The following is a 232720-nucleotide window of genomic DNA, read 5'->3' as shown; positions in this document are numbered from 1 at the left end:
GAGCTACTTAGACATATGACCGATAGCACGTCGTGTAAAATGGCTGTCACGCCTCTGGACGTCAAAGCAGTAAATTCACATCCACACTGAGCTTGGGATGAATGACACCGACGGATCCAAGGTTACTATGGAAACGACCAGGCGTGTAGCTACACGCTATATTGACAAAAACAAGCTAAGTGCGACGCGAATACAAACACACGAGCACGTATATGTGCCCAAACGAAGCCAATATGATACGTGACAACCCGGCCACGTGATGGTGTAGCAAATACACGACAATATTTTTAACCAAGGCCTACACCGGAGGATGACATTTCCTCCACTTCCTGGAGGACCAAACAAGCTAGCGCGGAGCGACGCCGAGCATCAGCCGCAGCCTAAAAGCAAAACAGCTGCACGTCCGGCTACATCCGTCGTAGCGGCACGTTAAGAAAACACGGCGAATCACTTACGAGAGGAGGATTTCCCTTATCTGCCGTGTCTACCCCTGTCCATGACATCAGCTGTTTTCCGGGTGTGCTGGGATCGTGTGGGAGAGTGCGGGAGCGCGCAGGTGGCAATCACATCAACGGCACCGGCGCATGCTGCGGAGGCGCGCAGCCGTCTCCATGGTAACGGTTTAAGCTCCCCTATGTCGCTGCATCACGGCCTCCCAAATATTAATTCTCATTAGGTGAGCTGATCAATCCTGGCAGACTACCACCTCCATTATGACCTACCTGTTTTTGTTTTGTTTAATTACCTGATGAATTCATTTATTAGTTTGACTGAACTATTTATGCACGCCTTATCTGAGCAGTGTGGAGTTCCTTTGAGTTGACAGCTGCAACTTTCATCCATTCATGCATGTGGTGTGTATAGTGGACATAGCTGTGCATTGGCAGAGTGCAAAATGTGCACACAGCTGTTTAAAGATAGGTTGCATCCAAACAATGTGTCCCATACTGTGTGGCCTGCAAACATATGAAATAGATTCTGGTGTGGGTAAGGTTTAAAGATCAATATTGATTGTCACAGGTTTTGATATAGATTTTTTTTTAAATGTGAGCAAGAAAAAAGAAATATCCGATTGTCACGTCGCATTTTATTTGCTCTGGTCAGTATAAATAAACTGGTGCAGTAGAATTATGGCGGCATCGTACAATATTAACATCTTTATACCGGGATAAACCTATGAGCCGATTCGTGCATTAAACAAATAATGTGAAGGTTATTTCACAACACTCTTTTATTACGTTAAGTGATTTGTCAATGTTAATGAATCGCCATATGAGGTAGTGATTCTACCTTGTGAGAAAAATGCTTCATTCCAAGAATTTACATTTAATCTCAATCTATTACAATGCTGACAACACTCCAAACTGATCAGTGATCATTTTCTGTCAATGTTTATGTATTATAATTTGCAGAAATCCCTGTAGTCTTTGGAGTAACACTCAACATTACAGTTTTTCTCAGTTGCTAAAACACAATTTCTGAAACCTTGCTCCATTTTCTCAAAACCTTAAACACAAAACCTCAGCTTCAAGCACGATTTACAAAACCTCTGACTCCTCTTGCAAAATCAAACTTTGGCCTCAAAACAGTTTTACGTGTGCCCAAAATTAAACTTTTGCCTCAAAACAGTTTTACGTGTGCCCAAAATGAAACTTTGGCCTCAAAACAGTTTTACGTGTGCCCAAAATTAAACTTTGGCCTCAAAACAGTTTTACGTGTGCCCAAAATGAAACTCTGGCCTCAAAACAGTTTTACGTGTGCCCAAAATCAAACACTGCTCTCAAATAATAATCAAATTGCTCAAAATTACATACACTATCAAGCAGTCAGTAAACAATACACCAAAAAATAGAAAACACATTGTTCAAAACATATAGTTCTCAGGAAGAAGTACATTTTTAATCTCAAAACAAATTTCATATGTTTCTGTCATTATACAAAAAGCTCAAAATTGATCAGAAATTACTGTTTTGCTCTTTGCATTTTTTTTGTTCTTCCTCCTTCTTGTACCCTTATTTTTACAGTGCTGTACCCTGCATCTCAAAAACTTCATCTCTGTGATACTGTAATTCTTGTTCTTTGATGATATGAACCTGTAACCAGTCGAAATCTATTGAGCAGTCAGTACTGAAAACAAATGGAAAGCACAATGTTCAGGGCCATACAATTTGTTTATTGTACCATATACAGCCAACAACATGGTCTATGATTGTTGCTCGAATTTCATCGGATATTTCCACTCTTTGTCTTCCTCTTCCTCTTCCTCTTCGTCCTCCTCTTTCTCTTTCTTGCCCTCCTCCTCTTTCTCCTCGTCCCCCACCTCGCATACGCACTCGTCCTCGTCCTCTCACATAAATTCTTCTGTCCATTCTCACACTTTCTCATTCCCACTTTCAACAACCTGTTTGCTCTCTGAACTGGCTTATATTGGTTGTCACATCATTTGAAAGAAGTGAAATCAATTTTGACTGATTGTGTTCAATCAATGACATTTCTGCTCTCTTTATATGTAATTGTTGCCACTTGTGTTTACCAGTATGGATGACATGTGCATTAGAGTGCAGAATGTGTTTTAAGAATGAGAATGTGTTTAGAGTTTTGCTAAACCACGTGAAATGGTTTAAGGTATTGACAACAGACTGAACAGTTAGCTTAATGAGTTCAAGCAACTGAGAACTTTCTTCAGCCAATGGATTTTAGTGTTTTAGCAACTGAGAAAAACTGTAAGAGCAGAGACACTGATTTCTCTACAAGACCAAATTAAAAGACATAAATGTGACATTGTAGGCCTATATTAGTAGTATTTCTACTGGTATTCTACTCCGGTAAGAGTCTAAATAAGCAAATATTTGGTATTTTGCCTGAACCCGATCAGTGCTACATCCTTTGTTCATGGGCTTGAAGATACGAAGGTATGGCACATGGGACGCATTCAAAGATGGCTTGGTCCAACCTTTGGTCCATTGCACGGCAAAGGTGTTTGAAGACTAAGAAATCCTTTTTCTACTCTTGTTTTATTATATTTGCATATTCTATATGTTACTATAAAAATCCCCACATTGCATTTAAGTGTCACAGTATGCCATGAAAAGGTGGCAGTGAGCCCAGGACCCTGCACTCCAAGTGTCTAAAAGAGATCCTGTATTAATTGAACATGAATTTTATTATCCCCTCCTGTCCTTTTATTATTGTGATGTCAAAACATTTCAAGACAAAGGGGACAAGGTTTGGTTTGTATCTCATTTATCACTAAGGACATTCGGAGGAAAAGTTAGAACCAAAACAACTGCACCGCTGAGAGATCATCTGGAAAAGGAAGGGGGAAAAAGTGAAACAAAAAAAAAATTAGAAAAACAGTCTGCTTCTAATTACGTCTCAAACTGGTGACTTAACTTTTCATTCTGGCAGGTTCTCCCACTCCAGCTCCTGCCCAGGACTGTGTCTGAGAGTCAGGACTAATCAAAGGCACTTGTATGGAGAGCAGTGTTGTTGGCCTCTGAAGGGACTGAGCCAGTTCGGGGCAGCCTGCTGCTCTTTCTCTGCTTCTCCTTCTCCCCTCTCACTCTCTCTTCCTGTCCTGTCTGTTTAAGGAGAGAAGGATTGGGACATTCCTTCAAGCTACTTTACTTCAGGTTTCTGTGGGATTTAAACATGCACGCTGGCATTTTGATACAGTGCATGTTAGCGCCGTTGTTTCTGATCCTGCTCTCCGCCGTTGAGGACACTTTGTTACAGTCGGTGAGGTGAGTTACCGCAGAGTTTGGCTCTTTCTTCTTTGCTTTAGTGTGGTCTGGAGAGCAAGAAGGAAGAGGGAGGTGCAGAGTTTTGCTGACAAAGACTGCATTTGGAAAGTACACTTTAAGAAAGCCTAAACATATACTTTGCATTGTAGTTTCCTTATTTGTGTTAATTTACAGTGCCATAATGCTGCATGCCAAGTCACAGGCTAAAGTTCGGCTTTCTTTACATTGCATGTAACTTTTTAAAAACTTCTTCTTCTTTTTTTTTTGCACACCTCAGTTGACATATAGCACCATAGCAATATTATGACAGCTGTCAGGGTTATGGATTTGGTACAAAAAGACGTTGGCTTAGGGAGAGGATTATGCATTTCTAAGGTTTTTACTATAGCAATCATTTGTAGATTCAAATAAGAAGTACTATATCATACCAGTTTATGCTGCAAAACCACTGATTTAAAGAAACAAGAAACCTAAAGACCTTAAACATTAAAACTTAAGAATGTGAAAACTAAAAAAAAAAAACACACTAAAATTAAGTCAGTCAGCAGAACTGGCTATAAAATGAGTACGAAGGATTCATATTTCTGTTTACCTTGGCATTCTGCATTGAAGCCCCAGTTTGCAGAGCTGCAAGTATTGCCACAGCCATATGATTTCAACTTAACTCAGCAGCAGTGGGGGTGTTTACTGCGAGCAGGTGCACCATGCCTGTGTGGTGATTATATTGTGCATGTCCTACTGTAGAGTGCGTGTTTACTGAGCAGCAGTGGCAAGCTGACACATGCTTTACAGGAAGCCACAGCTCCTGAAAATCCAGGGCGATTGCCGTGCTTCCGACGCGCGTCCTAATACCTTGGTCGTGTGCCAGTTATGTCATCCTTACGACCTGGCAGCGTTAAAAAACGGTGGGTAACGGAGGTAGGAGTTGTAATCTCGGTGAGAACAGACGAAGGGTGTTAAGAAATATCCATGTCATGCTCAGCTCCGCGTATCAGTATGTAAGCAGCATCTTAGAGCGCTCGGATTAAGCGCTCCACCTGTGTTCATAAAACAAAAAATAATAAAAGCTTACAAAATAATGTAAAATGGTAGCACATCTAAAGCTTCCCAAATCTAGGACAAAATACTTACACCATCACTTGTTTATTTGCATCATAGCTTCATTCTTTTAAACTTGTACCTTTGTCTCTAAGAGGATTTCTATTCTGTGGAAAATGCAACTCAGTAAATGAAGGCTGCAGCTGCAGCAGGCTGAAGGCCCAGATACTCCTTCCCATGCACCGTAATTGTAATTGCAAAAAAGCACTCAATTAAACTTTCTGAAAAGGTTTTTGGAAATGATTTAAACGTTACTAAACAGATCAGCTGTACTAAAAATACTCAGCGGGTTTCATTGTGCATGGTAGCAACAATATGGTCTGGGTCCTTGCTAAACAATGTTTAATCAGGCGCGTTCTCGACTTGCATTTCAAGTATATGGCGGCCATATTCTGTGGCGTTACAATAATTAGTTTCACTTCCCAGAAGTCAAAGTACATGTTAGTGGTAACCTGTTGTCTTGGGTTGGTCATCAGACACCTCCAATTTGATCAGTGCATTCAATTCTGTATTTGAACAGGATTATGTTATTATATAGTTAACAGGTTGTCTCTTTCTCATAGACATATATTACACCGACCTATTTCAGTTTGTTTCTCTTTACAAGTGCAAACTGTTAAACCATTTCACACATTTGAGGAAAGTGATGATTTTCTGTGTCTTCCTTCTACAATCCCTGGTTAATAGGGCACTGATAGTGTTGTTTGGGCTCACTGGAAGGGAATACATTTACGGAGCATTCGTATATTCCACCCCAGTGGTGATAAAGATGATGATGCCTCTCCAAAAGGTAAATAAATACATTGAATGCCTTCAGCTCTAAAAAACAAGTTAGAAAAAAACAATGGCCAAACCATGTATTTCTTCAGCCATTCCCTCAGCACTAGAAGTTAATCAGTGGCAGTTTAAAAAACGGCAATTACAAGTTTTTAACAAGAGGAAAGAGGACTGCCACACTACCTGCATCCAGGCTTGGGCAGAAATTGAAATTATGAACCATCACTGCCTTCAGCCGCGATGCATTACCCATCATGTATCCCAGTCCCATTTCCTTGAGACTGAATCAAAGGTGATAGCCGCGACCAAGCAACCCTGATGAAGTGTCTCAGGCTGAAGCAGGACTGGGTTAAAGACTCTAAGGTCAGGCTTGACCGCAGGAAGTCGTCTGAATGTCATGCCGTCATGTTAAAACACCAGAGCTCACACTAATTATCAGACACTCAAAGTGCAGCGTGCAAACCTAAAAAGGGCCGTTACTGCTTGAAGTCCGTGTGAAGTGGAACTTGGGTAACCTCCTCAACACACCCTCAGCACAAACACATTCCATATTTAACTTTCAAGGGGAGGGAGTGTCAGGAACATTTGAGCTGTTGATTGTTTGAAAAGTGTCTACAGTTCCCAAACCAGACAGCTGGCCGATATCAAGAGAGGGCAGGAGTGGAAAAAAAGAATGTCAGACGGCATCCAAATGAAACAAACCTCGCTGAGAGGGTAAAAATGGAGCAGAGCAACAGCTGCTAGAGCGTGCTAAATGAAAGGTGAATTTGCTTGTGCTTGATTTGATTTCTTGGACTTTGTCGGGCGTTTGTTGCTTCTTGATGAAGACTCAAACAGACCGGCCGCGCAGCCAGAGTTACTATTCTTAACCGCAGACTTTCTTCCCTCCTCGATATTTCAGTGAAGCGGCCTCAAACAAAAGCGAGTAGAAGTTCAATTTTATTTCATCGCCGAATTTCTTTGTGAATTATACGTGACAGGAAAAGAAACAACAAAGTAATGAAACTGGCTTTACCTTTAGGCTGAAAATGAAGCTATGAGTGTTCATAGAGGACAAAGAGAAATGGCTCTGATGTGTTCATTTCTGCTCTAACACCAGACACACACACATACGCTTCTGACAACACACCTGAGTCTTTTTTTTTTTTTGATGTTTTATGGTAGACACTGCTGCCATTACTGAGCAAAAAGTCAAACGAACACAGGTGGCAGCACACTTAACCTTTGACCTCTGGGTTCTCCGAAGCTGCAGAGCAACTGACCTTCTTTCTTTCTTTCTTTCTCTCTTTCTTTCTCCCAGCCAGGTGGGTGGTGTGTGCAGGCTGTCCGCCGAGTCCTCCCAGCGCCGCTGCCGGACGCCCGATGGCAAGATCTGCAGCGGGAAGGGCAAGTGCGACTGCGGCGTCTGCGTCTGCGAGGCCACGGATCCGGGGAAGTTCTACGGTCCGCGCTGCGAGTGCCACGACTGGGTCTGTGCGACGTACAGCGGGAAAATCTGCAACGGTGCGTAAACAGATATTTTCTATTACAATGACTCTGAGGTCTTCCTACTACACGTGGTTCCACACATTTTACTACTTGGCTATGGTCGTTAGTGACGGGTCGGTAAGCGATGCACCAGATCTCTTCACTTTGGGCTTACATCAGAGGAGCCAGACGAATGGACTCTCCAGCTGATCTTCAGCCAGCTGTCGGGAGAATGGAAACTAGGCTATAGATGACACAGCTGAGACACTCGACATTTTTGCGCTCCTAATAATCCGTTCATTCGACGTGATTTCTCACAAAGTAATACATATTTCAGACTTGGAGAGGTTTTATTTTGATTTCACCTGTGGGAGGGGTGCAGCATTGTGTCTTCGAGGGCCCACATTGCCTTGGCAGCACTTCAAAGGGCTTCATTGGTAATAGGCAGCTGGTTGGTTCAGAGACGTTGCCGAGGCATTGGCTTTTGTTGGGAGGCACAGCTTTGAACTCACCCTGTTGCCTGAAATTTACAAGTGCTCAGAAATAAACACTCGAGGGTGCATCCACGCAAGCTGAATCAAGGTTGTTGGGGTTTTTTTTTCAGTAGTTTCGCTTTGCAAAGCTGACATAATTAAACACGACCACATATCGCCGAACAGAAAACTTATATAGCAAAACCTAGCTAAACCTAATCCAGTGTAATACCAGAGCCCTCCAGGAAATCCCATATTTGTGAAGGTAATGTTTAGTTTTTCGCTAATTTAGACTGACTTAACTTCATGATTATATTTATGGTGCTTTTTTTTTGTGAAAGCTGCCACGGTCGATATTAACAACGGATCAGACGGCTATAAGTAACGCTAATGAGCTTTCACCTCATGGTTATGATGATGCTTTATGGTCCATAATGACGCCGTTTGGTTCCATTCTTGCAGTTCACATCTGTGTTGTTTTCATTTGCAAGCAGCTGTCTCTTAACAAAAAAAAATAAAAAAGCTCTAAAAACCTGTTTTTGTGCTGTGCACCAAATGGCACACAGACTTAGCGGAACATTTACAGACAGACATTTCCATCAGGAGGTTGGGGAAAAAAAGAAAACAGCTCAAAAAGAACAATATTGAAAATTCTTGGGTATGGTAACCAGAAACATGAGTCCAAATGGATGCCACATTCGCGCCATGTCTGCTTGAGGTGTAAACGCTTACCATGTTAGCTTTATAGTCCGTTAATGTTGTGTTTACAGCCTGTCCAAAATCTATATCTAATATACAGAGATCTGGTTTAATCCTCACTAAGTGGTGATTTGACTACCACAAAAGCAGGATTTAGCTTTGCACGCTGTTGTAGAGGTTTGCAGGTTTAATCAGATGAGATATCTTGGAAGTAGTGAGAGAGGCTGATCGCCGTACAGTGTGCCGATGTGGAGAGAAATTATTCTTTTTGTTCAGTGTCCTCCATGGCCACCGGGCTACGGGCGTCAAGCTTTAATGGAGATATGTGTACATCTAGAACAGGTTTAATGGAGATATGTGAGCGCGCGTGTGCATGCACATGAGGGGCAGAGTGATTTATTTGGGTAGACAAGTTGGCTGCTGTGAGGAGCTCATTATGGTTCAGCAGTCTGGAGCGAGGCCCTGCCTCAGCCTGATAATGGGGTTTCACTCAGTGGTACACAGGCTGTCAATGGAACCTAGATGCATCAGAGGGGGAATGGGTTTTCACACACACACACAGAATCAGGCTCATTCTCACAGGGTACCGCTCATCCACACATACAAATATGTGCAACCAGTGACGTGCTGACACACAATCACACGCCCATGTGGATACAGGCCCCAGCAATTACATTCAAAGCATATTGAGAAGAGGGCCCTCCGCACCGCCGTCCCCCCCCCCTCACCTCAACGGCCCATGCTGCATGCAGGGTCTGCTGTCTGAGATCGGCAGCCAATTTCTCTCCCCGCAGCTCCCTTATCTCTGCCTCTCACAACTGCCCACTGATAAGATCCAATAGATTTTTCTCCTGAGGGATAAAGAGTGTGTTTTTCTCTTCCAGTAATATTAGCTTTCCTGGCATTGAGATGTTTTTAACCGCGGATCTGATTCAGCACAGGCTAATTCAGTTCCAATCAAAGCAACAAGTCGAGCTGGATGAAAAAGCCGGGAATGTTTTTTTAAAGATTTTAAATTTGGATATGATAGCAGTGTTATTAAATTTACTGTTTAAATACTGGCATGTTGGAAGAAGACCAGGGGATACATACCGATCAACCATAACATTAAAACCACTGACATGAGAAGTAAATAACATTCTTGTGACAATTCAATGTTCTGCTGGGAAACTTTTGGACCTGGTATTCATGTGGATGTTACTTAGACATGTACCACCCACCTAGACCAGACCAGGCACCCCCACCCCATAGCAATGACACTCCTTGATGGCAGCAGCCATCCCCAGCAGGATGCAGAATGACACAGACACACACTCAAAAATGGTTTTGGAACAACTCAAAAAAACATGAAGAACAGCACAAGGTGTTGACCTGGCCTCCAAATTCACTAGATCCCAAACTGATATACCAAGTATCTGTGGGATGATCCACAGAGGTCTGTCCCCTCAGTCCAAAGTAACACTAACAATATTCTGTTGCCAGACACCACAGGACACCCTCAGAAGGCCCATGTCCATTCTCTGATAAGGCACAACTGTTTTGGAGGCACAAGGGAGACCTACACAATATTAGGAAGGTGGTCATAATGTTATGCCTGGTCGGTGTAATTTCAATTTATTTATTTATTTTTTTGTGCATAGTACTACACAGCATGTAGTACTTTAACAGATGTCTGAAATGAGATCCCAATCCTCATGGAGTTTGTTTCCATGGCATTTGTTTCATTAGTTTCCTTTGGATAAAAGACAGGCACATCAGCTGAGCATGAAACATTCACATATTCTGCTACTGTTTGTGTACGTGTATATACTGTAAACTACCAGTAATGCTCTTTCCCATTGCATGCCGGGATGGAGGCATTATAGAAACATATGGGAGTAGTTATTGCACTAAACGGCCCTTGTTCCCTTTCGGCGCGAGCAGAGACAGATGAAGCTTGGTTGTTTTATTGTCAGTAAAAGAGCGTATTATGTTCTAATTGTGAATTATATATTTATCCCCAGTAAAGTAGTCAGAGCCACACTCCTCCTCTGATAAAAAACAATATTTGCTTTTGGGATTATATGCAAGAAAGCTCCCATATAAGGAACTATGAGGATATCAAAGTCTCAAATGGCATTTTCCACTAGTAAATTATCCTTCCACAACCTGCTCCTCCCATGTCAGGATTCCAGTGTATGATGGGTCTGCTAAAAATTAGTGCTTTGACTCAGTTGGTTAGTGCCATTTTTATGACCTATGTAATATAATATATACGCCATATATAATATAACTTGATTTGTTGAAGAAAAAATGACGCCACTTTTGCATAATATCATGCTTCAGTGAAAACACAAAAGGTGTTGCCCACTCTATTAAAATATAGGGGATTTTATTTTTCATATTCCTATAAAAATAAAATTCCTGCCAGTTACATTGGAGCTTTAGTTGAATACGTGTAGAATTCACATGTGTTTTTCCTCCCACCCACATCCAGTCCCATTTTATAGCAGAGCAACAGGACGATGACCTGGACTAACATCTGCTCACCAACTGTGTGAAAACTGTCCTATCATTGCACTCTGCTGTTTTTTATTTTTTTTTGGCTGTGCTGAAATCCTCCTGTGCTGTCCACCCCCCCCCCCCCCCCCCAAAAAAGTGCTACACTGCATGAGAAACATAACCATTGCAGCCAAAGAGTTAACCCTGTTTCTGTTGTTTGAAAGAATATTAAAATCAAGCTTTTGTGTTCTGTGTGGGAGTTTCGGTGGTAACTCTCCTGTTAGCGGCGTCGAAGGTCAACGTGGCAGTTTCCAGTCTATTTTTTCGCATGCTTTTCTATTTTTCCCCTCCATTAATGAGCCATGTGGAACACTTTCTCCTCAGCTTTCTGGCTGTGTTTCTGCCTGCGCTAAAACAAGCTATGTGGTTTTTTTTGTTTGTTTTTTTTGTTGTTGTTGTTTTTCAGATTTATTAGGAACTACTAGACAATTTTGAACAAGTTATTTACCGAAAACCACTGTCATGGAAATTTTAACACAAGTCATCTGGGATATAAAACACTGAGGCATAACATTATGACCACCTTCCCAGTATTGTGTAGGTCTCCCTTGTGACTCCAAATCAGTTGTGACTCATCAGAGAATGGACATGTTCCTTCTGAGGGTGTCCTGTGGTGTCTGGCAACAGAATATTGTTAGTGGGGGCCTTTGGGTCCTATGGGTTGAGGGGAGGAGGGGCCTCTGTGGATCATCCCACAGATACTTGATCAGTTTGGGATCTAGTGAATTTGGAGGCCAGGTCAACACCTTTTGCATATTTTTTTGAGTTGTTCCTGAACCGTTTTTGTGTGTGTGCCTGTGTCAGGCTGCATCATCGTCATTGCTATGGGGTGGGGGTGCCTGGTCTGGTCTAGGTGGGTGCTACCTTTCTAAGTATCATCCACATGAATGAATGCCAGGTCCAAAAGTTTCCCAACAGAACAATGTATTGTCAGAAGATGGTCAGTGTTATTTATGTCTCCCATCAGTGATTTAATGCTGTGGCTGATTGGTGTGTACACCACAACAACTTTCTGGTAGTCTAAACGTGCCAGTCGAAATCTAAATAATATCATGCCACTTTGAGCACATTTGGCATGGCATTTTTTGCTCTTTGTGCCATTTTATGGCGTTAATGTGTTTTTTTAAGTGTTTTTTTTTTTGTTAGGGCAAAGGACAGGAGTATGTGGTGTTTCATCAAGATTATATGCCGTTAAATGACTTGCCGAAACCTCTAGATACAGTATGATAGCATGTGACGTCACTTGGTTTGTTACTATCACCAGGCCGTCGAATTCAATCTTTGTGGCATTACTTGCTAGCCCAACTTCCAAAAGTTAAACAAGTTTAGAAATGCAAAAGATACATATTATATAAATGGTTATTACTTCCTATGGCGTTCATACTGTACAGTCACCAGTTCAGATATTAGTAGGCTAACTTTAGCTTTGTCAGAGCTTATACATGTGTGAAGTGTAATTTGATGGATATGTAATGGATGTTAGCATGTAGCGCAATGTATTTTGACTTTGTGAAGCTCAATTAATAAATTTACCTCACTTGATTATCTTAGAATAGGCAAAGTTTGAACCTAAAGTCTGTGACGCACCACGTTTCTGTGCGTTTCTAACCAGCACCATTGGCACCATTGGGTCCGTTGGCATAGTTGAACTTAATTTGACGTCTGTTTTTCAGCCAGTTCATTATGTTGAATGGGCAGTGGAACAAGTCAGTTTAAAGAGATCTCTCTGATTGGCAGTTCAGCTTAATGATGCAGTCTGTTTCTAATGATGCACAAACAGACCTGGCGGAATTACCAAAATGGCAAAGTTCAAAGGGCACAAGCAGATGTTTCCGCTTGTGTCATCTCATCTGAACTTTCAAGTGCACAAATATTTGGCCGATAAAGTAATTATCTAGAATGAATAAGCTGCAGACAAACCTATCAGCATTATTAAGAAGAGGCCAGCTCTGTACAACAATTTGTAGCTCTTCCTAGCTTCCTACCAGCTGATAATAGCTCTTCTGATTCTACCATTTGAATGATGTACGTGCCAGCTGGCTGTTCGCTATAGTCGTTGCGATGCGTTCATATTCAACTTAATGGTGAAGACTCAGGTGACGGCCTTCGTCGTTCTTTGATGTTGGTTTGGTGTGTCTGTACCTTAAGACCCGGGATCGCTCCTGGGATGTATCCAGAAAAGCTTTTCTGTGATTTATGCTTTTTTTTTTTCTCTTTTTCTCTTTTATCCTCAGAGGCACCCAGGCTCAGACTGGTGCAGGCTACCATTATCCCACAGGGGAGAAACACTGTAAAACAAACTTGTTAATAGTTTTTGTTACAAACTTGAATAGCAAGACTGAACATTTTAGTGTGCAGCGCTCAAGAGGAGAAACAGAAGTGACTAAAAGTAGCTTGTGTCTGGACCACGTGGTCTCTCATTTATTTGGATTTGTCTTAATCTGTATCGAGAACATTTACTGTAAGCAATCTAGAACAATTTGTGACTTTGTGATTGTGGCTGATTATATCATATGCGAGCAAAGGTGGTTTCTGTTTTATTTTCTTTCGCTCTCCCTCACTTTTTCTCTCGGGCTGTGGTCTTTAGGAGCCTCTGTTCTTTCCCCCCAGCTCTGCCTTGAGCCCCTGTGACCCCTGTCAAAGCCGGGGAAGATCCCACCCAAGGGGATTTCATGTCAGCAGCACACATGAAGCACACTGTTTGACCAAAGCTGCTCCAAAACTCCTCCCTCCAGATGCTATTTCCATCTGTATTACATAAGGTTACGATGTCGCTTGCAATACAGATGCATTATAGACATGATATAAACTAATCATGGGAGATTGTTATTGGTAATCCGTCCAAAGTCACTAATAGGTTTAGTACATAATTTTTTGTCAATTTCCCAGAGAGAGAGAGAGAGAGAGAGAAAACACCAAATAGGAAACCAAAGTGGAATGCAGTCCTTGAGCTATTACAGCCCATTAAATCGTTCCTCTCTGTAATTTTTTTTCTAGTATACATTTTGATGTGCTCTCACTTAGATATTCTGAGCTCCGCTGGGCAGTGTGCCTGTGTGGTGAGTCACCTAATGATTCCAGTGCGGGGTGTAAGGAGAAAAAGCCACTCAAGTCTGTCCAAGTCTACTAGAAAAGGGCAGTTTGATTGGGGCCCATTACAGCCCCCCAAGACTTAATGCTGTAGGAACAAGTGATTTTGAATCACTGTGATCCGGCCTACAGTGGGTTTAAAAAAAAAAAATCTTTCAGAGCAATACTAACTAATACTATGGATGCCTACAGTAGGTGGAGTATTGGAAATAAAATAAATAAAAACAAAAGGATGAAAGCTAGAAGCGTTCCTTGTTCTGACGACGGCGCACACAGAGAATGAGTTATTACCTGAGACAGGTGTCTCCTAGATCTTTTCCACGTAACACAAGCTGACGCGCTGTCGTTTCATGCTCCACAAACCACAGGGAGAGGAAAGCAGGGAGGAATAATCGCTCACCGAAAATGAGTATCATGTTACGGAAAAGACAATCCAAACAAAGGAAGAGTGGAAGTGTCATTTGGAGAGGAAACATCAAGCGAGAGTAACAAATGAGCACAGTCATCATCTCTGGGAGTTTTTAGATTTGCAATACGCAATTAATTCACATTTTTAGGTGTAATTGAGACTGCAGGATTGCCTCAAATGCAAGTGTAGAGTCTGAAATATTTTTACATTTAACTCCTAATCAGAATGATTATGGTTTATACTTCATTGTGAAGCATGCACAAGTTAAATTTAAAACCCCCAAATTAGCATGCTGCATGAGTCACCATCCTCTCCTCATCAACGGTTAATCACGGCAGCGCTACATCACCTGTTATTACTGCCACTGATGCTGGCACAGATGCCTCCCTATCTCCCCAATCCCCATTGGATGTATCTGGGCCCCGGTCAGGACGTGATTGGCTGCGCGGGCGCATCTGCCCGCTGGAGCGTAGGCGGGACCGTGACACCCTCACATCACAGAGAATTACTGCTCGGGAAGCACCAGAAAACATAAACTGTCAACAGACAGGCACCTTCCCGCCCACATAAATTTTGGCCAAGCAGACAAAGAGGGCCATTTTACATGTCGGTGTGACTGTTGAGTGCAGATTAATGGGGCTAGTGGGTGGCAGTGACTTTGTAATATTCTGCAGAATTAAGTTGGAGGGTGTTTAATCTAATTCAGCTAGAACTATTATGTCATAATAACCATCTGCAAAAACTTAAGTGATGGATCCAAAAAGGCGCATCCATAATTATAGTCAAATTGTTTGTGCTGAGTGTGACTTAAAGGGGAACTACTTTTTTTTTTACAACCTGAACCTTATTTCTGGCATAAAATACAATCGTTTAATCACCCATAAAACTTAAGTGTTATTTGGAGTCGTTCGTCAGATATTTAGATCTGCGTATATCCATATAGTGGTAGTGAATGGGGCACCGAAACGCAGCCTCTAAATAACGCATTATCTGCCATGAAACTCATTCATTTCACCAATATTTTGTTATGATACGCTAGTGCTATTCCCCGTTGAGTCCGGAGTTACCTGTTGTCTATTCGCAGATGTGCAGCGGTTTGTTGTTCTTCGGCCAGCTTTTCCTCTCTCTGCCTCCGCATCCTCCTTTCAAAAAGCTCCTCACCTGTATACTCTGGCTCAAAACGGTAAGGACGTCCGTCATAACAAAGTCGTTGTCCACAACCTCAGAATCGGAATCAGAATCAGCCATGTTGCAAAAAGCAAGCAGTAGCAAATTACAGGTACCACGCGTGGTGCGCACGGCGCTCAGAGATGATATCATCCAGGTCAGAGGTCTGTAGGTCAATCTACAGACCCTGGATGATGATAACAGGTAACTCCGGACTCAACGGGGAATAGCACTAGCGTATCATAACAAAATATTGGTGAAATGAATGAGTTTAAACGATCGTATTTTATGCCAGAAATAAGGTCCAGGTTGTAAAAAACAGTAGTTCCCCTTTAAAAATAGCCACAAATCAAAGTAACAACAACAAATGTACAATGCTCGGGTTCTACGGTAGATTTTATAATGAACAGTGATTGAAGGATTACTAATTATTGGTCTGTGGGTACTGAGTTTGTCAGTTTCCAGTGAAGTTTGACAGTGAAGTATAAAATAAAGATCACAAAAGAGTTGAGTCTTTCCATAGCTTTACATAATTATTTAAAAAAAAAAACAGAAAAACTGGACATGATGAATTTGTAATAACTTGGCATTTTAAACTTGATTTGTTGATGTCTCATTATACTTGTCCACAGATTTAACATTTATAATGTTAGCTGTATCGTCTAGACAGCCAACAAAACTAAAGTCCTCTCACAGACTTTCCATTTTTATGCATCAATTTGCACCAATTATAGGAAAGTTAAAAGACTGCCCTCGAAATTGGTTTGCACCCGTGGGGCAGCTCCCTTTTTTGAAGCGCCTCTTTCCATATTCTTATTTTCCTTGAACCTGCCACCATCTGTCCCTTGAGACGTATCGATAATGCGCAGAGACAGGGGGAGACTCGCGTGTTGTTAATGACTGATGGATAGCCCTTGAAAAGGACACCGCATTTACATGATGAACGAGTCAGGAGAATGATTGAGCGTGACACGCAAGGCCCCTCGCCGCTAAATGCAACGAGAGCAACATTTATAATAACTTGTCAGTGGCCTGTATTTGCATCATGTGGTTCCTCCTGTTTTTCATATTGCTCACTGTGGCCGTCAGAATGATGAGAAATGGTGACGCCTAACTGCTGGTGTAGGTCCTCTGAAAACTGAACAAGGTAATGTTCCCGCGCAGTGATGGATGTGGGAAGTTTGTAGATATCCTTCTGATATTTTGAAGGAAACATGGTACTGCAGGCATGTATTCTTACTACGCTGTATATACTGTATAAATCTCAAATGAAATGCACGGTATTTCAAATCCAGTCACGTGAGAGTAGAAGGTGTCTATTAAAAGGATTTGGTGCCAAGGAGTGAATGAATTTGTAACCATAATCAATTAATTGAACTGTTATGCGAGTTTAGGATTACTTACACCGATCAGGCATAACATTATGACCACTGACAGGAGAACTAAATACCATTAACCATGTTGTGACAATTCAATGTTCTCCTGGAAACCTTTGGACCTGGCATTCATGTGGATATTACTTAGACATGTACCACCCACCTAGACCAGACCAGGTATCCCGGCCACATAGCAATGACACTCCTTGATGGCAGCAGCCATCCCCAGCAGGATGCAGCCTGACACAGACACACACACAGAAACGCTTTAGGAACAACTAAAGAAAAAACATGAAGAACAGCACAAGGTGTTGACCTGGCCTCCAAATTCACTAGATCCCAAACTGATCAAGTATCCGTGGGATGATCCACAGAGGCCCCTCCCCTCAACCCATAGGACCTAAATCCCCCAACTAACAACATTCTGTTGCCAGACACCTCAAGACACTCTCAGAAGGCCCATGTCCATTCTCTGATGAACTGTTTAGGAGGCACAAATGAGACCTACACAATATTTATGCCTCATTAGTGTATGTGTCTCCTCATTATAAAGTGATGTGAAGGCCTTACAGTGGCTATGATTTTTTAGGCCTGATAAACAGCATGTGGTGCGTTGTGTTTCCCTTCAGACCGAGGCTACTGTGACTGTGGGACGTGTGAGTGTGATGAAGGCTGGTTCGGAGATGCCTGCCAGTTCCAGGAGGATTGCAACCTGTCCAATAAGAAGAGCAAGGCGCTCTGCAAAAACCAACAGGGGGTGGTGTGCTCAAACAGAGGTACTGCAAACTCACGCACGCACAAACACACGCATATGGTGTCAATGAGTCAGTTACACATAGCTTCAACTGTTGGGTCTTACAAATACTTTTAAAGACTGCTAAAGAGCATGGACTGTACATAAAGATGGAGGACCCCTCCGTGACGTCGCCCATAGGATTCCTGAGGGTGTTTTTGGCGCTCAGTGTGGGTGGTTCTGGCGTCGCCATCTTGGCAGTGCCTGACTCCGCCTACCTCCAAGGTAATAGGCGTGTTCGACTTCATGCAGACCTGTGCAGATCTGACTTGACGTGATGCATGCTGGGTTGAACAAGTTCATTTTAACCAATCACATTCGAGGTCTATGAGCACGAACAACCCAGCATGCATCACGTCAAGTCAGATCTGCACAGATCTGCATGAAGTCGAACACGCCTATTAAAAACATGGGAAAATAGGTGGCGCATGGGTAGGGCTAAGGCAGGCAGCTAACAACCAGAGAGGACACCTGCTTGTCAATCAAACACACATTTTTAAGCTTTAGCAGTAGTAAACTGGTAAGTTATATAAAAGTTCACCCACTGCAAAGTTGTCACAAAATTAGCTCTTGAGACTAGGAACCCATTTTTTGTACCAGGCTGCGAACAATCATATAGTTTTTGCTGTAAATAAGTGCATGTTAAGGTGAGAACTTATGGGAGCCAGCCTCAAGTCATTCGGGGTACTTTTTGGCACTTTTGAGTTGGCTTCATTTTCTTTTTATCATCTGAGGTTTCTGCTTGGCAATAAGCCCTTAGTAAATACATGTTCTAGATTCACAGGATGTGAAAATTGTTAATGTCTTACTTATTTTCTAACAAGTAGAGTAAATAGAGTTTGTCCCAGTTTGAAACTTATTATGAAAATATGCTATAAATGCTATTATTTAGAACTTATACAGTCCAGACAGATCCAAAACACATCTATCAATATCTCTTTTGCTAACAATGGCAAATGTACAAATTCATGCTCAAATGAGCATCATTAAAAGACTCACAGGCCACAGTACAGTATATTCGATTCACCCGGTTGTAGTTTGTGTCTTATCTCTCCGAGGACACATGATTAAGCTTTGACAGACTGAAGATGCACACTGTGAGGTGATGTCCAGGCTAATGTTGTTTTCCACACACTGACAGCCCCCTCGCCCACCCGGGGCTTAAGATCACCATTCGTCTGCAGTGCCTCCAGCTAAACGGAGGATTAACATCTCCGTGCGTGTACAGTTGTGATTGTGTGTGTGTTTGTGTGGGAGTGCGTGAAAGCATCTTCTGTACAGTATGTGGCCTGTTTTGAATATGTAGAAATGCTAATTTATTCACAGCATGTGGCTGTCTAGCCTTCTGCTTCTTTAGCACATAATTCAAAAAGCCCCAGCACAACCATGCAAACACACCACCACCAACAACAACATCGTTTAATACTCACCCACCATTCTAGACCTGTTGGCACTCAATGCCCCGACAGGGCTTCTACAGTTGCTTGGCCCGGCAGTGACCTCCATCAAAATATACATTCTCTCAACAGCAACCAACCACTTAAACACCAAGAGACTCAATCTTTTCCATCAGACGGGTTCAAACTGTGTTTAAAGCTGGCGTTTGTCATAGGAACCTGCCACTGCGGGAGCTGCATGTGTGACAATAAGGACGACAGGGGTTTGGTGACGGGGCGTTTCTGTGAGTGTGATGACAGCGAGTGCCTGGATGAGGACACCGGAGAGATTTGTGGAGGTGAGTCCGGCAGCTGCTCGCACATGTCCTCACTCTTGAGCCAAAACGGAACAGCTCCTTGCTTTTTACAGGAAAATCAGCGGGTGCCTTGTCTTATAAAGATTTTTGTGAGATATTTAATAATAGCAACAAATGATATAGAGACTGACCCATACAAATATACACACATCTCCATGTTTTATATGATTTTGGCATTTTCAAGCCAGTTTGTCTGTCATGTTAACAGCAAATGGACGATCATCACCTACCAAACACAACTTCCAGAAATTGCTGATCAGTATAGTCATGTGGTGTCTATTGTATTTACTGTGTATGCTCATTCCTGACTGAATATAGTTGATGGAAACTATTTTTATTTTTGTATGCTTTATCTAGTTTTCTGGTATTTTTTGAACTTTAAACCCAACAATTAAAGGGGAACTACTGTTTTTTTACAACCTGGACCTTATTTCTGGCATAAAATACGATGGTTTACTCACCCATATAACTTTTGTGTAATTTGTATTGGTTAGGGAGATAATTAGATCAGCGTATATACATAGGTAACTCCGGACTCAACGGGGAATAGCACTAGCGTACGATAACAAAATATTGGTGAAATGATCGAGTTTCGCGGCAGATAATGCGTTATTTAGAGGCTGCGTTTCGGTGCCCCAGTCACTTTCACTATATGGATGTACGCAGATCTAATTATCTCCCGAACAACTAAAAGTTACACAGAAGTTATATGGGTGAGTAAACAATCGTATTTTATGCCAGAAATAAGGTCCAGTTTGTAAAAAACAGTAGTTCCCCTTTAACCAAGCATAGTTTAGCAACTGTAACTATGTAAAGCATGCTGGCTCAAGTTTTTGACTTGTCTTCTTGAACATTGCCTCTTCAGCATTTGATTGTGATCTCATCATTGTTCCTATCATATATTTTTTTCTTTCACATACACTTACATCGTCAAAGTAATGAACATTAATTTATTTTGAAAAATTTAATAAAAAAAAATCTCAAAAATAAAATCTCAACACCTGGACATTAAAATGAGGAAGAATTGGTGAAATCTAACCGACTGTTCAATCTGTCACACATCCAACACAACGGAACTCATCAGCTGTTGCACATTACGCATTCTGATCTGCTTCCAGGCCACGGCCAGTGTTACTGTGGAAACTGTTACTGTGCTGCCGGTTGGCATGGAGACAAATGCGAGTTCCAGTGTGACATCAGCCCATGGGAAAGCAAGCGGAGATGCACATCTCCAGATGGCAAGATCTGCAGCAACAGAGGTCTGTTTGCCCGTTTCAAAGTCAGCATGCAGAGCCTTGGAGCGTCATATTGAAATGGTTTAAAAATTGTTATTTTTGTTTAATTTCTACAGCAGTTACACACCAATTAAGTACATCAGCCATTATGTAACAGCCATTACATGGATATTGATTACTTGTTGTTTACAAAGCCCTAAAATTCAGGAATGATTAAAAAAAAAGGCCAGGAATTATTATTTTTTTATGGTTGTTACCACAGATTAAATCCACAGCATTATAATAACAATATCAGTAGAATTACGTTGCCAGGCAACAGGAAGCAAACATTATACCAGGGTCAAATTCATTTCCTGTCTGTTTACTAGGGTTGTAAAGAGGAGGAATAAATCAAGTCATGGAAGTAGAGAAACAGTATTTTTTTTTTTTTTAATGTGTCTTTGTTTTGGTTGCTCCTCTTGAGGATACACGCTGACCTTGTTCCTGTTGCCTTTAACCACTGATATTGAAATGCTTGCACTTAAATATATAAATGTGTAAGCAATTACATTAACAGCAAACAGCAATTTAATCGTTTAGAATATTGGTCTGGTCAGAGTTTAACAGTGAAGACATTCAAAAAAGAAAGATTTCACCTTGTTAGCACTGGGCGTCGAAGGGGTCGGACAAATTATACATTCATTTTAATGTAAAGTCAGTGGGTGTGAAATACTATTTTGAATGTGGAACAGAATAATTGAGGCCATGTATGACAAGAAAACCTCTGGTCGCTGTGTCTTCTCTGAGTTTACTATCATAGATGAAAAACCCTCAACACTGAGAATGAAAGACGACATGGTGCCGAATGAAAACCGATACTGAGAACACAGAAAATAGACGAAAAAAAAAAAATCATGTAAACTCTACTGGAAGTCATCAGAGCTTGGCGGACAGGCAGTTAGAGAAATGGCTTCACTAAGCTAGCTCAAGTGATCCCGTGGGCTTTCAATGAATCTCTCTAAAATTAATTACAGCGGACTGGCTGAGGGTTGGCTAAGCTGTAGGGTGAAATGGTAGGCTGCATGGACAGCGGACCCATAGCAGAGCTGTGATTTATGGTTAAGTGCACGACTGACACAGCAATGCTCAGGGTGAAGTAGCCCAACAGAAAGAAAATGTAGCTACATCATTACATCATTTTTGAATTGATTCTGTACGGCAAACTGGTCAAAAACAGCGCTGCACTGCAAAAAAATGTTCAAGAACATTGTCACCATTGTGCAATCTGAATTAAATATAACAGTGGTAAACACAGTGAAGCATCTTTTAAGTCTGCTCCATATATTTGCTAACCAGTTCTCAGAAGTCAGACCATTCTGTGCTGATTATAATAAGAACAATCCTCATCTTCTACCCTGATGTGACATGCAACCATTTTGCTCTAGATTAATCCTACTTCACTGTGAAGGTAATTCCTGGTGATTATAGGCAATGGATGAAGGAAGATGATTGCATAATAGAGGGCTGATTTGATTTCAGAGAGGTGCATGAGACCATAACATCTCCGTCTTCCCTCATCTTGCTCAACAGTGACATCCATCTCCTGCTCACGCTCTGAAATGAATGAGTGAAGGATTTAGGCCTCCTCCTCAGACGATGATGCACTAACTGCCGTGCTCTGAAAATTATATCCGCCTCAAGCTAAATGCACACTTCTACGTTTGATTTCTCAATAAAAAACGACTGCATGATGCTTATTGCGTGAAGACGGTGGTTGTTTAATGCATTTACTAATGCCGCCTGAGTGTTTATAGAACATTTATGATCAGTAACGAGCACCGGTGTGGTTATCTGCACTGGTGAAGCTCAGCTGTGACATTTGTGGCAGACATAAAAGTGCACGGGTCTATTAATCCGGGACTCCGCAGTTATGAGGTGGTGAGGGAGAGCGGACCGAGGTCCAGGGGCCAGGCATGCGCCAGTCACAGCCCACAGGCTTGCCAGCTGGACTGGCTCCCCCGGGGTTCCCCGTGCTCTGTCACTGCTGATAAGAGAAAATGAAATTTCCACTGGCTGCTGTTTCAGCCGATGCCCTGGCCGAGATGTAAAGCAAATGAGAAACTGCGAGACAGACACAGATACAAAGATAAGATAGAAGAAGGGAGACAATTTACCCTTGTGGCTGCAGCCTTTGCACAAGTAGAGAAATATCTCCTCCTACAACTGCCCACATCTGCGCAAGCAAAAGTTTTTTTCCAGTTAAATTCATATTGTGGGCTCATTTGGAGTGCCCTGCAGAATATAAAACTTTGTGGATTTACAGCGCATGCATTTGTGTGGCGGTATTTGCGGTGGCTCTTAGGGACCTGTGTTTGTGGGGAGTGCAGCTGCTATGATGTAGATCCGTCCGGCGACTGGGGAGACATTCACGGAGACACGTGCGAGTGTGATGAGAGGAACTGTCACGCGACATACGACCGATACACGGACGACTTCTGCTCAGGTAAGCGAGCTCTTTTTGGATTAAAAAAAAAAAATGTTGACATACCTGCTATGCAACAGAGACGCAGAGATTCCCCCCATCACCTCTTCATAAAGATGGACACTCAATGGCTTCACCTGTACGACTCCTGGAGGGGAAGGTGACAGCTCACCTGGATCTAAGTTATGCATAATTGACAGCCTTGCAGATTTGAGGGACAGGTCGACTGCCTAGGAGTGGCCAGCCCACCTCAGCTCCACTCACGCTCTTGACCATTTATTGCATTAGCCACGAGCTGAGCAAAGTCAGGCCACAGCAATCCAACAAAACCAGTCTTCAGGAATCCTGGGGGTGAAGTCACAGAGGTTTAGTCCAACGTCTGACTCACTTTTGGGCCCTACCTCAATAGGAACTGTGGTTTTTGGCAATTACATGCTTCATGATTCACCCTCAGGGGGTCATTGCTTGGTTTCCCGACGGTCCTCATCTTTAAACGTACCTAAGCTAACTAGCTGCTTGCTCCAGCTACATATTTAAGCACAGAGGTAATTTTAATTTTCTCATCAAACTCTTGGGGGGTCCAAAATGTTGAACTATTTCTTTAAAAGAGAAGTGGCCAAATCATTGGTTCACAATGTGCAGCTACTGGTGCTACAAGGACCAGTTACCTTGGAGTAACTGCTGTTCCCTTCACGTTGCAGCAGCACAGCAACAGGCTGCTAATACTTTGGTGCAGCTTCACGGCCATAAAAGTGAACTTTCTGCAATAAACTGGGGAATGGGGAAAATGACCTTTCCACTGTTTCTCCAGGGAATTAATTAATAGGCGCTACCATGGTGCCTACTATTCATTAAACTAATCATTTCAGTCCCAGAAAGAATTTTACCTCCCTCTCTCCCCCTCTCCTCTTTTCACACCAGTCCCTTTGGCTCCATAACCTCTCCCACCAGCTCGGTGTGCTTACTTCACTTAATGCAGCCTCTTCCCCCCCTGTGAGCACTGTTATTTAAATCGTGCCTTGTACAAACCCACCACTTCCTTTCACTCCTCTGCTCTCCCGCAACCTCTTCTTCCGTCCTCTCGGCAGGTCACGGCCAGTGTAACTGCGGCAGGTGTGACTGCAAGGATGGATGGGCGGGGAAGAAGTGCGAGCACCCTCTGTCCTGCTCCCTGTCGCTGGAAAGCAGCCTGAAGAAGTGCAGAGGAACGTCCAGTCTGCCCTGCTTCGGACGAGGTACCTGATCCCCCAGTTGCCATGGTTACCGCAGCAGACCTGTGCTCGGCTCCCACCTCTTGGTGTAAAATAGGCCACTTCCAGTGTTGCACATCTTTTCACCCGACCTTAAGAGGGATTTAATGACACGAGCGTGCCCGGCTATCAAATGTTATTACGCCTTTGACCTTGATCTCACCTGCTCGTCTGTTGTGTCACACGTATCATCATTAGGCGTCATTATGTGCGTGCATGTTTGTGCTGCGCTTACTTGCATTCATCTCCTGTCTGGTTTGTCTACTGTGATGTGCTCATGCACATGTATACATGCGCATGTTTGCTGTGTGAGAGACAGATTAAGGGGCACTTTTAGCCGGCAACAATGTAATCCACGTCTGGAACAGCTCTCTCTCTCTCTCTCTGTCGAACGGGCTGTGGGTCGATGTGTCTAGATTTATTACAGCGCACTCTACGCTTCATTAGTGGCCCTTCTGCACAGAGGAAGCTTGTTTTCTTGGAGCATCCAAATGTTAGGCTTGATACTAATATTACATTCAGATACTGAGCCAACACTCGCGCTAACAAAACAAAGGTGCAGGTTGCGCTCGTCCCAGCATTGCACCCATGAGCCGGTTGATGGATGAAAGTAAGGCAAAAGTAGGGCGATACTGTACATATTAGGTTGTGGAAGCTACAACATTGTTTTTTTTTACCCTGTGTGTGGGTGGGATTTGAATGACATACGTACACCGATCAGCCACAACATTAAAACCACTGACAGGAGAAGTAAATAACATTGACAATCTTGTGACAATTCAATGTTCTGCTGGGAAACCTTTAGACATGGCATTCATTCTTGTGGATAGTACTTAAACTTGTAGCACCCACCTAGACCAGACCAGGCACCCCCACCATAGCAATGACACTCCTTGATGGCAGCAGCCATCCCCAGCAGGATGCAGCCTGACACAGACATACACACACAAAAACGCTTTAGGAACAGCACAAGGTGTTGACCTGGCCTCCATAATTCACTAGATCCCAAACTGATCAAGTATCTGTGGGATAATCCACAGATGCCCCTCCCCTCAATCCATAGGACCCAAAGCCCCCCCCCCCCCCACTAACAGCATCCTGTTGCCAGACACCACAGGACACCCTCAGAAGGCCCATGTCCATTCTCTGACGAATCACAACTGTTTTGGAGGCACAAGGGAGACCCACACAATATTAGGAAGGTGGTCATAATGTTATGCCTGATCAGTGTATATTCAGATATGGCTGAATTTTGATTGGTGCGTAGACATTTCAAACCAGTGAGCAGAGCTTAACCAAAACAAAGCAGACAGAAATATTTAAATTTAATTGAACGTCATTTTGTCTTTGAGTGTCCATAAATGACTTTATTGTTCATAGTATGTATACAAAAATAAATTCTATATGAATTTTCTTTATGGTAGATCAAAACAAAAGACGAATAAAAGACACTGAAGGACTGTGCAGAGGTAAAACATGCAATGAGACCATTAGCCGCTACTCTTATATAAGATTACACCGAATTACAAATGCACATAGCCAAAAGCTTCTCAGTCAACAAAGAGAGGCGTAAATTACTCAGCGTTTGCAAATTTAATATTTTAAGGCAGTGGGCTTAGGCACCCCTGGCCACATCTTCTATTAAACTGAAACAACATGAAACTAATACATAAGGCAAAAATCTCATTCTGAGTCGAGTAATCAAAAAAGTATTGGGTTTATAGTCATGCTTCAGTAGAGTCAGAAGCCTGAAAAAAAAGCAGATTCGTCAACATTGTAGTCTCTGGAGGACAAAAGACAGATCCAAAAACATAACACGGCTCCACGGAGTTATTGCAACAAAACAGGTAAACCTTTGCAAATCTCTTTATCCGCTGCCGAAATCGACCAACTTTAAACTTTTCATAAGCTCTGTCACTTCAACTCAAGCTGCACAAAACTAATGGTTAAGTAATGAATGAAGTGCTGCTGATCCACGGATGGGTCAGAGTTAATCAAGAACTGCTCGTGGAGAACGACGATTCATCAATATAGCATCTCCACGTCTGGTCTTTCGTAACTAATTGCTTTGTTTAGTCTTTGATCGGAGTTACTCAGGAGCCACTTATTTATTAATTATCACATCATTCCTGATTCGCTCCCCAGTAACTGCTCGCACCGGCCTGTGTGGATAGAATATAAATTCAATTCAATTCAATTCAATTCAATTTTATTTATATAGCGTCAATAACAATACAAATCGTCTCAAGACGCTTTACAAAAACCCGGCCTGAAACCCCCAGAGCAAGCCTGAAGGCAACGGTGGCAAGGAAAAACTCCCTTTTAACAGGAAGAAACCTCAAGCAGAACCCAGCTCATATGGAGGGACCCATCTGCCTAAGGCCAGCCGGGTACAGACAGAAGAAAGAGAGAAGAGAACAGCAAAGAGAGAAGAGAAGAGAACAGCAAGATAAACATACATCTGTCATAGATACACATATCTGACTAAAGTGTACATGTGGAATCTTATGATACAAACTGATGATGTTACATGACAGTTTGAAAATGTAAGAGGAATCATAGGCAGGTTGGAGAATTGTTCATTCAGGTAGGAGTGGATAACTTCAGGATTCCATGAAGACTAGGCAGGCTGATGAGACCACGACAACAGATGTAGTATAGAGCTCCACAGGAAACACACCACTCCAGGCCAGAGATACTCACAAGAAGAGGGGGGAAGGGGGGGAAGAGGGGGGAAGGGGGGGAAGGGGGGGAAGGGGGGGGAAGGGGGGTGGGACACACACAGCAGTAAACATTCTACATAGTAATAGCACAGAATTGTATGACTAGTAGTATATAGGAAATTAGAGGGCAAGAGCTCTGTGCCAGAGAAAAGAAAGTGGAGGATGCGAGAGAGGAGAGAGAAGAAAGAAGGAGGACATGTGTTTGGTGCATCGTCCCCCAGCAGCCTAGACCTATAGCAGCATAACTAAGGGATGGTTTAGTCCAGCCCTAACTATAAGCCTGATCAAAAAGGAAAGTCTTAAGCCTGACCTTAAAAATAGAGAGAGTGTCTGCCTCCCGAACCCAAACTGGGAGCTGGTTCCATAGGAGAGGAGCCTGATAGCTGAAAGCTCTACCACCCATTCTACTTTTTGAAATTCTAGGAACCACAAGTAGGCCTGCACTTTCAGACCGAAGTGATCTGCTGGGATGATATGGTACAATAAGGTCTTTAAGATACGATGGAGCTAGGCCTTTAAGGGCCTTGTATGTAAGGAGGAGGATTTTAAATTCTATTCTAGACTTTAAAGGGAGCCAGTGAAGAGAAGCTAAAACTGGAGTAATATGATCTCTCTTGCTAATTCCTGTCAATGCTCTTGCTGCGGCATTTTGAATCAACTGGAGGCTTTTTAAAGAGCTATTTGTGGCTCAGGAAAAAAGAAGCTTAGTTGTTGTGTGCTTATATTTCTCCTTGGGTTTATGTAAAACCTGATTTTTGTTGATCGTTTAGGAGGAATTTAATGTTTTGAGAAACCAGAAGTGAAGACAAATTATGGCATAGCAAGTGTGTTCATCCACTCAAGTGGAGGAGGGATTCATGGTCTTTAAAGCTAAATTAAAAAATCAGGCATAACATTATGACCTAATATTCTCAGAAGGCCCATGTCCATTCTCTGATGAACGCCTTCTGACGGTGTCCTGTGGTGTCTGGCAACAGAATGTTGTTAGTGGGGGCCTTTGGATCCAATGGGTTGAGAGGAGGGGCCTCTGTGGATCACCCTACAGATACTTGATCAGTTTGGGATCTAGTCAATTTAGAGGCCAGGTCAACACCTTGTGCTGTTCTTCATGTTTTTGTTGAGTTGTTCCTAAACCGTTTTTGTGTATGTGCCTGCATCCTGCTGGGGATGACTGCTGCCATCAAGGAGTGTCATTGCTTTGGGACAGGGGCGCCTGGTCTGGTCTAGGTGGGTAACAGAATGAATGAATGTCAGGTCCAAAAGTTTCCCAGCAGAACACTGAGCTGTCACAAGATGGTCAATGTTATTCACTTCCCCTGTCAGTGGTTTTAATGTTGTGGCTGATTGGTCTAACCTGCACCTTTATCCAGAGTTTACAATGCACAATAAGCACATCAATGTTGTACTTACTGACTGACATATTGCATTGTTCCAGAGTATGCTACGGCCATTAGTTAATAAGAAAAATTGCCTAGTGGCTCTGCAGCACACACTTAGGTGTCTCTTGTATCTGTATTTTACACTGATGCAGCCTTAATCAATCAACTTTACTCTGCTGTATGAGCCATTGTTCAGTGCACCTCTACCTCTACTCTATTCATTTTGTCCTAAACATTGTTGTCTCTGTAAAGGTACAGTAAAGCCAGCTGTATTATGTTGCTCTCATAGTGATTCAGCCTATTAATGTAGTTGGCGAGTGGGCAGTACCACGAGGACAAAACCTGCTTGGTCTCAGGGCTCCGTGGCTTTGTCAGGGTTTAATGTGAAGCATTGATTTCATGTTTCATTTGACTGTGGGAGAGACCAGCAGGGAATCCGTAGCTTCTCGACTGCTACTGTTTTCCAAATGGAAACAGGGAAAATGTGCGCCGCCGTCTACTGTGTGCTATTACCGCGGCCGCGGACATCCCTCACAACCACGGTCGAGAAAGCAGCTGATTAGATCAAGCACATGAAACCACATACGGCTGCCATGGAGATAACTGCATTAAAAAGTAAACATCCCCACAGGCTGACATTGGAGCAGTGACGGCGAGCGCACACTCAAAATAGAACCAATTTGGTTCCCTTTTAATATTATGACTCTTCATTACGCGTTGCATTTGGACGGACTTTGACTGTGGCAGCCTCAACCGATGCCACAACAACAGGGTCGAGGACACGTCGCTCGCCCTCACATAATGAAACAGCAAAGATTTGTGTGGGGAGAGTTAATTAGCTTTAATTCCTCCAGCAGCACCTTTAAATTATCTCCAAATGCTGCAACAAAATGGAACTTTAAATTAGCGGCAGAGCAATTATTGGATTCATGAATGCGTCCTTTTCAAGCTTGTATTTTTTTTTCTCCCCCCGCTCCATTCAGTTAACAGCTGATGATGCACATTTCCATCAACTAGCAGATTGTTGAATTACATTTTTTATTTTTTATTTTTTTCTATGAACCAGTTCTGATCAGGAATAGGAATAAAACTGGAAGATACTACTCCACAGAACAAGAATTTCTGCAAAAGCCAACAGTTTATATTCCCAGCATGCTGAAAGCATTCTGTGCATGCCATAAATTCACAATGTCTGCCCCTCCTCTGTTACTAGTCATAAATGTTTGAACGCACTATTCACTGCCCCTCTTCAAACAGAGCAAGGTGGGAAACTGTCGGGCTATAAGGGCATGCATATTGGAGCGTTTAGGGCGGAAAATGTGTGCATGCGTGCCGTTCTTTACTTTCTTTCGCAGGGAATGCCTGTATCAGTTCATTGCATGGGATATTCGATGGGAAATGTGTGAGCCGAAAAGAAGAGGGAGAAAGAGAGGAAGAGAGAAAGACAGGGTGCAGGGCGAGAGAGTAAGAGACTGAGAGAGAGAAACCAAAGGAGACAGACGTAGAAAATCACTTAGGCATGGATGAATGCGGCTGGTGCAGATGGCAGCTTGAGCGGAAAAGCCTTGAAATTTGAAACAGCAGCTTCAGAGCCCTTCTTCCTGAGAGATGGAGACAAGGCGCTGGTGGATAGCACATTCTTTATGCCGTGGTATTTCCTCAAGGAAACACCTGCTTTCAACATCTTTCTGCTGATTCTCGGGATTCCTTTCTCTGCTCTCTTCAGAGTGGCCTCTAGTAGACATTAACTGTTTGTCTCGTTGTTAATGTTTGATGGCACATACCTTTTGCAGCACGATTCTCCGCCATCTAACCACAGAGAATCTCTCATTGCATTGGTCTTAACCAGATATTCATACAGTCTGTGTATTAAAGGCAGCATTTACCTTTCTAATGAAATCCTCTGTCTCTATAGCAAAATGGATTGATTACCTATCCCCACTAATAATATTCACTTTTCTGCATTTGTTTTAGACAATCTATCAAACACATTTGATGGTAACTAAGTGCATTTACTCAGCTACTTATAGTACTCTATTGTATGCTAATTTATACTTCTGTTCTACTACATGTCAGGGGGAAACAATGTACTTTGTACTCCAATACATGCATTTCACCACCATAGTTGCTAGTTACCTTTAAAGGGGAACTACTGTTTTTTACAACCTGGACCTTATTTCTGGCATAAAATACAATCGTTTACTCACCCACATAACTTTGGTGTTATTTGGAGTCGTTAGGGAGATATTTAGATCTGCGTATATCCATATAGTGGGAGTGAATGGGGCACCGAAATGCAGCCTCTAAATAACGCATTATCTGCCATGAAACTCGTTAATTTCAACAATATTTTGTTATTATACGCTAGTGCTGTTCCCCGTTGAGTCCGGAGTTACCTGTTATCATCATCTGGAGTCTGTAGATTGACCTACATGTCATTGAATGATGTCTTCTGACCTGGATGATGTCATCTCTGAACGCCGCGCGCACCCGCGACGGTCGGCTTGTTTACCTGTAATTTGCCACTGCTATGGTTCGTCCACAACCTCAGAATCTGAAAAATATTCAGCCATGTTGCAAAAAAAACTAGCAGTAGCAAATTACAGGTAAACAAACCGACCGTCGCGGGTGTGCGCAGCGCTCAGAGATGACATCATCCGGGGGCTGTAGATTGACCTACAGACCCCGGATGATGATAACAGGTAACTCCAGACTCAACGGGGAATAGCACTAGCGTATCATAACAAAATATTAGTAAAATTAACGAGTTTCGCGGCAGATAACGCGTTATTTAGAGGCTGCGTTTCGGTGCCCCAGTCACTCCCACTATATGGATATACGCAAATCTAAATATCGTCCGAACGACTCCAAATGACACAAAAGTTATATGGGTGAGTAAATGATCGGATTTTTTTGCCACAAATAAGTTCCAGGTTGTAAAAAACAGTAGTTCCCCTTTAAGATTAAGATTATACAATGAATAATATAGCAAGCTTTTGAAATACAACCCAGACACAACTATAAAACCAGTGATTTTTCAGTCCTTTTTGACTATCACATTTCAGTGTAATACACCAAAATAGTCAGTGTTTTCCTTCATTTTTCCTCTCATTTCAAAAAATGTCCCAATATATCACCAAAATTTGGAGGAAAACTCCGGCAAAAGAAAACATCAGAACTTGTGCATCGGAACTTTTCTTATTTCCTCTCCCGTTAATCATCTCACGATCCCGTCACGTTTTTTCGGTGTGTCTGTACATTAAACTCTATATAAAGTAACCTACGTAGCTCCACATGCTGCTTGCACACCGATGATTCAGTATTAATCATCTAATGACGCCACATGTAATAATATATCACAGGGAGCAAATCGGCATTTTTTATTTTAACACTGTGACTACACTTCATTGCTCAGGCTTACACACTTTTATTTAGGTAGGATTTTTCATGTGGGACTTGTAATAGTGTATTTATTTATTTATTTTTACCCAGTATTGGTGCTCAAGTACCACTGCTGATCAGTCAGTGCTTCCAAGTCGATCGGTGCTGCAGTCGCTTTTACTCACGAGATGAGACACACGGGCACAGCATAAGCACAGAAGGGGCCATCATTAGACTAAATTTATTCTATTTGGTGTGATGCAGGACTCACTGCAGCTGTCACAGAATTAAGTCAAAAGAGAAGAAATAGTCTAGTTATTTCCAATATCCAGGTTTAATTGTGGTCTGTTTTTTCTGTTTTATACAGTGCAGTGGATATCCGTGAGTACATATAAATTTGACCCTTGCAGCTAGAAGGTTTTTCGTTGAGTTTTAGGTGGTAAGGCGGTAGAAACGCAAATGTATGTGCCTGTGTGTCAGTTTCACAGCTCTGCGCTGACAGGGCTGTCACAGCTGTGGTTTTTGTTTATGCAGATCAGGCACTGCTGCGCAATTGGACATGCATTTCCCACTGGGTTCAGACCACTTCTCTGAAAATGTGACACAGTCTGGATGGAAAAGTTGCACACACACTGACAACTTCAAAAAAGAAAAAAAAAATAGCATAAACCTTTTTCTCCTCTGTGACAAGTCCCAGTTACAGCTGATCTACTACTACTACTTCTACTACTACTACTACTACTACTGCACAATGTATGAGGCTTCTGCTTTAAGTTGATATCCCTGTGGCCATCTGAAGTCTTTAATTTGAATTTGAGGTCCAGTGAAATTGTGCATAATTTATAGAGGGTGACTATTTGAATTAAAATATATCTCTGGTATAGCGACTGACCGTACAATATGAAGTATAATATTAAGTTATATTGACTAAGAAAAGACTCCGGACTATTCTACAGAGACTTCTGGATTTAAAACACCATTCACTGTTCACAAAAAGAATTTTGTGCATATCATTACACAATGGGAAAATGCCGTTTGAAGAATTTACCATTCTTTTTTTCCCCATAAATTATCTATTCATGTTGGAGGATTTTGCATTAGGATAAAGATCAGTTTTCCCTTAGGGGAAGCCGGCTTGGACTCTCATCCCAGCCCCTGCTGCATGGGCGACCATTTTTTAAACATACCACCTACTGAGGAAGCATCCATCCAATCAATGCCTTTAATGCAGAGCGCCTTAACAGCTTTCTGCACACTAAATAATAATAAAAAAACAATTTGCAATGCGTTTGTGAAATTGATAAAAACAAAAAAATAACATTTAAAGGTGTGTCTGCAGATGTGACACACTCATTGAGGCGTTGTTCTGTTTAGGCAGGATGACAAATTCAACACACATCGACACACACGTACGCAGGCGTAGACGGGGTTTGACGAACGCAGAGATAATCAATAAGGCAGGGGTGTTATGACATCACCGGTTGCTAGGGTAACCGAGTCCCCAGAGCAGATGGTGGTATGTTTGTATGTGAAACAGGAAGAGGGCTTGCTGTAGTTGTGTGTGTGTGTGTGTGCGCGTGGTCCTAAGGAAGTGACAGTGATGTGACATGGACAACACATTTGATAAGGCTGTCAGTCGAGTGGCCGTCTTGTAAATTCATGTTCTGCTCTAAATATATTTCCACTAATTCCACTCAGTGATTCATCATAGGATGTAAAGCCAGGCACATATAGATATGTTTCTAGGTGTTACTTAGTGCCATTAAACACCCTGTGAATGTACCCTGCAGGGATACAAACAGGGGAAATACTCAGAGTGAATAATGACTGTGCAAAAAGGACATACCCAGCTCAATAAAAAAGAGGGTGAAAGAGAAAGAGGGGCACTCAGTGTGCTGTGTTTCACCCATCTGTCTTCCCTGAGCTGGGAAATTCTCTTCGTGCAATTATCTTTCTTGGAGGGCAGGTTACCTATTTGTAGCCCTTCTGGGTGTCTTTTGTCTGCAGCATCAGTAAATAGGAACATTTTAAAGGTGACCAACTGTGTCTTTCTCCTTTGTTGGACAAGCACAGAGTAGAAAAGTATTTAAAAATGCATTCTGCATTCTTAGGCACCTGCAAATTACATTGATGCAAATGCATTATGAGTTATATTATTAAAGAGAAAAACACAACACGATTTTATCTTTAAGAACAATTAACAGAAGACATATCAGCAACATCAGTTAGTTTGTATGCAAAACAATGTCCAAGGCCTGAGGTCAACGTGAGTAGCTGATATAGTTGTTTATTGATGCATTTGTTAGGAACGGGGCTTCTCTTACAGTATGTTCTCAAAGAAGTGGAGGCAAACAGGTAAATGCACGACAGTATGGTTATAAGTACAGTGGCAGAGTGAGCTCAACACAATGCAAACTGGAGAAAACACGTGCAAGTAGACAAAACATGGGCAAATTGAGAAAACGTGCACTGCAAATATTCACAACACAACCGAAAACAAAAACGCGCTGCATAAACTCACTAACGCAAAAAAGCCCTGCAAAAACTCGCAACACCTGCAAACGCAAACACGCACTGCCAAAACTCACAAACGCAAAAAGACACTGCAAAAACTTACAACACATGCAAATTAAAAAGCGCACTGTGAAAACTCACGACACCCGCAAACGCAAAAACTCACAAATGCAAAAAAACACTGCAAAAACTCACAACTCCAGCAAATAAAAAAAACGCACTGTAAAAACTCACAACAGCTGCAAACACAAAAAAACACTGCAAGAACTTACACCTGCAAACGCAAAAACTCACAACACCTGCAAATAAACAAAAACGCACTGCAAAAACTCACAATTCCAGCAAATAAGAACACACACTGTAAAAACTAACAACAGCTGCAAACACAAAAAAAACACTGCAAAAACTTACACCAGAAAACACAAAAACTCAAAAAATAGCCCAATCAGAACAACAAAGCATCAGATAGCTACTCAGTTGGAACAGAACGGTCTGAACGGATTGAGGGGGAGGGATAGACCTCTCACGATCCATGAAGCAGTAAAATAGTAGCGCCTTAAAACCATGTAAACGCTTGATCCATGGTTTCTGTCACGGCGGAATAAATGCATTCTTGGCTCATGTGATGTAAACATTGTGCGAGGTTAGACACAGAAACATGGCGGTAGCAAAACAGCAAACTGTTTAAGTGTGAAACTATGTAAAACATTGGTCTGTTCATTGAATTCCGTCTTGTCAAGTCTCCTGTCTTATTTCCTTCTCGCATGTGAAAAAAAGTTATATTCTGACAGATGTTTTGGGGCATGTGAACACATAGATCTTATCGGGTCATTTTATGTAGCACCCATGTGAACAGCTAAGCTGGAATCTCCGACCAGAATTATTTCAAAATTGGTTCTTAGTGTAGACACGGTTGTTAGAATACAAAATTATAATCACTGACAATTACTCTACATCGATAAGTACTTATAGCACCAGATGACTTGGTTATATTGTGTTTAAAACCATTAATAACATGCTAATATATTGATTGTAGCTTCAAAATAAAGTAAATATATGCGTGAGGCCTACACTGAGCTTTTAATTAAAATAACTCTGAGCAGTCTGGTGAAATGATCAATGAGCAGGTATGCTGCACACCTCCAATGATACTTCAGACTAGATGATGTTTTTCTAATGAGCTTCACCATTAGACAGCACGCTCACTCAGTAACCTCCCCTGTGGCCTTCTTCACCGGCAGCTCGCTGATTGAAGTGGGATAGCAGCATCTTGACGCGTGCGTAGACGCGCAGTCCATGTGGGTGTTTGTTGGAGGGAGCGATTTACATGCAGAAATGTCGAGGCTAGAAGGAATGTCGTCAGGCAGATTAGGTTTTTAAAATCATCCATTGCATACGTCTGCAGTGAGCACGCGGGTCATGCGGGTCCTGACCTGCAGGTGGAACAGAAAATGTAGAAACGGTGCGAGACACTGTCGGATAAGCAAGATTATTCGGCTGAAACAACCATTAAAAACACAAGTCTGCTGTGAAACACGACTCAGATGTGAGAAAACGTCTCTGTGTTTTTTTTTCTAGGTCAGTGCCAGTGTGGACAGTGTACTTGCCACCCACCTGGGGACAGTCGTGTTCATGGCAAAAACTGTGAGTGCGACGACCGTCAGTGTGAAGACATCAGTGGAGAGGTCTGTGGAGGTGAGATCACACACACTCACTCACAAAAATATATTTGTGTCCATTCAGGGCTCTGTGAGTTGGGTCGGTACATGGAGAATTTTTATATTAATGCTCAAGCTGTCGAGATGGAGATGTTACTGTTTTTGTGCAGGAAGCTGTTGATTGCAGTTCTGTTGATTAGTGTGCATGTAATCTATGTAAATATATGGCAATGTACTGTGAGTACAAGAAAACTGGTGCAAATTAAATGTCTGGGACAGACAGCATATGGAAAAAGAAAACAGCTCTGTCCTTTCTGTGCAAAGACCCTCCCACCCAAAAAACCACTGGCATATGTTTCAAACACTTTCATCCCATTGGTATGAGAATTATTGTTCTGTTTTCACTGCAAACTTGGGTACGGTGGCCCTGAAGGTCAAAATACAACGACATTTCATATTACGGAAAGGGCAGGGACAACACTTCTTGTTTCTGATTGGACAGAACCTGACAGTGTAACGTCATTGCTGTTTCTACTCCACTGTGTCCATGCACGAGTTTTAAACCACTTTGTAAAGAATGCAGCACTAGATGGCATTAATAGAGGAATAGTTTGAAAGATCACATACACGTAATGTCATTCTTGATATGCTTTCAACCCATCATGAGATTAACACGTCCCTCGGAACTCTGAAAGCATGGCTGAAGGAGTTAGGACTGAGGAGACAGGGCCACTATGTCCTCATTGTGCGTCCCCTCGGCCTCTTTCAATAATGCCAATGTCTTTCCGCAAGACAAGCAGAAATTTGGCAATAACTCCTACTTATTTCCACAATGTGGACACTACATGTTGTCTGCTTTCAAAGCACATCACAGTGTCTACATTTCCGCATAGCTGACCATTCACAAAGCGTCATTTCTTGACTGGCAGCGAAACAACCAATCACATCAGCTTACATTTTAGCACGGGTTCTGTCCAAGCAGAAACAAGAAGTGTTGTCCCTACCCTTTCCGTAATCTGAAATGTAATTCTGAAATGTTGTTGTGTTCTGACCTTCAGGGCCACCGTACTTGGGGGCTCTAAATATGTAAACATCCAAGTAGCAGAAACTGAATCTCCTAACCTCAACCCCATTTGAATAATAGTACAGCTTATAGATTATCTGCACAGAGACACACCAAAAAATAAGAATAACTCAGCTCATTTCCGGCAGAGTAACAGCAGCTCTGCAATTTTAAATTCTTGCTGGGTCATATTTGTTGAATGAAACCGGTCAACAGAAGAACAGGAAGCCTTAAACAACAATTTTAGGAGACAAACTGTCAAATAAGCTAATGCAACTAAGAGAGTTTGTTGAATCTGACCTGAAATACTTATCCAGGAAGCCTCCATAAAACCAAGACTAAACAAAGAACAGAACTATGATTCTTCTAAAAACATTTCAGTTGCCAACACCAAATAACGTGAAATCTTGGCGCCTGCTGTGCCTCTTGTCTTCCACAGTTAAATACGAGGCCTCGCAGAAACACACACACACTCGCCCGCTTTGAAACTGTGCCAACGGCATGTGTGCGGATTTGAAGATCAATACGGCGTGCGCCTATCTGCTCTCATTGATATCCACAGGCACAACCCTCAAAAACCCCTCGAGCTTAATTTGTGAGAAATTTGTTGTAATCCCTTCAACGCTTCTGTTTGAGGTCTGGGGAAGTTTGCGCGCTAAATCTGAGCCGTTTTGGGCGTAGCCACTGTAATGGGTAGATCTTACTAGAACTTTAGAGGCTCTATTGAAACGGATGTTTCCACTGAAGACGCTGCAGCTGCCAGGAAGATATAGAGAACAGAGGAAAGCAACGCACAAAAGGACTGTAGCGCGAATAAATGATAACTGTTTCAAATGTTTAACAGCATGCACAGTGTTTTTGAGAAATAATTTGCGTTCTTAAAGCGTCAATCTTTCAGGATTTCAGTCCTGGTTGATTTGGAGACAGCTGTAGCAAATGCAGTTCAGTACAACAGATAATAAAGGTAAATCTGAGGGCAGCAAAACTAAAGCAAACTATTGTTGTTTTAATAAAAAACCTCGCTGAGAAGTCAGAGGTGTGCCGCCTGTCCTGTGCAGCTCTTCATCTAACAGCGCACTGTGGTTGCCCCTTCTTGTTCCCGCCACATTCTGCAATATTCAAGCTGCTCCAGAAAAACAAAACAAAAAAAAGGTTTGTGTTTGATGCATTTTGTGAAAACAACAGCCAAAGTGTGCAGAGCGCTTTGCATTTCCAGCCACTACAGTAGAAAAGGGCCACCGTCATTCTGCATTCACATCCAGATGTCTGTCTTCGGAGATTACATTAGCAGTAATTTAATTCTGCATTTTCAGTGGGCACTCATCAGTGGGCGACGAGCTCTCCATTGTGTTACCTCATTTGGCAAACATTTATTTAAATAAAAATGCAATCTGTTTATCTGCTATTATACGGGTACGCGCGTGTATTCCCCCTCTTTTATAATGTATTAGCGGGCTGTGCTGTTTTGTATCAGTGGTGCATTGCAGCATCAGAGTTTTTATGTTAAAGCTGGATGCAGTATTCATGTGATTGGTTTACTGGCACTCGTCGTGTGCCGGGCTGTGTGGTGGAGACAGTCCTTCACGAGACTACTGGGGAGAGCCTGTCTGTGCTGCAAAAAACACCAACGCAGTCACACAAACAAACACGACGTATACCCCTACACATGCTGTGAGGCAAATGACAATTAAGCCTGTGTACTCGCAGGTCTTGTTTTCAGAAGCTGAGAGTCACACTAAACAGGGTACCCAGACTGACAAGCGGGGATCAAACAGAACGGAGCTCTACAGTGAGAGGGTTGTAGGAAACCTCCCAAACCATGGCGCGGTGCTGTCAGCGCCCCTGGACGTTTGGGATTCACTGCAGACAACAGGGAAGAGACAAGTGCGTATAATTCAGTCCTTCAGTGTTAACAAGCTTGTCAGCCAGCTCAGTCCACACTTGGCTCTCAGGGGCTTTCTCCAAATACAAAGGAGAAGCGGAGAGAGCAGCCAAAATATCGGCTTTACGCTCCGCAATTAAGGCCTAAGTGCTCTTTCTTTTATGCCTCTAGGGGCGTCTTTTGTACGCCGAAGCCGCATTTAGCGCGTTATATGGATTAGACGGAAAGAGGCGGCTCCCCGTGTTGATAGAATGTCACTTTTGTGTATGGTTTTAGATGGTTGCATCGGTGCATACATGGTTATATGATTAAGAATACGGTGGATTAACAATATGGTGCTGTAGTCATTAAATCGGGGTTAAATTATAGATTTTAGCTCACCCATGAGTTCAGTATGTGTAGAATCTTTCAGGCACATGCCGGGTCTGATATAAAATACAAGACCTTTTAAAATATCCAAATTTCGCAGACTGATAATTATGACTTGGACGTTGACATGAACAGTGTTTAAAAGTCTGAAACCAGTCATTATGTTAACCCCCACAGGACATGAGCATGACATTAGTGTTCAGCCAGATTGCAGGCTGCGGCTCTCACTGCTCCGTTCTGCCTTCTCTGAAACCCATATGTACACCCCACTTAATACTTGTGCTCCTGCTAACATTAATGATGGCTGTTCTGCTACGTGCGTACGCCACTAAGACATGTACATCATGCTGGGACCAGGGAACCTACATTTAATAAAGATCTGTTTTAATCTTGTTAATTTTTATTATTTTTTTCTGTTGTGAGTTTCTTCAGAGCAGTTGTACACAGACCCTAACGCCGTAGCCTGACGTGCACATCCCCAGAAATGGAACTAAGCATCGCGGCGACGCAGACCGCAAGAGCTGTGATTGGTCCACTTGGTAGTAGCATATTTCTGCTTTAGCATTTTCGGCTGCTTCTCCATCTCTGCAATGTTCGAATTGGTTGTTTTGGATCAGGACGGCACAGTGGTGTGGTGGTTAGCATCGATGCCTCACAGCAAGGAGGTTCTGAGTTTGAAGCCACCGGCCGACTAGTGCCTTCCTGTGTGGAGTTTGCGTGTTCACCCTGTGCCTGGGTACTCTCCGGGGACTTGCTGGTTAATTGGTGATTCAAAATTGGTCTAGCTTTGAGTGTGGTTGTCTGACTGGCGACCTGTCCAGGGTGTTGGGATAGGCTTCAGAGGACAAGTGGTTACAGACAATGAATGAATGTTTTGGATCAATAAAGATGGACCACATCAAGGAAAGGTTAACTGAGGAGGTTCAGAGATGCAAACATTTGTACGACTTTTCTTCGGCAAAATTTCGGCGAAAGTTTCAGTCGCCACTGTTGAAAGTGAAGCAGGAAGTAGAAACAAAAATGAATCCATCTGGCAAAAAAGACACAGCCCCGACCAGTGTTTGGATGGTGTTTTTACAGAGAGAGCCAGACTGATGAGCGCACAAGTATGGTGTAGGCTATGTGCGTAGGTTACGCGGTCTACGTCCTAAGGCGAAGTTCTTCTCCCTAGCGACACATTCCAGTTCCTGAGGGATCCCTCTGCATTGCCAGGCCATTTGGGATGTGAAATATCTCCAGTAAATTCTGGTTCTACCCCAGTGTCTTCTCCCTGCTGGGCTTGACCGGTAAAACCTCTAAGGGGAGGCGCCCAAAAGACATTCCCGTCAGACGATTCCCTGCCACCTCAACTAGCCCCTTTTCAACACAAAAAAAGGCTGTGGCTGTTCACTGATCTAGTTCAAGTGAAATATTTACCAGTGATCAATGCCAAGATAAGAGAAAATGCTTGGCATATACAATATAGTCATATCTTAAACTGTAAATTTAACTGCACTGCATGGTGTGACGCTGAGGGCAAGAGACTACATTTTAGCTGAGGAGAAAATGCATCATTTAAAACTGGAGATGTCTTGTTAGCCTGTAATGACATATTCCATCTAGAAGCACACAAATGCAAAGAATAAAAACCTCAAACTAGGAGATTAATTCCAGAACAGCTCTCGGCCTTGTTGTTTCTAAGTATTCTCTCCTCTTCCTCACATCACTCACACAGCTTCATTGTTTCTCTGAACTCTTAACCCTCCCTGACAGACTCTCTCTGAATATAGTACAAACCTTTACTGGGTTAGTTTCACAATCAACCTCCTCTCCACAGTCCATCTCTAAATGCTAAATGCATGCTCTGTGAAAGGCAGGTGCAGTCAGACTAATTGAATGAGGGCCAGGTTGCCGTTTCTCCAAAGCAATTAACCGCTCTCCCAGGCTGGCTGATTGAGGCAGCCATGCATGGCCCGCCGTGGCTGCCACTCCACTCTATCCGAGACAGAAACTAGCTTACTTTCATTTATAACCTCTCGCCAACACGACCACCACACACACGCGGGCATTCTCGATACACCGTCCGCCGCCTCTACGCCTCTGATTGATTAAAAACTCCCACGGCGCCAGAAAGTGGGGTGAAGCAGAGATCAGGAGATAGTGAGGAGGGACGGACAATGTGGAATGATCCATTGCTTCAAGTTTATATAGCTGGCGTTTAGCTATACTCTGTTTGAGGTGAACCCCTAAAGATAGTGAAGATTTGATTTTTTCTTTCTCACAGGTTTTCTCATAGAAACTTCAGCATCAAACTCCAAGAGTCCAAAAGAAATAAGTTTCACCCCTGAGCAAAAATGACAGATTTCACTTCTCTGTATAGCTCTTGTATTATTTTTTTTGGCTATATCTCTGCATTAACCCTTTATAGGGCACTCATTGAAATACTTGGAAATTCAATCCTATCATTACAAACGTAAGTGCTGATTCAGGCACGTGTCAATATACAGGTTATCACATTAGACAACATTAGGACACTTCTTCGTGGTACCTAATAAAGCGGTTGCACTCATGCAGAGGTGTGTGGAAGTTACTTAATATGGTCCCTTGTCCCATAAAGGGTTAACTAGTAAGCGTTTAGATGTATAAGTAAAACCAAGCAACATGGTGGCTGACTGTAACTTTAAAACGGACAGATGTGAGAGTGCTAACTCTCGGGCAAGAATACGACGAGGCGTGTTTTCAAAAGTGCCAAAACTCTTCTTAAAAAGCTTTCAAATGTCTGGTGCGTCGCAAAAAGAGAGAACTATGTGGGACGATGTTGCTATGACGACAAAGGTGACATATTCAATGGGTAAACTACAGCAAGCAAAACTGGACATTCAACAACTGTTGTTTTGCTCTTTAACTCGGGTTGCAATACCACCGGTAACCACTAGATGGCCGCCAGTGTTCGGATTTAAAGGCAACTACATTAGTGACTCCTCCCAGTCACCTGATGCAGTGCATTTTAGTTTGGGTGCAGCAAATGAACAATAAAGAGTAGCGGCACTGAGGTTAATAATATGCAATGAAGTGAAACGTTACAAATTTAACCTTTGCACTAACAATAAGTGTCATCACATAACTCACTATTTGAATTACATTACACACTAATGTTTGATCACTCCTTCAAAGCAATACCAAAAGAAAAGTCACTGCAAGAATGCCATGATTGCTAGCTAACCGGCTTCGGTCAGAAAAACAGAGCAATCAAATAAAAAAGTGTTGAGATGTTGCATGACGAAACATGTTTGTGCAAGTCCTCTGAGAATTGATTCAGTCCGTGAGAGCAATCTGGGAGATTTGCAGCTATGTTGAAATCGCTCCTAAGGGGTTGGGCCAGCAGTGCGAGCAGTATTAAACATGATGCTGATTGGAGTAAATTCAGAAGCACGCCAACAGTGAGAGCCAGTGACAGCTAGCCAAACACTGTGGTTGAATATAATGGAAGAAAATCCCTTTGATAATTGCTTTAGTGGGACATTCGTCCAAGGAAGAAACCACCCATGCTTGTTCTTTCCTTTTATAATAAAGCTGCAAGAAACTGCGAGAATCTTTGTAAGAAGAAAGTTGGGCTGAACCGAGGTTGAGTAAGGTTTGCAAATTCTGTGCCAAATTCTGGTCTCGACTGTGTGACTTTAAGAGACGTCGAGTCTGTGGCTGAGAAGAGCACAACCGAACTGAACAGCTGTTTGATTGGATCAATACACCTCCACATCAAACTATTTCCAGCGGCTCGGTATGGATTTACAATGACGAAAATGATGGATAAATGCTCAGCTCATTACCACCTCTTCAACCTGGGGTCTGTTACCAGATGTGAACATAAAGGAATCAATCAATGACGCGACCGCCTCTACGTGATGCGATTTATATTGACGTAAGCACGCAGAGTGATCCGAGGGTCTTGTTGGAGATGAAGGAGGGCCTAATTGTTATAGCGCTTGTCAAAACCACGCCGATGCTGACGGCTATTAAGGCATCCCAGCACTCGACCGCCTTTTTCCAACCAATTAAACTGTGCTTTCTTGTGTGTTTGTGTGTTTTTTTTCCCACCATTGCCATTCTTTTTTGTTTTTTTTTTCATCTTTCTCTGAAGCACTGGAGATTTATTAAGGACGGGACAAGACCAGTGATGACAGTTCCTTTCATGTCCCCCGGGGAAATACAATAAGCTTGCTGCGTCTCTCTCATCTTCCTGCGGCTCTGCCTTCTTGTACAGCCTATTAGTGTCAAGGTTCGCTGTCTGCACTGTCAACTTTCTGTATTTATGTGATTTACTGGTATCTTTTTTTCCTCCACTGGCATTTCTCTTGACTTTTGCTATGCTTTACTTTTTTTTTTTTTTTTTTTTTTTTTTTTATGTGTTTAGGGTATTTTCTCATGGCCGCGCTCCATATTCTGTCTCCTTTAAATGAAGGCCCTTCTGCCCTCCACCGCCAGGTCACGGTTACTGTTCATGTGGACGGTGCATCTGTGAGGAGGGCTGGTTCGGGAAGCTGTGCCAGTTCCCCAGGTCTTGTGACATGAGCGACGCCCAGAGCAAGGAGCTTTGTGAGTCCTCCGATGGAATCATGTGCAGTGGGAAAGGTGAACAATACGTTAATTTATGTTTTTTTACTCAATGCTGCATTGGGAAATGTTTTGTAAAAGTTGGTATTTTGGTAAGATTTTAGGCAGGTTATTATTTCATGTTTTAGCAAAAGGTTTAGCGATCCCACACATACAAGTAGTACACTGTAAATACACTGATCAGCCACAATATTAAGACCACTGACAGGAGAAGTAAATAACATTGACCATCTTTTCACAATTCAATGTTCTGCTGGAACACTTTTGGACCTGGCATTCATTCGTATGGATGTTACTTAGACATGTACCACCCACTTAGACCAGACCAGGCACCCCCACCCCATAGCAATGACACTCCTTGATGGCAGCAGCCATCCCCAGCAGGATGCAGCCTGACACAAAACATGAAAAACAGCACAAGGTGTTGACCTGGCCTCCACATTCACTAGATCCCAAACTGATCAAGTGTCTTTGGGATGATCCACAGAGCCCCCTCCCCTCAAAGGCCCCCCACTAACAACATCCTGTTGCCAGACACCACAGGACACCCTCAGAAGGCCCATGTCCATTCTCTGATGAGTCACAACTGTTTTGGAGGCACAAGGGAGACCTACACAATATTTGGAAGGTGGTCATAATGTTATGCCTGATTAGTGTGTGTGCAAACACACCAGCTCTTGCTAACGTATGTAAAAAATAACACACAGTCCAAACATCTTGGGTTAATTATGAAACTACTTCAAAAAGCAGAAACTTCTCTTTCGAAAGGTTGATATTAAACATCAGTTGAGAGCTAACCATCTGCTCTCCCTGAAACTGGAGCTTCGGTGCAGCCTTCGAGGCTGAAGAAATCTCCAGAATCAAGTATGCGATTGTTGCAGGGAACTAGAAGAATGGCAAGAAGCAGTACTGAGATCACTTAAGATTTAAAACCTCTTGTGTTTTTAGGTTTTCCGTGTCCCCCAGGATGATAACACCCTTTATCCGTAGCAGGACAGAAATTGATCAATTAAGTTTCTGCATTTTGCATTATAGTACATCCAACCATCTCCTTGTCAAGCCCTTGACAAATGCACTCTAATGCCAATAAACTAATCAGGGCCAGATAAATCTCTATATATTTTGAAGTAACATTTGTGTGTTGAATCTCTGGTAGCAACCAACAATGTTACAAAAAACTTTGATGCTTCAGAAAGAAACTAGCCCCAGTTCCGTTCAGTGTCAATCATACATCTAAAGGTCAGAAACAATGAAGTCTAGGAAGTGTCTAAAAAAAGTGTCTCACGCCAGCATTTAGAGGAACAATTATTATCCCAAATGAAAACCTTGCTAATGAGAACAAACACAGACTGACAATAAGGCAGAATTCAAGCTTTTAAAGCCTTTATTTGCCTTTTACTCAGGTGCTCATCTACTTCATGGAGATTGCTCCGTACTTGTCAAACAGGCCTCAGGAGTCAGGCTATTATTGTTGGATATTACCCGGCTCGATATATTGATTTTTTTCTTAGTGGTTTCCTTTCTGTACTAGACACTCCATTCGTTCTCTCCGGGATAATGACAAGATAGCTTCCAGTGGTGAACAGAATGCAGATTGTTTCACAAAATAGAATTATAGCTTGAATACATTTGCAGAAATTACAAAGCGGCCTGATCAAAATGGCTTACAGTGTCTGATGTGTTCATATTTTATAAAATGCGCCACTGTCTCTCAGTTTCTACCAGCTAATTACACTGATAGCAATGCTTTACAATGGATTTTAGTATTAAAGTCACGTTTCCACTCATGTGAACCCATGTGTAAAATTATATAATCTGGATTATATTCCCTTTTAGTGTCCTTTATGTGGTAATATATACCATATAATAACTAGGCATGGATGTGTTACAAACAAACTAACCTAATTCAACACGTTAAATGATTTATAGGGAATTTTAAGTGCAAATATTAATCTTTTCCCACTTCTCAAATGATGATTTTGTGCATGTAATTGTCATTTGACTGTTTATTGCATTGATGATGATGATCTAACAACCCACGTCACTATTTTCCCGGCTTCTTCGATTCGTGGAAACTTTAAATTGACAGTAAAAAGTAAAAAAAAAAGCTGTTAATTGCAGAAGGGAGCTGCTGTCAGCTGTGTCCTGTACGTTTCTAATGAAGCACTGTACGTCGTCCCCGCACTGTATGTATCATTTGGCGGCTAATGACACCGCACAACAGGATCCCTTCCTCTGCTGTGCGGCGGCGGCGATTCCACAAAAATAGACCAGCTGCAGTGAGTCCAGCCTTGCAGAGCCGAGCCGGGTGCGAAAATGAAGATGAGCGTGTTCATTCTCCGTGCTCCACCACGCTCAAGACACCGCAGCTGTATTCCCCTCATCCCTTCCCGCCTTGTCTCACCTCTCTCTTATCTGTTTCACCCTCCCTCCTTCTCCTCACTTCACCTGCCGACACTTCGCACAGTTGGTTCCTGTAAGCCGGCGTCATGTGGATGGAAATTGGGGAGATTGGAAACATAGTTGCCAGACCTGTGAGTTTTAGGGGGAAAAAAATGAAGCAGACGGCGGTAGATTTGTTTTTCTCCACCAGTCCTTAATACCTTATTATCCTGCTACTGCCCTCAAGAGCGAGAGAAATAGACTCTGATGGGAAAGAGAGGAGGTTTGAAGTGTGGGTGGATTGGTATCCTGGTGGTAAAACTATATTAGAAGCTGTTTCCTAAGGGAACGTCTCATATCCTCTCTGCCCAACACTATTAATCTTATGTGTAAAATAAAGAATTTACAGGAAATAATACAAACAAAAGGGTGATATTAAAGAGAAATTAAAACATAATTGCACAAAAAGTGTTGTTACTTAAAAAAAAATATTTGTTTATTGCAGGTTCCTGTCACTGCGGCCAGTGTATCTGCTCCCCCCAAGATTGGTGGCTGTCTGGAGATCACTGCGAGTGTGACGACCGAGAGTGTGATAAACACGACGGCCTCATCTGCACAGGTAATGAAACGCGGAGACGTTTCGGGAAGCGAGGGACCTTATGCGAAGTGACACAAATGATAATTGGACCTGATCCAGAATGTAGCTGACCTGAAAGAGACCTCAGTACCTCAGCAGTGTAATGCTCTGTGATTTATTAGGCAGTCAGGAAATAAAAGAGCACCGGTATCATAACACTGCCCTGAGTGCAGCCGTGCTTAATTTATATTAAACAAATTTGAATAAAACATTGCCATGGATAAAAGATTGTGATTTTCTAACTAGTCGAATAGAATTTCAGATTCCTAAAACTAAAATCTGTACATTTATTCAACAATATTTCAATTATTTAAGCTAACATATTCCTATTTTACAGTTAAAATGTCCATCCATCATCATCTATAAACGCTTATACTACAGAATACTGAATACTAAATACTACAGAGGGTCACATGGGGGCTGGAGGTTTTCCCAGCTGGAATTGGGCAATGTGGACAGACCACCAGTCCATGACCATGACCAGTCACACTAACACGTACACCTACATTAGAATCACTAACTAAACTAACATGTACACTTCTTTGAACTGGGTTGGGAAGCAGACGGAGCATGCAGATATGACCCACCAGGCAAAGGAAGAAACATGCAAACTCTACACCGATCAAGCATATCATTATGACAGGTGAAGTAAAAAAACATTGACCATATATGTAAACTGGGCGCACTTATTGGTTGTGAATGTGGTCACCAATAAGAATCCTGTTTACAAATGAACATACATTACTATGATTATCCTGTCGAGTTCAGCCTCTAAGGACCAAACCAGTAGATTTGTACAGTTTTGCTTCTCAATCGCACATTGTTTAGAGTTCATATTTCTTATAAGCAATTTTAGATGCATACTATACACCAATCAGGCATAACATTATGACCACTGACAGGAGAAGTGAATAACATTGACCATCTTGTGACAATTCAGTGTTCTGCGAGGAAACTTTTGGATCTAGCATTCATGTGGATATTTCTTAGACATGTAGCCCCCACCTAGACCAGACCAGACACCCCCACCCCATAGCAATGACACTCCTTGATGGCAGCAGCCATCCCCAGCAGGATGCAGCCTGACACACGAACACAACTCAAAAAACATGAAGAACAGCACAAGGTGTTGACCTGGCCTTTAAATTCACTAGATTCCAAACTGATCATGTGTCAGTGGACAGTGTTGCCAGATCTTGCGAGACAAATAAGCAACCAGGCCTGTGAAAACAAGAACAAGAAAAATTAATAAACTGTGTGCACAGTTTTAGAATCCGTGGGGACGGACACCTTGAAAACTCTCCTAACGTCCACCATCATTCGCGCGTATTTTCAATTAAACGTTACTCACTGACATTTTCCTATCGGGGGGGGGGGGGGGGGGGGGGGGGGATTGCCCTGCTCTGCCTCTGATTGGCTAGTACTCATTGCCATCTGGGTCAGAGCCAATTAGAAGTAGGGTGCGGGTGGGGGAAAACTCTGCTTCAGGCAAGACAAACCCCTACGTTTGAATAACATATAGAAAATATCTGCTTGACATCGTATCATGGAGCTGGGAACAACTCCAAATAAGCAATTACACTTTAGAAACAAGCCCAAAAAAAAACGCGACCCGCGACTACCAATATTTGTAACCGACTCTACAGAAAAACAAGCCCAAAGTCGCTTCTAATAAGCGGACTTGGCAACACTGTCTGTGGGATGATCCACAGAGGATCCTCCCCCTCAACCCATAGCACCCAAAGGTCCCTACTAACAACATCCTGTTGCCAGACACCACAGGACACCCTGAGAAGGCCTATGTCCATTCTCTGATGATTCACAACTGTTTTGGAGGCGCAAGGGAGACCTACACAATATTAGGAAGGTGGTCATAATGTTATGCCTGATCGGTGTATATAAGGCATATAAAACATGGATAGAAGCATCTGATGAAGCAGCTATAAAATAGCTACACATCAACCTGCCACATGGGCCATTAAGCCCAATAAGTACTTTTACTTCTGAGACTTTAAATGCATTTTATACACAGTATGTTATTTTTTTGTTATTAGAAAAGTCCCACTAACAAGAACAGCAATGGCTGAGAGTCACAAAACAGTAAAAAAATTAATTGAGATGAGACATACCTCTATTGCATGCGGCCATTTATCCACAGGAGCTATATTCTCCCCACTGATAATGGAAGAGCTCATAATTGTTTTCGCCCGGGGCCTGTCAAAATCTGGATGGCTGCAAAGGAGAGTTTCCCGTCAGGACTTTGTGACTCCAAATGTCAACCTTAATGCAGACCAATGTTCATTAAAAAAAATAAAATAAAATCTTTGAAGACAGGAAGCAAACAAAGAAAACGTACTGCAACATGTTTTAATGTGTTAAATGTCCCAGATCAAGATAAACATCACTGCTGCTTGATAGCAATAATTGAGTCATTTTTTCCCCCCACATGGAAATTATATAAAAAAAAATATATAAATTTGTTTTACAAGTTTGCCAAGAAATTACTATGTATGCAGAGATTTCATGGACCCCTTCAAAGCTGTAGATTCTCATTACGCATACAACCCATGAGTGATGTGGAAAATTTAGCATATTAGGAATGCTCGCTGGTTAATTTCATGCACCGAATGTGATCATTTCATGTCAAGAAAGAGACACAAAAAAACAAAAAAGAGAGAGAGGTCTGTTCAGCTGTCTGCAGAAACAAATGGATGTCAACACTGCTCCGTGTTTTATCGTTGGCAGGTTTCGTTAATTAGCAGAAATCACTCGAGGTTTCAGTTTTCCTGTATGCACCAGATTCACAACATTAATTTGAATAAGTTCCTAATGAAACAGAGGAGCTGATCTAAATGCTGAAAAACAAGAAAGCAAAACATCAGCAAAACATTGAGATGATCATATTCTTAAAGGGGACCTACTGTTTTTTTACAACCTGGACCTTATTTCTGGCATAAAATATGATCATTTACTCACCCATATAATTTTCGTGTCATTTGTAGTCAATAGGGAGATATTTAGATCTGCGTATATCCATATAGTGAGAGTGAATGGGGCACCGAAACGCAGCTTCTAAATATCTGCCACGAAACTCATTCATTTCATCAATATTTTGTTATCGTACGCTAGTTCTATTCCCTGTTGAGTCCAGAGTTACCTGTTGTTATCATTTGGGGTCTGTTGATTGACCTGCAGACCCCGGATGATGTCTTCTGACCTGGATGATGTCATCACTGTGCGCTGCGCATACCTGCAACGGTCGGCTTGTTTACCTGTAATTTGCTACTGCTAGTTTTTTGCAACAAGGCTGAATATTTTTCCAATTCTGAGGTTGTGGACGAGCCACAGCAGTAGCAAATTACAGGTAAACAAGCCGACCATTGCGGGTCCGCGCGGCGATCAGAGATGACGTCATCCAGGTCAGAGGTTAGTAGGTTAATCTAAAGACCCCGGATGATGATAACAGGTAACTCCGGACTCAACGGGGAATAGCACTAGCATACGATAACAAAATATTGGTGAAATGAACCAGTTTCGTGGCAGCTAATGCGTTATTTAGAGGCTGCGTTTCGGTGCCCCATTCACTCCCACTATATGGATATACGCATCTATATAACTCCCGGTTGACTACAAATTACACAAAAGTTATATGGGTGAGTAAACGATCGTATTTTATGCCAGAAATAAGGTCCAGGTTGTGAAAAAACAGTAGTTACCCTTTAATTTTCCCTTTAATAAGGAGAGTAGAATCGACTTTATTTATAATCATGAGAATGAGTCTGAAACCCATGAAACATGAGAGAAGTCCATCCCTTGTTTCTTTCCCGTCTCAGTGATTCAGACAGAATGAGTCAGGTTTGCAGCCTTTTACAGTCTCATAAGGAGACAGCTCCGTCCCTGGTTGACCTCCAATGTTTTCCTTGCAGCCATATTGGTTCTCCTGCTTTGTTTCTGCTAGGGTATTCAGCAGAAAATAGACAGCCTTCCTATAGACAAGGCCAGCTTTATTCTGCTGCTCTCTTCTCACTATCTCCCTCTTTATTCTGTCTCTCTACAAGGCCTTAAACCACCACATGATCTAAGTCCTGCTCAAGGTTTCTTCCTGTTAAAGGGGAGTGCTTGCAGGCTCCTGGTTATGTATGTGTTGTTACTGATGCAGCATAGATAAAATTGAATTTAAAAAAAAAAAGAGCAGCTAATTTGCATTTAAAGCTACAGACACGTAGACAGCCCATTTGGCTCAGCAATATCTGACGTATACTGTCTTCTGGATAGAACAAAATATCTGTGCTGAATTTTGAGTTGAAACTTTAAAAGACACCGCTCAAAGGGAGTATAATGTGGGACCTTTAATGTCAAGAAAGTCTTAAGATAATCGCCGGCACCGAATGTCTTGTCCAAACCTGATATAGGATATTCCTCTGATATTAAATTATTGTCAAAAACCTAACTCATAACTGAGCTATATGTCCATGTTCATGCGTTCCTATGACTATGAACATGCGCACTATAGTTTATACACTCCATACTGTACCTACAAATGTGCACTAATCTGCAGTCCTCCCACAAATGCTTGGTTTTTAAGATTTACTTCTTCAGCGGGGTACAAACTGACTCAAGAAAGGATGCAGGATTAAAATACTGAGACAAAGCATTGGATGATTTAGAGTTTACTGACAATGAGAGGAGAATAATAAATCCACCAACCTTATATTTCACTGAGTGGAAGTGTCCACACTAAGCAGATCAACCAGCCGCCCAGCTATTTCTAAGATAAACCACGTGCTCAGTCCCACTCTATGGCATCTCCATCTTCCTGTTTCACTTACCCCGCTCTGTTTCTACTTGTTCATCTCAATAACCTCCATTAGCTCTCTCCACGGACTCCTCCTGCTTCACCCCCCACAGAGATACTTTGCAACAGATATGCCTTTTCAACTGTGTGACAAGAGGCCAGCAGGAGTCCTCTTTTCTAACCCGAGCATCTCCGTCCAACAGATTAGTGAGTTTGTGGAGAGGGGTCTTGGATTATAACAGGGTGTCTTTATAAAAGAAATATGTCAATCACAAATCAACCAATATGAGTTAGTGTTGGTTATCTGATTCCCCTACTGGTTGAAGGAGATGTAACTCCAATCTATTATATTGAAATCCAATGTATCACACTCCTCCACCCTTACTTCCTACCTGAGACTTTTAACGTCAATATTTTCTACTGAGCATACATACTGTCAATAAAAGTGGTTATAAACCAGTTTACAGTTTCACTTTGTCGTATTACAATCACAGATTGGAGGAAATGCTGATTTGGGGGTGAATTTAGATGAATATCTGAGTAGTATAAAGAGTTTTCTCTAGTACCGTAGTTAAACCTCCTCTGCTGTCTGGCCAAAAGTAATGGAAAACCACCAGAGAGCTGCACCCGGGGAGGCAGGGTGTGAAAAGAGGAACCTTGTTAAAGGTCAGGCATGATGGCACAGCTCTTTTAATTCACAGCTTTTCTTCTCACATCTCCTCACAGGGAATGGGCTGTGCAATTGTGGCAACTGTGAGTGCTGGGACGGCTGGACAGGGAACGCTTGTGAAATCTGGGTGGGAGAGGAGTACTGAGGAGGACGGGACAATGAGGTTAGAGACTAGAGGCCTGCGAGCCCGGAGGGATCAGGAGCCGGCCAGTCCCGACCAAGCTGGTTAAACACCCCAGCCCGGAAACCACGGGGGGAGGAAGAAGAGTGAACATGGACAAGATTCTGCGTATAATTAACAGCATTCGTTTTGTATTTTTTTGTTTTTTATTGTGCTGGCTACAAATAATCATTATTGAAACTGGGTTCTGTAGCGGGGAAAAGAAACAACCATACCCTTTTCTGTTTAAAATGTATTATATGTAAACATTTATGTTTTAAAAACAGCTTTATGTATGATTTTGTTTTAATATATATATATACATATATATATAGTGTAGGAATGCTCATATATTTCAGGTGGCTACATGTAATAGGATGCAGGTACATGACAAATGCTGAAAAAAAGGAAAACTTGATAAATTAGTGCAACACAGTCCCACAGCAGTCTGTGAAATAGTCTCAAAATTTCATCAGTTGACTGTGGTTGTAGTGGTAAAGCGGCATTTTTTTATTTTTATTTTTATCTGTGACACAGAGCACAACTTTATTTTAGTTGAATTTATCTTTAATCTTTTAAAAGCAGCCCCGTCTCAGTCCAGTTTATGAAATAGTGGCTGTTTTGTCGTCAATTGCTTTGTGGACGCCGTAAAACAGGGGTCAGGGGCGTCAAACACATTTTAGTTCGGGGCCACATAAAGCCCAAGTTGATCTTAAAGAGGGATTACCGTTTTTTTACAACCTGGACCTTATTTCTGGCCTGAAATATGATCGTTTACTCACCCATATAACTTTGGTGTCATTTGGAGTTGATCGGAGGATATTTAGAGCGCAGCGCATATATACCGGACTCAATGGGGAATAGCACTAGCGTATCTTTACAAAATATTGGTGAAATGAACAAGTTTTGCAGCAGATAATGCGTTATTTAGAGGCTGCGTTTCGGTGCCCCAGTCACTCCCACTATATGGATATATGCGACTCCAAATGACACCAAAGTTATATGGGTGGCTACTCTTACTAAAACAGTGTGAGAATAGACGCCATATAGAAAACTTTGCACTTAATGTTTTCTATATCGTTTTCTACATCACGGGCCAAATTGGAGCCTGTGGTGGGTCAGTTTTGGGCCCCAGGCCTTATGTTTGACACCCCTATTTTTAAATGTCTTCCCTGTCTTATTAAAAAAAAAGGTATATTCACGTCCAGGGATGCAAATTCCTTCAACCAATTTTCGTGACTATTTCACAAACTTCCACGAGCTTGAACACTGAGGTGAAGTTTCTGGAACACTGTGGAAGATGACACAAGCGTTGTGTCGGTCCCAGGCCGGCCTGAAAAGTCAACTCGAAAATCTCCAGGCAAAGGTTTCTCTTTGAGGTTTTTATTTCTTTTTAATAATAAAACATTAAATGTGCCGCATGACAACATTTTGCATGGAAAACAATGCGAAGACCTTAATCATACATGGTTACAAATCTGTTATAACATGACATAACTCCAATGGGCATACTTGCAATGGTATATATATTTATATATATTTTGAAAATAAATCATTTTAATAGTGCCTATTCTTCTTCTCCACCGGGAAATCAAACCAAACAATCCGCCACGTAATAATCTAAACTGTCCTAGCAGTGATATAGTTCTAAGTGAAAAAAAACCCAAATAAATAAAACTAAGAGAAGGGCATAAATAGTTCAGTTGTGGCATGCTGGATGTCCATGTCACTTCAAAAGGTGGTATCAGGGGATGAGAGCTGCATTGACACAAGAGCTCAGTCACCACTTGAAAAGAGGACCGATAAGAAGTCACAAAGAAAATTTAATGTAAATTCTGCTTTGGCCTTTTTCATGCTTAAACTAGCCAAACCCCCTCCGTACGTTTTCTTTGTCCCATCAGAAATGACAGGTGCAATAATATACTGCACACTATATTGCATTAAGTATGTTACTGACGTTACAGTACACCTTTATATAAATATTTTTTCTTCTTTTTTTTTTTGAATTCAACGTGTTGTATATGTGTTATACAACAAACACAAACTTTATAGTGTAGACAAACTCGTTGCATATATGTAAAATTAGCGGTACATACCAACAGTTCTTGATAGACATAGCCTACTACATGCAGTTCATCGATGCCATCCTCTCCCCATGCAACAGATGGGACAACGTACAAAACAAGAAAAAAAAACGGAAGCGACGGAGAAACAAAGGCGCCGGAATATTCTTGTGGAGGGGTCGGGGGAGGGAACAAAGCAAGTGATCGGGATATGGAGACGACATCACGCACGACCCGAGAGAAATGGGGACAACAACAACAAAATAAAAAAATTTAAAAAATGGTGGCTACAGAGACCCAAACATAAGTGTACATTTACACACTGGTCATTTACAAAAATAAAGTTAGCCTCGGAGGAGCCAGTTAAACCCGGACTGCAGTAACCAGCCCAGCATGTAGAGTTTGAGGGAGTAGTGGACGATGACTGGCTGTAACGAGGGTAGAAAATCAGCCCCATATACAACTACAGTGGTTTCCAGCTCCTGTGTGTGTGTGTGTGTGTCTATAGTACGCCATTTTTGTTACAGCATTAACAGCTTTGTACAGACAAAATATCGATGTCTAACTAATGTGCTTCGACGCGCTGTGATAAGAAAAAATGGTAATAACCCCAATAAACTCAGAAACTTATATTAAAACCAAACCGATTTCTTAACATAGTTGCACTTTTAGCAGCAGCGTACAGCAGCAACAATCTACGTAATATTCTACATCTTACCTAACATAAACTATATCAGGAAAAAAGAATTCATTAAAGCAAGACAAACGTTCATAAGTGTACTGATCAGATAGGGCTTCGATAAACCGCTAACAGTCGTGATGAGGATGCAAAACAAAGTGCGGCGAGTTACCTTCGGGGGGATAGCCGTGAGTTGTGCCGTAGCCTATAACCTATAACATGCCCATTCAACTCCCACACTGAACTTCAGTGCTCTTCGGTTTACACAGGGTGAAGAACAATGCCCAATGCCTCGGTCCTTATAAAAAATACATGCATGTGATTATTTCAAGGTATACGTACTTCTCCAAAATGACATCAGTCGAGACCTTTTTATAGGGTCTGAGCGGAGTTGATTCCTTCGGACAGGACAAATGCTATCACAGTGAAAGCTTCAATGACTTGAATCGGAGGAGAGAGAATCAGATTTGTTTTCTTCTTCTTCTTTTTTTTTTTTTTTTTAAAGAATCAGTTCTTGGGATGAAAAAAAAGACTTTGGTCATTTCAGAATGAATACATCTGAGTGTGGTTTTTCAGTGAGTAATGCTACGTGTCCTCTACATGGATGTATCGGGTGGGGTGAGGCACCTTTGGCCCAGTGGGGACTGGGAACCTGTTTTTGCATGCCGGGAATCAAGGTCCAAACAGGCACGTGATAGGCCAAGATGATCAGTACTGGACTCTGCATGCTGAGCTAGAAGACAAATCCTCTCATAATAATAATAATATTAATAATAATAATAATAATAATAATATCTAGTCATTTAAAAAGTTCAGATTTTTAATAGCCATTTTCCCTAAGTTTTATACAGTGAAAATGTTACAATATAAGCCGTCTCTTGTATAACTGCTGCAAGAAGAGAGAACACAATATTGTCCATGCTTTAGTTTGCTGAACCGAATAGGGATGCAGCCAGTATAAATGTCACCTACTGGTTTTCATCCATGTTGTTTTCTGGCTTTAAGTAGACACTGCCGTGAGATGGCTGCCAGTGCTGCAGTTATAAGACCATCTGGGTCAAAGCCACAAGCCTTGCCTCGTAGTCCAAAGAAGTCGGTGAGTGAGGGACAGAGGCCTACAAGGCCTAGAAATATTCCTAGAGCCCACGCTCTGAAATAAGATTAAAGAAAAATAGACTTCAGGTTTTCTATTTACCAGAGAAGGCGGACTGAACCGCTGGTGGGACTTAGATAGTGATATGTATACACCATTCCTTACAGCGCTCTCCCACCCACACGCACATCTGCTTAGAGATGTGTGTGTGTGTTCGTGTGTGTGTGTGTAGGGAGCTTCTCTTCTCACATTGATTGCAGTGGTGGTAATTAGCACTTCATCAGCTATGATTGCAGGAGCTATCCGCCAGCCTCCAGTGTGTTTTTATCGGCTGTAAAAAAAGAAAAAAGAAAAAAAAAAAGCTACGTCTCTGATTTTTTTCCGCCACACAAACTCTGTGTGTCTGTCTACAAGTGTGTGTGCATGTTGTAGGCAATAAGAGAATTTGGACCTTTTCATCTCCGTGTATGCCTTTTGCTTTTGACGCCACGTCTGTCTCGATGTGTTTCTTAGAAAATCACACAACCCCCTTGCAAAATGTTTGTATCTTTTCTAGGTTACTTGACAAAGAGAAAAGTGTGTGACTAGAGATAGAAAGAGAGGGAGAGGGGGATCATACTCGTAAAAAATAGAGGACAACAGTCCAAATATTTACTCTAGCTATACAGTCTCTATCCCAGAACATAGCTGGTGAACTGTGGTATAGAAAATAGATCTGAAGGTACACAGACTCTGCTGTAACAGGGCATTATAGAGAGGGAGAGGGTGTTTTTTTTTTTTTTTTTGGGAGCGGGGGAGCTGGGGCGAACCTTCATCAAGCAAAGTACCACAAGCGTCATTGTGAAACACGTGCTATTCACACGGATTCTCACAGTTTCAAAGGAATATAAAGGCATTCCATGATCAGAGGTCCTCTTCCTTCCTGTGCCGGACAAAGTCGGCCGCCTCGGGATCCATCCGCCCGTGAGACAGCTGGAGGAAGGGAGTAACAAGGCGGAGAATGAGGAGGAGGAGGAGGAGGAGGAGGAGGAGCAAGAGAAGAGAGAGGACGGGAGGTTCGCCTGGATCTGATCCACAGAATAAAGAAGGTCTGGAGTCTTAGTTGGAAAAAAAGCCCTGCCTCCGTAACATTCCTCCCCTGCACGCACATATACACACACACGCACGCACACCGGACGCCGGTCAAGTGTGGCTATGTGGCGGGTTTGTCCGGCTTGCTGACAGGTTTACCTCCGTTCATCACCGCTGGCTCACTTGTGCTTTTACTGGGAGGTACCGCTGCCTTGGGCACTGTCTCTCCAACATCATGCAACGATGGCTCTCTGTACATGGCGACTGCAGGAGCAAAGAAGGAAAGAAAGAAAGAAAGAAAGAGGACAAAGGACAAGCTGTTAGAATGAACTCGTCCCCTGCACTATCCCCTAACAACGCTTGTTCTTGCTGAATTTTTTAAAAGCAGAAACCGTCTTTAAAACATACACTGGTGCAATTTACAGACTGATAAAGCCGATTCATTTTTCTGATTAACCGGGCTTCGTGCTCCTACCCCGACTCACTTCCCTCTCCATCAGGGCTGATTTTGAACCTAAGCACGGCCTTTTTGGCAAAACAGCGGAAAACCGTCTCATTATCCGCCACTTACAGCCCCTACACTACAGCTGTATTACTGTCTTGACAGGGCACTTCAGCTTGATTCCACACTTAAACGATGGGAAGCAATCAGGCTGGTGGCTGACGAGAGGGATGATGGCATCTGCTGGACGATCAACATTTCATGCTACACTTAACGGAGGAGATGCCCTGCCTCCTATACGGCGCCAAAACAGTGAGCCGGCACGGAAATACAAAAGAAATCTGTCAAATACAGACATTTCACATAGCTGCACCATGGCAGCTGTCTTGTAATATAAAATGGCGAGGGTAGTCATGCTCGTTATATTCTTTTTCTTTTTTTTTTAGAGTTTTTAGCAAGGTACAACTAAGCATTGTTATGTTTCCTGCTGCTGCTGCTGCTGCAAAAAAAAAAAAAAAAATCAGTTTACAGTAATAAGCTCTCATGTAGTGTTTTTTCAAAAAACTAAAACAGTGAATGGGGATGATGAAGTGTTAATTATGGTCCTTGTGTGCTTTGAATTAAGTAGAAACACGCAAAACTAAATACGCAGACCTTGTAATATTTCATGTTTATTCATCTGAAAACCAAAAAAAAAAAAAAAAGGAGCTCCAAGGATTTGATAAGTAAAACCTGAGTGCAATTTCATTGGGGACCAATCATGATAATTTCTATTTCTTTTTGTGTGTGTGTATAGTGCAACCCAGTGTGTCAGTGCAGAGTGTCTTGTTTTTCCCTTCCTTACAGAGGACCTATTATACTCCTTTCTAAATGGATATTTTTATTCTGGGCATCCACTAGAGTAGCTCTGCACAATTCACTACAAAAAAAAATAAGTTTTTCTCTTCTACCGGCTATTTTCTCACCCTTTCAGTCCACCTTATTTCTGAAGCTAACTATTCTAGCTCCTGTCTCTTTCAGTTCCCTCTACCTAAAAGACCACTTTCTTCAGATAGGCCGAATTTGGAAGACGTCGAGTACAGCACCCAGAGTGAGTTGTACCGCTTTTTGTTGGTGCGCTGTTTCTGGAGCAGAAAAAATAAATCTGTGACAAGCTGAACTCAGTTGGTATGAAAGTACACGGATCAGGCATAACATTAAAACCACCTTCCTAATATTGAATAGGTCTCCCTTGTGCCTCCAAAACAGTTGTGACTCATCAGAGAATGGACATGGGCCTTCTGAGGGTGTCCTGTGGTATCTGGCAACAGAATTTTGTTAATGGGAGGCCTTTGGATCCTATGGGTTGAAGGGAGGGGTCTCCATGGATCATCCCAGAGATACTTGATCAGTTTGGGATCTAGTGAATTTGGAGGCCAGGTCATGTTTTTTGAGTTGTGTGCCTGTGTCAGGCTGCATCCTGCTGGGGATGGCTGCTGCCATCAAGGAGTGTCATTGCTATGGGGTGGGGGTGTCTGGTCTGGTCTAGGTGGGTGACACATGTCTAAGTAACATCCACACAAATACCATTTCCCAGCAGAACATTGAATTGTCACAAGATGGTCAATGTTATTATACTTCTCCTGTCAGTGGTCATAATGTTATGCTTGATTGGTGCAGAATCAACAATGTAGGTATGTAAGGAGTGCAAGTGTTCAGGGCAGTCTTAGCTTTTGTCTCACATGTTTACATTCACATTCATTTATCTCACTATTTGAGACTCGTATTAAATCTCACTCCCTGTTATTACGTACCTTCTAATGGCTTGGGCAGGAAGTGAGCAGCTGGTTTTGTTTTTTTCACTCGGTTCCCCTTCATGGCTTGGCCCTCTTTATTGAGCCCTAGGAACCAAGCTCTCCCCGACTCCTGTTGTCTGTACAACATGGACGAGTAGATCACATAGTAGTTCTCGAACACCGACTCTTTGAACTTGCATTCCGCTGTAAAGAGTTCCTGCGGACACAGACACAGCACCAGACAGGTTGTGAAAATATCTTTTTATTCCTTATAAACAATGCATATGAGATCTCTTTGACTATAATGTATGTGGGAGACATCCAAGCAATCAATGATTCATATTTCACATTGTGGGAGGATGAAGCAGAGGTCAGATTCATAATTTATATTTAAAGCCGTACAGAGGTCACCAGGACAAATGTCACCTTTATTTCCTTCTTGCAGTGTGCAGGAAAAAAAAAACAAAAAACGTTACGGTCGGCACAGAAACTGCCTCGGCAGGTAAAATGAACTCCGTGCTTCCACCTGTCTTGAAAGGGATGAGCACTGCAGAGCTCGTCCCGCTGTAATCATGTCTGATCCGAGCCAAACCTAATGACCTGCTCTGGTGAAATGCAACTCTCATTCTCTCCTTGGCCTTAACCTTGACAATAGATGTAGGAGCACTCGTTTAGTCAATTAGCTCGTGTTCCTGGCAGAAAGTATATATGGTTAGGCTCTGACCCCTGGACCTCAGCACTCCCTCCCATTCGTCGAGCCAGACTCTCTTTGCTGGGTCCTATTTTCTTCATCATTGGTAAAATCCAAAGGGGATCGTCCTTCCTAAATAACACGTCCGCTTTTGCCAATTTATCCACGACTGCGCCCTGAACGTCGGTGGAATAATGACAAAACTAATCAGGTGATTCTTCCATCCCTTACACCTCAATCTAGCAATGACAAATGAACACCGAGGCGCCGCATCTCTCTCTGCTGTTAGCCATTCATCTCCAACCAGAAGGGTATTAAAAAGCATTTCCACACTGTCCGCCCTGGCAGGCTAAAAATAAAGCCATTCAAAGGGGTGTATTAATCAAAGCGCACTCATCACAAAGGGAGAGTTTCACCACATCTGTTGTGGGCAGTTCACACTGAGCTGGTTCACATCACCACAGACGCTGTACGTTCTCTCAGTCATCTGTTCTGCGGTGGTTTTCAATGTCAAAGTCTCTGAGAACGTTACATGAGGATACAGTATTAGCAAAAACTAGCAAACTGTTGTATAGTTACAATGGTTGTGTTGCATGTAATACCACCACTTTACCACAGGGAACTAATTTTTATATCACAGTCTTAGTTTGTAGCCTGTCAGGATGCTAATACACGAATCATTCATGAGATTATGACCAACTTCCTATTATTGTGTAGGTCTCCCTTGTGCCTCCAAAACAGTTGTGACTCATCAGAGAATGGACATGGGCCTTCTGAGGGTGTCCTGTGGTGTCTGGCAACAGGATGTGGTTAGTGGGGGTCCTTTTGGTCCTGTGGATTGAGGGTATTGGCCTCCATGGATCATCCCACAGATACTTGATCAGTTTGGGATCTAGGGAACTTGGAGGCCAGGTCAACACCTTTTTTGAGTTGTTCCTAAACTGCTTTTGTGTGTCTGCATCCTGCTGGGGATGGCTGCTGCCATCAAGGAGTGTCATTGCTACGGGGTGGGGGTGCCTGGTCCGGTCTAGGTGGATGCTACATGTCTACATCCACATGAATGAATGCCAGGTCCAAAAGTTTCCCAGCAGAACACTGAGTTGTCAGGCTGACTTGACTGTTCTTAGCTCTGTATGTGTTTGGTGAAACCAAACACTGTTTTGAACGTGACAATGCTGCTGATGATCTTTCTGATTGTAACATTTCACTCCAGCCACAAAGGTCAACCTCCTGGGGGCGGCAGATTAAAAGCCAATGCATCTCTAGGAACCATGAATATTGAGTAGATGTTGAGATATTTTACTGGATTAATGCTAAATGAAAAGTGGATGGAACCTAAGTCAAGTGGATTCATCCTCTGGGCATCATGATAATCGGTTTTAGAGTTCAAGGGAATCTAAAGATACTAAAACTCAAGTATGACAACATCAGCTATGGATCCACCAACTGTTAGTTGAGATATTTCAACCTGGAATAAATTGGGAGACAAACTAATCCAGCGTTACCATTCCTAAAACAAAAATATGGAACCCTCTCTTTACGAAGCTCCGGTAGCAGAACAGGGAATTATTTATGGGCTCCGTTTCCGTTTTGAGCACAGGACACACGATGCCATGATTATCTTGTAATTAGCCCTTTGCCGAGTAGCTCCTGTCAGAGCTTGTCGTCCAGACGCTATTCATCTGAAATCAGAGCTGAGCGGGGAAGGAGCAGAGAGAGAGACACTTGGGTTCACAGTAATGATCCCGAGAATAAGCACCCGGCTGTATTTTGAGTCTACCCTAGATACTTGCTGAGGCATCTCTGTGTTGGAAGGCACAAAAAAGAAAAAGGCACGATTCATAACAACATCGTCAGCTGACATGTCAAAAAAAAATAAAAAATGTGGAAGAGGCTCTGTGATTCTGCAGATTCAGTTACAGCAAGAAAGGGTCAAAACTGTCAGTGCAGGAAGACAAAGAGAAGCCGGAGTGGTGATTTGCTAGGTGAGATACGTGTTGGGGAAATTCAACATTCACTTTCTTCTATCTCTTCTGTGATTACAACCGGCAAGAGAGTTAACTTTGCGCTATTTTATTATTCCGTTGGAGTAGTAAATGTAGGGATTAGGATCAGAACTATTTATGCATGCTGCTTCCTTCTGTGGCACGCCGCAGACGCCGAGCAGAGAAATCCAGTGATAGGCAGACAAGCAACATAAATTTAACCTTACATGATAAAGCCCTGAGCGCGAGGACGTCTAGCGTGTATTATATTATACAAACAAACATTCCCTTGGGACGACGCGCAAGCTCAACCCTGTTGTCATTTACGTGTATCAGCAGCAAGCGGTAGTTTATCAAATGGCTGCTTATTATGTCCAAGTTGTCAAGAGGGGCCGGGGTATGTCCTCCCTGGCAGACTCTACATAACAGGGGAAGTCTTATCTCAAGCGAAGGATGTTATTTACATATAAAACACTATCCTCCCTCTGCTGATCTTTAGCCAGCGACACAGAACAAAGGTTTATTTGTTAAACCCAATGCGCCGAAAGATGTGTTAAACATGCTCCTTTCGTGCTAAAGCAAACTCTGTTCCTGAGCCGATTAGAAGGCAAAACTGTTTTACCTTCATGGTTCCTTGAGTTGTTTAGTTAGGTAATTAATTCCAGCTTTTTATTTTTTCCCCCCGTCAGGTGAGCAGCACCCCAGGTTGGTTGACTGCTGTAATTAGAGACTTCATTTTGATGCCGGTCCAGGTTTAGCCCAGCGCTGATTACTTATACAACATCCACAAAACAGCCTTGAGTCGACGCAATCACACCCAAGCTGGCACCGGGGCCATAATTGTAGATAATCAAATGCCTTCACACAGACGCAGGTCTTTGTTTACGGAGGCTGAGCGAGTGGAGGTGGTTTGTTTGTGGAGTGACACGACCAGTCACCGTAATCAGCTGGGTTTTTAGTTCGGAGCAGTGAAGGCAGCAGACAGGCTCATTGTTTGACGATTGCATTTCAAGCGTGACAAATGTCAATACCATGTCCTTTATCATGATCTTTGTCTCTGGGCCTTTTACTTTGGACAGTTCTTCTCATTTTATCAAAGTTTGTAGACACCCAAGTCATGTGTAACATTTTCATGTTCTAGTAGGGAAGGACCTTCCCCAAATTGTTGCCACAAAGGTAAAAACACTTTTGTTTAAGGTAGTCATTTGCCTCATCGATGTGACAATCAACAAATATGATAACAAGGTCAAACGAATATATGTAAAATGAAAAGAAAATTTGGCATTTTAATCACCCAGTTCGGCCGTTCCCGTCTTTTAGCCTCTTTCAGCTTGTTGTTTTGGTTCGTACAGTCTCCAACTTCACTGTTTTGTTTCAGTCTGATCCACAGACTGTATAAAGTCTGAGGAACAGCTCCTCAAAAGTGAAGCCAAAGCAAGTAGAGCTCCCCCTGGTGGCCAGCTGCAGTATAGGTCATAAGCTCCACCCCCTCCATGTTAGTGGATGGAACCAAATTAAAACACCAAAGTACATATCAATTTTTATTTTTTTTTTTTCAAGGATGGTTTCTGTCATTTTAGGTAGTTAATGTAATGTTGATGCATATTCAAGTGTCAATTATTCTGAGAAGTCTCATTTTAGTTAGTTATTTGACGCAGGATGTGACATTGCTCTTTGAAGTCTCCCGTAGGATCGTGAGAGTTAAAAAAATAATTACGTAAATAAGTGCAGTCAGTGGCAAGTAACTAGATGGCACCGCCCGTATCCCTGGGAAAACACAGTCGGTTTGGCCAGTAAGAGGAAGTGCATATTTATATACAGTCTATGGTCTGACCTCACCGCAAATTACCGTCTTTATTAAGAACCACTTAATAAATCAGGTTCTGTCACTGTCTGCTTCGTAGAGCTTGTTTTGAGGCTTTAATTTGAAGAAAACAACAACATCCCACTGGAGTTTTGTTAAATGGGCTCCTGCAAAACCTTCTACGAACTTTCTTTTCGTTAGGCAATAGTCGACAAATTATCTGAACACCTTGACGGCGCCTCAGCTAAGCCCAATCTCCACTGGGACTTTATTAAGCTGAAGCAAACACTGTTCTTTAACTTAACAACCAGTGGTGCTTACCTTGAAAAAAAAACATTTTCATGTGACTGTCAACACTATCAATGGGAAGCAATTAAATTCTGATATAATTCATGACAGCACCGTAAAAAAACGAAATCTTTAATCTTTAATGTCCTTTTGCTTTAATTATCCTTTCAAGCAAACTGAGCTGAGTCAGAACTTCAGTGAAGGAACCTTTACATTTAGAGCCGTCTGCTGTATAATTCTGCCCTACATCAAACCCATATATGGGTGACATTGAAGGAGAACAAGGAGAAGGAGACTCAGACGCTGCACACACTTTCACACCAGCGGAAAATCGAATCATTTTTGAGGCACCAAACGGTTGATTTTCTTCCCGCTCGATCTCCCCTGCCTGGCGCTCCACATCAGTGGCTCCCTGGCTCGTGATTGGCCATGCTCCGACTGGGTAGGCCATAATTGACCTTGGCCACAGACAGCGTGAGGGCCAAAACTGCTCAGCCCTACATAATCAGCCCCAGTCACCAAAGAAAGGAAGAAAAAAAAAAACCACAGGGACGGAAATAAAGAAGATTCGCAGCAAAACAGAAAATATAAAAACACAGTTGGGTTGATTCAGACAGGGAGAAAGGTGTGGGGCTGGAAGGAAAGGGTGGATCCGGAGAGGAATAGTCTACCATTGAAAAAAATAACGGATAAAAAACAGACAGATGGAGAGAGTGGGAGTTTAAAGTAAAAAGCCTTGAAAGGGAGTGAATAGGCATTAAAAACCAGAGTGAAGAGAGTCACTCTAAAACAAAGATCCTCAGGGGGGGAAAAAAAAAAACACAAAACAGGTCGTGATTGCAGAGCACAACCACCTAAAAGTAGGTGAGAGGAGGCTCATATGGGGAGTGGTGGCGGTGGATGGTGGTGGGTGGGGGTTTACATTAATATGCAGAGTGACTGCTCACAACCTCACTGTGGAAACCAAGAAATTGTTTATTAATGCTGCCAGCATAAAACCTATTAATCCATGGAAAAAGGTCAACCTCCAGAAAGCTGAGCCGCATTCACAATGCTAAGCTGCTCTCATATGTATAAGAGTCACGTCGAGAGTGTGTGTGCAGACAGTGGGGGCTTTCGCCCAGACCTGTCTGATTATCCAACCGAGAGGAGGAAAAGGAGACACTGAGCAAATGAGGAGAGTCGCCGGCGAACAGCTGGATGAACAGTGCACACACACACACACATTGTACAGTTTCTTCTTTTTTTTTTGCCTGGCATGATCTGAAGTCACATGACTCAATAAAAGCCCACTGTATGCGCTGATTATATCTTTAAAAAATACTTTCCGGTACATAATTCAAAAGATTACTTAAACCACAGACAGAGTGGAGTGTGGCATCAGAAGGTGAAAGTTTATTTTATATATATGAAAAGCCTTTGAGAAGTTGCACACAGAAAACCAGGACTGAAGTCAAAGTAAGTCTCAGAAATATCTCTTTACTTTGTTCTTTTTTCATCACAGACGTTTGGATCTTGCAGATAACAAAAGTGTGCGTTGTCATGCTCTCCCTAACTGACTCCAGTGTGTAAATCATATCGTGTTTTATGAGCGACTTTGGCTCCGGGGGGCTAATAAAAAAAAAAGAAGCCAACGCCAAAGTGCAGTTCCTCAAGTGGCCCCTTAAGGCTGGCACCCCAAGAGAGTCCTGTTAAAATGCTCCACTTTACAACAAAATGTTTACAGCTTGCTCCGAAAAGGTTTTGGTCTCCACAGGCGTCGACCGCTCCGCCTCGTCTCCGCTCACGCGCCACCTCGCTGCCCATTTTCGTATTAGCGGTATTAGGTGCTCTCAGGCGCTGCCAAGACAGCGGTGGCCGCAGCCAACGCGCTGAGCTTCAAAACCACTTTAAATGATCCTTTATGTTTGAAGTTTTAAAATCTAAGTGTTTAAATGGATACAAATGGTGAATATTAACCACCTTCTGCACTCCATACACATAGATGGTGTCATTTTATTTTCTTATTTACTGAAGTAGACCGAAATCTGCAGCCATAAAACAACCCGGTGAAGTAGAGCTATTTTTGTTTAACAGCCATTCATTTCCAATCATTTACGGACACTAGCTTTAACATGCTGTTTCAATACATCCTATTTGGCCCGAGTCACAGCACGATTTATTCTTTTTTTTTTACCGGAAGGATGTCAACAAAAAAAACAAAAAACTGTGACACCTTTAAAGTGCTTGGCCACCAGAAGCACTTAAGCTTTCAATAAAGTCTCCCTGAAGGCAGAGGCCCTTTAACACTGAACCGGTGCAGCTCCCCCGGCTCATTACAAACCCACCCACACAGACACAGAAATGTTGTACTGAAGTGTTGCTGTTCTCTGCGGGATATGAACCCGCGGCATGCGATGTCCGATAAAGATTTATGATCCGGGTTTAGAAATGTGCCGGGTGTGAAGCACTCTACTGGTTGAACAAGACGAACTAAGAGAATTTGATAAAATGTAAAAGATATTCCCTGATGCTTGCACAGAATCTTATTTAAAATGCACGCGGACACGACTGGATCGCTGGCTAAGAGGTAAGAAAGACCAGATAAAGGAATATGGCTAAAGATTTATGTCAGTTTTGTCTGACTAAACCAAATTCTCCAGTCAGCTATCTTCCCAGTGTGAAATTATTACTTCTATTTGCCGCAGAAATCTTGATTTTTGTTATTTCTTTATTACGTCTTGGTTTGATGATTCAGTTAAAGTCATGTCTGGAATGTGGCAAACATTATAAGACCTTGGTATAAATCACTGCAGGAGACAGTAAGGTCTGCAGGAGAGAAAAACGTTTGGCTCACACTAAATTAAAAAAAAAATAAAAAAGACATTGCAGAAGAGTCTGCTGGTGAGCAAACACACAAAGTGCAGCCACCCACGCAGGGATCGGGGCGGTTTCAAATGTGTGTGTGTGTGTGTGTGTTTGTCCACTCTGCCGCTGTTGATCCGTAAATTGGTGCCAGATTGGTGTCAAGGCGGCCACATTGTTGCTAGATTGGCTAGTCGTCTCTTGTCAGGCGAGCCAGCAGTCATCCCTGAGCAACAAGCTGACGAGCATATCTCAGACATGTTGCAAACGCAGAGTTACACTGTGCATACAGAATAAAAAAAAGAGAGAGAGAGAGAGAGAGGAGGTGTGTCTGCAGGTAAAATGCTGTTTCTCCTCTCTCTGCTCTGTTTGAGTTGTTTACACCCTCAGGAACACTGTCCCAGCTTTTCTTCCTTTTTTTAAAGAGGAAGTGCATGTCCTCCCCTTGTAGATTCACTTGTCCCAGACTCTCCTTAGCTGTTCTGCACTGAAACATCTCCCTAAATTCAGCTCTCACATCTAGTGAGCATATATTTATGTGCCGCATGTGGGGAGAGAGCAACTCATCCTTTTTTTGGGGCATCTCATGCTATTATTAAACTGTGTATGAACATATATCTGCTTATGAATGTGCAGAATCTGATAGGACAAGAGTTTGGTAGTCCGAGCAGCCAATCACGTTTGAGCGCGTTGCTTGCATGCAGGTAAAACAGGAAACTTAACATTTTGCAGTTGTTATGCAAATGCATCGAACAAAGCAAATGTAGTGATTTTAAACTGAGTGTAACGTGTTCAACTCTGCATTCTTGCATGTGAAGTTAACAATGACTGCAGCAAGAAACCAGACTTTTGGGACCGGATTTCCGTCATCTGTGATCCAAATATCCATTCATTCATTCATTCGTCTTATGTAGCTGCTTGTTCCTGTGAAGGGTCGCCAGTCTATCACAGGGTTAACACAGAGACACTCACACCTACGGCCAATTTAGAATCACCAATGAACCTAAAAAGCATGTCTCTGGACGGTGGGAGGAAGCTGGAGTACCCGGAGAGAACCCACACAGACACAGGGAGAACATGCAGAAAGGCCCAGTGGGCCCGTGGATTCGAACCCAGAACCTTCTTGCTGTGAAGCATCAGCGCTAACCACCACTTCACTGTGCCGCCCCCAAAAGTTGACTAACACTGTAGCTATGTTAAATTCTCTATTTTTTTCATGAGCACTGTAATTTAGTTTGAGTCAATCCTGCTAACAAACAGATACCATACATCTACCTAACTATCTTCAAGGGTAGAATAATAGGAGTAGTATAATGTGACGTACTGTATGTCAGTGGGTTAAAATATAATATATATGTATATATTTCATAGCTGTCTTCTTTGTTTTAGCATACCTTAGCTATGGGGCTTTCAAATGCTCAAGAGCCAAACTGTACCTTCAGCAGCAATTTTGCCATTATACCTACAAATATCCTTCATTTGGCTAAAGCATAAACGCTTCTATTTTCATAAAAGCAGATACAGATAATGCGATGCCAATTCCGTCAAGTACACCTGTCCTTCCGTCTTTTGTAACACCTTACAGGGAGTGGGTGGATAGGCACAGCGGAGGTTGTGTTTATGTAGATAAAACGCACTGCAGTGCAATTTCGGTACCAGGTTTGGCATGAAATTGTGCCAGAGCTCTTCTACCTCTTATGACAAATGGGCGCACGCTGAAATTTCCATGGTTTCATTGATGTCAGGAACGGAACCTGGATGATTTAGGGGGTTAAAAGCTCGACAAGGGTCCTGGAACAGGGCAGGGTTTTAATGAGTTGTTGCCAAAATGTTCAGAGTAGCTTCGCTTGTTGCACACATCCTTTTTCCGTGAGCTGCATGTTAATCGCTGCCTCTTTTAAAGAATAGATTCATTTGAATACAGTATTTTTTTTTTTACAGTTTTTCCATCTTTCTGTGGGAAAAAACCTGATCTGATTTTAGCTGCACAGGACATAAGGCTGTGAAAAGCAGGGCACAGTCAAATGAGCTGGTTACCTGACTGAGAAGTTGGAGGCCTGCAGCAGTTTTCCTGCAGCTCTTCACTAACTCAACTGCTCCTACTTCTTCCATTACTATACACTGCAGTAGCATAATATACTGCTGTCAAATGAACGTCAAAATGACTGTAGTCTCGTTTTGAAAAGGCATTTCTCTTGACTAAGTGGCGAGCATAAATCTTATTGACAAAATGGATTGCATTTTCTGTGGCTACTTCATAATAAATACTCTGCATATCCAGATACTTTACCTTGGAATTGATATATTTTTAAAAAGAACATGTATTTGAATGACATTTTTTCCACACTGACTGTAACTTGGATAAATCCTAACTTCCACTTTCCTATTGTGGTCCACGGTCAATAACATGTAACCCTTATCTGCCATGGTGTCATGGTGGTCTACAGATCAGAACACGTTTCAGGCACTTACTACTGATATTCATGTAAATGAATGGAAACCAATGGTTTGGAATCATCACATGGACACCTATCAGGCATAACAATATGACCACCTTCCTCTCCCTGGTTCCTCCAAGACAGTTGTGACCCATCAGAGAATGGGCATGGGCCTTCTGAGGGTGTCTTGTGGTGTCTGGCAACAGGATGTTGTTAGTGGGGGCCTTTCGGTCCTATGGGTTGAGGGGAGGGGCCTCTGTGGATCATCCCACAGATACTTGATCAGTTTAGGATCTAGTTAATTTGGAGGCCAGGTCAGTTCCTCATGTTTTTTGAGCTGTTCCTAAGGTTGATTTTGTGTGTGTGTGCATCCTGCTGGGGATGGCTCCTGCCATCAAGGAGTGTCATTGCTATGGGGTGGGGGTGTCTGGTCTGGTCTAGGTGGGTGCTACATGTCTAAGTAACATCCACATGAATGCCAGGTTCAAAAGTTTCCCAGCAGAACATTGTATTGTCACAAGACGGTCAATGTTATTCACTTCTCCTGTCCGTGGTCATAATGTTATGCCTGATCGGTGTATAGTACGCATCTGAAATTGCTTATAAGAAAATTGAACTCTAAACAATGTGCGACTGAGAAGCAAAACTGTACAAATCTACTGGTTTGGTCCTTAGAGGCTGAACTCGACAGGATAATCACAGTAATACATGTTCATTTGTAAACAGGATTCTTATTGGTGACCACATTCACCAATAAGTGCGCCGAGTTTACATATAAATCGAGCCAAAGACATTAGAGCTGTCTGTGTTTCTGAGAGGCATCTCAGAGGTTGTCATGGATGGTAACATTATGAAGGAGGGGAAATTAGGTTATCGTGCATTGGCAGGGGTTCTGGTGCAGCGCGTACTCTGGATGCTGGAGCATTACATAAGCAGACATAACTACAAGTTTTGGTATTATGAACAGTTTTAACTAGGTTATATTGCACAGTTTCTACCGTAAGAGCGTGATGAATGATGAGCATGAAGCCAGATGTCGGAAGCGTACTGTTAACGCAGAACAGTTTACTCTGAAAAGTTAGAAACAAAGCATCCCGTTGGAATTTGTGAATCTGACTGGACCATTTTGCTTCGTCCATCTCTCCTGGAAGCTTGCTGACAAGCAGCCAGAGCACTCAGCCTGAGCGTCTGTGCATGAGGGGGAAAGACAGCAGAGGATTCCCCAACAGTCTGTGTCTCTCTCAGGATAAAATGTGGCATGGTTACAGCTGGAAGGCTAAGTGAGTCAATCACTCAGCCGGAAAGGAACCATGAAACCAACTGGCCTACCAATCAGCTATTCAACCATAAGCCAAATCCCGTCAGTCAGGCATCACAGAGTTTGTGTTTTTTTTAAGAAAACTCACTCACTGAATTCAAATCAGTTGGAATGCAAAGAAGCAGAGACTCTCTCTATAGCTGCTGACGCCAAATTGTCAACGGGGGACATTGGCATTGGGGGTTGGCGCAAGCAAGATTCTGATACATGCTAATCTGTTTCAATATCAAAATGACCAGACACAGTGTAGGAGGAGGAGCACCGGCATGGCGATACCTCTTTACGCTTAAATATTCCCTCTATTACCTTTGACTCAGACCTATCACTCAGCATATCAGTAACATAACCAGGCTGGCCTTCTTCCATTACTTAATGTTGGCAAGATCGCAAAGCACAGTTTACTGTGAGATCTTTATGACACCCAGACTAATCCACTGTAACATTTTTTATCAGCGGTCTTAAAGACTAGCCAAAAGCACTGTGGCACAAGTTTCAACACAGCCTTTGCCACAGTCCTGTAGATTTAGAGCTGATGTTAAAATACCATTCATGACATGTGGTTTTTCTTTGCACAATCTGAGATATGAACAAGCGCTCGTCCTCCTCCTAAACCACCAATTTTCCTTAAAACAGGCTGTCATTATGGAAGCTGGCTCTCTTGCACGATGTTGGATTGTCACCATTCTAGACACTGATGATCTATGAGGCGACAACAAGCAGTAGCCAGAAGGACTTGATGATGGCCCGGTTGGACTACCCTCAGATTGGTTTTGGAGATCCTACTGTCAGCGATGAGAGCATGTCTGAGAATCCCTGCCTTCAGCGCTGAACACGTAAAGCTGTAGATCTGTTGAAGGTACAACTAAGGCGCTCTGTTACAAACCAGACTGAATAATCTTGTGTTTTCTATTGTGCTTCTATTATCTTTTCATTTCCATTAAAACCGACTTCTCTTTGGTACATGGGGATAAACACCACCGTGCACTAGATATAAATCATCTCGTTTCCCTGGGGAAAACTCGTCCACAGGGACGTTCATCGGTCCAATCCAAGAGCTCGGAGCTGCATTCCACTTAATTGCCTATACAGTTTTCTCTGGGAGAATGTTTTCATCCCACATGGATGGGGCCAAAGGTGTACACTGACTTATGGTAAACATACTGTGTTTTACTCAAGAGGAAAATATGTGCAGAAATTCAACTTTGGCTCGTGTTTTCATCCAAAAGCCACGCAAGTGTAACTGCTATCCCTGTGAACGTTGTTTCCTAGTGTGAATAGCTTTTTAATGGAATAGTACGCGTGGGCGTATCACACAATAACTTCTTCTGACCCGCTGTCCTCCGCAGAGAAGCTGTGGTGGAAGTATCGTAACCACAAGATGGTGCAGTGCAAACATTTGCATGTAACAGGTCAGAGCAATTCCTACTGCAACTAGGCAAAGATAAGAATATAGAGCTCTCTCACACTAAGATGTTTGATTAAGTACGGAATAAAATCAGTTTTGCACAAGGAACAGTATAACTCATGTGCACACAAACACACTTGTCCCTGTAATTGCACTTTATAATCCTCCAGCAGTACCTTCACAGCTACATACACAGTGGAGACGGGCTTAGCTCTGATTTAAGAGAATGAATTTTCATGATTTACAGCCTTTCTGTAAGAGCTCCCACTGTATTGATTTTTACAACTGCAGGCCTGAAGCTTGATAAAATGTTACTTTCATTTCATGGGTGGAAACAAAAAAAGGAAGGAGGATTCTTATGGGAGGCGGGAAAAAAAAAAAGGGGGGGGGGACCAAGGCTATTACACCTGCAGGCGAGCTGAACGCTGGGCTTTTCTGTCACTGCAAAATAAGCTCCATCCTTCACACATGCACAGCCGCACTTTGATTCAACTTCAGAGAACAGCTTGAGCAAGACTTGAACCTGCAAACCTGTGGACACGACACACAGAAGTGCTTCTGAAACAGCTGTAACCTTCAAGAAAGTCTCTTTATGAGTCATTCCCTGATGCAAAACAGCACGAAGGATTAAAAATAAGTGGATAACCGTATTCGCGGTGACTTTCCTGAGCAAAACAAGACAAAATATGTTTCATTTAAAAATATCTTTCTTTGTATTGAAAGTGCATTCCCACCCACGTGTCAAACATTGAGAGTAATTGTTGTGCACCTGTTGCAAAGACGGTTCAGCTGCAGAAAGTGATGCACAGGATGGCCTCCCCATCATCTGGTGTTTTAAACCAAACATCTCAAAATATAAGAATTTTATTGAAAAAAATAAAGTTTAAAGTCTGAAAGGTGACAATGACAGTGTGGTTCCTTTGCCCTTGCCGCCTCCTACAGGGTTGGTGTCACGTATCTGGTGAGGTAGGACCCAAAAGCAGGAATCCAGGGAACAAAAGGAGCTGCAAGAATGGCAGGGAATCAAAAAAAACAAAAACAACTACACAAACAGAAGAGAAGTAGGGAACATGAGAAACATGAAGAAATGCACGGTAGGACAAACAGGGTTAACATCGCAGACGACTTGACGGAAAACAAAAGGAAATGCATGGCTATATATATAGGGGGTTAATGAGACACGGGTGAAACTAATGAGGGCGGAGCACACAAGGAGAAACCAATCCAACAATCAAACAAGACAAGAACCACCAAGGAAGAACTTTCCAAAATACAATCAGGAAACATAGGGTCACAGAAAAGTACAGTTACAAAACAACTAGCCAAAAGCACTGCTGAGTGCATGATCTGTGTTGAGTTTGCAAATGACGCGCATCACGTTACTGTTTGGTTACTGAGCTCCTGAGTACTACTTGTTGCTTTACGAGCCCTCATCCCTCCGCTGCTCATTTGCACATAACGCCGCTCTTGAGGCAACGAGCACAAGTGTGCCATTTGTATTTGCACGGTGCTTGACATTTACACACTGGGAAAGCAATTAGGCTAGAACTAGGGTCATTAATACAGTGAACAGGCTAGACGTGTTTGCTCTGATAGCGACTGCAATATGCAATTCGCGGAGAAGCGACGGCGATGCCATCTGCATTTCCACGTATCCTCCGCGGGTCTCACGGAGGAACAAAGATGAAAAGTATGAATTCCCAGTTCCTCGCGCCTACTCGTCTTCTGTTTCTCTTTTCATTCTGCTGCTTAGTGGAGTGCAAACACACTCACACACAAACACACCCATGCATGCTAAAGCTGTGTCTTTGTTTATGCGTAGCAGCGTGAATCTAAGCTTTATAAAAATCCCACACTTTGATCATGCATTTTAAAGCTGAATCAAAGGAATAAAAAAATAAATAATAAGTTGATAATACAGTTAACAGCACTGGAAACAGCATATTAACAGAGGGTTGTGGTGCGTGGTTTGCATTAATGTTAGTTGCTAATGTCAATCTAAAAAGCCTTAAGACAAATGCAGCAGTATCGTCACTTAGGACAGACACACCACAGCCAAAACATCTCCAACGCTCCAGTGCAACTAAAAGTAAGAAATGCGCAGCAAATGGTGAGCATCAAGCTAATCAGCGAGCTGTCTCAGGTACTTCAGAAGGTGATTCGGTGTGCGACATAGGCAGTAGAGAGGAGCAGGAAGGAAATTGTGCACCGAAGCTGGTGAAGTAAATTACACTAGGTCAAGTTTTATCACTGCACATAATGAAAACAGTCAATTTGGAAGAGGGAGAGGGGAGACCATGGGCGATTTGGCATTGTGAAGCGCACAGCAGTCATTTGCTCACGGATATTGCTTTTGTACGGTGGAAGGTGTGTACTGTAAAGTTTCTTTGGAAAAAATGCAATTGTATAAATCAACTTCTTAAAGGTGAATTACCGTTTTTTACAACTTGGACCTTATTTCTGGCATAAAATAAGATCGTTTACTCACCAATATAACTTTGGAGTCGTTAGGACGATATTTAGATCTGCGTATATCCATATAGTGGGAGTGAATGGGGCACCGAAACACAGCCTCTAAATAACGCATTATCTGCCACGAAACTCGTTCACTTTACCAATATTTTGTTACGATACGCTAGTGCTATTCCCCGTTGAGTCCGGAGTTACGTATTTGTTTCGTTTACCGGTTTATTGTTCTTTGGCCAGCTGTTCCTCTCTCAGCCTCCGCACCCTCCTTTAAACAACCTCCTCGTCCATATACATTACAGCTTTTTGAATATTTTAAACAATAATTGTAATAATTATTTAAATAAACAGGTCTTGTTCCTTTTTTATGGTTTGGAATGTATTAACTCAAAACTGAAGGCACTTTGGTGCACTAGTGTAGTAATATTAACAGGAAGTCAATAGGTAGGGACCCACAGAAGAGTCTATATGTATAGATTAGCACTCTCTAATGGAAATGACCTAAAGATTGCATCTTAAAGGTTATCATAGGGAGGAGATGGGATCAATAACATGTCCAGTGTCATTCAGCAGATGCAGGGAACACAAATAATTGCACTCTGCATCTGACAGAAGGCTTGTATTGCACGCCACGTTAACAAAATTAATTGACGGTCGTAGTGTTGCTCATAATGGCGGATGCTTTTAGCAGAAGGAGCAACAGACAAATGTGGGCAACAAGCAGAGGTTGTCTGCACGCTACAGCTGATTGACCACAGCGGGGCTTTCCTTGCCGAGCACACCTTGGAGTTCCCTCTCCCCTTTTGCCTCCCAACCCCTCCCGACCAGTCGATTTTGTCTCCTGCTTTCTCATTATTTGACAGCCGCCGCACACACTTCAGAGCTTTTTTCCCTGCAGCATCCGTACCGTTGTTTGTGTGTTGTTGTTTTTTTTGTCCGCTGTATATTAACGGAGATGTAAGGATTATCCCAGATGGATAAGGGAGATTCTGGTTAAGCTCCATCTGACAGATCGATAGTTGGCTAATGGCCATCGTGGTTGGAAGTCAGCCTGCCGTGGGAGGAGAAATACAGCGGGAACATGCTTCTATTAGGAAGCAGATAAAAATTTGGGCATGCAGAACAAGGGAACGTCTGGGGAGCTCAGGCTTGCAAAGAGCAGTCAGTGTATTATGCAAAACTGGTTAGTAGAGGAAGCAACTCAAACTCAAAGCACAAGACAAAAAAAAAACATAAAAGAGGAAGAAAATTGATTTGCAGATGAGTCAGTGATGAGTTAGCAACAACAGCTCTTAATAACTATACAAGAAATCAGCTGTGAGCAGGTTTCTTTTGAGCACCAAGTTCTTCACGGTACACAGTTTATGCAAAACTCTCCCACAGTACACATGGAAGAAAAGTTGTGCGGAAGTTAGACACCCACAGTATGTATCAGGAAAAAATAACAAGCTGAACGAGTTGTTAAAACAAGTCTTTGAATCGATGTGAGCGGCGCCATTGGGAATTTTTCTTCTTTTCAAGCGATGCTCCACAGCGTGGCATAACCACTTTGCACATGTCAAAAATATATCCAGCTCGACTGGATAATTTGATTTAGCAGCCATGTAAACAGTTCAATTGGACTCTCGAATAAGAGAATGATTTCAATCAGGTTAAAGAGCTATTGTCCATGTTAATCTAGCCGCTAATACGTAAGGAATGAGCCATTTAGATTTGAAAGAGGAGGCTCTGCCGTTCGAGCGACCGCTTTAAGAATAGGAAGAGCAAGAAAGGTTCTTCTGTCAGAATCAATCTCAGTTAACTCACACAGCAACACATAGAGATGAGGGTGGGATGACGGGAGGAAGTGCATTAGCGAATGTCCTGGCGTGAGATAATCAGCAACGTAATTATGAAAAGAGTTAGGTCATAAAGTATGATTGAGTGTTATTGTAACTAGCTCGTAGCCAAGAAGCTAATGAAAGAGCCAATGATAGTAATGCGGTAAACGCAAGCACGACTTCTAGCTCTTTGCTCCGAACAGTGCACGGTACAAAGCAGGGATCTCACGAGTTCATAAATACATGTCATGTAAACCAGTGATTCAGAAAACAGCTGCACTTGTTCGCTCTTAATTGCTTTAAATAAACAGGGGAGCGACAGAGTGGTAGAGGGGGAGATGGGACATTAATAGACCATAAGCTGTTGACCTGGAAAGAGATGAAGGACAAATCGGCTGCGTTGTGTATTTATGATTTATTTTCCGGAGAGGAATTAGCCCCACAGGTGAAGGAAAAACACACCGTGAGGTTTTTTCCTGCAATGGGAAACCACTGCTGCGATGCAAGTTACGGCTCCACCGAGCACTCTGAACGGACGTGATTCTGCAAAGAAAGAAGATATTCTGTACAATCTTCTAACAAGCCCGAGAGCACAGAGTCATTAATAACAACAGTGATATTAAATGGCTGAAGGACCGGTTGCTCTATTCTTATCTCGCCTTGGCCCCGGCCAGCAGTTCACCGGTTCAGCTTTGACGCCTACCTCCAACCTTGTTGTTCATTAATGCATGAAGCTGCTCTCCCTCCAGCACCTTATGACTGCTTCCCTTCCTGACACTGACACTGCATTAAAGGTGGGAGAGTGCAACACTTTGGAAATAATGAGGCTACCCCAACCTCGGCTCTGAGCTTGACACTCCTCCAGAGGCAAAATCATCTGAGTTATTACTATAGGTACCAGAGATCTGTGGGAATATGAAAATATTACGGTCAGCACCCTTATTATAGTCTTCGCTGTAAGACTGCGGTGGCTTTAAGTTTGTCCAAAAGACACTACAGGAACTTTTATGACAATAATGATGTTTAAAGGTAAATGATATTGGCAGAATTTCCACTACTTGTTATAAGATAACATGTGTCAGACGCCTTCAAACTAGATCCCATTGTGTCACTATTCATGGCAGCATAGTGTAATAGCAGATTTCATTAATGAAATAGCTGTAGTTTAATTAATTGCATATATTTTGAGGTATTTTTCAAAAATGAGAATATTATTTGCAATAGAACAACCTGGGATCCCACTAACCTGCCACCTTCATTGTTTAGCTAGTGGTAAAACCTCAATAGAACTGTGACAGAGGTCATTCTCCTTCATGGCACCTCCAGTAAAAACGTTCACACTAAGCCATCTGTTGACTGATGATGAAGTACGTAACCTAAATACTCACAAACTCCTACATAGACATGCTGGTAAATACGTAGCTTCAGTTGTGCCACATTCATTTTTTCTGCTGATTTTTTCCGAACCATTTTTTACAACCTGGACCTTATTTCTGGCATAAAATACGATCAGTTACTCACCCATATAACTTTGGTGTCATTTGGAGACGATATTTAGATCCAGTGGAGTGCTGCGTATATCCATATAGTGGGAGTGACTGGGGCACCGAAACACAGCCTCTGAATAACGCATTATCTGCCGCGAAACTCGTTCATTTCACCAATATTTTGTTATGATACGCTAGTGCTAATCCCCGTTGAGTCCGGAGTTACCTGTTATCTATTTGTGGATGTGCAGCGGTTTGTTGTTCTTTAGCCTGCTATTCATTTCTCTGCCTCCGCATCCTCCTTTCAACGAGCAATCTACAGGTCAATCTATAGACCCCGATGATGATAACAGCTAACTCATACGCATACGCGGCGCTCCACTGGATCTAAATATCGTCTGAATGACTCCAAATGACACTAGAGTTATACGGGTGAGTGAACGATCGTATTTTATGCCAGAAATAAGGTCCAGCTTGTAAAAAAAAACCTTAAACCTTAAAACATTTGTCGTAGCATCTTGCTATAGCTAGCAAATCGAGACACAAATTTGACATAGTTTAATTGTGTTTCTTTCGCTAATTGTTTGCAGGTGATTATTATTATTTTTTATCTCTCTTGGGATTTTACCTGCTTAAATAAGGGTCATATAAAATAAATAATCCTAATCTTTTGTGATCTCACACTGAAATGTTTTAATGTGAAGAAAATCCTGTGAAATGTCATGTCATTGCAAGACACCAGAAGAAGGGAGGCCTTAATACTGTATGTAAAAATGTTTGAGAGAAGCATTTTTAAAAATGGCCTCGGAGGCTGGAATATGAATAAGAATGTTGGTAAGAAAATATCAAATACCCGAACCCGGGGGACTCCTGGCTTGATCGTTCTCGAAAGACTCACTTGGTTTCACACCGCTGACTCCTGAGCAAGCCGGGCCTCTGTATTTTTCCCCACACACAACTGCCATGCACTTCCATTTTCATATTGATGCAAAGTGAAGGAGCCCTCACGTCGAGCTCCTTGGAGCTTTCATGCACTCTGAAATGGGCACTACGGGGGAAACAGATGCCCCCGGTCTTCTCTGTTCACGTAGCTGATGATGCAGCCTTTAACAAGTGAAGCTAAAGCCACTGCACTGCAGTGCACCGCTACAGATTGGTCTTCTCAAGGATTCCATTTCTAAAAGGACCACTCAAGTGATGTGGCAAGTCAATTTGACAATCATGAAAGGTAGCAACTAACAAGTGCAGGCTCCTGATAAAGAAAGCCTGCAGTGAGAGACTCCAGTGAAGTGAGGGAATGGGGAACTGGTTCTAAAGAAAATCAGCCAAGCATGAAATGCCGAACCTTTACACTTGAGAGATGGTAAGAGACTGTATTAGCAGCACAGAAAAACGACAACAAAACCAGCACTGGGGAGTTGCATTCTCTCATAGCACAATTTCATCATGTGTAACAAAACTACACTTCCTTATTTGCTTTAAGGGGATTAATATTGTAGTCCCTGCAGAATAATTAAGGTTTTTATGCTTTATCTAATTTGAATTTGTCAATTTTTGCTTTAAGAGTTCTATAACAGTTATCTGGAGACATTTTTCACGAGTCATGTTTCTGCTCCAACACGCTGGGAGAAGTGTTCGCCTCTTATTAGATTTCAGAAGAAACGCCCGATCCGAGGAGCAGTCTGGAAGAGAAATTAGCCACGAGTTTATTGGCTCGGATACAAAAGGAGCAGATTGAAAAGGGGTGAGATGATTGAACTCTCCTTTATTCCGCGGTGTGTCCTTTGTGCCGAGCCGCACAGTCACTTTGATGCTATCTCTGTCATTTGAGCTGCACACTGCGCCTTGGGTGCCTCGCACAAAAGAATATGATGCACCACCAGAGGCCTTGAATGGGCTTTCCATCTATTTTCTGAAAGAAGTGGAAGTCTCCTTTTGATTTACCTCGAGTGTCACTCATTATCAAAGAACATCATGATAGTAAAAAGCCCCGGTAATGTATTTTATATTGAGAAAGAATGCTACTGACCAAGCGAATTCTGATTTATGAACCGACATAGCTTTAGGGAAACTAGGCTAGAGGGATAGAGGATACTTTTTCCCGATAAAAACAACATGTTTTTATTTGATTTTCCTTCTTTGCTGTGCAGATCACAAATCAGCATGTGTTTATCCATTAATATAACCTTCAAAGTAGTTTCTGAAAATGCGAGTGCACTAAAATCAAACACCTCTAATAGGCAGAAAAGGTCAACTGTCAGATTGTCGCTTGAGAGGGAACCGAGCGATAATGGGAGCAATGGTTGTACTTTGCTTACAGAGGAGAATAGAGGAGGAGGAGGAGGAAATACGGGGGTGGTGGAGAATGGAGGAGGACGAAGAACATCTCGCAGGGCTGCCATTACCGGAGCAAATCGCACACTAAGGAGCAAAAAGAGACCTTTTGAGTGGGCGGTTGGATAGTTGAGGTCTGATCAGAACCTCCATTATCACAGAAATAAGCTGCAAATGGAGCTCGGGAGGCTGTGTGAAGAGAGTCTGCTGAAGGAAGGAACACAGTGATCCGACCGGGCAGACCCACTTCACAGCACTTCTGCCTGGACTGAACATGTCAAGAGGCTAGTGGACAAAATAACAAGAAACACTTGATGATCAAAACCTCTGATGTAACGTAATCACAGCCTGCAGAAGGGGTGGGGAGGGGGTGGCGGTTGAGGGGAGGGGAGATGGGGGGTGGCTTGAATGCCAATTAGCAGCATTTATCAACTATTACGCAGGTCTGGCCGTCAACGCTGTGGCAACAATTTTCAATTGCCTCGAGACGCCGAGCCAACAGCGATCAAAAACATTTCATGAATTATTCAATATGACAAGTGGCATAGCATAGAAAATCACAAGACCATATGTCAAACACAGACGAGGCTCGTCCTACTAACAGTATGGATGACAGAGGGGGCGACAGCATGCACTGGGATGAACACACAATGTTCCCTAGCTCTATGCTAGTTTTTTTGAAAATCAGTTACTAATTGTGAAGTGGATATGCTATTTTTTTTTATTGTGCAAACAGTGAAGTGTAAAATTATTTGAGATGTCAGTAGAGCGATTTCTAGAACTGGGACTATTAATGCACAGTGTAAAATGTTTAATAATTATGTAAGGAAAGAAATGAAGCACACAAAAAGATTTCCTATATTGTATATATGCATATATAAATAATATCTTGGGCTCACAATGTTACTGAAGCCTGTCCAAACATTAGCGTGTCTTTTAATACCCTGTTTTCACAAGGAACCCATTTAAAAGTAAGAAATAAAGGTCGAATAAACATGATTGCATTCAAAAAATTACATCTACATCCCGATTTGGGCGTAACATTTAACATATTTTGAAGTGGGAACATTTCTGCAATCAAACGTGTCTGTGTGTGGAGTGGTTGCCTTCAACCTGCCTTGTCCAACGAATTGCACAATTATTTCTTCGTGTGCATTTTGCAGTACGGTGCCCCCATAGTTACTATACATTAATTCATAATCCCCACTGTGCAATTCCACAACAAAATCCACAGGATTCTAGGTCAATTCCCTTCAAATGAATTTCATTTCCTGGCTTAAGTCGAGCAGTGATTAAGCATTAGAGAATGCCATAGGAATACTAGCGTGTGGTACAGTACGAGAAGCATCTCCTCTAAGGTAATGAAAGAGGAATGAGATGTCAATTCCTTGTGTGTGCTCTGAGGATTAGGGACATGACGACAGCAGAGGGAAGAATGGGCAGCGGCTCTGATGGATACTCCTGTCTGGGAGAGGGGCACTACTCCCAATGTTCTTCCAGCTGATTGATTTGAATGAGTGGGAGAGGACAGAGTGGGGGAGTCAGACCAGAAGCGCTAGCTGTGCTGGGTGAGGTCTTATCGCTCCCTCGGCTGTCTGGCCTGCCGAAGGCTAGTTTATTTTGAAAAGAGGTGGTCAATAACGGTGGAAGGGACCGTAGTGAAAAAGAATGGCCTCTCCTCGGATGTCCAAAGTCGGGTCAAAAGTACTGTAGCGGTGGCTTGCATTGTGCTAAAGATAATGTACATAAGAGCATTCACTATGAATGCATGCATATAATTCAGCTTTTCAACATACTTTGCAATAGAGAATAATGAAGGCAGATCCAATGTGAGAGAGCAAATTATCTGCCCTCCCTGAATAAATTCATCTAATGTAAATTTGTTGTCGCATGATGAAAAGAAATCCCTGCTTGATGGGATCTCTAACCTCCGCTGAAATGCAATTATCCTGTTGGGAATGTGGTAAATATTTGTCAGAGCCAGGTATTGGAAATGGAGAGTCTCGCTTGACATGAAAATGGATGATTCCATACGTGTCTAGATCCACATCTTTGTAAAATTAAAATTCACTCATGTAGCATGAATATAAAGACATTGGCTTAATGCTTTGTTATCTTTTTGGTGAACTATACTCTTATTTTAAGCGCGATAGAATAACAGATAGTAGAAGTGAATAGCCCGCTTACCGAGGTGTACAGATGGCCCTCTCCGTTCATGGCGATGTATAACCCTGTCTTCACGGACTGAATGGCGACAACTCTGAGGCCAACAGGAATAAGGTTGAACAAAGCTGGAAAATGCACAAACAGAAATCAGAAATATCACCAAAAAATTCAAGCAGCTGATCGTTAATGATTCACTAAGTATGTAAAATAATAAAACAGATAGATGCTTTTATGTAATCTCTGAAGATGGATCACTGCGCGGCAGGCGGACGTGACTAGCCTAGCATAGCCTTGGCCGCCCAGCAGCACCTGAGAAGCGGCTGTAATTGGGGCCAGTGCTGGTGAGTGGCAGATTAAGTAGCACCTTTGTTGTGGCAGACTCCTTTGGCTCGGCAGTTAATGGCTATTGTTTGTACTGGTGAGAAACAACAGGACTGAAGTGGCTGTGACATTAAGCCTGTGTTTATGGGAGACTCAAATGCACATGATGACCTTTGTCGACTCTGGAAGTGATTGTTATTAGCACGTTTGGAGAAAGTCTGAGAGAGAGCTAAAGGTGGGAACATTTGCTTTTGGTGGCTTGATTTTGGAGGTGTATTGACATGCTACATGCTATCTGTTATACTTTCTCTTTCAGTAAGTCCCTTCAGCCAATCAGACTTGACATGTGCCACATCCCCTCATGCTGACAGGAGCAAGAGACACAATGTGAAGTGTCAGGCTAGCGTTAGCACCAAGCACTGGAATCAAATTAACCACCTAGCCCGGAGCGCTGGAGGAGCCGTGCCAGAACAAGCTAATAATACCTTTTTCTCCCTGTTAAGCCTACTGTTTCCTGATCCACTTTCCCCCTTCTCGGAGAAGATGACAAATCTGCGCGATCCCCCCCGAACAATCTGCATTGTTAGAAGACTTTTTTCTTTTTTTCCTCCAGGGGCTAAAAAGAATGAGAGGATGCTTTGGCCTGAGGGTTAGAGGAAGATGTCTGGAGGGTTCGTGCTTGGATAGAAGCGGAAAGAAGCGCAGCACAAAACCTCTCCAACTGTTGTAACCATTGAAGGTATATAAAGATGGATGGAGCTTCCACGACATCACTTATAGGATCCCTGGTCATCGCCATCTAAACCACGCATAACTTTAAGCTCTGATGTAATTTAAACGTGCAAGTAATATAAAACTTTACCATGAATGGCGAAATTAGCAATAGTGACCAAATCTGATTTTTGTTCCAGGCTGTAAATATATTTATTTCAGCTGTCAATTTGAAAACTGAGTTCACCCGGAGCTCCGTTTGCAGTTCTTCAAATTTGTCAAGGCACCTATTAACTGTCTCATCTCAAATGCCGCCAATGTACTCACAGGAATTACTGCTGTCATCCTTGGTCCCATCAAGAGAGCCATCGGGGTTCATCTGCAAGTAGTATCCCTGCCTGCAATATAACCTGGTCACTATACCCTTGAGCTGGGGATCTGCAGGAGAGAAAAAAACAAAACAGGAAGAATAATTAGGATTTATACAGCAGACGAAAAAATAAACTTCAACAAACAGCTATTTGCTTAAGTATAACGCAGGGCACCGTGCAGTAATTTGCTTCCCGAGCGTCTTAACTGCAAAACATCATGAAACACAGTGTAGAACTTTTGTGACTCCTGTGTGTGTTTTTTTTTTTGTTTTTTTTTTTCACAAGCAAATCCCAGAGCCAACTTTCCGGGCACATAAGCCCCATCCTGCTGAGAGATAGGCCATCCAATTATAGGCAGCAGAATTAATCTGTGGTTGCCTGACTCCCATAATGAACCCAACAGCACCCTCTCTGGGTCCTCTGTGTGCAGGATGTGAGAGTGTCTGTGCCGCTCCGTCCCGTCTAGCTGACCCAACAGGGGGGAATTAGCCGCATATCTACTGTAAATAAATCACCGCTTCGGTTAAATTGCCCAGAGCCACTGCAGCTCAGCGGATCGTGCTGTAATATAGTTGGCATTTTGTGGGGTTTTTGTAATAACATGAAGAAAAGCGAAAAGGTAAAGCAGAATGAAAGTGAAAAGGACACATTTTAATAAAACTTGGTGTGGGTGCGCGTTGGGATGTCTCCGGAAAAGTATTGCTTGCATTCAAGCTGTGCGATGGTATTTCTTTATCTGTGTGTGTGTCTGTGGGTCATATACTATCAGCGTTAGACTTATCGTACAGACAGCCATTGCAGTAGATTTCATTCTAAGAAAGCCCCGGGGAGGTGAACGATCGACTTCACCTGAGCCTAAACCATTCTCCTTGCGAGCTACTGCGTATTTGTGTGTGTGGGGGAGGAGAGAGCGTGGCCACAGAGGACAACTCAAGAGGTCTTGCTGAGGGCAGTCAGGCTTTTTTTTTTTTCCTTATTGGTGTGCAGCTCAGGGCACTCTCTTCTGAAATGGTTCTGTCGGGTGATGGCATTAGGCAGCTCTGAGACCTTTCTCTGCCGCCTGGAAGGAGGAGAAAATGCCTCTCTGCTGGAGTATGCCGCTACGCCATTCAACTGTGCTGCTTTGTTGCTTCACCAGAACAATGAAAAGGTGGCTAAAGCAGAATGTGACTGTCAAGAGCGGCTCCGCTGTGTATGATGCAGGCTGACAGGGCTGTGACAGTACTCCTCTGGTTTACAAGAACACAAAGCGCAGACAGAATTCAGTGGCAGCGATTCAAGCAGAGGCAGATGTCTCTGTTTTCTGTTTAATGTTCACCGGGATCCTTTTATGACTCTTTTAATATTCCCATCTCTGTTAACCTTTAGTGTGGCAACCTGTTTCTGCCGGTGAAATAAAACACAAATGTGATCTCATGATCAGTCAGGCTTCTGGGTAGAAAATGTGAAAAGTTTGACGCAGAACAACACAAATTCAAATGAATATCTCATTAACCATCTCATTATTTGATTTGTTAGCAGATTATTTTTTTATTCTAATTAATCTTTTTTGTGCTCCTCTGAGCTCAAGATGTCTGAAAATGTAAATAAAAGAAGAAGAAAAGGCCGAACATACAAATATTTGATTTGAACGATTAGAAATGAGCCAGTTTATGTGGTGGTTCAATCTGTGGCTTTACATCAATAAGACAAAAAAATAAAGTCACATGTAGAAGCTGTAAAGCTGGTTACATACTCCACAAGAAGTGAGGAATCTGTTCTTGCTCATAGGGCTGCAGAACCAGAAAAAAGTTCGTTTTGGCCAAGTAATTTATACTTCAAGCTAGAAACTCAGGCGGGGAAGTCCTCATAGGCCCCTCCCACCGCGGCGCACGTCACACGCCCTAAGCATTGTGGGAGAGGCGGGAGACGGCGGCACTTTTCTTATTATTTTTGGATGTCCAGTTGTTTTGATGACTGTTTCCGTCGGATCACGCTGTTAATCCAACATGCACCCACACACAGTATGCTGATCTCTACCCAGGAGAGATTAGCGGTCCCAGCGAATATTAGCATCTGGGAGCTCACAGAGCGGCCGCTAGCATTTCCGCATTAACCACGCCCACTTCCAATTTATAACCAATCACAGAATAGTAACCGGACACCACACGAGAAAAAAAGTTCAGCCCGGTTGGTGTGTCGAGAACAAGAAGCGACAACTCCTGAACAGGGCTGCGAGAACAAAATTACGTCAATTTGTTCTCGAAGCCCTAGGAACGAGAATAAACTTCTAGTATGTAACAGCCAAAGGAAAGACAAACTGAAATAATACATTTTAATAAGCTAGCAGTGCATGTCAACTGTATTTCTCTCTGGAGAATTAGCAGTCACACAGCGAATATTAGCATCTGGGAGCTCACAGAGCGGCTGCTAGCATTTCTGCTTTTCCGCATTAACCGCACCCACTTCCAATTTCTGACCAATCACAGAATAGTAACCGGACACCACCTGAGAAAAAAGTTCTGCCCAGCTGACAACTCCCAAACTAGAACAAAATGACTTCAATTTGTTCTCGCAGCCCTAGGAAGGAGAACAAACTTCTCGCTTCTTGCGGAGTATGTAACAGCCAAAAGAAAGGCAAACTGAAATAATCCAATTTAATAAGCCGGCAGTGCATGTGAACTGTATTTCTCTCTGGAGAAACACTGTTTCTGCTCTAAATCGTCAATCTACTAAATGTTCCCTCGCCTCTTTACTTCATATGTCAGACAGTTTATCTGTGTTCCATCAAAGACAAGCATCTCAGGCCATTGTGAAGCCATCACAGCAGGAAAAACAAAAAATGCAAATGCGCTGTTGTCTTTGTATGTATCCCTCTCGACAGATCTCTTTTCATTATGTTCGTCAGTGCCACTGCAAAGGGCATTGCTGTGGTTTGAAACACATGAGTACTCAGCAATCGGAAAATAAGACCACACCACACCAACATGCCCTATAATCTAGTAACTATGGGAATAGCTGGGTCTCTCGTACATTGAGAACAAGCACGTGTTTCAGCACTTCATACATCCAGACAAGTTAACTTTATTGGGTTCACCACACTAATACTGGGCTCCATTTGCTCTCAAAACAGCTTCAGTTCTTCACTGCACACGCAGTTTTAATGAGTGCGCGATTCCCCTGAGCGAATACTTTCGTTGCAGATGCACATAGTTGGCAAACCTGTGATCGATTAATGACTTTGACCAGCATTTAAACATTGCGGGTGAATGAGGATTGATTCCGAGGACAGATCAGCGGGGAGCAATCTGTAATAATTAAAACCGTGTAGCTGGTGGCCGGTGAACGCTTTCTTGTGTGTGCGCGGCGAACTTGGCTCCTCCATCATGCCATAAATCAAGCGACGCAGGCCGCGTTCTCTGGGGGAGAGCATGCCGGTGTATCTCACACACAGATTTCCCCTCCAGCTTCGATCGTCGGGCGCTTCCGAGCGGCGGCCAGAGCGAGCCGAAAAAATCTGCAGAATTTGAGCTAATTTGTCAAAATTGAACGAGACCGATAAGGGAAACGACAAAAGCTGAGGAAAATGTGTGAAATGTGCCTCAATAATATATGACAGTCGACGTCTAATGCTTTTCCCGAGGTGTCTGGGTGAATATGAGTTGGATTCAATCAAGTCTTCAAACACCTAGTGCATTATTTATGACTGACGGTTTAACATCAGACATTCACGCATGCTGGCGCATGCATTAGAGTGACATAATGGGTTTCGTAATTGTGGCAAGGCATTGATGCGACGCAGGTTGAAGGTCAAACTTACTCGTGGTCAATAGATGGATTTATGGTAATTTATTCTCCCACGGACCAAAAATCATTTATTATCTGTAAATTTTCACACCACTGAGACTCTTGCCGATTTTGAGCATATTTATGAAGTACTTGGTAGGGAAGCGGAGCAGGTTAAAAATCATAAGTAGTGGAGGAATATTTGAATTGAAGGAAATATAAAGGGACGGTTCAGCGCGTTTAGAATGACACAGTGTTTTCAGTTCTGTCAGAGAAGCTTGATATGGTCCATAAAACCCAGAGCTGCTTTGAAAATGTCTCTGCGGCGTTCCCTAAGTCAAGAAGGTCTTTGACTTCTCGTCTGTTTTCCTCTCTGAACACTCTCCTCAAACGGTGAAACAACGCTGCCTATCACAGACGGAGTGGCCAGCCTCTGCTCTGCTTGGACTTCCCCCGGTCGCGCTACTCGTGGCTTTTACAACAGAAACGCTGCATGTTTCTACATGCCACTTCTTTGTTTCTAGGGAAACGGAGTGGTGGTTTGGCAGCAGCAGGGGGTTTCCTTGGAAAATAACAAGCATCAGAACCATAAGATCTCAAATCGAGTTGTTCTGCAGCAGGAGTCCTCTCCACACTGAACAACTGAACACTCACAGAAAGGCTGTGGTTCTTTTCTCTCTTATTTTCTGTTGTGTCATCCCTCTGTGTGTGTGTGTGTGTGTGCAGCAGAGACGCATGTTTAGCACAGTGCAGAGCATGGACTATAAGGACACACACACACAGGCACAGGCACAGCTGCAGCAGCACTTGTAGACTGCTGTCAGCCCTGCCCTGCCTGACCCACTTTGGATGATTCTGGAAGAGGAGAAGGGCTTTTCCAGCCCGAGAAGGAAACACCCGCTCTATGCTGCTTCTACCATGTCACATAAAAGCAGACCAAGCGAGAGGAAGGCCACAACACCGACGCCCCTTTCACATTTCTCTTACATCGACAACGCATCCGACGTCTCACCGATAACTCGTCTGAGACAGACGGCTCTGAACGCCGGCTGATGATGCACAGCTTGTCGCCTGTCTCGGATGGGATTCTAGATCATGTCAACTAATCTAACGGTCTCATCTATGTAACAGGATCTAATGGTATATGGATCTAATCTACTGAGATAATTAGAGCCGGAGCGGTGAGATTATGGGCCAGCCCAAGCTGGATGCGCCCCCAGCTCACTTACTGGGTTTGAGTGTAATAGGATTTGCAACTCACATCTAATCCCTTAAAAATCTGGGTGATCACTGTGCTCTGCATCTGCTATCAAAAAAAAAATAAAAATGCATGGATGATTTGAAGTTAAAGAGGAGGTGAAGGAGAATAGAGGCGCACTCCTTGAAGGTGGTGAAGGAGATGCATACCATGACAACGGGTTTTTGGATAACTGGTCTTAAAAATAAAGTGGCATGATAGTGATATTGGTTGTCGATGGCTGAATTTGACCAAAACGCCCTGGCTCACAAACACAATCAGTGGCGATCAATGCAGCCCATAAGAATGGATAATCTAGTGTCTCACTCACTAGATCAATACCCAAAGCCGAAGGGAGCACCGGGACTTTAAGACAGCCCCACTCTCTGAGCCTGACACATCTCCGTGGGAATCTGAATGCGTCTCCGATATATAACCACAGTCTGCTTGACGATCAGAGGAGAAGCTCCTCCATCCTCTGCAGGCTCAGCTGTCACAGCGAAGCCCGGTGTTTGTTTTTTTTTTTGTTTTTCTCACCTGGGAAATGGAGGCGGTCGCGCAAATCTGCCTCACAACACACGTGATCGCCGGTGCATTCGGCTTTATTCGCCCCCACCCCGTCTCCCCCCCCAAAAAACAAAGTCCTTTAAGCGTCTAATATTAAATTAAGCACACCAAACAAGTCATTAGTCTTCCTAAGCTGTGTGCTCTTGTGATAATGCAGCGAATAAGAGGGAAGGAGGAGAGAGAGGAGGAGAGAGAGATGTGCAGGAAAGAAACAGTGCAGGATTTTTTCTAAGGCAGCACCCCCCCCCCAACCCTGACAGAAAAGTCTGATATCACTCGGTAAAGATTTATCTAATTCTCATGTGAGGATGGGTTTAATGAAGCATATTCCCATCGGGCCTTTAATCACAAATAGTAGAAAATTAAAGCAACAGAAAGCAGAGTGTTTGCTCTGATTAGAGCCTCCAAAATGAGGACAAAAATTTTAAACCCCTACATTTTATCTTCTTTTGAGTGCTCATCTTCCAGGCAGCGGGATCCCGCTTTTTTTTTTTGACAGTTCACCAACAGTTGTGCTGGCACAGTTCTTGGGGATTATCATCACTGGTCCGAGACTCGCTTTAGAAAATGGCTGTAACAGGTGAGATGTCGTCAAGTCACTGCCAGGGGTTGCCAGGGCAGGCTGACTTTGCATCCACACATAGTTACTGAAATACACACCACACTAAGGGGGTTTAAAAAAGAAAAAAAAGGCTTACAGTGCCTTGTGTGTGTTTTTTTTTTTCTCTCTCTTGGTGTGGCTAGATATTAATTCCCCCACCAAACGACAACATCATCTGTCCACATCAACATCGTCTGCGGGGGCCTCTGAACGCTACCGACTATTGCCAGTGAAAAGATAGATATGCCACAAGCCAATTTAGAGGTGACAGAGGAGGACAGGCAATTAAACACACAAATATTGGGACAGCCGCGCACACACACACACACACACACACACACAGACAGACAGATCCTAACACATTCACACAGCGCAGCGGGCAGAAGCAGAAACAGCAGCCTGGAGGATAGCCGATTATAACCTTCCATTCTGATGCACCCTGACCCGTGTCCAGATGTGTTCTCCACAGCCTATTATATACATCCTGTTTTGTCAAAGCCAATTTTTTAATCCATGTAATCACTGAGGGCTAGTGAAGGAGACATTTCGTGGCGTTGCTCAATTGCAACGTGAAAGAAGGCAGGATGAGAGAGACTCAGGAATCAAAATGGCTCTCTTTGTGGACAAGATGAAAGACTAAATACTGTTCCTGTGTGTGTGTGTGTGTGTGTGTGTGTGTGTGTGTGTTTGAAAAGGAAACACAGTTTAATGTGAGTTCTTTTTAATAAAATTATACACTCCGAAGAGCGTTTGATCAGTTGAAGTGAGAGAGTATGTCTGGTGCAACAGGTCTGATACCTGATGATTCAGAGAAGAACAGAAAAATGCACCTTCCTTCTTTCATTCTCTAACAAGAGGAAATAATTGTCATAATTTATCTCTTAATTATCCTAATTCCTTATTTATTTATTTATTTATTTATTTTGCAAGAAAAATCACCCTCAGCTTTGGCTTTGATTCCAGCAGTGGTCTGACTGTTGGCAGTGCTCTTTAACCATCCCAGGTTGCCACATTACCGCAGAAATGTTCATGACATATTAATAGTTGGAGCGAGTATCAGCGGGAGCATTAAGAGGCCACTGGCCCCCGGAACTCGCAAAGAATTATGCGGGAAAAGATTGTGTTTGAAAGGCGTAACCTCCTTGACCTTTCCACTCGCATAGAAATGAGTTTTCATCGCCGGCTCTTGTGATGTGCTTATGCGCTGAGGACTTCCTGACGATCAGGCCCCCTTTTCTGAATCACCGAGGTGACAGCCAGGTAAACCTGTCGAAAGCATTTGTTGAAACTCGTCAGGAGCCTGTCAGCCGCCTGGCATTGCATATAAATCGGAGGCGGGTTTGTTATTTTCTACCAACACACAAAAACAGAACGCTTCCCTTGGCTCGTTTTTAACTTTTTACGCACAAAGGTGGCACCTGCGTAATAAATTCACATCATTTGCACGTGGTTTCACTGCACATGCCTCAACGTATGCGTGATGGTTATAGCCTAATTAATCTATCAGAAGGTGGTTAGATGTATGCACATGTTCACACCGAATGCAAAACGTTCTTATGCCGACAAAGCAGGCATTTGGCACACTGAAGTTCCCAGACCTTGTCTCCGTAGTCTCCGCTTCCTGAGGCCGAAGATGCGCACTTTAGAGAAGATGTCGACCAGGTTCCCATTGCAGAGCCCCTTGTTCTTGTTGGGGCTCTTCCTCCGCCGGTTGGTCGAGGGTCGGTCCAAATGCTGCTCCCGTGCCTGCCTCTTCTGCCTGATCAGCCCACTCGCGATAGCAGCAGCCATGGCTCAAAATGTCACAACTGCTCAGGTCCAGTCTGCACACGGAGCACAGACTACACAAACAGCCGCCTCTCGGAGCTCGCAGCCCGGGTCACAGTCCCATGGTGGCGGCTGAGGGGTCCGTTCCGCGGTGTCAAATGTCAAATAAATGTTTTTTTTTCTTTTTCAGTGGCTGGCTTGCTCTTTTGTCCAAACACTACATTATAACTGCGGTATCAACCCAGCTTTCATTATCACGCGAAGAATTCTTGAACATGGTGGGGAAATGAGATCAGTTCATGCGTAATTCCATACATCAGTGAGCATATAGTCTTGACGAGGAGCTATGCCAAACTCACGCAGACGGACAATTCAGAGGATTGTTCATACCTGCACACTGATGTGTTTGCTCTTTGTCTGTGAAATTCCCTGTACCATCGCCTCCTTAAATGTCCGGCTGCAGCGTCCTCGCCTGCAAATTCACCCACTCTTTCCTCCTTTTCGCCCTCCGTTTTCCCCCCTCCTTCTGCCAGACGAGGTTGCTCTATTAGAAGTCGCTGTTTGGGCTGCGGTGGTGGGGACGCCTGTGCATGTGCGCCGCCAGCAATTAAACAAACACAGGCGCCTCCAGCGAAGACCTCAACCCCGGCTGGAGGCGCAGGAGCCCGGGCGAGACGAACTCCAAGTTTGCAAGAATCGACGACGGGGACCCCGCGATGACTGATCAGGAGCCACACGTATGGAGGTGAAAAGAAATACGCAATGGAACTGTAGTTGTTATTTGATCAAAATGAAGTTAGAGGCTCGTTCCAAGCAGCAGCAGCAGCAGTCGATCTATCGGATAATGCTCTCAAAACATATATTCTTCCCTGTAGTCCACATCACAGAATACGCGGTTGGGCGCGATAGGAGCCAGGGAGAGAGAGAAAAAAAGATATAGAACCAAAGCTGATCTGAGTCCTGTGGAGATGACGTCTGCATTGTGTGACAAGCTGCATACAAATACAGAAAGTTGAACCCCCCCGGCGATCTGCACACAATTCCACCGAGTGCATGAAGCCTCCTGCGAAGGGAGATGCGTGTGTGGCGATCGGTGCGTAATGGCAATAAGGAAGGGAAGCGGCGACACTGACAAAACACCGCAATTTATTTCCCCGTGCTCCAAGAAGAGAGAGAAGAAAAGAAAAAAAAAGGGTCGAATGGGAAGCGGTGGTCTCTGGTTTCAGTCTGTATGTCCAAGATCAACAAATCTTCCCCATCAACAAGTCCTAAGCACTCGTTAGTACACGCCTAAGTGAAGAGGGTGCCCTCCCTCCCTCCCTCCCTCCCCCCCGACGCCCTCCCTCTCGACCACCGAGCCCCCGCTTGAAGGAGAGTGAGCAGCCGGTCTGCATGCTGGCGTTGTGCACTGTGAGATGTTAAATGTTGAAGTTGGGGCTTTGCAGGAGGCTGCATTTACTCCAAAACTGAAATCGCAGGAATGCTAAAACATGAGCTGACACAGTGGCCATTGTTTAACTGCTGTCCCCTCTCTGTTATAGCCAGAGATAAATGGATTGCTGCAACTTTTTTTTTTTTGCACCGTCTCATAAAAAAAAAATGTCACTTGTTCCAGATGCTGTGCGGCAAAGAAGCACATTCGTATCGTTTTAACTGGGAGCGATTCAGGCTCCGCTTTCAGCACCACGGACAGCGCCTCGGATTTCAGCACCGCGCAATCACGGAGAGAAAGGTTTTCTTCTTCAGCCGAGCATCATAAACCTTTTACCTGAACGTCCCCCCCTGCTTGACGGTGGGACGTCTCAGGCTAAACCGCGAGCAGCTGAAATACGGTCCACCTCACCCACCACCACCACCACCACCAAATGAACCGCCTGGACCTCGGCTTAGGTGCCGAATTGTCAATAAAAGCCGGGAATATGTGATCATTGCCTTGATATTTTTTTTTTTTTTTTTTGTGGGGTGGGGGGACGAATTTCACCCGAGTCTCAATCACAGGCACAGGAATTAAAACTCAAGAGAGCCATCTGCTGTTTGTGGCTGTAATTAAACATTCGGGCTCACGGGGGAACTGGAGCGTTGCATCGCCGTCCTCTGGTGTGCGTTCACTCCTGCGCACGGCCACGCACACTTGTTGATATGGAGCGTGTACGTTTATGAGACGGATTGCACTGGCAAATGAATGAATAAAGAGTTTTCAGGGAGAGGTGTTATTTACAAAAGCTTTAAAGTGAATGTGGTTGAGGACATGCATGTTTCGTTTCTTATAGATAGATATCTCTATTTAGACTATTTGGGATCATCCTTTAAGCTGAGGTATACACGCAGCAAAGTTTACCCCCTCACCCCCACCCCCACCGACTCCAGCACAGGCTGCCTCCTGCTCAGCAGTGCTATAGGAGGCATGCAGTTAACGCTTCAACCAGCAGCCGACACTGTCAGCTCAACAATTGTCCCAGAACGACATGCATGAGCGGCGCCGTCACGGTTCTGAATCAGAAAGGGTGCACGGATAATGGTTTCTCTCAGTCTTTCTGGGGGACGCTTGTACCGTATCAGCAGCTCAGTGGAAAACAAAGCAGCAAAATTATGAAGTATCATCCCGCAGATTCATTAAAAGCAGCATCCAGAATAGTTTGCTGAATAACAAGTTGTGAAACCATGTGTTAGACACTGAATCTGTTTGGCATACATCTCCTTATCTCATATTCTTTCATTGCAACAGAGGCATACACAGATTCTTCAGATCTGATAGCAGCAAATATGCCTCCAAATGAGAGGCCTTTCATTTTTTTTTTTAAAGCCACCCAGCATGATCAGTTTTCTTCTCACAGCGCAGACACACATGCAAAAGCCTTCCCACAGGATGCACTGCAGGATGAATGCACCCCTATCACCCTCAGCCCAGCACAGTGTGTTCAATCAAAAATCACCCCGTTCAGTATCATGAAGCAAAACAACGGGCGCACATACCTACATTTTTTTTCCTCCTGTATGTGAATGTATGAGAGTCCATGGCAGTCCCATTCCAAAGCCCTCTAAGCCAAGAACTTTCCCTGTGACTCCTATTGCCCCATTTATACTGCCCCTCTTCCAGGATCTAACAGGGTTACGGTGCACTGACAGCCTTCCCCCGAGCTGTTCACTTTAATTTGTTCACGATCGCCTTAAACACTTCATTTGTTCTTTGAGTTAGGAGAAAGCCGGTTAGATTAACGCGTTTGGACACTTCGTCGGAGGCTAGGCGCAAATGCATTAGGACTAAATGTTGCCTTAGGATGGAATTTGCAAGAAATTAGCCAGTTGCTAAGAGGACGCAGAGGAAATGAGAGGAAGGCAGTTTCTTGTTTCTCGGTACACACATCAGCCAGAACTACACCGTGCACGACTGACCTCTGTGGAAAACATAGCCACCCGAATGCACCGGTATTCAGAAAAGCCACAGTCCCGTCAGGTCAGAACATTTAAATCCAATCTCCTCAGAGGAAATTAAATTATCTTAGTTAGATGTCCCGCCGCCGAGGCAAAGCAAATGTCACCCAGCAAATCTGGGGTAAACAACCCATTTGATTATTGCTATTACTTTGCTCCGGGCCTGTGTTCTTTTATCACCCATCCTGATAGGGGAAAACAGGATCAGCACTTCTCAGGCACGGCGAAATTAAAGAAGCTTAACTCGCTGGAATCAAATTACATTGCATTATCAAAGAGAGGGAGCTAATTTAATTTGAAATGAGTAATGATTTCGCTTAGCCAGGATTTAGCCATGTCATTTTCTTCTCTACCCTCGCCCCTCGCTCGCTCCCCGTCGCTTCGGCTGTTTAATCATTGAACATCACGAGTCCATCTACTGAGGCAATAAAAAAGCTCGGAGAACCTCGCTTATGGACTCGGAGCATCCTACAGTGCTCGCGTACGTGTCTCATTTGTTCTGATGAGTCTAATAGTGCAAGCTAAACGGACGGACCGAGACAGACGAGCACACATCAAGAGCTCGTAAAAGCGGGATGAATAGAGAGCTTGTGTTAAGTGCTCATGAATTAAGAGTTCACAGCCTGGCCCTGGAGATGAGAAGGCCAGAAAATACAGAGGGTCATTATCTGAGGATCATCAATATCAGAAGTAGTTTTGTATTTGGAAAATATGGAAACAGTATATTTATTGATAGAGCACATGCTGTCAGAAATGTGTTATAAACACATAGAGGGAGATAAAACTTCTTCTTACAAGTGTCTTATCTGTGGCCCCTTGATTGTGATCTTTGCTGATTATTGCTATGAAGTTCATGTAAGGGTAGAAGTATGTAGATTTCGCACTTTGCAAACTCATCCCACGGGCCAGACTGGACCCTCAGGTAGGCCGGTTTTGGCCCCCGGGCTGCATGTTTGACACCCCTGCAATAAAGAGATGTATCACCTGTGTGTGTATCCCCTACAATAGATCGTGGCCGGCATGCTCCCAGCTTCAAGAAGCAGGACAAAGGACCGGCACAAAAAGGCAGGTAATGGACCGTTGTACGCTCTTTTTAGAAGAATTTCACGACTTTACCTTCACCCTGAAACCATCTCTTCTGACGGGGGATTGAGCCCGTTCCAATCCACCAGACTCCATGGGCAAAAATATGTGTTGAGTCATAGTGTGACTAGTTGGCATCCTAGCAACTTCTATTCTCTGCGAGGTCAAATGACTGTTTTCATCAATGGAGTCTGGCGGCTTCGAACAAAGCAACACAACCAGTTCAGTTTCCCTGTGGGTAAATGTTTTCTGAGAGAAAGGTAAAGCAGTGATTATATTCTAATTATTAGAATATTATTAGAGGCAACGGAGGTATAAAAGCATTAACCTAGTAGATACCAAACAAGAAACATCACTTTGGGCTGGATTCAGGTCCGAACGAGAGGCCTTTCATTTAGTTTTTAAGTTATGAGGTCAAATGCATGATCATCTTCATTCATTCATTCATTCATTCACCTTCTGTAACCGCTTGTCCTGTGAAGGGTCGCAGGGGGGCTGGAGCCTATCCCAGCTGTCATCGGGTGAGAGGCGGGGTACACCCTGGACAGGTCTCCAGTCTATCGCAGGGCAAGGTGACCATCTCTCTAGTATTATCAGTAAAGGTTAATTTGCTCATATGCACGTAGCCTACGCTGGTGCGAGCCAATTATACTTGTACGTTCGTCAGTCTGGCTCACTCTGTAACAACGCCACCCAAACACTAGTCTACGCTGTGTCTTTTTTGCCAGTCGGGTTGATTTCTGTTTCTACTTCCTGCTTCACTTTCAGCAATGGCAACTGAAACTTAAGACATACATAAGAGTCATACAAATTTTTGTATCTCCGAACCTCCTCAGTTAACCTTTCCTCGATGTGTTCCATCTTTATTGATCCAAAGCAATCAATTCGAAAATTGCGGGGATGGAGAAGCAGCCGGAAATACTAAAGCAGAAACACGCTACTACCAAGTGGACCAATCACAGCTCTTGTGGTCTGCGTTGCATAGTTACATTTCTGGGGAGGTGCACGTCCAGCTACGGTGTTAGGGTCTGCACTGTCGCCGTAGCTACATCACTGAATTGACCCAGAAGTCAAAACCGCCTCTAACTTACAGAATAGTTGCTGGACACCCCACAAGAAAAAAGTGATGTGTCAAGAGCAAGCTGCGAGAACAAAATTACATAATTTTGTTCTCGCAGCCCAAGGTGCAAGAACAAATTTCTTGCTTGCTGCGGAGCATGTAACAGCCTTAACTTAATGTTTGAGGGTTTATGGGTTAGTCAGGTAACACCCTGACTAAGCTCATACAGCACCATTTAAAAGAAACCAAACTATCCCTTTAAACTTATCTTGGAACCCCCCGACTAGAAAACTACTTTTGTCATAAAAAATGTAAGTATTTCCTTGATAAATCTGATCAAACAAAAAAAAAAGGTGATAATCATGTCATAAAATGCACACACCACAAAATATATGATTGCCAAATGAGGCAAATGTCCAAGAATATTATTTCTGTACTTTGCAGAAGCATTTAAATCCAGGATGGGAGACTTTTCTCATGATAAATGCCGCTCATTTGTGACTTTCTCCTCTGGCTCTCTCCTGCAGCCGCCTGATAACACGCTGACGAATGAATGAATGAACAAATGAATGAATGAGCAATCTTTCTGGATTTGAACAATCGAGAAAGCTCTGAAGTGATGCTTCATTGCCGCCGAGTTCACCAATGCTCCGCCGCGGATGAATATTTAAAAAGGTGCGACCTTAAAGGGATTTCGTTCCAAAGAGCGGAGCAGCTTGCACATTAAGTCTCCGCATGCCCACGGACCTTTAAATAGATACTTCATCATCTCATGCGGAGTGTCACAAAATAATTTGAATTTACATCGCATAATCGCTGCAAGGTATACTAAATATGCCACCGTGGAATATGTATGGCCACTTTACAATATGTCTGTCTGCTGTGAGCGTGATGGAGTGGTGCCCTTCCCTCGGGGAGCAAGCGGGCCTGAGGTGTGGAGCCCTCCGACAGAGACATTAATGAAACGCGGTGGCTTCAAACTGTTAGCTCCACTTACCGACAGCAACATTGCGCGATTTCTTGTTGAACTAAACACAACGTAAAGCTCAAAAGCTACGATAATAAAAAGGAGAGAGGAAGCTGGAGGATGGGCTTGTGGGGGAGGCATTATTGGCCTTCATGTGAAGTTGGGGGTCCATTATAATTAAATTCTGATTGAATCGCAACGATGCGGCTTGGAGGGATGTCAGGTCTTGACGGCTGCATGTCTGGAATGAAAGGTCGCTCTGCAGAAAACAGATGTATGTGGCTGAAGGGGGTTTGCCACCGTGCACTTTTGCACATTTAAAGAAAACCTGATTACAGCAAGCGGAGGGGGAAACAATTGGGCATGAGTGGCAGTGATTAAACAAACCCCCGTGGCCTCGTTGCTGGCAATGATTACTAAATAATAGCCCAAATTAAAAGCAAAAAAACAAAAAAAAAAACATTTATGTGGTGCATAATTCGGGATGACGTTAACGAGGGTACTTAAGGACTCTAATGTGAGCGAGGAGACAAATATAAAGATATAAAGAGAGAGACAATTTAAAGCAAGGGATCAAAAGAGGCGAAACACTGTCACAACCCACTGGGGAGTAAACCTAGTGGTCGCACACATCCTGTCTGTCTCCTGCTTTCTAAGTCACACACACACACACACACACACTGCTCCATTCTTTGATCCTATTTTAAGTCTGCAGCAGTGATGGAATGTGCCTTGTCAGCAGCACTGCAGAGTGAGGTTCCTTGGAGAAGCCCTGGGCAGTGTGGGAGAATATCAATTAGCCCGAGCCCCCTCTGGCGAGGTCTGCTCCCGGAGCTGAAGGCTGACAATGAGCGCGCGTGTGTGTGTGTGTGTATGCTTGATAGTTTGCCTCAGCGTGTAGGTAAGCAAACGCCTAGGTGTGCAGATTAATATGAATAATTTTCCAATGCAGGTGAACGGCCCGGGTGTATTTCAGCGGCGCGAGGCTTCATAAAATGGTAATGAGGGCGGCGTCAGGTCAGGTCGAGCTCCGTTTGCGAATGCAGAGATGAGATACGGAGGCAATCAGGTCGGCAGTTGCTGCCGTGGACGCAAAAGGGTATCGGTTTTGTTGCGCCTGCACAAGATGCAAACACGCCGCCGGGCACGCACAGAGAAAGGATGACAAGATTATTATTCTTTTTTTTTTTTTCTTCAGCGTTTCTTCTCTCTTTAAAGGACCTTAACTGAGCCACTGACCTTCAGGCGTGGTCATTTTCTTTTCTTTTTTTTCTTAAACTGGCTTCCTGTCAAGCTGCAGATGAGGCCTGAAGGGAATGCTGTTGTAAGGAGGCTACCTTCGAAAGCATTACTGCTTCTGACAGCTCTTAGACACTACTGTCAAATTACTACACACACACACACACTACACAAACACAGAGTGGGTCTTCTTTGAAGAATATGCCTGCATCGCGTGTATGAAAGTAAAAGCAGGCCTAAAAATGACAGTAAAAGTGCAGGAAATGTAATCTTGCGTTCAAAAGTACACATAGTGTGTAGTTTTCTTTACCCCTATTTTGCAGAATTTAACTTATACCCACAAACTCCAGTATACTCCAGTTCACTTACTTGATGAGCGTCTAAAGATTTATTATGCATGTAAAATAAATACTTGACTATCATTTGTCTTGCCTGGACTTTCTGCTTGTTGTCCAGCAACTAGTTTCCAGCCAGAAATTGTCTGGGACAAACAAACAACCCCAGTGCAGTGACAAATTGTTGCTTTCACGCTTTTGTCTTTATATGGGTTAAACCAATTAGACATACCATAATAATTACTGAGCTTTAGAGGTGCTGTCAGTGCTTAAGGTTGTGTTGCGTTGCCATGCAGAAATAAGAGCATCAATTAGTCTAAGTGGTGCACCGAAGAACAGTCGGCCTGCAGAGTCTGCGTGGATGGGCGTACGCATGATTCTTGTGCCTGTTTCTCGCTGGCACGCGAACGTGAAAGCAAACTGAATGAGGCAACGTGCATTTAAATGCAACTAGTAAATAGTTGTGCGCATCACTGGTGCAGATCTTTGAAATGAAAGAAAGGGAATTATCAAACTCAGCGTGTTGCAGTTTCACGTTTATGAACCACTCCACTGCAAAAATGCAAAAAAAATTGTTGTATGTGAATAAAACTTAATTTATGACCTTTTCCTCTTGTTAATGACACAATCATGATCGTTAAACTTACACCACTGTGAAATATACTGTCTGATAGATGTGTTCATAGAGTATTCTTGTTCTTGTTTTAATGTTTCCCTCCCAGCGGTCTATTAAGGTATGCTCGTATGATATGCTCCATAGACCTCCAATGAGATAGAATCTGAATGGGACTTCAGTCACTCCTGATTGAGAACACCAATAAAGTTTTCCCCAGGAGACAATGAAAGACTAATGATGTCTGTAATGACCAAAATGATAGGGCTAGTTGTCATTAGTCAGGGCTGCACTTTGGCTGCTGTGACCTTAGAATAAAGTAAGAAAGAAAAAAAAAACAGATGATACAGTGCCACTAGAGAAGATCCGGGCCACGAGAGTTTGACACGGAGCTAATGGAAGTGACGAGGAGTGCAGTGATTAGTCTGAAGTGACGGGGTTAATGCTCTCGTGCGACAGCGGTTATTAACCAGCAGACGTTACGCCGCCGCTCAGGCGCCCATTACCGCCGTCGCAGATCAAACGCTGCCACAGCTTTGAATTCATCAAAGACGGCACCTATGCCGAGATGAGGCGACTCTTATCGGAGAGGTGTGCCGCGGCGGCTTGAAAAATGAAAAAATGGCACACGAGAGTAGGTTTAACTTCATCAAAATGACACACGGTGAGGTTTTTAAGTCCCCGTGTTGCAGCCTGGCAGCATGTCCTCTTGGCCCTGTAATCCTGGATAGATGGACAATGTCCCCCCCAATAATAAAACATAATAAAACAAGACAGCTGATGCTACTGTAGTCACAACTAATAGAGCTGTTATGATGTAGAAAAACTCAAATTTAGACAATTAAAGTGAAGTATGTGGCCAAAGTCCTGAATAAAATCCATGTTGAGTATCTTGAAGAACTTACCACACTTACGTAAGATAACTTTTGTGCTGTAGAATCAAAATCAGGAAGTATTAACAGTATAAAAGATATAAAAGAGCACAGCAACCAGGAAGTAAGTGTATTAAGAATATTGTGGACTAGGTTTAGTAAGTGTGTCTCTTATCTCTTCGTGCCATCCCAGACTGACTCAGTGATGTTGAGATCACAGCTCTGTGTGAGCCGCGCCATCTGTTGCACGACTCCTTGCGTTCCTTACTGAAGTAGAAGTAGTTTTTTTTCTTACAAGTTTGGCCGTGTGAAGTTCTCCACGCAGCAGAATGAATCCGGGAGGCGAGTGGAAAACTACCTGACGGTTGGTTACGGTTCTAATGATAAGACAAAGTGTATAAAACTGCGGATCGATGACTTGTATTTTAAAAAACCATAAGAACCCGTTGACTTGCAGACAAAAAGAGTAAAATGTGTAATTTTCAGTTCATGCATCAGCAAATTTGCACGTGACACCCTGACCTATAACCTCACAGGAATTTGTGTGGCATCATGATACACTTTGTGCATCAACTCTAAAAGGAAATAGCAGCTTAGAGTATGAATTATCATGTTGCTCTTACCAGTGGGCTCGATTATTAACTTAAAAAATATTTGCTGTATAGTTTGATCGAGAAGAAAGACGAATGCTTACATCAGGTCCCTTCAAACCGACAAAGATAAGAAGGGGGATTAGGTTTACAGTTACCCAGTTCATTTATCATGTGGTTTAGTGATCTGCCACAGGCTCGTAAATACATTTTACTGCATGATTTTTAACATGATGCTGTAAATGCAGGAGCAGATCTTGATTTTTACTGCTTTACTTTAATCTGCTTTACCACCGTTTGGCCACTAGAGGGCAGTGCAGAGCTCAGTTGGGCACTGCTGCAGGACTACAGTGTTGATCAAGGAAGACAAAATGCTGTGCACAAAGAATAAGAAGCTCTTATCTAAAAGTGTTTTCTTTAAATAAATGGTTCCAAAATCTTAGTTGGGTTCAAGCTATGGCTTCTACCCACAAACATGCACAAAAAGTCCTCAATAAAAAGGAGGAACTCAAACCCAAGTTTAATTTCAAATGCAGCATCACTTAGTGTGAAAAGATTCCTTGAATCCTTTAAGGCCCGGGCTTCCAGGAAACACAGAAACACCCCGTCGAGTCAGTGCCGTTCTCCTGAATGCCACCAGCATATTTAAATTTTAAATGCCGCACTGCATTTGGACAATCCTCTGTCACGGCGTTGGACTGAGCCGAAACTGAAGCTGTTTACAAAAAGAAAAAGAAAAAGACACTATTTTCTTTAAGACGACCAAGATGCCCTCAAGTGGCCAAAACTGGCTACTTCATAAATGCTCATGCTTGGCCCCATGTGTCGGATCATTTACTCAAATTCAAATTTTGGTCAATCAATGCCCATAAAGCACCTGACATCGCGACGAGAACCGCTGTGAAATTAGAGTGGAGTCAACTAGAGGAAGTGATGTTGTGCTGCGAACTAATATTAGAGTCAGCAGTGATAAGCCATAATCTGATTGTGGGTTTCTGGGTCCTGTGAAGCACTCATTGATCCACTGCTGCCAGCTGGTACTTGCTACATGCATATGCATTCATAACGCACATAAATTTGCACGTGTGTACGAGAGCACGGAAGTGAAAGGCAGGAGGTGAGTGGGGGCAGAAAAGGGACCAAAAATAGAAGAAAAACTAAAGAGGGCTTTTGTTTTTGTTTCTGCAAGTTATGCAATGGAGGCACAGAGGTCTCAGTGATATATAGATCAGAGCCTTAGGACACACACTTTCCGATAGCAGTCAGTGGTGCAGTGCTGTAGGTTCACACTACACACACACACACACACACACACACGGTAACTGGTGTGAACAGGAGATGACCACTGCTGGCGTTGTGTTTATGTGCTCCTCATTTAATGCAGAAATAGACATTAGCCTTCACCGATCAATCACTTCCTATCTAACTACGCTGTGTCAAAACAGATCGGCGATTATTAATGGCAGAGAAAAGAATAAACATGAATGCAGGTCATTCCTTCATAATGATTTAGATGTAACAAATTAGGTAGAACTAAAAAAAACAAAACAAAGCGAGCGTTGCAGGAGACCATATAGACTGAGGACAATAGACAGAATAATAAAATCAAACCCTACACATGCCCAAAGGGTCCAATTAACATATATGCAAATCGAGATAATGAAATAATAATGACAGAGATGTGGGCTTTATTAAAACGAACGTAGGCATGATTACCTTTAAGCTGTTTTTTATTTTTTATTTCCCACTCCGTGTCAAACTGAGTGATATAAAAGAGTGGAGGAAAAGATAAAACAGCCCTCTCAAACACAGAGTGTTTCATTTGCATGTCTGCTGTTGGGGCCTAATGAGAAATGACACATTTGTAATTACAGTGGACTATAATTAGCTGGTGTGTAAGTGAGATGCCAGAACCCAGGCTTTAATGACTATAGGCCACAAATGGAGAAGCGCTATATATGTATTTTTTTATTTGCAATATTGCAATTTGTAAAAAGTTAATGCAAATTTTATTTACATGTTAAAACAGAGATGGGACTTGATAATTTAGCAAGACAAAAGCTGCTATGTGGACGTTAACGTTGGCCTTCACCGTGCCGCTGAAGCTCGCTCACCTCCTCCTTCACGCCTACTTACGGAGGAGGTGGAGGAGGACGAGGACGAAGAGGAGGGACGCGTTTCTATCCCGGGCCTCGGGACGTTTAAGGTTTTGGCAGAAGACGATGAGCAGCAGCAGCAGATGATCATGTTCGCTGCAGACTGACACACCTCTGACCTCAGCGAGCATCAGACGTCATCACGCAGCAATGCACGCTCGAGAGTAGTTTACTTCTTTTTGAGGAAACCGGCCTCAGATTCATCCTGCAGCATTGGGGAGGGGGAAGCTGCTGAGTAAGCTGCTGTATTGTGTCAGTGACTGCTTACAAGTAAATGCATCATTAATCCAATACCACAAGAAGTATTGTGGTATTGCTAGCTTTACTTTTGGTGCAAAAACACAAAGTCTCTGTTGAAATTTCTACAATAATGCAACAAGTGAGAACCCCAGTTATATTCTGATAGAATATCAGTGGATGGAACATAGAAGAATCAACAACTTTCATGAATAAAAATGTCTTTTAAGTCATTGCCTGTGACCAGATGAGCCAACATTCATTTATCCTCCATTCATTATCTGAATTAATGCAATATTTGTCTATGGGCATCTGTGGCAACATTCATGGGGGGGAAAAAAAGGCTGCATATATGGCTATGAGCGCAGAATGCAGGAAGCTGTGACAGTAAGCTTTGCACATATGGTCCATCAGAAATGTATCTACGTAACAAGACAATGAACTTTGTTGTGATTTTTTTTTTTTCTTGCAGAGTGATAGAGAAAAGAAGGAGTAGCCACAGTGAGCTGTTAGATGAAGAGCTGCACTTGACGGACAACTCAGCAAGATAACCGACTCCTTTCGCTGTACTTCTCATTCTGTATGATGGCAAAAAAATCCCTTCATTACCTGACTTGTTTATTAAACAGTTTGTTTTCCTGCCCCCAGTATTCCACTATGTGTAGTATTAAAGCATATACGCTACAGGTGTCTGCAAATCTGACAAGGGGTGCTTGAGACTTCCACTTTAACCTTTTATATCCCGCTACAAGTGATGACTATTTGACAGTTAAAATGTGTTTTCTTTTATTTATCAGTTCAAAAATCCGTTTTCTATAAAGATCATCTAAATATATCTTCTTTTTTTATTCCCCATAATACAAGACAGGCAGATTCAAAGGAAGAAAAATGGGTCTTTGGGGGCACAGTAAACCTTTTGTTGACATTCATACACATTCATCACATTCAGGAGTATATACACCGATCAGGCATAACGTTATGACCACCTTCCTAATATTGTGTAGGTCTCCCTTGTGCCAGAGAATGGACAAGGGTCTTCTTAGGGTGTCCTGTGGTGGGTCCTACGGGTTGAGGGGAGGGTCCTCTGTGGATCATCCCACAGATACTTGATCAGTTTGGGATCTAGTGAATTTGGAGGCCAGGTCAACACCTTGTGCTGTTTTTCATGTTTTTTTGAGTTGTTTCTAAACCTAAATTTTTTTGTGTGTGTGTCTGTGTCAGGCTGCATCCTGCTGGGGATGGCTGCTGCCATCAAGGAGTGTCATGGCTATGGGGTGAGGGCGCCTGGTCTGGTCTAGGTGGGTGCTACATGTCTAAGTAACATCCACATGAATGAATGCCAGGTCTAAACGTTGCCCAGCAGAACATTGTATTGTCACAAGATGGTCAAAGTTATTCACGTCACCTGTCGGTGGTTTTAATGTTATGGCTGATCGGTGTATGTCTCTATGTAATATAGCGTTGTGAGGCATAATGATGACGGCAGAAAATTAAATTTGATCAGTGTGATTCTGTCAAGGTTAAAGCGCTGTTCTGTATCAAATCATTATGTATATAAGGCAACCTGCTGCATAAACCATGTGTCAGAACAACATCACACAATGTCATCACAGCAATGAGTCATTTAGGTTGATGTATAGTCAGCAGCAGGTGACTCTGGCAAGGCGGCGCCTATTTCCCAGGGGATGCATGTTTTCTGTTAAAACCTCGCTTCAGTGTTTTTCCAGCCGATAGAGGAGCTGACCTTTCGACACGGCTCTAAAAATAGCAACACTCTGAAATAAAGGGGAGCTCCTGGGATAAGTAAGATGCTTGTGAAGAACAGACGCACACGGATGTCTGCTCACACGAAAGGACCCAACACACATATGCAGGCGCATTAGCACACGCACACACACACCGCACTGCCCTCTCCATCAGCCCCCCCCCCCGACACCTGGTCAATTTCTGCTCAGGGAAATGCGCTCATTTCCCTTCGACAAGCTCAAATTAGATTGGTTTAACTCATCTGTTTTATGGACTGGTCTTGCATTTCTGCTGGCTAACAGAAAACGTGTTGCTACTTTTAGCATGTGCACAAACTGTTGCCTCTTGTGTTTTTGCTTTTTAAAAATCAAGAATGCCTGCAATGAAAGGAGTGGTTTGTCCTGACGGGTCAACAGCGTGTCAGACCGGGGCAAGAACTCCAGGCGAACCTTTTCTCCCGAGTGAAGCAAGCATCCGTTTCCCCCGAACACATCTGTTGAATCACCCGCACAGAGGAGTGAGTCCTGCCACCTTGTCTCTTGTTTGCACACACACACGCTCGGAGATACGTTTGCCGAGGGACGCGGGGAAAGATGGTGCTGCTGGAGAAAACTAAAACAGAGTCTGCTGTGCAATCACACCGTTGCTAAGTAACACACAAGAAGCTCCCCGAAGTGCACTCCGGCAAGTTCAGTGGCTTGTCACAAGCCTACACACGGTGCACAGGTAAACACACTGAGTCAAGTTTGCACGTCAACGCCCGCCACGGTGTACTTCATGCCCGCACAAGTAGGCTGATCTGTAGACGTCCTGAGGCGCTTTCTGCTGAGGGTGAATTTACACAAGTGTGTAAGGCCTCTTTAAAATATATTGACAAAAAGAAAAAGCGTTGATGACATTTAGTTGTCAAAAGCGAAGGTAGAAAATGTGAAAGGGGGGGGTTGAAGTGAAGAGTGAGAGAGAGAGAGAGAGCTGCGCCGTGCTGCAGCAGCAGAAAAAGCCGGGCCATGTAATTTATGGGTGCCTATACTCATAAAACATGAATCTTGTCCATGAAGTGCTGAATCATTTGGTGCGCCGCGCGCCCACTGGTCCGCCTCCCTCTCCCACGTATATGCATGTGTACACAAGCAAATAAGCACAGTAGCAGGGACGCACACATTCACACACACACTCACACACACACACACGTGGAGTCCACCCACACCGAGTCCATCTCTCATTCACACACTCCAGCGCGAGCCTGCTGCAAGCCTTCGCCTTCAATCTAAACCGGGCCGAAACGTGATTTATCGGCAAGTTTTACATTTTAAAACCACAATAAATGTACGCGCACACACACACACACACACGCTGAAAACACAAACAAGTTCTGGCTGTCCGATTCCCTCCACTACCCCCCATCCCCGCAGCACCCGGCCCACCCAACTTCTCCTTCCTCTCGCGGCGCTTGATGTGCTAGCTTGAGCATTCCCAATAAAACAATTTTATTATAAGCCCTCTCCCTTTGGATCCGGTAAGTGGCTGAGTTCAGCTGTTCGGGACTCAATACGACCGTTAGCATGACTTCATTAGGATAAGTCCGGTGCAGCATTAGCTGATTAAACACAATGCCGCCTCACCCATGTTCAACGGCTCAGAAAACAATGTGCATCTGCTGCCACGGCCGCGCATTCCCAAGTTAGGGAGACGGTAAAGCATCGACTTTTAATCACTCATTACTGCACATGATACTTTCCAGTAATTACAGCGGCTAAACAATATATAGGGCCTATTATGCTCTATTATTTTTGCACAGATGAAAGTAAGCGATTGGAGAGACACCAAATCGGAATTAAATTATTTGCTCGACAGTGTCACAGTCAAAGTCTGCTGCCAATTAGAGAATGAGTACAAACTCATAAACTCAATATTTATTTGGCATGCTGCAGAGGAGGGAGTTGTTTCACTCCGGAGCTGTCCAAATGTTTAATTTTCCGCTTATTCATGGTGAGCATTTAAACACAGGCATCGCGTTCACGGGGCAGGATGCGGAGGGGCAGAGCCAAGCCGAGAGTGCAAGAGGAGAGCCAGAGACGAAATCCCCTCTCTGAGACGCCTCTGTGCTCCCTTAACTTCACTCCGAAGGCCTCTATGCTCGACTTTATTGGAGCGAAGCGTCCAGATGCAACACTCACGGTGGCCCTGCGCTCCAGCCTTTACTGTCCGGTGCACCGGCGGGTACAGTAGCAAAGAGATTAGAGTGTGTTCACATGCAGAGGGCACACATTGATCTTTGCTGCATAGCAATAAACAGTGGACACTTTGTTGAATATTCATGACCCTCTGTGCTCCAAGGTGATGCGTCTGGGGTGGACAAGGGAAAAACCTGTCAGTGGCAGCGGACTAGGACATCGTGGAGGACTGTGAATCCTGTGGCTGGCTCCCTCTGCTCGCTCCCTCCACCCTCCCTTTTTCAATTTAAAAGCACTGCATGGCAAACAGGCACCGTCCCAATATGTTTATTCAAGTGAGGTCACTAACATACAATGCGGAAAAATACACATTTATGAGCTAAAGATGATAATGTTTTATATACGAGGGCTGCTCAAATGGAGTAGATGATATAAAAGAGGAAGAAAACAGGGATCAGCTGAGGGCAAAGCACTTCAAACACATCTCAACACAGTGGGCCTGTTTTAATGCGTTAATGGGCCCAGTTCAAATAGAGACAAGCTGCCCACGATAATTAGCGGATCTCTTCTGACTCGCATATTTTATATAAACACCTCTGATTGCTTTAATTCAACAAGGTGCTGTAATATTACCATCCCACCCTGTCATCGCGCAGTCTCTGCTTAGTGTAAGAAAAACACAGGCCATTGTTTCCTGTGTGTGACCGCTTTGCAGGCATTGTAAGAGCGTGACAACGGCGCTTTGACGCGCGTTATCTCATAACCACCAGGTGATTCATCATGTATACAGCCCCAATAGATGCCCAGTCCTTTGTGTTAAAAGCCTCTAGAAGGCCTACTCTACACAGTGGTGTAAATCACCGAGACAGAATCAGGGCTGTTACAGCTAGCCTTGGCTTTCACAACACTCCTATCCGTTTTAAAATATCCTCTGCCCTTCTTTAATAACCCCCCCCCCCCCACACTCCCCCCCCAACTCAATTACGAACAGCCTACTTTGAGAGGCACCCAGCTAAACGGTCCGGCATAGTTCATAGTGAACTCCAGTCAGTAGGGAAGAGTACATTAAAAAGGACCGCTCGCATCCTTGAGTTCGCTTAAAAGTTTCAGAAGTAGAACGAGTACAGATGCTTTCTTCCATATCTGTGTATATCTGGAATTTCCCCTGGGGTGGCACCGAGCAGAAACGTCAGGGGCTGAAAAATTAATGCGACGGAAATGCCAAAAAAGCTGCAGTTCCCCAAAATGGCCACTTAAAGCTGGTTCCGAAAGTGGGTTAATTTGCATAGACCTTCGTGTTAAAATGGACAACTTTAACATGCTACCGGCCTGGTACAAATATATACAAAATAAAGGTTTTGTACCAGGAACTCACTGGATGTAAAGTTAAAGGGGAATTACCGTTTTTTACAACCTGGACCTTATTTCTGGCATAAAATAGGATCGTTTACTCACCCATAAAACTTTGGTGTCAGTTGGATTCGTTCAGACGATATTTAGATCCGCGTATATCCATATAGTGGGAGTGACTGGGGCACCGAAAGTCCAGAGTTACTGTTATCTATTCGTGGACGTGCAGTGGTTTGTTGTTCTTTGGCCAGCTGTTCCTCTCTCAGCCTCAACATCCTTCTTTCAACGAGTTCCTCATCCGTATACTCTGGCTCAAAACTGTATAAATAAAGTCGTCATCCACAACCTCAGAATCGGAAAAATATTCAGCCATGTTGCAATAAACTAGCAGTAGCAAATTACAGGTAAACAAGCCAAGCAGGGTGCCCGCGCCGCTCAGAGATGACATCATCCAGGTCAGAGGTTAGTAGGTCAATCTACAGACTCAACGGGGAATAGTACTAGCGTATCATAACAAAATATTGGTGAAATGAACGAGTTTCGAGGCATTTAATGCGTTATTTAGAGGCTGCGTTTCGGTGCCCCAGTCACTCCCACTATATGGATATACACACATCTAAATATCGTGTAAACGATCGTATTTTATGCCAGAAATAAGGTCCAGGTTGTAAAAAATGGTAATTCCCCTTTAAGCGTAATTAAGAACATGGTCATTTTTAGTGACAGTGGGTGCTATCACTGATCACTAGCTACCTGCCTAGGCTCTGCCTCAGCTTCACTCAGACTCGCCAAAATTTTAGCCCATATTTGAATTAGTATGAGTCTTCCAAGATGGCGTCGGACAGAGCCACCACACCAAGCTGGAAACCTGTGACCATCACAGAAGCTTCATTCTTAATTATAGAAAAGTCCACGGCTGGCGTAGACCATGGTGCGTGTACCCGTGTAACAATCTGTACCTTTCTTCGAAATCAATACCTGCAGAAACATTTCTTTTTCCCTGATGGACCACTGGAGCATGTCTATGATTAAGACGAGGACAGCCACTCTTACACAAAAACACACATGGGTAGAAGATTAAATCAATATCAAGATAGACATCCTTAATACTGCTTTGCAAAACATTGTACACTCCGTTTGTGAAGCTGCAACATGATGACCTCGGCATTACTAAACCATAGACTTATTTAAATGTAGACTTTCCCCTGATATGTAAAACCATAGAAGAGCAAAGGGAGTCTGGTCGGAGGAAATTATGATCTGCGATCTGCTGCATGTATAGCACTGTACGGCCTCCACATGACAACAGGTTTACTGTTGGGTCTTTGACAAAGAACCGGAACTTTCTAAAAAGAACATATCAGGGCACCTTGAAATTCTCATTTTGTCCCATATAAATAAATTAAGCACTCAGAAAAATGGAAGAAATCAATGGGGCAATTCATAAGAGACCTTTTTGCGTGTCGGTGGCATGTCGTGTTCGCTGTAAGGGCTCGTGTGTTAATTTGACACGTGACGCGCCGCGCTATAGTCGTAGATGCAGGAGTTGTTAAAGCCGCATTGGATTCAATAAGAAAGTCTTCAATCAAAGACTTTGTGCCAGCCTGTAATTAAATGAATAAAGAGGCTCTCCAGCTTCTCCAAAAGCCTCACTTAACCTGCAGGCAAGCTCCCAAGAGAATCGCATACCTCCTACTCATGAGCTCCTCTCCCAGGGTACTCGCTGTTTCTACGCCTTTATCAGCATCTCGCTTTTAAATCAGTATCTATTCATCTATCTACAGTATCTATCTATCTGAATTACATACATAGTTACAATGCACTGAATATGTGCATGATTATAGTGTGCAGTGTGTACACATTGCTACTGCAGTGTCCCTTATATGACTCCGTATAATCTAGGTCTCGGGATATCTCATTGTTAACCAGAGCTGCCTTGCTGTGCAGTCTGTGCATTCGGTAGAGCTGATGGAAGAGATTTCTTCACGCGTTTTCACACTTGCAATATTGTTATTTACACGCAAAGTTTTTTCTTGCCGCTCCACCTTCTTACAAACAGAACAAACACAGTATGGCACATGGAAGCGACGGCGACAATAGCCGGCCATCTAACCGTCTCGTCAAATGAGCACAGAGGTGTGTAACGAAGCATGGAGCTGCTGATTTCAAGCGGTAATTAAGAGAGGCTTGACAAATGACAACTATCCGTCCGGTTTTTCTCCCTCTCTCCGTCCCTTGAAAATTGGAATTACTTCATTGGCACGACCATATTCAGAACATTGTTACAGGAAAGTGAGGAAAGTGAATTAAAAATCGTGCTTTTATGTACAGTATGTGAAAGAGAAAGACAAACTGGTTACTGAACTTTCAGAAGAGCTTGTCCTGGAAAGATTTCAATTTGTTTTGCACTGTTTGCACTGCCCTTGCTTCGAGGATTCACTGAGATCCTGTTCAAACTGAGAAGGTGGTCATATGTGGCCTCGACCACCTACTCGGTTTGAAGCGTTAACGTAAATGTGTCCTAGTCTATATTAAATGATCGCCAAAGCAACTGACATCTTCTACAAAAGCAAAGCTTTGCATCATGCAACACACTTCGCACTACATTTGTGCCTCTCCTTGAGCACCCAAAGAGAAAACGCATACTGTATAGGCACTCTTCTGGATGATGGACCGCCAGAAAAGGATGGAGAGCTTTTTAATGTCTTGTCCTTGCAACCATCAACTAACTCAGCCAATAAAGTGATCGAAATGAGAATAAATGCAAGTCTTAATGAAATTAGTGTGCCATTAAGTCATGCAAACTCTATTTGTGTGCCAATTAGCCATGTGCTCGTGGTCACTCAAGATGCATGTGGAGATGCGTTGAAGTTCCAGGTGTGAACGGACGTATTTACAGTTTGTGCTCAATCACCCAAGATTCATGTTAAATGCCAGTTTATAACAAACCCTTTGTGATACCTCTGTGTTAATAATTTTGAGTTAAAACTGGTACTAGGTTGTTATTTTTCAGACAGATCCTGAGGCAGAACACCGTTGGTTTGTGCATCCAGATCAGCTTTCATTAGAGGGCTTTGTAGTTGGTAGAGCAGACGTTGGGGGTGTCTTTGTTAGACATGAAGAATTGATTATATTTTGATTAATAATGAGATTTGTCTTAAATCGTCTCTGCAGGCACACTTAGTTGTTGTGAGTGTACCTGCGGGATTCTTTTAGACATTCATTGTCGCTTTTCAGTCCGATGCTTTTTCATTGATCAAAATTTAGATTTGCTCCTGGGCCCCACACTTCACTTCCACAGAACTGTTTCCAAAATGGGCTGGAGTAACTTGAGGCAAATGAGAACTGTAATCTGTGAATTTGTCTTTTATTGCAGAAAATGCCCTGCATGCTTTCCCTCGGTTCACTGACCGCCGAATCGAAGCTCTTCGGTTTCTATTCTGTAACATATAAAATGTTCTTCTCATAAAATCTGAATCTTTTTTTCATCGTTTCATTTCATCGCTGTTTTGGGTCCGACATTCAAGTGTATTTAAACTCCGCTCGTCCCTCGCTCTTTGACTGTCGGCTAATAGAATTAGAAAAAATAAAATAAAAGGAGAATACATCTGTAAAACGAATCAACTCAGACAGGATTGGCTTTGATGGAAATATAACATGACAAAGCCACAGACCCAAACTCTCAAACTAAAAAAAAAAAGATTAATAATTCACCAGTAGACATTTTGAGCCACTCTTGACATTCGTCACACATGGCATGAATAACAAAGTCTACGACAGGAGCCAGAAACATGAGATGTGAACTCAAACACATCAATACTGAAAAACCGAAGACCTGATAGACTTTAAAGCGCGAAGTTCAGCACATTCATTCACAGCTCTGTACGGTGCACTGTAGCAGATGTGCACAAGAACACTATTTGAAATTGAGGCAATCGTACTAACTATTAAAAACTCATGAGCTTAACCGAGGCGTGAATGAGTGTGAACGGTCAGGTGAGAAATCTTAAGACTGGATTTTTGTGTGCTCACAGAGTAGCTGGTGTCTGAGGCCTCGTTTTCTGCTTAGTGGTGGTTGTTCGAGTATGACGAGGACGGCTTCTCTCAACCACGTTGTGAACCTTCAGTCTTCTCTGGCCAAAGAGCATACACCGTTGTCCTCAGAAATGTCCCTTCTCCGCCAGATAGGTGGACTGCTAAGTTCGGACCTGATGGGTTGGCTTTCGTTTCGTTGCGCCAAGAGGTCTGTGCATCCCTCTAAACCTTGAACTGTGTACACCTGTGTTATACCCTAGGATGGACCTGCTTCTTAAAGTGCACAAGTATGCAGTGTGTCTTTAAGGTTTACTTATAGATAAAGAATAACAAAGATGGTTCACCGATTCTTTTATTCCTCTGTTTCTGTTTCCGCTTTTGACAAAAGACCAGTGGACGAGAGGTGTAACGTCTTCAAGAAACTCAAACACGACCAGGTACTTTGTTTTAAACTCCTGACATACACCATGACCTGGATGGCTGCGAAACTTAGACACAAAGTTAACGTTACAAAAACCTCCTTAAATATGCGTGATGTGAATGAGATGAGTCTTTAGTTGTACTTGGAGAAGTATCTTACTCATCCAGACTCTGACCTGCAGTTCAGTTACAGTACAGTGCAGAGTCAATGCAGGAAGCAATCTTTACAAAGAACAGAGGAAACGTGTTCACATTAAAGCCAGGGAACATTAGATAGTTACAGGTGTTCCTGTTCTGGAGTGATCTTTCCACTCTCTGCGCTCCAAATAAACCGTGACACAGCTCTTTTACTGAGGCGCCTGAGGGAGGGAAAAAAAAAAAAGCTAGAAAAATAAAATGTTCACACATCACCAAGTCCTCACTTTAAATGTATGCATTAACTACATAAACACACCAAGACGTGTATGCAAACTTGTACCGGGGCGAACCTGATTGAGCAGAGCGACTTTGGTGCCGACCGATAGTTTCAGAAAATCAGTCGGCCGTGGCAGCAGTGCCCTTCATCAGTCACTCTGACTACACACCGGCCACAGGGACTGATTAAGCTGTGACACCCATAGAGCTCAGAATTCACCACGGGGGATGAAGGGGGTGAGGGGACAAAAATAGCTGTGACATCTGTGATACAGGTACGGAACAGATGGAAACTGTGACAACTACAGACCCTACAGGAAGTGACTGTTAACAGCTGTGGCATTCTTCAAATCACACCGCAATCAAAAAGCATTCGCTCAAGCCACTGAGAAGGATAAACACACGAGTATGTGGAGCACAATGTAGGCAAACCGTAAACCAAAAACAAATATCTGCGAGGAATCTACCTGCAGAACAGAAATACCATTTAGATTTCACGCTTGGACGCACATACCTACATGCAGGGGCATGCACACACTCGAATAACAAGCAAAGTACATTAGCCAGAAGGGTTAAACTGAAGCAGCGTGCTGTAAAGGATCCAGTCCTGACCCATATTTTGACCATACTATCCAGGACAACCTGCTTTGCTTCATCCAACAGTTCTCCTATTATAGTGTAAGTGGGTCTTGTCATTGTGCACACGAATGCCACTCAACACTTCTCAACATCCGCAGATACTCAACTCTAATAGGCACAGTCCTCGTCTCTCGCTCTCCCACTCCAAATTCACACAGCTATCATTCATACCTAATCACATTATCCTGAGTCAAATGTGTGTTAAGCACGAGCACGGAGGAAGGAGGGAAATGAAATTGGCGAATGCTGCGCGAGCTGAGGAGTTTGGTTTATCAAGACAAATGGTGAATTTTGATGTAAATGCAGAAGAGGAAGGTGCGACAAGACGACGGAACGGAAAGCGCATCAGCCGAACTTCAGAGTTTGACATTTTGCTCCCATTTTGGATGTTTTCGTCTACCGCTATTTTTATCTCTTCAATGAAGCCTTTAGTAAATCACATTAGTTTTTAATTGCCATATTTTGGTCACAAACCAACAATTTCCATTAACCAGCCAAGCATAGAAACACTATTTGCAATATTAAGAGATATTTTGGTTGTCTGTCTCTCTGTGTTAGCCCTGAGATAGACCCGTCCAGGGTATACCCCGCCTCTCACCCGATGACAGCTCCAGCCCCACCGTGACATTTCACAAGGGATGCGACAAGGGGTACAAAAGATGAATGAATGAATGAATGAGAACTGGGACATGGATGCACCTAAACATAGGTAACTGTGCATTTTAAAGTTTTTTTAAAAAGATGTCAACATTCATTGTCATCTAAAACAACATATTAGACTCCCTGAATGTCGAGTCCACAACATGCGACACACCGAGGGCTTGGTGGTGCGGTTCTTGTAGTTCTTTTGTAGCTGCGCATCAAGGTTTGGGACCTGCATTAGCATTTAAACATTTTCATTCAATACATCTCCTCGAGAAACTATCAACTACTTTCAGTTTGCTCGCCAACAACAACATGCAAATAAGAAATATGATGACAGGTCTAAAACCCCCAAACAAACAGTAACGACTTTGTCTGGACCTTCTGTGCGATACAAATCCGACGTGGTCTGACACCTCCTCCTGTCTCTCTGGAGCACCGCCTTGTGTTGACTCTAAACAACAGATGGGGATGAATATGTCAAGTGGTTCTTAAACGCCCAACAATGTGCTACTGCACCACCCCATGTGTGAGTGTATATTTGGTCACACACACGGACACACACACACACTGGCACACCTACGTAAGGAGTCGCAGGTCAAAAACCTCAGGATTCTTTCCTCCCGTGACACTGCAATATTTGCAGAAATATTTGCACAAAATACGTGTTTCTGTGGGTAAAGTCCAACAAAAATAATGTTAGAGTTAATAGAGTTCTAAAGTTTGACCTGGTTTGGGTCAACAGATTTGAATGTGAAGCTGAAGGTCACTCGACTTGAAGAAAACTATGGTGTAGCAATTATAAAAAAAACAAAATACACTGATCAGCCATAAAATTAAAAACCACTGACAGGAGAAGTAAATAACATTGACCATCTTGTGACAATACAATGTTCTGCTGGGAAACTGTTGGACCTGGCATTCATGTGGATGTTACTTAGACATGTAGAACCCACCTAGACCAGACCAGGCACCCCCACCCCATAGCAATGACACTCCTTGATGGCAGCAGCAGGATGCAGCCTGACACAGGCACACAACTCAAAAAACATGAAGAACAGCACAAGGTGTTGACCTGGCCTCCAAATTCACTAGATCCCAAACTGATCAAGTATCTGTGGGATGATCCACATAGGCCCCTCCCCTCAACCCATAGGACCCAAAGGCCCCCACCACAGGCCAGACACCACAGGACACCCTCAGAAGGCCCATGTCCATTCTCTGATGAGTCACAACTGTTTTGGAGGCACAAGGGAGACCTACACAATATTAGGAAGGCGGTCATAATGTTATGCCTGATCGGTGCCATCAGACCGACAGTTAAAGGTTCCACACACACACAAAAATGGTTTCAACCATTTTATGCCAATTTCCTTCCTCTATGCACCTTGGAAGAAGGTTAGGCCATACCAGAAACTGAGACTCCTTAATCCGTAATATACGGCGTCTATAAAATTATCTAAGCAATTACACTCGTGAGCATTTCCACATGCCTTGAATCACATTACAGCGGTTCAGTAATAGCAGTTAGCAACCCACTGCTCACCTACACAAGTAAGTCCTGTTGTGACACTGCCGCTAATTAATGTGTCAGGTCACCTTAATGTCAAGGAAAGACTTGCTAAATACCTCACCTATCACAGATTACTGTGAATTCATGCAGTTAAAAAAAAAAAAAAAAAAAAAAGGTGTGAAGGATGGGATCCTTCTTAACCTGCACACTAAAGGAAATAAAGGCCAATGCAAAAGATCCCAGTGCTCATTAAATGGTCTGTTCAATATTTAAAAAATATATGTATATAAATACAACAACTTACGATGGAAGAACAAAAGAAATGTGTTCAAGTGAATGTATAGAAAGAGTTTTACACATTAAATCCTCTGTACCCGAAGAAAAGGAAGTTTGGGCTAAAACACTGAATTCTTTAAAAAGACAAATATATTTAAAAAACTACAATTTCGTAAGTGCTTTTATTTATTTTATTATTTATTTAGCCAGTGCAGTATATGTAAAGTAAAAGCAGGAAAAACTAATCAGTATACATTTAAACATGCATGCAATGATGTTTTGCATCTCTGACCAGACCTTAAAGGGGAGTTACCGTTTTTTTTTTTAACAACCTGGACCTTATTTCTGGCATAAAATACGATCGTTTACTCACCCATATAACTTTGGCGTCATTTGGAGTCGTTCGGACGATATTTAGATCTGCCTATAGTGGGAGTGATTGGGGCACCGAAACGCAGCCTCTAAATAACACATTATCTGCCGGGAAACTCGTTTATTTCACCAATATTTCGTTATGATACGCTAGTACTATATGGGTGAGTAAACGATTGTATTTTATGCCAGAAATAAGGTCCAGATTGTAAAAAACGGTAATTCCCCTTTAACTGTTTTAAGATCCCAAATTTGATTTATATTACAAAGTATACCGAGTGCCAGGAAGCTGGTACTTTAATTGAACATTTTTGAAAGTTTTATGCTAAGGAAACAGTTTGTGTTAATGGCAGCATATTAAAGGGTGGAGCTAGGTGGTGGCTAGTAAATTAAAGTGTGTGGTTGGAGTATTTGATAAAGTTGTCAGTGCTGAGTAGTGTTGCACTCTGGTATGTATGATTTCTTGTATAAATATTCATGACTAATTTAAAGATGTGTAAAATATACACTTTACATAGAAAAATCTAACTATATTACCACATAAAAAACAACATATACAGTAAGATTCAGAGTCACTTATTAATATAATTCATTATTCCATTGAACCTGCATTTGAAAGTGTGTAAAGGGACCCTGAGTCATGAGCAAAACATTAATTGATGAAGATGTGGTTGAGCCCTGGAAGATGCTAGTAACCCAGGACCTTGAGTTCAGATTAAAATTAAAGGTTTCTCTAACATTAGCGGACGACGTAGACCAAAAACTAACAAGTGGCAGCCCCAGCGCTTTACTTCCCCTCATCCTCAGCACTTACATTGCATTAAAAATATATCACCGCTACAAGATCTCCTGACAACACCATCTGTTCTCCGCTGGCCATGATGACGGCAAAACAGGTTAATGGTTAATTTACTGCCTTTGCATGACAGACGCAGACCCTTCCTGAACACACAGCGAACCTGGCCAGCGGTGATGCAGCGCCGGTGAATCATCCGCTGTGGAGCCGCGGTCTGTCGGAGACATCCAGGGGCGCCACTTTCTGTCACTGAATGAGGTATTTAGAGGAGGTGATTGCGACGGTTGTGTCTGTAACCCTGGGAAGGCTTCTCACCCCCAGGAACATGATGAGAGCTGACTCACAGTGTGGGAAAAACGGCACCTGATAGTCATCTGTGAATTTATCACTTACCAACACGGCAATGTGGGATGTGAAGTTGGTAGAACTAAATAGAACAGAGAGGCGTACTTTGGGGCAAATTTAAGCGAATTTCCATGTTTAAAGACGGAACTTGGGTTGGTCTTACTGTACAGCAACGTGAAGAACATAAAGATATCTCATATATCAGTATAAATCTATCACACTTGCCACAGTCTATCTATTAAATTCACCGTGGCTGATACATTATGTGTAATAAACCGTTCGTATGCATGTATGCTGGGCTGCATTTTCTTGTGTGTGTGTACATAATCTAACTTTCCCATAAGCAAACAGAAGGAATTTCCATCCATTTACATCAAAGATGCGCATTCACAAATAGAGTGTGCGCAAAGTTAGCAGCCATCAAGCAAAACTGACCTTTATCAGCTCAAAGGTGTTGAGACTAGGGGTTGTACCGACCAGTTGATCTGTCAACTTTACTGCCGCGCCATGACGCTTTTATCAGGAAGTCCACTAGTTGGCAGATCATGTGACAATAACAACACGGACGCCTCCGAGATGACAGGAGAGCAGCCCAGTGGGTCATCGGTTCATCGAGTGTGTGGAAATACTTCACTTAAGATGAAGCCCATTCTACCATTACATGCAGAATATGTACATCAGTCCTGAAATACAACAAAAGTACAACTGCAATTTACGCTCATCTGAAAAGGCTTCCGCTAACACTAGCAGAGGAACGATTCAAATCATCTCAGCAGCAGTCGGTTAACAACTTCACCTGCGATAATGGAGAGAAGGAGGCTGCAAATCAACAATTTGTTGGTCAATTTCATTGTCTGAAGTTATTAGACCTTCAGCTGCTATACACGGAAAATGTGATTTAACAACCCGCTGTGAAGGACTATTAAATGCTACTGACGGTGCCAATGTCTATGAGCTCTACGTATCTGCAACGCACAGTGTTAATAAGCTCATGTTGTTCTAATATTTGACATTGTTGCTGTGGTTGTAGGGCGTGTTTTTGTCCTTGATGTCAGTTTATGCACCACGTGAGAGATGGGGCTTATGGTAGAGTTGAGAGTTTCTCGAGCGAGAGCCGCTTATTATTAGTGTCAGACTGACGGTGTTTGTGGTGTGGACGTGGGCTACGGCGGACGGTAGTGTGTGTTCAAGCTTCAGTTACCTTGCAGAAAAGCCTCCGTAGCTTCCTCTGTGTGAGACGCTACAATATGAATTCAGGCCAAGAACGTAGATTTCATTGTTGAAAAGCATTACTTTCGACTAATCGACTTGACTTTCACCAAATATTAGTCGACTTTAAAAAATCTGAAGTTGTTCAACCCCTAGTTGAAGCAATAACACATCTGATACTGATACTAAAAAGAGGTCAGAGAGGAGTAAAAAAAAGGAGGGAGGTTTCAAAGGCTTTAATAAATTGTCATTAGAAAGAACTGTAAACTACTGCAAATTGCAGCAGCACGTCCAGAAACGAGTGTGTCGGCAAAGCAAAGAGAGAGAGAGAAAGAGATGTCCTGAAGTAAACAGAAGACAAAGAGGGTTCATGGAAGAGACAGCAGTGGTCTGTGGGGAGACTTCTGACAGTAGAAAGGATTACCGTTCCCTGTTGCTACCATTACCTGCCATCTAACGACGGCCCGCTGTGGGTTAGATCAGTTGCCTTCTCAAACACAGGAAGAAGCTCCCAAAAAAAAATGTGTCAAATATAAAAACGCCTGACACTTCGAGTGTCAACCATCAAGCAGGGAAAATAAGTCAAATGTTGCTCAACATGATTGTTCTAACAAGTGAAGACAGAAGAATGAGGGATATCCATAATAGACTGTACATTGTGGTCCTGGACATCGCCATCTTGGCAGTGCCTGACTCAACCTGACTCCTAGCTAATTCAAAAGCAAGCAACCTGCCACTTAAAGAGGCCACGCCCCCTTAATGATTCACAACTTTAAAGGGGAACAACCTGGACCTTATTACTGGCATAAAGTATGATTGTCTGTGAAGGTTCTCAGTCATCCAGGTCATGGTATATCCAACAAAGGTTCAAAAAAGGCAACTGGACTTGTAGAGTTTTTTTGAGAAGACGTTTCACCACTCATCCGAGTAGAACTGAAGAAGCTACTCGGATGAGTGGCGAAACGTCTTCTCAAAAAAACTCTACAAGTCCAGTTGCCTTTTTTGAACCTTTGTTGGATATAAAGTATGATTGTTTACTCACCCATATAACTTTGGTGTCATTTGGAGTCGTTCAGAAGATATTTAGATCTGCGTATATCCATATAGTGGGAGTGACTGGGGCACCGAAACGCAGCCTCTAAATAACGCATTATCTGCCGCAAAACTCATTCATTTCACCAATATTTTGTTATGATACTTAGACTTAGACTTAGATAAACTTTATTCATCCACAAGGGAAATTGCTTAGTCACAGTAGCAGTAATACTCTTAAGAATTAAATAAGATAAAATAAAATAAAATAGTGCTATTCCCCGTTGAGTCCGAGAAATAAAGTCCAGGTTGTAAAAACTGGCAGTTCCCCTTTAAGGCTCGAAATAACTTTGTAAAAACTCTCCCTCTTGAGGTCTGTGGGGATTGACTCACTTTTGGAGGCGTCCTCAAGCGGCCATTTGGGGAACTGCTGATTTTGGCTCTTCCGAGTTGGCTTAGTTTTTCAGCGTCCAAGGTCACCACTTGATACCAGCACAGTCTTTAAAAAGAGTTCTGATCGGGTATGGTGCATATAAACCCCAGTTTAGATAGATTACATGGCCAAAGAAGCAATAGCTAGGGTGTAGTACTGCCCAAAGTGTAAGGGCGTGTCTAATGCTCACTAGTGCATTATGGGTTTGAAAAACTAAACTGAACACACTCTTATGGTTTCTCTGACATACAGTAATTCCCCCAGAGAGCAATATAAACGGCTCTACAGTATACAGTGTACTGCAGGTCTGCAAACATTTGTATCTGCCGAATTTACTTGGTTAAATTATGTAAGCAAAACAACAAACGCGTGTGAAATATTGCCCATTTAATTTTAAATTTAAAACAACAACGTATGCTGCATTATTAAAGGTTGAGGCAAACCGGATGACTCCTCTTCCGCTCTTCCCCCAAAACTGAAGCTTCTCTCCTCAGACCAGGCCGGAACCGTGCTCGTCCGCCCCAATGCAGTTTCCTTGTAGGGTCGACATGAATAAAGCATGCGGGGTGTACGACAAGGCCTATCTTCTGTGTCCAGTCACTTATCATTAGGGAGAGTGACACACACTAACTGCACTATGTCATAATTAGACAACACTCGCTTCACTTGGAATCTGGAGGACTAACACACGCGACACGTTTTCTACCGCGGGCCAAAACACAAGCGACGGCTGCCGCGCTGCTCTCCGCGAGACTAAGAGGAGTTTTAACTACAATGGTGTTTTCTAAAAACAGAAACGCTTGTGTCTTGGACTTACTTCCAGTCCTGTGTGGTTTTTAGATTGTGCTAAGATGCTTAGAAACTGTTTCCACGGAGTTGGCTCGGCACTGGAGGGCAGAGTGAGAAAACAAGCCGTCCCATAGATGTTGTATGACTTTATCATTATCCTGTTAATTGTATTTACTGTGTAGCACGCAGTTTAATGTCAAAAATAGTTGCCATAATAGCCATAATGACTTCTTGTTTTTCCTACAAACTGGTTAAATGGATATTTCCTAATTTATCAAATTCCAGAAGCTCGATCGAGTCATCGTTCCAGTACGTCAGTCAAGCCTTTTTCCTGCATTATTAGGCGCCACATTCACACCATGCATGCATGACACAGGTGCTGTAGCCCATACTAGACATACAGCAGGCTTACTCTGGCTCTGGCTGACACGTTTCCTCAATCCCCAGCTGCGGAAGAGACTTTCTGCGGAGACGGGATGTGGCTGTTGACCCCCGATAATGACCCCTCTAGCTAGATTTAGCAGGGCAACAAAAGCAACAGGAGCCTATCCAGAAAATGCCGCTGTGATACGTGCTGTGCGTCGTACGACTAGTGGGGTAAAGGTTAACTTGGCCGTTTACCTTTCGTGCAGCTTTTATAGAAACTGAAAAGCACAAACATTTTCCAAAATCACATTTTAGTCTTAGTCACTGCCGCAGTAATATTATAAAATCACATTAACAGGATGATTCGTATTCTTTTTCTTTTTTATTTTAACATAATTTACCTCGAAAATTGAGTGAACAGAGATAAATAGATTATATGCAGCAAGAGTCACCAGCCAGACTTCAGCCAGACTAAACTATGAGTTTTTTTCTTTGCCATCACGTTCGTCACCATCGGCGGTGGACGCCTTACATTGCGGCGTAACTCCACTTCCACTGTAAATGGCACACTAAAATGAGATCACGTCTCTCCTTGTGAGAGCGAGCAGGCACGGGAATTATTATATTAGCGCAGGTCTGAGTCTCTGGCTTCCAGGAAAGCTTCAGATTAACTATGACTCAAATACGGTCTTTGAAAATTTTGGGCTGGATTATGAGCACAAAGAACGAGTGCTGTCTCTTTCTCCCCCGGCTTCCCCCTCTCTCCGACAGAATGGCACGCAGGCAGAGTACACTGCTTCTTCTTTCTTTTTTTCCCTCCACTGAATAAACCACATGTCATCACAGAAGATCCAGCGTGCGTTCAGCGGAGGGAGGCGAGAGGCACAGGAAAAAAACGTGGAAAGGTTAAGTGTACACAAAGATATTGACGAGTGACTCAGGCAGAAGAAAGAGGAGCGGAACGCCGTCGGACAGTGAAGTATGACTAAACCGAAACAAGGAGCGGCAAGTATGGACAGTAGGATGGAGGACGAGATGGAAGGGGGGTAAAGTGAGAGGCAGTAATAGTCGTGTGTCGTCTGTCCCCCCTTGTGTTTAGCTACACTAATCAGCAACACACTGTCCCCCCTGGGTGACATAAGCTCCTGCAGAACAGGGCCGTGGATGTCAACAACCCACTGATCCCCCGCTTCCTGGTGGGAAACATATACACACACACACACAGATGCACAGGCACTTGAGCAGTCACTCACTCGCTCATTTTGCAGCACACACGCTCACACGGGGCAGAGCAGGACTGGCATCAATACAGTGTTATCGGGCCCATCAGGTGACACAGCTATTCTTAGAGTTTCCATGTGCACAAAAGAGAGGGGAGATAGTGAGTAGCGCGAGAGGGGGGAATGGAGCTGGGTTGAGTGTATACAGTGTAATTGGAAAGTGGACTGGAATGTGCTGCATTTGCTGGTATCTCCTTTGTTTAAGCGCTGGATTGAAGATGAGGGTCAGGATCTTTTACGTTAATCTAGTACTTTAATGTTTGTTTGTAGCTCAACTACCCTTAGCCGAAACTAGAATGAACCAACAGCCATCTGATCCAGGTGCCGAGACAAGGAGTGATTACAACGATCAAGACCTCAGATATGCACCGATAAGCCACAACATTAAAACCCCTGACAGGTGAAGTGAATAACATTGGCCATCTTGTCGCAATACGACGTTCTGATGGGAAACTTTTTGAACCTGGCATTCGTGTGGATGTTACTTAGACATGTAGCACCCACCTAGACCAGACCAGGCACCCCCACCCCATAGCAATGACACTCCTTGATGGCAGCAGCCATCCCCAGCAGGATGCAGACACACAAAAACGGTGTAGGAACAACTAAAAACCTGTTGACCTGGCCTCCAAATTTGCTAGATCCCAAACTGATCAAGTAGCTATCTGTGGGATGATCCACAGTGGCCCCTACCCTCAACCCATATCACCCAAAGACCCACACAGGACAACCCCAGAAGGCCCATGTCCATTCTCTGATGAGTCACAACTGTTTTGGAGGCACAAGGGAGATCTACACAATATTAGGAAGGTGGTCATAAAGTTATGCCTGATTGGTGTATCTATTCATCTGTATACAGTGACTATGATAAGAAAATAATCTAAAAATCTGTCACCAAAGTCTCCCATGGTCCCATGAGTATGCAACTAATCTTAGCAGATGGTAAAATTCTATAATTAGCCACTTGTGGTTGTGCGCTTTTACCGACTAATGAAGTTGCGGTTTACATCCATGTCCGCCCACATCCATGTAATATACGTGTATAAATAATACACGTGGTTTTCATAGAACGTTATGGATGGTGTCACAGCGAAGACGGTCTTTTCTACGTCTGGATATAATACAGTCGTCACGTTTTCATTCTAACCTATTAGACCTTTTTGTGGATTAATCATCAACTTGTGGCCAAAAACACGTTTTGTTAATTCACAGCGACTTTGACGACCAAATTTTAATCACTTCCTCCTTGAGCCCAAGTGTATGATCGTGCCAAATTTGATGAAATTCCATCAGAGTTCCAGAAATATCACGCTCATAAGGACGGGAAGCAGGATTATCCCTGCATACGGTAAGTGCGGACGGACATCCCGAAAACATAATGCCTCCGGATGCCCACGCATACTGAAAAATGCACACGCGCAGAAAGAGGAAGGGAGAGGAGGGGGACTAATGCAATATGGTTCAGTAGACAGTGGGATGTAGTGGCTTTGCTGTGGGGGGAATCTGCACTGAAACAGATTCATCAGAGCTACAGTGCTCTAGTCTGGATGGATGCCATTTGTATCCCCCCCCCTCCATCGCTATAACTCACGAACCGCGCACTCACATAAATACTGAAATGAAACGTGCTCCCTCAGACAAACTGCATGGCTACTACACTCCGATGTGGGACACCAGCGAACAGGCGCACACACACACGCGCTCTTGTTGCATTAAGTATGTACACGTGCATGTACGAACACCGAGCACAACGCACACAGGATATGAAGAACTTTAAAGGAAAAATACTTTCCCTTTTTATTTGTCTGCTCTATCTCTCGGTCTCAGAGACACGCACATAGAGGAGGGGCTCAAACAAACACCCCATCCCGCTGTGAGAGTGCTCCACCTTTGCTCAGGCTTGCTGTATTTCAACTGCCCCCTGTAAAGTTGTGATATCAGATCATTGTAGCATTCAAACCTTAGTACTCTGCAATGTGTGCAGGACTTTTTCTTTTTTTAACAACATATATTTAACAAAAGAGCAATCAGTCAATTTTAGTGTCAACTTTTGTGTTATGAGGAATTAAAGGAGTCAGTTGTTAGGAATGTTTAAATACCTTCTCTTATAACATGCAGTACAAGAGAAGGAGGAGAAGGGCCTTCACTTCTGCAATAACAATAAGTCTGTGTTGTGAAGTAATAAAGCATGCATTTAAATCAATAGTGCAGGACTTTTACATCTAAATGAACATTCATTACATTCAAGCCCTTGCCAAGTGAGTGCATACAATGCTGATAAAGTAAATCTCTCTGTATTTCGCAGTTCACTTTAGGGAATTTTACATGTGCCGTCTGAAGCCACATACCCTCGCTTGGATTTTACATCAACAGGCAACGACTGCTGGCCAGTGCTAAAGAGAGATACAACAGTGAAAGCATATAATATTAGTGATGCATCAAAATGAACATTCTTGGCCAAAAGCGAAAACTGAAAATGAGATCAACGTATTGGGCACCCCTGCCTTGGCACAATCACCGGTAAACTTCCCTGCTTGGATGTTTGGATTTCAGGTGATAAATTAAACCAGACGTGGAGAAATTCTTTGCAGATGCACTCCTCTTGAAATTTCAGTATAACACATATCTCTATCAGTTGGTCTTTGTATAATATTTATTTAATACTTTATATATTGAAATACCGCAGATGTGTTGGCCATTCCAGACAAGCCCGTGCTGGGTGCGGGTTGTTGCTTGCGTCATCACAACATCCTGTTTCGGCCGTGTTGTTTCGGTGATAAAAGTATTTCGGCAGAACACCGAAAATTTGGGCCACTTTCTGGCCATTTTCAGCCAAAATTTTTCGGTGGCCGAATATTCGGTGCATCCCTATATAATATCTTGGGGTATTGCAAAAGCCATGGCAGAAAACACAAAGTTATGGATGTAGCTGAGGTTCTATGAATGCATCATCTCTGGCAGATCACCACTGGTGCAACTTTCCTTCGTTGGAGAGCACTGAAAGAAGAGAAGGGTATGAGGCACTGTAGACGGTGGGCAAAAATGTCGCACTGCAAAAAAAGTGTTGATTTTTTTTCTGACAACCTGTGGCAATCATTGTGTACATCACTGTATCTTAGTTGGGAGTGGTTGTATATCAGCCCAGATTGTAACCGCCTGGGTTATTGCATGCTCCAGGAACAAATTAACCCCTTCATGCCTAGTGTCGCGAATTCGCGACGCACTGTTTCCGCTCAGGCTGCAGCCGAAATAACGCATGTAATACTCCAATGTCGGTTTGTGCACATTCAAAAAATTCCTAGGAACCTTTTGCAAGCACTAGTTTCTTGTAGGACCGGTCGGAGTGGTAAGCAAAATTACAATTAATTTCTTTATATAATTGAAAAATCAATTCAGGCGTTAAGGGGTTAAAAATGTTTGAGGATTTTTTTTTTTTTTTTTATGTTTCATGCAATTTTCACTAATAATTCCTCACCACATTTATGTTAAGATAATTATGTGGTTTGTAGCTTTCGCCAGGGATATCTACTCGGACTAAGAGGAACCTCAGTACATTTTGCAGGTTGCCAACGGCCACTGGTGATGAATCAGATGCCTGAGCCAACCGCCCCCTTTCTTTTGCTGTGATGGATGGCAGGGAGACGAAGCCGATTCGCGTTCAAGACAAACGAGCCATAAAAAAAAATAAATAAATAAATAAAAATAAATAAATAAACAATTAGCTTTAATTAATGCAGCACTTTTTCTCTCAAAGTATTAACATAATACGACACAATAAATAGGTTGCGAGTGCCATAAAGTGTCCTGACAAATTTGGTACGCTACTGAACAAGCATGCCAGGGAATAAAATTGATGTTTGTATAATTTCATAATAATTCCAGTACGCTCAAAAGCCAAAAAGTTCAACTGCATGAGTCCCACGCAACATTTCTCACTGCACATTCAAGTGCTGCTCACAGACTCATTCTTCAGTTTGTTGTTAACATATACCTGCAACATATGACGTTCTGTCACTACTATCTTTCTCTACTGATTGCATTCTGCAAAAAAAATAAAAAGTCATGCAAGCGCTTCTCTACGTGTGAACAGGTCCGTGTGCATTGACCAAAAGTAGCTTGTGCTGTGTTTGAGGACTCTTGCTGCCTCGTGTTGTGCAGCTACCATCAGCAAGACTACGAATGTGAAAGTGTTTCACACAGACAAATTTCAACAAACACGAAGAATAATCACTTCTTTGCTAGCCGCTGTTCTGCAAAGCCATCATGCTGAATAATGGTCCGGCTGGAACGCCGCAAAACACACCGTGCGCATCTAGTTTAAGGGACGGCCAATACTTACAGACTGTTACTTAAGAGCCAGCTCTATCATGCGTCCATACCCACAGCAAGCGGCAAAAGTGCTTCCTGCTCCATGTTCTGAAGCGGGAGGGGGGCTACAACCATTATAAATTCAAAAGGACAGAGTGCAAGCAACAGCTGCTGTAGTGTATGCAACCGTACCAGGCGAGCACGGCACAGCACGTCACACACACACTTATTACCTCTTTTACAAACCTGCGCTGAAACGTGCCTTATATTCGACGTGTATTTTGAAACTGATTGAGTTAAAGTGCTTGCCGTGGACAGCTGTTCCTTGCGGAATAGTAAAGCATTGAGAAAAAACTTCACAGAGTCTCATTCAGACTCACAGGCGATAAATGTGGGAAGTGAGGGCAAGAAATACTTACATAAAACTACAATAATAAAAGTACGTTTCATCTGTGAGTCATGCTAAGATAGAAACACAAATATACTGTTCACACACACACAAATATTGACCAAGATTAAGTTACACCTTCTATTTTTTTTCCCTCTCCAAGTACTAACAAGTCTAGACTTGACTCCAGGTGGGAAACGACAGCTCTCCAATTAGAAGTGAGAAGCGAAGCGGTGAGTTTGTGTTTGTGCGCGCACAACAACTTGTGAGAATCTGTGAGTAATGTGACCCTGGCTGAGGCTGGACTCGACGAAAGCGTCCGGGTGTTGAGTGAATCCCAGGTGAGCACGGGACGTTTACAGGAAGAACACACAGGTGGAATGAAAAGAGACTCCTCTGACACAGGATCACACACACTTACACACACACACAAACGTGCACGAGCCGCCACCGCGCTCTAAGCGCATCAATTTCTGTGCGCATAACACCCTCAACGGTCCGATTTTCTGCTCGTCAGCATTTCTTCTGCACTCTAGTGACACACATGTGCACGGACGCAACACCTGCTGCAGCAAGCAGTTTACTATGATATTCATTCATTTGGGTAACAGCGCAGGGAGTTGACTCAGCTGACGGCAAACAGGCAAACAAAAGTGACGAAAGTCTGAGGGAGTTTCAAAAAAACAATCATCAAATACATATCATCAAAAGCACAAGTTCACTGTCTGCGTGTGACAGCAGACGGGAACTCGGAGTCTGGGCGTGCGGTTCAGTTATCGACTGCAAAGGTCACGTCTCCCCAGGCTCACTACAAACAAACAGCCTTTAACAACTGCAACATCACTGATAGCAGAACCCAAGCCACCACTGGCTTTTCAGCAGAAGCTGTGTCGCCGGCTGCTGTAAGGAGAATGTGGGACGGACGGAGCTGTGAGAAACAAGGCCAGGGGAGCTAAAACCCTCCGTAGCAGGACGTAGGACGAGCAGCAGCCTTCCTGCAAAAGCCAAAATCTTCATCGCATGCACTGCATCAATAAGTAACACTTTTCTGAGCCATGACAATTCCATTATGAATATTTCACTGCTTTGTTTTTTTTGTTAAACCATTACACACTGCTGAATAGTTAATGCTTTTTCCCCAGCCTTAACTAAGGCCTCCTCGCAAAGAGCCATTTAACTCCGAACAACACCGAGAGCAGAGATTGAAGTGACAAGTCATCACTTTGCCGTCAACACGAGTTCAGACGGCGTACATAGTGTTGGTTTTATAATCCGTATACGAACCAGTGTGCCTCTTTCGCTCTTGAGGTCTGTGATCATGTTTTATAAAAGGGCTGGAAAAAAAAATAAAACGTGCAACTATGAGACCGGAAATTTTATGTCCCTGTCAGCACAGCGTGGAAATAACTGAAGCATCAGAGTAATTTCTATAAAAACGTCTTTGTGTGTGTGAGTGTGCAAGTGTGTGTAGTTCCTTTCTTTCTGTTTTTAGAAGGCAGCACTTGGTTGGTGGTTAGGAAGCGCAGCAAGGATTTGCCTTGCAGGGTTGCCACTGTTAAGTTTTTACTGCATTATGAGGGATCATGGTTATGTTTTAGTTAATTTTATTAATTTTATGCACATTTATTTTCCACCGTAGTCCCCTTCTCCTTCAGTTCCCTTCTTAGAAGTCAGTGTTTTGTCAGTGGTCTTCTGTTGAGTGGCCTTACAGGATCCTCTTCCAGGCTCCTCTTTAAGACTCTTTCCCACAACTGAATTCAGCAACCCATTTCTTAGCGATGCTGTAAAGGGCGTCCTACCCTATTTGTGCCATCATGTCCTCGTGGACCTCCTTAGGTTATAAACGTTTAAGACCGAGTTAGCGGATGATTGCACAAAGGCCGACATCGTCCATTCTCTGGACGACAGTGCTGGCCTATAATTTCCAATTCGCCCATGAAAAACTACAAGTTTATTAAATTCCATCCGACCGACCTTCTTCTACTTTAGGCCTCAAACTGTTTGAACTTGGCTCTAAATGTATAATATTTGTGGTGAAGTCAAACCCAATCCTTAGAAGGAGTAGGAAGACTCTTTGTTGTGATTTAAAAGCATGCTAGAGGAGTGGCTCCAGTGATTTTGCTCCAACCAGAAATGTCTCAATTACTAAATTTATTGTGGATATTACGTACAGAGTTGAAGTAAGGAATAACCCTGATTCATTGGTTGTTTTTTAGAGGTTAGTCTTATTTTAAATTATAGTAAATCACAAATGGTTTGGACTTGGCCAAGGAGATAAAAAGAAAAACTGCAACCATAAGATCTTTCTTTCGTGTCCTCGCTTCAGAGAATCCTGTGCGATTTTTTTATGAGTGAAGCTCAGAGCCGTATGCCTGTACAGTATGTCACAGCTCCTACGCTACGGTGTCTCCACTATACGGCACATTACATCACAAAGCTATAAGAAAGGGCCGAGACATGCAGCATGGCCATCTATCTTCTCTGTGATATACTAAACTACTAAAGCGTCATGATCCTTCTCTTATGGTGACGTTGCGTAGATACACGGAGCAGCCCGAGACTTCAGGCCATTCACGCAACATATATCTGTCATGTTCATATTTACAGGGTCAAGGATGCATCGCGTTGTGTCATGTACAGGAGTAACGGGACAGCTTGAGCTTGTCATCTCGCTTAATACTCTGTCAGCAGTTGACATATTTATGACAGAGTAGTGCCACAATAGACCTGTGAAATCACTGATGGGGCGATAAAAACTTGCCTGACCATCCACCATATACACCAATGAGGCATAACATTATGACCACCTTCCTAATATTGTGTAGGTCTCCCTTGTGCCTGCTAAACAGTTGTGACTCATCAGAGAATGGACATGGGCCTTCTGAGGGTGTCCTGTGGTGTCTGGCAACAGGATGTTGTTAGTGGGGGCCGTTGGGTCCTATGGGTTGAGGTGAGGGGCCTCTGTGGATCATCCCACAGATACTTGATCAGTTTGGGATCTAGTGAATTTGGAGGCCAGGTCAACACCTTGTGCTGTTTTTAATGTTTTTTTGAGTTGTTCTTAAACTGTTTTTATGTATGTGCCTGTGTCAGGCTGCATCCTGCTGGGGATGGCTGCTGCCATCAAGGAGTGTCATTGGTATGGGGTGGGGGTGCCTGGTCTGGTCTAGGTGGGTGCTACATGTCTAAGTAACATCCACATGAATGAATGCCAGGTCCAAAAGTTTCCCAACAGAACACTGAATTGTCACAAGATGGTCAATGATATTTACTTCTCCTGTTGGAGGTCATAATGTTGTGGTAGATCGGTGTATGTTTTCTATTTTGTCTGGCATCTCACCACACTATTTTCTTATGTTGTAGTTCTGCAGCAATACAATTAACCCTCAGGTGTCCCATCACCCACTCCTTTATTAATATACACTACACTATATATATATATATGTATATATATATACAGTGTTCAGTGGACTATTCTACAACCTATTTTTATCCAAGCAGCTCTAATAAGATTAGCTCAAAACACACATTAATACTGAGAGTCTGAGGAGGCAGTTTTCTGAAGAGCTCAGCAGCAAGCAGTGGCACGGTGCAGGGTGTATGTGACACAAGGACCTTGGTGCGTCGCCGAGTGTCCTTGTCAGTTACTCTTACCTTCCCTCACCATCAACGTCGCTGCCAACACCTCGCATCAATGAAGTAATCAAATAAGAACTGGTGCGAATCAGTAAACCTGACAACTGGATTTAAGAGCCACGTGCTGGAGTGTGAACTGAGATTCCTTTTGGGTGACGAGCATCCTGAACATTGTAAAGCTTTCAAAAATTGCAATGGAGGTTTGCACCATCGCAATTGGTCTACGCCATTGTTGTAAGCGTTTAGGCTGGTGTAAGGGCATCATTCTGTAATTATGCTGCTAAAACGCTGGTCAGCAGCTAGTGTTGAGTTTCCCTGTGTACTTCAAACAGTTCAAACAAATTGGCTCATCTTGGAGTTGGAGCTAATAAATGTTAAACAACAGTTACGTTAATTGAAATCACAGCGACCCACAAAGGATCCCGTATCTGACCACTGAGAGACATGGACGAGGAAATGCATTTGGACCAATCGAAGAGCAGCTAAGTAGCTAAGGCTAAGGCATTGGGTACAGACCTATGGCGTTGCTCCAATGCAGAAGCATCTACCTAGCTTAAGATTCACAACTGCTCCACTGCATGACTGGCCAGTTGTCTGGAGGTGCCATAGGAGCCCAGAGGCACTTTTCATGTCTACAACTCAAAGGAACATTATAGATGTCTCCTAAAGAGATGTGCACCACTATCCCTGTTTTTAAAAAATGTCCCCAGAAATTCTCCCCTTTGGTTCCTCCTCGCTATAAAAGCCAGCTCTTTACTCCACCTTCCACTATGAACACTGGTGTGGCTGAACAACAAGATTTGAAAAATAGTTCAGAGAGACAATAGCATCCATCCAGTAACGTTTACTTAACAAAATAACATTTAATTGGATTAATAGCGCCGGAGCAGTTTGTTGTCTCAGCAGGCACACAGTGTGTGTGACAACCTTGATTAACCTGTGCGCTCCTTATTATCATACATCACTTAAGCTGCTTGAAATTCAAATTTTATAAACTGTGAATCGCTGTGAAACAATTCTGTTATGATCTGCTGAAAAAGGGTAGAAAAATAAAACTGATTATTTGTCTTTAAAGGAACTTTTCTCCTTCTTCAACAGCCTGTCTGGGACAAAACATGATGACTTTCCATTTTTTTTTTCCTCCCCTCATCGAAAAAGTGCAGCAGTGGCTGAGACTCAGCTTCGCTGTCAATGCTCATTCTATTATGAAGTCTCAAATTTGACATATTTTGCTCTAGCTCGCATTGATCCATGATTGCTGCACATCCTTATTCCCGCTCCATTCTCGACTGCTCAAAAAGACTGCTGATTTGGTTAGAGAGAAACGTATGCACATCTCTGCCGTTGCAACCTTCTTTGTCCGTGTCAACAGAATCTAGAGTTACTGAGGAGATATTAGGAGACCTTTTCTTGCTGCCGTCGGTGAGTTGGAGGGCAGGGGGAGGACGTTTGGCCCCCATCAACAAGACTTTGGCATGCAAAAGACCAGTCCTGCTCAGTCTAAAAGGATCAGATTTTACTGACAGGTCATTTTGGAGCAGGTCTAGGGGAGCCAGTGTTGCCCTTGCAGAGAAAAGTGATACAGCAGAGGACAAAGAAAAAGAAACAAAGTGCACCACAGACAGATAAGAGAGAGATAAGGAGCCCACCACGGAGGCTGCGGATTAGACAGTGGCTTAAAAAGGGCAAGGAAACATCTCAAAGCAGCCAATCAAGTACCCAATGCAAATGCATACCATGTAGGAGCTTGGGCAGAGAGTAAGCTAGTGTACTGGTCGACATCCTCTACAGAGCGTCTGTCTGTTGACACTTGGCCTTGTAAAAACACATATTGCATGGAATAAACCAACAACCGTGCTTGAACATTTTAGAGCAGCAAACATACAGGTGAACGTGTTAAAGCCCTGAAGAGACAGATGCCGCAGTCGGATCAATCACTCAAGAGTCGGTTAGAGAAAACAATATGTCAAAAAAATGTGGCTGTATTCTTTGGATTCAGTTTGCTTTGTGTTCATGTACACTCAGAAATCTGGATCTCAACCGAACACTGACATTTGGCCCATTCGTGTGGATGTTACTTAGACATGTACCACCCACCGAGGCCAGACCAGGCACCCCCACCCCATAGCAATGACACTCCTTGATGGCAGCAGCCATCCCCAACAGGATGCAGCCTGACACAGGCACACACACACAAAAACGCTTTAGGAACAACTCAAAAAACATGAAGAACAGCAAAATTTGTTGACCTGGCCTCCAAATTCACTAGATCCTAAACTGATCAAGTATCTGTGGGATGATCCACAGAGGCCCCTCCCTTCAACCCATAGGACCCAAAGGCCCCCACTAACAAAATCCTGTCGGTCAGGGATAAGCAAGGTGCCGGACCTCGTATTGATTACATGCAAGCTCTTAGCATGTCACTGTAAACACTTGCTTCCGACCAACATGACACAAAATGTCGCCTTGCAAAAACATGGACTTAACACACGTCTGAGCATCAACATGAAAGGAATGACACACGAACCGCGACGTGTCACGCGATGCAAAGCGCAGCGCTGTCAAGCTGCGAGTATTTGTCAGCGCCGGGAACTTCAAGAAACCATCCGGTGACAACTTTAATTTACCTGCGGAGCAGTTCATATATCATGACATTTCACAAATGACTGCTCTCCTCCACAGTGTATCCATCACTGCTTTACGCCAATGATTAAAGTTGACTCTACACTTTATTACAGGGAGGGGGTTCTGAGCAGCACGCAGGTGAAAGCGGCTTTTGCCCCACGACGGTAGCACAGCCGACTCTCGCTTTCCACCACCACCACCAGGGCAGCGATCACTGTTAGATGGAAAGATGCTGAGCAGAATGTGATTCTCTGCTTCATTTCTCATTAACAACTCCTCATTCTGTCAGTTTGTTATACTTTTCTCACAAGCTGCAGTCACTCTCTCTCATTTTTCTTGTATCATTTGCATGGGGGATGAAAAAAATTCAACCTCCTCTACCCGTCTTGGGAAAACTTATATCTCTCACCCGCCATCCCTCTCTCCGTTTTAAAATTTAACACTCTTAATATGCACACTGAGGATAATGTTCTCACTTATATTTCATCCTTACGCAACGCTTTAGTTACATCAGATGTCATTATACTTTAGTCTCAATTTACTGTTAGTGGATCACACATTAGTCCATGAATGAAACATTCAATAGGAGATAACTTTATCTTCCAGATCGGCATATCGGTTGTATAACATTATACTACTGCTCATTGTGAGCGCTTGAACGGCTGCTGCTCTATTGATCCCTCGAAAACAGTCAGGTTACATCACAGAAATGAATGGCAAGTATAGCCGTGATGGTACAGTATATCCCATGTTTCTTAGTAATAAGAATATTCTGAAACAGACCAGAAAGTATTAAATTATAGTGAGTACACGGAGAAATACAAATACTGTGCCTGTACGGGTTTCCTCTAGGTCCTCATGCGTCTTCCCACATTAGAAAAACATATTAAGTGAACTGCTGAATCCATATTTGTGGATGTGAGTGTGAACGTTTGTTTGCCTCCTCTAGCCCTGCGATAGACAGGCCAAAGGTACACAAGGTCCACCCTCTCGTCCAATTCTAGCTGGGATAGGCTCCAGGTCCCCCGTGGCCCTCTAGAGGATGACGGCGAAAGATAATGCATGGATGAAAATGGATGGAACGGTCCATTGGTCATTGGTAAATACATTAATTATCACCAGCGATAAAGGCAGCATATGGGAATAGTTTCTTATCTCGAGATTCTCGGGCCACACGCTTCTTCCAGCTGCCTCCCTGCCAACACCAGCGAGTGACAGACACATTTGTGTGAGTATTTAACTGAACGGTTCGCTGCTGCGGCAGCTTCATCCTTGATAACAGATTTATTGAGTCTGTGGGAGTCTCAATCTAATCACTTCATTTTCTGCCTCCGTCCAAAACCCGCACCGATAATCAGATAACCGAAGCAGAACTTAGATGCAAATAGCACACGCGCCGTACGACATCCACATATAACTACTGTAAATGTTTTCTGTCTGAATTCCACATCACTTTGTCGTCCATTAACGTCAACAAGTCGCATTTTCTGCAGCACAGAAAATCTTTAGAGTGGTTTAGACTAAATGTAAATGAACGGTCGACTAAATGGTTCTCGTATCAGAACTTGAAGATACAACTGAGCTCAGCTGAGCTATTAAACATGGATGGATGCTGAATTTGCCCACAAAGGGCCTGTAAGTAATGCTGGAATCACCACACGCTCCCCTCTATTCATGCTTCTGCCAAAGCATAAGCATCTCCAAGCAAAGGCAGTGGTACTTCAGGCTGCTTCATTCCCCCAAGAATCAATACAGCAGTCCCAGACTGATCACGCAGGTCATGAATCATAAATTTATCTTGTAACACAAATAAAACAATACCGGGTTAATCAGACCCTTTGATGAAGCCAGAGGGCTGGAAGGAACGAAGAAGAGAATGAGCAACATGTTTTGGTAAGCTGAGGTCTGACCGTTTCTCCGAGAGCATAATTACTCAGCAAATAGGATTTTCACTTTTGCTTTGCCCGTGTTATTGTGAAACACCTCGGTCAGACCTCTCTTTTTTACACTGTCACCGTGGAAAACCGTCCTCACATTGGGACCATGGACAACCATTAAAACGCCACATAAAAACACTATGTAAAACCTCTTTCCTGACGACAGCAGGACGTTTATGAATACCTACAACAGTCTCTGCTGTTTGATTACCGTAAAATCAGCTTGCACACGCAATTATCAAGCGAAATGGACATATCTGCATTTCTCTCCGACAAAGAACAGCTTATTTCTCCCCCGCCGTCCTTTGAGGCATGTGCAAATCCAATCTGAAGCCGATCTTGAGATGCAAGAAAATTTCCATGCAAAACTGACCACCGCCACAAATGGCATGACCCTAGCGGATCCAGCGGAATACACAATCAGCCTCTATTAGCATATCTCCACATCATTAGTTTGACAGTCCTCTCTCCGAGACGCATATACAATAAGGCACGACACAAACAGACAAACAGGGATTCTACAGTATTTTCTACAGCGGACAAACCTACAGCTGCTAAACGATCTCCGCCATCTGTTTGATTTCTTTACTTCTTTTAGCCTTGTTAACACTTGCTTGCGCACGACGGGGAGAGCAGCCACGTTCTTGCTGCCCTAACTTGAGACTATAATAGGATGATATTGTAGCATTTATCGCACCTTTTTAAAAGCCTAAATATTGTAGTTTTTGAGGAAGGCGAGGGTTCAGATGAGGAGTAACGATGCGACCGCGTGCCAATGGAAAACGTTGGCCAATTTTAACGACAAGCGTCCCATTTCAGCAGAAGCCTTCGTTTATCTTCACACCACATCAGGGGATTTTATGCCTCTCTTTTAAATAATATTTTTTTTCGTTGTTCAGACAATGGTGGACGCATCTCGACATTTGTCTCGATCCATTACACGACTCTTCTGAAAAGTAAACACAAAGGGACGTCTGCAAAGAGATGAGTCTATTGAGAGCATCACAATAGACAGCCAGGGTGTTTGGCCTTGGAGCTCGTGGATCGTGACTCTGTTTCTATGAAGGCAGGTCCGTCAAAGTCACGGCTTTATTAAGAGCAGCACGCTGGTAACATGTTAGGTAAGGCGCTGCAGCACCGCCGGGAAGTTTTCAGTTAGCTGTGCTTCTCGTGCATATTTTTAACGCGTGAGAGAAGAGAAGAGAAGAGAAGAGAAGAGAAGAGATTTGTGCCACCGTGGATCCACAGCCATGCATCAATCTACTTGGCTTCCTTTCTCTTGGCCCCGAAGACGGTTCATATTTTATGCAGGACAAATAATACGAAATAATCTTCAGAAGCAGTGCATACATAATGGCATTACCTCCTCCTCTTTGGCATACCGCTGCATAAAAAAAAATAATTGGGAGAGTCAATTACACACACACACACACACACACACAAATATATAGACATGCAAACGTACTCTCGTGCACACACAGTCTGTGACCTTCAGGTTTGATCATCTGCAATGCAGTGATTAGTTTTTATTGGTGTGGAAGGAGAATGCATTGACAAGACTTGCTCTCCTGCTCGTGTGGAGTTCATATATGTGCTTATTTTATATGTTCTGCTCTGTGATTCAAAGCATTGATTTGATATTTCCAAAAAGAAAAGATACCTGTCTGCTCTCATGACATCCATGCAGATCAACAGGTGTAATAGGTATACTAGATTTTATTCTACTTATTTTTTATTTCTATTTTATTTTATTTAATCTTTTCTTTTTATCTGAGGTTCTTAAGAGTGTGTTTTTTATGTACAACTAAGCTACTGTACCAAGCTACCAAGCAATTTCCCTTGTGGATCAATAAAGTTTATCTAAGTCTAAGTCTAATATTTGACACACCATGTGAGTTAACCAGTATTTCACCACTCCCTGCTGGGACTCACCACGCTCTTCTTCAGCGTTAAGCGCCTTGCGTACATGCCGCTCCACAATCTTGGCGAAAGACATTGCCTCCATGGCTGCAAACCCCCGACTATCTTAACTTTTCTCCTTTTAGCAACTTCAGTCAACGAATATCTTTTAAATCGCTGCTCCGGTTTTCACACTGCTCCCGGTGTCCCGCGTAGCTTGACACAACCTTTTAACCCAATCACACAGGCACGTCCGCCTTCTCACACTTATACGCGCGCACATACACACGCATGCATACCTCGCCTGTCACCCACTTGTGAAGACCCTGCCAACATCTTCCCACCAGAACCTTCCAACACGCAGATAACCGTATCCCACAGATAGCGCTGACACTTTCTCAGCTGGCTGGTGGTAGGCAACCAGAAATGTCAAGAGCAGTCACGTCATGGCTAAACGGCGTCGGTGACACGGAAGCTTATGAAGGGCTCGTGTGGCATGCGACGGCAAGCGAGACCTCGCTTTGAGTCACCAAGAAAGCCCAAAAAATATTGCCTGGTTGGTCAATTTGTGGCCTTTTTTTTTATACACAAGTGTTTCTGCTTCCATTATGTCCCCTGGTGCTGTATCTGTCTCGTATCTGACATGTTGTACCTGAGTGCTCGGCCATCTCCTGCCTAGTGTGTAAAACTGAAAACAACTGGCCTTTCTGTGCAAAGAGCCGAGCACTCACCACCACAAACAGGTTACTTAGTCACTGCCATCCTCTCTCTCTCTCTCTCTCTCGCTGTCTGAATAAAGGACAACAACTTCAAGATGGGGATGGAGAGAGAGGGAGGTGAAAATGAGACAGAAAATAAGAACTTCCAAAAGGTCACCGTAAAATATGTTGACAAAGCTGCGTAAGTACTCAGGAAAAACAAGTGTGTTCCATTGCTCCCAAACAATGTACACAAAAATGAATGCATACACAGAGAGAGAGAGAGAGAGAGAGAGAGGGAGAGAGGGGGAGAGAGACAGCGAGAGAGAGCAGGGGAAAGACAGAGGCAGCAGCAGCACAATACTGCCTGCTGCACTGCAGCAAAAATCTACACAGCATACCATAGCCACCACACAACCACCAGCACTGCACAGAACAGACCCCCGTACAGAGGGAGAGGCGTGATAGACAGATGGGGGTAGACAATGTCTCTGTGTGTGTGTGTGGTTGTGTGTGCAAAAACCGAAACACAAGCAGATTAAATGATAGAAGAGGAAGCAAAATGGTGTCTTTCTTATGAGCGTTTTCAAAGGGATTCAACAAATAACATGACTCAATCACATCACTCAAAGCCCAAGAGGACTTTCATACGCATGAAACCCGGCTGAACGCCACGGCCGTCTCGCTCGCTGCAATCTGCGAGACGTCATCCGAGTACAAAGAAACAAAACAAACAACGGATGATGCGCCGAATTAGGCCAATTTCCACTTTTAATCAGGCGGTAATCAAATCTCACAAACGCCGTAAAGGCAATGAGCCCCGAACCCCCGCTGTTAAAAAGATTTTTGTTAACAAGAAGATGGAGAAAAGTCCCCTCAGCCAGTCACGAGGCTCGGATGCTTCAAAGGGGCACACATAGGAGGGCTTGTTGATTCAGTTCCCTGTTGGTCAAAGGTTGTGGTTATTTTGACCACGAATAGGTTTAAGTATTGTTTCACATTAAGAGCCAGACGCCAGACAGGAGTGATGATAACACTGGCGTCAGGAGGGTGCACGTGCTAAACAGACCCATGAAAACTAACGGGTTATAAATTCTAAATGAGTTCTGTTTAAATTACAGTATCTGCTCTGCTCAGATAAGCAAACTGTATGCAGAATTTGTTTGTGGGCAATAGTCGAGGCAGGACTCTATTCAAGTGACTGTTGTGCTTCCTGAACAGAACTGGCATGAGAACAAGATCCAAACCAGTTCTCTGTTGGTCAAAAAGCCCCACGAGACAGAAAGCACTGCCACTCATCAGATGCCAAAACAACAAACTGTAAGGTAGAATTTTTTGCTCCTTTCCTCTGACAAGGACAATAAAAATAGTCCTGGTAGGTTATAGTAAAGTAACCTAGGACTGTGAGCTTGCATTTATTTTGGCCGGCCATCACAGTGCTCTGTCAGATGACCCTGCATTGCGGGCTGGTAAAAGTTGAGCCAAGTTCGGCTGATTTTTTTTGGAACACCTGCAACCTTCTGCACCCCTGTTGCGTCAAAAGACTGGTCCCGTTCGAGTAAACGAGAGCGCATTGGTTGTTGTTTGCACAGGGCTTCAGTCAAACTGCACCACTGCACACAAAGACCATCCTTTTCAGGCGTTTCACTGCTCATCCAAGTGGGTTCTTTTTTTTTGTCTTCAGCACTTTGTTAAAGCTTTATTTAGTTAGATAAGTAAACTATTGAATACCAATCGAAAAACTCTTCTGCACAGTTCAGCACTGAGCACATAATGCAGAGCATCACGTTATCTGGGCTTCATGAGCAGCTAGAAATGGAGCAGCTGAAAGACTGAGTGACCACAACCAGCTGGCCGTTGAGACAAACCTGGCAGACACATAATAAATTGGAAAGCAGAGTCAGTCCTGCCAAAAGAGGTAGAGACACAGCAACGCTGCAAAGAAGCAGCAACCAATTTGTCCACCAAAATATAATGTAAATATTAAGAACCCTGCGCACTCGAAAATTCAATATTTACTCGGGGAAAGAAAATTGACATACGGGGTAAAACAGGACGGTGAAAGCCAGTGGAACAAAACTACGTTGAGCTCCTTCAAAGGCTGCCTTCTTTTACATCTCACCATTTACATCCAGTTGTTAAAGAGATCACTCGCTTGCCAAAACATTAGGTACTGTAGTGGAAACGATATAACAGTCCTGTACCAAATCTCTCTTTGTTGGCTGTTATTATGTTCACATTATGTTGTAACCATAGACTGTATATAAATATGGACAACACATCCCCACTTCCTTGCATTGGCCATACTGATGCGATTTTTTCTGGGATATAGGTGGCGCCGTCTTGCAAGTTTGTAGCCAGAGTCTGCGCAATACGGTCCGAGAGTTGCGCCACGCGGAGCGGCGTCACATTAACCCGCCCACGCTTCCTCCAGACTCACGCACGTTTTCGTTTAATTAATACTGTGCTCTACTCCACCTCCTCCAGTTACAAATATATGTTGGATTATACACTGTACTTATCTATTCATTTTGTCCTATGGGACCGCTTTACGGAGCGGTTGGCATGGCAACTGGTTGTCATCATAATGTCACATCCTGTTTGTACAGCGTCAAATAACTGAACTAAAACGAGACTTATATGAAAAATTGACACGTGAACGTGTATCAGCATTATGTTATCTACATAAAATGAGAGAAACTATCTTTAAAAAAAAAATTATTTGACTTGTATTTTAGTGTTTCAGTTTCCACTAACATGGAGGAGGCGGAGCTTATGACCTATACTGCAGCCAGCCACCAGGGGGAGCTCTACTTGCTTTGGCTTCACTATTGAGGAGCAGTTCCGTAGTCCATCTTTATTTACAGTCTATTGTTGTAACAGCATAAAAAGGTGGTAATTCAACTGTATGATTTGATTTTGGAGGATGTAGTTTGTGATGCTTTAGTTCAGGACTGTTATAATGCATTTTTTTTCAATAGCATGAACTCAGTGTCTGTGTTCATTCTTATTTTGACTTTAATCACAGCATGTTTTTTCCGTTTCTTTACGATTCATTATGCAATAACACAAACCATCTGTTGTCTTTTTTTTTTTATAACATGATGAATTACATTTTGATTGTAAATCTCGTACACGCAAGACACCTTGGCAACGCGATCTCATAAGGCTGTTGTTGTTACGGTCGAGCCAATAAAAGAGAAAGAGACACCGCATCCTGCTCGTCTTATTGCTTCGGCAGGGAGCACAGTCAGATGATGGACAACAATATTAAATGAGCTACAGGCCAGCAGCCAGTCATGAAATCACATCAGCAATAAATCTTAATCAAATCATTAAAATGTACTTTCAGCACCGGGAAGGAGAAGAAGAAGAAGAAGGAGAAGAAGAAAACCCAGGTCTGTGTTTCCCACCAACGGTCCTTATTATTGTAGAACAGTAGAACGGTGGAACATCGAGCCATCACTTTAGCCCTGCGCCTCTGGCGCTATGATTTGTTGTAACACATACTGCGATACAATAACACAAACACTCACACAGCCCAGTGTGTTCAGTCTGGCGTGTTTGATAAAGGCTACAGATGCTACATTCCTGTCATCAGAGCCACAGGGAGCATGACCCGAACCTTCTCGTCGTACAGCATCAGCAACATGCTAATGGGATTGTATCATTTCCTGCTCACAGATAATGGCCTGGAAACAACATTACTAATTATATATGGACAGCACAGTCATTTAACCCTTCAGATGCTGGGTCTCGGGAGAAAGGTTTAGCTCCAGTTATATCATCATATTATTCTTTATTCTACACTCTGTACCAGTATCTATGTCTGCGTCTACTTCTTCTACTTCTTTTATTTCGTATTTCAATCAAGTCTAGTTCTTTTGATTTGCATTTTAGTCTAATCAAGCGTGAAATAATGCTTAATGCTTGAATTATTCTAACATCAGTATTCTTGTAACATCAGTATGAGGGCTTTTGTTGACCACTTAGGAGAAAGGTGAACCTTTCTGGCCCATCGCACAGAGGAAAATTAAAAGTCATACAAACTCTGGGATGCCTGTTTTGCATTTCTGAAAATTAAAACTAGCTAGAAAATCTTGAAAATTAAAGAAATACTCTTAAAAGGGAACTACTGTTTTTTACAACCTGGACCTTATTTCTGGCATAAAATACGATAGTTTACTCACCCATATAACTTTTATGTAATTTTTAGTCGTTTGGGGGATATTTAGATCTGGGTATATCCATATAGTGGGAGTGAATGGGGCACCGAAACGCAGCCTCTAAATAACGCATTATCTGCCACAAAACTCGTTCATTTCGCCAATATTTTGTTATGATATGCTAGTGCTATTCCCCGTTGAGTCCGGAGTTACCTGTTATCATCATCCGAGGTCTGTAGGTCAATCTACAGACCCCGGCTGATGTCTTCTGACCTGGATGATGTCATCTCTGAGCGCCACGCACACCCGCGACGGTCGGTTTGTTTACCTGTAATTTGCTACTGCAAGTTTTTAGCAACATGGCTGAATATTTTACGGATTCTGAGGTTGTGGACGAACCATAGCAGCAGCAAATAAATAAATAAGAAAATTTTATTCAGGCAAGTAAAATATGATGTCCCTCAACTTGTTTTTAAATTCTTAAACAAATTTATGACCAACCTACAAGACAAAATATTGCGTACTTTTCCATAATTTTCCTATTACATCTGTGTCACGATTACTGTTCACATTACTAAGACCAGCAAGCACAAAAAAAAATAAAAAAATTGTCAGTTAAATGAAATGACTTATTAGGAAAATACAAAATGTCAGACTTTATGGACTTTATAGAAAATATGAGTATTTTTAATCAATTGGCCTTGTCAATATAGCGCAGCGCTTTGCTTCTGGTTACCACTGAGGGCCTCTCATTTAGTCAATCATACCTTTGTAGCTCCTCGGAACGTGTTGTGTCGAGTTATACGGCGGAAATTACAGCTCTCTGGGGTTTCTTTGAGGGAGAGCTAAATGCTCCATTTAAAAACATCTCCACTATAATCACACCAGCTACTTTTCAATCCAAAGAGCAAATGTCACTGGCTGAGAGGACTATTTAAGAGTTAAGTTGTTACCACAGGGTGAACAGTGGTGCCGCTGAATAAACAGCAAGGTCAAAAAAAAAAAAAAGAAAAGAAAAATGCTATGGTACTAGCAATACTGTAGAATAGTACAAAAATGTCAACGCATATTGTGTTACGCTTTTAATATATTTCAATGAACATGACTGTGAAGGAACTACACCGATCACCCACAACATTAAAACCACCGACAGAAGAAGTAAATAACAATTGGCCATCTTGTGACAATGCAATGCATTCATGTGGATGTTACTTAGACATGTAGCACCCACCTAGACCAGAACATGCACCCCCCACCCTATAGCAATGACACTCCTTGATGGCAGTAACCATCCCCAAGCAGGATGCAGCCTGACACAGACACACAAAAATGTTTTAGGAACAACTAAAAAAAACATGAAGAACAAGACAAGGTGTTGACCTGGCCTCCAAATTCACTAGATCCCAAAATGATCAAGTATCTGTGGGATGATCCACAGAGGCCCCTCCCCTCAACCCATAGGACCCAAAGGCCCTCCACTAACAACACCTGTTGCCAGACACCACAGTCACAACTGTTTTGGAGGCACAAGGGAGACCTACGCAATATTAGAAAGGCAGTCATAATGTTATGCCTGATCAGTGTATGTCGTTCAATATCTCATCTCTGGAACTAACAAAAATATCTATGATGTTCAAACACTAAGAGCAGCAAGAGCTGTGTGGGAGTCAGGAACGGATATCAATTTAAGACCCGCTCACACGAGAATTGCTATGGATGTTTAAACCACAATGATCTACAGCTCAGGTTAAAACACTGAAATACTAAATCTTGATTGCTTTTTTTTAATATAATACCATCCTTATAACCATATTTGGAGTGAACCACATAATATATTGATGAGGTGATGCTACGTGGATTCTTGGTATTCTCTATGAATCGACATTCAACAATGATACATCCAGAATGCATGCAGTAAAGCAATATTTCTTCAACCCAGTCGACTGAGGATTAATGAGGCTTTAGTGGTAAACGGCAGAGGAGAAACGTATGTCACGGGCAATGTCATGTTACAGATGCAGATATTTCGTTGGTACTCGCTGGCACATCTCTGGGTTAAATGCAGTAGATCTAGAAATAGCCAAGTTGCTGAAGGAGCAGAATTGCGGCGGATGTGTGAAGAGAAGAGAGAGAAGAGATGACCAGCAAAGACGCAGATGTAGTGTCGTTTTCAACAGTTGCTGGAACAGCTTGTAGTTTTGGTACCATCAAGTTTATGTCGTGATATTTACCCCACGTGGAGCAAACATGCACGGAGAGAATATGTTTATTCCAGTTGAAGAGGAGCCACTGGATCAAGCGTTTACATGTTTTTGCCTTTTTTTTCACACCACCCCTCAATCAGATTCCTCTGATCAGGCCAGTTTGCTCTGATTGAGGTGGTCACATGAGTTATTTTCATTCTGATTGGACTATCATAGCGATGTCCATGTAAAATATAACCACTGTTGACTTTCACATAATTTCAAACCCTGAACTCGGAGACCAAATCGCTTTCTAGAGAAAAAAAAAAAGCCCTTCACACACCCACTAAGCCGGTTCTCATCCACTTTCATAGCGTTAATATCAACTGCACACAGAGCGTTCATGATACTTTACCATGAATTTGTTTTTGGTAATGATGATGAACTTCAAAAGGCTCATGATTCCGTGTCAGCTCCGCGGTACGACTGTTCAAACTTCTGGTCTCATAAATCAATAATCTCATCATCTAACTGCATTATTCTCCCTTGCTCTTCATCTCTCTCTCTCTCTCTCCCTCTCTCTCTCATCACTTTGTCATTTAATTGTGAATCAGAGTGCAGCGCAACAGCCCAGCAGAGACGCTCAGCAGCCCCAAGAAAGTCACAGCTATCACATGTCCGGTCCCTCTGGGATCCTGGAAGCCGAGAGTGTTAGGATGTGTCATACGTTAGAGAGAAACTCTGAGTAGTTTATTTATTTATTTTTTTGAAGGGGGTTCCAATACTATCTGACACGCATTTTGGACAGACCATAAATCCAGCTTTACACCCCTGCACTCGCAGAAATGTGGGATACGTCGCAGGGCTCCTACTATTAAGGGCAGAGGATGAGCCAAATTACAAGATGATTTATGGAGCCTCCATAAGAGGGCAGAAAACCAAATGGGGCTTTACTATCCCACTATTGTGACTCTTTGGAGATGTACTCCAACTTCCCAGTGTTTCTGCAAATTTTCAGAACTGAGCACTACTTCTGCAACACCAGATGAGATCCGCGATAATGTCCTGGAAATGTATGTCTTGCATAAGAAGAACCGTTTTAACATTGAGCGCACCGTTCACTAAACCCTCACCAAGCAGCAATTTAACAATGAGTGCTGCGTATATTAGGAATGGCATGCAGCAATTTGGACACTGTTTCTTTAAGAGTGCCAAAACAATAAACTCATAAGTAACTAGTGGATTAAGCTACTTGCATTCGTACCTGAGCATTACCTCCAAAGCCACAGACACATTATTGATTGGGTAGATTAGTTTGTTACAAGCCATGTTGCAGAAAGTGGGGAAAAAAAAAAAATCATTGTACAACTACATTGCATTTGTCCTAGTATCCCCCTTCCCACTGGGGGAATGCTGAAACTAAATAGAGTTATGCTGCAGTACCAGAAAATGCTATTTCTTTCTATGCATGTCTTCCGCTGAACATGAATCATTAAATGCGGATGTTTTCGGCTTTTTACTTGGGGCGCGCAGCTTTATCCCGAGTCGTACACAGTTTTATTGTGTATGCAGCCATCAAGCGCTCTTTCAGAATCCTTTTACAATGACCGAAGTTGTAACCAATCGAGTCGTGCATGCATTGAAAAGTCAGCAGGAGGACGCATTCACAACCGACGAGTCATTGAGTTTACGTCGGCTTAATTTAGCAACCCGCTAACACCATCAGGCAAAACAATGGAGGCCAATCAAATATGTCCACGCATATGATACAGGTAGCTTGAGTTGGTAACATGAATGCAGGATATAAAAAAGATAAAATAATTTCTGTTATGATAAGTTCCCAGTGTTGCAAAGAACTGAGATACTCAGACCTGCTACTCAAACTCATCTTGAGATTAATTAATCAGTTTGTCTTAGGGTTTGAACGCTATGCGCCAGAAATTTCACTGACCTTAAACGACTCAAAATGATTGAAGACAAGGAAGATCATAAAACTGACAACTGAGAAAGAATCTATTACACTCTCAGAAGTTATCACTTCAGATCTGACAAGATCATGTCAGTGCCCATCCAGAAATGGCCAATTTCACCACTCTGTGTCAAACATAACTCAAAACGGTCACAAAAAAAAGAAGAAAAAAAAAACGCAGCCGCCGTCAGAAACTGAGAAAAATCAAGTGTGAAATTGTTTTGAACATTTGTTGTCAGAGGTTTCTCTTGCGGTGACTGTTTTGATTACACTTTGTATATTTCATGTAGACGGCCTAATAAGGAATTAAATATACAACACAGCGTCCTCACAAAGCTGTCTAATTTTGTTAAATAAGCATCGTTTGCAGCAATCACACTGTAATTCTCATCCCTGTTCCTCACAGCGACCTTTGGCGCCACAGGTAGCAAACTGTATCTATGACTCAGATCACAAAGCAATCAACTCGTCGTCACTCACTTTCTACCTGCAGCTCATTCTGAGGATATTTGTTTGGCCTTTAAGAAATCAATGTGCTTTCTAACACCTACTTACATACAGTTGATGTTGTGTTGTACACTTTGAACAAAACCGAAATGTCATCTTGAGATGTTTATTGGGAAATGAAAGGTGCATTAGACAGTCTGCCACAGACAGATATAACCTCTTAAAGCAGATAGGAGGGCTAAAACGTTTTATTCAAAAGGACAAAATTATCTCCAGTGCCTTCAATAAGTGCAAGTTACAAAAAATAGCTTTGCACCATTAAAGGGTAATTACCCTTTTTTTTTTTTTTTACAACCTGAACCTTATTTCTGGCATAAAATATGATCGTTTACTCACCCATATAACTTTGGTGTCATTTGGAGTCGCTCGGAAGATATTTAGATCCAGCGGAGCGCCGTGTATATCCATATAGTGGGAGTGACTGGGGCACCGAAACGCAGCCTCTAAATAACACATTATCTGTCGCGGAACTCATTTCACCAATATTTTGTTATGATACGCTAGTGCTATTCCCCATTAAGTCCGGAGTTACCTGTTATCATCATCATCTGGGGTCTGTAGATTGACCTACTAACTTCTGACCTGGATGATGTCATCACTGAGCGTCGCGTACACCCGCGACGGTCGGCTTGTTTACCTGTAATTTAGTACTGCTAGTTTTTTGCAACATGGCTGAATATTTTTCCGATTCTGAGGTTGTGGACAACGACTTTGTTTATGATGGACGTCCTTACCGCTTTGAACCAGAGTATATGGAAAAGGAGCTTGTTGAAAGGAGGATGCGGAGGCAGAGAGAGGAACAGCTGGCCAAAGAACAACAATAGATAACAGGTAACTCAACGGAGAATATCACTAGTGTACCATAACAAAATATTGGCGAAATGAACAAGTTTATTTCGGCAGATAATGCGTTATTTAGAGGCTGCGTTTCGGTGCCCCAGTCACTCCCACTATATGGATATAGGCGGCGCTCTGCTGGATCTAAATATCTTCCGAACAACTCCAAATGACACCAAAGTTATATGAGTGAGTAAAAGATCGTATTTTATGCCAGAAATAAGGTCCAGGTTGTAAAATACTGTAATTCCCCTTTAACTAGAAAGAACACTTTACCTACATTTAAAAAGACTGATACGTTTAATACGTAGTTACCTAATCTGGAGGCAAATATAGATCCATCAGCTGACAAGAAATTGATCAGTCAAGCTGGCTTTCAAGACCAGCAACGTTCCAAATGATGTTCAGTCTTTATGCCATGTTATGTCTTTAAAATGGACTCCTACCCATTAGCTTGCATGTACTGTTTTATATACTGAATTTTTAAAGCTGTGTCCTGCGGATACACTAAGATATTGCCTTGGCAAATGGCCTTGTATTCATGCAGCGCTTTTATACCTATTGGTACTCACAATGTCCCATTTACACACACATTCACATATCAAAGCCTGGGAGCAATTCAGGGTTAAGTGTCTTGCTTGTCTTCTTGATCGTCTGCCGATCCACTAAACCGCTCCACCGACTGAGCCACAGTCGCCGCTGACACTTGAGTTGATTTGACAAACTTGTTAGCAAATAGCGGATCATTTGTACGTCCAGCCCATAAGGAGCAACATAAGCACTCATTTGGAGTCATGGCAACTTGGAAAATGTAGGTACAAAACACTACTCTCCCCTTTGGTCTCCGCTTATTCTTAAAGTAAATCTCTCTCCTTCACTGCTGAAGGCTTAATAATAAGTTCACCAGCTATTCACTTATTGGCATATACTTTTGTGCTTTTTCACTAAAAACTGCTGCATTATGCAACTGGAAATGGCTCTGACGAGAGCAGTTAGTCTGAATGAATCAAAATTGCAAAGCTGTGGGTCATAAAACCAATATAAAGAGTCAAAACAAGCAGAAACACAGAACTGTTAAACTCTTAAATGAGTTAATTTGTGTTTGGGTTTGTCACGACAAGTGAAGGCCATTACCGGGCCAGGTTTTTGCAGTGTGCCCTACACAGTTGGCACTATTCAGACCACTGTCGTCGGAGTCTTTAATTCGTAGTGGAACACGTTGAGTTTGGCGAGCCAGTGCACAAGAAGAGAATCAGAAATGATGAACAGAAGCAAATGACGAAGAAGTCAAGATGGAACACACAGAACGCTCTTCTCATTTTTCCATCTTCACCGACTGATCGGCGGGATTCAGGAGAGGCCGACTTTGTACAAAAGGTTTGAATATCAGTAGTCCTAGCTCTTGTGGTTTCTCTTTTTAGCTGACAAGTGCAGACTCTTGTCAACTGCTCGCACTTAGAGTCATTTCCTTTTATCCAGGTGCAGACTGTAGGCGCTAGTTGGTAGTTAACTGCAGTTTTTGAGGTGCACTCAAGTCCACCTTTTTGGCTCGGACATGGGCTACACGAGGAATGAATTCGGCTTTTGTTGCCACTACTTCTTTGATTTGGTGTGTCTTGGCCTTTACATGCATGATGCGAGACATTTAGATTTCCGCATGAAAACCAACACTAATAAATCTCTAACTAATTATAAATGTTGCAGATCACATTAAGATATTATCCATATTTGAACGAGAACGGATTCATTTCATGGCGTCTACTGGAGCTGAACGGAGAGTAGGTCTGTGCATGCCCGGTGAAGTCATCAGCCAGACCGCATCTCCGGTCATTTAGACGTAGTTCATGAATCCTCTTTAAGCAGCACACTTTTCTACCTCTCTCCCTCTGTATATATAGAAATATATAAATTCACAGACTGTATATAAGTTTACCCTCCCATCTGATTTGTATGTAAACTTGATTGCCTCACGGAGGGAGGTAGAATGTCAGGCAGGAATTCGAGCCTTATCGCCGCAGCTCATATTTTTCATGTGCAGGACAGACGCATCCCAAATTCACTACGGAAACTGATCTTGCGCTTATCTCGCCCCAAAAAGATGAGTGAAGCAGGTTTTCTTATTTTCTTGTTGACCGCTGCAGCAACACCCAACTTTCAGAGTTGGTAATAATAATTTTGCTTAATATTAAAAACACACGTGCTCTTTTTCAAGGTTTATCAATGGTGACACAAAGGTGTACAGTGGCAATAATGAGAGCATTTGCTAACCCTTTTTTTTGTATTTGCTGTGACATGCCTGTGAGTACAAAAGGTACGTGCATGTGAAGCTGCTGCAATTTAGCCTTTTACAAACTTAACTGCAATGTTTCTGTATGAAACCTAGCAACATGCAACGGTAGTCGGAGGGGGGATATTTTTAGCCAACCCTGCTGTTATTCTAATTGTAGGAGTTCTTGTTTGAATCTTACCCGTCCCCTTTAATTACACTGCCGCTTCTTTGTTACCGCGAATTAAACCGACGTGAGCCTCTTAGACAAATGAATCAAGTATCTCTTAACAGTGCTTCCCTTTTAAAATTCTCAAACAGCAATGATTTGGGGGGTAAAAAAAAAAAAGAAAAGCAGAATGTGAGATATATTGCTCTGAGATGAGAGCTGCATGAAGAGAAAAGGCCAGATGCGCGCGTAATTTCAGCACAGAACCGCGCGCGGTAAAATGATTATTACTTTTCACTGATAGATTCGTAAACCCGACACGACAGCCAAGCTGCACAGGCACGTGCAAAGGCAGGTCTTGTTCTTTAAAACCTGTTAACAGTCTAGTCATGAAAGTGTCAGCTACAATTTGTGACTGTAAACGGTGTAAACACATGTCTTTGCATCATCCAATTTCAGATAATGTTAAACACAAAATAAAATATATATATATCACAGCACTCAGTTCTAAACACCAGAACAAGGTCTCCAAACAATCAGAATGGTTAGTCATGCCAGAAACTCAAATAAATGATCTTGGGTCACAGCGAAATAGAGCAATAGCATTTCAGTGCTGAAGTTTTATTTGTACCTCTCAGCTCGGTTGGGATTGAGTTTCACTTGCTATGTTATGAAACATTATCACATGGATGCCTGAGGGTTCTCTGACCTGTAATGTCACCGTGATGTCAATGGGTATATTCTCGCGGACGCTAGCATAGTACTCCACTGACAGCCAGAATAATAACTCAATCAGGACAAACACGTAAACGGACGCAACCAATAGGAAAATATTAGCGCCTAATAACCACGCGAACGCTTGATCCGATCGGTTCACTCTGGGTGCAATGAATATGTTTTATCGGTGGATGTTTATTTGTGCATGACTGACAAAGGGAGTAAACATCAGGGGATGTGACGAGCTTCCCGGGGGAACAGAAACATGGAGGTAGCAACACAACCGAGTTGTTCAAACAAGATTAACAAAACAGGAATCATGTCAGTAGCAATGTGGTCATCTTCTTCTGTTGCATGAATTCGGTGTTGCTAATAATGTTGGGGCAATAAAAATCTTCTTCAAGCAGATCTGACAGCGGCCAGATCAACGTGGCACATGGCAAAAAAAGTTCTATTGTGACTGAGGCTTTGGGACACATAGAGAATTATGTCTTATCAGCTGATTTTAATTAGTGTCCAAGTAAAAGAAGCAACATTGTCCACACAAACGCAGCCAGTGAGCCACAGCTCTGTAACTCTAAGGAAGCCACCCACTGCTCTTCACACATCCACTGCAATTCTGCTCTTTCAGCAACTTGGCTATTTCTAGATCTGCAGCATTCAACCTAAAGGATATATCAGCGAGTACCAATCAAATATCCGCCTCTATAACATGTGGCAGTCTGTGACGTAACCTTCTCCTCTGCCGTTTACCACTAAAGCCCTAATTAAACCGCTGTCATTCACCGTGGCGGCGTGCACCCTTCAGTGACATTCTCAAAGTTTTACAATGACATCTACGCGGGCATCGTCCCTGCTACACGAGCTGCAGGGTGAAACTTACTGCATCTCCATCCCTACCACTCAGCTGCTTCATTACTTAATTGACTTAATGAAGGAGATTTACTCAAAGACATGTACCCATGCCCGTTACACAAGAGGGAACATTAAGGGTAGGTCAGCCGCTGGACCGACCCTTAGGACGAAGCCACTGCACATGAAGAAACAATCTTGCTGGAAAACAGTGACACAGCTGGAAGAATATTAACAGGTCAGTGAGTATAGAGGCTTAGTGACTTTATCTGAGGGCAATTTTGCAAAAGGGGCTAAAAGTGGACACATAGTCTTTACATGATGGCAAACTGCCACATCCACCAAGAAAGTGAGTCATTCTGTTGTGTGCTCGAGCTTTGACCCGGCATTTCACTTGCATCAGATTGCAGCATCTCTCTGTGGTTTATCTCAACCTCGTCCTCATCCTCATGAAGTCACGGCCGCTTTTGTGGGCGACTCCTAAGAGGGGAGATGCTTTAAACCATGCAATGTCAATGCCATGCGCTACCCATTAAGCTACACGAGCACCGCATTCACGTCGCCCCGCTCCAGCGCGAGACCGAGTGGTCTACTTGGAGAACTACTCCATACATATCCACCGTAAATGCACATCAAAACAGCTGAGACTAATGCATTAACTCTTAGTCTGAAAAGAGGGAATATTTAACCTTTTCTGTAGGTTGAAAGCGAAATTGATTTCACCATGGGAGGGCAATTCAAAGGCATGCAAACAGACCTTATATATAATAATAATAAAGGAGAGAAATGGGCTAACAAAGCAGAAAATATTATATACACAGATGCCATACTGAATCTGGAGATTGGAGGCTCACGAACCTAGAGGTTAATCACAGAGACACTGATAAAAAATACCAAAAGCTCTAGTAGTTAGCTATGGCTTAAATATTAACCCATGCTAGGATCAAATCAAGTGCCATCTGCTGGAGTAGAGGTGCTTGAAGACTCGCTTTTCACCACTTCAGACAAACTGTTGATGTGCACTATGCAAGCCTTTGTGTGTAGAAAGACGTTCAGATAACAGTTTTCGGATACGTCGACAAACACATCTTATTGATACGGTCAGGTTAGCTCGTTCATTCTGTGTTCTCTCAGCTATGTTGTGTTGCTAAAAATACAGCCAAGGAGCTGGAGCACTATATCTAGGCCTTTGCAGCTCAGGCCCTGGCGAGCAGCGTATTGGAAACACTTGCCTCTGCTGACAAAGGGCCACACAGAGGATTCACCGTTCTGTTTTATGACACCAAAAAAAAAAAAAAAAGCACCTCCGCAGCTGAAAACAAATCGGTTGTGTGATTTTTCAGACAGTGTAGATTCAATGAGTTAGCAGCTTTTGTAGTAGTAGGAAACAAGACTGCACCCCACTGACACAGTCTGCATTCTGGCCTACTTCATTTCTCTGTAAGCTCTATCTGCTGCTTCAGCACAAAATAAACAAATAGTGTGCACATCTTTAGTTTATGTTTCAATAATAATTCTCAAGGTAAATATGGGCTCACTTTGAAACGGCTTCACCTTTCAGACAACTGACAGTTGAGTCTCGGCTTTGATTGATTGTCTGCATTGGGTTGAGCACAAGTTAGGGAAGCAGTGTCTTACTGCAGCTTTTCCACTGAGCGGCAATCAGTCAGTTATCACCCCAGTGCTTACAGATGTCATGCAATTAACATTTTTACAGTTTGTCTTTTTCAAAGGTAAACACAAAAAAAAAAAAAATGCGAAAGAGGTTAAGTGACAACACTTACCCCTGTTTTAGAGCTCGTCAAACATCTGGAACAAAACATACTCCACTTGTTACCCAGAAAGGAAGAAAAAGGCAATTTTTAAATAATTTTCCAACAGGTTGCGACCACTCACTTCCTCATCAAGCTCGGACGAAAACGGAAGTGACGCAATCACGCAAAAAATAAATAAATAATTTAAAAAATGCAATCATAAAGAATTATAAAATAACATAAGTGCATATATGACTCAACATAAACGTATAAACTGTAATTATATAATAATAAATAAAAATGAACATTATTCGTACAAAGGTCAGGGTGAAGATATGCCACTTCCTGTTTAGATGTTTCTAGCTAGCTACCGGTTGAACTTGCAAGTTGAGAAACGAGTTTAAAACCTCATATTTAATGAGCAGCCCTTGTGTTGTTCCCTCTAATGTTTGTACAAGTCCAAAAGTAAAAATGTTTTAAACGACCTGTAGGGTTTTTGTAAAGTTAGCTTTGATAGCTACGCTAATTAATAGATGAAAAGAACAAACCGGGGCTAACTATAGCTTGATGCTAATGGTAACTATGACAACGACAAAAACCTGCGTAAGATAGGATAAGATGAGATTTAATTTATCCCACAGTGGGGAAATTTGCAGTATTACAGCAACGTATAGTTTAAGGGCAGTGAAGAATTATTATTACATTATAATGTAATGTATTTTTAAATGGCGTGTTTTTTTGTTTTCTCTCGTAGTCTCTTCAACGCATGATAGTCCCGCTACAGTGTGGTGATGATCTACTATACCGCAGCTGCAGTGAACTGTAGTACTGCTGCTGCTGCTGCTGCTGCTCAGCTCATCATCTTCCTTCCAACCAAGCTACATGAGGTAACAAGTAGCCCGCACTACATGCCGTCTACCTGAGGCTTTACAACAGCCTGTTGAAATAAACAACTCCTTCCTCACCGAGCCCCTGCAGTGTTGCATTTAATCAACTGCACTATTGTAACTAATGTAACTGCTGGTGTGATGCTGAAAAAAAAAGAAAAAGTCCGGCATCTGAATCGAAACGATGCCGACTGCCCAAGTGCAGGGTTTTTGCATTAGTGCAGTGGAGCCCAGTTCCCTGTTTGTTTGCACCTCGGCCGCTTCTTCAACGCGGAATCAACTTGTATGAAATCGCGTTTCCCCCAAAGGCCCCCGCATGAAGAACACCTGGCCTGCAACAAGGCAGAGGGACAGACATGAAAGACTGCTCTGTCTCCTCCGACTGGTTTGCTGAAAACGCTCGTTTAATAGAGAAGTGGTGATGCAGAGAGGGGGGAAATGCTGCTGCAGTAGTCTACCCGGGGATGGAATAATCTGGTTAGGGGGAATCACAGAAAGACAAAAAAAAAAAAAAACAGTGCGTGGATTTTATCCACTGAAATAACATCTTGCCCCTATGTGTGTGTGTGAGAGAGAGGGAGAGACAGAGAGAGAGGGAGAGAGCGAGCGTTATTTAAAAAGTTAGGAGATCATGGTGCCGTGGTGATGCAGGGGGGGCTTTGTGTGTGTGTGTGTGTGTGTGTGTGTGTCTGCGCGCTGCGTCCCCAAACCTGTGCTCGCCGATGTAGTAGCTGCACAGAATAAGTTGTTCCCCCCTCCCAGCGCCTCTGCACGATCCACTCGCTGCATAAATATGATTGCAGATCTATCACCATTACAACAAACAAAAGCGAATAACGCAGATACTCTCTCTCGCACACACGCGCACACACGCACGCATAACGCCGGTTCACAAGAGAAACGGAGGAGTAGGCATAACGGTGATGAGCTTACCACTTGGATTCTTGTTTTTCTTAAGACTCTTGCCACAAAGACACTGCAGCATATGCGTTCCTTTGCTGAAAATGTTCCAAAGAAACCACATTGATTTGGGCGAAGAGCAATCCAGTGGCTTAAACACCCAGATATAGATGAGATCCTTGCGGTTGCATAATAACACAATTGGATCAGTTCTCCCGAACAAGGCTACCAATTGTATCATAGAAAAATAGGTATATCCAAGTCCTATGCGCTTTCATTCACGTGACAAAATATTCAGTGTCTGTCAGACTTCGTAATAACGGTGTGTTTTCTTCTCCTGGCGTACAAAGAATGCCTCCTCAACTAGTCGATAATAGAAAATATACTCTGTAAATTGCATGTGTCGCACCTGGAGGAGACGGGTCGCCAGTAAACAAACACAACTAACGTGAAAACAGTGAACCACGGTGGATTTCCGAGGAGAAAATCATTGCCTATTAGTTCATCACTCTGAGGAGAGGAGGGTGGATCTGCACAGCATCAAAAGCCAAGGGAGGATGCATCCTATGCACAGACTGCTGCAATGATAGCCCCAACAAAACACCACATTGCCGGATCAAGTCCAATTCGCTTCTCCTTTATGCCAGCTTGTTTGGTGAGGTCAGATAACACCAACCCCAGCTTTCATGTCTTGTAGTCCCACGCTGCAACGTTCCTCTTAAAGCCAGGTTCTTGGTGTGTGTGTGTGTGTGTGTGTGTGTGTGTGTGTGTCCGTGATTCCTGGAGTGTGCGTTTGCTCCCTTTCGTGGGGGTATTTTCCTCAAGCCTTTTTCAGCAGCACCACGCTACTGGCATCTCCAAAAAAAGTACGGTGCGCCCGTATAAAAAAAACATTTGCGTGAATTTCCTTTCGCGTCGGACCTCTGTTAGAAATAGACGGGGAGGAGGGGTTAAATTGAAAGATTGGCTTTCCATTACGTAAAACACGTGGTTTCTGCGCCGTCATATCAGTGATGCTCGGATTTTTTATTTTTTTTATGGTACGGACCCGTTGTCCCGAGCTGTTTTGCCTTTAATTCTCGAAAATGACAGCGTCTGTGGGGTATACTACGGTGATGTGTGTGTGTGTGCACCGCATGTCAAAGAGTCTACACTTACAACCGCAATCTGGGTGTCATTTCTTCTTGACGTGTCGTTTCTTTGCTCCTCAAGTTGTTGCAGCTTTTGTGCAGCCAGACAGATGTTAATGGTTAAAAGATTTAAAGTAACAGATGCCAAGAGTCACCTGTACGTGCAGGTTGGAGGGGATGCTTGTGTGTCTGTGTCATCTCATCTAAGCAACAGATCGCTATTACTTCTCAAGCTGAATTAACTGAATCCCACTGTTATAAAAGAAGTTAAGATGAGTGCAATGCAAAAAAATCTCATGAAAACAAATTGGTCCTCTGTTAGACATTATAATGAAATGAAAAGAAATCTCAAAGCAAAAGTATTTATCTTTGTTTGAGGGGGGGGAAAGCTCATTCACATTTACTAACTGTGTTTTTCTTGCCACATCCCTGAGGACAGGGTACCTGTTAGTGTTGCCCTTAGCGACTGTTTCCACTGTATGATTACTTTTCTCTAAGGATTTAAAGATTTTCCATCACAGACGAAAGGAGAAGGTATTGTTTTCCCCCTGATCATGCCTGCCCTCGCCAAGCAGGGATTTCAGTTAGAGAAACAGTGTGTGTGTGCGTGCAGAATTTGAGTCTTTATTTTGAATTTGATTTGGAGCCATCGTTAGACGTTTCTTGGTTGTATGTGTTTTCCATCCTTCAGATGTGGGGTTTAATCGCTCTCAGATCTGCCAGCGTGACTCCCCGTCAGCACAAATGTCAGAAGTCAGCGTGTCTGCCAGTGTTTGGGAGAGGACTCATTAGTTGCTCAGTATAGAGTTGACTCCGCTCACAGGTGTTAGAGAGAGTTTGGCAGTAGGCCATCATAGTTATGGTGCAACACAAAGAAAAACAAATGACTGGCATTATGGCCCAAGCAAGGATAAATCATCCATTTACTGTTGTAGATTTTCTTCTTTGGAGTATTTTTTAAGTCATAAGCACTGACTTCTTATGTGACAATGTACTATAGCTTAATGGATACGGTTTATCTGTGATAAAAAGTTAATAGTGTTGCATTAGATTGCTTTATTGAGCCTGCCATTTTACAAATGACATGTGACATGTATCGCCATGGCATCAAATTATTTAAAATTTTAGATCACCCAGCCTATTGACAGATAATACACACTCACTTGCCAGTTCATTAGGTACGCTAGTGAAAACAAATCCATTGTAAAATAAACATCCTAAATATCCTAACATAACCAGGAGAGCAGTTTATTCAACTGAAGCAGTGGCTTGTAGTGCTATTAAATTATATTGTAATGTACGCACACAAGCTTCTATTATTTTGCGTTGCATTTGTTTTCACAAGTGTACCTAATGTTTTGGCAAGCGAGTGTATATTTCATGATTATGTCCACTCATAATCACATATTTAATTCTTAACTGAAGAGGCATTTTCAATGGCTGTTTTTTTTTTTTTTATTATTCAGCGCAACTCCGAGTGAGCCAAACGGGGGGAAAAGCTGAGGTTTGTGTAAACAGTATTAGCCACAGCGCAGGAAGCTTGATGAGAGACTAGAGGAGTTCATTAGTGGGGTTGTGTTGTGTGTGTTCATCTGCGAATTACCGCATTAATCCACTTTAATGACCTAGTTTTGTGGCGCCCAGGTCTTGTCAGTTGTCTGTGATAACTGGTTCCTCGGGGATGTGGGCCACTTTGAAACAAAATGTTTCCTGATTGACTTTCTTTACACAGCATTATTTGCCATGTCACCGTTTAAAGCGAAACTATAATTATTTCTTACTGATTTTTAGAGATGGCAGTCAGTTTTTAATTATTTTTAGTGTGTTCACACATTGTGTACCTGTTAATGCATTACTGGCGAGCACACACAACGCCAGATTACTTCCACACACACATATAGATTAAGTTTACCACCTTAGAAAATGAGTGTATTCGGTAATTCAAGCAATTTACATGTTCACACAGTGGACCTCATGTGTTCTGTGAGGTCAAGTGGACTCACTGTAGAATCAGCACAAGTCAGAGGCAGTTCACTGCGGGCTCTCTAGCTCTCTCCCTCTGCAGAGGCCTCTCGTGTCATCTTTGCTATCGATCCGTCTACTGTAATGTAAAGTATCATCGCACCCTGGAGGATATCGTCTGACAATTTTGTCAGGGATCATTAGAATACTTCTTTTTGATTGCCCAGGCTGCGGCCGGCAGGAAGTGGCTCCCTTGTGAGTTTTTAACAGCCCGTTTTATCCTGATGGGGGGAAGAAAAAAAAAAAAACTTGATTTAAGATGCATAGAGACAAATGGAGTGGGTCCAGTTTTACTCATGGTGTCTGCATTTTTAATGTATTTGAAAGGCTCACACATGGGGGAGTGTGAAGGCTGCATGGAGATCAGTGTTGATGGAAGTGCATCATATTACCTAATGCGAAAAAAATTAAAATAGGAAAGCGGTATTGCATATCACACAATCTGCACCCATATATATTTTATTTTTGTAATTTGGATGAACTGACTGAATGTAGTGAGTGTACTAGTGAGTTACAAATGTGTAAATTGGAAGGTGGCTGTAAGAGATAATTTGAGTATGTTATCATTAATACTTGCTAAAATTATAAGATAAACATCTACACATATTAATTGCCAATCAAGCAGCCACCTCCATGGCTAAAAAAATTAAATTAATACTGGTGTGTCAAGAGTGCAGTTCCCCAAATGGCCACTTGAGACTGGGGTTTTTGGGGTTGAGTTAATCTGGGTACACTGGGTGAAAGTTTCTTTCAGTGCATGTTAGTCTCAGGACTCATGTATGTCCATGTACAGTATTTGTGTTAAAACTAACCACTCTACCCAGCATGCCGACAGTAGGGCTTTGACTTTTGCCCAAAAATCATATTCGAAGTTCGTTTGTTTATTAATATTAAAATTCGAATATATTCGAATATTTATTAATTATATTTTGACCATTAAATGTCTTCAGTAAGACTGATATTGGTATCAAACTTAAGTTCTATATGTTCTGTACACCAGAGGGCAGTGTATCAGTCAATGTTAATATTTAGTATTTATGCGTGTTAAAATTTTTATTATTAAGCAAACAAGATATGCAGTGTTGGAATGAAGATGTAACGAGCAGAATATAACAGAAGATGCTGTTACGACACAGTTAACGTTCCATCGGAAATACACAAGCTTACAGGAACCTAGCATGCTAACGTTACCTACAGGAGCCCAGATGACCAACAATAGCCTTGCTAATGAGCTCGCGATTTTACTTCACCAGGCGTGAAAAAAAAAAAATCGGAATCTGAATTGAAAACAACGTTTACAAGCAAACACATTTACAAAAAATAATTCCCATACAGGTTCGAATATTAAGAGATCTCGTAAAATTCGTTCGAATAGCTTCAATTTTTAAAATAATCGAATTATATTCGAATAACGAAGTTCGGAGTCAAAGCCCTAGCCGACAGCCAAGATGTCTACATCTAAATATATACATAAACACAAACAGGCTTCCGTTCATTCGTACTTGTCTATTTGTGAATGCACAGTAACAAGTTGTGCACAGCATACTGTAGCTCTTAACATCCAGCAATAGAGCCTAAGGGACCAGAACTATTCTCTGTGCTCCATTGGGTTCAAACTGAACTTTATTAGGCCACTTGCTGGGAAGCACTACACACACACCAGTTTGTTTGAATGAGCACTTTATATGCGTACACATATATTAGCACCCATATTTGATACTGTCAGTTCCTACTCACAGACACTTATCAAAAATGCAACACCATATGTGATGTTTAGACATTGACTTAGAAACCCCTCCATTGCTCCCACGTTGTGACTAACAGGGCAAAAGACCAATAGAATAAATTGAGGAATCCCACACACATAATAACCAACTCCTCTTTAAAATCCATTGTGACGAGCAGTGTTCATTATTGCGGAATGATAAGGGCAATGACACTGACCCAGTGCAGATTCAGGCGCCCTCCACTGTATAGGCAAGTCAGCCCACGTTCAGTGAGTACAAAGCACTAATTATATAGTCTAATTCTGTCCACTAGGATATACAATATTATGGCTGTATAATGGTGATCCGACCTCTAGGGTTTTTTAAATATTATAATTTCCCCTTCATCCATTTACAGTGTCAGTCTCGTGGTATACAGTTTAACAAAGTAGGACAAAAGAATTTCTCTGTTTTACACAGATTTAAATGGGTCATCAATCGTGGCATTTCCGCACTGGTGCGCCGACTTTCTGGTGCTCCAGATTAAAAGAAACCCAATGTCCAGCCCTTACATTGGCAAAGGCTATGTTACGACCCAGCTCTGCTTGGAAAGAGAATCTTTGAGAACTGTAGACTTACTTTTGACTACCCCAACTCCCTTTGGCTGCCGGTGAGCTGAAGACTATTCTTTTCAAACTCAAACAATTGGCAATGACTTGACCAGTTTTGTGACAATAAAGCATATCTTTCCGTTCTTTACTGGAACAGCTTTGTCAGCGTCTTTGACTACATTGTTAACATTAGGTTTACTCTTACCAATAGAAAAAGTAGACTTATGCACAAGCATGTACTCATCAGCAAGCACTGCAGCTCTAGCTAAAATGTTCACTGTCTGTTTTTTAAAATACACCACTAAGCAAGGAACTAAATGTGATTGCTTTGCAGGAAGCACACCATCTATGAAACAGGCTTCCCCTTTCTCTAGCGAACTCGACATATGTCTGAATGGGACTCTTAATTTTTGTCGGTACGCCTGAGGAACAAGCTCTCGAGATCTTACAATTGAATAGAATAATCCAAACTATCTTCTAAAGAAAGTGTAGCAACAACCTCTTTTGCTTTACCACTGATTTTACTTTGCAGCAAGGCCCACCAGAACTCAGACAGCCACTGCAAAAATAACGGAATCTGCTTGAAAGCTGCAAAGCAAGAGTCTCTCAGCCTCTTGACAATTTTGTGCCAGGGAAATGTATTTGGTAACATCAAATGAATAAGAAGGTAAAGAGGTAGAGGAAGACGTATCTGTAGCCTCTGCTGAAGTAACAGACACTTGGGCACTAGCCTGAGCCTCAAGCTTCAACTTGCGCAGTCGCACAACTTCATCTGCCTCTTCGTCCAAATTTCTCACCTCTAGTGGGAACTGTTTGTGCTGCACTCTGTCTCTTGAGCCTCCAGCCACAGCCAGGTATGGTGCATCTTGAGTTGAGCCTTGAGTCTTAGTCCCACCACCAACCTCGTCGTCCTCCTTAAACTCCATCAGTATTAGAGGGCTCCATCAACTCGGACTGCAACAGCCACACAGTTAGCTTCAACTCCACCAACGTACCTAGAACTAAGGACTTGAGCTTCTTTTTTTCCCCACTGCTATTTGCATCAACTCATCTTTGAGACACTGATCCAGTTGATCAAGAGAGGGATTACCAAAAACTGCTCAAGATCAAACTGTGCCATGTTAGATAACAAGAGCAATTAGTTGCAGCTGCACGCCCTAATTACACACTCAACTCAGTTGCTAATCACTAAAAAACCTACCTCAACTTTCAAATTTGCCGGTAAAATATCTTGGACCTGGGTGAAATTACCCCAGTCTTATCCTGGAGATCCTGCACGAGTCTCCATTAATGTTATGTCCTAGCTCTGCTCGAAGAAACGGAAGGAACATTAACCCAGATGTTAATGGTTTTATTGTTTTTAGTGACCAAGGGGAATAAACTTAAAACGCAGCACTAAGGCTGAGCAAGAGGGTGTTGATACAGCAAAGAAATTAATAAAACAAAGTGTTACTAAACATAGACATCTGAATAAATAGTACATCTGTCTCAAAACATGAAAATGGTTGCAAAGGCAGGGCCGGTAACGGACTAAAAGAAGAGAAGGTGCTGACGAACTGTAGGCACATATCCTATGCATGTGTTGACAGTGTGTCAATATTTTTGTTATTACTCTTATCACCGGAAGGAGGAGACAAAAGTTATTCTCTGTAGCTTTAACCTTTTACTGTCCCAAGAGTAATTAATTAACCATGTAGATGGTTTCATTACCATTAAGAGGCCGCTCTTTGCTCCTTGAATGTTCTATGCTGAACTAATTTTAGAGTTAGATATCTCCTCAGTCCCCGTTTCAGGGCTAGAAATAGTGGAACATTTTGGATATTTAATCAACTTTCAAGTTTTTATTTAATCTGCTGGAGTTCCTCTTAACTTTGTCCTGTAGTTGTTTGTTTCTTCAGCCATCTATCTTTCCCAGTGTTAAAAACCCACAAAGCAGGAGATCGTCCGTGCTTTCAGTCTAGTCGTGCACTATTGTCTATATTTGGAGACATGTGTTTCAAAGGCGTGTGGCTGAAATATAGATGAAGATGGATGTTCTCAGTTTTGCTTTTGGGGCAAAGCAAGAAGTGCCTTCACTAAGTGGTCACCCAAAACACGAGGAAGAGTCAAATGAAGCAGTGAATAAGTAAGCGGGTATTAGTAAAAAATACCACAGTGGTCACTCTCATGCACCCTGGCACTCTCCTTCCTCTGGCCTTTCCCCCCCTCGCCAATCTAAACTTAATCCAGAAGTGGTACATACACCCACTCCTGTCTTAATGATGCACATGGCCTAAAATAAATAAATTTCACGCCTCTATATGGGTGTAACAATGCAGTTCCATAGTCATGCTAATGAAGCCAGAGTTTACCCGAATATACAGTCATGTGCGGCCATGCGATTGATCGGTTCCCGCAGCGCCAACAAGATAATCAATATTTCAGCTATTTCACCCCCTCTTTAGTCACTGATCTACCATGTAGTGAGCCATTCTGTTCAGCTCTATTCTCCTCCAGAACACGTTTTAGAAGTCACTGAAGCTGCAAGGATAAAAGATTATCTTGTACTACTTGTACCAAATTAAATACAACAAGTAGGTGGACAACAAATGTGATACCATCAGGTTATTTTGAGTGCCAGGCGCGAGGTGGATGCTGGTTCCTTGTGAACTACTTCACTACACTCTGGAGGGTGCAGTTTTTGGAACACTTCACCTGACACATTCAGTGACTATGGAAACAATCAAAATGGTTCAGACATTATTTATATGCACTGCACATATAAATAAACATGCATTTAACACATTGTTATGTAGTAGAATAAATAATTGTGTGCCCTTATTATACATAGATGGACAACGGGAGGAGATCATTACATGAAAAAAACATCCAAATGAGGCAATGGAGCACAAAATACGGGCACCATCTGTCAAATACATTTCTTAAGGAAAAAATATATGGTGGACCTGTTGGCAATAGACTTTTTGGTTCAGTTCATCATGAGTGTATCAACACACAACAATAAGTTAAGGTATGTAGCAAGGTATGTCAAGGTAATAGCAAGTTTTATTAAATTTACGGTACATGTTTTGTCTTTCTTTTGTGGAGCACTTGTCTGGTCTGGAAAGGTTCTACATAGATCGATCAGGCATAACATTATACTACTGTTGTGTCGGTGTCCAAAATAGTTGTGAGTCATCAGAGAATGGACATGGTCCTTCTGAAGGTGTCCTATGGTGTCTGGGAACAGAATGTTGTTAGTGGGGGCCTTTGGGTCCTTTGGGTTGAGGGGTAGGGGCCTCTGTGGATCATCCCACAGATACTTGATCAGTTTGAGATTTAGTGAATTTGGAGGCCAGGTCAACACCTTGTGCTGTTTTTCATGTTTTTTTTAGTTGTGTGTGCCTGTGTCAGGCTGCATCCTGCTGGGGATGGCTGCTGCCATCAAGGAGTGTCATTGCTATGGGGTGGGGGTGTCTGGTCTGGTCTAGGTGGGCGATACATGACTAAGTAACATCCACATGAATGCCAGGTCCAAAAGTTTCCCAGCAGAACATTTAATTCTCCTGTCGTGGTTTTTTAATGTTTTTAATGGCTGATTAGTGTAAATACACAACATTACACAATTAATGTGCTAAAGTCATTAGACTTAAATCAGGCTGTTGATAATTCACACATACAGAATGATTAGCTCAAAATACCACCTTATATTTCTCACTCTTGACATCGAGAATATATGACATGCTGTAGTTAAATAAATCCCCCCACCCCACACACACATATTTCATGTAATTTGGAGTAGACAAGATAAATAACCTGAAGCTTCGTTAGAAAAAAAGGAAAATGTTACCATCAGATTGCGCAACTTTTTATTTATTTAGAAACTTTTGCAAAAAAAAGTCAGACAGGGACCACACATGTCAAAAAATAAGGATTATCCTGTCAGATACTTAATTATTGAAAGGACATTTTTGCAGCTTTTAAACTGAGATACAAGGAAGAGGGACCTTGCCAGTAACCAAGAAGCTGAGATGTTCACAAGAGGTGAAGTTGCCAAGGGAAACGGGAGAACATTTATAGTTGTGAAAAAAAAGCTGAGGTTACATTTAGAGGACAAATCTGAGCATAAACCTGCGTTTGTGTTAGCGTACTGCTGTCTATTAGCCCGGCATGTTACTGTACTCAACCTTACTCCGGCTAATTTGTCATCCTCATAACTCATTCCACTGTTACGTAACAGTGCTGTGGGTCTTTTTTAACTTGTAAAGACTGCAGCTTTCATTATTTATACCCTTTCATAGCGCAGATCTATCTGGGATATATGCCTGTATGGGTTTGTGGATTAAAATGGGGGCAAACTTCCTGCATTTAGAAGGAAGTGCAGCATGTATGCACCAAACTGTCATCAAAAGAGCCACTTTTAGAGGGATAAAGCCTATTTCCGAGTCAAAGCATCCAGTCCTATGTAGCTCAGCAGCATTAATGGAGCAGCAGGGCTGAGAGTACAGTGCCTTAGAGTCGTTACCTATTCTGCCTTCCATCAGCTGAAAGTTGTGTTGAGTTTAAAACAACTATCTATTTAAAGTAAGATGGTTAGTTGAGTTTTAACCAACGAAACTGTGTTGGAGAGGTTTTTTTTTTTCCTCAAAGAAGTGTAGCTCAACACTGACTTATAACAGTGCTGCAAAATACTCAAACATGTTTGTTGACAGTGGTTTTCTCTTTTTTTGTGTGTGTGTTTTCTAATGTGATTAAAAATAATCTACTTGCCTATTCGGTCACATTACATGGAGGACGAACAAGGACAGCTCCAAAAGAAATCCATAGTGTGCCCAGAGATGTCTGTAAAGTCTCTTTCTATTTTTAAAAAGGTCAAGATGGTTTGTTTGCAATGGCTGTCTAACACCAATCTGATAGATGATCGCCGAGTGTCGAGAAGAGAGCTCTTAAAGGTGGAGGAAACACTTTCGGTTTCCTGGTCAGATTACTTTTGAAGCCGGCTGGTTTGAAAGATGTGAGCAGTGTTTTAGCCATAGATATATATAGAAAACTGAGCTTCATTAGCAATTGACGTCAGAATTTGTTTAGCTAGACGAAACTAGGGGGAAAAAAAGGTGTTAATTTTTCATTGTGATAACATAACTCCTTCATTGCAAGTGTTCAGTGATCCTGCCAGGCGGACTGGGAGTGCCAGTGTGATGCATCCACCTCTAAACAGGATCTTCTCATGGGACCTGTTACCATAGCCACTTTCATCTTGCCGGTTTAAAAAAAAACTTGATCCTGACCTTGGGGAAATGCACAGACTCCTCCTGCGGATCTCACTATGGCTCTTTCCAAAGGCATAGATAAGATAATTATGAAAAATATAAGCTATAGGAGCCCCAATCAGCAGAGACAGGGTGACCAACAGGGGCTTTCTGTTCAGTAGCCACAGAGGGATAAACAGAGCGACAAATGCAGAAAACCAACTTGCTTTTTCCTTAAATTATTTGTAACTAAAGCATTAAAGTATTTTCTTGTACTTACAGGCTGCTACATCTATATTACATGCACAATATAACAAACAGGAATGGTAATTCGGGAGTGTGATGTAATTAGGTTAAATTAAGTCTCACAGATGAGACCTGATGATGGCAGAAATGTTTTCAATCCTGAAATTGAAATTAGTTTTTAGTTCTCTGTTATACAGTAGATACATTACATGCCGTACGTATCTCGAAGAATATCTGTGATGTTTACAGTGTAAGACTATTAGCTCTTACTGTACTTCCCGTGGCCCAAAGAGACCATGCCTCTTTGGCCCAACTCCCAGAGCAGTGCAATGGAAGATCCACCTCTGAGACTTCCTGGAATTGGTAGCATCCCCTGCCATTCTGAACGGGACATAAAAACAAGCTTCAAGCTTAATTAATGACGGGGATTACGCAGTCTACGAAAAGCACTGCACTCTTCCATAAAAGGCAAAGTCTAAATTTATTACAAACGTTTATTCTTTTTATAATAGCAGATAATCATCCTCAGAACCAGTTTAACATTGCAACTGACAATACGAGTTGAATTGGTTAAATTATGGACCTAATAATAATAAGACCTCTTTTATATACAGTCTATGCGAAAGGCACAGTGAGTCAATTTCCTTGGCAAAAATGACTCTACTACTGACAATGAACAAGTGGGAACGGATTCTAAGGCAGTGAATGCATCACATGGTCAAGTAAGGTCAGATATTAAAATTTTAAAAAAAATGCTATAAATCTGCCCATTACAGGCCGTTCTCAAAATCTGAGAATTATTCCTGAGTATTTCCACAAGAATGCACTCAAAACAACGCTCTTTACATCTTGGAGAATCTAGATTTCAATCCTTTTCAGAACACTGAGAAAGAAAATTACTTTTCACCCAAAGTCTAACCATGCAACTTCTCTGTTTCAGGTGATTTTGTGGAATCTGCAGTGTTCAGATGTGCTAAACGGAGGCAGACCTATCCACATAAAGTTGAGGCTGTAACTGTTGCCAAAGCCGCTTCTACTTAATCTTGACTTGAAAGAGGTTGGCGACATGTGCAGTCAATTATTTTTTGTTACATTCATAATTAATACAGGTCAGCCAACGGAGATTCATATTCTCGTTAATTCATTTCAAACAAATCATGATTACGGCGCATTAGGTGTGGGAAAAGCAAACATTAAAAGTCAAAAGTAGATATATGCACGGAATTTGCGTAACGGTCTTGTGATTCAGATTCACTGCATTTGCAAGCACAGTGAATATGATTTTTTAACTATATTCCATTTAACTTTTGTTGAAAAAATGGTCAAAATAAACCTAAAAAGTAGAAATCGAGTAATTATGCAACACTGCATTTTGTCATCCTGGCATTTTCCATCTATGCCATTATAGGTACAGTACCACAGTACCACGGTAAAAAAGTTGATCTGCACAAGAACTGTTTATCCATTTATTTGACACATGGTACACACATTTTGTGTTTTTCTTGACATAAAGCAATTTCATCAACCACCTGACAAAAAATCGGTGCTAAAAATGTTCCCATGAAACCTAGGCTACACCCTTTTTAAAGACTTAGACAAGGGCATTATAGTGCCGTACACTCTTGTGGGCGCATCTGCTCATATGTGTGAAAGTTAATGTTAAGTGAAGGTTAATGATGTGGTTATTTTTAAATGGCTGCACTTTATAACTGTTGCGGTAAACACCAAAATGAAAAACAGCTCATCGTGGTGCACAAATGAGGCTAATCATCTATTCTACTTTGATCTATTATGGTTGCAAGCGTGCTTTATAATAACTCTAGCTGTCCGTTCTGCCGTGGGATTTGAATTATTAACAGCGGCGGTCTCCGTTGCACCAAAAATCGTCATGGCCAGATCCAATCAGTAGGGGGGAGTGTTGTGATATAGATGTTCATTCATGAAGTCAATGGGATTCATTCAACAAATCTTTGATAATATACTCCTTTGTTGTTGTTTTTTTATTATTATTATTATTCAAAAGCTATAGATGTCATTGTACATACTTACCCTAATATAATTTAATATGATACATCAGCATATGTGGTTTGTTTTCATATTCTGGACCAAGACTTTGCACCATGTCTGTTAGTTCAGGTTGCTCTGATGTATTTTTCCAAGTAACTGTTACCAAGGCAGTTAATGCCTGCACACAGAAAGGAAACTTTAGTAGCACACTTGCCCCTGACCTCATTGTTCCCTCCTGTAATTTTCTTTCTATTAAATATGTGAATTTGCATTTGATTACATCATGTCCCCTGTCACTCTGTCTAAGAGATCCGGTAAACTTGAACAGAAAGTCTGGTTAGAGTTTAAATAAGTGTCACGAACACATTTAGAAAACTCAGTTCGGTTCATTTTTAGCTTTGAACTGCGTGAAACGGCGCCTTCGCAGAGCGGCTCGTTTTACAGTGACTCGCTCCACAGTCTCCTCACTAATTAGCCTATCTCTGTGCCTGTATGTGTTCCTCTGTGTGGAACTTGCTAAACAAGCACATCGTTTGAAACCATTCATTCATCTCCGCTCTCTCTCTCAAGCCGCTGCCATGGCAACCGTGTATGACTGGCAGAAAACAGACCGCAGTCTCTTAGCTCTGTAGTCAACCAGGGTGGTTGAATGCACTCAAAGCATGAACGCACACTTGGGCAGATGAAGAGTTGTGAAACTGAGACACCGGGGCGGCCACAGACGGTGAGGTGAGTCAGAGAGGCCTGCAGCATTGAGTTGTCAACCATATATGCTTGCTCTCGTGTGATTAGTTCTCAATACTTGTGCAAAATAAAACTTAATCACATATGTGTGCTTCTTTTTTCAGATTCAGGGTGGTGAATCTGGTTTACCAACCCCTGTTTCCCATCGGGAACAAACACCTGCAGCCGAAATGGGACAAGGCTTCATATGATTTACACAGAAGAAAGGTTAGGAGAAACGGGCTTTGTCAACTTTATTTCTCCCTTATTATCCCAGATTCTTAAAGTCTTGACCTCAGGCTTTTATTCTAGTCACAAATAAATCATCACTTTTTTTTTTATCCATCCCAGTCTGTACAAATATGTATTATCACATTCACCGCCTTAGACAAAGCTCTGTGTTTTGTTTTTTTCCCAAGGTGAAGTCAGCGAAAGCAACAATAAACTTGACTCCACCGAAGACATATAGTCACCTGGCTGTTAATGTGAAGAAACACAAGGTTGTTCTTTGAATGAAAAAAACAAAACAACAAGAAGTCAGAAATTAATAATAATACAATAATTATTATACTTTCTTTTCACTTCCATTATTGTTAAGCCTGATGTCATGAACTGCTTACAAAACTTTGGAAAATTAATAATCATACATTTTTGTCACTAAGTTTGAAGAGGACTGGAAAATGAAGATTCAGAGGGAAAACAATATGCTAAACGAGAAGATATCTCACATTATGAGGACAACTGGAGGAGTTGAAAACAGGAATTACTATGACAGAAAAAGGTCAGTTAAACTTTGTAATACCATAAGCAAGAACGCGTTTAAAGTTTAACATTCACATCACTAAGAAATAAGCTACCCTTTGAAACTAAAGACCCAGCCTTTGCTTCTCTTCAATGTAGCCTTGGCAATGAGAAGCGACAGTCGGAGTTGCTCCGTATCACCAAGGAAAATCAACTGATCTTGTTTCGTCTGAGCCAGTGCAGGCCACATTACAATGCGAGGGCCTGGCATGACGACTGGCTCAAAACTCTCAAGGTGATGGACAGCATTGCACGTGTCCCACGAAGAAGAGCGAATCAGCAGAAGGTTATTGTTTGCTTGTTTAAAGATAATATTGCAGCGCACAAGTTATACGCTCTAGACACCTTCATGAATCATTATGATACAGATTATATAACAATGTAAATGCTTAATGTGTTGATACCAGGAACAAGAAACCCTCTGCAAGAAAAGCAGTGACTGTAATAAAGAAAAAAAGATAGGCACTGATGCAACCACACACACCCCTGCAAGCAACAAGACAAATGGTAAAGGAGATTCTGAAGAAAAGACTACAGAAAGCAGCAAGAATGAGGATACAGGAACGGAGAAAGCTACAAAACTTGACCCTAAACCAAATGTGCCTGAGAAATCCACCGAACCAGATACAGATGAGAATCCTGATCCTCCTGCTGAAAAGTCCCCTGCTCCTGATGTGTCCGAAAGGCCCAGCACTACAACACACGAACAGGAAACAACAAGCACAGAAGAAGGATAAATTGTCCTGTGTTTTTTTTTTATTATTGCAAGTCTAATGCATCATAAGAGTCTCAACCAGAAATAGATCTGGATCTGGATGTTATATGAAAGCTATGTTTTGTATTGGTTTAATATAGACAAGCAGTGGTACTTACATGTACCAAGATAGTTTTACAAACACTACGGTTTGTGTAAAATTCAATAAAGAATGTGTGGTAACTTTTACAGTGACCGTCTTTTGATAAGAATATGTTAAAAAATAAATGCATTTAATGAATAAATTGTTCAAATAAATTTGTGTTTTTTATATATGTATTATTTGAATGTTTCTAAAATATATTTTTATTAGTATTTATTTTTTCAGCTAGACATAATATGCGAATAGCTAAAACGGCCAAGATTATTGCGGAACCTTCGATCCTGGTCTTGTTGTTTTACGGCGCTATTTAGCGGAACACCCGTTGCAGAAAGAAGCCGCGGATTTGATTTTACGCTGCTATCAAGCTAGCAACTACTGTTTAGTGTACAGCTTTTTCTGTCCCTAAGAATGACACACTTCTGAAAGTTAGAAGCGGAACTTTTTTTTAAAAAATAAAAATGAATCTTGACCGTCTTAGAAAGCGGGTGCGGCAGTACATAGACCAGGTAAGATCAGTGGTTTCTTTTTGAGTTTCTGTGTTGCTAGCTAATGCTAGCTTGCCACTACATCTAGCGTCAACGGTAACAGACCTTCCTAGTTTGCCTGCATAGCTAACTAACGGCCCGTCGCAATAGAAATGCATGCATTTCAGTGACATTTGTTTTGCGTTTGTGTGTTTGTTTACAGCAACAGTATCAAAGTGCTCTGTTTTGGGCCGACAAGATAGCTTCGCTCTCTCATGGTGAGTAACTGACGATTGTGCCGTTTTAGACGAGCAGTTATAACAGCGTGACATTACTGAAGTTGTGTCCGTTTGTGTGTTTGAGTTTCGTTTCTGTTGTGTCTTTTTTTTATGGACTATTACAACCATAAATAAACTCTAAGTCATGACGGTAGCTTCAGAACTGCAGTAATACTGAGAGAAACCTGTCGATGCGATTACTTCCTAACGTCTGAAATTGACGAGCCTGTGTCTTTGTTTTGACACACAGAGGACCCCCAGGACATCTACTGGCTAGCTCAGTGCCTTTACCTCACCTCACAGTACCACAGAGCCTCCCATGCCCTCCGTTCACGAAAACTTGACAAGGTAAGTCGTGTGGCAGTGGTCCAGACCAGCAAGGCATTATACTGGGTAGTGAGGGATAACATTTGAGCTGGTGATGCTAATCTGCATTTGAAAGATTTGTGTGTACAGTTATTTGTTAAATTAAGCCACTTTTCTTTTCTCTCACACAGTTGTACGGAGCTTGTCAGTATCTTGCTGCTAGGTGCCATGTAAGTAAATGGAAAATACATAAAGCATCAGTTCTGGAGTCTCTTCTACGCGTTTCTGATTACAGATTAAAAACCATTTGTTTGTCTTTTCTCTAGTATGCTGCCAAAGAGTTCCAACAGGCCTTGGATATCCTGGATGCAGAGGAGCCAGCCACGAAGAAGCTGCTGGACAGCACTGGGAAGGAGGACGGCGGGACACCAGAGTCGGCCAAGGATTGGGATATGTCCCCAGCCTCAGTAAGTCTGGACGAGCTTTGTAATATGTAGATATTGTTAGGGTTGAGTGAACTCATTTTCGAATGCAGCATAGTTCTGTGATGTTGCTTTAGGAGTAACATGGTCTTAACGATATCATATCAACTTTGAGATTTCAAAGTCCTCATGTGTAGTCCTTATAAGTCTCATCAGCAATGTTCATTTGCTTTGATTAAATTCTCATAACCTCTTATATCAGTGTTGATTGGCGTAGAATATTTAAGCACTGCTACATAAAGATAATTGCTAACTAGAAATCCCGTTAAAAACTTTCCATAGTTACGGTTATACAGTTATTTTTATACCTGTATCCTATGAACTAGATTTTACCCACAGCAGGCACTGTTAAAAGACTTGTTTTTTCTTTCTTCCACTTTATCCTCCCCTTGTCCTAACATAGATGCAGATATGAAGTAAAACATAATAATAACAGGATGCAGGCGAAATAGTGTTGGCAGCCCAGTCTGGTTATTAGATGGCGTATTAACACTATCTAAACCTTTACTTTTCTTTTTGTCAATTCTCTCTGAAATATTTCAGATCAACAGCTCCATCTGCCTCCTGCGGGGTAAAATCTATGATGCCATGGACAACAGACCACTCGCCACCTCCAGCTACAAAGAGGCCTTGAAACTGGATGTGTACTGCTTTGAAGCCTTTGACCTTTTAACGTCCCACCACATGTTGACTGCGCAGGAAGGTGAGGTCGATCTTTTTTCATTTTCTACACATATGTGCCATTTATTATCATTTTTTCGCAATGTGTGCAGTACGGCGTCTGGTAGGTTTGTATAAAATATGTTATCCATCCTTCAATAGAGAAAGACTTCCTGGACTCGCTTCCTCTGAGTCAACAGTGCACTGAGGAAGAGGAGGAGCTGTTACACTTCCTTTTTGAGAATAAATTGAAGAAGGTAGGGGCAACATTTTTTCTCCTCATTGTTAACAAATCCCACAAAAGGCGCCAAAAGAATAATGAACTGATGTTTATGTAGTAGTGTCTCATCCTCTGATTTTTTTCCCCTAAGTTATCTGTTTTCCAGTCTGCTCACATTTGAACTTCGTTGCCACACACTTTATTTCTCCTTCCCTCTGCAGTATAACAAGCCCAGTGATTTGGTGGTGCCAGAGATGGTGAATGGTCTTCAAGACAACTTGGATGTAGTGGTGTCTCTTGCTGAGAGACATTATTATAACTGTGATTTCAAGATGTGCTACAAACTCACATCAATGTAAGTGTCCACAGGTTTCATCTTAGTTCGTCTTGGTGTTTTTTTCAGTTGATGGCCGAGGTTTTCCTACTAATACATATTAATATTATATTATAAAATGATGAATGATAGTGCATACTGTCTATTTTTATATTAACTTTCATTGTTTTCCTACTGGAAATTAACAAACACTACTTCCCCTTATTGTCCCAAGTGTATTTTAGGTTTAAAAAGTTGTTGTTTGTATTTCAGGGTGATGGTGAAAGACCCTTTCCATGCCAACTGTTTACCAGTCCACATAGGAACGTTGGTGGAGCTTGGAAAAGCAAATGGTAAAATATATCTACGTACCTCTTAATTCAGTCAGACCAAATATTTAGTTTAATTGCGTTCCCTTGCCAATCAGTTTAAAGTTAATTATTTTCCTTCCCCTTGCAGAGTTGTTTTACCTCTCACACAAACTTGTAGACTTGTATCCCAACAACCCAGTAAGTATTATATATTTTTATTACATAACATTACCCTTTAAATCATTTTTGATAACCAAATGAACACTTTTTCCAGGTGTCCTGGTTTGCTGTTGGGTGCTACTATCTCATGGTTGGCCATAAAAACGAACATGCTCGGCGGTACCTTAGGTACGTGACAAGTACATTCTGTCTGATTCTATGTTATTGGCAGGTTGTATTTAGATCCCGAACACATATTGATTTTTTTATATCTACTCTAGCAAAGCCACCACCCTGGAGAGGACTTATGGTCCCGCATGGATTGCCTATGGTCATTCATTTGCGGTGGAAAGCGAGCATGACCAAGCCATGGCTGCCTACTTCACTGCTGCCCAGCTGATGAAAGGGTATGTCAATAACAGGTGTATCCAGGAAGTCCATTGGCAAATAAACGTCTCTTTTTAGAGCTGCACTAAGTAAAGGATTAAGCCTTCGTCTAAATTACAGTAACAAATACGCTCTTAACAGTTACAGTTAAGAGCTGCAGCAGAGAGAGAGCAGCATTCAGTAAAGAGACTGTGCAGGCAGTAAATTTGTAAATAAAATCTCCATATTGACCCAATAATAGCACACCAGTTGTGGCATTATATTAACACTTTTGCTGTATGTTTGATGTATTGGATACAGATATGCAGAAGTGTAAATGCATTTCCTTCTTAGGATTAGAAGCAGCAGCCAAACAAATCAACTCATCTGCTGTTAGCCTACGACTAAAAGATATTGCCAATTCTGTGAATGTTTTTTAGTTATATTTGTTGGATTTTTGTATTTTTGTTTTATTTAGATGTTGCTAATTCTGTCAACAGTATAACAGTATAAAAACTGGCAAAGAAAAGTAGGTCTAAAATACTTTTAAGTCTTAACTTGATCTAGTAGGTTTTAGTTATTAATGGCCAGTGAAGATAAGAAACAGCTTTTAAACATAAAATCAGTTTCTTAGGTTCAACATGAAAAGTTCTACCCTCATTTTTCTCAAGTAGTAGTATAAAAAGAGGTGTAGCTTTGGTCTTGATGTCTCCTGCACTCTTTCCTTTAGCTGTCACTTACCCATGCTCTACATCGGGCTGGAGTATGGTCTGACCAACAACTCCAAGTTGGCAGAACGTTTCTTCAGCCAAGCCCTCAGCATCGCTCCGGAGGACCCGTTTGTCATCCATGAGGTGGCAGTGGTTGCTTTTCAAAATGGAGAGTGAGTATCTACCCACATCCCGTCGATAGTAATTACTCCTCAGATAAAGGTGCGTAAATGTTATCGGCAACTGATGTCTGATCACTGAATGACTACAGTGAGGGGCAGCTAATTTCTTTAGATTTCCATATGAATATTTTGAGATATGTGAGTAATAACAGTATTTGTCTACGTGTTGCTGAATCAAATCAAAACTGTCTGCAAAATGTGTTTTCATGATCTGGGCACTGATTGAGATAAGATACAGGAAGCCACCAAAATATGTACATATGCAAATAGGTGCAATGCAGACATGACCTGGAATAGTTGTCACACGATGTACGTGGAATACACACTGTTACATTTGATTAATCACAGGGTTCTTATTATAAAAAAATATATATATTTTTCTTGTCTGCTGTTTTAGCTGGAAGACAGCAGAAAGGCTGTTTCTTGATGCGATGGAGAAGATCAAAGCCATAGGGAATGAGGTAACAGCTATCAAGTTATTAAGTTGTTAGGTGTTATTGTGATGCATTTACTCTGTAAGATTTACTTATTGTTTTTTATCTTTAAATTCAAGGTTACTGTGGACAAGTGGGAGCCTCTGTTAAACAACTTAGGCCACGTGTGTCGGAAACTGAAGTAAGTGTAAAGACATAGTGCCCTCTCCATTATCACACACCGTTTTGCAGGACATAACTGTATGTCCTCATGTGCTACAGATTCATTGTTGTGACATCTTTAATTTGGGAACAGCAGTACATGCCTCGTATTTCTAAATAACTTTATGGATTTTTATGGACTTTGAGCACACGTAGAACTAATAAAACCTGGAAGCCAATTTACTCCTGGGTGGATCATTAAAGAGAGTGGCCTCTAATTTATTCAAACCTTTCTTTAACCTGCCTGCTACAAACTATTTTTGGAAGTGTGCTTGCTTGTTCTCGTTTTGCGTAGGTACGTCCCTTATTTTGCCATTTACGTAATAAATTTTGTAAAGCCGCCACTGAATACTTAATATAAAGTGTTGGAAAATGTGTGCCATATGAGGAGGTTGTTTTGAAATGTTTGGATAATTTATGTGTAGAAGGAGGATTTCATCGCTCCCTCAGTAACGATAGGAATGAAAACTTTTTAATGGACAAGTATTTGTTTTTTTCCAAGCATCTGCTAATAAAATTTTATTTAATTCATGTATAATGTTTTGATTAAAATTTTGTTTCTATAGAAAGTACGACCAGGCTCTGGAGTACCACCGACAAGCTCTGGTCTTGATCCCTCAGCATGCCTCCACCTATTCTGCAATAGGATACGTGCACAGCCTCATGGGTGACTTTGAAAGTGCTATTGACTACTTTCATACGGTAAGTTTTAATGGGTTGCACTGATTTCACTGATTCTTTCGTCTTTATGGGTTTTGTTCACTGTTTGACAATATTTGGGTAAGACCATTCAGAGAGTTGATGGCATCTTTTGAGAGCGCAAGCAGGAATAGGAATAACCAAGAAAATCACAGCATTTTATTGTAAGGCCTCTCCAAAGGTCAGCTTGTTGTCCAGTCAGTTGCCACTGAAACAAAAGAAAACACATATAATAAAACCAGAGGAAGGATAGAAAGATGTTTTGCATAATAAAATACTTGTGATATCAGTCTGAATATAGTATGATGACATTAAACCTTGATGTTTTTAGTTTCCTTTTGTTCTTGCGTCAGATTTTTTTAATTCATTTTTTTCTGTGACAGGCACTTGGACTGAAAAGGGACGACACTTTCTCCGTGACGATGCTTGGCCACTGTATTGAGATGTATATTGGTGACACAGATGCCTATATAGGTTGGTTTCATCAAATAAAGTTTAACATTTCAACATTTTTGACCAGAGAGCAAGTTAAAAAGTAATAATATTGTTATTAAAACTCTCCCCAAGAATGTATTACAACCAAAACTTGTACTTTCTGCAGGTTCAGGAACTTTTGGCGTGGGGCTTGCTCACTGTTCAAATATGCCATTGTCTCCTGCAGCATTTGTAAAATCCTGCAAATACAAACACATTTTCCTTGTAGGTTGTCACTGACAATAATCAGGGTAGAACCAACCAATTAAATGTTTAGTTAGTTATCGTTTTGACATGTCAGCATACAAATGTGCTTAATTATCCCAGAGCGATGGCCCTGCTTAGGAAGCTCATTACATGTGTGCTAGGGGATCTTGTACCCATGGGGAAGTTACTGAATAGTAGTTCTTGGTAGATTTAATGACCTGGGACTCTTTTTTGGAAAAGCGTGTTCTGCCTTGACTTACCGTTGTGTGTGTGTGTGATATATATATATTTTTAAACCTGTAAAATTGCAATCGCAGGAGCTGTGTGTTTTTCCTCACTGAATAATGTGTTGTCATTTGTTTCCACTAAGGCACAGACATCAATGACAAGGTGCGAGGCGGCTTGAACACTCCGGCGCTGATGAAGGTGCTGAACACATCAGAGCCTGCTGACCTTCCTGCCACGCCGAGACCGGAGGGCACCAGCGTCACATCCTTGGAAACGCCGCTGTCAAATCAGGACAAGATGATGCTGGAGGCGCCGCTCCGACTGTCGTTAACCCTGGAGTGCGATATGTACGAGAGCGACATGATGTTAGACACCTTGTCAGACACCAGCACGTGATCTCATCCTGTCAGGAGGTGGAACTGTCTTAGCAACATGTTGTCATAGGTGCACATATCCAAGCCCAAGGACAACATTCAACCCAAAACTTTAGCAGCTGTCCTCCACCAAAGGTTTCCTGTGGATTCCCCCTCTTGTGCATTGTATGGTTGTTTCTGTAAGTGACAAAACATCGCGGATGCAGTTGTGAACATTATGAGCCCGAGTAAGTGTGGATGACTCGTATACAGCACCTGCTGTATAGCATATTAATTTTACAAGAATGCACTTTAAAAGGGGAATTAACATGTGCCTTGGTTACGGGGTTGAGTACTTGGCTTAGCATTGGCTAAGCATCGGACCTTGGGTTAAGACGCTGGGAACATGTGACCCTCTGACACCTGATTGAACAGAGCAAACACAGCCGCACACCTCACACCATCACAAAGACTACAGTACAGTCACTTCTTGCTGCCCGTGGCAGGACCATCCATTTTGCTTAACCTGTGGATTTTCACTTTGAATAAAGAGCCAGCTAAACACAAACAGGCCTGGTGGAAAAACATTTTGGTTATTCCTACAATAAACTATTCAGTCGTCTTAAAAAATAATAATGTTTTGTGTATAACAGAATAACTTGATTGATTTGCAAAATCCACAGAACCACATTTTGTTTTGGAAATTAAAACTTAACTTCTTTTTTTTTTTTTTCACCTAACTACCTGTTGATAAAGTTGTTCATACATCTAAGTTGCTTTTAACTTAAAAACAGGTCTTATTGTGAAGTAGTATTTACTCACAAACACGTGTTCTAGTAAACCACAGAAACAGGAAGTTGTTCTGACACATGGTTTCTGATACTTGAGTAAATGTCATGCTGCTTGCACATAATCACTGGCGTAGGTGCAACATCAAACCAGACAATACTTAAACCAGTTTGAATGAATGAATGAATGTGTTTTTTTGTTCCATGGATTTCTTACTATTAAAAGCAACAATTAGATGGCATACCAAAAAAAATAAAAAAACAACATCCCATGACTACATCCCCTTCTCTGGGCATCCTCTCAGATGTCATATTCCGGTTTATGGGAGGAGTGAGGTCCCTGAGCCTTAAATGAAAACACGCACCTTCTCTCCACCGACCCGCAGCCAGCTACCGCCGCCTCCTGCGCCCAATGGAGAGCGGCTGTAGTGAACTCATTAGAGATGGGCTGCACTCCGTCTAAGTCGGCTGGCGTGTACACGGACGACAGAGTCTGCCGGGACCTGGACACCAGCTCCACGTTTGTCCCCAGCCTGAAGAGCTCGGTGTCGACACCAGAGAGACCTCGGCGGTGTGTGGAAACCAGCGGCGGCAAGCAGGGGTTTCTCAGTGGTGAGTCTGTGGTCGGTTCATAACACGTGAGGAAGCTTTCTTCTGAGCCTTGTTTTTAAAAAGGAAGTGTGCATTTTTTTTTTTCTGTGCTGAAGCTCACATCCAGTGTTTTATTTTATGAACCCTTTCCCCCCTCAGTTCCAAGCTGGGATGTCCACGGGTCTGCTTGCCATGAACCCTGGAGCTCGTCCTCCACGTCTCAGTGCAGCATGAAGCCCCGCAGCCCGACCCGGGACCTGCCCAGTGACACCGAGGAAACCTCCTAACTGGCTCCAAGCTGCTGTTGCACAGAGACACCGGGAAAATAGACAATGGCTCAACAAGTGGAAGCCGGTTTATTCCCACATGTAGTTGTTTGATACAAAAACATTAAATACATAATTCTTTTATGGGCTGGTGCAGCGAATGGCATTTCTTCTTCTATTGTATTATTATACTTCTATTGGTGAGGATTATAACAACGACATAAATGCATCTGCACTAATTTATTATCTTAAAGTTTATTGTTTCCCCCTAATATTTATTACAAAGTCAGATTTTAATAGATATAGAGACAAAAACTGACAAAATATGTCCTAAAATCAGATTTAAATGATTTTGGCACATTTATAAAATCGTGTATAACATTTCGGAAAATATAAACAAGTATTTTAAAAACAACCAGGTATCTGTGTTAAAAGTTTAAACCAGGACTAATTTAAAAATATATATATGTAATTTCTCTTTGTTAATATATCAAAGTCGTCTTTTTAATTGTCTCTAAACTCGCGATATTACCGTACTCTCGCGAGCGCACGGCGGCTTAACGCGGACGAGGAGAGGGAGATGGAGAGAAATGAGGTCTGAAAAGGACCAGATGACCGTGGGCAAGGAGAAAAGCGTCGTCGAGATACAGTTCAGGAACCTGCCCAGAGACCAGGAGAACACCCCCGGAGGAAACGCCAAGCAGAAAGAGGAGAAGAAGGAGGTTTTCTCAAAGGTAAGGCAGCCCGAGCGCCTTTTTTTTTTTTTTTTTTTTTGGCGATGCGTCGCACTGTTTACGCTTCGCGGATAAAACAGACATGGAGGAGGAGGAGGAGAAGAGGAGGAGGAGGAGGAGGAGGCACGGAGGGAGGTGAGATGGTTTCAGCACCGCGGACAGCGACGGGAGCGGGAAGAGCTGACAGGTTTCACCTCCTCTCAGCTTCTCTCCTGACCGCTTTTCATTTAAAGGTGGAGCTGACATGGCAGGTGATGTTGGAGGGAATACAAGAAACACCGACTTGCAGGAGATGCGCATGTCCAGTCCAGTCAATGTGTTGCATCGTCTTTGGTTTAAAGTGCACAAATCCTCATTTCCACAGCAAGTGTCATGCGAATCCGAGCAATCCCGCAGCTAGCAGCCCTTTCCAGCATCCTATTTATGCACTTATACACTGAACTGGTTCTTTAATGGGGATAATATCTCAAAATATTGACCATGTACAGGCCCTATAGTCCAAGGCTTATTTACATTTTAATTTCCATTCAATTTAAATCCTTATTTTCCCGCAACACGTGTTTAAGGGTAAAAATAATCATCTTAAGCTATACTGGGAATCATATATTCACAACCAAGACTCCATGTTTTCATGTGCTTCACACATGCACCCCAACATATTTGGTATATTATGCTGAATTCAGAGAGTTCATTGATTTGTTTGCCTGCACAACATAAGATTTGCCTTTGGATTAAAGTTGGCACCGTATCACTGCGCATCTACACAGCTGAGGGAGGTTGAACCAAATAAGATCATTGGTATATGCACAGCAGATTATTTTCTCCACAAAATCTAACAAAATGACTAAATATTTGTTCCCTTTATCCGTTTGATCTCAGCCAAACGGACGACACCACTGCTGGGGTTCATCAAAAATAAGAAGCTAAAAGTTAAAAGGCTTCTTTGCATTTTTATTCCATTTAAATGCTTATCTCCCCGTTATATATTTCATATAACACATGTTTAAGATTAAAAAATAATCATCTTAAACCATACAGAGGATCATGTCCTGTATATATATATATGCAGTTTCAGCTTCATGAGTGGAATATACACAACCCAGACTCTGTGTTATTATGTGTTTCATACATGCACCCTAACATATTTGGTATATTATGTTAAATTCAGAGAGTTAGTTGATTTGAACAGTGTTTGCCGGTATAACATTAGTTTGCACTATGGGCTTAAAGTTAGAGCCATGAGGTCACACTATCCTGAGTAAGTGTCATATTCCAAAAAATACTGGCTCCTATATTCTTCGTATTACAGCCTAATAGTGTAATTTGACCCATTTTCTCCACCACTGCCAAACTGCAGTGTTGAATCAATGATAACTTTGTAAGGTTCTGTTAAGATCCACAGAGATACCTGCGTAATTGCCTTTGCTTCTTGCTGAACAGGAAAATAATAATAATACATGTTTACAGGTGGTGATTCGAAGGCTGCCACCTAACCTGTCAAAGGACCAGCTAGAAGAACAGCTGAGTCCCCTTCCATCCTTCGACTATTTTGAGTTCTTCCCAGCAGATCAAAGGTATCGTAGCTAAATTTAACTTTATGATGGAAATCCCAGATTCAATAAATGTTTATGACTCTTCCTTGTTTTTATTTATTCTTTTTTTATCTCTCCACAGTCTCTATCCCCACCTGTTCTCCAGGGCGTATATCAACTTCAAAAACCCAGAGGACATCCTGTTGTTCAGAGACCGATTTGATGGCTATGTCTTCATTGACAACAAAGGTATTTCTAATTTTCTGCACAAAGTCGTTCTGATTTCGCAGCGGCGACTGTTGACACACACGCACCGCGCAGACCATTCAGCCATATTAAATGCAAACAAGAGCATGTTGGTTTTACAGTGACATTTAGAGTTTTATGGACAAACAGGTGGCTTTGGAGCGTTTGTTGCTAGTGTTACCATGCGATCGCTACTGAGTTACCTGCTGTTTCAATATTTGCACAGGCCAGGAGTATCCCGCGGTGGTAGAGTTTGCCCCCTTCCAGAAGATTTCCAAGAAGAAGCTGAAAAAGAAAGATGCGAAAGCTGGAAGCATCGAAGAAGGTACTGAAATCATAAGAGTAGTCATAATATATTGTTCCTGCGTGTGTTTTAAATGCACAAAGAGTCTGTAATTGATTTAATTTATATCTTCTCTGGATGTGAAACTCTCTCAGACCCAGAATATAAGCGGTTCTTGGAGAATTACTCCTGTGATGAGGAGAAGTCTATGGCCAACCCAGAGACTCTACTGGGGGAAATAGAGGCCAAGACCAGAGAGCTCATAGGTACACGCACTGCGGATTGTTTTCTTCACACTTACTACATTATATGACTCAAAAATGAGTCGCACTTTTACGCAATTTTTGTTCCCTTTTTTCCGTTTTTTCTCAGCCAAACGAACGACGCCGCTGCTGGAGTACATAAAAAATAAGAAAATTGAGAAACAGGTAAGAAATAAAATAAAAAAACAGCAACCTTAAGTGGAAGAAAATGAACAAATGTTTTTTTTTCATTGTGTTGCGTCTTTCTTAACAGAGAATACGAGAGGAGAAGAGAGAGGAGAGGAGAAGAAGGGAGCTTGAAAAGAAACGACAAAGGGAGGAGGAGAAGAGGAAGCGGCGGGAGGAGGAGAGGCGCAAGCGGAAAGAGGCCGAGAAGCAGAAGAAACTGTCTGATAAAGATATAAAAATTAAGGTAAAACAAGAGTAAAACATCTGTTTTAGATTAAGCTTTCATGCTGGTTGTTCTCTCCTGGTACTCCAGCTTCCTCCCACCGTCCAAAGACATGCTCGTTAGGTTACTTGGTGATTCTAAATTGGCCGTAGGTGTGAGTGTGAATGGTTGTCTGTCTCTCTGTGTTAGCCCTGTGTTAGACTGACGACCTGTCCAGGGTGTACCCCGCCTCTCGCCCGATGACAGCTGGGATAGGCTCCAGCAGACCCTGCAACCCTTAACAGGACAAGTGGTTACAGAAGATGAATGAATGAATGAATGAATGCTTCTTGTTGTTTACTGATGCCGCAGAACGTACCGTAAATATGGTGTTTTCCCGTGTTTTCCGGATATCCAGCTCCTGAAGAAGAGCGACCGAGACGATGACGTGGATTCGGACCGAATGAAGGATAAAAGTGACACCGGGGAGGCGGACAGAGGGAAATGGGAGAAAGCCGGAGGACAAATGAAGTCAAAGGAACCCAAGGAAAAGTAAGGAATGCACTGATTAACTGGGGCTGGGCATGTAGGTGCTGTCACTCTCTGTTCAGGCATATTTAATGTGTGTCAGCGAGCCACAATTATTAACTGCAGTTGTTGTGTGTTTATGAACCTTCCATTTAATATGGAACTCCTGTCAATAGGAGGCTACAGATACCAGCTAAAAGGGATCCATAATGTGAGCTCACAGACCACTGATTCCAATTTTTTGCCTATGAAGTTGGAATCATTTTGTTTTTAGACACGTTCCTTTTTTTTATTCCTATTTATTCCTATCATTTTTAAGTTTGGAAGAGATTGATCCATAAACTTTTCCTTGATCCAAATCAGGATATTTTTATTTTATTTTGGGAAACATGCATATAATGAATTGTCTATAGATGAAATAGTTTTTAAAAAATACATCTTTCTGTACAAAAACATCCCGAGAAGTCTCATGAATTACAATCTGGTGCCTCTGCAATCTATCCTCTGACCACTAGAGGTCAGCCTGAGAGCGACAAGGAGCAGCGGGAGCAGCACGGCCGCAGACAGAGGGACAAGGATCACCGCGGGAAGGATGAAGAGAGGAAACGGCAGCGGCACCACTACGAGTTTGACAAGTTCATGCGCCGCAAGGACGAGACCAAGTGGGGGAAGGGCTACTGCCAGGACCGGGCCAAGAAAGAGGGCCACCACCATAGCTACTCTTACTGCCCCGACAGTGGAGACAAAATGGGAAAGGAGGACAGGGAGGACCTGGGTAGTAGGAAGGAGCGCCTCCGAAACAAGGTGAGCGAGAAGGTGAGCATGAGATTTGGGGGGAAGGTTTTTTTTGTGTTATCTCTTATGATGACGCCTTGAAACTGTGTTTGAGATGTTGACTCATACGTGTGGTTCATTCATTCAGCTGTCATCAGGTGAGAGGTGGGGTACACACCCTGGACAGGTCTCCAGTCTATCGCAGGGCTAACACAGAGAGACAGACAACCATTCACACTCACACCTACGCCCAATTTAGAATTACTACTTAACTTAAGAGCATGTCTTTGGACGGTGGGAGGAAGCTGGAGAGAACCCACGCAGCCACATTGAGAACGTGCAAACTCCGCACGGAGCTGTCATCCATGAACTGAAAATCTTAAAGCCAAAAAGTCACAAACATAGCGCTCCTACATCTATCTAATAATGCAAGGAGCGTCTGTCTGTGTGTCACTCTGTTTGTCTGTTCCACGCATAACTCTCGAACCACTTATCCGATCCACCTCAAATTTGCTATGTATCTTCCCAATGGTTCGCGGGAGTGCAGTGCAAAGTTTCGTGGTTTTTGGACCATAAACACTAAAGATATCGTTAAAACAAGCATTTACTCATTTACCGTTCTTCTGCTCCGTCTGACTGTAGCCACTCCCCCTGTCACTGTTGCCTAGAGACAGACACCACACACAGCGCTGCTCACATAACCCGCGCCTTTTAAAAATGTCCTCTACATCCCGATACTCCTCAAAAAACGTTCTTCATCCCCAATCATCTTCTGAGACTGATACGGTATGGGACATTATGTTATGATTGATTTCCTATCGGGTTGTGCTTTTACCAGAAGATGTCAGTTCATGGGCATAGCCTATTTTATTAGACTATTGTGGTTTGATTGGTTGTTTAGGACAGTGGTGTCAAACTCAATCAGCTACATCTTATACGCTGTACCAGTAAACATATTTTAGTATTTAGTGCTCTAATGGTTGTGTCTTGAGCTTTTATTGGTCACCCGTATGAATGTCAGAGCGCCGCGGTGCCGTACCGATACGCTGAGCGGTTGCCAAGGCAACCATGAGACTCGGACGAGTTTGTCAGTAAAGTTGGGAGGAGGAGCTAATTGACGTACCTGTCTGATGCACGTAAAATACCTGCGGACCTGTTCTGATACATATAAAATATTATATTGCCTGTATGCCTGTATGCCTGTTGTTCTAATAAAAGTCATAACAGTACTTATTGTTATTTCCTGCTCCTTTCACCAGATAAGCTATTAGACTCTTAAACAATACGAAAAACACAATACTCTGGCACATCTACTACGGGCTCTGCACTAGTATAATTAAAAGCGCTTCAGTAATTTTCCTGCTCTGCGTTCTCAGACGCTTGCAGACTTGTAGGACGGGCAGATAAGATGAAGCATCTCGAGTTTCCGGTGCCCACGATGTATTGTGGTCGCCGACGGGGAATTCCATAAATCACTTCATCTGATAGCTGTAGCTTAATTCTCCTGGCATCAAACATGACCGTGATCACTACCTGGCTACAGATGACTGTAATCTCACTTCTTATTCAATTCCACTGATATTTCAACCTTTTGTATTCCAACTTTAGCTCGGGCCCGTCCCACGGTGACTCAAGTGAAGTCATTTGCGATAATTTGTCAGATTTTCCCTGGAGCCCTTCCATGGGCAGCCCTTCCTCCTTATGCAGTATTATTGTATGTGAGACCCGTAAACACACGTTAATGGGTGGAATCGGTTCCCCTTTTAGAGTCTGCCTGCGTTCTAGCCATGTGGGTTATACTTCCTCTGCTATATTTTTTTATCATCTATCGCTTAGAAGTCTGCAGCTGCTCTCCAACACCTGACTGCACAATCCGGATCACACACTGCGAATAAATAGGAAGTTGTTCATTGTGTAACAGGTCCCTTTAGTCAGATAAAGGGATTTTTCTCTTTTTGTAATTCCTAAGCATACATCTAGACATGCTGTCCCAGTGCATGCTGGGTAACACTTCCATCCCGCGTAAAAGAATTCCCAGTCAAAGCCAATGACTGGATTTTATTTATTTTTTATTTTATTTAGTTGGCGTGTTCAGACTGCGTGCTGCTTGTCTCTCCCATGTCCCTGCTCTCTTGTCTCCCCACGCAGGACCGTCCGGCCATGCAGCTCTATCAGCCCGGCGCGCGCAACAGGAAGCGCGTGAGCTCATCAGCGGCCAAGGGCTACGACTGCATCCCCGTGGGCCACTCGCCCGAGCCCAGGGCGGAGCACTGTTACGAGGTGGTCGCCGTGGCAACGGGGCTGGAGAAGGGGTTTGAGAAAAGCAAAGACGAGCAGTGAGTAGTGTCTTCGCGGCAGTGCAGATAAAATAACGAGCTTTTCGGCCGGAGGCGATGGCGACACGCTCGACTGGTCGTCACTGAGCTTTCAATATTCAGATTTACCACACTGAGGACAAAAGGCACTTCAAAAGCAACCAGCGTTGTAGTTATTTTTAACAGTAATGAGTGTACTAAAGCTCAGACCGTTGAATGTCGTTCAAGGTTTTCGTTTTGAATCGGTGGAAACAATATGAATTACCCGAATAGCACAACAATGAACTCAGTTTGTCCCATTTTTCTTTTTTTTTTTTTGTTTAGTTCTGATTCACAGATTGGCGCTTACACGTTAATTAAATGAAACGAACACTTACACTCATTCCTTCTGGTCGTGTTTTTTGAAGTGTGCGCCTGTAGGAGGCAGCTCGGCGGCACCATCCATCAACAGTTTGCTGGTTAAACCTTGACCTCATCCTCTGGACGAGATCCTCTTTCTGAGCCTTTATAGAGCCCGCTGAACTTTCGAGATTTTATTCAAAATCAAATTACGGATTAAGTGGAACTGACAGACGCGTCCGTCGTGTGTTGTTGTGCGTAAAGACGAGCAAAGGAGAGTCATTAATGAGCGTCCAGTTCCATTTGGCTCGTCTTATTCTGAGATGAGAGGCGTTTTTGTGAGCTGAGATTTTTGTGGTCACCTCCTGAGCCAGGAAGAACACGTTCTCTACGTTTCTACGCATCCTTTCCTAGAAAAGAAAATGATAAAACAGTCCGACACCGAGAAAATGAGTCGATTTTCTATGCTGTTTAAGTGGTTTTCTGTTCACGCTAAAAAAAGAAAAAAAAAACTAACAATCAAAAAGTAATGTGGTCGGTTTGATGAGCCTTATTTCATGTTTGCACGTACCCAACGTTTTTCCGTTCTCAATTTGTGTCTCGTTTTCCTCTCATGGTGAGAAAATAAAAAACTCTTCTTCTGTTAGAGTGTGTTTCGGTTATTGAGGTAGCTGACAAGCTGTTTGGGTGAGGCAGCATTGCTCATAACGCACATTGAGAAATGGCTGGTATGAGTCAAACACTGTTAACACTGTATAACATACGACAGTATGTTAGAGGGTGTGGACTACAGAAAGGGTCATTATCGAAAGGCTACAAAAAAGGGTTTTTCCCTTGTAAATGTTAGCTGGGACGTCACTGACTGGTGAGCTTGTAAGTTCGTGTTGGGTTTTTTTTTTAAATTTTATTGTTATGAATGATGCATAATATTTACTGCAATCTCTCTGATTCATTAATCAGAATAACCTCAGACGGAGGTGTCATACTCTCACAAGATAAAGCAGAACTACCATAATCAACAGGAAGCCAGCAACTCAAGAGCACACGCGTGCTCACACATCCCTTAAATTCTTCGAACAAGTTGAAATCTTGCGATCTCACTTCACAATATATCACTTTCACAAAGCACGTGTGTACATTTTTGATTGTGTGCAGTAGGAAATAACGGATACTGATAAATAACATCATGTTTTGTTTTTGGGTTTTTTTTTAAAAAAAAAGGATCGCCTCTTCTCTTTACATTCACAAATATGAGTTTGTTGTGACACCTTTCTTATGGTGTCTTTTCATTTGAATCACAGCAACAATGTGAGTAACAGTGAAAGCAACAGTGTGTGACACTGCTGGGAACTCCCGAGTCTTTCAGAGGTGCTGATTTCCTTTTTATATATCCATTCTGGTTTCCTGTAAGTACTCTCTAGTGCTCAGTACATTTCGGTGTAGAGTCGTGGCAGTCGCAAAGAGATTCTTATCCCTGACACAGCTGAAGACCTGCGAGAAGACAACCGCTCAGTTCATGGTCGTGATGCTGTGATCACACGGGGAGTCTACGTGACGACTGCCTCTTCACAGTCATTGCCAAGACTGTATCTGACGGGTGGCCGTTACAGCAGTTGGTAGGATGGAGAACGTCACATGATCCATTTCCTCTCTCACTGTGGCACAGGTTCAAACCACATTTCCTCGGCCACAATATCTGTGCCTCTATCTGCAATTGACACTCACATGCCTACCTGCCTCCAGCCTCATCGGATGCCGTGTTCACAGAGGTGAGTTGTCAAACCTTGATGATAAATGCTCTGTCTTTTCAGCGTTAATACTTCTTTGTAAGGGGTCTAAGCTGTGCCACGCTTCTGTTGCTCAATACCTCACTTTTTAATTATTAACTATTACTTGGATTTATGTGTACTTTAGCTAGTCTTATCAGTAAAAGAAACGTGTTTAATTGTGGTAATTATATCCCAAAACAGAAAGGAGAAGCTACCGTGATTTGTCCTTTTTTTGATGATTGTTGTTGCTTTTCACAATTAAAAACAAACAAAAAAAAAAAGACACAAGAAGTTAACATTTATCTTAAATCCAAGGGAGTGTATCCAAAAAATCAAAACGTACTGTATAATTAAATGTGCTTTAGAAATGATCTGGTAATAATCATGAGGGGGATTGAAGTGAGAAAAAAAAAAAAAAACCTTTTCGTGGGAATAGAACAATTTCGATAACAAAATGGCGTTGCCGTGATTTGACAGGCGAGGTCGAAATTGATGAAGTAATACTGTACTTTCCCTTGCTTAAAATGAATACTTCCAATGGCGCATGGATACATGCGTGCAGACTTTACCTCTGAATGGTTTGTGGTAACCCCTCCGCTCACCACGTGTGAGTGAAAGTGTTTGTATTGCTTGCAAGTGTTTATAACCTTGTGTCACTAAAAAGAAAAGCAAGAAACAGAACAGTGTCTCAAAAAAAAAGCAAGAAACAGAACAGTCTCACAAAAAAAAACAAGAAACAGAACAGTCTCACAAAAAAAAACAAGAAACAGAACAGTGTCACCAAAAAAAAAGCGAGACACAGAACAGTGTCACAAAAAGAGAGACAGAACAGCGTTCCTCCTCCGGCTTTAAGGTTGATTAGTGAGAGTAATGGGTTGTCTCCCACGCTTCGAAACTGCATACCCCCGATTGGCAGTTGGCGATGCTTACCACAAATCAAGCATGTCCTTTTCCTGTGTGAAAACTCCACCCAGAACATGTGCTCTACTCGTACGCAAACAACAACACAGTTCTAGTCTGAATGCAGCAGTATCCGTTTCACACCTTGAGATCAGTCACCTTTTGCAAGATAGCATGCATCACTTAAGGCGAGATCTCATGTTATCTTATTAGATGTTTTGCTTGTGGCTTAATTGATTTTTCTAATCTGCTGTTTCTATGCAGATATTACAAATTCAGATTTATTCGCATCAGCGTTTATTGCAAACATCTTCCATAATCTTCGCAAACTTTTGTGGTTAATCGTTGGCACGCAGGTGGCAAGACGCCTTTCCCATCCAATCATGACGGAGAATCAGAGCATCGGCAAGCTAGACAACGCCACGCTGACCATGTTCCAGAACGGAAACGCCAGCATTGTCATCTCGGTCATCTACATGTTCGTCACCGCCATCAACCTGACCGGAAATGGTCTGTCCCTGTGGCTGCTCCTCTTTCGTACCTCTCCCAAAACCCCCTCCATCATCTTCATGATTAACCTCACCCTCACCGACATGGCCCTCGGCACCGCCCTGCCGTTTCAGATCAACTACCAGCTCCACGGGTATAATTGGAATCTGGGGCCGAGTATGTGCAGGTATTCCTTTTTGATTGTGGATTGAACTATGTACACGAGAGAGATAGAGCAGTCTTGTCTTGAATAAGCTAACTGGCAGATATCTTTCACATATTGTCTATCACTGTACTGATTATTTTGCATTAAATAAGACAATCTTCTTCTTTACAGTTTCCTGACCCTCGTTTTCTTCACCAATATGTACTGTTCTGTTCTGACAATGATGGCCATCAGTATTGACCGCTACCTGGGCATCGTCAGGCCCATGCTGTTCAGAGAGACCAGGGGGAGGAAGTCCATCGCCGTCATCAGCTGCCTCCTGATGTGGGGCTTGGTCCTGAGCGTTCTGACCCCGCTCATGACCACAGACCTGACCTTTGACATTCCTGAACTTGGGATTACCACGTGCTTCGACGTGCTAAAGAAAGACATGCTGCCCAGCTTGACAGCCTGGGCGACCTTCCTCTTCAGCATGGTGTTTGTCCTCTTCCTCTTCCCCTTCTGTGTCACAACGTTCTGCTATGTCAGTGTCATACGCAAGCTGGCCAGAGATTCCAAGACGGCCCAGAAAAGGAGGGCGATAAATCTGGCCGTCATCGTTCTTCTGGTCTTTACGCTCTGCTTCGCTCCCAACAACATCCTCCTGTTGACTCACACCGTGTTCAGACTCTTCTATAACAAGTCTCTCTACCTGGCCTACAAACTGTCTCTCTGTTTTAGCTGCGTGAATAGCTGCCTTGATCCTTTCATTTACTACTTTGCCTCTAAGGATTTCAGACAAAAGCTGAGAGAGATGATGAATATGCACAGCCTGAGTAGTGCGGACTCAATTAGGATGGACCACAAAGAAACTTTGTTCTCAGCAAATGAAACTGACAGATGATAGAGGTAGATGATACCGCAGCCTCCACAACATGGTGAACAAATGGGTGAAATGGCTTGAGAAAGGAAGTGTGTTAAGGGTTTTACTGCAAGTGTCAAGCTCTCACAAGATCTTTTGTGGGTGAAAGTTCAAAATCAGTCAGCGTCTGTTTGTTTTTTTCATGTGACCCTCAGAGCAGCTTGGTCTCTTTATGCTTACAAAAGAGAACTCATTTATTGCCTCCCTGCTGTAATAAGCCTCATAACAGGGAATATGTAGCATGAACAAATGTGAATGAACTGTGAATTAAATGTTCGCATTATTTTAGTCTTACCTCCTTAAACATAATCTATTCTTGCGCCTCTGTAATGTGATTATCTATGAATGTCTTGCTGTACTTTTACTATACTTTTCCATTATAAAAATAAACCATTAGTAGCAATAATTGCAATTGTAGTAGTAGTTGCATTATTACTGTAGCAGGCAAGTAGCTGCACCATGGTTGCACCAGAGAGTGCGTCCAATGGTTCCGCCTATTTCCGGGCACGTCATCACGCATTCGCCGTCACGTCCGTCACGTCCGTCGTCCTAGCAGCAAGCAGCTAACGGCTAGCGCTCCAGTTTCCTGAGTTGTGCAGGTAAGAGCTCCAGCTACCGACTATTAGCTACTGTAATACAACGCTTAAACCGAGAAACATAGTCTAAACTGACATTACATTATGTTATTTTTTCGGTGTGAAACTCGCTAACCAAATGTTGCAGTAACGTTTCGTTGCCTCGCAGTGCTAGGAGCTATTAATTCTCACTTTACAACTTTAAAGCCACAACAGTACAAGTTTGCTGATATAAACTGGTTTTGCTAGCATCAAGTTTGTGACCTCTGAACTTTTACTTTATTTTATATCAGTATATTTAATGCTTTAATATATATGTGTGTCGTATATCGTTATATAATAAGCGTTTGCTACTTTCAGGGGTGCCAAATGTCAAGTTATATTAAAATTTACTTAACTTGTTCCTTGTCCATGAACGCATCATTATGTGTGCATTCAGAAAAAGAAATACTAAAGGCTGCAACTAATCATTATTGTGGTACAGATACAAATATTTGTTTTCCCTAAAACTCAAAGATATTTAGTAATATTTAATCCTACTATTAGAGAAGCTTGAGCCAAGAAAGGCTTGTAGTTTACTTGTAGATAAATTAACTGATAAAGTGGTTATCGGTTTTAAATAATCAAAATATTCAAATATAATTCAGATAATCACTGTTAGTACTCCGTGAACAGCTGCAGCCACCTAATTCCCCCCTTTTTTTCCTGACATAATCGAGGCAACATCTGTAATGTTTAACTGACTGACTGTTCACCTAAAGGGCAGCTGGATGAGAAGGCCACCATGGTGCTGAACCCAGTCATTTCCAAGCTCGCCGGTAAACTGGTTGTGCTGGCCAGTGCTTCCCCGAGAAGACTGGAGATCCTCCGCAATGCAGTACGTGTTTTTTTCAAAGATATGTTGGTACAATGCAGGCGCACATTTAGTTGGAATTAAAACAGATACAGTAAACTCTAGATTAATAAACTATAGAAGGATTAGTGGCGCAAAATACCTGCATACAGTTGCATGAAAGCGTATTTGTGTAATTATATCCTTAGTTATGCACACTCACACAGTTTTGGTTGAATGCATAGGGATGTATATACAATAGTACAGCTCACATGTTTTCTTCATGCATAAATGCACTGTGTACGCCTGCTCGGCTGCATTGCATGAATATCACTTTCATTCATGTACTCGTTTTAGGAAGTAATTCCTTATTGTGGCTTGTCTTATCTACTATAAGAAAGCAGATTTACATAGAAGAAACTATGTAAAATTCAAACAGAAGCATTAACCCTAAATAGAATACCTCAAATTCCTACTTTAAATGATTATTGACGGTGCTAGGACTAAATTTAAGAAACCCTGAGATGATAGAATGACTTTAGTGTTTTTCGTAAATCTCATAACAGTAATCACAGTCTTCATTTTGACCTTCCACATGTCAGGGTTTGCGTTTTGAAGTCGTGCCGTCCTGGTTTAAAGAAACCCTCGATAAGGGACTTTTCAAAGCACCCCATGACTACGCTGTTGAGACGGCCAAGCAGAAGGCCCTCGAGGTGGCCAGGAGGATGCCATTTGTGAGTTAACCATCTTTCTGTTTTCTGTATAAAACATTGTGAATTATCAAGCAGTAGAAAGATGTCAATGAACAGATTGTGTCTTCATTCGCTTCAGAACCACCTGAAGACTCCAGACATTGTGATCGGAGCAGACACAATTGTGGTAAGATAAAGAAAGCGTACAGGATCTGCCGATAAATGATTTAAATATAGGTTTTTTTTTTTTTTTCATCGCTGAGGCTGTTGTTTGTCTTTCTCCACAGACTGTAGATGGCATGATTCTGGAAAAGCCAGTGGATAAACACGATGCCTACAGGATGCTGTCAAGGTCAGTGCCATTCACATGGTTTCAGAATTAATACTCCAAACCAAAAAAAGTAAAAGTAAAACAGCTGTTTTTTTAATTTTATCTTTCAGCCTGAGTGGAAAAGAGCACAGTGTCTACACCGGTGTAGCTATCGTCCTCTGCCACGAGAAGGAAAGTAAGTCAGATTATATAAAAATCTTATGTAACTTTTTTAAAATATTATATAAAGGATATATTAATTTGTTTTCTGGATATTTATGGTAAGGTTTCATTGGCCAAGATCTAATCTGTTAACCGAAAGAAAAACAAACATGTTATTTCTGAACTTCCCTTCCCTTCAGATGAGGAAGTGGATTACCAGCTGATAGACTTCTACGAAGAAACAAAAGTGAAGTTTGCTGATCTCTCTGAAGATATGCTGTGGGAGTACATCAATAGTGGTGAACCCATGTGAGTTTGAACATTTGAACTTTCATACGTGTAATAGGCTATTGATTAATCTTGGTGTAATGACCCTGCATTGGATCAGTAACCGGCTGTGAACTTCATGAACCTCTTTCTTTATGCACTTTGGATGCCTGAGTTTTATTCCAGCTGTGTTTGCAGTGTCTGAATTTACCTGTCAGCACAAAATAAAAAAAAAAAAATTCAACCGGGGTCGAGAAGCATGTAGCTGTAGTGTAGAGTGTATCTGAACAATGCACCAGTACAACCCTTTGTGTGTGTTTATGTATAATTTGATTCCACGTTTTGTTGTATGACTGAAATCTTTCTGTTTGTGTGTGTGTGTGTGTCAGGGACAAGGCTGGCGGCTACGGTATTCAGGCTCTGGGTGGCATGCTGGTGGAGTCCGTTCACGGAGACTTTCTTAATGTTGTCGGTTTCCCCCTTAACCACTTCTGCAAGCAGCTGGACATCATTTACCGCCACTGTACCTCTACCCCGGGCCAGGAAGGTGACTCCGTCCACAGCGGCAGTCGTGTCACCTGTATACCCACTCAGCCCCATTCCGGCCACGGCTCTTCAGCCAAACAGAACTCCTCAACCATACCCAGCGGCCCATGTGCCGGTCAAACAGACCACACGCAGAACAGCCCTTCAGCCAGTCCCATCCATAAGGTTAGTTTTTCCTCACCGCACGAGAAAATTTCATTTCCTTTATGTCATTTTTTATTTTTTTAAATACAAAATAATCTCCTCTCATAGATGAAAAAGAAAGGCAGTGAAAGTGAAGCCAGTCAAAGTTCCCGGACGCTGATCAACAGCTTGTCCAAACACACGGATGAGAGAGAGGTCAAGCTCCACGGCACTGATAATCGAACATTAACCTCGATATCAAGCAGAGGGCAGGCGATTGAGCTCAGTGAGGACAGCGGACCCAAAAAAGAAGACTTGAAGCGAATCGGTGAACTCATTGATGGATTCAAAGCCTCAAAGGTAACTGATGGTCGTCGTGTTTTACAGGATGCCATGTAATGAACCGTGTTAATCAGCAGGATTAATCCCATTGTCATATGTGTTAGCCTAGCTTACTGTGAAGACTCGTTGTACAGAGCAATAAACCACATCTACTTGTGACTCATTCAGTTCACTAATTAACACCTGTATGTAATCAGTTGTAACATCACAGATTAAAAACAGACGGCTCTCATTTTACACCTGCATCCTACATTGTACAGCGGAAGTGACTTCCTGTTGTCTCTGCTGGTTTCTCTGTGAGATATCTGGTTGTGTGCCAAAGGTTGTGTGTTTTTGTCGAATTTCAGAGTGAAAGGATGCAAATGCAACCTTTCGGAGAACAGCCTTTTAAAATACAAATATACGTTTACGTTTCGTCTGGTATTTGGGGGCTTTCGTCCATTGTTTCTTCTTCTGTGTTATTGTCCCAGCTACTCCCACACGACACTAAGGCAAATCATAATATTTCCACCCCCAGACTCTACGGTGGCGAGTTGATCTTTTCATCAAAGGCGGCCTCATTTTTTTCTAAACACAACATTGCTCTGGTTTATCCAGATGGTGTTTTCCGTGCTTGGGACACTGGCTTTTCTGATAAAGTCCTACGTTTTCTCATGATGACTTTTCCGTCTGTGCTCTATTGGTGCAGCCGGCACTACAGAACAGAGTGGTGTCAGTTAGACTTTGTTGCTTCTAGAAAGTCATATTGATAAAGTTTTCTAGATCTAGGTCTTGACTTCCACATTTTAGTGCCAGTTAACGGTACTCGATTTGAATCAGCTAAACCCTAATTGGGAGTTCACAACAAGGAAGGAGTTGTCTTCTGCAGGGGTTCGTATTAAGGTGCACTTCAAACGTCCACTTCTAACATTATTAATATTATTACAATATTAATGTGTTCGTGGGCTGTGTTAGAGGTAAAAATCCATCAGCTTTATCTAATTATCCTTTGACGGTTGGCAGGGGAGCCTTTCCCATATGACTAGGCGAGAGGCAACAACCCCCCCTGGCCAGAGCCGTCACACAGCTGAGACACGGAGACGGGCAACCATTCATTCTCACATCTATTTTCAGTTTAGATTCAGCCCTCATCGTAGATGTTTTTAAACTGTGGAAGGAAACCTACACGAACCCTTTTTTGTACTTGGGCACCGAAAGGGAATACTTCCTTTTTTCCAAAAATTGAACTATTCTCTGAAGAAGCATTAGAATGAAATTGTGTGGGTTTTTGTTGGTATCATTACATCACATTCTCATGAATAAAATCTGCTTCTCCAAAAATGTCCTAGGCCCTTTTTACAGCAACCAAGCTGCGTGTGTTCGACCTCCTACACAGCAGGCCTGGGCTGGATGCAACTCAGGTGGCCCAGGAGATCAGGGCTTCTGTGAAAGGGATCGAATGCCTGTTGGAAGCCTGTGAGTCTCTGGGACTGGTAAAGAGCAAAGACAGAAGTAAGTTAGTCCTCAGCTCTACTAATAAATATATATCTTCATCCCTTCAATAGCAAGTGTTTTATAATTAACCTGAAACTATCGGGCCATTATAGAATAGAATGTCTTTATTTGTCATTGTGGTACAACGAAATTAAGGCGGCCAGAGGTCCCCTTTTAGGTGCAGTAAAAAATAAAATAAAAATATAAATAAGGTAAGGAATGAAAAAGAATACGTACAAAACTGGCATGACATAACAACTGTTATTACAACACGAAGTTATTGCACTTGTTGATATAACTTATTGCACATTACACATATGAAGTTACTATCAGTTGCACATATAAGGTTATTGCACACATGTATTGCACATTATTATGTGAATTTTTCACTTTATTTCTTTATTGTTTGAGTTGTTCAGTGCAATTATGGCTCTCGCATAGAAGCCGTTCCTCAGTCTATTAGTACTGGCCTTCAGAGTTCTGTGCCATCTACCAGATGGTAGTAGTTCAAAGACTGAGGGTCCAGGGTGCGTTGCATCCTTTATTATCGCCTGGGCCTTCCTCAAGCAGCGGGAGTGTTATAGATCCTGTAGAGAGGGCATTGTAGCAAAACTATCTGCAAATGTGTATTTCAATCCGTGTGTGTGTAACTAGATTTGCAAATGTGTAAAAAAAAAAAAATCCGCAAATGCGTACATTGATCTGTATGCGTAGCCCTGTTATGTAGTTACAGCACGCCATCCAGCCAATTTGCAAATCCACTTACACACACACAGATTTTTTTTACACATTTGGAAATCTAGTTACACACACACGGATTTTTTTTTACACATTTGCAAATCTAGTTACACAGATTTTTTTTTACACATTTGCAAATCCAGTTACACACACACGGATGTTTTTTACACATTTGCAAATCGAGTTACACACAGATTTATTTTTTTACACATTTGCAAATCCAGTTACACACACACAGATTTTTTTTACACATTTGCAAATCCAGTTACACACACACGGATGTTTTTTACACATTTGCAAATCGAGTTACACACAGATTTATTTTTTTACACATTTGCAAATCCAGTTACACACACACAGATTTTTTTTACACATTTGCAAATCTAGTTACACGCACACGGATTTTTTTTACACATTTGCAAATCTAGTTACACACGGATTTTTTTTTACACATTTGCAAATCCAGTTACACACACACGGATTTCTTTTACACATTTGCAAATCCAGTTACACACACACGGATTTTTTTTACACATTTGCAAATCTAGTTACACACACACACACACACGGATTGAAATACACATTTGCAGATAGTTTTGCTACAATAATGGCCCCATGTGAAACAAGCCTCTAATGTGTTGTTGTATCTCTGCGACCAGCATGTCAAAAGCCAGTGTATGAGAACACAGATCTGGCAACACGTTCTTTGAGGTCAGATGCAGCTTTTTCACTGCACGCATACATCCAGCACTGCAACCACATGCTGTGGCCCCTTTTCTCACACCTCGAGAGTGCTGTGCAGGAGGGAAGCAACCAGCGTGAGAAGGCCTTCGGCAAGAAATCTGAAGATATGTTTCAGGTGATTATAATTAGATATCGGTTTTACATTTATACATCAGAGTATGCAATCATATTGCCCTATTTTAAACTCTTTGTTTGTATTTAAAGGACACTTATTATGACAGTCAAGAGGTCAAACTGAGATTCATGAAGGCCATGCACAGCGTTGCTAAGGTTACAGGAACAACAGTAGCAACAGCGTTCGACCTTTCCGGTTATAAAACAGCCTGTGATCTTGGAGGTAAAAAAACAAAAAAAGGAAAAGATTGTATTGTGTCATTAAATTAAAAACCATTCCTCTACATCACATCTGTTTGTTTTTATAGGATGCACTGGTGCCATGGCCTATGAGCTTACTAAAGCCCACCCTGCACTGTCTGTGGTTGTGTTCGACTTGCCTGCTGTTGTTGACATGAGTGAACATTTCCATCTGCTGCACACAGAAAACAGGGTATCGTTTGTTGCAGGTCAGTCGTCAGTGTGCATCTAAACTAAAACTACAGATAATTAATGCTTTTAGCTCTGTGCCTAAAATGTGTGCCTTTTCACTTTCCTTATGAACAGGAGACTTCTTTAAAGATGAATTGCCCAAAGCAGACTTGTACATCCTGGCGAGAATTCTTCATGACTTGCCTGATGAGAAAGTACATGTTCTGCTGAGTAAAATTGCAGATGCGTGCACACCAGGTAAAATCAAATTTAAAATCAAGTTCAAAGTGAAATGACTCCTGCAATTCAGTGAGCAGACAAGATCCCACGTTACTCTAAAGTTGTATGTCAACATTTGCCTTCCGCTGCCAGGCTGTGGACTCCTGCTAAGTGAGATCTTCCTGGATGAGGACAGAAGGGGCCCGAGTCGTGGGCTCCTACAGGCCCTCAGCATGAGCGAGGGGAAACAGAGGAGCGCCACCGAATACAGTCAGCTTCTGAAGAGCCACGGTTTCATCACAGCACACATCAGACACACAGACAATCTCCTGGACGCCATGCTCTGCATCAAAGCGTGACTGAGGACACGCCCTAACAACTACATAGAATAGAAACATGTTTCTAGGTAACCATGGCCAAAAATCCAGGACTAAAGTCAGAAATGTTTTCATGTGTGACTGTGAAATCAGGCAACCTTGAAGAAATAAAAGAAGACTTTATTTTAGCATTTACCTTTGTGGGGGATGGTGTTAAGACCTGTTAAATTAAAAAGGTATATTATCTTGAGCAGTCTTGTGTTTTCAATGTTGGTATACACCAATCAGCCACAACATTAAAACCACTGACAGGAGAAGTAGATAACATTGACCATCTCGTGAAAATTCAGTGTTCTGCTGGGAAACTTTTAGACCTGGCATTCATTCATGTGGAAGTGACTTAGACATGTAGCACCCACCTAGACCAGACCGGGCACCCCCACCCCATAGCAATGACACTATTTGATGTCAGCAGCCATCCCCAGCAGGATGCACCCTGACACACGAAGACGATTTAGTAACAGCTCAAAATAAACATGTAGAACAGCACAAGGTGTTGACCTTTTCCTCCAACTTCACTAGATCCCAGACTGATCAAGTATCTGTGGGATGGCCCCACCCCTCAACCCATAGGACCCAAAGGCCCCCCACTAACAACATCTTGTTACCAGACATCACAGGACACCCTCAGAAGGCCCATGTCCATTCTCTGATGAGTCACAACTGTTTTCGATGCACAAGGGAGACCTACACAATATTAGGAAGGTGGTCATAATGTTATGCCTGATCGGTGTGTATGCAGTGTGCTTTCATGTTCATTAAAATGCAGCATCACATTCATACACATAAATCCTCTTGGGTTTCATTCATTTTATCGTAACCTGCGTTCAGTTTCATATGTTTGACCGGTGGTAGAAGTAATATTTACATCTATTGCATAGGTGTCACACAAAAAAGTCTTGACTTCAACATTTCACTTAAAAGTACTAAAGTATTATGAAATGATGCATTTGTTAAATGTAGACAGATTTCAATTTAATGCAATTTGATGTTGTAGGTAACAGTTGAAAATGACAAACCGTGCATATACAGTTGTCCATCTGCTAGAATAACTATATCATGTTTTATGCCATTTAAAGAGAAATAGTGACACAATCTCAAAACATTTCGCATTCTAGTTCGAGCCTGGCACTGCAATGATAAACATGGCGATATCCTGTTTGTCGTGCAGCTACTGACTCTGCACCCAGTACCTACAGATAACCGTGGCTTATGTGGTTTCCTTCTGTTGGTATTTGTTATCTGAAATGCGCCACACCCTGATCACCATGGGGCCTTGCGTGCCAGCAAAGAGATCTAATAAGTTGTGCAAGGACACCCTAAAAACAACAAGCCTGCCGAGTCAATTTTTAGTGTCGAAGCTTTTCTTGTAACTCACCCTCCTCCGCTGGTTCACTCGCTGGGTTTTAGTGGTAAACCAATTCGGGTCAGGTGTCATGAGAAGCATGACACTATCCGGTGCGTGGCTTCGTCGTCCCCGAAAGCTGGTCTGCAGCTGGAGTGTGTGCATCTGCCCTGTAAACCGTCACGATGATGCAGTCTGGATGTAATGGGGGGGCGGGGATGATTAAAGGAGAAATAACAACGGCTAAGTGGTGTTATCATCTAAGTGGGATGTAATTTTTGTGCAGTGATTTTTTGAACATGACTTCATATTTACTCTTGACTCTTGTGAGAGGCTGGAGGAAGACTGCCAGAGATGAGGGAGGCAGAGACGTCTTCGAGTCTCTGGGATATTATTTCTCTCTCTCTCTCTTGTGTGATTTATACTCCACATTATTCCATGATGACCTTCATGTTCACCACTCAGCAAACCGGAGCGACGCTTGACACGGACAAGGCATCAAAGCATTTAAACACACAGCATGTGTTTGGTATGTTTGACTATAAGTGAGATGATCTCTTTACTTTTTTTCTTCTGACATTAATCTCTCTTGAGACATTTGATATGCTGGAACCCAAATATTTATTTAGCAGTTAATAGAAGCGTCTTGCTATGTAAGGAGATCTCCTCAAGGTGGCGTCAAAAACCTGCAAACGCGGTGCAAACCCTCATGAGTCCCCTGTTTTTAGTCAGCAGTTTGATTGCTCTTCAGCGTGCAGCTTGATTTTATTTTTTTTAATACACAGATTGATTATATTACAGAATTAAAGTTGCATTTACAAGCATGTGTGTGTTACCGTGTGCTTCAAGCGTTTTGGTTGTGCAGCCTAGTCTGTTAACGCTTAGAAGCCCTTAATTCCTTGCAGATACATCGCTTTCAGTTTTGAGGCGGCGGTTTGAAGCAGCCAAACAACTGAGGGGAATGTGGGAACACATATCTACGGGCCACGAGGCGCAGCTCTTATTCCTTGTGACACAGAAAGTGTATCCGGATTACTCTTCATTTTTGGATCCCTCTCTTTAAGTATTTTCCTGGGAGGGTAATGAGGGTGGTCATGTTATTCGTGGCTATTTTCCTGTCAGCCTCGGCTCAGGCTCTTTGTGACATCTAACTGATTTCCATTAATCAGATTTTGCTCTCTGGATGGGAAGAGACAGAGGGAGGGGTGGACCGAAAGTTCAGATATGTCACAAGAGTGTAAATCGCACGAGGGTCGTTTCAACATGAAATGCCCACCCAGTGCATCAAAAAGGCACATAGTTGCCATAGTTTCCCATCACATTATGATTGATGTAATCAATTTAGAGCTCGTATTGCTTGATGAAATCTCCATAAAGTGGCACCAAATGGTAGCGCGGGGGGGAGGGAGAATTCCGGGGCCTTGTGAAATACAGATGAGCACCAGGAGTCAAAGAGCAAAGTCTGCGCCCCCTCAAAACATGGCGAAGCATTTCCACGAAAGGATTTGCATATCCGTCCACTTTCCGAGTCCCAGCTGCACCCGCTCACCCCCTCAAAAAAAAAACGTCCCCGTCTTGTGTACCGGCGTCAACAAGCAAAAGACCTTTCTGCCGGGGCCTTCTAATGAAAACCATTCAAGTCAATCAAGTTTACCATGAGACCAAAGGCCAGTGTAATTTGGGAAAATTGCTGAAACTCCAAAGTAATCTTCTGTAATGTGATCTTGCCTATTGAACACTGGCTGTACTGTACGTGTCGGATAAGAGCTCAGTCATTTTCTTCAAATGCAGTCTTGACAAGCAGCATGGATTCCCCACCTGCAAGTAATCATCATTCTAGTGTTAAGTGCTTTGATATTAAAATGACTGATTTAAGACCATTTGCTGCTAGTAGATAGCGATTCTGAAAACACTTCCATATGCTGATAGTGGGGATAAGCTGAGTTTGTGAACCGGGGGTGTAGTACTGTGTGTGCCGCTGTAGAAGAGCCAGCGAAAACACTCCACGGCTAAGACATGACTTCACTTCTCCTGCATCTGAGTTGAGAAAGTAGACTTTAACATTTAACGTGAATGATGTAATCAAAGCCTGTTAAATAATAGCAAGGGCAAAGTTTCATAAGATGTGTGTTTAGTGGACGTCCTTGCAACTCCCAAAGCGGCCACTTGGGGGCAACGTTGGCTAAAGAAAACCTGCACACACAGGCTTATTTTATCAAGTTGGATTGTTTGTTGACACTTGTGTGAGAGTGACAGGGGATGACAGACAATTTGGATGTTTGAAAATGTGCAAATATCCCTGTCAAACTTTAAAAAAACAAACAGTGTTATTGTTTATACCGACAGAGCCTCTCTGTGACTTTGCGAAGGATACGCCGAATCCGAGCGGTTGCACGCAGAATAACAAACATCCTCTAATCAGCCCGCTTTTCTGAATTGCCTCTCAAAACTGAACTCGTGCTCGGGCACCTGTTTCAAAGAGCGGGGCTTGTTTATCAAAGTCCTCCTCTGTCAACAAACAGAATAAGAGCGATGATGACTGGCTCCTCAGCCCACATCTGATTTCGGCAAATGTGCAATTGTTCAAAGTGAGTTGTGCTTCATTGATTTGTTTCAAGGCAGAGGGAAAAAAATAACCTCGGGGCTTCTACCAGTTAGAAATAACAATGGAGTCCTTCTCTGCTGTTTGTAGTTGTGCTGGCCTCACATCAGTAGCTGAACATGGAGGGAGTTTTCACTGTGAATATTAACCGCCGGTGGTGACTGTGGAGAAGACTTCTTTTTCATTGGAGAGGTGGATTTTGTTTTGCTGCGACAGACCACTACATTTCAGCGTAGCTGTCGTTTAACGTTGCAGTGATTCTGCAGGATTTGTGGCTACTTTCCCCTCTGGTGCCTCATTTGAAACTTTTCCTCGTTTCTTAACTTTGTAATAGTTCAACACGCTGATAGATTTGCTTGCTGGCTTGAAAGCCACAAAGGCAAACTGATAATTCTCTCATGTCCGTGCATGAAGGGGCGATTGGTTTAGCTTGGATTAGCTTGGCTTAGCTTAGCATAAAGCCTTATGCTTTGGGGGCAGCCGTGGCCTACTGGTTAGCGCTTTGGGCTTGTGACCGGAGGGTTGCCGGTTCGAATCCCCGACCGGTAGAAAGCGGCTGAAGTGCCCTTGAGCAAGGCACCTAACCCCTCACTGCTCCCCGAGCGCCGCTGTAGCATGGTAGCTCACTGCTCCGGGTTAGTGTGTGCTTCACCTCACAGTGTGCTTTGTGTGTTCACTAATTGGGACGGATGGGATAAATGCAGAGACCAAATTCCTTGTATACACAAGTATACTTGGCCGAGAGACACTTAATCTTAATCTTAAAGCATACGTGTCAAACATAGGGCCCGGGGGCCAAAACTGGCCTGCCAGAGGGTCTAATCTGGGCCACTGACTGCAATTTTTCCAATAAAAGTAATTGTTCTTCCAAGGGTTCACACAGATTTAGTAAGAGTTGTGGACATAACAACTGAGCCCTAGAACTAAACAGAAATTGCACTTCTTTTTCTTAAGAAATGTCCAGTTGTTGATTAAATGTAAACATTTTCATAATCTTCTTTGCGCTAAAACAAAGGGAAACATTTGGAGTTGTCGTTATTTATGGGTAAATACGCCATCGTGTTATTGGTCCGGCCCCCTTGACATCAAACCGGGCTGCATGTGGCCCCTGAACTAAAATGAGTTTGACACCCCTGCCTTAAAGCAAGAGGAAACAAATAAGCTCGTGTGTGTGTGTATCTGTGTGTCCAAGCTAAAAAAAAAAAAAGTACACCTAATATTTCTTAAGATTACAAATGATTACATTAATTTCGCTTTGTTTAATCGATTCACAAACAACTACAATAAATAAATGACAGCATTTTGGAAGCATTTGCTTGTGAATAACACTCGGAGACGTGACTCGCTGAAGCATCTGCCGGTTGCCTGGCAACCTCGCAACTATGTCAAGAGTTGCAGCACCGTGCAGCTCTGCAGAAACACAACTTGTCATGTTTTTTAAACAGGATGCAAGGAGCTAATTCATCCACCTTCAGGTTGTTTTTATTATTATTATTATTATTATTTTCCAGCATGATTGAATTTTGGAGCGAGCCAAACTGACTGTTCCACTTGTTTCCAGACTTCATGCTAAGCTAAGCTAATAGGTTGTGGCTTTGGCGGCAAACTTGACAGCAGTATCCATCTGCTCATGTATTTTTTTATTTTTCTGCAAGAAAGAAAATTGAATTATTCTTCAAAGCCAACTTTTGCTGTTACCACACAGCATATATATGTCAACATTACAGCAAACACGCCACAGTTCATCTCACCACCTATATGGCCCCACCTAAAAAAAAAAAAAAACCCAACAACAATCATATCAACATATGGAAATATTTGTTGCGGTCAAATAACAGAGCCTGTTTCCCCTTCCCGTCTCCATGTGAGGGGTGAGGTGTCACTCAGTGGTACAGTATGGGAGGAGTCTCTCCCTCTCTGTGCCGAAATGGTTGGTGGCGGAGCTTTCATCCAACCCACCGAGGGGCCCTTTGTTGTTATTTTGGGATCTCTCAGGGGTGCAATCTGAGAGTGCACACGACAGACTGGGTCTCATCTTTGCACGGGCACACGCAAGTGTAGAAAAAGCATGTGCACACTAATAGGCGCCTGCATTATACAAATAAATAAATAAATAAATAAAAATTAACGACATGCTTGCTGTCATGTCAGTCATATATTGGCTGATTTTCTGGAGATGCATGTGCAATTGGGAAAACCATTAAATGGGACCCGGAACTAAGACATGAGCAGAATATTTCAGTGCAGAAGATTTACTTGTTCATTTTCTCAAAAAAAAAAAAGTAAATAAATAAATAAAAATTATAATATGACCTGTGTTGAAGCCCCTTTCTACTAGGGAAAGAAAAAAGACATGATAAAAATAAAAACTAGACTACCCTCGGTAAGTCAAATTATTAATGAGAATAATAATAATTTAGACTTTATTTTCCTCTGGTAAGACTTTTAATCTGTTTTTCCCACTGTTATTTATTTATTTATATCCTTTTTGCATAAGTGAAACTCTGATTTAAAGTCTGAGGCATTGTAGTCAACTTAATAACTAGAGGATGCTTCCACCTACTATTATTTCTGAGATGCAACATTTACAATCAACAAAATTCGCCATATATAGCTTTAAATCAGTAAAATTCACATTATCCAAAGAAAAAAATGCTTGAATTAGTATTTTAAGTTGCTCTTCTGGCGTTTCTAGGCCCTTATTACTGAGAGGTGGGAGGTCAAGAGGTGAAAGGAAAGCATGGAGAAGCTCATGTCATGTATGATTCATTTTAGCACAAATATCAAAATGCCTTTAGTCTCCTGTGCGTTAAGGTGGAGACAAAATTATTTACACGGCTCAGCTAAAAACCTCTGCTCCTCGTAATTAAGATTTTTTTTTTTGTTATTATTTAAATTATCGTTATTGTTTTAAATAAATAAATCTTTCCAGACTCGCTCCGTTTGAAACGATGCCTCATGAAAGCGAATGAAAGTCTCCGGTTAACAGCTTAAGTCTGTTTGATTCCCCATTCAAGCGGTGACAACGATCGCAACCTCTGACAGCGTGAGACGCAAAACAAATGTTTAGCCCATCAATGGCGCGTGGCGGTGAGATATTTATGGGGTTGACGAAGTTGTCTTTGTGTCTGTCTGCCTGTCTGCTATCACAGGCTGAGGGTGCGTCTGCGGTGGCCTCCGACACCGATCACAGGCGGCTGCCGCTTAAAACAAGCGAGAAGATATATTCCTCTCGCCGTGTGATGATGACCCTTGCTCTTAACCCCCTCCAGCAGCAGTTCATCCTCCAAACAATAACAATCAATTCCCTCCACATCTGACAGAGGCGAAGAACAACTTATAAATGATATGCATCTCCTGCTGGTCCCATGGCAACCGCCTTGACTTTATTGTTGCGCTTCTTTGATCCCGCCAAGCTTTGATTCATTTCTCTTTCACCCTTTTAGCTAAACATATCATGTGAATTTGGAGCTTTGTTCCTGACAGGCCCCGTCTTACCTCGCTCTCTCCACAGGCTCCTGACGCCTCCCAGAGGAGCCGCGGAGGAGGAGAGGAATTCCACTGGATTCAAAGACTGCGCCGGGTTTCTTTTGACTCTTCCGTCTGCCTTGGCTTGCCTCGCCTTCCCTCCGCTCTTCATGTTGACCTGTTCCTCGTGATCCCCTGCCAAACCATCTTCCTGTTCCCTGAGGGACTGTGGCCGTATGTGCACGGGCATATACGTTACACCGGTGCGCAAGGGTTTCGGGCTTTAATTCAAAACATTGTCCAGATCTTTGATTCAGAAAAAGAGGAGAACACTTAGGCCTAACTCATATATGTTTGCTGACATACATACGTCGTCAGACTTCTCACAAACTTCCATCCTGGATGTATAGTTTTCTTTAAGAAGTTCGGTTCCAAGACCCGTCTCTGAAAGAGAGGGACGCTATGTCTTGGGGACTTTCTCCGAGTGAGTGTGTAATGAAAAATGAAAAGTGTATGTTTTCTCAGTACCATCTGGTTTCAATCACGGCAATATCCTAAACATGACCAGTTTCTTAAATCGGCTACCCTCACCCTGCCTTCCAGACGTTAGCCGCTCATTATTCTAGTCAGGCCTCTCTGACAGCTACACAAAGTCAAACCTTTCCACCAGTAGAAGCCAGCTATTTTCTCATCCACTTCATAATCACTTCACAGCAATGTAGTTCATAACAATCCCATGTTATTCATGCATATATATATATATATATATATATATATATATATATATATATATATATATATATAGGCTACAGTACATGAATATGTTGGAACAGTCACTATGGCCTGCATACAGCATATTTCAGAGCTACACCGATCCGCCACAACATTAAAACCACTGACAGGAGAAGTAAATAACATTGACCATCTTGTGACAATTCAATCTTCTGCTGGGAAACTTTTGGACCTGGCATTCATTCATGTGGATGTTACTTGGACATGTAACACCCACCTAGATCAGACCAGGCACCCCCACCCCATAGCAATGACACTCCTTGATGGCAGCAGCCATCCCCAGCAGGATGCAGCCTGACACAGACACGCACACAAAAACGATTTAGTAACAGCTCAAAAAAAACTGAAAAACAGCACAAGGTGTTGACCTGGCCTCCAAATTCACTACATCCCAAACTGATCAAGTATCTGTGGGATGATGCACACAGGCCCCTCCCCTCAACCCATAGGACCCCAACATCCTGTTGCCAGACACCACAGGACACCCTCAGAAGGCCCATGTCCATTCTCTGATGAGTCACAACTGTTTTGAAGGCATGAGGAAGACCTACACACTATTAGGAAGCTGGTCATAATGTAATGCCTGATCGGTGTATGTTATCGCACCTCAAAATCTCCCTGCCACACATGAAGGAAAAGTTTGGCACTGGTCGTGTCTGTCGGTCTATAAAAATGAAAAAGGTAACGTAGCGTATCAGTCCATCAGAGTTCATTAATCTTTCATCTTTGTGTCTGAGCTCGAGTTGGGAGAAGTTGCAGTGCACGTAGCACACTGAGAAGAAGGCGCTTGCATGTTCACATCCCAGTCAAAGGGGAGGAGACGTGTCTGTTAAAGGCATTAACACAAACACAAACACATTTATTAATGCGAGGTTATCGTTTTCACATTAAAGTGTTTGTCGTAATAACCATTAACAAATTAATCTACAGTGTACGGCCTGCACTGCCGCCTTCTCCAGTCTCGTGCCAGATGTGCTATTAAATCAGCACCACATTTCCTATAAAATTCGGCACTAACTGCAGCGAAGAGGCCGCTGTTCTAAGCTCCGAGGAACATGGCTAACGTGTCGACCGTTCACCCGCTATCTTGAACGTGGCTTCCAAAAACTTCCTCCGTGCACATTGTCTTTCCTTTCTGTGTGAATTAGACCTGTGCTGAGGCTGAAGGTGGGAGGAGCGGTGCAGGGGGGGGGGGGGGGGGGGTGTTGTCATCGCCAATGAGAATAGTAAAGGTGTGAGATGTCCCACCCAAACAGGTGCAACAAAGCACACAAAGCAAATGTAGCATGGGCGTGCAGGGCCCCTGAGAGGCAGAGCTTTCCGTGCTGAAGTGCCTCCAGTCCGCTGAAACCGCTCGGGCGTATCTTCAAACCACTTTACTGAAACTAAATACCGTGGCCATAAAAGCCAGAATCATCCATTCAGAAGAATCACTGAATCACTTTGTGAATGCACTGATCTGATTGTGCATTGTTACGGGACGCACTCGCATGACGCAAGTCTAAACAGACGCAGATGAGGGCAAATTTGGGAAAATACTAGAATTTAGATGAAACAGATGAAATTTCCATTGACCGTTTACCATTTGCACTAAATTGCTTGTACAAATAAAATTCACGAAACTGATTTTTATGAATACACCGCTAAAAGAACCACAATTCTTTCTTAAGTCGCCCTTCGTAGACGTCAAACAACCGAGGCAGACTGTTAAAAGGCCACAGCCGCTGACGACGACACGGCGACAACCGTGTGTTTAATGCAACAATACTGTAATGAATTCACACATTTTCCAAGGCACTGTGAGACAGAAGGGAACAGCAACAGAGCAGCGATGAGCGCGTTCAGCAATCTGTAATTTAAACGGGTTGCACAAAACTGGCAGACGTGTTGTTTTATGGAAAAGATTTCAGAGATAGTTTGTCTAATGTTGACTTATTTACACTGAGCTTTCATTACCGGACCGCTGTGAGGCTGCTGGGAGAGGAAAAATAAAATAGAACAGAATAGATGAGAGGAAGAGAAGAGCACAGACGTTTAGTTTTTTTGTTTTTTTCATCAGATTTAAGGTGTTGCACTTCATTCACGGCGGTCGTTATTCATAAACTCCACGATAATAATAAGAGGCCTGAGCTGCTAGTGGATCAAATTTAATTCTAACTCCTGACTTTTCCCCCTCTCTCTCTGCACAGTTGTTGTAATATGAGATTCAGCCAATGGAGGGCAGTATGACTATGACGACGAGCATCACCACAAAGGCAGACCGGGTTCAAGCTCAACACCCTGAGATCCATGCTGTGGGTGTGGGGCTGTAGTGCGTGATATATAAACCGCATGGTGAAAAATGTGTGTCTGCTGCCACTCAAACGTGACACGTTAGGAAGTTTAAATCCCTGTGATTATTGCAGGTCAATAAAGAAAAAACTGAAAATGTCAGGTTGTTGAAAACGGCAAACATTTTACCATTGAGGTTTTGTGATAAACATGCATTTTTTAAAATTATAATCAGCCAATATTAATCCATTATAATCAACGCTATCTAACGTCATAATTTTACTAATCTCATGCTAATTTTCTATTATGCATCAATCATTTGCCAGCACAATTTTTTACAGGATGAAACTCCACTAACATGTCTGCTATTAAAATTAAAAGCAGTTCATTTACCCCTGTTTTCTTTCACTTTTCACACATGATCCACCTCTGTAACAATCCACCGTGAACGCTTTCCCGCTAATCAATGTTTAATCTCTCTGAAACATATTTTTTGTTTCAAGCTGCGTCCGTTTGAAGAGCGCAGAGGAGCCCGGAGGACGTCCGGGGGGCGCGAGGGGGGTTGAGTCGAGCCCGGACGGCAAGACGGGCGAGACCTGCGAGCAAACCTCAAACCTGAGGGTGAGACCCAGGAGGTGACCTCTACAGTCGGAGCAACGGCAACACAAAGAAACAAAGGCGAAAACTTGGAGGGGCCTTTGGTGTGTGCGCCATTGTGTTGGAGTTGTTTAAAACGAGTCTTGATCGCGTTCATTCTCATCGTTTGCTCTGTTCCTTCTTTGCAAAGCGACTTTTACATCCTCGTAATCGTTCATATTTCACTTCTGATGAGTTTCTTTTTGATTTAGTGTAAAATAAGAATACATTTCCTCTTCTCTTGGAGCCACACTCTCGCGCTGAGTTATTACTGTACCTCTTCTTCTGTATTCCTCTGAAGAGCTACAGCAAACAGCTGCCTGATTAATAAGTTAGGTCCTCTAAATATGGCTCAGAGTCATGTATCTTTAAAAACTACTTAATAATGGTAATCAAGATTATCAACAACGCACCAATTACATCTTTACACTTTCCTCTCTTAATTATGTATAGTTCTCCTTCACTGTGGATAAAAGGGCTGCTTTCTTAGTCTCAGGTGGATTGTTCATCTTAAGTGTTTATGATGGTGTATTTGTATCGCGGCTAAGCTACGCTCCCTTAAAGTGGCAGAGAGCTAAAAGGAGGCCCGCGCCACAACCACAATGGAGGAGTTCCTATGTTTTATTTATTGATATGTTTTAGTGGGGGAAGACCTAACATTCATTATCATAAAGGCCTCTAGACATCAAGTCACACACAAAAGACCCAGCCATCTCGCACACACACGCAAACGAGACGAGCAGGCCGCTTTGCTGTGGCGTCTTCTCGCCAGCAACCATCGGTAGCTTGGGTGACAGAAGCTGACAATGTCAAAGTATCTCTGTCTCTTGCACATAAACTGTCCCCGAAGCAGTCGCTGCTGTGAGAGAGATGTAAAACACAAGCTTTTTTTTCCCCCTTCTTCTTCTTCATGGGGGGAAGTTGTTTTCATTCCCTTCTTCTAGTTTTTTTTTTTTTTTTTTTTTAAATATGTCATATCTTTTCCGTCAGGGCCCCGGGGCGCCTGGTGGTGCTCGTGCTACGGGAGGAGGAGCTTGAGCGTCTCTGCAAACCCCGCGGAGTCTGACCATATTGTACCTGCGCTCGTCTTCATCTCGCTTATTTTGTCAAAAGCTCAAAGGCGCGGGTTTCAGACAACCGTGTAGTCATCTGATCTGTGTGTGTGTGTGCGCATGAGTAAAGGAAAAGACAGCTAGCAGGAACAGATGTGGGGAAAGTCGGTAAAAAAAAAAAACTCAATATGAACCCTGCAGAGGCCTTCCCTTCTCTCTGTTCAATTATTTAGAGTCAAAGAAAAGAGGCAAGAGTAACATATTTCCTCAGAAGCCACTATGTTCGGCAGGAATGAATAACATATTTATCTAGTCTCATCTTTGCCAAATAGCCGGAAATGGAAACAAATACCTTCAATTGGGTTCTTGGGCTCTGGTGTTTTCCTTGAGCTGCCGCTATGTGTACTCATGCAGTCATATTGAAAAATTCCTCAGGACCCGGAAAATTACGGAAGCGCTGACAAGCCGAATTTTTCATGGTATCTAGATGTACACTTGGCAGTTTGAGGCAAAGCTTATCTGCTCCCCTCTCATATGATGGGAGGGAGAGAAAAGGAGAGAGAGAGACGGAGGGAGAGGGAGAGGGAGAGCAGGAAAAAGTGCTCACCTATTTAATTTGATTAGAGATTAGAAGAGGAAAAGAGTCACGTTTCCTCCTTGGCACGTCTCCGCTTGGCGCACTCTGACACCTGATTTTATAAAGAGATGTCACAGCCAAGCGCCGCGGTAATGCCAGTAATTACTCTGAACTCAAATAAATAAATAAATTTGCTTTTCTTTGTGAGAGTCTGACAGGTATTCCAACATCCTTGACTGGAGAAATTGCAGCTACTCTGTGTGGTGTGTGTGTGTGTGGGCGTGTACTTTCATTGTGGCTGTGTATTTGGATGTGTGTCTTTATATGTGGGTGTGCGTTTGTGTTTACATATAGTGAGGCACTTGTAAAGGAGAGATTCAGACAGGATGAAATTTTGACAGCTACAGTATAGCTTGTTTTCCCCTTCTCTTCTTTTTTTTTTTTTTTTGACTGTGATAATCTGAGCCGCGCGCGCTGAAGGCAAACCTCCGTTTGAGACTGATAAGGTACGAGATACAGCTTTGTAAATAATAAGGTTAGAGTTTCTACACAGTTGCTAGTGCCGCGCCTGATCTCGCTCCTATTAGTGACAATTGGCTGTGACCTCACCTGCTCACCCATGCTGTCATCACTGAGGGTGTATCTACAGCAGCAGCAGTAGCAGCAGCAGCAGCAGGCTATTAGATCATCCACTCTGGTCATGGAAGGAGACATCCAGACAAACGCTGCTCTGCTGAACCAAAGGAAGCCTGATGCATGTTGTCATGAAGGCTGGCTCCTTGACTTCTGATATTGTTCCTCTGCTCATATTTTATCTTTTAGGAGGAAAAAAATAATAATAATAATACTAAAAAAAAAAAAAAAAAACCTTCCTCTCAGAAGCTCACAAAGCTACCCGCCTGTTGGCACAAACAGGTGGTGGGTATAGTCATACCACCCACAATGTATTAGCAGTCACAAGCAGTTCTCACACAGTTGACAGGTGTAATAATATCTATTTGCAATTTTCATATATGACAGTAAAACCTCTGACATTATATGATTAAATACACCATTGTCACAAACTATGGCCTCAGAAAAGGATTAAATTCAACCCCTATGAGTCGCTATCAAGTATATTATTATTACTGGATGTTATTTAACACTATTAACTATCTATTCTTATTCTTATTCTTATTCTTATTCTCACTCTTACTCTTATTCTTATTCTTATTCTTATTCTTATTCTTACTCTCACCTTATTCTTATTCTTACCTTATTCCTATTTTTACTTTTACTCTTATTCTTACTCTCACCTTATTCTTACTCTTACCTTATTTATATTCTTACTTTTACTTTTACTCTTACTCCTACTCCTACTCTTATTCTTACCTTATTCTTAATCTTATTCTCACCTTATTCTTATTCTTATCTTATTCCTATTCTTACTCTTATTCTTATTCTTACTCTTATTCTTACTCTCACCTTAGTCTTACTCTTACCTTATTCTTATTCTTACTTTTACTCTTATTCTTACTCTCACCTTATTCTTACTCTCACCTTATTCTTACTCTCACCTTATTCTTACTCTTACTCTTACTCTTATTCTTATTCTCCCCTTATTCTTACTCTTACCTTATTCCTAAATTACATTTACTCTAACTCTTACCTTATTCTTATTCTTACGCCTACTCTTACTCTTATTCTTACCTTATTCTTACTCTTACCTTATTCTTATTCTTACTTTTACTCTTATTCTTATTCTTACTCTTACTCTTACTCTTATTCTTATTCTTACTCTTATTCTTACTTTTACTCATGCTCTTACTCTTACTCTTACTCTCATTCTTACCTTATTCTTATTCTTATTCTTACTTATCATCGGGCATCAAAGTTTGGGTGGGTATACTACTACCACCTTTCATCAGTTTAAACAGTACTTTTACAATCAGCCATTTATTAATTAGTTAGCCGACTGTTTACTTATGTTTAGAACAACAAGTTAGTCCATCTACTAATTTATCTATTGATTTTTTAGCTTTTTATCAATTAATCCATTACGTTTGGCAGCAACAGCTACTTTCACTGCTTGTCCATTACATTTAGCTCTTCTAGACGTTTATACATTGCTCTCAGCAAACTCTTTAGTTGATTATTCACTATTATTCATTATTTTTCTGTAACGGTCTCAATCACGTGCATATGTGGATGTATAACGATTTTAAATGACTTGGAGGCATGCAAGTCTGGCTCTAAATGTTATCTTAATGAGTGATTCATATTGCCCTGGTTTGATCCCTGGTATTGACGACTTGTGGCGAATATTGAATGAATAACATTATTCCCATGCAAATTGTGATACAAACTGTGTTCCAGTAATCTTGTAGGAGATTTAATTTAATTGTAATTTCCTTCTTTTGCTCAGATCAGTCGAGCCTTTCCGCAATCTTTCCATCTACCCCCTGGAAACGGCAGTTGTACCCCCTGTGGTGCAAGTAGAGAAGGCCCCTGGTTGGGACGTGAGTTCGCCTGGACCTCGAGTTGTACATTTTTTCCAGGAAATGTCTGAAAAGATAAATCATCAGAAAGAGTAGTCCCTTAAAGTGACTTTAGCAAACCACAATTGTCCTAATATCACTATATGTGAAATCTCTACTCTCATAAGCAAACATGGTATTTTTTAAGTTCTGTATTTATTTGCAAACCAATCGCTCTCCCGCAGCTTAAAGTAGATAAAAATACATTTGGCTGAAAAAAATACTTGGCTTCCCCACTACGCCTCATTTTAGTGTTGCTGCTTTGTTGTTGGGATTACTCACTGGAAAAAGAAGTTGGATTTAGAAAAGATCAGCTCAATAACAACAGTAAGGCTCTAAACCGAATCACAGCCCTTCCTTCCCTCCTTCCTTCCTTCCTTCCTTCCTTTCTTCCTTCCTCACCTTCACATCTCTGCTTTCTCCTCTCTGAGTGACAGTCTTGCTGATATTCAAGGCCTTCCAAACCCTCTCTCCCTCCATCGCCTGTTTTCTCTGTCCGGCGAGTGTCAATCAGCGAATTTTCCTCCCACAATTTACCAACAAATATCCTCGTGTTCACCAACGCCTCTGCACCCCAGGAGCGCCTCTGCACAACCGCAGCGGTGTCAAGCAGTCGTACCTCGCCAGCGAAGCAGATGTTCAGGATGCACTTTACCGCTGCGACCGGGGGGATTCACGTGCACAAACTGAGACTAGCCCTTTTTCCTTGACAAAGCCCTACCATATAAATTATAGATGGCGAAACAAGCTTTAAACATGTTCATTAAAGACAACACTTTCTATTGGAAAAAAAATAAAAAATCAGCTCATAAATATTTCTTTCAAGCAAATCTCAACACATCTCCCGCGCCCCTCCCCTCGCCGCTCAAACGGGGGCATTCTCTTTTCCCAGTCAAGTGGTATGTGTGAGGGCAAAGAGGAAGACAGTGCCTCAGCAACCTTGACTGGAGACAAGCAGGAGACACATGCGCGTCTGGGTCGACTTCGCCTGTGATGGCTGTTAGCTAGCTTTTCCTCCAAGAAGCAGAGCTGCCTGCCTGCCTGCCTGCCTGCCTGGCTGCTGATGTGCTATTACTCGCTCTGGAAGAGTTGCTTGTGTGGAGGATGACACATTATTATCCTTTAATCTCAGTCTCAGCTTGTTGAGCATCAAATTGAAATATCCTGAACAGATGTAAAAACACATGTGAGCCTAGGCGCGCAAGCTGTGCTGCGCTTTGTTTCATCTATCCGTGATGTGAGCCTTAAGGAGAAGCTTTTTAAAATTTCATCACTATTCAAAAGGATAATTAATACGTACCCCCAGGCTTTGATTATGCGATACCCAGTGTGTAGCGCTGGTGTTGCCATAATGAGCCACTCATCAGTACTCTGCCTGTGCCTCCCCAACAAACATACAGTTTGCATAAGGTACTTAAGATTCTGTTAAGGTACCCTCGCGCCTGTGTGTGAGTGTGTGTGTGTGTGTGTGTGTGCTTGTATACGTGTAAGCACCTGCCTGTATTTATATGTAGGTGCTTGTATGTGTGCGTGAGTCCCCTTTCTAATTTGCAGCACAATGCTATAGGTTAGATCGCACTGCTTGTTGCAGTTTGTTTACAAGAGGACCCCTGTCAGATTGTCAGCAGATAGCTCGGCCCTTTCTATAAAGCCTGCCACTGCCTACACCCACACTCACCTCCTCCACACACGCATGCACACACACACACACACACACTCTCCAGCTCGTTCCCAGCCTAAAAGCAGGTGAGGAGATGGTGGTTGTCAGTGAGTGGGTGCTGAGGTGATGCAGCAGCAAGATGGACAGGCAGGTGGAGACTGACAGGCCGTGGAATACGAAGGGGAATATTGGGAGTTCACACATAATGAGACCTGTCAATTTGAATGCCTCAAGGCTAAGAAGTGAGCGGGCTATGGCTGACGACTGAGGCAGCCATTTCTTCTTCTTCTTCTTCTTCTCGGGAAGAATATTCCTTGGCAATCTCTCACCCTTGACCCTGGCCGGTCTCTAAACAACACAGTTACCGCGGCAATTATTGTGTATGGACGTAGCCGCTGCTTTCTGAATGGTAAAACGCAGCAAACAGAGGCTGCTAATGAGTGTGACCTGTTTATTTGAAGCATCAAAAATCTGTTAATGTCAGCTAAATGTCGCAGTTTATCACTGAGGGCGTGCATGTCCCCGGTCCGATCCTACACCGAGCGCACTCATCTTTGCATCTGCCTGGCAGGTAATAGGACGTCACTGTCACGGGGTCAGGATCTCCACAGCCTTCCTATTCCCCATACAATCTTCTGCTTATAGATACTCAGGGCTCCTGGTCCAAAGTAGCGGGGTATATGGGGAATAGAAAGTGTCATCGGAGATTTGCCCAGGGCCACGGGAAGCCTGTGATGGTGCTTTACCCGGTTAGGAGTTCAGCATGTTCACCCAGCACCGAAGTGACACACGAGAGGGGCACTGGGACCCGCTGACAGAAGACGGACCCCCGTAACTTCCCTGTCCTTAAATCCAATTCTGTGCTTGACACCGGGCGGAATTAGCTTTGGACAGGTGAGTGATAAGTCTCTGGGTGCATTCGCTGAACACATCTGAGCCACCTTACACAGCGCTGGAGCCGGGGCTTTTTCCGCATCAAGTTGCGCAAGAGCAAATTGAGCTATAGAAGATATGGTAATCACAATCAGTGTTAAGGATCTCTTTGATAAGCTAGACAGACGGGCATCTGTGTCTATTTAAAGAGACGATCTTATCAATTACTAATCAATAGTTCTCCTGCAGCTTAAAGCAGATAAAATATACATTGCCCCCTGTAGGATTCGGAGCTGAGGAAATCATTACGTTTGGCCATGCCGCTTGTTTTCAGGGTTACTGCTTTATTGACTTGTGTAAATGATCATTCGCCAGGGAGAAGGTTGGGATTTGAATGGATAAATAATGAAAGAGGAAACGATCAGAAAAAGAATCGAGGTGTTTAAACGAACACATCGAAATCACGATAATCAACGTCTTTTTTTTTTTTTACCCCTTTTTCCCTCCTCCTTCCCTCCCTCCTCCCCGTCGCTCCCATCTCCTCTTCTCATCTTTGAGTGACAATCGTGGTGATACTCAAGGCCTTCCAAACCCCTCTCTCTTCCCTCCATCCATCCCCTGGTCTCTCTGGTCAATGGGTGTCAATCAGAGCTTGGCCCTCACGTAGATTGGCAACAAGTATCCTCGTGCTCGCGAAACAATTATGACCAGGGCTGCAGCGAAAATGGATTCCCGCGTCGACTCTCCACACTGTGCTCCCCTTCTCCCGGCCGACGGGGTCCTGCCATGGGAAGCAATTATCGCTAGATGCCAGCTGACAGCCCGATTCTATTGCCAACGCGCTCAGCCCTCGTCCTCGGGCTTTCTCTAGGCAAATAGCATCCTCAACGCTCGAATCAAACCTCTTACCAACCACTGGCTTCTATCAGAGAAATAGACGGTTCCCTTTGTTCCTCTGGACAATGCACTGGGAATAAAGTGGATACGGAGGCAGAGAATAAAGAGGTGTTCTGATTTTGCAACTCAAACTGAACCGCGTCCCCCGTGTCCGACCAACCAAAGGAGGGGCCTTCTGGAGGGTGGAGAAGAGTAGGTGGATGATGTATAGTAGCGCTGCCTTGTGTCCCCTAGACTTAGGAAAAAAGAAGAGAAATGAGAAGACAAATGAAACCAAGACGGAGTTTAATGAGTGCCAATAAACGTGACAGGCACATGGAGTTATAACTTATGTAAAGGCTCCCTCTGCTCCTATAATATGGATGTGCTGTTGCATTTATTTTTTATCTTGCATTCTGAGATATGTTGTGTGGCTTACCAAAATGTGTTGGGCATTAGTTGTTGTTTTTTGGTGGATCTGTTGTAAGGGCACTTGTTAAGAAATTACAAATGCATATCGCAAATTTAAAGACAAAGGTTTGCGGTACCTCAATAACAGTCTAACTGCCGTACAAGAAATCTGAAAGGCCTGGGATGAAGACAAAAACTAAGTGGTATAACAATATTAGAAGTTACCTTGCAGAGATTTTATCATGGAAGCGAAGACAGAAGATCTTCTTTTGGGAAAAGGGTTAAGACTGATCCGTGACGGCTTATGAGGACGAGTGTAAGATGAATGAGCCTAAACGAACACAAACGGCACCATTAATTGTTATAAAAGTCAAACAGTCATCTGCCACTTTGCTTATTAATTGAATAAACACATCAAGGCAAAGTTCAGTCGATCCTTTAATCGCTTTAATTAATGCACATTGTTCCATTTTCCTCTCTCTCTCTCTCTCTCTCTCTCTATCTCTCTCTTCCTCTAGCTCGCTCTCGCCGTCTCCCCGTGTACCTATATTTGTGAAATAATAAATAAATTAGAATACACACTGCCACCAACTAATTATCATGCAAATAAAGCGGCAACAAAGCATAGCGGGACTGTTAATCTGTGCCAGATCGTGCTTGAAATTCCCCTATGTGCTCAGACATGTCCACTGTGCAATTAGAGAGAAGAGTGGCTCGGGATGCTGTAGGAGAGACGAGAAGAAAGTGCAACGCTAGAGGACGGGGATGACTGTCACTTATTCACTGTCAAATTAATTCTGTCTTCTCTCTGTTGTCTGTGGCAAAGTGACTGCATGGTATTTTGTCTTTGTATTTCTCTGGGCCTCCTTCCAGTGTCTGCAAATGTAGTGCAAACGCTAAAGACCAGCACTAGCGCCCCATAAAGGGAAATAAGTAGTGAGTAAATCAAAGGATTAGAATAAAAATCCACCTAAAGTTTACACTACAATAAAGACCAAAGGGTCATAACAGCAGATGTGTTAATCTTCATGCGGCGTGAATGAGCTCAGAAAATCTAGAGAAGTCCCCTGGGAGTTAATAGTAACGAAATTTAATTAAAATTTAATTAAAGGGGTTTCTGTCCTCGGCTCTTTATGTGCAGTCTATGGTCGGTGGGCAAAGATTTTCCTTTATTTTACGTTGTTTAAGTGGCAGTGTTTTTCTTTTCCTGCACCACATATTGTAAAAGCTTTTCCTAAATCTAATATAAGTGGTTTAATTAAAACAAGTGTTTGTGTAGCCTAAGTCTAACGAAGCAGAAGAGAGCAGCTCCGGAGGAAAGGAATCTGAAGTGGAAATTAAACAGAAAAAAGTGTAAAAATAAAACAAAAAAAGCGATACACATATGGTACTGGGACTCTAGTGCCCTGAGTCAAAGTCTGTATGTGCCTGCGTGACAATCGCTTCCAACCTCCAACTTTCATTTGGTAGCCTTCTGCATCTTCATGTGTCACAGAAAATGGGAAAATTGTGTGCATGTACATCATAGGTGGACAGAACTGCTCTGAAGCCAAAGCAAGTAGAGCTCCCCCTAGTGACTGGCTGCAGTATAGGTCATAAGCTCCACCCCCTCCATGTTAGTGGAAACTAAAACACTAAAATACTCAACAAATTATTATTATTAATGTTATTTTTTAACTGTGGCAGTTTTGTAGGTAGTTTTTAGGCAGCTAATATAATGTTGATGCATGTTCAAGTGTCAATTGTTTGGATAAGTTTCGTTTTAGTTTAGTTATTTGACGCTACAGAAACAGGATGTGACATAAGACTGCAGTTGCCATGCCAACCGCTCTGTGAAGCGGTGCCTGGGACCGTTAGAGTAGTAAAGAAAATAATAATAATAATAATAATAATAATAATAATAATAATAATAATAATAATAATAATAATAAATAAGTAATCCAAATTTTCCTTGTAACTAGTGGAGGTAGAGAAGAGCGTAGTATTAATTAAAGGAATACAGAGTGAGTAGAGGAAGTGTGGTCGGGTCATCGATATCGCGGCTCCGCAAGGCTCCACTCTCGGACCGTACTGCGCAGACTCCGAAGTGGCAAGATGGCGCCGACTGTATTCCCGGGAAAATAGCGTCAGTTTGGACAATGCGAGGAAGTGGTGAGACGTTGTCCATATTTATATACAGTCTGTGATGTACACAAATGGATTGATGAAACTTTTGGGACTGCCTTAACACTAGGCTGAATCTAAAAGATGTGGTCTAGGCACAAATGTTACTGTGACTTAAATTACATGATTTCCAAAGATGGAAAAGTGTCATGATAGTTATATATTAGCCTATGGGACATAATCAGTGGCTTCCAGGCCCGGGAGGAGATTCAAAATGTGTAGCTGTTAATCTGAATTTACTTCCTTGCAAATGGGACCATCCAGTAAGTGATGAAGAAACAGAGAGTATTAGGATTAGATTGAAGGTAAGCATAAATATTTCAAAACTCTAGGCCTACATACAACTATTTAAAAGTAGTGGCTGACTACTCGACCAGTCAGAACCCTTCAGCGCCACAAGCCCCGCCCACAAAGGGCCTGTGCTTTTGAAACTACCCCATGAGGGACTTTTTGGGGGTAAAATATTTCCCCGGAAATTAATTTCATCCCTGCAGTGGAAACGCATCGAGTAACTCCAAAGATTCCCGGTCTCTGGGGGAAGATGTTCCGGCAGTCGGTTTTACTGCCCACCCTTCATCTCTACTGAGCTTCTGTTTTAAAGCTCATTTGCAAACTCTGCTGCAAACACTTTCTGTGTCTGACGCTTTTGCTGATGTTGTTATTCACGTAGCTTTCAATAAGCCCCAACGCTACCCCAGCATCCACTGGAAGGCTTTCCAAGAGTCTTGCTGTGCTGAGCTTGGTGTATACTTGCCAGGAGTGACAAGGTCGTGACCTAGACGGCACATACGGTATTAACTGTATAATTGCATAACAAATCCGTTGCACATGAGTCAACTGACTGAACTTATGCTTAAAAGCATCCGCCGTAATCCCATTACCAAACATTTTAAACTGGACAAAGAGGCCCAAAGAAGGATTTGTAGTCGATAGATTATATAGAACAAGCACTGCAGCGCCACGCTCTCTGTTGCCTTCACAGAATAAGCTCACAGGCCCTCACGACAAATGCATCACCTGCTGTGTCAAAACAGTTGCGCTTCAGGAGAGCGGTTTCAACTTTCAGGCATTAACCTAGTTTAGAAAAACTTAAATTCTCACAGGTTATTACTTCCGTGGACTACTCCTACACAAAGACAGCGATAATCCTATAAAATGAGCTGCAGAAGAAAAAAAAAAGGACCTTGTTTAAAAATTCAGACCCGGTCTTGATTTATCCCCGGGGAATTGAAAGCACACATCAAGGGTGTGCAGCTCGGAGAATTAAAATCAAAGAAAAGAACCAATCGAATGCGCTCTTGTTTCCTCAGTGGCGATGTAGGGTAAATATGCCACAAAATAAGGAGACAAACAAGAGCAAAACTGCCTTATTATCAGCAGCCCCATTATCATAACGACCTGATTTGCCTAAATCATGTCCTTATTAGGCCCAAAAGTCTCTCTGTCCCTTGTGGGTAATGAGAGGCCAGGCTGGGACTCCTCTCGCAGCTCTGACATGTCTTTTATTACCCTTACACTAAATGGAGGCAATGATGAACATTTCGTCGTCTGATTACTCGCTGTGTACCCTTGATGTCAGAGGGGAATAGTGGTGTGCCCTCTTTTAATATTTGATTGTTTTTTTTTTCTTTTTTCTGTGTAATTTGGTCCAATTCATCATTTGAGCCTTTTCATTTGCTCGCTCTGTGACATTTGTCTAATCTGGATGTCCTGATTACTGGACCACTTTGATGTCCAATTTCTTCTTCTTCTTGTCCCAATTTTGGCCACGGCGAGCGCGGAAAACTTTTCCCCCCCTCGCCCCATTCCAACTTTTGCAAATTTTTTTCACAGAGCATATTTTCCGTGCCCTGTAAACGACACAGCTAAATTATTCACCAGTCATTTAGAAAATTATGATAAGGGCATAGCTAGATAATCAAAATATTTGTTTTTATCGTGGTCTGATTAGCGCGTGTTTTGGGAACAGCTACGCTTAAAAAACACGTGAGCTATGCAATCTTGGCTGGACAGGAGAAGCTGTAAGCTCGGCCCAGGCTCTCAAATTGCAGCATTTCCCAAAAACATATAGTATATCACAACAATTAGTGTCTTTTGGAGGACTGAGCATGGGACGCGAACTGTCCAGGAAATAATAAGCTGCTTTTCAAGCACCCAGTGTTTGACGTATCAGCAGCTATTTTGAAGAGCAAAAACATCAGCCTTGTTATAAATGCCGAAAACGGAACAAATTGGTATGTAAACAGCTACAAAATGCCAAGGAAATATTTTTTTCCGCATTGAACAGGAAGAGGGATCAAAATCTTTAAAAAGTGATTCACCCTCTGTGTCGGTCTCAATCTGTTTTATTATTTCTCCCCCAAAAAACATCAATTATAAGTAAAAAAAAAAAAAAAAAAAGTGAGGGAATCACATTCATTATTTTCATTACATGCACCCGGCAAATTGCATCAAGCTTATGAAATATTTCTTCCTCCTGTTCAAAGGCTTGTTAGAGCTTGTATTCAATTACAGCCGTGGCTGTAACATGCTGTCAGGTCTCTTTAGCCAATCATTAGTCAGGGACTATTCCTCGCTGCACAGGCGGCAAGGAGTCAAGCCAGTGAGCGAACGACAGGCCTAATTGTTGTTCGGTGGCTAAAGGTCGGCTAATGAACCGGGGGGGCTGTTGGAGGCTTTTGGTGCGAGGGTGGCAGGGTGGGTGGGGTGGGGTTCAGTGGGGGCTGCTCTCCACACACAGAATTTGCAAAACTTTCCCCAGATCAAAGTGGGAGAAGTCGAAGAAACGGGACATTTTAAGAATTTTTCTGCTCTGCATTGGGTCTGTCTGAGACTTTGAGCTTTAAAAAAAAGAAAAGAAAAGAAAAGAAAAGAAGGAAACAGAGGAAAAGAGTTAAAACCATTAGTCTGATTAACACCAATCAGATGAACACAACCTCCAGCTAAGCTCGGCATAGGGATGGTTAACATTCACTCCCCGAATCCCCAAAACAAAACAGTAATTATTTCCTCCTTTACGTTTCTGGTGCAAATGACTGTATGACTTTAAATAGCCTGCGCAGGTAAGTTCTCTCTGTCGCCTCTCTTACTTTCTCATAACTTTCTACACCACAGCAGAACTTTATACTGTGCGACAGGGCAATGATGTGAGAATGGGCTTGAGTATCATGCAACTAACTCTATGAGCCCTACTTTGGCAAGGAAACAAAGGGAGGCTTAGGTTCGCCGAGACAGCCTCGATGCTGCTGATTCCCTTCAGGCTTGAAAGGACGGGTAGCGTGTTGTGAGAACCTGCCACAGCTTTTTAGAACTGACTGGGCAAGAACTGCTGTACAGTACCTTACACCGTCAACGTTGGTCCTGCGGCAGCTGTATGGAACGTGTAGTACTGGGTCTTTGCAAAAGAACAAAAACAAAAAAGGTTGATTCAAATTTAAAAGTCGCAGATAAAAACTCACTTTTACTACTGTTTTTTTAACGCCTTGACTCTGGCCTTTGTTTTTTTCTTTTTAGCCAGAAGTGACCACATCTGGACAAGACGAGACGGAGGGGGCTGTGAAGAAACGAGGGGTGGATGCGACACAGAATCCGAGGATGGCTTGTCAATCACGACAGAACAGACAGTAAGTCATACCGAGCACATACGCTCTGACATCATGTCTTTATATTCGTTTCAAAAAGGACCACCAGCTTAGTGTGACTTGTGCAAAAAAATGCATCGACTTATTATTTCATGAGGGGTTTTGACAGTTTTTGAATGGCAGGTATTTGGCGCCAGCGTTGGCACAAGCTCACTGCACCTTCCTGAAACATATGATTTCTACATTAATTATTGTACACCATTGTTTTTGAGCGCGACCCTGAAACAAAATTAGCAGCAAAAGAACGTCCATCAGAGACTATGCCTTTCCAGGATTACAGTGTTTATCAGATTTACACAGCAGGGGTTACTCTCATTGTGAGACATGCAATCTCTGCAGTGGAGGAGGAAGAGAGGGTAAAACTAGAAAGAAAGCTTGACCAAAAGCTCCACAATGACCACATTAGTAGGAAATAGACAGGTTGAAATCTTCCTTCGAAAGCTCTTAGCAACTGCTAGCTTCTCCGCCGTTAGAGTAGAAACATGATGCATCGCTGTCTGAAGCTAAACCAAATTTCCCTACTCATGAAACATGAACAGAATATCACGTTGAATTGGTTGAGCAAAAAAAAGCATTCAATCTGATTGCGAGTAAAAATGCAGTGTTATGGTTTTTAGTGCGTTTCCTGGGTTACCACCGGGCAGAGAACTGCAGATCTGTTAACATGCGACGTCAACATTTGAGTATGTTCAAAGTAATGGATGTTTTTTTTATATGTTTTTTTAAGTCATTCATGTTAAAACTGTCTTAAAAAGTCAGACGGTGCGCGCCAACTGTGCAAAACAAATACGTATCGCAGTGTGTGTCTTTCTGAGGTGTATGTTTTTCCCTCCCTTTACCAAGAGAGCAGCCGAGCGGCGGGGCTCCTAGTGAGTTTGACTATGTCACTGCATTTCATCAGAATACCCCAGACTCACCATCAGTCTGAACCAGTTCAAATAGCTAAACTCAATCTCTCAGCAGCCGGCGCAGAGGCACGAGGCCTAATAAGCGCATGCTAAATGTGATAAGCTGCTTTGTAGCTGTATTTTGCCCGTTGTTTTTTTTTTTTTTTCCCAACCATTCTTTTCTTCCACCCTGGTGATTTACTCACTCCAGGCGATGTGTGCTTTTCGTTCATCATAGACTTGTGCACACCACCGCGCGGTGCGAATAGATTTCTGTCTCAATTGGTCCCTCGGTGTCACAGTGGAAAGATACTTGGACAAAAGACGGGGTGAAAAGGGATTTTTTTTTATGTTGCAAATATTCAAGCGCTAAATCACAGCGTGCACTCTGAGGAGGCTGAGTTTAGTGTTTTTAAGAGGCCCCTGTTGGAAACTGTGACTGCAGGCTGAATCCAAAGCACAGCGCTGCTCGGCACCACTCATGAAAATTCATCCACAAGTACCTGCACAGAGGTCAAACCAAAGTTTGGGGAATGTTGCCAAAGCATCTCCCACACATGAAAGCCATTTTTGTCATGGGTGAGAGAGATAGGTGCCATTTGGTTTCAGTTACAAGAGCAGGCATAAACTTTTTTTTTTTTTTTTTTTTGCTTAAAGTGTTCTTAGTATATGTCTTTGTGTGCATGTCTTTTTTCATGCGTCCAACTTCTCACATCCCACTTGTGCACGTCTTAGCATATAAAGACAATGAGCTGCTTATGAGTATAGCACTCTGGCGTCTCTGTCCCTCTTACCAAGGGGCACTCTGGCCAGCTGGTGGATTGCAGAGCCTAAGAGATGAAAAGCAACTCTCTGCAACTCACTAGAGTGGTACTGATGGAACCTTTTAAGAGCAGAATTGCTCCAGTGAGTGAAAACATGGCCAACACTCTGGCTGATGTCATATCCCAGCTGTTAGCTCAATCAGAACAGGTCCCACCACGACTAAGTGAGTCTCAGCGCGACGCATTCCACGTAACACGCGGTTGCTCGATAAAGCACGGGAGGCCTTTTGAAGCGCCGTGTCTCCGCTGGTACTCCTGTGACCCCGCTGCCAACTACCATGTCTCCAAAGGGCTGCTGGTTAAAAAGAGCCAGCCTCAATCAGCACATGCTTAGACTGGTGATGACTCGCCTCCCCTTGTTGCCGTTAGTCTATCAGTGTTCCCTTGTATTGCCCTCCATTTTCCGTCCTCCACAACAGACGGCACTCCCATGCAGCTGTTGAGAGGTTGTCCCTGATGTCATCTTAACAGGGCTCTGCCCCCTCTGTTTAGCATCCATCTTTCAGCGTGTGTACCTAAGCATTTTTGTTTGATGACATCTTCTTTGTGGTTTTCACAGTTCAGGCCGCTGATTGACCCCCCCTCCTTTCTACCAGCACTTCTATGTGGAATGTTGATTGTGCAGTGCATTGTGTTATAATGGCATGAGGGACTGAGGGCCCACATCGGAGCGGTGACTCTGCTGTCTCCTTGTGTCAGCAGCCATTTTAGCCTTCTCCTCACCGGGAAGGCCACCACATGGGCACTGCGCACGTGGAAAGGACAAGCAGTTATTTGGTTTTGACATCGAGACTTCAGCCTGACTGTCAGTGTGTGCGCTCGTGCCGGTGTTCGTGCGAGTCTGTGAATGTTATTGTGTGAGTTTTCCAGAGCGACTACCAGGGCAGAATGGCCAAACACCAGGTACACTACCTTTTTCTTTCTCGCCCAGGGCAAGGTAAGACATGTTAGCATTCATAGACTCAAAGCACTAGAGGCCAACTAGCTGAAAACCGGAAGGAGAAGTCGACAAATGACATGCACAGCACAGCGAACCTCATTCAGGGTCAGGACAAATGGACAAAGAGTTGGAAGACTGGGACTGTGGATGAGTAAAGCAGGGTAACATTTGTTTGCGGATGTGTGTTTCACCGTGAAATAAGCGGCATTGTTTTTCTGTGTCATCAAGTATTCAGCACTCGATGGAGTGTCATGTCAGAGATGCAGGTAAAAAAAAAAGAAAAAAAGAGAGAACTCCTGTCAGCGCAGACTTTATTAGGCATCGCAATCTAACAAAGCAGAGTTTACTTATTTACACTAACACTCCTCGACAGTTCCAGCAAATTCCTCCAACATTGCCAAATGCATCTGTGAAAAAACACCTGAGTCCCCAAACAAGACGAGACTCTATTATTATTTTAATTATGCTCTTTTTGTGTCATTTCCCCCTGCTGAAAGTCAGTGGAGGAGCATGTGAGCGAGAGAACAAGCGTGCACGTCTAGTGTTAGGAAGCACCCTGGTGGTTCTTCAGCAGGTACAAAAGCTGGTGTGTAGGAAATAGCTCTTATTAAAGTCAATACATATACATATTCCTGATGCATAATTTATGGCTACTTCTGTAGCATTAGAGGAAGCACTGGAGAATTACTTCACACACCACCACAGTTTGGGATTTTTTCAAAGCGTTTACAAAAGGTGCACACAATATGCCAAAATCAGGGCAAGAATAAAAAAAACCTTGTGTGTGTTTAGGAAAAAGCCTCAATGCTCCACTGTTCAGGATATTGGAACTCAATTTAAGTCTTTGTTTGCACATAAATTATTTTGTGATAAGGTTTTCTTCTTGCAGAACATTTTAAGTGTAACTAACTCGCCCTTTGACTCGACTGCAAATACGGGAAAAAACACACAAAAACCCCGCGGAGGAAAAACACAAAAACAGTTTTCATTTTGGTAAAAACATTCTCATTCCCTACTCACGCGTCCGCCGTGTCAGACAACAGGTTAATGGGGCAAAACAACTCAATTAAATAAGTCAACAGTTTGTGGTTCCCATCATTAGCGGCGCAGCTAAGCAAGCCAGAATATTGCACATTCCAGACTAAAGCAGGCCATCTGGTCCCCCAGTGCACAAAACATCTCTTTCATATTAAGTGTTTATTGTTTTGTTAGATTGATGCCGTTAATATCAGCCTTTCAGAATGACAGATTAGCATCACCTCCTAATCAGCGCTATTAGGAGATAAATATCAGTAATTTAATCACTGCAGCAATTTCTTTTACAATAATAAGATTTACAAATGTAAGCGATTAAGTAATTAGCTCACATCTCTGAAGATTACAGTCCTCTGGACTTTGGTGTGTCTGGTTTTCTGAAGATTACACAGTTTCACTTCAGTCGGCTGCCTTTATTTTTGTGAATGAGATTTATGCTTGACCAAAGCATAAAGCAGTTTGCAAATGATCCCCAAATCCTTTCAAGTGATTTTTTTTTTTTCCTCTTTCTTTAAGTGCGCCATTTTCTGAGTGGACGTGAAGCGCAAATACTGCACACAAGGGAGACGAATGCCTTGCATTTATTTCAATTGAAAAATTAGGCGCACTTGATAAAATAAAGCCACGCTGTGGGGTGATGTATCTATACAGTTATCAAGGATTTCTTTGTTTCTGGAAGAACACTGGCCCTTGGGCTACTCCTGGTCTCAACATTCTTTAAGCTCTACCTTTTTTTATTTACAAAGTAATTTGTCGGTTAGTGTTAATTTCCTAAATGCAACATAAAAGGAGCTCGGTGCGGTGAGAGCAAAAAAAAAAAAAAAAAAAAAAAATTAAAGGGGAAAATCATAAAAACAGCAGAGAATCAGGCAAATTGCTTCCATGTGTCGGTGGCTGCCAGAGTTAAAGGAAGCGGAGCACTGCCTAAATGCCCCTGACCCGCCGAGACTGGGCCAATTCAGTTTGAAAGGCCCAGCTCTCTAATGAAGGCCTAATTTTTATTGCCACTCCATTGACTTCAAAGCAGTTCGGGTTGCCAAACATAATTTTACTGGAGGTATTTTCAGGTGCACTGCAAATAGTTCATAAATAATTTCCCCATTAGTCCAGGCGATGCACTTTTTGGGTGAATGTCTCGTCTGTTAGGTCCCTACCACACCACTCCTCCCTCCTTGTGGCCTCCGCACCACCACTACCAGCAGAACACCAAGCAACTGCCCTGCATCCTGCCTCGATCCCTTCTCCCCCGTCAGCCTCTAACCTTAGTCCTCTAGGAGCTTAAGGAGTCAAATACCGCTTAGTGGCTCTGTGAGTTCTCAGCCGAGGCGATGAGAAAGGCTGGCCATGGCTGGGCGCTGTCAATCCGTTGGTAAGGAGCCCCACAGCCAGGGGTACACGGCTCCACCATTACAGGATTAGTGAATTAAAATAAATCCAACCTGAAGAGGCCCAATCACTGTCCACTTATTGCTTGTGACCATGCTGCCACTTTAAATGGCTACCTGCTACGGAGCAGACGCAACATTGCCAAAATTTGACTGGCTGACCCGAGGCTGCATGTCCAACACCGGAGGCCTGATTTTCATAAATTCCATCTGAAGGCGCTCCAGCCATCTGAGTCACGGAAGAAAATATCTGTGTCAGGTTTTAATGAATTACAGGATTTAGTTATTCTGCCAGGCAGAAATGAACACGAAACATGGTTTTACCACTAAACTAAAATCCTATAAAGAGTGTTTAAGAAATGGCTGTGTCACAGTAAACGCTTAACAGTTTGACGTGATAAAAGATTTTTTTTTTTATTTAATTTTTTTTTTTTTCACAAACCCTTCTTAATGTTGCCCCACTGTGCAGCTTCCAGTTACATGTGTGATGAATTAATGCTGCGCTGGGCACAGCATGATGTGTGTGACAGATTGCAAACTGTGACCTCGAGGCCCGACGGCAAAATGCAATAATTGTGCACGAAATGCGGAAAATTTTAAGACAGTGTTTCCAGCTTGCAGTGGACAGCGGACACACAAAAAACACACTGATAAAAGTGTGTGTGTTACTTCTTTTGCTGCTCTGCCGTCAAACGTGTTGACTGAAGTCATTAAATTAAGATCTCGATGGCAAGATTAAATTAACAGTAAGCTTTTATAGTATTTCAGTAGTTTTCACTATTGCACATTGAAGATTTCTGGTTTTGTTTTATGGTCGTTTTCACTAGTTCTCAGTATTCCAGGCTCAAGTGGAAAAAAAAATGTGATATCATGCATTTATTTGCATGCTATACCAACATTTTTATCAGAATCTGATGAATTGTTTGGTCACTATTTATTAAATCTGATCAGGCCATACCCACAAAATTCAATAAAACTGAGTTTTAAACTCCATATCTTAATTTTAAACATCTTTTATCACTTATTTAATCTTTGTTATGTAACACTAAGTTTTCAGTGTTTTCAGGGGTTTAAACTGTGAGACCAACTCATTTCATTTGTCCCTTTCCCTTCTACTGCGACCTGTCACGCAGCCGATTGACCCTTGATCTGTCTGTGAAACTTATGTGGAAAAAAAAAGAGCAAGTATAACGATCAAAATAGTTTCACATTACTTCAGCATGATCATTAACAATCCTAGCCTTTTAAAGTATGCAAAGGCAGCACTCCAAAATGTGGTGTACTCTGTCAAATCAACATTTTAATGGATAGTGAAAGCCTCCCAGGATCCTGCAATCACAAGACTAATTCAAAACAAACTAATAATAAAAAGAATCGATGCCATCAAAGCACACATGTTTCCCATTTGCATTCTCGGAGAAGTAGTGCAATCTTGTGGGGCTGTGCCTCGACTTAGCAAGCAGTTAAACCACTTTTTCTCTTTGTCCAGTGCTCTGTAAAGAACTTCATAAAAAACTATGAACCTTTTGATAGGTAATAACACACAGGGAGCTCCGAGATGAGCTGGACAGCTCTGGAATTCGCCAGGCACCACATCTCCCAGACAGAAATACCAAGCCGAGCACCCATTAACTCCCCCCTTCCCCCCACAACAACTCACATTTGTCCTCCTTTTTTACATTTAGATGTTATTATTGTTCCATAATTGCATTTCCTTCCCTGCAGCAGACCGGCTTGTTTGAAGGGGGAAAAATGGAACACTTCTTTATTGTGAGCAGGCAGGTATTTTGCAATAAACTGGGGTGTTGTCATTGTACACATAACATGTTTAACGTGAAAACAGGGCATAAATCACAGCCGTGATAACTGATTACTCTCAGCTCTTTCCCTCCATATCCCGCCCTCACATTTGCTCTGCGTTGCTCAATTTACCCTCCGTTTAACTCTCGACAATGCAGAATACGTTGCTGCTGTTCATGTTGAGATGTGACAGGACAGGATTGTGTTTGTGCACACACAGAATGCATACTACTAGGCGTTTAAACCTTTTTA

General features: G+C 42.5%; 6 protein-coding genes across 7 annotated transcripts; 5 read left to right on the top strand and 1 right to left on the bottom strand.

Moving 5' to 3' along the window:
- Window positions 1-3614: 3614 nt before the first annotated feature.
- Window positions 3615-53320, top strand: itgbl1 (integrin, beta-like 1). The gene is made up of 11 exons (XM_084544401.1): window positions 3615-3743; window positions 6919-7121; window positions 17470-17616; window positions 19246-19368; window positions 20505-20645; window positions 22963-23103; window positions 24171-24317; window positions 35908-36024; window positions 43763-43909; window positions 46779-46892; window positions 52432-53320. The coding sequence occupies exons 1-11, from the start codon at window positions 3652-3654 to the stop codon at window positions 52518-52520; spliced, it is 1461 nt and encodes a 486-aa protein (XP_084400527.1). The 5' UTR covers window positions 3615-3651; the 3' UTR covers window positions 52521-53320.
- A 4237-nt stretch (window positions 53321-57557) lies between these two features.
- On the bottom strand, window positions 57558-157296 carry fgf14 (fibroblast growth factor 14). Of its 2 annotated transcripts, none has more exons than XM_084545105.1 (5): window positions 157191-157296; window positions 84064-84174; window positions 82726-82829; window positions 59677-59875; window positions 57558-57705 (listed from the first exon to the last, which is right to left on the bottom strand). In XM_084545105.1, the coding sequence occupies exons 1-5, from the start codon at window positions 157279-157281 to the stop codon at window positions 57563-57565; spliced, it is 648 nt and encodes a 215-aa protein (XP_084401231.1). In that variant the 5' UTR covers window positions 157282-157296; the 3' UTR covers window positions 57558-57562. The 2 variants fall into 2 exon arrangements, with proteins under 2 accessions (XP_084401231.1, XP_084401232.1); XM_084545106.1 differs by lacking the exon at window positions 157191-157296 and adding an exon at window positions 91876-92158.
- A 15524-nt stretch (window positions 157297-172820) lies between these two features.
- cdc16 (cell division cycle 16 homolog) lies at window positions 172821-180532 on the top strand. The gene is made up of 18 exons (XM_084544227.1): window positions 172821-172994; window positions 173176-173230; window positions 173481-173578; window positions 173728-173766; window positions 173863-174003; window positions 174562-174721; window positions 174841-174935; window positions 175120-175253; window positions 175485-175564; window positions 175671-175720; window positions 175797-175870; window positions 175963-176088; window positions 176778-176930; window positions 177337-177400; window positions 177493-177554; window positions 178141-178276; window positions 178657-178747; window positions 179325-180532. The coding sequence occupies exons 1-18, from the start codon at window positions 172947-172949 to the stop codon at window positions 179576-179578; spliced, it is 1860 nt and encodes a 619-aa protein (XP_084400353.1). The 5' UTR covers window positions 172821-172946; the 3' UTR covers window positions 179579-180532.
- Window positions 180533-181770: 1238 nt separating this feature from the next.
- Window positions 181771-188250, top strand: upf3a (UPF3A regulator of nonsense mediated mRNA decay; the record flags this gene model as incomplete). Its single annotated transcript, XM_084543998.1, has 10 exons — window positions 181771-181914; window positions 183382-183488; window positions 183589-183695; window positions 183919-184017; window positions 184131-184241; window positions 184348-184403; window positions 184492-184650; window positions 185027-185160; window positions 185652-185952; window positions 188059-188250. 10 exons carry the CDS (start codon window positions 181771-181773, stop codon window positions 188248-188250), a joined length of 1410 nt encoding a protein of 469 aa, XP_084400124.1.
- A 2052-nt stretch (window positions 188251-190302) lies between these two features.
- p2ry8 (P2Y receptor family member 8) lies at window positions 190303-193174 on the top strand. The gene is made up of 3 exons (XM_084545418.1): window positions 190303-190333; window positions 191590-191909; window positions 192060-193174. Exons 2-3 carry the CDS (start codon window positions 191617-191619, stop codon window positions 192769-192771), a joined length of 1005 nt encoding a protein of 334 aa, XP_084401544.1. The 5' UTR covers window positions 190303-190333; window positions 191590-191616; the 3' UTR covers window positions 192772-193174.
- Window positions 193175-193327: 153 nt separating this feature from the next.
- Window positions 193328-200904, top strand: asmtl (acetylserotonin O-methyltransferase-like). Its single transcript, XM_084544310.1, has 15 exons — window positions 193328-193388; window positions 194126-194241; window positions 194799-194930; window positions 195028-195075; window positions 195176-195240; window positions 195330-195394; window positions 195561-195669; window positions 196017-196338; window positions 196426-196656; window positions 197967-198129; window positions 199509-199708; window positions 199798-199930; window positions 200016-200156; window positions 200254-200376; window positions 200491-200904. The coding sequence occupies exons 2-15, from the start codon at window positions 194149-194151 to the stop codon at window positions 200694-200696; spliced, it is 2031 nt and encodes a 676-aa protein (XP_084400436.1). The 5' UTR covers window positions 193328-193388; window positions 194126-194148; the 3' UTR covers window positions 200697-200904.
- The last annotated feature ends 31816 nt before the right edge of the window (window positions 200905-232720 follow it).

Source organism: Chelon labrosus (genome assembly GCF_963514085.1).
Source record: "Chelon labrosus genome assembly, chromosome: 5".
Classification (NCBI taxonomy): domain Eukaryota; kingdom Metazoa; phylum Chordata; class Actinopteri; order Mugiliformes; family Mugilidae; genus Chelon; species Chelon labrosus.
The sequence above is the reverse complement of the archived record's forward strand: the minus strand, read 5'-3'. Positions and strand labels throughout refer to the sequence as shown.

Excerpts from the sequence above, each read along its gene's own strand:
- itgbl1 (XM_084544401.1), top strand. The coding sequence starts at position 3,652 with ATGCACGCTGGCATTTTGATACAGTGCATGTTAGCGCCGTTGTTTCTG. Across the intron at positions 3,744-6,918 it reads ACTTTGTTACAGTCGGTGAG|CCAGGTGGGTGGTGTGTGCA; the intron begins GTGAGTTACCGC and ends TCTTTCTCCCAG. Across the intron at positions 19,369-20,504 it reads CACCGGAGAGATTTGTGGAG|GCCACGGCCAGTGTTACTGT; the intron begins GTGAGTCCGGCA and ends ATCTGCTTCCAG.
- cdc16 (XM_084544227.1), top strand. The coding sequence starts at position 172,947 with ATGAATCTTGACCGTCTTAGAAAGCGGGTGCGGCAGTACATAGACCAG. Across the intron at positions 175,565-175,670 it reads GGAGCTTGGAAAAGCAAATG|AGTTGTTTTACCTCTCACAC; the intron begins GTAAAATATATC and ends TTCCCCTTGCAG. Across the intron at positions 177,555-178,140 it reads CACGTGTGTCGGAAACTGAA|AAAGTACGACCAGGCTCTGG; the intron begins GTAAGTGTAAAG and ends TTGTTTCTATAG.
- fgf14 (XM_084545106.1), bottom strand. The coding sequence starts at position 92,068 with ATGGCTGCTGCTATCGCGAGTGGGCTGATCAGGCAGAAGAGGCAGGCA. Across the intron at positions 82,830-84,063 it reads GGATGACAGCAGTAATTCCT|CTTTGTTCAACCTTATTCCT; the intron begins GTGAGTACATTG and ends TGCATTTTCCAG. Across the intron at positions 57,706-59,676 it reads CCTGCCCAAGCCATTAGAAG|TCGCCATGTACAGAGAGCCA; the intron begins GTACGTAATAAC and ends TTGCTCCTGCAG.
- asmtl (XM_084544310.1), top strand. The coding sequence starts at position 194,149 with ATGGTGCTGAACCCAGTCATTTCCAAGCTCGCCGGTAAACTGGTTGTG. Across the intron at positions 194,242-194,798 it reads TGGAGATCCTCCGCAATGCA|GGTTTGCGTTTTGAAGTCGT; the intron begins GTACGTGTTTTT and ends TCCACATGTCAG. Across the intron at positions 195,670-196,016 it reads ATCAATAGTGGTGAACCCAT|GGACAAGGCTGGCGGCTACG; the intron begins GTGAGTTTGAAC and ends TGTGTGTGTCAG.
- p2ry8 (XM_084545418.1), top strand. The coding sequence starts at position 191,617 with ATGACGGAGAATCAGAGCATCGGCAAGCTAGACAACGCCACGCTGACC. Across the intron at positions 191,910-192,059 it reads CTGGGGCCGAGTATGTGCAG|TTTCCTGACCCTCGTTTTCT; the intron begins GTATTCCTTTTT and ends TCTTCTTTACAG.